The sequence below is a fragment of the Cavia porcellus genome, unplaced genomic scaffold (assembly GCF_034190915.1).
Source record: "Cavia porcellus strain 051 isolate PalLab524CR breed Dunkin Hartley unplaced genomic scaffold, mCavPor4.1 scaffold_17, whole genome shotgun sequence".
Taxonomy (NCBI): Eukaryota; Metazoa; Chordata; class Mammalia; order Rodentia; family Caviidae; genus Cavia; species Cavia porcellus.
This window is the reverse complement of record NW_026947500.1, coordinates 27,752,010-27,977,103: the sequence shown is the minus strand read 5'-3', so window position 1 is coordinate 27,977,103 and position 225,094 is coordinate 27,752,010. Positions and strand designations below refer to the sequence as shown.

General features: G+C 51.2%; 2 protein-coding genes, 1 long non-coding RNA gene and 1 pseudogene across 17 annotated transcripts; 2 read left to right on the top strand and 2 right to left on the bottom strand.

The window, feature by feature from the left end:
• Nucleotides 1-18,935: 18,935 nt before the first annotated feature.
• Nucleotides 18,936-34,159, bottom strand: Fadd (Fas associated via death domain). 5 transcript variants are annotated; one of them, XR_010040128.1, is made up of 3 exons: nucleotides 33,787-34,159; nucleotides 28,669-30,520; nucleotides 18,936-21,799 (listed from the first exon to the last, which is right to left on the bottom strand). XR_010040128.1 is itself a non-coding variant. In XM_003468324.5 (2 exons), exons 1-2 carry the CDS (start codon nucleotides 34,070-34,072, stop codon nucleotides 30,186-30,188), a joined length of 621 nt encoding a protein of 206 aa, XP_003468372.1. In that variant the 5' UTR covers nucleotides 34,073-34,159; the 3' UTR covers nucleotides 24,925-30,185. The 5 variants fall into 5 exon arrangements, 1 of the variants encoding a protein (XP_003468372.1); XR_010040130.1 differs by having other exon boundaries at nucleotides 29,856-30,520; XR_001200920.3 differs by lacking the exon at nucleotides 18,936-21,799 and adding an exon at nucleotides 24,925-25,293.
• Nucleotides 34,160-34,245: 86 nt separating this feature from the next.
• LOC134470914 (uncharacterized) lies at nucleotides 34,246-45,177 on the top strand. The gene is made up of 2 exons (XR_010040127.1): nucleotides 34,246-34,543; nucleotides 41,194-45,177. It is a non-coding gene; the product is annotated as an uncharacterized LOC134470914 (long non-coding RNA).
• A 2,101-nt stretch (nucleotides 45,178-47,278) lies between these two features.
• Ano1 (anoctamin 1) lies at nucleotides 47,279-212,239 on the bottom strand. 11 transcript variants are annotated; one of them, XM_063227673.1, is made up of 29 exons: nucleotides 212,017-212,239; nucleotides 211,471-211,659; nucleotides 132,506-132,678; nucleotides 123,200-123,532; nucleotides 112,460-112,558; nucleotides 111,568-111,719; nucleotides 110,182-110,236; nucleotides 107,220-107,271; nucleotides 104,890-104,955; nucleotides 104,328-104,383; nucleotides 101,144-101,185; nucleotides 96,428-96,492; nucleotides 95,562-95,696; nucleotides 91,820-91,980; nucleotides 78,359-78,441; nucleotides 75,227-75,238; nucleotides 74,626-74,697; nucleotides 72,667-72,744; nucleotides 71,717-71,791; nucleotides 69,500-69,701; nucleotides 69,254-69,365; nucleotides 68,761-68,818; nucleotides 67,103-67,203; nucleotides 66,209-66,354; nucleotides 63,148-63,300; nucleotides 56,983-57,035; nucleotides 55,827-56,011; nucleotides 50,670-50,775; nucleotides 47,279-49,077 (listed from the first exon to the last, which is right to left on the bottom strand). In XM_063227673.1, exons 2-29 carry the CDS (start codon nucleotides 211,538-211,540, stop codon nucleotides 48,808-48,810), a joined length of 3,165 nt encoding a protein of 1,054 aa, XP_063083743.1. In that variant the 5' UTR covers nucleotides 211,541-211,659; nucleotides 212,017-212,239; the 3' UTR covers nucleotides 47,279-48,807. The 11 variants fall into 11 exon arrangements, with proteins under 11 accessions (XP_063083743.1, XP_063083742.1, XP_063083740.1 ...); XM_063227672.1 differs by lacking the exon at nucleotides 212,017-212,239 and adding an exon at nucleotides 170,464-170,586 and having other exon boundaries at nucleotides 211,471-211,620; XM_063227670.1 differs by lacking the exons at nucleotides 211,471-211,659; nucleotides 212,017-212,239 and adding an exon at nucleotides 198,555-198,895.
• Nucleotides 135,415-136,751, top strand: LOC100716719 (small ribosomal subunit protein uS7m-like; annotated as a pseudogene).
• Nucleotides 212,240-225,094: the final 12,855 nt, after the last annotated feature.

Sequence of the window (225,094 nt, the reverse complement as noted above, 5' to 3'; positions counted from 1 at the left end):
ATATCCGGGATCCAAGTCCACCGCGTCTCTCCAGGGCGTCCACGGGAGGTCCTCTCAGGCTCAGAACCACTTGCTGTTTAACGCAAGACCCATTTTCTAGCGCTACCTGCCGTGCCTAGGGAAGCAAAGATGAGCAGCTGGTGATTTGGAGGCTCCTGACCGCTGCGTCGGAGGTTGGGGGCGGCTTAGTGGAGCACACCTGATTCACCTCCCCGGTGTCCGTTGCAGTCTGCCCGAGAGCCCAGGATTCTGTTCTGCACTGCAGAGTAGGAAAATGGTGGAGACCTGCCTGCAAGGGTGTTAAAAGAACACGGGTGAAAAGCAAGCGTCTGGGAACTTGGCCGGAAGGCACTCCGCGAGACTGGGTCATTTTTATCTCTTTTTTTTTATTGGTATATTTTTGCGATATATAATAATTACAATCATTTTGAGAAATTGGTACATACACGTATCGCACCTTAATCATTGTTTATCTCTGCAGACATTTTAAACAGCAAGTCGGGTGTGATGGCTCATGCCTGTAATTCTAGCACTCTGGGAGGTTGAGGCAGGACGATCTCAAGTTTGAGCCCATTCTGGGCAGTTTAGCGAGACCCTATCTCAAAATTAAAAATAAAGACAGGCTAGGAATATAGCCCAGTGTGAAGGCCCTGGGTTTAATCCCCAGGTATGTGTGTAGCAGGGAGAATATTGCCTGCCAGGACTTGTACTGTATCTTGAAGAAACAGATTAATAAATATATATTTCATAGATTAAAATAGTTGCTTTCTCTCTCTGAGGAGCACACACATTCTTCACAAACCTAAATGTCAGGGGCATCTTTGCAATCAGTGTTAACCATTGTTAGCCATGAAGTAACAACAGCTGAAAGTCTGAGGAAAGGCCAGGTGGAGGATGGGGAGGGAGGAGGTGAATCGTTCCAAGGCAGATTCATCAAGTACCCCCATTGTCAGAAAACCAAGAACAGCGCTACTCCAACTGACTTTTCCTGCCAACCAGTGTCTGGTACACTCCTTCCATTCACTCTTTCCTTCATTCAATAAATATTTGTTGAACTACTGCATAAATAAGAGTGTATAAGTGAGAATTTGCACCTTTGACTCTCAGGGTTTTTTTCTATTTAAAAATTGTAAAGATGGAAAAAATTGTAAAGATAACTTAGTTCTGTGAGGTGTTCTGTGGGTACCATTTGTCCCTCCTCATGCCAGAAATTCTTTACAAATCCCCAGTTGCCTCATTCAGGCTCTGGAAATGACAAACGTTCCAGCTCTCCTTAGAGGTACCTGCTTAATTCTCCTTAAATATAGTGTGGCACCTGTATTTGCACCATGCTCATAAAGTACCAACATTTAGTCCAGTAAGATAGAATATTCCTTTCATTTCATGAACATCTGTGCAGCATGTAAGAGCCATGCATGGCCTCGGTTCTGGGAATACCAAACATCACTTCCACCCCAAGTTCGCAGCCTTACAGAGGAGAAGAAAATCCAATTATTGCAATGTCCCATTAACAATGTGTGACTTGGTACTGTGAAGCCACAGAGGAGGCAGAAACCAGCTCTCCAGCTGGGCTCATAAGGTCCTCCCAGCAGAGGCAACATTGAACTGGATCTTGAACTATGAGTTTTTCCAGCAGAAAGGGAGAAGCTGATTTGGTATAGCTTCAGAAAATCCTGAATTTCATTCATTCATTCATTCATTCATTCATTTCATTCTCCTGTATTGCAAATCAGAAAGAGAAAAGTTGTAAAGAACTTGAATGACTCTTGAAAAAGAGATTGCTTAACCCATTATACTTTCAGGTCACAGAAAGCATGTCACAGTCATATTCTATTTAACTACCTAATCGCAGATAAAATTCTGTATCCTGGTTATGGTGGTAGTTACATACTTGGCTGGCTATGAGGCCCTCACCAGAAGCTTCCAAGACTGCTGTGTTTTTCTTAAAACTTGCAGAACCACACTAATGCTGCATATAAAGTGTGCTGTGCTCTTATTGTAAGTGGGAAGAAACTCTTTGTAAGCAAACTGCAAACAAGTGTGCATAATGTGTACCTAAATTTGAAAAAAAACAGTCTATTAGTACTGTTTTTATTGTCATTTGCTGTGTTGAAAATCAGTTATTTGTATCTTTCTTGGATATGGTTATGTTGAGTGGGGTTGTGTTTAGAATTTTCATTCTTTGTGATGAATTCACAATAGAATTGTGAATTGCATTATTTTTATCATTTGAAAAGCCCCAAAGATACTTTGATAAAATCCAGGCAAGAGAGAACTATGGAAAACTGCTTTAAAGAAACGAGGGACTGGGGATATAGCTCAGTAGCGCAAGTACCTGCCTGCCAAGCAAAAAGCCCTGAGTTCAATTCCCAGTCCAAAAGAAAAAAAAAGAAGCTAACTGGGCATGGTGGCACAGTCCTCCCAGCACTCAGGCTGAGGCAGAAGCATCATTGCAAATTTGAGACCAACTTGAGCTACAAAGTGAGCTCAAGTTCAGGCTGAACTGCATAGCAAGACCCTGTCTCAAAAAGACAAAAAAAAAAAAAAAAAAAAGAAAGAAACTAAACTGACATTTAGATGTAGTTATACTATCTCTCAAGAGATTAGCTGACGCATATTTCAGAGATTGAATGGTGTCCCTAGAAGACTTAGTCCAGAAAATAAAGAAGATAAACCATGTTTTCCTACAATTCTCCTGTTAAAGGGTTGATAAATGCCTGGCAAGTATGAGTCCTGAGTTCAATACCCAGTACCAAAAAAAAGAAAAAGAAAGAAATATATATTTGACAAAAGAAATTGGACAGTAAGAGTAGTGAGAGGGCAGAGAATTTATTATCATACCTGGGATTCTGGTTTTGCAAACAAGGCTGCTGTGAGCCTGCCTCCCTCTGCACTCTGGATGATGTAGTCAATCACTGCTATGGTTTGGGGGTGCTCCATTCCCCAAAGACTCATGTGCTAGAAGTTTGACCCCCATTGTGATAGTATTCATAGGTGGTAGGTTGAATCTTCAAATGGTGAAGCCTCGCTGGGCACAGTGGTCCATGCCTGTAACCCCAGCAACCCAGCAGCTGAGACAGGAGAATCACAAGTTCTATGATAGCCTGAGCTATGTAGTGAGATCCCATATTAATGAAAATATTTTTTAAGGGGTTGGCGATGTAGCTCAGTGGTAGAGAACTTGCCTAGCATGTACAAAACCCTGATTCAATCCCTATTATTGGAAAATAATAAAAGGGGGACCTCGTAGAAGATTATATTATTGAAGATATGTCCTTAGAAAAGAGTAATATAGGTCTTATGACACCTTAGTGAGTTCTTGTGAGTATTGTTATGAAAAAGAGTAAAACTGGCCCTTCCCAGCTATCGGACTTCCTGTCTAGCCATGTGATTGCTTCAGTGTGTTCCCCATTGTGATGCAGTCGCTGGCTATGATGCCCTCAACAGAGGCTTCCAAAACTGCCAGTTAAGTGAACTTATTTACAAAGTATCCATCCTTGAGTCTTTTGTTGTAATAATAAAAAAGGGACTCACACATTCATCAACTGTAAGCATACTCAGGACTCCTGTCGATTCCAGAGATGGAAGCAGCCCAAGAAAGAGGCTCCCTGCCAGGGTCAGGGTGCAGCCTGATCTACTGGAACCGTGGATGGACCTGCGAGCACACAGCCTAGGGAAGGTCTGGGTGGGAACAGTAATGCGAGCCAGATGGTAGAGGGCAGGAAAGCCCAGAGATGCAAAAGGATTTGCTCATGGACAGATGGTTCAGGTAGTTTGTGGCAGAGCTGGGGCCGGAGCTCTGGTGGAACGTGGGGTTCTTGGTTTCTGGTAGTGTCCCTACCTCATTGTGACAAAGGAATAGCCTCTTTAAAGGACAACTGAAGTGTAAGTATTCATCAGTGAATCTCCTGTACTGCTAACTTCATTTTACCTACCTGATTTCCTCTTTCTTTGTCCTCCTCCTCTTTCATTGTCTTTCTCCTCCTTTCCTTTTCTTCTCCCTTTTCCTCCTCTTCTTTTTCTTCCTCTTCTTTCTCCCCCAGTACTAGGAATTGAACTCAGAGCCTTCACACTAAGCTACATCTCCAGTCCTTATTTTATCTTTTTATTTTAAGACAGGATCTCACTACGTTGCTGAATTGCCCAGGCTGGGCTTAAACTTAGAACCCTTCTGTTGCAGCCTCCCAGAGTGCAGGAATCACAGGCCTGTATCACCTTGCCTGGGTCTCATTTTCTTCTTGAGATAATCCCTGCAGGGCCACTCCCGCGCTCCTCCCACTTTCCACCCAGGAAACTGAGGTCCTATGGCTGCTCAGCCAGGGAGCTCTGTGCCTCCATAAGTCAGCTGATTGAAATGCCAGTCCATGGGTAAGGCTATCAGGAGCTGGGTTTATCATCAGTCCCGAGACTGCAGACGCCAGCTAGATAAAGTGCTAAGAAGCAAATCGCATTTGCAGAGCATCTGACCAAGAACCTCTTACCCCTCTAATCCCACAAAGCCTCACAGTATATCCGCTATCCTTTTATGAGTGAGAACACTGAGACTCAGGGAGATTAGAGTTATCCTGAACCCCACAGTTTATGAATTGGAGGCTATAAAGGTTTAGACCCAAACCTCTGTGGTTCTGAAGCCAGTGTTCTTGCAGGAACACAAGAAGCTGTTTCCAGCCCTCAGAGTTGGGTCAGTGACAGCTCTGAATACCTACTAAAGGCCAGTGAATCTGTCTGCCACCATCCTGTCCAAAACACCCCATCACCCTACTGTCCCGTGTGTGTGTGTGAAATACCTCCACCACCGGGCACCAGGAACAGGCAGGGCTCCTGCTTGGCCTCCAGCACAGCAGGATGACCTCTGTCTGACTCGTGTATGTAATTATATTTTAATAGCAAGTCATAAACATTTTGCAGCTTGCTTTTGTTGACACTTCATTGTGTTCACCAAATGGAGCACCTAATAAAAATGTCCAGCTATTAGAGGAAGAAGGACCCAGACAGTCCTGGCCCAGCCTTTCCAGACCTGTTGATCCCAGCCCTGATCTGCTGCAGACCTGGGGCAAGGTTCTACCGTGCACTAACCCCCAACCTGCTGGTCTGTCCAGTGTTGATGGTACGTCGCCGTGATGGGCAGTGTGAGGTTCTTCACTGCTGCATGTACCTGCAGAAGCACACCTGGCTTACTGCTGCCCTTTAAAAGACGCTCCTGCACGGGAGTCACAGATGGAGGTAGTTGGGTGGCCTGGATCTTCTGTGGTTCTTTTTGCCATAGCTGTGTACTCGTGGGCAAGTTGTTCACTACCCTGTACCTCACTTTTCTTGTTTGTAGAGCCGAGCTGACAGTGTCATCTCTGATTGCCATAAGGGTGGAGTTGGGAAGAAAGCCCTGTATAACATCTACTAAAGAAGTCCCTTTTTAGGGGGCTGGAGGTTTAGCTCAGTGGCGTAAGCGCCTGCCTTGGAAGCAGGCAGTTGTGAGTTCGATCCCCAGTACCGATAAAAAGGAAAAAGACAAAATATATATATATATATATATATATATATATATATATATATCAGGATTGGTCCTATTTCACCAGCTTGTCATTCTCCTTTCAGGGATTGGGCTGAGGTCCTGTTCTCATCAGTGACATTTAAGGGAGAGTATGCTGGGATTTTCACCTCTGATGAAAGAGAACAGTAAGAAGTTCCATAACCTTTACCCATTTCTTACTCTCTGGGACTGGGGCTGTGACAGCCATTCTGAGATCATGAGCTGCCCATTGTTATCCCAGGAAAGACCTTCCCATTGTTTCTCAGGAAATATAGGTTCTTCTAATCCAAGTAGGAGAAAAATCTGGAAAGAAACCTAGAAAAATAAGAAATATATTATGATTATCTTTGGAGAACTAAACTTAACACTATAAAGAGGGAATGAACTCCAAGGACTCCCCCTGACATCTAGTTGAGAGAACACTGAAGCGTGGTGTTGAAGGTGAAGGCTGATAATTCCTGAAAGGGAACGGAAGCGCGTGGGAGAGGACCAGCCACCCTGGAACCAGCCAGTCTTGCTTTCCAAGGTGCCCTGTCAGAAGTGCCTACTCTTGGCCTTCCTCAGCCAGCAGTGAGTCATTCTTGCAAGCAAAATAAATATTCATGAGGTCATGTACATGCCGTACTGCATACAAATCTTATGACCAATCTTCTAAGAAATAACCAAGTTAACCTGGTTAGCATCTTAATGTGTGATTCTGTGCTGTTAACCTTGCAAAGAGATCTAAATGTTACATTATCCCACCCAGTGCTAATATTCACTGGCATTTTGCAGTATTGGAACACTTACTGTAAGCTACAGTGTTTTGTGATGCTAATGAAATAGTTTTACCATTAAAACAGACACCTGATGAATGAGTTTTGGTATTATGTTAAATGAAATGGACCTAACCCAAAGGACAGTCATTTCGAGATTCCACCTATAGGAGGTCCCTAGAATAGGCAAATTCATGGAGATGGGAATTGGAGTGTGATGGATGCCCAGGTTCTGGTAGGGAAAGAGAAGAGACCATGAGTGTTTAGTGTAGGGAAAACTTCAGTTTTGCAAGATGAAAAGAATTCTGGACAGTGGTGATGATTGCACAGTGATGTGAATGGCATCCAGTGAATTTAGTGACATTAAACTGTTCACTGAAAGATGATTGAGTTGGAAAGCTGAGACAGTTGGGAAGCTGACACAGGAGGATCAAAAGTTCAAGTCCCGGGGCTGGGGGTTTAGCTCAGCGGCATAAGCACCTGCCTTGCAAGCAGGCAGTCGTGAGTTCGATCCCCGTACCGATAAAAATGAAAAAGACAATAAAAAAAAAAAAAAGAGGTAAAAAAGTTCAAGTCCCACCTGAGTAACTTACCGAGATTGTTTCAAATTAGAAAAGGTTGGGGATGTAGCTCAGTGTGAAAGCTCTAGGTTCAATCTCTGATACCACTAAAAATAAAAATAATTTTAAAAAGATTAAAATGCACTGGTTCTGATGGTAATACTTATAATCCCAGCTGCTCCAGAGGCAGGAGGATTGTGAATCTGAGGGCAGTCTGGGCAACTTGGCAAGAACCTGTCTCAAGAAGAAGGTTGGGGAAGAAGGATGGGAGTTAGGCTGGGGGAGAGGATTAAAATGGGAAATTTTATGTCATATATATTTCAACACATGTGCGCAGACACACACACACACACACACACACACACACACACACACACAGAGCAACCTACTCTCTTCCTGTTCCCCAACTTGACACTTTTGTAAACCCTCCTTAAAGCATTTTTCTACAATTAGAGTATTAGTTATGAAGCAAAGATCAAGACTGAACAACTTGGGCCAGGGATATAGCTCAGCAGCACAGTGATTGCCTGGCAAGTGTGAGGTCATACATTTGACCCCCGTACCAAAAAAAATAAAATATAAAAAAGAGGGGGGGGACTGGGGATTAGCTCAGCGGCATAAGCACCTGCCTTGCTGCCTTGCAAGCAGTCAGTCGTGAGTTCAATCCCTGGTACCGATAAAAAGTTAAAAAAAAAATAGAGAGAGATTGGAACAGCTCATTTCTTAAACACTAAATATATATGAAATTACCTTTAAATTTTCAAAATTACTTTTATTGGGCACTTACCATTTGCTAACATTCCTTTTAAAATATTTTCTATTATCAAATATCTATAGGAGATAGAGATCATCTTTACCTGCTATTAAAATATATAACTTATCATTATCAAATATATTGGTCTATGATAAAAAAGAAAGCATGCACTTATATTTTTTTTACAGAAAACCTCTGAAACTACTCCTTATGTGCATCTATTACTACTTTTTAAAATGTGAGTACAGTGCTTTGAAAAAATATGGAATATCTGGGCGTGGTGGAGCATGCCGAGGCAGGAGAATTGCTGCAAGTTTGAGGCCAGCCTGGGCTACAAAGTGAGTTCAAGGCCAGCCTGAACTCCATACTGAAACTCTGTCTGAAAAAGACAGAAAGAAAGAAAGAAAGAAAGAAAGAAAGAAAGAAAGAAAGAAAGAAAGAAAGAAAGAAAGGAAGAAAGGAAGGAAGTGCTTGGGATAGAACCCAGGGTCTCTAGGTAAGTACTCTACTACTGAGCTGCACCCCTAGCATCTGCTGGGAGTTTGGAAGTTAGTTGCTGATGTCCTAAAGGAAGACCATGCTGGAAGCTGGTGGCACCTGGGAGCCAATAGACTTGGTCATGTATCTGAGACAGCAATTAGGGATAGCAAACCCGGCAAGCCTTCTTTTTTCTGGATGCTTATGTTAACTTTTGCAGTTGATGTGGCAGCTGTCAGATGTTGAGATTTTTATTTAGTTCATTTATTATTTAAGAGACATTATAGTGCTGAGCTACTTTAAGCCAGGCACCGGGCCAGTTAGTGGAAATGCATCAATAAAGGCATGAAAAGGCCTAGTCTAGGATGCAAAACTGATGAACAAACACAGACTCTATGTCCAATTTGGAAAATAGCCCCACGGTGCCCAGTGGATAGGCACACATTAATTGGATCTGCCAGGTTGGTCCAGGAATCAGGCTTGCCCTGTAGCTATAAGCTCTGCTCAGCCTTCCTAAGAAGGGTGATTTCTGCTCCTCCCATAAAATGGGAGGAGAAATGAGCTTCTCCCAGGAGGATCCAGGGAGAGGTTGTCTAACAAACTTGGGGGCAATGAGTTGATGCATCTTATAGACGGCATCTTCTCCTTGTGACTCACAAGGTCATTTGTGACCCCTGTTTGTCTGTGACCTGATCTCCAGTTGGTATGAGGACCCCAGTCAGATTGATTAGGACCCACCCTTATAGAAACATTTTATTTTAAAGGTCCTGTCTCCAAATACAGTTACATTCTGAAGTACTGTACTTGGGGTTATGAGACATTTAGCCACTACCATGGTGGTAGCTCAGTTCAAAACACCTGAGTTCAATCCTCAATATCTGACCCCAACCACATCACAAATTTTGCAAGTCATCTAGCTGGGTAATAAAGTATCAGTTTCCCAGTAGATTTGCTATAGATGACACCTCTGACATGTGGGTATGCTAACAGTTGCTCAGGTTAAAAACACTGTCTTTACTTGGATAAAAAGGTTTGGCATCTCTGTCCATCTCTATTCATCTGTGTCCATCCCACTTGCTGCCCCGGTCTTTGGGTCAGATTCCACTCAGCATTGCCTGTAGACATGTGGATTGCCTTATAGAACTGGTACTATGTGCTTTCTTTTCCTTGCCTTGTGTTTTTTGTCTTTTTCTTTGTTTTTTTGAGACAGTGTGTTTGGTTGGCCTTGAATTCACTCTGCAGTCCAAGCTTACCTTGATCTTGGAATGATCTTCCTGCACCAGCCTCCTGGAGCTAGGATTACAGGTGTGTATGCTACTACATACATGGCTATCCTTGGGCTTTCTCAGTAGCCCTCTCATACAGCCCAGCCTCACAAGGCTGAGATGTTCTGTACAAGATTATGGTTCCAACTACAAGCAAATTCAGCAGACTCTAGAAGTTGACTATGACCAAGGGGTGTTCCAAGTCACAAAAAAGGAAACATGTTTTAGAGCAGTACTCCTAGCTAGTGGAACTCAGTGGATTTTAGGTCACCCCAGGAGGTCAAGAGGAGCTTGCTGCTCCCTTGTTCTGTGAATGACCTGATCTCTCTTCCTTTTTTGGTTGGTGCTCCCTATCTTCAGCTGACTCCATCCCCACTAAAGTCTTACCTGTGTGTAGGCTGCAATCCCTGCCTGGGTCTCAGAGTCAAAAGATCTTATTTGCATCAGTCGAGGCTTTAGCCCATGGATTTATGCAACACATATCAGCCTGTGACAGTATCTCAGCAGTACCCTTGGCTGTTTTGGGGCAAATACCTTGAGAATCTTCTCCACTCTCATTATTAACTTCCTAACTGCCACTCATCCATTTTCAAGGCTAACAATGGATAAGTCTAAGACAGAACCACACAGACGAGACTCAGAGATCACAGAACACCTTTTACTGAATTGGCTGGGTATGGTGGCACATACCTTAGAAGCTGAGGCAGGAGACCTGCTGTGAGTTTGAGGTCAGCCTGAGCTGCATAGTAAAACCATGTTTCAAAAAAAACAAAAAAAGAGACACATTTTACTGGATTGAGAGACTTGCTTTAGAAATGAATCTGAGCCAGGTGCCACCTGTAGTGAAACACATGTATAATTGTAGACTAAAAGGCTGAGACAGGAGGATCAAAAATCCAAGCCTAGAGGCCAGGGATATAGCACAGTGGCACAGCACCTGCCTGGCAAGCACAAGATCCTGAGTTTAATTCTTGGTACCTCCTCCACACCATCCCACAAAATCCAAGCCTAACCCAAGCAATGTAGTGACTTAGCGTCTGTTTCAAAGTAAAAAATAAAAATGAATGGCGTTGTAGCTCAGTGCAAAGCCCTGGGTTCAATTCCCAGTAACATACACACACACACACACACACACACACACACACACACACACACACTTTTCATCTTCATAGTTAAAGAATATTCAGGGTTATTTGTTACTCTGCTGTTAATGTTGCGTGTGATACACAGCAGTATGCCTGTGTGCAGCTGGGGTGTGATTTCTTTACTCTGCCCTGCTCTTTCTCTGACTGTGTAGTCACACTGTGTTTGGTGGAGAATCTGTAATTTTCTCATGTTTCATAAGTTTTCCATTCTGGTGCTTACTACATGCCACCTCTGAAAACAATATATAAAGAGAACTATCTCATCACTGAGTCAAGGAGTTTTCCTCCCCCGAGTGGAGCATGAAGCCCGAAGCCCTGCTCCTCGCACCAGCCAAGTTGCAGCCCTCTAGACCATTCTGCTCTCTCCTCCCTCAGCCCCACTCTGCCTGGTGCCCAGGATCCACTGTCTCTTGGCCGTAGATGATGAAATGACTGCTCATGGCTTGGCTAGGAATGAGGGGGACATTGTCCTTGTCCCCTCCAGCCCAACTGGTTGAACAGAGAACTGGCTGGCTCTGATTCAGAACAAAGAAAGGGAAATTAGGCTGGTTTCTTGGGCAGCGGGGGTGGGGACTTTTTCTTTTTAATTTGGACTGGAACAGTTTGCTCTGAGTAATACATTTCTTAAGCCAGGGAAAGCAGCACCTCGGCATGTTGCAGTGAGGATCAGGTCAGGAAGGCTGCCAGGGTGGAACTGGAGAAGGAGTGACACAGCCAGCTGATGCCACCTGTGAGGTGGGTCCAATCCGGACTCAAGAGGAAGGCACGGTGGTGCCAAGAGGTGCTGCTGTGTGACCCATTTCCAAGAACTGCATTCCCTGGAGAAGCCAGGCAGGCACCCAGCCTAGGTCTGGAGACACACAGACTGGGAGTGCTTTACAGCAAGTGTCTCCACTTCCTGGAGGGGCCTGCCCTTGCTGATTCATAGCACTAGCAGAGTGGAAATGTGTGGGGTCTCTTGAAGGGATTCCTGTGAGCTTTCCCAGTGTGGAGAAGCTGTGGAGTGAACCCTCCAGCTGTTGACCCAAAGTGGCCCTGCTCATGCACAGAGAGGGCCAGAGCCAGAGCAGGACCGCAGTAGTCCAGGAGAGAGGCTGAGGAGTACAGTAGTCTTTTGGCTGTTGCTAAGAGTCCCTTCCTTGACCATAAGCTAGGGCCTAGAGCAGCAGTCTGTCTGTCTGTCCATCTATGTCCATGTGGATCTGCGGCCCAAAGCAGGTACTGAGCCATGATCTACAAGGCAACCGCTGGCTTTGGGGGCCTCGTGGGTGCCCAGTGAAGGTAGCCAGGCAGCGATCTGCCTGGGATCTCAGCTGCTATAGACCAGGCAGCCATAAAACCACTCAGAATAATTCCTTCCTGCTTGCTGGGGCCCAGGCCACCCTGAAATTCCTCTGAACCAGGCCAAGCTGGGATCCAGATCACTCATAAGAGACCTTGTTCCTTTAGATCACAGCCAACGAAGAAGGAGTCCGGTGGGCAGGAGCCGGGAGAGGATAAACCTTCAACAAATAACCACACCTGTTAGTTCTTTAATTACAAACCAAGAACTGCCACCCCCATATGGGACAGGGTACAAGGATGGGAAATGGCAGGCCACACAGGGGCCCTTCGCTGGTTCGAGGGATTGGACAGCATGTACAAAAAGGCTCTGTAGATTGGCAGTGTGGGAGGGATGAGCCAGCTGCCTCTCTCCATTCACAACCTCATCCTAACGAACCCACAAGACACCCTGAATAATCCTCCCACAGTTAGAAACCCCTCTTCCATCTCTCTGTGATTCCAAGAGGTACAGATGGGGGCCCCTCCCTAAAAGAGTGGCCGTGTCATGAGAATCCTCCACTCCTGGAGACCCTAAGCTTTTTGAGCAAGCACCCCGATCCTCCAGTAAATTTTGAGCATCTCCATATGTACAGTGAATGACTAGTGGCTCCTAAAAGACAGCGTCTGGTGCCTGTCTTTTAGATGGTGACCTCATTCAGATTAAGAGTCTTTGCAGATGTAATTAAGTTAAGGATCTCAAGATGATACAGTCCTGGATTTAGGGTGGGCCCCAAACAGAATGAATCCTTATAAGGAAAAGAAAGGTCCAGGAGTCACACAGGAGCAAAGGCCATGGGAAGACAAAGCAGGCAGAGGTGCAGGCACAAGTGCCCCTAGGTACAGCCTAGGGGCACACAGCACCTGGCAGAAGCACAGAGCAGGTGGCATGGAGCAGGGGTGCATGGAACAAGGGGCAGATGGGGCTTGGTTCCCCGTGGGTGGAGTGGCAGGATGCGATTGGTTGGGAACAATGCGGGAGGTGGGTACCCAAGTGTGTCATTTCCCAAGCAGAATGTGGTGTGTGGGTGTCTTTATTTCACCTTGCAAAACATCACACTATTCTGTCAGATGAATGAGATGTTTCATAACAAAAGCCCTCATTCGGGGTCCAGTGTTATTGCATTCAATTCCCACGTATGCCAGCCCAGGCCTGACGCAGGGAAATTGCAAAGCTCCCTGGTCTTGATGTCCTTGCTGGTCAACAGTGGGCTGTGCTGGTGCCTCTTCCTCAAGTGGGCACACTGAAGTCCTTTCGCTCAGCCCTGAGGCTCCAGATGCATAACTAGCTGGTTCCTGGGGTACTCAGGTCATTTCCAGTAGGAGAGAAAAGAACGGCCTGAACTCACTAGCCCAAGCTGGCTTAAAATTAGCGGTTATCCTGCCTCAGCCTCCCTAGTGCTGGGCTTACAGGTTTATGCCACCATGCCTAGCCAAAACCAGATTTTTTTGTTTTGTCAGCTTTGATATGATTCTTCAACACACCTCATACCCCTGTGTAGGCAACTTGGGCCCAAACAGATGGCCAAGCTGCTCTGCCTGGAGGCCTGGAGGGCTCACCCAGCCCTGGCCTCCCTCCCTGTGGGTGGTGGAAAAACAGGTTCTCGTGGCCTCTAACCTACTTACTTCCCACCAGCTAACACTGACTTTGGGAGCTGGTGGTGACATCTGCTCATCCTATCTCTGACACTCACCACACGCTGCCTGTGCCTCCTGGCACCTGGGTCCAATAATGGCCAGGGTCTGCTGGTTGGGGAAGACAGCCTGGGGCAGTGCAGGCCAGGATGTTCTGAATCTCCCAGCATCTTGGACATCACCTGGGCAGATGGAGCTGCTGAGTGTCAAGAAAAGCTCTCTGCAGAAAGGCTGGCTTAGTATGTCTTGCACCTCCCGGCCTTCTGACCCACTTGGAATAAAATGCATAGCTCATACTGGCCTTCATTGTGGCACTCAAACCTGTCAAGCTGGTTCCTGCCCCAGGGCCTTTGCACTGATTTCTCTTCCTGCCAGAAACACTCTGACCTGCTCTTCCTTCAGCCTAGAGCTCCGTCATTGGGTTCTCGGACTATGAGGTCACTGTTCTGGGAAGTTGCCTGCCAAGGGTCCCTTTAGTTCATTTGTGCTTCGTCTCCTGCGTTCTTGTTCCTGGCTGGCCTTGGCTCCAGTAGGACAGGGAGAAGCCAAGAGCCCCAGGTACAGTTGGTTATGCTCGTGTGAGCTTGGTTATAGAGGTGAAGGAGAGAAAGATAACCAGGTCAACTTCTGTCCCAGCCACAGCAGTGTCATGTGAGATTCAGTGACAAGGACACAAGGTGGCCAGGAGACACAGATTAAGCCCTTAAAGACATTGGGTTCTATGGGGAGAAAGAAAAGGAGAAGCTTAGAGAAGCCTGGGGATGGGGCACCCTCTCAGACCAGGGAGCAGGGCGGTCTTCCTGGAAGAAGCCACTGTGAAGGCGAGACAGTAAGGACCGTGAGAGTAAGCAGGCTTCAGGGGTCCCAGCCCACAGAGCAAGCACAAAGGCTGGGAGCTCCTTCCTTGCTTTGCAGGGGTTTGGAGAAGTTCAGAGCGCTATGGCCAGAGGGAAGAAAGGAGCTTCCTCCTCTGCCCTTCTCCTTGGGGCAGCCTGGGCCTCTGAGCCCAGAGGATGCAGGAAAGTTCACCTGGCTGGGCTGTGGGGCGGTGCCTGGTGTGGGCAAACTACCGGATCTGTCACAGGACCGAGAGGCTCCCCCTGCTCCCCCACTTTCCCATGCCACAGGCTGGCCCCTCCCTCCCAGTTTTGCCAGCCCAGGCTCCCCTGTAGGGGGGCCCCACCCAAGGGCCCGCAGGGGCCTGCCCAGGGATAATAGGCTTCCTTCACTCCTCACTCGTGAGAAAGAGAAAGAATGAAGGTCTCTAATAAAAACAGGGAGAAAAAAAAAAAAGTAAAAACCAGAGCAGAAAGCAAGCCCACTATACACAGGTGAGGAAGGAAAGGTCAGGCATAGCCTCTCTAGGGCTTTTGGACACAAAGGCGGCAACAGGAGATGGCCAGGCTGCCCTGGACCTGCAGGCTATTCTCTAGGTCTGGGAAAGGGTCTTCTTACTGGGGGACAGTTGCAACCCTGCTCAAACCTGGCCAGGACTCTGAGGGTGGAGCTGGGTTCCTCTGGCCCACAGTGCTCTGGCCTCCCATCCTCAGTTGGTCTCCGGAAGCAGAGGGCAGCACAGATAGCTGGCCTCACACGAGGCCACACCAGACAACCACAGGGAGCCCAGGAGCAAAGCCGTAGGCCTGGCCCCAAATCAACCCAGCCCACATTGGCGCTCTTTTGATATAAGCAAGGATCAGTGATCAGTCGGAAGCTCAGGGCTCTGTGGGGCATCTCTGAGGAGAGACATGTGGTGTAGACCCTGGGTCCCCCCTTCCTGGACCTCTCTGGGCCTTGGTTTCCTTGGCACACAAGAAGGAGACAGAGATGCCCTGTTGGGTTGGCTCCTTTCTGCACTGTATGGGGATTTTCTTGGTACAAATGGAGGCTCTTTGTAGGCAGAGGTAAGAGGGCTATCAGGTCTCTGAATGCAGATGTTCACAGGAGGTATGTGACCCCTAGGGATCCCAGAGAGTCACACTGGACAAACTTAGGCCCTGATCTGGAGGGTGTACTAGCTGATAGTAGGAAATACCAGCAGACAAACACATCAGCAGGGCCACTCATAGTGCTTGCCTTCAGGAAGTCTTCAGGTGGTGTCTGCAATGTGAAAACACAATCCAGGCAGGCTGGCTTGTCCCCAGCATCCCTTAGGATGGCTCTCTCAAAGTCTCTGGCCAGCTTTGATGGAATCCTCTTACTTGACACCCATACCATGTGACCCTGAAGACCCCTTACCCTCTTTCCCCTCACAGCTGTGACCAAACTCTACAGCTCCCTTTTGGGGTTCCCTTAAATACTGGGATGCTGAGGGTCCCGTCTCAAGCCCTGCTCTCCTCTCCTGCGCTCCCTGGGCAGGAGAGGTCCTTCATCACATTTCCAGCCCTTTACTACTCTCAGCGTCACACTTGCTGGGCATGGCGGGGCACACTTGTGATCTCGGCACTCAAGAGGCTGAGGCAGGAGGGTTTCAATGAGTTTGAGGCCAGCCTAGCTACACAGTGGGTTCAAGGTCAGCCTGAATCACATAGCAAGATCCTGTGTCAAAAAAATCCCAAACCAAGCCAACAGAAAACCACACTCACTGCCCCAGCTGTCCTCCCCTTTCCCACCTACTATCTCCCTTCCCGCCCTCCACAGGGAGCATTCTTTTACCTGCACCTGCCTGCTCCCTCAGTGGGGCTCACCGTGGCTGTCCCCCCTGCACACCACAGGCCTGCGCTCCTGCCCCATATGGCACATGCTCTGCATACAGCTGCTTAAAGCTCACAAAAGCTCATGTGCTGGGTGATGGACACTTTTGGATGGTGTGCTAATTAGCTTTTAGCCACAGTGACCAGATACCTGAAGAAAACAATTTAGAGGGGGAAAGGTTTACTCTGGTTCAGAGGTTTCTATACATGCTTGATGACGATTGTTCTAGACTGAAGCGAGGCCAAATGGCATGGTGGGAGGGCACTGCCTGGCAGCCAGGAAGCAGAGATCAGGGGAAAGAGTCAAGAGATGAGGGGGTGAGGGACTGGTCCCCAAAATCACAACCCCTTGATCCATACCCTTCAACTAGGTCCCAACCTCCCACTTCCATCCCATAACACCATCAGGGTTTGATCTCATTGATGGTAGATCTGCTGATGGATTTAGAGCCCTCACGATCCAATCATATCCAAAAAGCCCATTAGAGGGAAACCAAACCTTCAGCATCTGAGTTTGGCGACTTTCCAAATGCAAATCTTAATAGATGGCAGTTCTCCCTCCTTCATCTACGTAAACGCCATGGGATGGAGGGCCAGCACTGTGTCATATTGTTTCCTACACCTGGCAAAGGATCTGGGTATAATGTCAGTGTGCAGCAGGCATCTGATGAGCGGATGATGGTGTGGGTGATGGTGGATGAAGATGGCTACGCGGACCAGGCAGTGGATGGGTGGATAGATAGAAGGACGGATTATATGTGAATGATGAATGGTTATGTGAATGGGTTATGAGAAGTGGGATGGACAGATGGATGGAAGAATAGATGGGTGAATGGATGAGATGAATCAATGGGTGGGTGGGCAGGTAACCAAAAGGAAAGATGGGTGAACGGATGAATGGATGAGATAGATGGTGAGTGGATGGATGAAAGGATAGGATAGATATGTGTGTGAATGGATGGATGGCTGGGATGGATGGAGGGGTAAGAGGATGGGGGATGGTGGGTGGATGAATGGAGGGTTATGGGAGAGAAGATGGGTAGATGGAGGGAAGAATGGATAGACAATGAATGGGTGAATGAGGGGTGGATGGGTAGATGGGTGGATGAATAGCTGGGTAGGTAGATGAATGAATATAGGAAGGTGGAGGGTGGATAAATGGATGAGTGGGTACTTGGGCAGGTGGTAGGTAGCAGACAAATATCTGAGTAAACAATATGAGCGAAAGTATCATAACACTCTAGAGGAGGTGGGGCCAGGTTTAATTGGAGGGGACTGTGAGAGGAGCTGAGAGGACTGTATTGCAAAAGAGGCTAAAGCTTAAGGGCACTTCCTCTTTGTGGGGCCCCAGACCTGACTCTTCCTCTTCATGGCTTGGAGTGAGCTATTTCCCCCTTCCCAAGTCTCCTTTCATTGGTAATTATTACTTTAAGTTTAAAAATAAGTCACGCACACCTGTAGATGGTACCACATTTTAAAAGTTAGTGCAGACTTTCCACTGGACTGTTGTAGACACAGCTCTGGGAAAATGATTTGAACTGAATGGCATTGTACACATAAGGAAACCCAAGCACAGAGAGCTTCAGGAAGTTACCCAACACCTCTCAGCTTGGTGAGACAGCAAAGTCAGGGTTTGAAGCCAGGTTCATCCAACGCCAACCTGCGCTCTGATCCCGGTAGGAAACGCAGAGGAGCGTACCCCGTGGTGTGGGGGGTCACAGGCAAAGTCCAGAGGCAGTAAAGTCACAGGATGTTCTAGGCTGGCGATGAATTTAGCTCTCGCAGAGGGCTTGTGCAGCGCCTGCTGGGCTGAAAAGGGCAATGCTAAATGATGTAGTGGCACACAAGGGCACACATTTTGGAGCTTGGGAGGCAGGCGGCCAGGGTGAGATTCTGGGGAAGCTGACACTCCAGGAAGGGATTAAGATCACGTGTTTCAGAGAAATGAGCCAAACACAATCTCTAGGCCAGATCATTAAACCTCACCTCCCTGCAAACCCTTCCCAGAGTCCCTTAGTCACCTCCTGGCTCCTGGAAGGAACGTCCCCTCCTGCCCACGCAGCTGCCCAGGTGGGCCCTGGTAGTGCAGTGCAGGCAGAGACTTGGCTGTACTGTGCTGTGGAACTTACCTGATACCCACCCATCTTCTCCCCACTCCTTGTGCCCACTCACAGCATCAGTGGCCAGACCTGGTTCTGAGTCCCACAGGGGCACCATGGTTGCTGGGAGCGGGTGGTATCCCAGCCCCTCTGTCCTTTCGTCGCAGAGGTAGGTAGGGAGAATGCCACAATGCAGAAGTCCTAGCTCTTGGTTTGGGCTGTGCCACTAAATAGCTTTGTGACCCACAGCAAAGGTCCTTGATACTCAGCCTGTCTCAGTATAAAACCGGATGCGCCATGCAATCCCCAGGTTGAAGAGACAGTCAAGACACACCGTCAGGGGCACAGAGGGCGCGCCCCAGAATCGGACACAGCAGACGCTGGTCTCGGTCCCTCCTTCCCCTCAGCTTCAACATCGCTTCCCTTTGCTTGCCATGGTGCTAGGGATAGAACCCAAGGCCTCTGCACTGAGCTGAACTCCAGTCTTTTATTTTTTATTTTGAGAAAGGGTCTTAGTAAGCTGCCCGGGCTGGGTTGGAACTTCTAATCCTTCTGTCTCAGCCTCTCGGAGAGCTGGGATTACATACCTGGCTTGAACTTCAATTTCTTGTTTTTTTTGGTGGTGGTTCTAAGGTTCAAACCCTAGGCCTCATGCATGCCAGGCAAGCACTTTACCAATGAGCTACATTCCTAGTGCTAGGTTGATTTTTTTTTTAAGTACACATTGAGCTTTATTTTTTCTTTTGGCCTGGGAATGTCTAATTGCTCCAGCATCATTTATTGAAAAGTTGTCTTTCTTCCACTGACTTGGTTTTATAATTTGTCAAAAATCCATTAGCACATTTTCTTTATTCCTCCCCAATGGAAGCAGAAAACCTGGCCAGCCCAATTCATGGGTGGAGGCCCTTTGCTTGACCTGTGATGATAACAGCTGACATGTCTCCAGGGCTTCATGGGTGCTGGAGCATTTGGTGTGCATGACCTTGCTAATCTTTGTGAATTCTCTTGGGTATAGATGGTTGCTAGTATTGTCCCCATTTTACAGGTGAGAAAGACTGAGGTAGCAAGAAGCTGGGCAACCTGCCCATGTGGTCCAGCTAGCAGGGAGTAGGCTCTGGCTGTTAACCATAACAGTGGGTGCTCCACAGATGTCTATAAAATGATGAATCCATGCCTTCAGCACCAGGGATCAAACCCAGAAAGTACTAAGCTACATCTCCAGCCCTTTTTCATTTTTTATTTGGAGGCAAATTCTCAATAAGTTGCCCAGGCTGGCCTTGAACGTGTAATCGTCCTGCCTCAGCTTCCTGAGTAGCCATGATTACAGGTGTGTACCCCCAGACCAGGCTTAGGCCGATGTTTTCTTTGAGTGGAGACCAGGTGATAAGGAAGTGTGGGATGCTGGAGCTCTGTGAAGGCACAGAGTGGGGACAAAAATCATCTGCTGGTGACTCTAGGAGCTCATTATGGTCTCAGGGAGAGAGGCTGGAGAGGTGCCAGGCTGGACGGGAGGGAGCAGCAGACTGCGGAGGGGCTCACACCCCCCGGAGGGCTGTGCTCACGGCAGGTGACGTGTACAGCTGGTGAGGACAGGTAGCGGCAAGGTGAGGGACTTGGCACTCAGGAGCAGTGAGTCACCGGTGAGAACATCTTTCCCTTTCAGTTCCCAGCCAGCCCTTTGGGACAGACCGGAAGACTCCACATCAGGGCGCTGAGCATCCTGATGCTGCGGGAACACAGCCCCGCCGCCTTCTTCCTGCAAGTGGCTCTCATGTTCAGAGCCTCGAAGGGTGGCCAAATCCATGAGCAGCTTCAGATACTGAAGTTTCGAGACACTCATCGTTCCTTTATATGTCCTGAAGGTGAGCCTGCATTTTGGACAGGGTTATCTTCATGGCAAGTGTCTAAAACCCCACGTCACAGTATTGTTAGTGAGAGAAGTGTTCTTCTCTGGCTCAGGTCAGTGCTGACATAGCCTTCTGGGGATGGCAGATGGCATTACAGTCATCAGAACCCAAGGTCCTTCTTCAAGCTTTGCCTCCTTGTGATCTTATATACAGTGGTGCCTGTGTCCCCACCATCATGCATCATTCCAGGCGGAAGGGAGGAGGAAAAGAATGTCAAAGAACACACACCTCCCTTTAAGGATCCTTCTCGAGGTTCCACATACTTCCAGTCACCTGGTCAAACCATGCTGCAAAGATGGGGGAAAACAGCCTTGATTCTTGACAGAGCAGCAGAGCTGCACCAAGGGAGCTGCACCCCGCTCTGGGCACGAACGAGCGAGGGGATGCAGAAATGAACTGGGGGACGGGGAAAGTTGCATCCAAACTTTGTCCAGCAAAAATGTACGAGGGAACACCCAGGAAGTCTGTGTGAGAGTGTTTGGGGCCCCAAAGTGAGAGCGTGGGGGCCCTGACTGCCCCAGCACCAGGCCACAGACAGTTTGTTTCCAGTGTGAGCTGGTGCTTTCAGCAGGGCATTTCTGGCATGAGCACGCTTTACTTTAGCTCTCTGGGCTTCTCCTGCATGGTGCAAAGATGCCTGGTCACTTGCAGGCCACCAGGGATTACCCACCGGGCAGCTTTCCTAGGACAGGTAGCTACCTATGATCATGGCCTGGGGTGGACTTTGTCCCTCCCCCAAGGCATGCCATGTTGTGGGCCTGCCGTGCCTGTCTGGTTCTGTGGGTCAGTTCAGCTGAATGAGCTGTGGAAAGTCTAGGGGACCTGTCCCTCACTTCCTATGGGGAATCCCTGTACTAATCCCCAAGCCCTCTAGAACCTCACCTTCCATCTCCTTGTCAGATGAGGAAAACTGAATTTGCTGTAATTACAGTTTGAGGGACCTTGAGACTGACCCAAGACTCCCTCAAAGGACACTGGGAAAAAGTGAGAGCCAATCCAGGTGTGATGGCGCATGCCTGTAATCCCAGCACTTGGGAGGCTGAGGCAGGAGGATCATTGTGAGTTAGAGACCAGCCTGAGTCACAGTGTGAGTGCAAAGCCAGCCTGAATGGCATAGCAAGACCCTATTTCAAAAAGACATACACACACATTAAAAAAAAAAAAGTAATAAAAGGCTGGTCCAATGGCAGTGGGTTATCAGAACTTATTAACATTAGTGTCACTAAAGTTGGTATACCACCCCCCTACACTGCTAAATTTGACTGGCTTTAAAAAAAATGAAAAAAAAAAAAAAACCAAAACAAAAAGACACACACACACACACACACACACACACACACAAAGGGTGAGAGCCAAGCTCCTACACAGCCTTCATTAACACACCACAGCCTTCCCAAATGGTTATATGTATCACCCATGCCTCCACACTCGTCAGAAGGTTGGAGCGTGACCCTAAGAAATCCAGTCTATTTGTTTTTCTCATTTGTTCTTTGTCTTTTTTTTTTTTTTTAAGGCAGGTCTTGCTGTGCAGTTTAGGCTGGACTTGAACTCATTAAGTATCCCAGGCTGGTCTTGAAATCACTGCAATCCTCTTGCCTCAGCCTCCCGAGTGCTGGAATTACAGGTATGTGCCACACCACGTCTGTTGTTTTTCTCAGTTTTCTAACAAACAAAAACACATGAGATCTCTAGTGAGTTGTGACACATTTAATCATGTCCTATTTCAAATATTTTACTGTTTTTTTTTTTTTTTTTTGTCTAAGAGATAAAATATAAATTCTTCCTTTACTCCCAGCTTCCTGAATCTGCCTGGAACCAGCCCCACTAAACAGTTTGATGCCTTACAATGTTCCTTTCCTCTTTCTATTTGCTTGCCATCTGGAGAGCTCTTACTTATCCTACAAAACCCAACACAAATAGCATCCTCCATGAAAAGGCAATTTGGTGTCCTGGAAATTGTATGGGCCTTGGAACTAGGAACTCCATCTAATGACAAGTCCCTTTAGCTCTCAAGACTTGTCTTTTCCTCGGTGTTATTTCCCTGTTGTCTCTCTCATTAGACCTGGTACTCCTTAGAATCAGGAACCAGGTTTTATCCCCCAAACATTTCCCTCCTCCCAGTGCCTAAAGCAGTTTCCATGCATATAACAGTAGATCCAGAGCCAGGTGTGGTTGTGCACAGGAGGTTGCAAGAGCACTGTGACTTCCAGGCCAGCCTGCATTTCATAGTGAGACCCTGTCTCAAGAAAACAAACAACAAAAACAAAAAACAAAACAACAACAACAAAAAAACCAAACAAACCACCAAAAGACCTAAAAGGTCCAATCACTAATTGATACCAGTAGAGCTCAGAGCCCCCCACCCCACCCCGTCCCAGCACAGCAGGAATCAGAAGGCAGAAGCTTCCCAATCTGCTTGCAGCAGACAGTAGGTAGGGGTTCAACGGCAGTGAACAGAGGACACGGTAAGCAAAGGCACAGCCCCTCTGCTCAGGGCCATGGCTGGCAGGTCAGGAGTGCAAGCCTGATATAAGACACTCAGGGAGTTCAGGGGACATAGGGTGAAAGCTGGGGACACAGAGCTCAAGAACCAGGACACTGAAGGGACTGCAGGCCCTGCACTGTGTAATCTCAGGACGGGGCAGGGAAACTGTCAAGACTCAGGTCAATTTGTTTAGCAAATTGGACAATGGAGCCTCCCCGGATAAGTCTAAGGACACAACAAAAGCCCCGCACGGCACGCACCCCTGGTGCACCCCTGGCCTCTGCTTACACTGTAGCTTCCTGGGGAAGGGCAGGTTGAAAATCCAGGATTCGCCCTCCAGGCAGAGGGCCCACCTGGAACCCAGGGATCCATCCTGTGCCCACCGGGTGGGGTGAAAGCTGTTACCCAGCAGACAAAGCCCGCATGGCATGGGAGGGCTAAGATCTCCCCCGGGGGCCTGGTTGTAATGGGTACCTCTGCCCGCATATGAGATCAAAAGTGAGTTAAGGCGGCCCCAGCCTGTCCTAGCAGTTTGGTAGGGTATACGAGATAGGCCAGGACAATTAGCAGTAGGTCTTGGCTGTGGGTGATGAAACCGGCAGCCCTCCTCCCCCAGCAGCAAGGGGGCTATGCAGGGCTGGCTCCCAGGCTCTGCTCCCAACTGACTCAGACTCTGGAGGTGGGGCTAGACGTCTCACAGAAGAGTCTCCCAGGAGCCATGTCCTGAGGGTGGACTGATGTAAGTTCGGCTCCTGTGCTGCCGTCTCTGCTCAGCTTGATGCTGGAGCCCCTGGTTCTCTATGTCCTCACAGACTCGGCGTCCACTCCTGCCAGGCCTGGCCCCACCTGATCATGCCACACTCCCCATGCCACAGCCTCCATGTCTCCTTCTCGGCACTAGTTCTTTCCAGGACACTGTCCTCTTCCTGGAAACCCCACCCCCGTGTCCCACCATGCCAAGCTCCAAGAAGCTCTTGGATCCATTCTCTGTGTCCTCTGGCACCACACACTACTCAGGTCCCCTCCTACCCTCAGCCCTGCCTGGGACATGCCAGCCTCCCCACCCCATCTAGTAGCCCCTCTTTATCCTCTGATCCTGCAGCCTGAAGGAACTCAGGATCCAAACCCCATCTCCCCATCCGGTCCTTTCGGCGCTCTTTCTTGGCTCTTGGGACAGGACTCCTGGCAGGTGGCAGCTGCCAAGCAGGAACTATGGGAGGGCAGTGGGTGGCTCACTGCTACGGGCAGGATGAATGCTAGGACCTGCTCCGGGGAAGCTCGATGCTGCCACCGTCACGGAGGCTGGCCACCAAAGGCCACTGTGAGATTGCAGCTGGGTTGCTCTGGAAACCAGACAACTCTGCTGCAGGTCTGGGGATTCTGGGCCTTTTCCTTTCCTTCCTGGGACTTCCTTCACTCACATACAGAACAGCAATACCTCAGCAATTGCCACTAATCATTTCTGAGAAGTGTGACAAGTGCCAAAACTAATGAGTACCAAACAAACTGTTTCGGCTGTGAAGGGCAGTTACGTCATGAGGTAATGGATACTGACAAGTTCTGGCTTGCCCGCTGGGCGCCAAAGCAGTGACAAGTACTGGCATAACGTTTTTGTGTCAAAATGCACCAAATACCCAATTTGATGGTTCTTTTTAGATATGGTTTCAGGCCGAGTGTTGCAGCAGCCCTCAGACCCAAGTGGGGCAGCAGAGTAGGGGCCTGCAGGGGCAGCTGGGCAGGCTGCCACTGGGGCACTGTGGCAGGGTCTAAGGACCTCAAACCTGGGTGGGATGCGGGGAAGGGTATGGGGAATGCAGGTAGAGGCTGCTGAAGTTTGGACGAGTCCTGCCATGGCAGGGACAAGTGGCACGGGGCAGTGAGGGCATGCACTGCTCATGCTGTGCTGCATGATGCTGCTGAGATGAGGACCTCATTCCAGGGGGATGCAGGTCTGCGGAGCCTGGCTCCTCCAGCCAGAGCCCCTCTGGAAGGACTGACACTGCCCTGGGCCGTCAGTGATCACTGGGTTTTTATTTTCAATGAATAGGGGCTGGAGATTTAGCTCACTGGCATAAGTGCCTGCCTTGCAAGCAGGCAGTCGTGAGTTCGATCCCTGGTACTGATAAAAACGAAAAAGACAAAAAAAAAAAAAAAATAATTTCAATGAATGAAAACTAAAGCAGAATACAAACTTATACTTTCAGCCTTCATGATTATCTCTATTACCCATAAAATGACAAATTAGGAAGGGATGCCAGCAAGACAGTTTAAACTGAGAATGAAATGCATGCATAGCTAACAATGAGGTCTGACTTTTTTATTGTGAAAAAATATGCCTAACATTAAATTTACCCTTCTAACCGTTTTCCAGCATGGAGCCTGGGACCATGAACTGTGCCGTCACCACTGTCCACCTCCAGAACGCTTCGTTACGAACAGCTTGGACACTGTGTGTGACCCTGGCTGAAACCATAACCTCATCTCCACCACTGTCAGTTCTGGAACCCTTGTGTTGCAAGTAGCACAAATGGCTACCATGTCGCCCCATTTCAGCACACAACTTCATTCCTATTGTCACCAGATGAGTTTGAGGTCCCCTGAAGAGACAGACTCAGCACAGTCTGAGTCAGTTCTTCGTCCTTGTCACAGAAAGCAGATTTTCAGGATGCATCTGTGAGGGGTACACAAGAATTTATCAGGCAGAATTACAGTACCCACTAGTAACAGAGGACAGGCCCTAAACAGGGACCTGTGATGGCTGGCGGATAGGGAAAAATGTGTTCTTAGAGGAATTAAGATAGGTGATCTAAGATGTTCCACTTGAGACAGAACATTTTGAGGCGGCTGCTCTTTATCATTTTTTTTTTTTTTTACACTTTGAGAAAGGGTCTTGCTATGTGGAGGAGGTTGACCTCAAGCTAGAAGCAATTCTCTTGCCTCAGCCTCATGGGTACTTGGGATTACAGATTGAGATTATTGTGTAGTTGACTCTTTACCTTATCAACTAATTTACGGATTTTGTTAGGTTTCCTATCACTGAAACTTAATACCTGACAGGCTAGAGAAGTTTAATATTGGCTCACGGATTCTAAGAACTCAGTCCATGATTAGCTGGTTGCAAGGCAGAAAAGTGGAAGGATCTAGGAGAGCAGAGTTGTTTAGTTTGTGGTGGTCAGGAGAGGGCAGGACAGTGAGAGGCAGGGGTACCCTATTGTATAGTGGGGACCATACACAGTGCCCACACACATGCTCTGTGAGCTGGCTAGATACATGGGTAATTGGGCTTCGTTACTGCCTTAAGCATTTAATCCAGTTAAGTTGGCACATCACACTTACAGTATCTCTAAAGGATTTAGTTGTGATGGGCCTGGAAGAAAAAAGACGGGCGTATGAACACGCTCAGAGTGTAAAATATGACATAAAGCAATAGATAATCCTGGGAAACTAAGTGTAGTCGTCTTAAAAGTACAACTTTAAAACTACGACTCTCCTTGTTTCCTTCTATCTTTATTTCTTCTATCCTGTCTCACCATGTCACTTCTTTCCTTGAGTCAGCTTGCCGCTTGGTGACAGATCACAGGCTTGACGTGCATGGTTCAAGAGCCTAAGGGTTGCTGAAGTGAAAATGCTTTCTGTTGCATATTTTCCCTGAAAAAGACAAGTCAGGGTGACTGGCCACTTTGGCATGAACAGGGGCAGCCCAAGTCACGTTCGCCATCTGGTTCCAAACGCTGTCCACATGGGGACTGTGTGGTCAGAAAGTACTCAGCTAGATGACTCACAACAGTTATCATGGAATAAAAAAATGAAGTAAAACCTGCACGGAGAGCATGTGGCTTCTCCGAGACAGACAGGGGTCTGTGGTTGCAGCTGCTGGTGGGGGCTGGGTTGAGCTGGGCCAGGGTAAGAGCAGAGGCAGGAGATGAATTAGGCCAGTGTGTCCTGGTCCAGAACAGAGGGTGGCCATGTTGGGAATGAGGACTGCAGAAAGGGCAGAAGAGAAGGTGGCCAAGAGTGACACTTATGAGGAACTGGGTTCAGGACCCAGGTCTGCTATGTGGCACAAGTGAGCCTAAGGGCGAGGAGAAGGCTGGTCTGGTGGGCAGATGAGAGAGCATCCAGCAAAGAGCTAGGACCACTGTCCACATCCGAATGCCTGGACCCGTGGGCTCCCTGACATGGCAAAAGGCATGTTACACAGTGTTAGATGAAGGATGCGACGATGGGAAGATGATTTTGATTTACTCAGATACCACAAAGAGATCGCAAAGCCTCTTGCAGTGGGGGAGGGAGGAAGAGGGCAGGGAGACAGGAAGGAATGTAACGGGAAGACTCTGAGCTGGAAGCTCAGATGCGTGCAGGCTGACAGAGATGCTGCCCATGGCAAGGAGCCAGGCCTGCTCACAAATGACTTGAGCCCTGAGAGATCCACTTTGGATTCCTAACCTTTAGAACCTTAAGAAAAATGTGAGTGAAGCCAGTCAACAAGCAGGGATTTGTTGTAGCAGCCACAAGAAACTCATACTAGGTATCAGGATGGTCTCCATAGGGCCACTGAGGCCACTGATAGGAAGGGGACAGGGCCTCCAGGAAAGATATAGCCTAGAGAGACACAGCAGATGCCCAGGATCTGGGACAGGACAGGTCTAGAAGGGGTCTGTGCTCCTGGTGAGAAGACAGCGTGGCATCTTCGAGGAGGTGGTCATGACAAGGGTGCTCAAGAACAGCATCTCAAAGGGAGAGTCCTCAACAGCCAGGACAAACTGCAACTCCTACAGGGGAAGACCAGGTGCAGCAGATTTGGAGCACCCTGGAGTCTAGGGGGTGGTTGCTGGAGAGCGCTGTTTGGGGTGCAGTTGGGAAAGCAGGGCTGCCATGGTGGGAGAAGGCAGCTGGGAAAGGAGGGCTGGAGCCTTTGGTCCAGGACAAACCGTGGAGAGGCCTGGAGTCCCCTGCAAAGCTGAGACCTCTAGACTTAGGACAGCAAGCTGTGGCTGCTCACTTGTGCTGTCAGGCAAACCCCACAGCCTGAGTGCACCTTTTTCAGAATCATGGATTGTATAGAGGCAAAGAGAGGAATGTGGCCAGTGATGTAGCTCAGTGGTGTAAGTGCCTGCCTGGCAAGTGTGAGGTCAAGAGTTTGATCCCTGGTACCAAAAAAAAAAGGAATGTGATTCCGCCGCCCCTCCCCCAAGAAACCCTCTTCAAACACAACAGCTCCGGACTGAGTGGGGTGCATCGGAACCTGTATCCAAGGTCACGGTGCCCACAGGACATTGAGCACTTCTGTCCCAAGGAGGGTCAGGAAGATCCTGAGTGCCTTCCCTTGAAAGGGGCTGCCCTGTTCCCCCAACTCCAACTACAGAAGAAAGGAAGATGACATCCTAGGGCCATAACTGAGTGCTGGGCTCCCATGTTCTGGGCAAAATGGCCTCTGGACAGCTCCCTAGGGCTCCAGGTAAAGCCTTGCTTGGTTTTTGTTCTTTTTCCAGAACTGGAGAGCCAATCCAGGGCCTTTGCTAAGTTGCTAAGTGGCCTGGGCTCGAACTTGTAATCTTTCTGCCTTGGGCTGGGATTACAGATGTATGTCACCATGTTCAGCTTTGCTGCTTATTTTTAAGGTCCCTGAGAAGTGATACTCACAGATTCTTAGTGTTTACTGATGGTCCCTTTGGGGTGATGTGGCCACTAGGGGCAGCCAGGACTCAAACCCAGGCCAACCTGAGAGGCCATGTGTTCTCTCTCTCCCTGTGCATGTGCCCTGCCTGCCAGTGCAGTCAACTACCATATTTTCAGGAGTCTTTAAAAACTGAAAAATGAGCTGGGTGCGGTGGCATACAACTGTAACCCCAGCACTCAGGAGGCTGGGGCAGGAGGATCATGGTGTGAGGTCAGCATAGGCTATCCAGTGAGTTAAGGCCAACCTGAACTACCTAGCAAGACTTTGTCTCAAAACAACAACAAAAAAATGCATCATAGCAACAGCACAGAAAAAAGTTCATTATCCAGCAAATAATTTCCATTGTCAAAAACTTGCTGCCATCACCTTTATGCCTAGGGCCTTGTGAGCACTACTGCCTTTTCTCTTCTGTTCTGGGTAAGCAGGGACAGCCCGAGGTCCCCGAGGGCAGGCTGCTGTCCTACTAGGCATAGTCTCAGCGCCTGCAGTGTCATGATAGCAGCTGCTCTGTGACGGATGCCTCTGTGTGGCTCTGGGCCCCCTTTCCAGGGCTGGTTCTGTGTTCCACATTCTCAGGAGCTGGCCCATCTCCTCCCGATCCCAGGATGCACAGTGGTGTGGTCCAGCAGAGAGGAAAAACAGGACTTCCAGGTCTGGGGACGCAACTCCACTTCCAAGCGTCACGCTGGGTGCCTTCAAAGGCATGGGAGGCTGGGTGGAATCTAGCTCTGCTCCACATTCCTGCTCCTGTTCCCTGAGAAGGAACAACCAGGAAGGCACAGAGGAGTTCAAAGGCCATGGCCACAGTTTAGTGTGACAGTGTGCCTAGAACCTTGCCCAGGGACTTGATAATCCAGGGTGCAGGTAGCACAGCATGGCACATGCGGTTTTCTACACTCACAAGGGCAGAGCCGGCACAAAATGCCACGGCTTGGCTTTAGTTTGATGATTGTCAGAAGCAGGCAGCTCCAAAAGGGCAAAGCTGGACCACCCTTCGCTCATGGTTAGTGCCATATAGTGATCTACCACCTACTCATAGGTGAGCACCCGGGATGAGCACAAGGCAGACTGCCATTGCTGTAGTGTGGCTCCAGAGAAGATTCAAGATCAAAGTGTCCTCAAAAGGAATAGCAACTCATTCTATGGAACAGTTTCCAGAGCAAAGGCACTTACTTGCTCAACAGATTGCAGGGCTCGATTCTTACAGCTCCTGCTCTCTTGCTGGTTCTGTTATCACACAGTCATTCTGATACAAATGGTAAACTGCACAATCACAGCAATCGTCCTCTTGTGAGAACGTTTATCGAGTGCACCAGACACGAGCACTTCTGAAGACCCCTCAGTCTGTCCCACAGCCACCACTGTCCCTTCGGCCAGCCTCAGACTCTGCTCACTCAGAGGCCAGAGGTGTGTGGGTCATGACTCCAGGGCAGGATCCTGGTGTCCTAGGTCTACCCTGAAGTCAGCTGTGGGGGTGGCAGCTGGACAGTGGTGAGAAGTGTGGATTTGGAATCAGATGTGCCACCTTTCTGACTCCCTCCTGCCCTACTCACCTGCAGAGTGACAGTAACAACTGACAATGTCAGCGGGTTCCTTCTATGTGTTCAGCAGTTTCAACTTTTTCCTGCAGGTGCTCACTGAAAAAAATGGTGACGGTAAAGAACACATGGGAACATCTGTGCAGTGTTCAAACCCCAGCCCGACAGATGCTCAGTTAACACTGCCTTCACTGAGAAGTGATGGGGCTGCAGCTGCAGAAACAGGGCTCTCTGCCTAGTTTCTTGGGGTCTTTTTAGTGCTGGGCAGCAAAGGTACTACGCTGCTTTCGGTGGACAGCACCAAGTGGATAATGGTCCCCCAGAAGAGTGGTGGGGCTGTGAAGGTCACTGTGAGGAGGATGCTTCTGATTCCCATGCCATTGAGGACATGCTTTTGCTCTCATTTTGGGACTCCCGGGCCTGCTGTTCCTCCTCCACAAGGTCGGCCACCAGGTTCATCCTGCAGTCCCGGAGCACTTGCACCAGGCGGGCCACAGTTGCGTTCTCCTTCTGCAAGTTCCCCCAGATCCTCAGCGACTCCCTCACACGCTCTGGTAGGTTTCGGGGGTATCGCTCCTCAATTGCGTCAATCTTGGTGTCGGAAATGTTAAGCTGACGGGCCAGTCTTTTCCAGTCTCTTCCCACGTTATCGCAGATGATGTCAAATGCTGTGCGCAGGTCTGGGAGGGAGAGTGCAAGATGATTTATTGGAATTTTGCAGAACTTTTAGGAGATGGAGTCCCCCAACCCCCAAGGCTTTGATGTTGCCCAGGTCAGGCTGCAGGTCCTGTCTTGAGACCAGAGTCAGCTCATAGCTCAAGGGCTGCAATAGAAAGCCCAAGACTGGCCATTAATTCTGCGCGAGCCAGCTCCCATCCCTTAGTAGGTTATATTAGGCTACCTGCCTAGGAGTGGGGGAACTGAGAGGTTGGGGAGTCCTGAGAGGGAAGAAAACAGGGTTGCCCTCATATCCCACTCCACAATAGGGTGAGCGATGGTCCTTGAAAGCTATCTCCATGTCAAACTGTTGAAACTCCATGTCCATGTACTTAGAAAAGTACCTTTGCAGATGTAATTAAGTGAGGATCTTGAGAGATCATTCAACTTAGATTATCTGGGTGCACCTTAAATCCAATGACAGCTGTCTTTACAAGGTACATATAGAATCAAGTGTGACAGCACACACCTGTAATTCCAGCATTCTGGGAGGCTGGGGCGAGGAGGACCCTAAATTACAACCCAACCGGGTCAAGATCTTGTCTCACCATAATAAGGGCTGGGGATGTAGCTCAGTGTAAAGACCCTTGGCTAAGGAAGGCCTGGGATCCCAGAAGCTGAACAGGACAGGGCAGGATGGTTTCCAAGTCTTCAGAGGGAGCATAACCCAGCTGGCGCCTGGCTTCTCTAGATTTCTGGCCGCTAGATTGTGAGAGGTTACATTCCCATGGCTTTTGAGACAGGGTCTCAGTATGTAGTTTGAACTGGCCTTGAAGTTATAGCATTCCTTCTCCTTCCTAACTCCCTGGTGCTAGGACTACAGGCGTGTGCCATCACATCTAGCATTCTTGTTGCTTTAAACACCAAGTTAGTGATAATTTGTTATGGCAGCCCCAGGAGACTGGTGCACACTCAATTCAAGGCTGCCCTGACCATCAGATTTTGACCCTTGGCTACTATGTGTCTCAGCTGAATGGCCACTACTAAGATGCGAGAGCTGAGCACCGCAGATCCTAACAGGCTACTTCTGGAATGGGAGAGGAGAGTTGAGGCAGAACAAGGTGCTACAAGGAGAGCACCTAACAATTCAATCTGTTCCTACATAACAGGGACACTGTTGACACTTGTGCCAACTCCTATAGCACTGATAGCTGTGAGAGTGAGATTCTTGTTACTACAACCATTGGTACTAGGAAAGAAACAGGTACAGGGATGTTAAGACTTCCCTGGCATCATACAGCTAGAAAATGGTAAAGTCAGGATTCAAAAGCTGAAGCTAGTATCAGAACCAGCTTTTAACCATGGTGCTGAAATGCCCTAATATAGAAATACGGAATCACCAGTTCCCCATCTAGCCATACACGCTGTCAACCTGGTGTACTTTCCTCCAGTAATTAGGTAACTACATAAACACACATAGCCACACACACGCAGCCACATGCACTCACAAACATAAGCCTAAGAAGTTATTATACATACTTTCAGCACCATATTTTAAATTTATCCGCATCTCCTCATGAGTAAATGCTCATGAAGACAGTTTTTCTGTCCTGTTCTGTCTGGTCAGCAGTGTTATATCAGAACCTTGAATGCCTTCAGATAGAGGAGTTGCTCTGCTTGCCAACAATAAGCACTAGTTCTTGTAGAGTAACAATCATGGTGAGAGTGTTTATTCCTGTTTTGTTCATTGACTCAATGGCCAATCCCAAGCAACTGCCTGAAGCCTGTGAAGTGTATCCCCAAGGTTCACCCCACGCTCCCTCCCTGAGCCTGAGAAACAAGGAAGCGAGGCTGAGAAACATTGAACTCTGGACTCATTTTAACTCCTAAAACTGCTGTAAGCCACAGGTAATGGTGGAGAGGGGGCTGACAGATCAGGAAGGAACAACTCTCATCAAAGAGGCAGTGCTGTGGCTGACACAGGGAATTCCTTATCTCATTTTTTCTTTTTGGTACTGGGGATCGAACTCATAAGTGCCAGGCAGGCACTTATGCTGAGCTAAACCCTGGCCCTCCTTTATCTAATTTCTGAATATCTGCATAATCATGAGGGATTTTGGGACTCCAGTCTACACACAAAATTCCTTTTTTCCTCTATATCTTAGTCTGAAGGTAACTTTACAAATTACCTTAAGTAACTTTGTGTATGGAACAAAGTTTCCTGATATGGAATGCCCTGCTTGGGGCATCACGTCAGTGCTTGAAAATTTTAAATTTTGTGACATTTCAAACTTGAGACTTAAATTAGGATGCTCAACAAGAACCACATGACCTGAGGTCAGGCAGTCTTGGTTTACTTCTGGCTGTTTGGCTCGTGGTTTCAGAGCCTCTACCCATGGATGTCTGCTTTCAAAGTAGAAATGGTATGATGAGGGGCTGGGGATTTAGCTCAGCGGCATAAGCACCTGCCTTGCAAGCAGGCAGTCGTGAGTTCGATCCCTGGTACCGAAAAAGACAAAAAAAAAAAAAAAAAAAGAAATGGTATGATGGAAGGGCACAAGAAAGCTGTTCTACCCCATGGAAGTCAAGAAACAAAGAAGGGAAAGATTTGGGATAAAAATATACCCTTTTAGACAACTCCCCCAGTGACCACCTCCAAGCACATTCAGCAATGCACTCAATGGATTAATGTACCACGAGCAAAGCATCCATTGCTCCAACCACCTTCTAAAAGTCACATCTTTGAACATATGAGGCTTTTGGAGAGCACATTAAATTTAAACCATAGTAAACAGTATTTAGCAGGGCTACTGTGAACATTAAGCAATATGGTAATTGTGTAGTAGGCGTCACTCTGTAAGCCCGCGGGTCAGAGTTAATAAGTGAGGCACAATTCTCCCAGGTCGATAACGGGTATTATGAGCCAGGCACACTCGCAGAGGCAGAAGTCTGCAATAACAGACTCCGCTGACCTCTGACCACTTCCTACGCCTGCAGTTCATCCTGATGTTAGCAAAGCTGCTTTCTCTGGCGAGTTTTGTCATTTTCCTCGGGGTGGTTAAGTAAACACTGAGGATCAGGAGGTGGGTGTTTAGGCTCTGCAACCTTGGGTGAATGAACTGTTTGGAATTTTGATTCTCCCATCTGTAAAGCGGGTGTGCCACTCGCCCCTGAGTCCTCTGGAGACATGTTACACAAACCGAACCTGGCAAAAGTCAGGCGCCCGGTGGGGTCTCACGGACTGCGGCTGGGCGAACTGGCTTTGCCTCCTTGGCCCCCACACACGCACCTGTCTCCCTCAGAGATGCTCCAGCGGTAGCCTCCACCTCGAAGCTGTCTAGGCACTGTAGCAGGTCTTGGCGCCGCAGAGAGGTCAGCAGTTGGCGCAGCAGATCTGTGCGCTCGGCGTCCAGATCGTTCTGCTCTAGCAGCACGTTGAAGAGGTCGAGGCCACTTTCCATGAGCTCCAGTTTCCTCTTGCTCACGCGATTCCGGCATAAGAACTTGAGCTCAGTCAGTTCTCTGTCCGACAGGCGGGTCGATAAAGAGTGTAGCAGCACCAGGAAGGGGTCCATGGCGCTCAGGCTGGCCAGATCCGGGCAGCCGCGCGCTAAACGTCCGAAGCTCCGCTAAATCCGTAGTGATTTTACACTTCCACTTCCGGGTTGTTACCGGAAGTCACTGTAGCCGTCCTCGCTTGAAGTCTCGCGGGAACACGAGACCTGCGCATGCTCTTTGCGCCCAACAGTAGGCATTCTACGCGAGCTGGTTCGACCCTGTTTCTACCCCTGAGTTCGGTGGGTCTTTTTTCTGGCGTAAAGCTAGAGTGTTAGGAGTTACGGCATTTACCTTGGTGTGTGAGGAGCTGGCGTCTTTGCGAGGCACTGTGCATTCCTGCTGTGTGGACGGCTGGGACGGGATTGGGATGGCTTTGGTTTCTCAACTTGCAGAGTCCCAGTAAATCACCTGTGTTGCCATGTGCGGTGGCGCGCCCCTGTAATCCCAGCGCTCAGGGGCAGAAGGATGGCTGCCTGTTCGAAGCCAGCGTGAGTACATAGTGAATCCACGGCCAGCCTGAGCTATGTAGCGAGACTTTGGCTCAGTAACAAAACAACTACACATGTTAATAATAAATATTATATGTCAATATTTACAAACATGTAGGAAGTACATTCTGTAGTGTTGAGTTTGTGTTTCTCTATAACTGAAAAATGAATGTAAGAACAAAGGAGGTTATAAGTAGGAAAAGTTTATTGAGGTAAAGCACCTGAAAGATTAGAAAGGGGGTGTAAACGAAAAATTCTGATGCATTGCAAGGTTAAAGGACAGTTTCCATTGATCAACCAAGGAAGTCAAGGGATGGGCAGATTTGGGGGAGAAGCAAGGGTTTGAGACCTGAGATGCCAGGTAGACATTTTTCTGGGGATATTGAGCATGGGAAGCACAGGAGGAGGGGCTGAGCATCCTTCAACCTTATGGTGACTTTCAATGAGGTATTAGGCAGGGTGTGGTGGTACGAACCTGCAATCCCAGAACTGGTAGGCTGAGGCAGGAGCATCACTGTGAGTTCAAGCTCGGCCTGGGCTACATAGTGAGTTCTGAACTATACAGTGAGACCCTGACTTTTTTTTTTAAAAGGGGAGGGGAACATAGGAGGCAGTTGAGATTCTTCTTTTTTTTTTTTTTTTTCCTTTTGACCCATCAACGTCTAACTGCTCCAGCATCAGTTGTGGAAAAGCTGTCTTTTTTCCATTGGTTTTACATTGTCTTGGTTGCTTTCATTGTCACTGGGACACCTGTAACTTAAAGGACGAACAGCTCACGGTTATTAGAAGTCCATATTCGGTAGGCTCGAATGTAAAAATGGTATGGTGGAAGGGCCATAGAGGGAAACTGCTCATCTCATGGTGGCCAGGAAGCAGATCCTAGAGGGATACACCCTTCCAAGTCACAGCAACAATGACCTGTCGCCTCCAGACAGACCCTACCACCCAAATGGCCAGTTAGCTCTGAACCCATTGATAGACCAATCTCCTGATGAACACAGTGCTTCCGTTATCCAATTGCCTTCCAGTCACAGGTGACTTTAGGGGGACCTTTCAGATCCAAACTGTAATGTGCATCTTTGTCAAAAATCCATTGGTAGATTTGTTTTATTTCCAGTGTTTCTAGTGTGTTCTACTGATCTGAGCTTCTGTCCCTCTGCTAATTCCGCCTTTCCTCGCTTTGTCTGGAGAGGCCAGTTCCTTTCATATTCTAGCCCCAGTTGCCTTCAGGTCTGTTCTGCAGCAGGAAAAAATGGAATTCCAGAAACACAGAAGCCAGGAGATGCAAGGCCTGGCCCAGGTTTTACTGTCTCCAATGAGGGTTGTCCGCAGAATGAGCTCAGGATTGGAGAAGTCGTTATTTTTCAACAAATGTCTTAAATCTAGGTCTATGTGAAAATATGCTTGAGTTTTAAACATTAAATACTGCAAAATGAATGGACATCCAGGTGTGGTGGTGCATGTCTGTCATCCCATCTGCTCAGGAGGCTGAGACAGGAGGATCCTCAGCACTTAAAAGAAAAATGGCTAATGTACAGCTGGGGCGTAAGCCTCTCTGACCTGACTTCAGTTCTAGCTCAAAGGCAGTTTGTTGATGGCTTCATCTCCTCATGAGCCCCAAAACCCACAGAAGTGACGCAACCAGTGTCTTTGTGCATTTTCTGGGTTCCTGGTGCCGCTGAGTGGTCCTCAAGTGACCTTTTGGGGAGCACAGGGTTCTAACAGGGCTTGCAGAGACAGTGTGCCTTCAGGCACCCCTGGGAACCATCTGAGGCATCAGGGCATCTCCATGGGTGGAGATTGGGGAGTGGCTATAGTCTTGTGTGGGCTGAGGACTGTGTAAGATGACCCCCAGGCCCTATCCCTGCCGTACTGTTGTGGCTCTGCAGCTGCCAAGGAAGCCTGGAGCCCATCTGCTCCTTTAGGGTCCCACCTCACCTCCTGAAGCCCATAGGAGGCAGTCTGTACTTGCTGCTGTCTCAGCAGAGGTCCTCTCCTGTCTTCCTCTTCATCCTTGATGTCCTTGAGGCCTGGGTCCCCTGGGATACCAGCAGTGAGTGGCCTGTGGTCTTGCTGTGGAGCCAGGGTATCAGGTCTTCTTGACTGGGCCTTGCAGGCCAAAACCTGTGACAGCTTGCGGGACTCTTCCCAGACATGGGGACAAACCTCCATCCTGTTTCTTCTAGAAGATTCTCCCTGAGACGATGCATTGTCTACCGTGTGGTGTAACTTACTTCCTTCCTTTCAGAAAGGAATGTTTATTAACATTCTAAGTTTTTGACTACATATTCTGTGGCATACAATAATTTATTGTAGTAATCTCTTCAGGTGCTACAAGCAATTTATTACTATTATTTGTGGCTTTGGATTTTTCTGCAATGAATGTATTTGTTGTTGTTGTTGTTACCAGGAATTGAACACAGGACCTTGGGCTTGCCAGGGAGGTGCTTGTGCCACTGAGCTATGTCTCCGGTGAATGCAAGTATTTTTTTGTGCAAACAAATAGTACATTTTATGTAACTAGTCCCTTTTATAGTCTGATTATCCACACTATTTATTTTCTTCCAGATCTCCAAATAGAGGCCTTAAAAATTATTTTAAGTAATTGTCAAAATATTTTCCAGGGGTAGATATAATACATTGAGCCCCAAATATATAAAAAACACTCATGAATATATAAAATGGCTTATCAGTAATTCAGACTGAGCAGCCAGCATGTTCCACTTAGATTTCTATTAGCAAAAACAATACAGCAGTGCTCGAGCACTGCTCTGTTCTTCCCACAGCATCTTTCTCCGTGGAGGCGTCTGGGGTCACCAATGTCACCGTGCATCTGCAGGTTTGAGCTGATCCTCTCACACAGGGAGTCCGAGCTCAGGAAGAAAGCATCACATGCTACCTTCTTCTTTCTCATTGAAGTATTTTTTTCACTCTCCCTGTGGGCTTTATTTCTCCCTTCAGATCCTTCCTGGATCCTAGGGACCCACTTCCCTCCTTCTCTGTCTTCTTCCTGTTGCTACATTCCAGTGTCTGGACACCAAATCTGGAAGTGGCTCTGCTCTGTGTTCACAGTCTGCCATCTTCCTGGAAATCTGTGGTTTGTTTCTTGAATCTCTCTGTGCACTGAGGTGGGGCAGGCCAGGGGGAGTCCTCCCTTTTAGGTTTGTAGAGAGGGGTTTGTCCCTGGTGAGCAGTGTGCCAGTCACTGTGCCAAGGAGCTTCGCAAAGAGCTTATCTCCCAGATGGAGGCCTCAAATCCTCCCCACAATGGTGTTTGGGATATTTGTGTTCCCCAGTGCGGGAAGAGGCTCTGGCTGATGCACATGCAGAGCTGTTAGCTATAGTCAGTTAAAAGCAAGCAGCTAAGAGCAGGCAAAATGTACTCTAGAGGGCTTATTCCCAAGCGAAGGGACTGGTGATTTAAGTTTTCTGCAGTTTTCAACCACCAGCAGAGTGAAGAGACAACCCACAACGTGGGAGAAAATGTTTGCCAGCTGTTCCTCAGACAAAGGATTACTATTGAGAACACATAAAGAATGAAAAAAAAAATCAGTCCTCCCAGATTTAAAGACCCAGTCCAAAAATGGGCATCTGAGATGAACACACACTTCTTAGATGAAGAAATACAAACAGCAAATAAATATGTGAAAAAATGTTCAACCGCACTGGTCATTCGAGAGATGCAAATTAAAACAACACTCAGATTGCACCTCATCTCAGAAAGTAGGGCTTTTATCAGGAAACTTAACAATAACAAACCTGGAAGGGCTGTGGGTATGGTGGTCCGCTTCCCGAGGTATGAAGGAGCCAGAGGAAATAATTGGGAAAGAAAAAAATTATTTATTTTATTATTATTATTATTATTTTTTGTCTTTTTTCTTTTTATCGGTACCAGGGATTGAACTCATGACTGCCTGCTTGCAAGGCAGGCACTTATGCTGCTGAGCTAAATCCCCAGCCCTGAAGAAAATTGTTTATTAAAGCACAACCCTGGCAACGCAGCCTCCAGTAGCCAATATGGAAGACTGTGCGTCTAACAGCGAAAGGGCAGGGTTTTTATCCTGTAAAACCGCAAACAGCTGCTGGTCTCACAATGCAAGGGGGGTGGGGGTTCACGGCGCACTACAGAATAGGAACACAGCAGTTACATTTCTTGGGAAGAGCAAGGTTCAGGTAGGCTAACAAGGAAGTTTAGATTAGGTAAACATCCTCTGGGGAAGGCACATCCTGCAAACAAGCAAGTTTAGATTAGGACTTGACATCCTGTTCTGCTCTTAGAGTTACCTTTGATCTTTCTCTTGCCTCTGAGGAGACTTAGGAGGGTTTTTAAAAAATATACCTATATAGGTTACAACAGTGGGAAAAATGGAACCTTTTGCAGAGCTGGTGGGAATGCAGACTGGTGCAATCACTGTGAAAATCAAAGTGGAGACTCCCCAGGAAACTAGGACTAGAGGGCCCATTTGACCCAGCTATTCCCCTTCTAGATACCTTCCCAAAAGAATTAAAAATATCATTCCACAATGATTTATGTGCACCCGTGTTTGTAGCAGCACAATTTGTAATAGCCAGATCTTGAAAACAACCTAAATGCCCATTGAGGAATGGATAAAAAAGAGGTGGTATTTCTATACAACAGAGCACTGCTCAGCCACGAAGAAGGATAAACTGGAGACTTATACAGCTAAATGGATGCATTTGAGACCATCCTTGTTAATGAAATAAATATGACACACAAGTGTAAACACATATTGTCTCATTAGTGTGAGAAGCTGAAAGAAATGATATATGTATATGTCTATAAAAATAGTTAAGATAGTTATACTACTGATTTCTCTGAGTTCACCAAAGAGAGATTTGAGATGGTAATGTTTGGAAAATTGAAGGCAGATCTCTTGTGCTCTGGGTGAATGATTTGGAGATGACAATGCACCATGTATGTACCATTGTTGCCCCCTGATTGATGTGTTTAGAAATTTTTAGTTTTTTTCTTCTTTCTTTTTCTTTTTCTCCTTGAAATAAAATGAATTTGGGAAAAAGAAGTTTTTCTTCAGTTTCCAGAGGAAGGGAAGGGGCTGAGCCCCGAGACAGCCATCAGTGGCTCCACCTGCCTTTATGAGGACTAGGGGAGTCACATTTACAGGGAAAGAAAAGTGGACAGTGGGGGGGCGCTGGGGTGGGGTGTGGTGGGTCCTGTATGTACACAGAGCTCCTGGCAGAGGGGCAAGTGAGTCATAGCACCAATCACCCGGCCCCAGTGCTCCCGCCCTGCCCGGCCCTGACCCGTGATTGCTTCTCTTCCTCCTTATTTTATTGTGGTAACATGTACACCCCGTAACTTCACTGACTGCACCACGTTTAAGTGCGCAGCTCAGCAGCACTGAATATAGTCACACTCTTGGGCAGGTGTCACCACCATCCGTTCTCATCTCTGGCCCCAATGAGCACTGACTCACTACCCGGCTCCCCGGACCCCACCCTGCTTCCTGTCTCTGTGGACCTGGTTCCTTCTCTAGGGCCCCATAGAAGGAGAATCCTACAGTGATTGTCCTTTGGTGTTTGGTCTATCTCAGTGGGCATAGTGTCCTCAAGGTGCATCCATGTTGTAGCATGTGACAAAATTTTACTTTTTAATGTACCTTGATTTAGTCTATCTTGTGTGTTTTATGTAAAATGATAACTCAGGGAACTGACAATGGTTAGGATTTTGGCGGCCCCATGTGATCTCCCAAGCAAGAGGTCATAAGTTCCATACCCAGTACCAAAAACAAAACAAAACAAAAACCCCAAACAAACCAATAATCATGATTGTAAATAGGCTCTTTTGTCTGTTAGTGGACTCAGTGATCTTGGAGCTTATACAAGAGCCAATCAAAATATAAGCTATTCCTCTTACAATTCAGCCTTAATGGCCCAAGCCATATCCAACAATTTAAAGGAGGCAAAAACTGAGATCAAATGTTTTGAATGTGGAGAAGTGGGACACCTTAGAAAAAGTTATACAGTGCAAGGACATAAACGGTGATGTCACCGCTCCTACCGCCTCTAAAACAAATGGAAACTGGGTGTGCTGACAATCCCAGCACTTGGGAGGCTGAGGCAGGAGAATCCTTTGAAAGTTTGAGACCAGCCTGGGCTACAAAGTGAGCCAAAGCTCAGCCGGAACTACATAGTGAGACCTTATCTCAAAAAGACCAAAAGCAACAACAACAAAAAAGCCCAAATCAGAGCACCCCTCTCCCCCACCAAAACCAAAAAACAAGTGGTTCCAGCCACTTTGTGTTCTCATTGTTCTAAAGGCTATGACTGGGCCAAGGATTGGTGTTCCAAATACCATGAAGATGGATCCCTTTTGCAGGCAAATGGGCCCTTCAAATAATGGAGGGGCAGTGTAGGACTTTAGGGTCTCTCCAACTGGCCCTGACCCAACTACATGACTGGAGAATAAAAAGATTCCTTCCTGTCCAAATATCCAATTTGTCAGGTTCACATTACACGAGATGGATTTCATAAAGATGCCCCTCTGCCATGGAATATATGTAGGGGCCAGTCAGGCAGTGTAATAGTTTATGTCAGTATCCCCCCACCCTAAGTCTCATGCAGTCATGGACTCGGCTGAATCTAGCCTTTGTGATTGGTTTGTTGTCTAGTGCTCGGATTGGTGGTGTGAGTACTGTGCCCGCCCAGGGGTGGAGCCAGCATACTGTGCGATGTCGGGAAGAAGGTGTGTCTCTCCTTTTGCCAGTTTGTGCTTGGTGTTTACCGCAGTCCTGCCGTGCCACCCTGCCTTACAGCCCCCTGAGTATGAACTGAAACCTCCAAGAACTGTAAGAAATAAACATTTCTTTCCCTAATTTTGGGTGTCAGGTATTTTGTCTCAGCAATGACAGAAAAATAACCAAGACAGGAAGATATGGAAAACTGGGAGCATATGAATTTATTTATTATTATTTTTTTATTTTTTTATTTTTTGTATTTTTACCGGTACCAGGGATCGAATTCACGACCACACGCTTGCAAGGCAGGCACTTATACCGCTGAGCTAAATCCCCAGCCCCATATATGAATTTATTGACTGGGGACCTTGGGGGAAGTTTTATGGGGAGAAAGGACAGTGGTACAGACTGGTATAAATAAAACTGGACTAACTTTGGTAATGTGACTAAAAAAATCTGTCTCTACTAAGGAAATAAATTGGGTAGAAAGTTTTAATACACCTTTCCCCCAGTTTTTGCAATATGGAAAACTTGGACCTGCCCAAGAAAATTTATGAAAATTGGCTCTTCCCTTTAGAGAAGGGTGCTTATGGACTGGTAATGACTTTCTAGTCAGGCTCTTAGCATTGTACTATAGGGCTGTTTGAACTTCCATGTGTATCTATAATCCATTTTTAAAATCTTTTTGAGGCAGGGTCTCACTGTGCAATTCAGGCTTGCCTTGAACTCACTTTGCAGCCCAGGATGGCCTTGAACTCACAGTGATCCTCCTGCATCAGCCTCCTGAGTGCTGGGATTACAGGCGTGAGCCACCATGCCTGGCCTACGCATGTGTTTTAATGTATGGGAATATACAATGGGATGCTAATCCTTTTACCTATCCAAAATGCACCTTGAGTCAGTGCATTCCCTTCAGATCTGTACAAAATAAGACTAGTGATCCTAGGGCATATGCCAGGAGGACGGGTTCCTATTAATTTAGCTGAACCATGACCTTAGACCCCTGCTGCTCATTTGTTGATCATTTCATCCACAGAGCAGAGTGTGCTGAGACAGATCACTGCTGGCATAGTGTCTTTGGTATTATTGATTTCAAGTGTAGCTGTTTCCGCTGCTGCCTTGGCCTGCTCCAGCAGCTCATTTCTTAGATAATTGGGCCTGCTGATGAGGCCTGGAATGTACAGTATTCTTTAGGTGCTAAGCTAATAAGTGCTTGAGCTTACTCCTCTCGGGATGGGAGATCGGACTGAAAGTGTACAGCTACTGCAAAGCCCCACGAGCCGCTATAACATTTTCCTTTTTTTTTTTTATTACTCCTTTACCTTATAATCGATTTAGCCATGTGTCAGGATATATTAAAAAGCAAATACAAGGGGCAAGGCACAAAAACGCAACTACGGATCTTGATGCCCTCTAAGTGTCCTGCTTCACATCCATGCCAACTATTATTATTTTTTTTTAAAAATAATGAGGTGTGTCTCATTGTGGTTTTGATTTGCATTTGCTTAGTAATTAGCGATGGTGAGCATCTTTGTGCTTTTTGAGCACTTGTATATCTTCTTTGGAGAATCGTTTATTCAAGTCCATTGCTTTTCTTTCTTCCCTTGAGACAGAGTCTTGGTATGTTCTCTGGGTGGCCTTGAATTTCTGGGATCGAGCGATCTTCCTGCCTCAGCCCTACCATGTGCTGAGATATGGGCGCACACCATCATGCCTGGTGCTTTGCCCATTTAAAAATCAGATTTCTTGGTGATTTGTAGAGTGTTTTACATATTGTGGATGTGATTCCTTTATATGTAATTTGTGAATATCTCTTCCTACTTGTGAGCTGTTTTTCACTCTGTTGACATCCTGTGATGCACAGAAATTTATAATTCTGATGAAGTCTGGTTTATGTATTTCTTAATTTTACTTAGCATCATATAAAAAAAAACCCCAAAACAGAAAGAAGCACAGAAGGGAGAGAGGAAGGAAGAAAACATCCTGTACTGGTTTCATAGAAGGAATTTTACTTTTTAAAAATTTCTTTTATGGTACTGAGGGTTGAAAACAGGAGCGCTCTACCACTATACACCATCCTTTTATTTTTTCTTTTGAGACTAAGTCTCACTAAGTTCCCTAAGCTGGACTCAAAATTGTGACCCTCCTGCTTCAGGCTCTCAGAGCACTGGGTTTACAGGCATGTGCCACCATACCTGGCTGTAAATTTACCTAATTGTGAAGACATTGATGGTCAGAATTCTTTTGTCCCCCCCCCCATCTTCTCAATGGTTCTTGTTTATTTTTTTCCTCTTCTCTTCTTTTTCTGTTTTGTTTGACCTTTCTCAGTGAACACTTTACTCAGATATCTGCAGTTGCTTGGCTCTCCTTGTAAGTCCTTAGTTTTTTAAAAGGAGCCTACTTCTGGAGGGGAAGGTGTGTGTGGTAGACAAAATAATGTCCCCAAAGATCCCCACGGTCTAAATCCAGGCCTGCAATGATCCCAGAATGGGTCCTCATCCTGGACCTGGGGTATGTTGGTTCGATGGCAAATGGGTCCCTAACGATATGAGGAAGATTGAGGACTTTGGGATGGGAGGTTAGCTTGGTTTGTCCCGGGAGATCCTAATAAAACAGTCCTCAAAACAGAACCAGGGAGCTGGCAAGTGTGAGAGACTGGGCTGGAATACGAAGGAGGAGCCACGGCCAAGTATGCCTTCCACAGCAGGCTCCTACCTGATCCTAGCCCACTGAGACCCGTGTCAGGCACCAACTACAGAACTCTAAGGCAAGAATTGCTGTTTTGAGGCGGAGTTTGTGATCTCTTAACCACTCAGGGCTGGCCTTTTCCATGCCTATCTGCAACTTCCTCGACTGCCAGCAGAGGGCGACAGCCACCAACAAGAAGGAAAAGGAACTCATTTCTTGGCAAGAAGTCAGGGTGATGGATGAAGAGGGACACAGAGGAGGGACAGACAGATACTTCCGAGCAGTCATGAAATTGTTTCAGGAACCTGGCTGCAGATCTGGTCACAGATACCTCTGATTTTGAAGGAAATTGTGTCTTAGGGTATCGTCAATTTTCAATGTTACACTTTAATAAAATACACAAGGAGAGAAAGGACCAGAGAAGGGGGGAATGAAGTAGGGAAAGGAAGAAGAGGAGGAATGGAACAGCAGAAGATAAATGATTTGGCAGAACGGAGGACATCCCCAGCCAGCCTTTCTTCTGTGGCTGTGTCCCTCCGAGCCCCTGGCAGGGACAGCACCTGCCACCCAGCTGACACCTGGCTAGGACATCCATGCTGGTCCCAAGGCAGAGCTTCAGCAGGAGCAAGCTGTGTCTGTGCCACTGGCAAAGGCTGTGTGGGACAGCAGTGTGTGGACGGCCTGCTGAGGGCACATCTGTGGCCAGAGGCACTGTGGTTTGCCTTCCGTGTACCTCTTTCTTCTCCCACTCCCGCACTGGCTAGCTCGATCCTGGACTGACCAGGCTCAAAGGCAGAAAAGCCAGTTGTCTGGTTATTTGCCATTTGTTTAGCCTCATCTCAAACATCCACGCAGACATCTACCTATCCACTGTGTACTCACCCATCCGCCTACTTATCCATCTATCCATCTCTCCATCCACCTATTTATCCACTATCATGGTTTATGTTGGTGGCCCCCAAGCCTCATGCCCTTGCATTGTGCATTTGTGCTTGGTTCATTGTTTAGCGCTTGGATTGGGGGTGTGAGTGCCACGCCCACATAGGGGTGGGGCCAGCATACAATGTAATGGCAGGAAGAAGGTGTGTCTCTCTCTCTCCTGCTGGTTTCTGGGCTTGCTGTTTGCAGCCACCATGAACTGCGGCCCCACCATGCCACCCTGCCTTGGAGCCAACTGAGTATGGACTGAAACCTACAGAAACTGTAAGAAATAAACCTTTCCTTTCCCAACTTTGGTCATCAGGTATTTTGTCTCAGCGACCAGTAAAAAATAATAAGACATCCATTCACTGATTTCACCCTCCCATCTCTCCCCCGCCCACCCATTCCACTCACCATCCATCCCTCACTCACTTGTTCACTTTCTGGTGCTTGCTTTTGTGCCTGGCCCTGGCCAGGTGCTCCTTCCTGGTTCTGGCAGATGTCAGCATTTCTTTTACTATAGCTCATGTGAAACATGGCGATATGAGACAGTGTTCTCTCAAGTGTGGTCACCCCACAACCCCATGGTGTGGAGTCACCTTAGGAGGCATATGAGTGACTCCCGGAGACTGTAGGAGAATGTGTGTGGGGGAGAAGAGGGGTGCGGTGCCTGGGCCAGAGTCCTTAGTCCCGCCTTCGATGGGGACAGCCTGACCCAGGCACATGCTTTGGACAATCTGGTCCAGGGAGTCTCGCAGCTCATCCTAGACTGAGGACAGGGACCTGGGTCTCTAGCAAGGCCAGTGATTCCAGAAGCCTCAGTGATGCCAGAAAGTAGGTACAATTGGGAGGTGGGGAGGAGCCAGGTGGCACATGCACCAGCTAGACAGCAGCCCTGTACTCATATCGGATGTGACATTGTAACATGATGCCAAATGGACATCAGATGGTGACCTGCCAGGAGAACATGCAGATCTGGATTTTAAATGTACATTTCCCTGTGATGTGAGTGCCTGCAGGCCTCCAGAGCCCATTTCACCCTGCTCCCAGGAATGAGCAGTAGAAAACATCCTGCTCTAGGCACCTAGGGATCTGGATCCATGGGATGGTGTGTAGCCAGCTTGTCAAGTGTCCACAGCACAGCCAGGCCCTCTCTGAGCCTCCTTGTGCCCATCTAAAATAGTGGCACTGGCTGTGTGGGGTTTGCCACTGCCAAGTCTCAGGTCTTTTTGACACTACTGGCTTCTCTCCACCCACCACCGACATCTTCATTCAAGCCCTGCCATCACTCACCTGAGTTTCTGCAGCACCCTTTCTGGCTTCCCATCCCACTGAATTTTCACCCCATGGCTTCTGGTGACCCTGGGAGACCCTGAAGTATCAGTCAGATCCCATTCTTCCCTAGTCCAGCCATGACCACCGCATTCAGCTTTCGTGTAGACCAGGAGCCTTGCCCTAGTTGGCTCTGTTCACCTCCTCCCCATCCCTGTTTCTGCCCCATCCTGCACCCTGATGCCCTAGGGCCTCTGTGGGAGGGCTGTGTCCCAGGCTGCCTTCATGTGAGGAGCCTGGGCCCTCATCCACCAAAGGGTACAGGGGGTCCATGGAGAGGGGAGGGATTCCTGTGATACCGCTCCAGGGCATGTCCTCCATGGGCAGCCCTCAGGATGGAGAAAGTGGTCCTAGAAAGGTATCCTTGAAGTTCACAATGGGTTGAGGCTGTCTAGCCACAAGGAGCATCAGCACTAGGGGGCGCTCGAGGCTACTGCTACTAATCTGTTGGGCTGTGGGCCCAGGGGTTGGACTGGGGAGTTACAGAAGACTCTGCTAAGAAAAGGTGACCCTAATCTCTTGTCCTAACACATATATAGGGTCACATGACATTAATTTACACACACATCCTTGTGTATTCATACATGTGCACACACAGCAGAGGTGAATGTATGTGAACCCACTTGCACTATGCACACAAATCATGCAAACACATGAACGTACACACAGAATCACACACTCATAGATGCATAAGGATACGCACAAGCACATATAAACAAGGGCAAGTGTGTGGTATACATAAACACACGCAAACACATGCATATAAGCAAAGGCAAACATATACGCATATGCAGTGCATAAAGCACCTGCAAGTATGCACATAGGTGTGCGTGTGCAAACATGCAGGCATGTACGTGTGCACACAGACAATAACAACATAGCACACACACAGAGAGATGGAATCCCAGGAACACCTAGAACAACTCATGTGTCCGGCACCAAAGGAACCGAGGACTTGAGATCAGTCATTCCCAAACCTGCAGCAACAACCACAGACTTACAGGATCTTCAGGGACAGCCTCTCTGCCTCTCGAATTTCCTGGGGCAAAAGTCAAGAAGACTGCAGTGAACTGAGGAGAACATTGTGTATTCAAATTTATTTAAATGAACGTTCAGCCACAGTCTCTGTGAATTTGTGTACATTCAGTTTTTTAAAAAATGGTTTCCATAAAAGGATTTTTGGGTAATCATCTAACTTTTAATACAATATTTATATACAAAAACCTCATCTGAAACTACTGACTGTACAAGAGAAAATAGAAGCATCAGATTGCATGATTTTAGCAAATAATGGAAATCTATGACACCCATAGGCTTTGATCACAGTTGGCCGATTACAGGAATGTCAACATTATATCCACGACAAGGTCAAGGCAAATACACCTAAGGTTTTTCTCCTTGGCTTCAGTGAAGCGTCTTTTGATGTTTCTCTTAGTGCCTGAGAAATTTCTGAGGATTGGTTAGTATAACTGCTGCAATTTAGATCGCTTGTATTATTTGTGAGATTTGTTCTTATAAGCTTGTAAAATGGTAATTGTCCAACAGTGACATTCCTATGAGTAAAAATATAGAGAAGTGTTATCAAAATAGAAGACTTTATTAATAAAAATCTTTGGTAGTAACAGTATTTTAATTTCCTCTCACTGATATTTGGTTAACTAATAAACTTCCACCTCAAGCTACAGGAAAAAAAAGTCCTCAAATCCACCTCATCACGGACTTACAAAAAAAACAACAAACCAATAAATATTCTAAGGCTTTGAATAAACCGTGGAAGCCTCAGGACTTGATGAGACCCTTAGACCTTCCTTAGAAATGCCTTCCAGGTAGCTGCCCGTGACTGTTCCCTGTCACCCTGCTTTTATTCCACAGGACCTTGGATGATATCTTCCAAGGTCAGCGCAGTATGATGGGCGCCTGTGTGGCTGGGACACAAGTGCACCAGTCACTGCTAAGTAGGGACGACTGCACCCCTTCATTCTCCCAGACTACACCAGAGACTCCCCTGCCTTCCATGTGGACAGGGCTGGGCACCTCTCTTCTGCCCAGAAGGGCTCGGGTTCTGAACTCTCAGGAGAAGACATTTAAAGTCCCCTAGCATTTCTGACCCAGAGGCAGGCACAGCCTTTCAGAGCCAGGTCCCACACTGCCTACCCCTTCTTAGTTTCTGGGTTTCCTGAAACATCTCACCAGCTTCTGCCCAGTGCCTCTGAGCACCATTTTGCATCTGCCTGCACGCATCTGTTAGACGGCAGAGGATGTCTGGGCCACCGCCCTCTTCCCGCTGCAAAGGAGACTGGAGGTTGTCATTTACTGCTCCGCAAAGCACCAGCCTTCACCATGCGTATCATCCCGTTGCCACCCATCATTTTGATTCACCTTGAATACTAAAGATAAAAAAGTTCCCTGCATAATGGTTTTGTGCAAAAACAAGGAAAAAATACAGAAAAAAAAAAAAGAGAGAAAAACAATGTCCTATCAGAAAATGGTCCTCCACGTTTGTAGAAAACACAGGAGCCACCAGGCCCTGGTGGGGGTTAGTGCGCCTGCCCCAAGAGGGTGGCTGTGGGTGGGAAGCCCGCTGGCCTGCCCAGCAAGCCGTTGCAGCTACAGTGCGTCCCCGTGGTATGCGTGGCTCAGGGCTGGGCCGCTGCTGCCACAGCTGTCCGAGCAGGCTTTGGGGGTGTGATTGTTGCATGGCTCCTCTCGTGCATGCTCCTTCTCCATCCACGTGTCCAGCAGCTGCTGCTTGCCCTGCTCCTCCCTCATGAACAGCTCCACCATGAGCACCTTCTCCTTGTGGATCTGCTGGCTGATGTCTTTGGGGATGTCGGGGATAACCCAATCCACGAAGTCACTCATGAACATGACGAGGTTCTGCAAGGAGAGTCAGGGTGCGAGGTGGGAGGGATCCACCCAGGAGGGGCTCCAGATCTTCCGCCCCTGGCACCTGGAGAGTGTGCACCTGTGTCACCTGTGCACCTGCTCTCACCATATGTCGCTCCCAGCCCTGTACACACACTCTGACCTCTCTGGGTCTTGGATTTCTAGAAGGTAATAAATGAACCAGCAGGGATAAATGCTGACTTTCTTGAATGAATTCGAATTTAGTAAATAGGAGGGAAATCCTCTGAATAATTCTGAGCTTCTGCACTGGGAGGCTTGAGAAGTGATTCAATGGGTCACGTGCTCTCAAATACACAAGGAGGACTGAGGGTTTCAGGAAAATAGTTAACAGAGCTACAGCACCCAACTGGATGGAGTGTCACTGGTGCCTCCTGACTCACTGGGCCCTCCTACAACTTGTACAGTCCACGGGCGCTCTGTGGACATTGACTGCCTTGGTGGGGTGTTTCATGGTGGGGTAGACTGCAACATAGAGCCCCACAGCACGTTGTTGGCTAACCTCCTGTCCAGGGAATGTTTGTTAGAACCTCCAGCTGAGTAACATCTATTGGGATGATACTGGTGGCCCTGGAGTCATCCCTCCTTTGTTCGGTGCTCCCAGCTCTCCGGAGGGCTGGCACGGGTTGCTGAATCCCTAGGGAGCTCACATTCCCGCTGTCCCCTCCCTGTCTCAGTAGCCAGTGACCAGCAAACCTAGACAGACAAAGGCACGCCTCGGGTGCTGGTAGTGCCAGGCTGGGTGACTCCTGGTCTGTTGCTCCCTGGGGCTCAGCAGAAGCAGTCTCCACCAGACTCTTCCTAGCTGACCCCTCTCCAGGGGACTTTGCTCCATAACTCAGATGTGTAAGGAGCTCCAGCCCAGGTCTCCAGCTGGGCACCTTTGCTGCAACAGGCCAACCACTGTGCTCTAGAGTGGACCTGCTGAAGCTCCAGCTGGGGAGAACCCACCCCTGGCTTCTGGCTTCTGCCTTCCTGGTGTGGGCTCCCTTGATGCAGTGCCATGGCCTCAGGAGACCTCTCTTGCACTGTGGCCTCTGTTTGGTGTACCTGCTACTGTCTGACCTGGGGTCTTGCTCACTGGAGGATGCTGGTCTCAATAAACTGGCCCCAACCACCTTCCCAGAGATAGCCAGATGGGGCCAGGTCCACTGAATGCTGGTGGGGGCTGGAGTCATCTGGAGCCTACTACCCCCATCTGAAGCACCGAGATTTCCATCTATAGAGAGAGGGAGACCAAGCTGGGCTGATGGGGAACGAGGGAGCTGTCAGTGTGTGTGGTCTTCACTGAAAGACATGGAGCAGGGGAGATGCTGCTGTGTCCCTGATTTGGTCTCCCTCCCTCCCTTTCCTTTCCTTCTTCCCATGAGGTTCTCTAGGGCCTGTCACAACTCAGGGCCTGGGCTGCCCCAGCATCCCCCTGGGCGTCAGGGAACTCAGCCCCAGGTCTCTTTGGAGTCTCCAAGCCCCAGATGCCAGCGGCCCCTGACAGTGGGCACAGAGTGCTTCCTAATCTCAATCCCCAAACCTCCAGGAAACAAAGACAGCACTCCACCAAAACATACCTGGAAGACAATGACAAATGCCAGGCGAGCTGCCAGGACAGCCCAGAAGTCCTTGGAGATGTCGTATTTATGCTCGGACCACGGGGGCTCACGGTAATCTTTGTACCTGCAGAAGAAGTACGAGAGGGTGGGATGTAAGAGGGACGCAGCTGAGGTGGGTGATGGGTGGCTGCAGAGACACAGATGCCTGGCCCAGCGCTGTGGCCTGCCCTGGGGTCTGTCCACGCAGAAGAGCCGTCAGGGCTCAGCTGGCCCCTTGGGAAGCACAGACCCGGGAGAAGTCCCTTAGGCCCAGCCGTGGGCTCCAGGAAGCAGCATCAGGTCCCTCTTCTCTCCAGACTTAAAAGCTGTGCAACCTATGTTCCAAAGGAATCCTTAGCTGAAGTGGGAGAAGGAGGGTTTCCCTGGGTGGGGCGGGGCGGGGCCCTCTCAGTCAGAACCCCTCACCTCAACCAGCCTCAACCTCCAAAAACTCTAGACTTCTAGAAAAGTTTGAAAACTACCATCTTTTGGGGGATACTGTCTGAGTGTCTGGGTGCCTGTGGGGTTCTGCTCAGCTCTGCTTGTTCTGTACCTGCACCCCACCTCCTGCAGCCTGTGCCTAAGACAGCACACCCCAATTCCAGGATCACTCTTCTGGAATCCAGCTGGATCTCCGTGGTCCAGGACATGTACGCTTTCATTTCTGGCCGGCCCAATATAAGAATAGGATCTCAGATATGTAAGGCAAGCTTGCAGTTAGCAGCCAGGAAAAGAAAGATTTCTCAAAACTAGCAAGGGATCATGAGAAATTAATCCAGCAGCTGCTAGATGAGACAAAGAAAAATAACTTAAGATTAACTGAACAAGTAGGAGATACCACATATGACATTTAAAAAATGTTCATAGACATCATGACAAAACTTTCCTGGTAGAGAAAAAGAATTTGACATATACATGAGCGAGGCATATGAGCTCCAATTAGCAATGACCAAAAAAGCCAAGCATATCATAGTCAAGATTCCAGAAATTCAACACAAAAATAGAACCCTAAAGGCTATTACAAAAAACAAACAAATCACCTATAAAGAAAGCCCATCAGAATCACAGCTGACTTCTCAGCACACACTCTCAAGTCAAGGAGAGTTCGGAGTGAAATATTTCAAGTTCTAAAGGAAAACAACTTTCAACCCAGATTGATGTACCCTGTAAAACTATCTTTCAAAATTGATGGAGAAATCAGGTATCTTCCATGAGGAAGAACATCTAAGGATATTTATCACCACCAAACCAGTGCTCCAAAATGTTCTGAAAGACATTTTAGCAAGAGATAATGAGGACTCCAGCTCCATGAACCCCAACAGAAGGAACCTACCAGAGAGGGCAAACAATTAGAGGGAGGGGAAAAAAGGAGGAGCCAGCAACAGGAAAACAACATGACGAGGATAAGTCAATACGTATCAGTTATAACCATCAATGTTAATGGGTCTCAACTCACCAATCAAAAGACACAGACTGGCAGAATGGAGCAAGAAGCAAGATCCAACAATCTGCTGCATACAAGAAACACATTTAATTCATGTTTTTTTTAAAATCAGTACCAGGGATTGAACTCATGACCACACACTTTCAAGGCAGGTGCTTATGCCACTGAGCTAAATCCCCAGCCCCTACACATTTAATTAAAAAAGAAATTCATAGGCTGAAAGTCCAAGGATGGAAAGCAATTCTCCATGCCACAGGAACCCAGAAAAAAACAGGGGTAGCTATTCTATTTACAGACAAAGTGAATTTCAAGCCAATACTGATTAAGAGAGATAAAGAAGGTCACTACCTCCTTGTAAAGGGAAGAATCCAAGAAGAAGAGATAACAATCATAAATATATTTCAACAAATACCAGTGTACCCAATTATATAAGACAATTATTAATGGCCTGAAAAATCAAATAAGCCCTAATATAATTGTATTTATTGGGAGACCTCCAAACTCCACTGTCACAAAAAGATCAACTAGATGAAGCAATCAATAATGAAGTATTAAATCTTGAATAAAAGGACTTAGTAAATGTCTATAACGTTCCACTTCACAATGTCAGAATACACTTTCTTCTCAGCTGCACACAGGACGTTGTCCAAAAGACCACATACTGGATCATTTCTGGCTGGCCCAACCAGGGAGAGTGTGAGAGGACAAGCTGGTCCTGGACTCACCACTTAGGGCCCGGCCCACACAGACAACCACCTGCTGTGTGCCCCTGAGCAAATGCTCAGCCTCTCTGGGCCTCGGTCTGGGCATTCTTTCATGTTGTAGGCATTTACTGAGGAGCTGCTGGGCCCCATCTCAGAGGTGGAGATTCAGTGGGGACCCCTCACCCTCAGTCTTGTTTCTGCTCAGCACTGAACCTTTAATGCTCAGATAGGACAGTGCTGGAGACACAGGCTGTGCAGGTGCTGAGCTAGGTAGAAGTTACACAGCCTGCTCTCAGATGGCAACAGGCAGGTTCCCTCCACCTGTTCTTCCCTCTTTCCTTCTATGCCCTGGGCCAGCTACACTGGAATGCTGGGAAATATGTTTGGATTACCTGGCAAACTCCTACGTGTCTCTCAAAGTCCACTGTGTTCAGACACAATCTCCCACCACCTGTACTGACCTTTCCCGGAAATCATACTTTTCTTTCACTCTGTGTCTGGTTTTCTTAACCAGCCCGCTGGCTTTCCCAAGGCAGAATACAATGTCCTTTCTGCGGGTGGGTGTTGGATGTGGCAATACTGGTTCTTAGTGCAGGAATGAACAGCAGCCTGCAGCGATCCTAGTTCTCAACTCTTTGAACACCTCTGAGGCCACTCCCTGGCTGGGCTTGGTTCTGATCCTCCTGTCGGCACCTTTGGGAGTTGGCCCAGGGAGGGTGTGGCCGGAAAGCTCAGTACCCGGTGTAAGAGTTTGGGGTCCGGGTCTGGGGAGCAGAGTGTGGGACCCACCGCCTCTGTCTGCGTCGGGGCCAAAGCCACGAGACCCTTAAACACGAGGTCTCAGCCCTGTGTCCTCGCCACCAGCCAGCTGAGCCCATCTCTCATTTTACAAATGGCGATGTTCAAAGCCCTCGGGAATGTTGTAGAAAAATGACACCTGTAATTCTCTACCCCCTTTTCTTAGTGTTGCATCTAAAATTCGGTGTCAGTTAACCATGTAATGCTTGAGTGTGTTCTTGGCATGGAAAGTGTGAAAGTGCCAAGGTGCTGTGTCACCCGCCTGCATGGCTGTGGCCCTCTGGGGCCAAGTCCTGGGGCCGTGCACCCGATGAGGCGGCAATCTCAGTCCCTTCCTTTGACACGGTCCCCTCCTGGAGGCCACCAGCGGAGAGGGGTAGCGAGGCTTTCCCAGCCTTTCCTATAAACGAGGTGACCACATATACATATAAACGGGTCCTCAACTTCACCATGGCTCCTTTAAGGCTTTATGTGAGTGTGGCGCTAGGGATTAACCCAGGGTCTTCACACTGAGTCACTGTCCCCCCCCCCCACCTCGCCCTTTAGGTTTTGTTTTGAGCTGGAGTCTTGTTAACTAGCTCAATTGCCCATACGAGGCTCAAACTCGAAATCCTCCTGCCTCAGCTTCTCAGGGTGCTTGAATTATAGCCATGCATCACCAAGCCTGGTTCACATAGGGATTTTTCACTTTCTGACAGTGTGAAGGTTGTACATATTCAGTAGCAACTCTGCTCGGCTTCCTGAATTCAGTCTTCCTCCCGGCTTGCACTATGTAGCCTGAACTCCTGCTCTTGATACTGGCTGGTGGCAGCCATGACAGCACTCGGTGCTGCTGGGCTGGGATGCGCTGGAGGCCAGGACTCCACGCATTTCCAGCTGAGTATCTTCTCTACGTATGTGAGTTTATCATGGGTTTGTGGACCATTCCAGCAGAAGCAGGGGCGCCAGTGGGGGAATCCTAAGGCGGAAACGGGGTTGGCGGGGTTTTGTGTCTCCACCTGACTTCACGTGGGCAGAGCTGGCTCCAGCTTGTTGTGTGGGGCCCAGGTAGGTGCTGTCCCCACCTGAGGCAGCGTGGCACGCTGTCTCACTTTCAGCCTCCGGCTGCCCGCTGTGCCCTGGTGGCCTCTTCCCGGTTCCCTGGGCAGGGCTAAGAGCTGAGGAAGCCAGTGCAATGGATGGAGGGAGGACGGGAGAGGCGGAGCGGAGCCAGGAGGCAGGGCGGAGTCTGCCCCCTCTGGGGCGCAGGCCTGTGGTGCTGTGAGTCTTTCCTGGGTTTCAGACTGCACGGTGGTCTTCAGGTATTGCCGCTCCCAGCTGCCCTCAGAGAAGGCTCCATGGCTGGATAACCCTCCTGCCCTGGCCACTGGACACCACCCCTGCCTGCCTCGTCCTCTTGTCCATGCGCTGCCCTTGACATCCTAGAACAGCCCGACCGAGGCCACTGCGACCCTCACCACCCTGCTGTGGCTGCCACCAAACCCCCGTTTCCCTGACCCTCCTCTCCCCTGGTTTTCCACTCCTGCTCCCATAACTGGTCTGTGTATGTCTGTTGCCTCTGCTTGGAGGCTCCTGGATGGCTGAGATTAGGCCACCCGCTCCGAGTCCCTAGCCCCGTGGGACATGGGCAGTGAATGGCCTGGTCCAGGTTCTGCATGGAGGGTCCCAAACAACTCCCTGCAATCCCTGGCCTCTGGTCAGTGGAGCAGCTGCAGAGTGTCCCCGGTTCCCTGACCCATGACCCAGCTTAGTTGCTGAGAGACCCCAATCCCTGGCAATGGCAACTGGTTCTGGGACAGGCATGTGACCCAGCTTAGACTGGCGAGGCTCCGTCTGGGGCTGTTGTTGACCACGGGGAAACAGAAGGCCTCCCAGTGGAGGCTGCAGAGCAGACAGGGTATACGGCAAGGGCTGGGGAAGGTCCCATCTGCACGCTGGAAAATGACGCTGACACCGAGGAAAGCGAAGTCCAGAGGCTGTGGCCTCCGGGCAACCTGACAGTGCACAGTAGCTCCCGACTTCCCCTTTGCAGGAAGCAGCAGGCCACCCCTACCCTGCCGCCTCGAGGGGTTTATCAAAAGTGAGCCTAGGCTGTTTGGAGACTGGCCTCTTGAAAGAATCCTGGCTCAAATGTTGGTTTCCCAGGAACCCAGCAAACAAGGTGCTTTGGGGAAAGAAGGGAGTAGGTACCTGCAGATCTGCACCTCGTAACCCAGATCCAGGGGGTCGTTGGGGGCTGTGCCGTTCTGGAAGTCGCTGACGTTGAAGGAGGAGAGTGTGTGGTTGACGAAGCCGTGCATGGTGCCGTTCTGGCTGTACATGTAGAGGTACACCAGGCGCGGGATGAAGTCAGACGTGAAGGAGATGACGAAGGCCTGGGGGAGAGTGAGTGGAGGGTGGGGTGGGGGACCTGTCACCCCTCAGGGCTCCCCATCAGGGCAGAGAATGCGGTTGCCTCCCACTGTGTGGTCCAGGCAGGCCACCTAAGCTCTCTGTGCCACCCTTTCAGTAATCCCACCATGAAAGGTCTTCACCTCCCAGCTCAATGGCAGAGACAGGAAGGGAGGGCGGGAAACGGCAGAGCTCGCCCAGCTCACACTACCACAGCTCAATCTGGAGGGAGCAGGTGACCGGCAGGGGACAGGGCAGAGTCCTAGGACTCCAGATCTCCTCCTACGCTGAGCATTACTCCTGCATCTTGTGGGGAGTTCAGGACCCGTTGCTGGGTAGCAGCGTCAAGGGTCATGGGCAGTGGCAGGCCTTTGAAGCACATGCAGGGGCAGCTGGACAGGACAGAACCCTGAGGGGAGGACACCCTGAGCACAGTGGAGATGGGGACCCTGAGAGAGAAGCCTCAAGGGACTGCCACTGTGACCAAGGGCCGTGACCCTGGGGGAGGTAGGAGGATACAGGTTCTCAGTGCAGCTGGGGTGGTACTGATGGCTTCCCCCTTCTCCCTTTCCCAAGCTCCTTTAAAGAGCAGGCTTGCACTCCATATAAAGGTGACCCTCTCACCCCCCAAAAAGGAGCAGAGAGATTGAAAGGCCCCCAGTGAAGAACCCCTTTCTTGCTCGTTCTTTCTCCCTGCCTGTGTTCTTCCTCCTTCTCAGGACTCAGCTGAGGGGCTGGGCTGGACAGGGGTTACTGACGGCTTGCAGAAGGTTGTGGGGGAACTGGTGTCCCCTATTGCGTTCCTCAAGTTCAACACACCTGGAAGCAGGCTGGGCTGTGTTGGGATTGCAGGCGGGAGGCAGAGCCCAGCTGCACTTTCAAGTCCCCCCTACCGCCCCCATCATCCAGCCAGGACTTCTGTCCATGTGGCCTGGCTCCCCAAGATGTCACTTACGTTGATAATGACAGCAAGCTTCCCAACGCCTCTGAGGATGTTGTACCAGATCCCTGGGGGAGAAGAGCAGGTTAAAGACCCCTCTTGGACAGGTGCTCAGCCACGTGGCTTCAGGGAGCACCCAGAGGTCCAGCGTTGCAGGTAGCAGGTCTGTCCTTCAGGGCAGGACACAGTGGCAGTGGTGCATTGCCTGGTGAGGCCAGTGCCCACGGCTTTGGAGTTTGTTAGCTGTCCATGAGCACACAAGGCTTCTGAGAGACGCACTTAGAAACAGCTGGTCCCTAAGGGCTTTTAACACCTCCCACAAATCTGCTTATTATGCCAACTGGCCTGGTGGGACCTGTTTTCTAGAAATGCAAAGATGTTCTAGGTGTGGTGACACAAGGCTGTAATCCCGTACTGAGGCAAAAGGAGGATCATGAGTCAGTCCAGCCTAAGCAAGTTAGTGAGACCTTGTCTCAAGGAAAAAAAAGAGCTAGGGAGATAGCAAAAGCCCTCAGTAACACGCACACACAGGAGGAAAAAAAAGAGAAGCTCCTGGACTGGTGCCGGAATAGCTGTAGCTATGTAATAGAGGCACACTAGTGTCGGGATAAAAATCAAGGCCAGGGCTCCAGGCTGGGGAGGCCAGGAGATCGTCCTGGGAATGATGATCCCACAGCACTGTGGCATAAGCCATTTCCTTTCTGGACAGCCCATGGCTCCCATTACTCCAAGTCACAGACAGACAAAAGCATCGAAACCAGCGCAGGGGACATGCTGCTGCTCCTCCATTGTCTTGGAGACAGCATCACCAAGGCTGCAATTCCTGGCGAGTGTCCTGTGCCCTCTAAGTGCATCCTCCCAGGCTGGGCACACATCCGGGGCTCAGGCCCCGGAGCCAGGTCCGAGGTGGGTGATCCGGGGTGGTTAAGCAGCTACCAGTGTCCTTAGGGAGAAACAGGCCAGGTGGGCTTCGGAGGGCAGAAGGTGCAGGAGAGCTACTTGCACACCGCCCTCCTACCCTAGGAGGAGCAGCAGGGGGCCTGCTGGCCTTTGTTTCTGGGGTGCAAAGAGCAGGAGTTTGCCCCCTGCTCCCAAGAGACTAGGAACCACAAGCTCAGATGCCGCGGCTGAGGCCAGCACAGTATGATGTGTGAGGGCCCAGCACCGGCCAGGGCCAATTCAGTGACAAACCCGTCGTGACCCAAGACTCATTTGGGGCCTGGAAAGGAGGCATCAAGCCCCTGCCCTCGGGCCAAGGCGGCTGTAGCCTGGCCCATGTAGCCTCCTCCAGGGCACGTGGTAGGGACGGGAGGGCGGATGCTGTACGCACACAGCTGCAGGGCTGCCCCAGCTGGAGGAAGACAGATGGGAAGGGTGAGCTGGAGACAGAACTAGGAGAGCAGCACATCCTTATGGTGCCAGCACTTTTATACTTTGCTCATCAGTAGAAACACGTTTTATTTCATGCCCGGCCTTTCCCGGCCATATGTCAGTGACAAGAGGCCTTGTGTGGACTCAAGAGGTCCCAGGGCAGGCTGTGAATTGCACGTTTCTTCTGGGCTTGCTTAGTATCTGGCAAACAGGGCTGATGCTGTTTGGCAGGTGTTTAATGAGTGACTTCAAGAGCGTAAATCGTCCTTTCCAATAGGTGAAACCAGGGGAGAGGATGCTAAGCAGTGGCCAGTGGGAGCTGTTGAGGCTGTGTGGTGTTCCATTAGGCTTGCCTGCTACTAAAGATGTTGAATGTTTACAAAATCTAGATTTGTTGCTTCTGAGAGAGCCTTAGCTCTGGTCTGCAACTCTGGGATGCATCTCCATGACTGCCATCTGAGTAGCCACAAGTGGCGCCACCTACAGACCACAGTGGGCACTGCAGCTGCTTTCTGCACCTGAGGATAATTTAAACCTACCCTTTAAGAGAAGAGAAACAGTCTTCCAGAACCAGCTACCTGTGAAGTTGGGGCATAGGATATTCAGAGAGGGCTGAGGGTTTGGGGAAGTGTGGAGGCATGCATGTCACTCTGTATATGGTAGGCAAGCGTTTTGTCGCTGAGCTACACCTCAGTACTAATTCTTTTTTTTATCTTTTTGGTTAATACTTTTTTTTTTTTAGTACTGGGGAATCAAACTCACAACCTCACACTTCCCAAGCAGGTGCTTATGCTGCTGAGCTAAACCCAGTGCTGTCACTCTGGGGCGTGCTGTTTTCCCAGTGTGTGGCCTGCCAGGCCTGTTGGGCTGAGTTCCAAGTTGGAATGCTGGGGTGGGGTAAGCTGAGGTACGGGTTGAAATCTCCATATATAGGGCACCCGCAGGATGGCCCCCAAGCTCGGCACATCCTAGAGTAAGTGAGGGAGATGGGCCGGGTGACTATCACCTAACAGGTCCAGAGAGATGGTGACAGGCAATGGGAGGCACCAGGACGAAGCACGGATGGGCCAGTAAGCAGAGAGGCATGCACTGCCTCCTGGAGCCTGGTACCGAGCCTGTCCTGCAGGTTTATAAATGACTAGGTCCAGACACTGGCGTTCTGTGTGGCACCTGCACCACAGTGATAGGAGGTGCCTAAAAACGCAAAACCAGCAGAGCATGGTGGTATACATCTGTATTCCCAGCAACCTGGGAGGCTGAGGCAGGAGGATCACAAGTTTGAGCCCCGCCTGGGCACTCAGTGAGAAACTATCTCAAAATAAAAAAAAAATAATAATAAAGGCTGGAGATTTAACTCAGTGGCACAAATGTTTGCCTGGCAAGTACAAGGTTGTGAGTTTGATTCCTAGTACCAAAAAAAAAAAAAAAAAAAAAAAATGGAAGTGTAGCACAGTATGGAGACCCTCAGTTCAATTCCAAGCACCACAAAAAAGAAAAAAAGTGCAAACCAGACTCCCACCCCTCGCCTCGCTTGGAACAGAGGCAGAACTTGCACTCTGCACCCTTAAAAGCTGCCGCTGCACCTCTGAGCTAATACTTACTGATCCTACTATGCCTAAGTCAGATAGGGGGTGTTCCTCTGGACACCGCTGAGCTATTTTTACTCGAACCCACAATGGGGAGCCGCCCCACTTAGGTCTGTCTTTTTCTGGGGTTTTGTTTGCTTTTTAAAAATCATTCTGGAGGTTTCTGGTCCCCATTTCCAAGAAGACAACAAGGAATTATCTGGGAAAAACCAGGTGCTGGCGAGGGTGGCCAGGAGTGAAACGTGGCTGAAGTTTCTCCTGGCAGCTTCTGAAGACAACGGGAAATCAAAGGGAGCGAGCCGGGAACCTGGAGCTGGTTCCCGTGCACCGTGCTGGGGCCCTGCAGGGACCCACTGTACTTCCCATCCATGGCCAAGGATGACAGAGCACCTGCTCTGGGGCACAACCTCGCTAGCCAGCCAGGGCCTGTGGGTTGCAGGTGACAGGGGACCACTGGGCCCTCTGTCCCCAGGGAGGCCGGCCCCAAGGCTCCACACGGATCACAGGAGGAACACAAAAGACTGTTGAGCCAAAGGTTACCGGTAAGCAGCCTGCAAACAAGCCCGTGAAAGACTGGCCGATCACGCTCTCCACCAACCAGACAGGAACCAGGAAGCGGCAGCTGATCTGTGAGCCGTGGGAAAGCGCAGGGAGCCAGAAGCGAAACCCTGTGGACGCATGTGGCCACCCTGCTGGAGGGGACGGCAGTGCAGACGGTGGGGCTGTGGGGAGCCAGGGGTTCTCTTCACCCTGCTGGGTGTCCAAGTGTTCAGGTGCCACTGTCTGGAGACAACGGAGGCCTCTGGAGGCAGAGGTGCCAAGGCAAACACACACCTGTGTGGGCCCAGCCGGGAATCAGGCCTTTGGGAGGAACAGTGACCAGGAGGGCACACGCTTCTCTCTGCTGCCACATGGCAGCGAGCCACAGGTTGCAGGAGCTGTGGGGCGTCCTGCTGCCCCCATCGCCAAGCCTCTGTCTGCGCTGTGATAGCCGAGCCAAGATGGGGTCTTGTGTCCTCCTCGGTTCTCTCACCACCTGGACCTCAGTGTCCCCACGTGGGAAGTGGGTCTGAAGAGCCACCCAGGCTTCCTTGCAGCTTCTAGGAGGACCCCACAGGCCGAAGGTTCCAGGACAAATCCGTGTCTCTCGCTCCCAGCTGTCCAGGGCTGGCTGTCAGAGCAGGGCGTGTGGTGCCACCGAGAAGCTGGTCGGGGCCTCGCTTGGCTTCGGAGCTGGAACTGCCCATGGTCCATATCCAGCTCAGGATCTGTTTTCCACCTGGCTCTTCAGCTGCTAGTGGCTTTTTATATTTCTATGTGCAAATTTAAAGAATGGATAAAAGACCTGCAGTACAAACAGTCCTGCTAAGGCTTAAGGACCACAGAGCACTCTCAGGCCCTTTGCTGGAAGCCTGAGCTGACTGCTGATCCAGTGCTACCACAAGGCCCAGCCAAGTGGCCACCAGGGGGCACCTGGGGGTGTGACAAGAGGAGCAAGGGACCCCCTTGGCCGCAGAGGAGGTGCAGAGGGACCTGGGAGGAGCTGCTCACACAGGGCTCTCCCGTTTTTGAAATGTGTGGCCAGATCTCATTGAGTGGGCCAGCTTGGCATTTCTTTTTGCTGGGTTTCCATCATCTGTCTTGTCCAGATACGAACGGCCACATGGAAGCAAAGTGTCCAGGTGAGTGTGACACAGCAGCTGCTTCTGGGCTCCACTGAGTCCAGCTCCTGACAGGTCCTGCACTGTGATCGTGAGGTTGTAGGGTGAACTGGATGAAGTCTCTGATATTTGATGGTGTTTGACCATGAACATGGCAATTTCCGCTGTCCAGACTAAAAGACGCCATGTAAGAGAAGCCAAGTCCACACTCTCTCCGAGGTGGGTGAGGGAGACCCGGTGATCTGGTGGGCAGTGGCTAGGCCTCCAGAGGCCAAAGCAGGGGACTGGAGAGCTTCCAGCCCCAGGGATCTGCTAACAACTGCAGGAGAGAACAGGGTGCCCCTTGGGGGTGCTTCCGTGAGAATAACCCTTATATCTAGGGCTGGAAGCACCCCACAGTTTTGCAAAAGTGAGTTTGCATTTGGGGTACAAAAGTTCAGCCCAAAGAAGCCCTTTCACACTGCTGGTCAACTTCATTTCAACACAGTGACAACAACCCTAACATAATCCCAACTTCTGTTTATCCAAGGATTAGCTCGGAGGTGGCATTCTAACAAATTGTGGGCACAAGAGCAGAGCACTTTGCCGCATTGTTTTCACCTTGAAAATTGCATCTTACTTTAGGACAAGAAGGGCATTGTCCTTGCTGAGGGCCAGCTCCGGCTGAAGCGTGGTGTGGGGTCTGGAGCCTGTCCACTCCGTCTCCCATCTCTCTTACCCCTCCGGGACACCCTGTTTGCTTCAGCGCCTCTGGTGGTGACAGGGAGCTCACTACCCCAACAAGAAGTCTGCTCCCATTTTTGATATGTTTATTGTGGCCATTTTCCGCTGACCTTAAATATGCCTCCCCCATCCCCCAAGCCCCTCAGTTCCACATGGATGAGCCACACTTGCGTGACTTAGGGTGGGAAAGTCTGCGTTAAAACCGTAAGTGCATGCCTGCAATCCCTGCTACTTGGGACCCTGAGGCAGGAGGATTTCATGTTTGAGGTCAGCCTGGGAAATCTACCAAGACCCTGTCTCAAAAAAAGGGAGGTTGCCGGGGATTTAGCTCATCGGCACAACTGCCTGCCTGACAAGCATCAGGTTGTGAGTTTGATCCTTGGTACCAACAAAGAAAAGGGGGGGACCTGGGAGTGTGGCTGAGTGGTGGACTATTTGCCTAGCATGTTCGAGGCCCAGATTCTGTCTCCAGATCCACAGGAAAAAATAGCCTGAGTGAAGTTTCAACCACATAAGTGAGTCATTTAATGAGGGGATCCGTTCTCCTTTTTCTCTTTTGGGAACCTTAAGTGGTGCAGTTACACGACACAGGAAGTGTTTGCTAAGCAGCTCGTACTACTGTTCCAGGCCCACTGGCATCTGACTCCCTCCCTCCCGTGTCTCATGGTGATTCTGTCTCAGGGGGCGGGGCGGGTGAGTGGGTCTCCAGGTCTCAGATCACCCGGGAAGGGCAGAGTGAGGGCCCTCAAGGGGACACTGCCCTGACTCCACATGGCTGGTGCTGGCTTTGGCTGTGTGAGGCCCTTCCTAGCTCGGGCCCCTTCCCTCTGCTCACTCACCAATGTCCTTTGCTCGGACAGCCACTGGCCTCCGGAGTTCAGTGACAAACTTCTTGGCGTCCAGGCGGATCTCAATGATGTTGTTCAGCAGTGCGAAGAGCGGGGCCAACGGGAAGGAGGCGACAAATAAGGTGACAAAGCCAAACTGGATGACTGCAAAGAGAGTGAGGTGCTGGTCACTGCCATGCCTGGCACTGAGGAGGACGGAACACCTCCCGCCCCGGTCCTGAGCTCAGCTGAGCAGACCCCAGGTCAGTGCCCTGCCTCCAGAGGGCCACCTGCAGCTGCCAAGAGGCCCTTGCAGGACACGATGACCCCAGTGACCTGAGACCAGGAAGGGGCCAAAGGGAGACCCATGATGCTGCTCAGTCACTGTGCCTGATACGTGAATGGGGGAAGCTCTTGTGATATATAAAGTCGTCACTGATGTATCATGAAAAGGCTCCTGGGAGCTTGGAGCCCAGGCTACACCCTGGCCGTGGAAAAGCCTCAGTTCCGCCCCACTCTCCTACTTCCAGGGGCTCCTTGAGGGCTGGGAGGCCTGGCCCCATCACCACATCCTGCAGAGCCCCAGATGTCACCTCTACCAGGTCTCGGGGTGAGGGGTGGTTCCACCCTGCAGATGGCCTGGTTCCTCCTTACCCAGGCCTCAGTCCTGCTGCTGGTTTAGCCATGAGTGAGCACTGGGGCTTCTCCGGCCCCTGATGCCACAGCTGGTGTGGGCTGAGCCCTGAGGAAAGGTCAGGAGAAGGCCTCGGAAGGGGACAGGGCAGGGGAAGCCAGTGTGGAGCTATAAATCAGGACCTGATCCAAGGGTGCCCTGTGCCAGGCAGTAAACAAGGAAGCCAGCAGAATGTCACCCAGTGCCCAGTGGCTGACTGCGGACATTGTGAGCACCGGATGGGCAGGTAGGGCAGTGGCCACGGCAGCCCTGTGCTGGCACTTTCTTGGGGGGCTTCCTGCTCCCCTCATATATGCTTGGTGGGAAGCCTCTGCAGGTGCTCTGGCAGTGACCAGGAAACTAGGTAAACCAGGCTACGTGGGCTGTGCACATGCCAGGGGCTGCAGGGCACTTGCCAGGGTGGGTGTCCCCATTTCCAATGACAGTGCCACCTTGTGTGGTACTAACAGGATGAGGAAGGGTGCAGGGAAGAGGGAGAGGGTGAGGCAACTTGGGCTGGGGTGAGACACCCCTGCCTGGGCCTCTCTTCTGTCTACCCACATCTGGATGCTCTGGCGCCAGCCTCAGTCTCCCCTCAGGGAGACGATGGCAGCTGGTATGAGAGGGATAAAGCGGGTGCAGAAGCACACCCCGGATGTGGGGTCAAGCCAGGCATGAGAAAGAGGAGCCCACTCCAGGAATTGTACTTTTCCAAACCTAGGAGCACCACAGAAGACTTCCAGCCCATAGGAAAGCCCAGAGAAATGTCCAGACTCTCGGCCAATGGCAGATAGTGGTTTTGTGGGTTATCTGATCTCCTAGGCTTCTACGGCAGGCACAGGCTGACCTCAAGGGCGGGGTTAGCCCAGCACCAGGACTTGGCTGGCCAGGGCCCCACGGCTGAGTCTTAGCAGCTGCAAAAGTAGCTGCCTAGGAGCCACCCACTTGGCCACCTTTGGATCAGCCTGGATTTTCGTCCAGGAGAAAAGAGACAGGTTAAGTGTGGGGCTGCAAGTTGGAGCCCAGCCTGGGCAACTCGGTGGGTTATCAAGACCCTGTCTCAAGATAAACAGTACAAAAAGAGCTCAGTGTGAAGGTCTTGGGTTCAATCCCTGAATCAAAAGAGACAACAGAGGCAGAGAAACAGCCATGAAAACACAGCCCTTTAGAGCCTGAGTTGGTGGCCACGTGCTCCTTGTACAATTGCCTGGGGAGCCAGGGCTATGTCTCTGGAGCCACTGGGCCCACAGAGGCAGCACTGGGAGGAGCATGGGGAGGCACTCCTGGAGCAGGGAACATCCCTCAGACTCCTGCAGCCTGAGACCACACTGCTCCTCAGCACAGCGTGGACCTGCACACACGCAAGTGCTCACCCTGGGCCTGGAGGGCTTGCTTGGTGCATGTGGGCAATGCAGTCCTGGACAGTGCCTCCCCTGCAAAGGCCAGGGATGGGTTTGGGAACCAGCATTTTCGAGACCCATTGGTGGTGGCTGCTGACGCCACCAGCTCAGGACCCCTCTGCCTGAGTCTTCCTGTCTACCTTTTACACCCATTCATCAGCAAACATGTACTGAGCACCTGCTCTACCCCTGGGCCTGTTTCAGGGTGGGGGGGGGAGGTTAGACAGTACAGACAGAGCAAAGAGGGATGAAGGTACCAGCTGGCGATTGGCAGCAGTGAGCAGGGGGGAGGGCAGGCTGTTGCCTGTGGAGGGGAACGACTGCCTCCTTTGACCTCTATGATCAGGAAGACCTCTGATAAGGGACATTCTGAGCAGCACCTCAGAGGAGGGGAGAGAGTAAGCCCTGCAGGTATTTGAGGGAGAGCATTCCAGTGGAATACAGCTAGTGCAAAGGCCCAGTGGCAGACTTGAGCAGTGTGGTAGGGACCCGAAAAGAGGCCAGAGCAGGGAGGCAGATGGAGAGGAAGTGGAGCCTGGGGCTCCAGTGGCCTTTGTGGGTCGCATCTGCCTCTTCCTACCTCTGCTCCGCCCACCTGTAAGAGTCACACACCGTCAGGAGGCATTCTGTCCAGCAACACAGCTCAAGGGGACAGGCCTCATCTCTGAGCTGCTGCTGAGTCCTGCTCTGTGCTAGGGAAGCAAACCACAGGTGCTCACTGCCAGGAAGGCAAGGAGCAGTCAGGCCCTGCGGGTGGGGATGGCGCCTGGAGAGCAGCACTGCCTGCCTTGGGCCTTCAGGAGTCTGGGGCCAGTCCGAGGGGTGGTGCTCACGGACCTATGGGCAACAGTGCTGCCTTACAGGGTCTGGGGCTCCCTGCCCCCCTCTCCCGCTGGGACTCCAGCGCTGCGGCTTAGCGGGGGACATCACACAGCCCCAGGGCCCAGTTCTCCCCTGCCACCACCGCTCCCCGGGCCTCGAGGTCGAGGCCTACACTCACTCATCTCCATGTACTCGGGGGTGAGGCCGGCGAAGGGCTCCAGGTTGTAGTCTACCTCATAGCGCTGCTTCCTCTTGCCCTGCTCCTCGTGGTCCGAGGGGCTCTGGCGCCGCCGCCTCAGGCGCCGGATGAGCTTTTTCATCTTCCTGGAAGAAGCTGTGCGTCAGGAGGGGCTCTGGGGCTGCACCCCTAAGCGAGCCTGAACCCAAGGCCTTCACTCCCAGCCACACTGCCAGCTCCTTTGTAAAATTTGTAAAATCTTTGTTTTGGAGTCAGTCTTCCTAAGACTAAACTGCCCCGGCTGAGCTTGCATTTGCAGTCCTCCTGCCTCAGCCTCCCAGAGTGCTGGGTTTCAGGCGTGTGTCACCACATCTAGCTCTGAGGTGCTCGCTCTCATTGTCTGTGATAAGTCCTGCATTCACTTGTTGGCAGTAGTGACTGCTGCTCTGTGTGACACGGATATTTCTTCCCCTCTTCTGTCAGAGAGCATCACGTGTTTTTTAGGGACATGAAGAGTGGGAACATAAAGGCTACCTTAAGCTGAGGGACGGCTGGCAGGGTCTGGGGACAATACGAAGTGGGGTGTGCCAATGGGGATTCTTAGGAGTTGTGACCATGGAGAAGGGACCGGGGAGTGGCCCCTCTAGGGAGGAGGGGAGGATACAGATTTCTGAAGGGAACAAGAAGAACTCGAACACTAACCCCTCCATCCTCCAGTTCTGAGGGTGTCTGTTGTTACCCCAAGTGCTCCCCCAGCCTCCTCCCTCTTTTCGCCTACAGTGGGGTGACTTTTCCCCACCCAGTCCTCACTTTGTCACCCAGACCCGCACAAGAGCCACCACGAGCACCCAGGCCCAGCGCCCGCTGCCCCGCCTCAGCCGCTGTCGGACTCACGGGATGCCTATCTCGAACAGGTTGTTCTGGATGAGCTGCTTCCCCAGCATGATGATGCTGAGCTGGATGCAGAGCTCCATGAGGCAGCCACCGGGGGCGCACTGCAGAGAGAGCTGTGTCAGTCCCACCAGGGGGACGCCCAGGGAAAAAGAGTCCTGTCCCCAGGCAGCAGGTGTAACCACTGAGCTGGGGGTTGACTTGTGTCCTCCAAAAATACATTCCAGTCCTAACTGGAATTTGTGAAGGGGACCTTCCCGGAAGAGAGTCTTTGCAGGTATAATGAGTAGACCATGACGATGCCATCCTGAGTAGGTGACCCTAATCCTGTGACTAGTGTCCCCATAAGAAAACAGACACAGAGCAGAAGAGGAGGTTGAGACAGGACTGACTGTAAAGGACTACCAAGGGCCCTGCGTATTGGGCAAAGCCAGGGACGGACCCTTCCCTAGCACCTTCAGAGGGAACACAGCCCGTGGACACCTTGTCTGTCAGCTTCCTGAGCCACAAACAAATGTACTCGTGATGGTTGGTTGAGGGAGCCCTGGGAAAATCACACACCTTGCCTGCAGGCTGCCGAGCAGGACCAAGGGCTCAGAGATGGTGCCAGTGCCAATTAGTGGGCCTTGGCTCTTGGATTCCTCCTCCTCCCCCAGGGCCAGCGACCTGTCTCATACCCTGGCCATGCAGCCACAGACTGCACAGTGTGGCAGGTCAGGCTATGCAAATGGGAAGCCACACAGTGAGGCAGGAAGCTTAACCTGCCCGAGCAATAGAAGCTTTGGTGGCCTGGAGGGCACAGTGACCTTTCTTTGAGACCCCAGCGAACCCTTTCATACAGTTACCAAAAAACTTGCCTTGGAGAGCCATTATTTCATAGAAAAGATTGGATCTTTGTTTTATTCTATTTTACAAGGACATTTCTCCTGCTTCTATAATGGCAGAGTTTGACAATGTGTCGTACGTGTAAGAAAATGCCATGCAAAATGTAAAAAAACACTTTATGGGCTTTTTGCAAACACCATGACTGTGGAGGAGCCTTGGGAGGTCCAGAGCCCGCAGTCAGGCTTTTGAATTTCTAGGCTGTAGTCGAGGTGGCTGGATGGCCCTGTACCTGACGCCCATCCCGGCCTGCTATCCCATTTCACAGTGAAAATGTGTACTGGTTCCCTTAGGCCTGCACCTGGACCCCGACTGGCCTGATGGAGCCACCAGTCATGGGACAAATACAGTGGAGCCCGTCCACAGGCCATGACTCAGAGGCAGGCTGCCACTGGCGCCAGACCCTCTGTGGCCAGAATTGCAGAGCAGAAGCCAAACATTGCTAGCATCAAGTCTAAGGGCAGAGGGGTGGGGGCTGCAAAGTTGGAAGTAAAAAAAAATACAGCCAAAGTCTGTTTTTCCTCATTAACTCATTTTATCCAGAGACAGAAATACTCAAAGCCTGGCCAGAAAAAGCATGTGTAATTTTCTTTCTTTCACTCTGAGGAGATTGTGTCTTTTTTTAGGGTGATTCCCTGTGGGCGTGCCAAGTGAGACCAAAGCTGACCTCCAGGTGGAGAAGAGCTCGGGGGCTGTCAGAGGAAAGGAAGGGCTGCTTAGCCCGGTGAACAGGGGCGCCAAGCAAAGGGGGCTGCTGGGAACCTGTGAGCCTCAGTTACCTCCTCCATGCGGAACGAGCGGAAGATGTACACGTAGTCGCCTGGGCGTCCCACGAACCTGGAACAATGGGAGGGTCATTAGCAGAGCCAGGATTTGCTCACTTGGGTGGAGACCACCCGAGGGTGCACTGTGCTGGGCTTTGGCCCCAAAGTCTGAGCTTGATACCCCTATCTCATCTCCTCTGCTAGGATGGGGTGCAGCTGGTCACCCAGCTTACACTGGCTTGCTGGCGCATCCTGTTTCTTGGGTCAATCTGCCAGACTTCTGTTAGGATTGCTCTCTGCTGCCCAAAGATCTGGCTGCCTGCAGCCTCTACTTCCTGGGGTGCTCACTGCCCAGGAGTCCTGCCATTTTGCCACCCAAGCGGAGCCAGATCTTCTCAGGGGATTGCAGCTAAGGAAGTTGGGCCTCCCATTGGCAGGGGAAGGGTAGGGGCGAGCCTTGCACCAGATGGGGTGGAAAAAGCTGGGCAGAGGCTGAAGAAACCCTTACCGTCCTTTGAAGAAAGCCACATAGAAGATGGGCGTGTAGGAGTTCACGAACTTCAGCAGGAAAGCCTTGAAGATCAGTCTCTCCTCGAAGCTCTTCTCAGTCTTTGGGACCTCTGGGGGACAGATGAACGATGCCAACCTGCTGCTCCTGACCACAGGCACCAGCACCCCCCTCAGCTCACAGCCAGCTCACAGACGGGGGCCTTGGGCAATGCAGCTAGGCGGGACCTGGGACACGGGCACTCACCTATCTTGGTGAGCCACCTGGCGATGCAGCCGTACACTTCATCCAAGAGGATAATAACCACCAGGTTGATGATGACTGCGGTGGCTGTGACTGTGACCCGGATGTTGGACCTCACGGAGGGAGAGGAGTTCATGGCCAAGGCAGCGGCCATGGAGATTCTGTAGATGATGACACCGAGGACGATGGCAAATGTCACCGCGATCTGTGGAGGAGGCAGGGAGGTATTTGCAAGGGGCCCAGCACCCCCCAGCCTCTTCTGAATCAGAATGGGTATTGCCATTTCCTGTGTACCTCCAGGGCTCAGGGCTCTGAGTGTTAAGCCACCTCAGGTGCCTTTTGTTTGATATAAGAGGGCCCTGCAGATCAGAGAGGCTGTGTCACCAGGCCAGGGCACCCCGCTCAGGAGTCCACATTTACTAAAGCATCTGCTGGAGCCTAAATTCACCAGATTTTTTGTCTCGGGGACCAAGCACAGCACAGGACACACCATGACCCATGCCCCTGCCGTATGGGGGTGCTAAGGGCTGCAGGAAGGGTGCTTCTCCCCTGAGCTGGGGTGAATGGGCAGAAGCGGGGATGGCACTGGTGGGAGTGCTGGCCCAGGTGTGCCACCCCCAAGGCACTGCCCTGTGGTAGAGGTGGTGGTGGGCAGTGATGGTGGGAGGTGGGACCCAGCCTCAATGAGAGCAACCCCAAGGCTGGTCAAATCCACTGTGGATCAGAACATCCATAAAACAGGCTGGTGGTTGCCCGAGAGACTGGGTCAGACTGGGCTCCCCTGATCAGTTTATTCTACCCCTTGCAGGTTGTCTGTCTGTCTGTCTGTAATTCCTTTTCCTATGACCCAACTCAAGCAACATTCAGGTGGGGCTCACTTGGAGAAGTGGGTCACTGGGCGTGTGTCTTTGGAGGGCACATATCTCGCTCTGGCACATTTTCCCCTCTGCTTTGCTTCCTGGCCATCATGAAGTGGGCAGCACTCTCCCTTTGTTCCCTTCTGCCATGATATTCCTGGAACCTGCTGACCATGGACTGCCTCCTCTGAAATCTGAGTCACTATTAGTCTCTCTTTGGAGCTGTGTGTGTTGGGTACTTGGCCCAGAGATGGAAAAGTTGAACACAGTATTATAGCCCTCCTAGTCCCCAACAAGAGCTCCCCTTCTCGGGGCAAAGGTAGGTGGTGTCAGGTGTCTCCAATTCCCTGGATTTCTTGACAGCAGTCAAGATCCCCTGTGTTGTGCGTGAAGAGTATGGAGAGAAACTGGGTCCTTTTGTTGTCTTACTTTACTTGGTTAAGGGGACTTCGGTCCCCTACTCAATCCAGGTGACCCAACTAGCCTCCTGCCTCCTTTCCAAGTTCACACTGTACAGGGGCTCGTGGACCAATCAGTTCCAGGCTCTGCCACCTGTGGGCTCCCATGCTGAGGAGACAGGCACAACCTTGGGGCTCTGGTTTCTCCATCAGAATGCTGGGGATGTCCCAGGACTGGCCAGCTCTCAAGACTGAATGGGATGTTCCTTGCAAAGCTTCTGGTACAGGTGGCTGACCCAGGGCTTTGGGCATCAGGTAGCTCTATAAGGCTCACTTAAAGCTCTCAGGCTGGGCAAAATGTGACCACTTGAGGGTGGCCTTGACCACTTGAGGGATGATGGGTGCTCAGGCGGTGTTGGGATTGAGGCTGAATCAATGTGGTACTTGAGTCCACTAAGACAGCCACAAAGAGTGCACTAATTTAGCCCTATCAGATGAGAAGGTGAGCTCAGAGTCACAGATCTGCTGTCACCTGACACAGATGGCTCAGGAACCCCAGTGAACCAGAGCTCCCCCCACATGGGATCCACCACAGCGTGACTGTGGCTTTTGTCCCTTGTCTGTGTCTTTTCTTTATAGGTTTTCAGAAAGACTCCTCAGTTTGGTTTTACATGATTTGGTGAAGTCCTGGGTTTGAATACAGGTTACTTAAATAAATGTCACCCTCAATGAAATCTGGGTGTCTAAGACCACTGGAGGTCACCCCTGGGTGCCAGGCATGTGGAACCCGCAGGGGCTGCTATGAATCCTGGCTCCATCCCATTCTAGGGATGGCCACTTGAGGAGCCAGGGCCCCCATGTCCTGGAGCGAGTGGCACCAGTGTTTCCAGTGGCCCTGTCATGCTAGGTGCCGAGTCCTCCGTGTGGGCATCCTTCACCTCCTGCTGTCACTCTCCAGAACTCACCATGAAGATGATGGAGACCAGGTTGGTGAGGTAGGCCGGGAATCTGTCTTTCCAGGTCAGCTTCACCTTGTCCGTCTGCAACACGGAAGGGTCAGGGTCACCACCTGGGAATACCAGGGCCTGGACGTGTGTGCACACACAGATGACGCGGACAATAGAGAGACTTGGGAAACCTTAAAAGGGGCACTGAGCAGGTGCAAACACCAGGTGTTCTGGAGGCACACAGGACCTTATCACCCATGCGGTAATGCTGTGTAATGCTCACTTCCTCCATGTGCGGGTGTCAGCTGCCAATGCCACCTGGAACTAGGAGCTGTAGGTCTGGGAGCAGCCAGCATTTGAAATCCACTTCTACCACTGCAGGGCTCCCTTCTCAGGCTACAGGGCCAAGTGTTCGGCCATTCACCACCCAGACTATAACAGTTGTTTTTCTTTTGCTGAATGAGTCAAACAAGCCACAAGCATTACACGTTAAAATGCTGGCTACTGCACAGTAACAGGAACTGTGGGAACATGTGGCTTGGGAAGGCTCTTGGAGCCAGGGCCAGTTGGTCTGCAGGAACCTCAGGGAGGAGCTGGTCAGTGACTCAGGATGTTTCAAGTGGGGCCGTGGTTGGCAATCAGAAGACACACTCCTGGGTCATGGAATGCTGGCACAGACCCTGTCCAGGGGTGGGCGACAAGTGTTAGTGGGGACACCACGAGGTGCTCATGGGCAGCTGTGACACGGACGGCTCAGGAGCCCCAGTGAACCAGAGCTCCCCCAACATGGGATCCACCACAGCCATGCAGGGACACAGTGACACAGGCAGTGCTCTTGGGGTGTGGCGGGAGGTAAAGGAGGCAGGCGTGAGTGTTAGGAGAACACAGGGCAGAGGGGCAGTGCACAGCCACAGGGACTTGGAGGTCTGCACGGTCAGGATGCACGCTGCCCCGAGACACGGAAGTACCAATTTCACCCCCGCCATGGCGCTCTTAACCCTCTGCTTCCACTTGTTTGTTGACTCCTCCGGAACATGCCGGCGCTTCTGAGGGCAGGCAGGGAAAAGAGGCTGAGGCAGGATAAGGCACACTGACCTCGGGCCAGGCTGGGGCCTCTGGAGTATGTGCTCTTATAGGGCCAACTCCAGTTCTGGGTGTTTTAAACAAATCAGAAGGGGCAGGAGACCCACATTCTAAAAGCGCGGCTGCAAGGAAGGTCATGGTGACAGAGCTGGAAGATTCCAGAACACAGACTCCAGCACGCCCTCCCCTCTGGGCCCACTGGGTTCCATCTCAACAGACAGCAGTTGAGATTTCAGCAGTTCAGCACGTCAGAGACAGAGCTCCGTCACCATGAGCATCTCAGAAAGGCAGGAAGGAGCCACATCCAGAACCCGTTACTACACCAAGGACGCGGTGCAACTTTGTGCCATAGCTGGGGAAAGATCCAAACCAGAGAAGCAGTGGCTGGGAGCCACATCAAAGAGCGGGAAAGGAAGGGCCAGGCCCTCTTGAAACAGACGGGACCTGCCTCACCACCATCAGCAGTCTGCAAAATAAGCCTGACACCTAAGCTGAACTCAAAGCTAGAGTTGAAACTGAGTCCTGGGACGAGAGGCAGCTTCTGCACCCCCAGACTCCAGCCTGTTGTGTCTCCGTCCTGAATTCCCTTGTATCAAGTGGCCATGGTATTGCCAAGAGCCATTGCCCCTTGGGAAGGAGTGAAACACCCATCTGAGCTCACCAAGAACCACCTCAGAGCCACAGGGTGACTGTCCCAGGGGCCGTATGCCAACCTCTGAGACATCTCAACCCAGATGTGGAGCTGAGGATGCTGCCCAAGGACCCACAATGGCCAGCTGTGCACAGACAGGAGCACGTACAATGTGACAGGTAGAACTGGACAGATAGCCTTGTTATTTTAGGGTGACGTTTCTGGCTTGCGCACCCTTGAAGGGCACACTGAGGGAGGGAAGTTCCTTCCCAGCTGCAGGAGGCCTGGACTTCTGATATTTGTCACATTACAGGAGCTGGGAGTACCCGCCTTCATCCCCAGATGGGATTCTGTGACTATGACCTCTGGCCCCTTGGTACCAGCGAGCTCTGTACACACGACATAATGACAAGGAAAGAGAGGCCAGGGAGTTTGTCCTGGCCAGTGCCAGAGGTAGACTGGACAGTCTGGGAGCAGGAAGAACAGTTCCCAACATTCCTCATCCTGCAGAGCCAAGGTGAACCTCTCCAGCTTGGTGAGAGGTGAACCAGGCCCAGGAATTCCTTGCTTATCCCAGATCATGTGAAAATATAGCATTGAAAACAGCTTCAATTTGGACAAGAGGTTGGCGACAGAAGGAAACTCGTTATAAAAACACAGTAGGTAGCCTCAAGTGCACTGCAAGAAGCACATTTTTTTCTCTCTTTCTCATAGTCTGTGAGGGAAACAAAGGCCTGGCTGTTTGCTCCGGGACCCCAGGTCACAAACCCTTTCATCTCACTGCTCAGTGTGGAACACAGACAGGGTGGCAGGGTCGATGCTAAATGCACCACCATGCAGACTTGAAGCCAGGTAGTTGCTGTACTGAAGTGTGAGATCTCCCACAGGACACATCAGGGTTTGACACCGCCAGGCCTTGGGCCTAGTCAGCCCTTCCTGATTTTGTAAATAAAGTTTTATTGGAACAAACACAGCCAGGCCTATTTGTTTACCCGTCACCATGGCCACTTTCACATTGTAGTGTAGAGCTGAGTAGCTGGAGTACAGGCATCCAGAACCTGAAATAGTTACTATCCAGCCTGACCCTGGACTATAGCTTGATAAGCCAATCCCGGTCTACACTGCTGCTGAGTACAGTGTTTGCTGACCCCGGTCTATGCTTCAACACACGGCGCTTTACAGCTGGAAAAACTGGCTGGCAGTGACCCCGTACCTCTTTGTTTTTGAATTCTTTCCTCAGCGACTTCTCCAAGACTCTGGCTTCATATTCGGCCCTGGGATGATCCTGTGAAAGACACTGAGTCCAAACAGGGCCCGGCTCACAGCAGGTGTGAGCTCCTCTGCGTGGGCACATGGCAACCAGCCCATGTTTGTGCTGCGGGTGTCCTGCAGGGCTAGTTCATGGCGGGCTGCCTGCCACAAGTCCAATTCTGAGGTCTCCGTGTTTGGCTGGACACGGGCTCAGCACACTCCCCGGCTGGGACCCCAGCCCCAGGTGGCTCTGGGGTCCTGGGAGGATGAGGACCAGCCATGAACTGGCCCCGAGAGCAGGCCGTGGAAGCTGCGGGGGAAGAGACGCAGTGGTGCAGCAAGCGGGACAGCCAGCCCAGAGGCGCCAGGCCCCGGGCAGCCCAGAGCGGTCAGCGGAGGCGCTGGAACGGAAGAGGGGTTAGAGGAGGGAGAAGCAGAGACCCCGGCCCGGGAGAGCCACCAGGAGCTGCGAGGTGGAAAACAGGTGGGCTAGGTGTGGCAGAGGTCCTGCTTCTGGGAGGATAGGCTGTAGGAAGACAGAGGAGTGACAAAAAGTTCCAAACCTTGACCGCCTCCTTCGGGAACCAGAAGAGGAAACACAAAAACAAAAAGATTTCATTAATCACACCGCTTTTCAGACAAGGGACGCATCCTCTAAAGACTGTTTTCTTTAAAACCAGGATGGAGACTGGGTACAGGTGACAGGGAAGGGAGGGCGATGGTGGGGTCACTGTGACTTTGGATGACCCTGCAGGCTGCTGGTTTCACAGCGGTGAAGTTTTTGTTAATTCCTGAGTGCGAGCCAGGCTGGACTCAGTTTCCTTATGCTTTGTGTGAGAAAACCCAGGTCACACAGTCCAGGGGTGGGTGTGGGGGCTCACCACAGGGCACTTGTGCCAGTCACTGGGGGTCCTGTGGCCAGTGCTCCCTGCCATGAAATCAAGCCCTGTTTTGTGGGCTGGGACCCTGATGGGTCCCTTCCCTCCCACTTTCCCCCAGGCACGGGGACTTCATGCCAAGGACATTGTAATCCGATTTCTAAAAAGAGACCACCATGGCTATTCTTGGTTCTGTTTGACTTTTTGTTCTAGTTGAATCTTTTGTGTGTGTGCATGTGTGTGGTGCTGAGGACCGAGCTCAGGGCTTCAAGCATGCTATGTAAGTGCTCTACCATGGAGCCACATCCCTGGCCCTTTTAACATTTTTTTTTTTTTTTAAAATTTTGAGACAAGTTCTCATAAAGTCACCAAGTTGTCCAGGTTGCAACTGAACTTGAGACCTACCTACCTCAGACTCCTGAGTAGCTGGGGTTACAGCTGTGTGCCACCATGCCTAGATCTCTTTGAATTTTTTAAATTGAAACAGCGACAAGGGAACAGCCCACCCAGGTGAAGGCTGGCCCAACCCTGGCCACCAGGAGCGGAGCGGCTCTGGGTTCTGCCCGGGATCTGCCCCTAAAGAACTGTAAGCCTGCTGGACAGGTCTGGTAGTGCACTTCTATATTCCCAGCACTCCAGAGGTTGAGGCAGGAGGATTGGTCCGAGTTTGAGACCAGCCTGGGCTACAAAGTGAGCCCAAGGCCAGCCTGAACCACGTAGCAAGACCCTGACTCAGAAAGACAAAACAAAAACAAAAACAAAAACAAAAAACTGTGAGCCAAAGAACCAGTCACATCAGCCTCAAGCTGGCTACTGTGACACAGGCTGACAGAGGCTGTGGAAGGGAGCTGAGACTGTTTTATGGGCAGGCGACAGGTGTGGCCCAGGTGTGGCTAGCCAGGTGGCCCGTCACGGGCACTGTCTGGTGCTGGGCCCTGCTCTGCTGACCCACTGAGGACCCCTTACCCGCATTAACTGAGGAGGGCTCCTTAACTCCCGCCTGTTTGCCAGGCCAGGGTACTGGAGCACAGCGACGTTAAGCATCTTGGCCCTGGTCAAGTCAGCAGTGGAAGTTCTGCAGCCTGACCTGTAACCCTGCTCAGCAGGCTCTGTCTGATCTGCTAACAGCGCTGCCCTCCTGGAGCCGACACAGCACACCGTGTCCCCAGCAGAGCCACATATTTGTGACTGACTGGCTCTGGCTGGTGGTGGTGAGGACACTGTGAGGAGACAGGATGGGCGCTGATGTCACACGGTGCTGAGACTTGGGAGCGCCTCCCTGTTACAGCACGGCCCTAATGGAAGCGGGTGTGCAGCCACCGGTACTCTGCCAAGATGCTTTTTGGGGACCATACTCCCTTCTCCCTCCCTCCCTTCTTCCTTCCTTCCTCCTTCCCTTTTTCCTTTTTGATTCTTGGGTCTGAGCTACATCCCTAGCTCATTTTATTTTATTTTCTAAATTTTGAACTGGAGCCTAAGTCACTACACTGCCCAGAATGAGTGTGACTCACAATCTTCCTGCCTCAGCCTCCCAGCGGGCTGGGATTACAGGCATCCACTATAACAGAGACTAGCCTCAGATAGTGTTGACTAGGTAAAAGAAAATAGCCCACTGGGTTAAGAGCTAGTTCAAGCAGCTAGTTGAGCTTAAAAGTATAAAACACAACCCACGAACAAAACATGAAAGTTAAAATAAGAGGAGAAGATGAGGACTTATTCTTTCTTGGGTGTCCACCAAGAGCTTTTGTCTTATTACTTCCAATGAACACTGCCCTAACTTCTTCCTTTTGGCTGTGACTTTATTCTTCAATTTAGTAGACAAAAACTCAGATTTAGGCCGGGCATGGTGGCACACACCTGTAATCCCAGCACTTGGTAGGCTGAGGCAGGAGAATCTCCATGAGCTGGAGATCAGCCTGGGCTACATAGTGAGTTCAAGGCCAGCCTGTACTGAGATCCTGTCTCAAAAACCAAACCAAACCAACAAAACCAAACCAAACCAAACCTCAGATTTATATAAAATTAACTGCTCCATCATTACCACACCTAGTTCTTTGTTTCTCTCGCCTCATTCTATATCTTTCTGCATCTCCTCCCATTTCTTCTCATACTAGACATCAAACTCAGGGACACTCTACTGTTAGTTGCCCAGGCTTGGCTCAAATCCATAACCCTCCTGCCTCAGCCTCCAGAGTAGCTGGAAGCCCAAATTACAGGTCTGTAACTCCAGCTTCTTTGCTTTTCCACTCACCCTGCAGGCCATTCCTGCTGGATGGCTATGAGGGGAAGCTTAGGGGAGAGATTCCCTTGTTGCTGTTTCAGTTAGAAAGATTCAAGAATCTCTATGGCCACCAGTGACCGAGGGCCCCTAGTTTTGGAATGTGACTGGGTCCCCCTTGCTTGTTGGTTCTGTCTCCCACCTTAGCCAAGGCCAACTGTAACTGGACCCAGGACGAGGAGGAGAGGGCATTCCTGTCCACCTCTGGGGACCCATGGACAGTGGAGATTACTTCCCACACATGGCTGCACTCAGATGCAGTGTGGTCAGCATGGTGAGGCTTAGCATCCACCCCAGAGCGCAGGGCAGGTCCATGGGAACATCACAATCAAATGGACGGGGGAGGTGCATGGAGCAGCCACCCTGCCAGTGGGGGCATCTGAAGGACCAGGGCGAAGGGTACCACAGTGGACAGGAGTGGCCTTGCCTCGGGCCAGGGGTGTTTACAACCTAGAGCCTCCATGTGAGGCCCAAACAGGTAGCGGGGTAGTGGGCAGATGGGGTGGGCGGGGGCAGGGGACAGCACCACAGCCACTCACCTCCTCCTCCTCAAAGCCCGTGAGGTCCCAGCGGTAATTGAGCCGCATCTGTTTCCGCTTCCAGTGCTCCATGAAGGTGGCGGCTGTGGGCAGAAGGAAAATCAGTCAGGGGCAGCCAGATGCTATCACACCCTTTCTTTTGGCCCCACCAGGAGAGCATGGGCCAGGATCTCCACATGCATCAACTGTGCAGCCCTCCACAGACCCCACTAGGCAGGGATCGATGTTCTTTCATTTCACACATGAGTACACTGAGGCATGGGCCATCACCCCTGGCCACATCAGCAAGGAGTAGGGTGGCCAGGCCTCACGGCTTTGACCATTGTGTGCCATTGCTTTTAGGGACTCCGGGTCACAGCAGGGATCTTGAGGTCAGATGATCAATACTGGGCCAGGGCCACCCACTGAAGCTATGAATCCACACAGGGGTCTGCCTGCACTGGTGACAACTTGCTCTGTGTTCCCGGCAGACAAAGTGGCTCACTGCCACCTCCTCCGCCTTCTGGTTTACACACTAAGTATCCCCCAAAGACTCCCATACTGAGGGTTTGATCCCAGTGCAGCCTGTTCAGAGCAGCCTGGAGAGCTCCCTGAACCCTGGGGCACTAACCTCTCAGCAGCTTCCTCTGTTGATCAGTTCAGGGCTGGGTGGGCCGTTAGAGCTGGGCCCAGAAGGATGAAAGAGGATATGATACTGGAGATGTGACCTTGAAGGGTCTGTCCTGTCCCTGCCTCGACCTCTCTTGCTCTCTCCTTCTGTCTGCTTCCTGCCTGCCTCCACCACACCCTTCTGCCCTGATGCTCTGCCTTGCCCCAGGACCACGCACTAGCACCTCAGAAACCATGAAGCAATAAACCTTCCTCCTCAAGGTCGTGTATGTCAGGTGCTTTGTACCAGCACTGAAACGCTGACTGTTACATCTAGGAAGCCACAGACTGGTCCTCTTAGAATCAGAAGGAAACCAGCATCTCATGGTACCCACAATGGCTTGGACATAGCTGGAGCATCACCTAAGCCTTCCTGTGTTGAAATTTACTTCCTGTTGTGAGGAATTAGAAGGGTGGAAATTTAATCCAAGCATAGCATTTGCAAGGAGAGGGTTAGGATATAATGAGGTCATCAGGATGGGTGGAGCCCCATAAATGACTCTTGATGGCTTTCTGAGACAGAGAGACCAACAGTCACACACATGAGTGCTGCAGTCTCTTGTCATATGATGCCCCGTACCACCTCAGGACTCTGCTGGGAAAAAGGCAGGACCAGATGCCGGCCTTCAATCTCAGACCTCCAGAACCTTGAGCCCAGATGAAGCTTTTTGTTTCATAAAGTGATCCTCAGGCATTTCATCATAGCATGGAATATAAACAGCACCTGTAACTGCATTTGTCTTGCTCCTGGAGTCCCCGTTGTCTTCCATGATGGCCCCTGTCCTGTTTCCTCATTTCACAGAGAAGAAAACCTAGGCTTGGAGGGATCAAGTGGCTTCTCTGATAAGCAGTGGTACCACAATAGAAATAAAGCAATATGTGCAACTGAACCTCCAGTAAAAGCTCATGAACGAGGTCCCCAACCAAGTGTTCCAGGAATTGGCAGAGAGTGGCTCTGAAGCTCTGGGTTCAGCTCCCAGAGGCTGGGTCTGCATGGATACACCCTCTTCACCACGCTCCTGCCCTTTTGCACAGCAAGGTCAGTATAGTGGCTGCAAGGGTGGCTCATTTCCTCCTGGGAACTGGCCATAGAGACAGGAGAGCTGAGAAGCCAAGCAGGTGATGGCGAGACCCCAGGGCTTTGCGGTGAGAAGCTGGTGCCAGGGAGTGGGTGGTGACAGTGACTGGAGGTCTCCAAAGCCAAAGAATCCAGAATCATGAAGTAGGCTTCCCTGTGACAGTCAGAGGCAGGAAGGCACAGTCCCTGAGAAGGATGCTCCAGGAAGGTGGGGAGATGCACCCTGAGCTCCCCATAGGGTACCGGGGTTGAAACCATAGTGAAAGGTTCCTGGAGAACATGGCGGACAGACAACAGCAACTACGGGAGGCTCTCTGAAAGGCTCGGCTCAGAGGCCAGGAATGATGCGGACTAAGGAGACACGAACCGGTAGAGATATGCTCTGCTGACTCAGGAACGAACTGGGCTGAGAGAAACCAACTTGGAATGCAGTCCTGGCGCTAAAATAGGAACAGAAAAGACTCGGTGTGGAGGCTCGACCCCGCGCCATTGGAAACCGCGATTTGGGTTTCCCGCCGCCCGGCGGCTGACTGCCTCCACAAGTGGCTCGGCAAGGAGAGACGCGCAGAAGCTCTGGGAACGGGAGTCTGAGAATGGAGTCGAAAACAGGATGGACAAGGAGGTGTACACAAAAACTGACTGGTGGCGAGGTGAGTGAGAAACTGACCCCCTACCACAGTTTGACTCCAGCGGAGGACTTTCTGGGCTCTGGCAGTCCTGTAAGAGCAGAACGCAGTGGCGACTCCAGCCACACATTCCCCTCTCGGACGGGATTGGTGAAAAGTGCCTGGCCTGCGTGACGCTGCTGGCGGACTCCCTAGGCTGGCCTAACCCAGATCCCAGAGCCTGACGGTGGCCCGGAGGAGCGACCGACTCCCGCGTAGGCTGCCTCCTCCGCGACTCCCTGGTGCGCAGCGGTGGGCGGGAACAACTAGCCAGCGCAATTTGATCAGGCTGTGGCTGACAGGCAGGGAAGCTGGGCCTCCTATGTAAGCTTGCATTTTATAAGGAACAGAAAATATGGGGAAGGGAAGCAACAAAAAAGGCTCCTCGGCCCCCAATCCTGAGAAACAGGCAATAGTGGACACCGCACCAATATTCATTAAGCGCCATATAGAGAGCCTCATAGACCAATTCAGGAATGAAGTTATCAACGACCTGCAGCTAGAAGTATGCAGAATAGTTAGAGAAATGCTAAGCACCACCCAGGAAAAAACAGATGGTGGAATGGAAGAACAGAAAAAGAGGGGAGAATTGCTTGATGGAGAAAACAGAGAAAGCATTGAGTATGTGAAGAAGGTTCAAAGGGACTATCAAGAAATTAAGAAGTCTATCCAAGACTGGCATAACAGCTTGAAAGAAACTAAGGACAGACTATCTGAGCTGGAGGGCAGACTTGTAATATGGGAGAATAAAATGAAAAACTTCTTAAAAATAACAAAGAAACAAACAGCAATAATACAAAGACAAGAAGATGATAAGAGGAGCCATAACTTAAGGATTAAGAACATAAAAGAAGAAGTAGGGACACAAACAAGTGAACTACAAAAGCTACTCACAGAAATAATCCAGGAGAATTTTCCTAATTTAGCAAAAGGTAAAGATACTCAGATGTATGAGGCATACAGGACCCCAGCTACCTACAACCCTAACAGAGAAACACCCAGGCATATAATAATAAAAATTCCAGAAATTCAATACAAGAACAGAATATTAAAAGCTGTAAGAGACAAGAAACAGACTACTTACAAGGGAACACCCATCAGAATTACAGCAGATTTCTCTTCACAAACTATCAAATCACGAAGAGCATGGGGGGAAATAATTCAAGCTTTGAAAGATAATAATCTCCAGCCAAGATTGAGATATCCTGCACAACTGTCCCTGGAAATTGATGGAAAAACGAGGTGCTTCCAGGATAAAGAGGAACTGGGGGAATTTGCAACCACCAATTCAACCCTACAGAAAGTATTGCAGGATATTCTAAAAAAAGAAAAATACAAAGAACCCAGAAATAGTGGCGGGGAGGCCACAACGAATGGAGCAGAGAACAAAATGAAGAAGACAAACTGACAGCTACTGACAGAAAAAGAGCTCAACAGAAATGAAACAGAGAAGATTGGATGATAGGAACAGCTATTTTGGAGAAAATGACATCTTAATAGGTAATACTGATTTAGTACCATCTTGTTTCGAAGTCTCATTTAGCTTTTGTTCTTCTGTCTCCAATGGTCTAAACAGGTTGTATCTTATTGGATTTTATTATGTATGATAGTATAAGCAAAAACCTTTTAAAGACAAGGAGATTATACAGAAACCATTGTTCATTTTCTGTTAGTCGATTCTAAATACTCTATAATGCTGTCATTCTCTTAAATGGTTTTACATTGTTTTGATATACTTAATGCTACAGTATACGAAGTTGTACTCAAGGACTTCAAGGAAAGAGTTAATATGGTAACTACTTTTGGGTCGGAAATATCTGGTGGTGAAACACTATTCTGCTTAAATGGTTATGTTTTGATCTGCCCTGTTTTGCTGTTATGCCCTCTTTTTTCTCAATCTCCACTCCATTATTTACTTTTTTATTTTTATCTGTTTAATTAAAGGGAAAAAAATAGCAGGATATAATATAGTAACCCACTTTGACTTTCTATTATCTCGATTTGAAGCCCTGTATTACTCTCACCATCTTGTTTTTGACTGAGGTTCCTCTATTCTGTTTTGCTGGATAGTATCAGGTTTGAAAGTTTAGGCATCAGCTGAGAAGATAATGAGATTCATTATAACGCCCATTCTCGCTGACTTTTATCTACTTTTGAAGACCTACAATATCTCCAATGTTTTGGTTTTGTCGGTTTTATTCTTTACTGGTTTGTTCAATTGTATTACAACTAATGATATAGGCAATTCTATTAGAAATAGCGGGAGGCATTATGGTAACCATTGTTGATCACCTTGTATTATGTTTTTATATTATCTATTATATCCACCCTTTTGACTTGACCGATTCTGTTCTGTTATGTCACATTTGGTTTTACTCTCTTCCAAAAAAGCAATAAGAACCGTGGGAGCAATGAAACCCAAAATGTGTAATAGTCACTGTACAAAAGAGAGGAAAAGAAAGTGCTCTAAACTATATAACTGCATGTATATTTAAGTGTATAAGATAGAAAATGATATCACAGAGTTTTATTGGATCATTGAACAGAACTGTTTGCAGTATCATTGTTGGAAGGTCCACTCTACAAGCTTTAATTTTGTGACTTGAACAATTATTTCTAAGATGGCAATATGTAATCCATTAACTAGTGGTTTCCTACTGCGCATTTTTTCTTCTGTAAATCTGTATAACTTGTACTCCTTCACTGTTTTTTTTCTTTTCTTTTCTCCTTAAATAAAAAAAAATTAGCCAGTGTGAAAAAAAAAAAAAAACCATAGTGAAGGGGGAACACAGGCGCTATGATTTAGATCTACACTGGCCCCCCAAATCCTGCATGTCTGCAGCAGGGCTGAAGCACAAGAGCTGATGAATCCACTGCTGAGCTCAGAGACAACATGCTGTGAGCAGGCGGGGCCTGGTTGGAAGTGGTCCCTGGGGTGGGGAGCATCTCTCCGCCACCCTGTTTCTCCACCACACTGCTCCCACCTTGGACTGAAACTGTGAGCCATGGTAGATCTCTCCTCCTCTAAGCTGTGGATGTCATATATCATTTCCCAACAATAAGAAAGCAGATGACACAACAGGAAGCCCGGGAAGTGTGGTCCCCATGATGCAGAGCAGAGCAGGGGTGGGAGGGGATGGATATTATCCAAAAACCGGGCCCAGTGGGGATTTAGGCAAATATTACTTTAGACAACAATGTAAAAGCACAGGTGACAAAAAACAGACAAACTGAATTGCGGTAAACTAAAAAGCTTTTGCACAGAATCACAGACCCAGACACACACACACACACGCACCAAAAACCCAATCAGCAGAGTGAAGAGACAACTACCAGATGCGAGAAAATCGCTGCCTACTACTCAGCTGACAAGAGGCTACTATCCAGAAAACAAAGAATTCAAATAACTCCTCGGGAAAAAAATCTGATTGAAAAAAATGGGCAAATGATCTGAAAAGACGCGTCTCAAAGAAAGGCACAGACACATGAAAAATGTTCAGGAATCGTCAGAGAACAGCAAGCCCAAGGCACAGTGAGGTCTCACTTTTTTCCAGGAAGAAGGGCGATTTTCAAAACGACAGTGACAAACGCAGGTGAGGATGGGGAAGAAAGGGGCCCGTGATACACTTTTGGTGGCAATGTGCATTGGCAGAGCCACCATGGGAAACAGCAGGGAGGTTCCTGGGCAGATTAAAGAGGTCTCCCATATGACCTGGCCATCTCAGGCCTGCAGAGCTATCCAGAGGAAAGGAACTTAGTGTGTCAGGCAGATCCGCACCCTGCCACTGATGCACTACTCAGCAATACATGGGATCAACCAACATGTCAATCAGTGGACAGGTGAACAGAGAAAATGCGGTACACACACAGGAATGCTATCCAGCCAGAAAAAAGGATAAAACGGTTTTAGCACAAGGGTGAGCTTGTCATAACGATGTGGGGTAAAATAAGTCAAACATGACATGATCTCCTTATATGTGGAAGCTAAAAGAGCTGAGCTCATGGAAGCAGAGAATGGAGTCTCAGTCACCAGAGGCTGGGGAGGGTAGAGGAGGAGGTGTGGGGACATATGGTTAAGGTGATGGATTCTGGATGGCCAGGACACAGGTGGGTGATTACTGTCAACAGTACGGCATGGTCTTATTTAAAATCACTGGAAGGGAGATCTGGAATGTTCTCACCACAGAGAAATGTTAAGTGTTGGAGATGACTGATAAACTTTAAATATCCTGAGCTGATCACTGCAGTGCATAAACGTAGGCAGACATCCCACGGATGCCGTGAAGATGGACACAGAAGTCCTGCTGGGGGCCACCAGCACTGCACCCTAGAAGGAAGCCACAGGCTGTCACTGCCTCGCTCACCATGTCCCCACCGCTCCACCAGCTCTGGGAGGCTCCTCTCCACAGCCATGCACCTCTCCTGACCTCAGCTGCCCCGAGCAGCAAAGCCTCATCTTCAGGGAGAGGCCCAAGAGGGCGGTGCTTGTGCCCCGGAAGTGCTCAGAATCTTCCCACACTACCTGGCACATTACATGGCATGGTGCCTAAGCCCTCCATGGTGCCAGCAATTTATGGGTGCTGGGTAGTACCATCTTCATAGCATCATGTGCAGGGGAGATGATTTCCACTCATAGGTGCAAACCAGGACAGAGGCTCCCGGCTACACGCTATGCCCAAATGGGATCTCAACCTAACACCATTTGACTCCAGGGTCCACACCTGGATGGATACTCTGCACAGATGTATTTTCCTTAAGGATATAAGCCAGATAGAGTATAAAGCGTGTCGCTTTATGGATGAGGAAACATAGAAACAGAGAGGTTAAGTGACTTGCACAAAGTCATACAGCGAGGCAGCTGGCACTGAATCCAGAGTATGCACGCAGTTAATTGTCTTAGAATGATCACAAGGGCGTCTTCTGCCAGGACGAATTCTAGAAAGGAACCTGGTATCCAGGGTGTGGAAATGATACATGGGCATAACTTGTTTGGCTCAGTTATGTTTACAGAAATAAGGGGTAGAAATACAGACACACACTCCTGTGCCCAGCTTACATGTGGTACCTGATTATAGTTTCTAATAGACTGGCTGTACACTGGCCCCCAAACCTACTCATAAAGTGAGGTTCTCAGCCCCAAAGTGGAGGTGCTAGGAGATGGCCTGTGGGAGGTGACTAAGTCCTGAAGATGGGACCCTTGTGAATGAGACATGTGCCTTTACAAAACGCCCTTCTGCTGTGTGAGGACACAGTGAGAAGGTGACATCTGTGCCCTAGGAGCCGAGCCTTTAGTACGCATGGACCCCTGAGCAGTGGGGGTGTGGGGCTGTGGCCCAGGCTGGGGGTCTGCTCAGGGCAGCCCGAAACGACTGAGAGCCCCCAGGAGCCGGGGGACCAGCCTCCCTCATAACTGCTCCCTGCACAGGGAAGAGGCTGCTCAGTGCACACCCCCTTTTGGCAGCTGGCAGGCAGGGCAGGGTCCCCCGGAGTGGCAGAGGCACAGTGCACTCCACACTGAGCCTGCAGCATACGTGGTGGGCACAGAGGCCTCCGGCTCTTTGCTGCTGGACAGAGACACCTGACACCCTGTGTTCCCACTTATCCCCTGAATACTGTGCTTGTGACCTGCCCCTGGCCTTTTAATCTCTGAGGATAACTGAACTCTAACTCTCCTCTGTCCCCACCCAGCTTCAGGTGACTCAGTGGGGCCCAGCCCAGGAGGGTCTCACCCGCACCTTCTATGTCTCACTCAAGTTGGGACCATCTCGCCCCGGTTTCCCACAACTGGGCCGAAATCCCGTAAGTCCCTTTGTTCTGAGCGGGACTGACAGGCGGTGAAAACCCATTATTATGCTATAATTTCAGAAAATTGATCTCAGCAAATAGCTCAATGGGACTCAAAGCTGCACAATGTGACATCTTATTTAAGGCTTTGAAATGCCAGGCATCCCGGGCAGCATCGGTCGGGAGGCTCAAGGAGCAGAGTGCTGGCTCGGGGAAGGCCGACCCGCCGGGGTGGGGGTACAGATGAAAACCTGGACCTGAAGGGGCTGGGAGCGGGGGATCCAGACCCTGCTCTCAGAGGAACAGGGCTGGAGCTGCTGTGTGCAGCCGTGCAGCAGAAATGGAACAGCTGGAGGGCAGGAAAAAGAGTCAGTGGAAGAGACTCCAGCAGGAAAATGATCCCGGAGAGGGAAATGAATGAGTAATTGAATGAGGGCTTAAAAAAAATAAAATAAAAAACCCAGGAGCCCGGCGCTAATTGCCCTTGACAGCCGGTGTGAGAGGGCGGGGAGGGGCCCTGTCCATCACCATCACCTCTGCGCACACCCACAGGCTGCCGGGGGTGGACGGCCCCAGCCTGCTCAGGTCCTCCACATCCCTGCCTGCCGTTTCTGTCCTGACTTAAAAAGCTCCCTTTCTCCAAAGGGCTTCGTGGGAGTGGTGTGACTTTTTTTTCCTCCAAAATGAGGTACATTGGCTGAATTTGACAGATGAGCATACTGGTGTTTCCCACCGAGGCAGAGGCACAGCCTCCCCTTCCCTAATCCTAAAATCAGCGAGACCCCCCTAGCTACTTGGTTGCTGAGGCCAGGGCTGCAGCAGTGCTGGCCAGCTCCCTGAGGACCGAAGCAGGGCAGTGTCCCACCCGAATTTAACGAACGCAATCACATCCCTGTGGGCGATGTTTCTGCTTGTGTACCCTTCACTGCTGGTTTTGAGTAAATGCCTGCTCCCCCAAGAGGGCACTGAGATGTGACCGGGGCGTAGTCCACTAGGATCTGGGAGGCCGACAGGCCAGGCTGCGTTTCTGTTGATTATCCTGTTAGCTGTGTGATCTTGGGAATGCCACTTAACTTCTCTGTGTCTTGGTGGCCTCATCAGAGAAAATACCAGCACCTCTTTCTGGGACTGTGCGGGGATTCCGGAGGTGGCTGTCGCAGAGTGCTAAATCTAGGCTCTGACAAGTGTCAGTCTATATCGGGAGGTGGTGTGGTTTCTTGAAGATAGATGGGGAAGCTGTTCCTGGTAAGTGGATGCATTTGAGGCAGCTGAGTCAGGAATAAGCAGCTTCTGCTGGGCACAGTCAGTGAGCAACACGGGAACCAGAATAACGGGGTCCACGTCTTGCCCCTGCCTCTTGGCAGGTGTAGGCCGGCGTCAGCTGGGGAAAGCGGCTTGAGGTGGCTCATCAGCCCCCTGGGGTCACAGAACTCCCCGCCTGACCCAGCACTGGGGGTCAGTCTTGCACACTGGAGCTCAGCCCACCTGAGCGGCTGTTTGCTTTGTTGTGAAGGAGCCAGAGTGACAGAGGTCCCAGCTAAGACAGAGCTGTGATCTGAGCTGCAACCCAATCTCTCGGACCCTGTCTGTGTGTCCTCCACAAAAAACCCAACTTCCAGTTTGTACCAGCAGGAAGACGGAAGCACCAGCTCCAGGTACACACAGGGGAGGCTCAGCCTAAGCGTGTCCCTTGTCACACCTCATTCTATGTTTCCAGCCACTGACCCGGGTGGCACCTCAAAGATGGGGAGGGCAATGCTGGGCTCTGGAGAACAGAAGCCACTTCCGGGAGTGAGGCAGAAGGACCGGCGGTGGATCTGGGCAGAGGGATGGTCAGGAAGAGAAGGGACGGGGCCACAGAAGGGCCAGAAGCTCCAGATACACCAGCAGGCACGGGAGGCTCTACACTTGTTCACCATGCAGATTCCAGGGCCCTGGGCCCCAACTTAGCAGGTCCCGTGTGGTGCCCAGCAGTCTGTGTGCTTTTGGTGCTGCTGACTGTCACCTGTGTGCTCCACCTCTGAGCTACACCCTTGGGCTCAGGATCCATCTGGGCTTTCACAAGCTCCCAGAAACCCCAGCACAGGGTGGACAGTCCCTTGACAGTGGACATGTTTGCAGGGGATGTGACTGGGACACCGCAGGGGTCTGCATCTTCCCACAGCTGAGGTAGGGCTGGGGGGCAGCCTCAGGGGAGGGCAGGACTTGGGCCAGCACCCCCAGGGCAGCCTGTGCTACAGAGGAAGAATGCTTAGCACAGCCCAGCCGAATCTCCAGAGGACTCAGGAGCTTGGGCGAGGTGAGCGTGAGCAGAGGACTCTTCACTGCGGCCCTTTAAGGGGAGAAGTCGTGACCAGGGGACTGAGGGGCTCCTTGAGAAATAAAACTCAGGGCCTCCCAGGGCTAGGGAGGGGAGGCGGGGTGAGGCTCCTGTGGCCCGTCTTGTACCTTTGTTGCAGCTGCTTCTGCCGCCCGCTGTGGGATACAGTGGCTTCTTGTCACATGTTGCTGCAGACAAGAAGGTGGTGCATCTCGAGGTGGGGACGACAGTCCCTTCCACAGAGCTCACAGTAGTCTCCGGGAAAGCCATAGCCACCGGCTTCAGGCAGGGCTAATTCCGTCCTAATCACATGTTCACAGCCTTTGCTGCAGGCATCAGACAGGAAAATATCTTGGACTCGGGAGCAGACAGCCCTGGTCTCTAGTTCCTCCTTGTGAGAACACTAAGGTCTTTGCATCATGTCCTTGGTGTCTACTGGATAGTCTAGCATCTTCCTGCCCATTTCCAGAGTCCCTCCCTGGGCCTCACCTAACCACAAGGCCTTTGCACATACTGCTCCCTTGGAATCCTAGATGGTGAGCTTTTAGGACGAGTGGATACATTGGTTTCTGCTTCCCATGGTTTGCCAGGGTGCCAGATGTGTGACACACTCCATCAGTACTGGTTGATAAATGTCTCCTACACGCCAGGCACACCATGGGCACTTTCATATAGGATTTACCTAGCTCTTGTGACACTCCAGTGTGATGCGGTGGCACTGAGGACATATTTTGCTGAGTGCAGGCAGTGTGCTAAGCCCTGCTGAGACAGTGTACCCATGATTCCATCTCGTCTCAAGCCCATTTACAGATGAAAATCAGAGCTTGCAGTGAAGGGGTGGTGATGTGACAGAGCAGGAACTGGAGTCCCCGGGGGCTGTTTAGTGCACACTGGGGAACTGGCTTTCCATGGAAGGTTGCCCTGAATGGTATCCTAGTGGCCGGGGTGGCTTGGCTCCATGAGATGCACATTTATTCACAGACACCCTGTGGACCCCCAGCCGATGTTGGCTCAGCAGCCTCACAACGAAGTAGGGACCCTGAGTGAGGGAGCAGAGTTGGCTGGGGACCCCGTTGGAGATGCTCTGGTGGATCTGGCCTTCTAGCCCCATGTGCCAGGGGCTGCAGTGTGGACAAGGACCGGATGGAGCCCATGCAAAAGAGATCCCAAAAGGCCCCCGACTGCTCTCTTGTGGGTGCCGGAGAGAGCTGATTATACAGCATCTGCTGGGAGACCCCGACCCACACCCTCACTGGCCGCTCTGCCAGTGCTGCAGTGGGAGGTGAGGCCGGGCCAGGTTCTCTGGTCCCTGCTCACCTGATGCCACCCAACTGCACAGGGGTAGCAACACCAGGGCCCAGTGTGGGAAATCAGGGCCACATGGATGTGAAGCACAGCACTTCCACCTCCTCTGCCTTGCTGAAAATTCTCTCATTCATCAACAGAGGACGCCCCAGACTGGACAGAGCTTCTGGAGCAGATGCTGGGCTTTGGTGGACTCGGGCACCGAAGGACAGGCAGGCAGGGGCGTGCAGCCCACAGACCAGCACCTAAGCCTCAGGCCTGCTTGGCCCTCCCCACAGCCATCCAGGGATGGCTGCAGACCTGCCTTGTCTTCCCGGCCCAAACCCACCCAGGGGAGCCATCAGGAGGAGCCTGCGCTGGAATCACAGGGCCTGGGCTGCAGCACTCAGACGCACCTTTGAGAGACCCATTACTTCCACTGAGGGTGCATCTGATCTTCACGGACCGAGGTCACACAGACAGCAAGACACAGAACCATGCACTGTGGTCAACTTCAGTGCACCATAGTGCCTGTGTGCCCACGGGCATCCAGGTGGTAAAGAGCTGGGGCACTTTCCAGTCCCAGGACTGTGCCCTGCAGCAGAGCCCAAGTGAGACTGCAGGAAGCCAGCAGGGCAGCCTCCTGGCCTCTTTCTGTGTGGCTCTTCTGCCACAACTTTAGAGCTCAGTCAAGGGCCTCACACCTCTCACAGGAGGCCCTCCTGACTTCCCACCCTTCCTTCCTATGCTGTCTCTGTGCCTGGCCCCACCTATTAGCCCAGAGGCTCTGGAGAAGAGGACCAGAATCCAAGGATCGGTGGGGACATCACGGCTATTCATTGCCTGAGTCCTAGTCCCCAGTTGGCCAACACTGTGATGAGTCCTGCTTGCAGAGAAGGACCAGCACCACCAGCTAACGAGAAACACCTTCAGACACGCAGCAGCCACCCCTTACCGGCCTCCTGCCTCCTGAAGCCAAAGTGGGAAGCCTGATGGAAACGGGACTGGGAATCCCCTAGAAGAGGAGAGTTTGCCTTGGCCTAGTGTTCAGGGCGCAGGGTTTGGAACCTCCTTCCTTCATTCCGTTACGGTACCCAGACATCTACTTCACAACTGCACATGTGCTGCCCTGTATATGCCAGGCTCTGTGTCGGGGAAGGGGACACTAAAATGAGGAAGAGTCTAATGGGAGTGCAGGCCACTGTTCTGGAGCACCCGGGGACCACGAGTGTACACGTGTCTGTACGTGTGCCTTTGCACATGCCTATGGCTTCGCTGCGCAACCCCAGAATAGTCACAGACTCTGCGGGCCTCAGGTTCCTCATGTGACAACAGGCACAGAAAGCCAGCAGAGAGGCCGTGAGGATCTAAGGAGAGACAGGGTCCCTGGGCCTGGCCTGCAGGGATCACGGTCAGCACAGCCAGCATGGCCAGCATGGCCAGCGTGGCAGGAAAGGCTGCAGAGCCCTGGCCACGCAGAGGACCCTCCTGGGTTGTCCCAAGGGGCAGCTGACTCTTGGCAGGGTTGGAATAACTCTGACCCTGATGCAGCACAGACCCAGTGGTGGGGCAGTCACTTCCACCCCCAGCCTGGGTGCACCCCTGGCAAGCCCCACTGTGGACGCTTCAGACAGAAGGCACACATCACTGCTGGCGGCCCACGCACTGCTGGCCTCGCTTACCCCACAGGGCCATGAAGACAGAGAAGAAGACGGTGGCGGGGTTGTCGAAGAGGTGGCTGGCACGGGCCGTGGCGCAGGCCGAGCTCATCTTCCAGTAGCTGCAGGTCTTGTCACACAGAGGGCACATGGTGATGTTGTATCGCTGGTCACACATCTCCATGCTGCAAGACAAGGGTGGTCCTCAGTCTCTGTCACTCGGATGGGACTCCTCCTGGGGCCAGGCAGGGATGACAAAGGCCCCCAGTCCACACCATAGCAGACAGTGAGATACATCAGCTGGCTTCAGTCACGCTGGTCCCCCTGTGCTGCCCCGGGCCAGCTTCACAGGTGACACTCACGCTGTCCCCAACCTGAGCTTTGGCCACAAGACCCCAGGCTTAGTGTGAGGCCCTGAGCTCACAGCCTTAAAATCCTTCCTGTTTCTGATAAAGGCCCTGTGATGTCATTTGGCACGGGGTCATGGGGCTCTGTAACTGGCCTGCCTGGTGCAGGAGGGGAAAGAGTACTTCCTCCAGGCTGACCGCAGGGCAGTGGCGCTCACAGCCCGAGTTCTCACCGCCTCTGAGCCAAGCGTTCCCACAGCCTCCCTCTCATCACTGGGCACCATTGGAACTTCGCTCAAGAAATTAGGATCAGGTCTCTGCATGGATATCGTGTGGCTAGGGCCTGGGAAAGGAGGCAGACAGTGAAACTGGGTGAGACGAGCTTCCGAGCCCATCTGCAGGCGAGGCTCTGGGCTGAGCACGGTCAGTAGTAGCTCCCTTTGTCCCGGTGGGCAGCTGCCCTGTGGCTCAGCTTGCTTATACAGCTATAATCTGGGAGTGCTGGACACACAAAAGACATAGAGGGGCCGCTGGGACTCTCCTGGAGGCTGGGGTGGAAGAAACACATCCTCAGCACGTCCAAGCTCAGGGGACCCAGTCATCGAATGCTCCATTCGGCAGTGCAGACAAGCCATCCGGGTGCAATCACACAGGGCATGCAGGGGCGGGACTGTGTGAGACCTGAGGCCCTGGCCCAGGCGCTAAACAGGAGCCCTGAGGACTAAGCACTGTATTACAACCCCACCTTTGCCCATGTGGAAAAGAGCCCAGAGAAGGGAATTTGAACTCTGGTCTCTGACCCATCATAACCTGTGCACAGAATTGCTCTCGGGGGCCACCGAAGTTCCCTGTTGAGGTCAGGTGCCTGGGCCAGGTGCTTGACAGACTGTCCTATACTCTGTCCCTTTGGACAAGTCCTCTAGTTTCCAGTTTGGCCTTTCTTCCTGGAAAATGAGGAAGAGGGGCCAGAATACAGCCCTTCCAACCGTGACCTTCCCTCAACTCTCCTCTTCCTGTGAACTTGGACCAGATCCGGCTCTATAAATAGATGCTCAGGCAGGAGGCTCATTCCCAGGGGTGAGATGGTCACCCGGAACCCAGCCAAAGTGGGTGCTTTCTGTTTTGGTTTTTGATTTCTGGATTAGTGTGTACCTATTAAAGAATCACACCTGGTTCCTGGCAGTCAGGGTTTAGAAACATCTACCACCAGCTCTGGGAGATGCTGCTCCATGCCTAGGAGGGGGGCATCCTGGCTCAGCTGTAGCTTCGGAATGGCACACGTGCGACACTGCGTTGCTCGGTGCTATGTATGGCAGGGGGGAAGATGGAGGAAACACTGATGGCAGCCAAGGTCGCTGCCCTAGAGCATCTGGGGAGGCGTGTGTACATGCCTGGGAGGAGCGGGGAAAAGGACCGGCCACCATGGGCAGTAGGAATAAGTGTCCTCTAGCACTGGCCACTCTAGGTTTGAATCTCAGCTCAAATGTTTCCTCTTTCTCCTACTCCTCGGTTTCCCCATCTGCTGAGTGGAGATGCTGTCAGTAAGGACTGGGTCACCAGGAGGAGGAAACAAACCAACGCGTGTGCCTGGCATGTTTGGGGCATCTTGGATGTCCCAAGCCCTTCCCACAGGGCACTGTGGGTGAAAGGCACCTCAAAGGGACTACTTGCCTGGGGGCATATAGGCCTGATGGCCTGTCTCCTCCCTGCCACCACTTCCTGTGCAAAGGCCACCAGTTAGAAAACAAGCCTTGTCCTGCTGGCTTTAACTCAGCCAACATAAAGACAAGGAGTGTGAAGGTCTACTCCTCAGGGAGGGTGGGAGGGGCGTGGCATGGCAAGACGGTACCATGCTGGACACTGGCCTCCCTGCTGGATGGACTCTGGGAGGACCAGACGTCTTCTGCTTCTATATGAGGTACTGACTGGGCAGTGGCTGGGGTTGGGACAGGCTGGGCACTGGCTTTGTCTCTGGCATCAACGTCTGTCTGCCAGTCTGACAACATGACAGAAGGTGGCAGAGCTGGCACCATCAAAAGGATCCTGGTGGCCTTCCTCGGGAGCCCCCACCCTGGGCTGCCAGGGCTTCCTCCCCTCAGGAGGGAGATGGGGGTTCCCCAGATGAATTCCATTTGCCATTTCCCTCAGCCTTTGAGCTCTTGCCACGAAGTCAGCCTTCCCTTGTCCTTTAAGTCTTTGATTTTACCCTAATCAAACCTAAGAGGTGAGGACCTCACATCACCCTACCAAAGGGACAAGCTTTCCCCTGCCTAGGACCAAAATAGCACTGGATGGGGCTGTAGAGCTTTGACTCGGTGGGAGAAATATCTGAGGTGTTATTCATGTCCTACATCAGCATTTAAACAATAACTGAGCGGATATGGTCTTTCTGGACTGCTAAGAACCAGCTTCTCCTCAAGTCCAAAAATTCACTGGCTTTTTACTGATAAGAAATAGCGATGAATATTCCAAACTATGGCTCCATTTTGGAGATACTTGGCAGGATCACTAGAAGTCACTGAGCAGCTGTCTTGGGAGTCTCTGGAGACCATGAGCGCCTGCAAGATACGGCCAGCTCGGCTTTCTCATATTCCTTGTTAGGGTCTCAGTTCCCTGGCACAGAGATGCACACAAGGAAGATGCCAGACAAACATGAAGATGCTGGTTGGCAAGGAGTCCCTGACAGCTCAGAGCCTGAGCACACACACACACGGAAGTCCTCAGGTGGCTGCAGCAGACGGAGACGGGCATACAGGGGGCGATATGGGCTTTGGGAAACAGCACTCAGGAATGAGCTGGCTGGTTTCTGGGGCCTTGGTCATTTCCTGGAGACCCTGCTGTCTGATCTAACCCCAGTTAACTAGCAGGAGGCACATGAGATCTCCATGCAAAGACCTGATGGGTGGTATGGCACTGTCTGTGGCTGTGGCAACCTTCCCATGGCCCTGGGTGTGACAGAAGCAGGCGTCACTTGGCAGGCTGGGCAGTTGGAGTTGACTTCACTGTCATGGTAACCTGCATCAACGTGTCCAACATCAGTGTCTCTTCCTGACCACATGATGGTGCAGGGAATCTTCTTATCATATAGTGAACGAACATTAAATAGAACAGGCAAGTGATGATGACAACAACAGTCACTTTAAAGTGACAATGGCTCTGATATTCATTTTATAGCTTTCCCTGGATATAAAACACGCCCTAGGATGACCATGCCCCTTAAGGATGCCTACGTGTGTAGATGGCCACAAGCACTTCACTGTGACAGCCTGTGGCCCGGCACGGGATTTCTCTGGAGGCTGAGCATGTGCACAGGAGGTGGCTGAAGGCCAGCATCCTAATGGCTTCTGTCCCTGTAACAGGGGAAGTGGCTCTGGAGCAGGAAGGGAATGTGACTCCCCATTGGAGGGGCTGCCGCCTACCTGGGGATGTTCTGGTCCACCGTGGCGCATCCGTACAGGAAGACGATGATTCCCACGATGGAGGCAGGGATGAGCATCTGGGTGTATGCACCCAGCCAGGCGAAGTACAGGCCAATCTTCTCCCCAAAATACTTCCTACACCCAGACACAAAGCCAGAGACATGCTTACTATCATCCCATGCCACAGGGGAAAATCTGTCAACTGCCCTCCCCAGCAAGGAGCAACTCAAACTGGGGCCACAGCTTCTGTTGCCCGTGAAGCAGAGCACCTCATCAGGTGTGGGGTACTCTCTGCTTTTCTCACACATCCCCGCCCCGCTTCCCTTGTGCCCTGGGAAGGTGGGTGCCCCTCCACCGGTGACACTGGCAGGACTCCCCTGAGGCTGTCTGCCCCACTCCAAGCCGCTCAGGGTAAGAACTGGAATGAACTTGGCATGGAAGTGCCAAGGGAACCAATCACTCGTCGTCTTTGGTGTCTCGGCACCTCCTGGCTGAAATGGATTTCTAGGAGCCAAATGCTGGTGTGCAAGTCCCTACAGGACGTGCCGCCCAATCTGGCAGCCCTCCTTCCTGCCTCGTGGGAATGGAGGTGGTTCCAGATCTCTTCTGAACTCTGGAAAACCCCAAGGCAGCTCTTTTCCTCCCCTCCACAACACCAGGATGCCAGGGCTAGGCCAGACGGTGGATTTACAGGGAAGATAGAGAACATGATGGAAAGTGCCCAGATCCTCCCACTCAGCCTGCCAGTTCCAGCAACGTTGAATATTCACAGCAGTTGAAACACACAGGGACTCTAACTGACTGACATTTTACCAGGGACCCGCTTCCTGCTGTCTAAGGTGCCAGGCTGGATTGGCCCCACTTACCTGACCAGGTCGATGGGCTGGTACTTATAGAAGACACCGTATCTCGCCCATTCCTCATACAGGAGCTGGAGAGAAGAAGTGTGAGGAGCTGGTGTCAGGGTCCCACGGCTGATTGTGCGCTGGCCAGAGTAGGCCTGCACTTCTAGGTGAAGGTGGGGGTGGGAAAGGCGCTCCTGGCAGACTGTGAAATCTCAGCTCGCTGGGCTGCCACCTATGATGCTTGCCACCTATTTGGTGAGGCTTTCCTATTTGGGTTTTTCGGTCACACCAATCAAATACCAAATCATGCAAAACCACCATGGTTTTGAACAGAGCAGTATCAATGGCAAAATAGAAAAAAAAATCTCACAAGATGCAAATACAGCTTGAGGTTTATCTCTGGAGATGGGCTGCCTGATTAACAGCGTTGTGGCATAAATGAAAGTGACACACACCCTGCCATCCCCCCAGGCTCTGGCAGGGACAGTAATGAGCTCAGAGGATTGGAAGCTTTGTGTGAACATGTACAGGTATCTTGGGGACGACACAGCACCAGGACTGCTGGGTAAAACGACCCCTCCCTGTATGTGGGCAACCACCAAACTTCTGAGTTTGAAGGGCCATGAGGAGGCAGGAGTTCCAGGGGCCACAGTATCCCAGGCCCAGGGCAGCTCCCCCTCTGCTCAGCTCTGACCCTGTTTCCAGAGCCAAGCCACCATCCAAATGCAGAGTCCAAAGTGCTGGCAGGATGCTCCTGATCTCTTTCACAGCCCTGGAGGATCTCCAGAGCCTGGGGGATCTGAGCAGCTCTTTTAGATATTATCTGAGACCGCAAGAGACAAACAGGGAGGACGAGTCCCCTGTGCACCACCCTGTCTCCTCCCTGAATGTGCACTCATGAAGGGCAGTTCCTGAAGTCCACCAGTGGACCACACGCCGCTGCATGGGACTTGGAGCTGCAGCCTCCCCACAGCTGAGGTCCGGGAGCCAAGCTGGCCTGGGGAGCAGGTGGCGAAGGCTGGATTTTCCCCTGAAAGTGAACAGTGGGGGCGCTGTGGATGTGGGTGAGCTGGATGAGGTGGGAGAGAGGTTCAGGGTTGTCCTTAGGGACTGCCATCTGTGGTGAGAGGCATCCAGGTTGTTCATTAGCCGCACACACCCCACAGCGCGGTGCGGGGGGGGGGGAGTTACTTGTTCAGGTGCAGCAGGGCAGGGCCACCAGCTGCCTTGGTCACCCTTACCCTGTTAGAGTCAGGAGCTGATGACAGGAGGCAATGACAGGGTAGCCACATGGACTCACCAGGAGCCCCTGCCTCTTCACATTGCATGTGTCCCCTTCCCCTAACATTTTAATATTGAAATAGGTCTCACTAAGTTGCTAAAATGTCTCGGCTGGATTTGAAGTTGCAGTCCTCCTGTGTCAGCCTTCCAGAGGCAGAATGCTTGTTAATACTGAAATTTAGAATCAGACCTCCTGTGGAGACACGAAAACATCTCCCCAAATAGTCTCCCCCAAATGCATATGCAAAAGCCCTGCCCTCCAAATGACTATGTCTGGAGATGGAGTCTTTTGGGGAGACTAGCAGAGTTGACTGAGAGGTCCTGATCCTAGATTAGTGGCCTTATTAGAGGAAGAGACAAAGAGATCTTTCTCCCACTGTGTGCAAGCCAAGAAGAGAGGCCTCCCCAGGACTGAGTGGGCCAGCACCCTGACCTTGGCCTTCTGGTGCTACTTGGTTCCTGCCGCCTGAGCTGAGGACAGCACTGTCCCTCAGTGACTTGACAGATCCCGAGCTGATGGGCAAAATTCCTTCAAGTGAGTCTCAGCAATGCCAGGACATAGGTGGAATGTGGGAGGCCCCAACTCCTTCAGTGTTGAGGAGGACCCAGGGATCTACCCTGCAAAGAGTGTTTCTGTCCCCCTGGGGTTCCTTCCAGGACTCTCAGAAATAACACCCCTGGTGAGCCTAAGTGCAGTGCTTTATGCAAAGTCAATATACATGCCTTGAAGACACTGGAAGAAAATGAGAGCAAAATATACTTTCGTAAGTTACCAGGGAGCCTCACTGAAAACCCTGGGTTTTGCCTGCTCAGATCTTTCCCCGAGTGGCTTTGTGCATAACCTCTGACCAACGTGGACTTTTGTTCCTGCCAAGAAGAGAATGCCCATCACCCTGTGCTCTTGGGGTACAGAATTCAAACACTACTACCCTGGAAGAAATGCAAGGACCTGAGCAAACCTCAGTACACACAGGGAGGAGCCAGGCACTGGGCTGGCTGGACCAAGAACCAGAGGGTGGAGGGTCCAGCTCAGCCCTCCTGGGCCCATGCACTGGGGCAGGTTGGTCAGTGTACAGCTGCACTGCTTGGGTGTGCACTGCTTGGGTATGCACCCTTGGCCCTTGAACAGAGGACCGGGCATACTGCTCTTTCTCACCCTCAGTGCCTGGGACACTGGGTTTTTAGTAAGTAGCTGCTGAATGAAAGGACAGGTGGGTCCCATAGCTCTCCAGTCCAGCATGGGGTAGAGCAGACTTCAGTCCACATCTAGAGAAAATCCCCCATGACCTAGCGAGCCTCTCCTTTGGGCCTCGAGCTGCTCCCTGCTCTATGGGGCCCAGGCTGGCCCAGTCACCTGCAGCTTGGCAAGAAGGAGCCACAGCTGCCCAGCTGGACTCCTGCACATACACATACTCCTCTTGGTGAGAGCCTACTCAGTCAGGCTTAGTTCATGCAGGTAGAACTTGCCCAAGGCCCTGGAGGCGGGGTCACAGGCCCGAGGGCCCAGGGCTCATGATCCCAAAGGAGCTTTGGCCAGACCTGCCACTCACCTGACCATCCCCGCTTGATCTCCGTCTCAGCACAGAAAATGTATTTGCTGAGCTTTCCTTTGGTCTTGGAAGGAACCTGGGATCAGGCCGGAGAAGCCTCAGCCTCGTGTTTCATGGCAATGGTGGCACACTCAGAACCTGGCCACCTGATGTACAGCCTTCAGGGGAGAACGAGAAGTTCTCCAGCCTCAGAGTGAGGACACTAACATTTCCCTGATCCCTTCCTACCTTTCATCCACCACTATCTGTCATTATTCACCCACTCATCCATCCATCCGTCCATCCGTCCGTCCATCCATCCATTCATCGTTAACCTTGGACTAGCCCATGGAGCAGGCCTTGTTCTTGCTGGGATGTGAAGTTAACCGGGGCAGACACACACTAGATAGAGGAAAATAGCTGGGCTGGCACACAGAAAAGGTCAGTAAATATTTCTTGAATAAGTAGCAGACTGGGACGTCCTGCTATTGTGACTGTCAGCTAAGCCGTTTTGAGATTAGAAAGGTGGCCAGTGTGGCTGGCAGTTGGGGGACAGCCCGGATTAGGGGAGAGAGGCCAGAGGACTGAATCCAGCCAGAAATGGATGGCTGGTGACCAGAGCGGAAGTATTTTTAGGTGAAGGAAGAGCATTAGCCAAGAGACAGGGGCACAGGAGAACAGAGTGGGATGGATTCTGAGGCCAGAGCTGTCCAGGGCAGGTCGTGGCAGGGACTGTGCTTCTCCAACAGCATTGGACAGAGGAGCTGTACAAGTCCCAGGGACTCAAATGCCAGATGTTACACTAAAAATAACCAAATATGTAATTTTTGTCCTAAATCAGATAGCATCTTCAGCTGGGTTCCCGGGGTGGGCAAGTTGTAGCAAGCACCAAAGACTTAAAAAACATGTATGGAGCTGGAGGGACGCCGAACGGGGAGGACATTCCAAACACAGAGGTTCCCGGGCCCTGGGAGCTGGGACAAGGCCACCATTGTGAAGCTCTCAGGGAAGCTTCTCCGCCTATCACTTGCAGGCAGGCAGATCTGCAAGGGGACACAGGCTGTGCCAGTGGGGTCCTGGGAGGGCTGACCCTGAGGGAGGGTCCTTTGGGGGATAGGGAGTGGCAAAAGTGGGTGCTGGGTGGAGGCTGGTGTGGGTGAGGACGTGGGGGCAGGAAGCAAGAAAGAACCTTCCTGAATGATGCTGGGGGTAGGAGGAGCACAGGGCTGGGGCTGGAGGGGGACTATTCCCAGGAGCCCAGGTGGAAAGAGAGGGAATCCTTGGTCCTGAGTAGGAACTGAGGCTCTGGAGCACCAGGGAAACAAGGACAACAGCCACTAAAGAAGGACAGGATCGCTCAGTGTACCCCAAGGAATGCCTTGGAATACCAGCTCAGTGACTTTTCCACTCAAAAAGATTCCAGAGCAGACAAGTTTGAGAAATACTGACTTAGACACCATCAAGCAGCTTTCCCCAGGGTGCTGCTGGGGGCTGAGGCCCTCTGTGTACCTGGCCACTGTGGGTCCCAAATTCGCTCACCTGGAGCAGTGTAGGACTAGGCCCAGAGGCCTTCAAAGACTGCTACAGTCATGGCCATGGTTCAGACACCCTGTCAAGGCAAGGTTTCTTTCACCTGGCCAGGTCTGCTGCAGAAAGAACCATGCACGGAGAAGGCTCTGAGGACTCTGTGCTCTCACACATTAACAATCTCCTGCCAAGCTCGGAGGCTGAGACTTTTCTCCCAGAAATGAGGGAGAGGAAGCAGTGATCTTACATGTGGCCATGCTCAAAAACTAGAGGAAGCAGCCCAAGAGAGACCATGCAGGCAAACAGGTCAGGTTCCTGCTCTGCCCAGGCCCCAGCCCCCAGCAGTCCAAGGCAGCCCGTGGCCCGAGGACTGCCTCCTCCCTGCTCCAAGGCAACGTACCTTCCTGTCGTTGAAGTCAACATTGTCCCCCTCGTAGTCTCCCTGTGAACAAGAGGAAAGGAGAACTCTTACCGTGCCACACAGCTTCTGAATAGTTCGTATTCATAGCATTTCAAAAAAACCCTCTGGCTACCCCTGTCCACACAGATCACAATAATCTCGGGACAAGGTTTCATGCAGTGTGTGAAGGTCAAGCAGGTGTCCTTCGTCAGAAGTGCCTGCCACTATCCGGATGGCCTGAGACACCCGCCTCCTTTTGTCAGAGGGGGTTCCAGAAGACCCCAGGGGGAGCCACAGTCTTGGGAAGAAAAGGGGCTCCTGGGGACAGGAAGAACTGCACCCATCGTGAACCTGGATTTTACCCCCTGAGGACATCCTGTGTCTTGCTCTGAGCCCCGTCCAGCTGGTGTCCCCTCCTGTTCTCCTCAAGTGTCCCAAGAAGAATCATAAGTTATGTGATCATTGTATACTTGAACAGTGCACCCAACACATAGCTAAATTTGACTCCTGTCCAGGTCTTAAAAACAAGAATGTAGAAGTTGAATGTGAGCCCAAATGTCAACCTTTGATAGAAAGGAGCAGCGGCAAGAGAGAGAGAGGTTCTGGGCAGTTTGAATGTGGCCAGGTCAGCTCACTGGTCTTGAGAATTACTTGGAACCTATGCTCTGTGCCTCCTGAGCATCTACCTGGGGCCTCTCCATTCACCAGCAGCTTTCACGGCCCTAATATCCCTTGCAAGGTCGGGGAGGCCCGGCCATGCACCCAAACAAGACACCCAATGCTGCGTCTCTAAGTGCTCTGAAAATAGTGCGGCCTGCTGCTCCCTAAGTCTGCAGGGTCCCCGTTCCTTCATTCCCAGGGTCTTCACCCATGGGGCCCTCCTTTGGGTACATCCCAGCCCTTCTTTCCATGAATGAGACAGCTGACGATTTCAGTAGCATCTCTTATACTAGAGGTCGGTTAGTTGGTGACCTTGAGGTAGGCATACGCCGACCAGGAAGGAAGCCAGAAAACCACTCAGCAGTCACCAGAAATGTCACGGTTCTCTCTACAGCTGATACTCTAATGATGAGAGGGCTGCTCAGGGTCTCACACAGAACATGGGGCTCCCACAACACACGATCCCAGCAGCTGCTCTTCTGGCTGGCTCCTGGCACCTGGCCTGGGAGATGCTCTTGCCAAATGAATGAATGGGTGAACGAACCAACATAGCAGGCAAGCGGCTCTGTGATGTCACGGTGACTGCTCAGGCGAAGGACCAGCAGAGGCGGCAGATGTGGAGAATGTGGAGGGAGCCCTGGATAGCCCTAGTTACTCTGTTAAGGGTGTGGGGTGCACAGGGCTGGGGTTGGAGGGAACTGCTTCCCTAGATGTTTAAAATGTCAGCCTTGGTCCTTAACAGAGCAGGTACCCTTCCTTCAGCTATGTGGAAAACTCATGCATAAAAAATGTCTTATTCCCAAAAGATGCAGGGAGCCACAATCCAGAGTGGCCGGGTTTAACTCTGAAGCTGTGCTCCTGAGCAAGTTGCCCAAGTGTGCCAAGCCTGTTTCTCTGTCTGTAAGGTGGGAACCACATCGCTGGCTTCCCTGTGCATGGGCCAGGTCCAGTGCTGATTGAGAAAGAGGCGCTTCCCTGTGTGATACTGGAGATGCTTTGGGGTGGGGGTACTGTGTCAGGCAACAGGCCAGGGGTTTGGGGAGTACGGTGCAGGGCGTTTAAACTGCTGATGGAATGGATTCCTCAGACAAATGCGATGGGAAGGGCTCAGGTAATGGCGCATTCAGCCTCCAGAGGTGGAAGAGGCAGGGCACTTCCAGGGAATGGAGCAGTAGGGAGACAACCAGAGATTGCTTTTGTCTCCAGCTTTTCTTTGGGCAAATTACTGAACTTCTGCTTGCATCGGATTGAACAAAATAAAGCTCCTGCTATACACGGCCCTTTGCATGCACACACAGTCGGGTCCTGGGAATGTTGATGTCTCCCCTTTGAGACTTAAAGGGCCTGAAACACATGGCTTCTGTGTCCCAGCCTCTTGGCAGGGATCACAAAAGGTGGCTTGATAGGGGTGTCTTTGTGGGCCACGGGCATCTGAAGCACAGTGGTGGAAGGAGGAAGTCAACAGAGCCAGAGAAGAAGGAAAAAGGGAAAAGAGAGATCTGGCACGGACACTGTCTACTGGAGGGAGGCAGGGAAAAGCACTACAGGCAGGTGGCACAGCATATGCGCAGGTGCAAAGCTCAGCCTTACAGTGCAGAGAAGGCCCCGGGGGGGCGGGGGGGGGGGTGACAGGGTGACACTTTCCCCCTTGGACCATCAGGGTGGAGTGCCCTGTGCTACCTGGTGCCCACGTCATCCCAATCCAGCTTCTCTTCCTCACAGCCCTTTCTTCTCTGTTTGTTCTGACACCATTGCTGTTTGGTGTCACTCAGGGCAAGGTATCTCAACCCACAGACAGGGATCCAGAGGCACAGGGAGACCAAGGCGCCAACTTTGCTCAAGGCCATTGAGAGTATATGGCCAGGATGGACTCTGGGCCTCCTGATTCCTCTAGACTCATCCTCTTCTCCTCCCACCCCCTGGGCCATCATTTGAAAGGTTTCAGACAGCCTTGTCAGCCTTGGTCTGGGTTTCCCACAGTGCTCAGGCCCCATGGTGTGATCCTTGATCCCGCTGCCAGCTGAACTCCAGCCCCCATTTCCACAGAAACAACAGAAGACAGCATCCTCATCTCTCTTTCCGCCCCAAGCCATAGCCTCGGGCTACATTTGTCAGGGGGAGACCAGTGGGAGTTGGAGACTCAGCTCAGGAAACTGGCCACTTGCTCTGCAGAGCCCTGGTCACTGCCGGAACCCCGGGAGGGGCGGGGTGGGGCGGGGATGGGAGCTGAGCCAGGGAAAACACCGTGTGGACCAGCTGGCTGCAAGTGCCCATACAGCCTGCGCAGTGTCTGCCACAGATGCTCCACCTCGGTGGGACAGTTCTGCCAGCAAAGAGGGGTCTGGGTGCAACTGCTCTGCCCCACATGGGGGAACAGGGGAGGCCTGTGTGCAGCTGACATTTACGGAGAGAGCCAAGCAGGAAGCTGTGGCCACAGGATAATTGCAGCTCCCAGGGGGTGTGGCCCATAGGGATCTGTGGAGTCAAGTGACTGGAGAGAATAGGGTATGTCAAGGTTACTCACGTCATGCAACGGGTAGGCGGCTGAGTACACGCCGTTGGCCAGCAGGCTTGTGATGCCTTAAAAACAGAGGCAGAGAGAGATTATGGACCCAGCCAAGTCCCCGATCTGCAAGTCAGAGCAACCGCAGGGTGGTCCCAATCATTAGTTTTCGCTACTGGAAACGAACCTGGCTATACAGAGCCCGCCACCTTCCTGGGTCCTTCCCCGAGGATGACGCGGCGGGGCGGTTTATCTATCCACTAGGAGATGATAAAAACATGCTCGATTGGCAAGACGAGGAAGACACAGAGGAAACCCCGAGAGGAAATTCCACCTCGGAGGAAGGAGGCGCAGGCAGCCCTCGGCTCAACTTGGATGCCCCCAGTCCTCCGATTCACCAGCTACCCCCACCTGCCGGAGGGCAAGTCTGCAGATCGGAAAGGTGGATCGGAAGTGGTTAGAAAAGCTGAATCATGAGAAAATGTACGGATGGGAAAAATTGATGGTGTCAGAAAACACACATACAATTTAGAATTAGATTTTAGGTTGATTGGAAAAGCCGAAGAGGAAGCCCCGCACTTACCATACTTCCCACATTTCCGCCTTTTACTTAGAAGGGCAGAGTCCTTCTTTCTTCCCTCTCCTTGCCCTGTTTATACATCGGCTATTAGTTACATGGAAGGGCCTCGAAGGATCACAGCTGCATGGGGGACAAAGCGCTGGAGGCGAGCGAGGGGCTCCCGGGGCCCCGGCCTCCTGAGCAGGGCTGAGTGGGCCCAGGGCCTGTGCTGGGCACATTGTAACAATCACTTCTGTACCTGCATGCAGGTACGGCTGCTGGGCCCTGCCCTGCAGGACAGTTCTGGAGTAGGGAAAAAAGAGCCGGGGCCAGCACGGCAAGGGGCGCCGAGGAGTCCACTCTTGCTCCAGCACAACTGAGCGTGATGAAGGAGTTTCTCTGAACCTCTGCCTGGCTGAGGCAGCTCTGGAGGCAGTAAGCGTGTCTGATGTTTTACAAGACTGCCAAACCTGGGCAGTCTTGATACCACCAGAAAAATGATCTTTAGGAATCCCTTAAAAACAGGCCATCTCCTTGGCCAGTGATCCAGAATGGCCAAAGGTGCTTAGGAATGCAAACCAGACAACAGAGGAGCATGTGGCTGAAGCCACACATGCCCGAAAAGTTCATCTGCACAAAAAGTGGATATGGGGTAGGAACCAGGCCCATGGGCCTCCTCACTCTTTCTAAAATGCTCCTAGGGTAGAGCTGCCACAGGGCCTTTGTACAGACTATTTCCAGCAGGTTTATCCTTCACTTTCTTTAAGACTGCCAAACATCCCCTCTCCAGAAAGGCTTTACCTGATCATGCCTCCTAAAATTGCCTGAGCCCCTCAGACCACTCTCATCCCATAAAACTGTATTCTGATTATTTACTTAGTATTTGTTTCCTTCTAGAATATAATTCCCTGAAGGCACAGAGCCCCAACCCTTGGGACAGAGGCCAGTTGGAGATGGGAATCCAACAATCCTTGAAGCATGGTGAATAAATGAATTTAGAGGTCAGCAGAGTTCTAGGGGGAGCTGCTAGCATGGAGTAGGGAAGCAGCCCTGCCACGAAACTGGTGGGAACCAGTGTAGACTGTCCTCCCCCAGGGGGACCTGGAGCCATGTGAATCTCCCCACCCTGGGTCTCACAGATATTCACAACAACCACACAGGTTTCCACAGAAGGGACTGGCCGGGGAGACTGAGGCCAGAGACCCAGCCCTGCGGGCGTGGCTTCAAGAAACAGTTTCCAAATCCCAGCTGCTCGGTTACCTGCCTTCCCCACTGACCTCTTTGGAGCCAGACTGCCCATCTGGAGGTTTGGTTCTGTCTGAGGGGGGCCAGGCGGATGAGGACAATTTTCCTGGCTCCCTTGGACCCCTGCACTCTCACTGACACCGGACACGAGCTGAGAGGTTTCAGGCGCAAGAATGTCCCTGCTGCCGACCCTCAGCCACACGGTCAGGGCACAAGCATCCCAGCCAAACCCTGGAGGGTCATCCTCTCCCTGCAATCTGGCCAGTCCCCCATGGGTCCCTGCATGGAGCCCTGCCCTCTTTCTCTAGTATAGCACTGTTCCCTCCAGGTGGCAGATGGGCCTCCTGCCTGCAGGATGTGGCTCTTCCCAGGCTGCTGTCTTGTGACTCCAGCCTGGTCACTGCAGAGGCGTCCATGTGTGATAGACACCCCAACCCTCCACGCAGGAGGAAAGCAGAGGAGGTAGCCCAAGCCCGTAACTGCAGCCACCAACCTAGCCAGGGCAGGTTTCATCCACAGTTTTTTAGGGGAGTCTATAGAGGACTCAGGGAACCTACAGGTTCCCTAGTTTTGTTGCAGCCTCTAGGACTGGAGTGTCAACATATGGTGTTATCTGGCCAGGGGGTGCTGCTTGGAGCAAGCCCTGGGTGGAGGAGGTTCTGCTCTCTACGTGGGCTTGGTTGGCTGCTTCCTCTGGTCCCTAAACAGTCCTGGCTGGAGAGCTGCTAGCTTCCAAATCCCCGAAGCGATCCCTGGGTACGGCCCCTGGCAGGACCCCTGGCTCCTTCCATAGGAGTGTGAGGGTCAAGAGAGTCCAGAACCCCAGAGTTACCCCTCCTCAGTGGAACCCTGTCCACAGCTTACAGACGTCTTCCGCAGAGCAAAGGGCACCTTTGTGTTTAACAGTGCCAGACCATAAATCTGCCATGTTCCTGGAATGGTTTTCCTTACAGCCGCCCCAGCCCTCCTGTCTGAAACAGCTACAAAGCCTTAAATCAAAACGCTTTTAAAAGCGCCAAGCGGGCTGCCCACCTCCCACAGAGACGATTTGGAGGCAAGATTACCACTCGGAAACTGCCGCTGATCTCAAGCCCCAAAAATGTCCTTACCCATGCTGTACTTGGCTTTGGTACACGTCGTTCTTTTCAAAATTTCATAGACCTGAAGGGAGACAAGAAGGGAGTGGGGGGCGGTGAGCAGTCACTCATGGCACCTCGGACCTGCAGCAGGCGTCTCACTGCTCAGATGTGACCCACGACAGCTACCCGTGCTGTCCCAGGGAGGACGCTTCCCAACAGCGGGCTGTAAGCTTACAGTTCTAGCAGGGTTGAAGGTCTGGGGCCCAATCCCACCTCTCATTTCCCACAGTAGGACAGAGTGCAGCCAGCCAGGCCACAGCTGGGGGTGGGTCCCCAGCACTGCACAGGTGTGACACATCACAGGTGTCCCTGTGCCCTGAGCACAGGGTCAGCATCCCCTTCTGCTGAGAGATGAGCAGGAGCAGGAGCCCCTGGGCCCAGCCCTGAGTGTGCCAGCAGCAGCCTAGGGACAGGGCAGGGGCATGTCTTGGGATTCCAAGTGCCACACCATGGTAGAAGATGATGGGCAGAGTCCTCCTAAGGGAGTCTCACCCGACCCAGGCTTTAGAATGCATCATTATGTCAGTGATCTTGGATAAACTCTATCACCACCTGTGCCTTAGTTTCACCATCTGCAAAATAGGACGCAACTAACCAGTCCCGACTTAAAGATACTCACTTTAGGGCATACAACTCCCCATGGAGGCCCTTACTACTCCCCTCCCTGGGCAAGGCTGCTGTCCATCTCATGGCCACCAGGCCCTGCTAGCCCCTGTCCTGTCCTCCTGTGCCTCATTTGCACCCCTGTGAGTGACCCCAGCCTCCTCTCTCCAGCAGTCTCAGGGTCTCCGTGCTGGCTGTTCCTTCTGTTGGGAACACTTGTGCCCTCCAGATCTCCATGCATCCAGGCCACCATACCCAACAGGCCATGAAACAGCCCTGTGCCTGTCCACTGCTGTCTTCTGACCTTGCTTCTTGTCACCACCTGCCCTCTGCCTGCCCACTGGTGTCAGGCACACAGCTGGTGCTGAGTAAGTACCTTCTTGGTGTAGCAGTGTGTCACTTAGTCCATTACTTGCCTCTTGGTCACCCTCCAAATCTACCTGGTTTCCTTGTCCTGCCTTCTGATCCTCCTATAACTACTGCTCATTTCCCTAGGCACACACAGTACCCATTCACACCACCACTGCTACCCCAGTTACCCCGCATCGGTCTTTGGTCTGCTCTTTCCAGGCCTGTCCCCAAAGTGATCTTTTTAGATCAGATCTGACCATATCCAAAACCTTACTCCAAAACTTCCTAGTGTCTATGGGTCAATAATTTAAATGCTGAGACCAGCACACTGGGCCCTCCCCATTGTAAACTAGACAACCCCAATGCCAAGAGTGGAGTGGCCTGTGACAGCTCCACACCTGGGCCTTGAATGGCCCCATCCCATCTCTGGATTTGACCTGACTTCTAACACCACCAGGCCTGGCCACCAGGGCAAAACTTTCCACCACCTGTGTTTCTCTGGAGCACACGGTTGCTTATTGGGCTCCAGGGATAGTGGGTGACAGTGTGTTCGATCCCAAGTCCGAGGTACAGGAAGTCATGGCTTTTTCGATTACTATCTGCAGGTCTGGGCAGAATCCATTTCTCTATCTTGGTGGTCACAACAGCTATCACCTGGAGATCAACTTAATGTCAGAGCAGATTCCCCAAAAGACTTCTGCTCCCCTACACCTCAGCCATTCCCAACAGCAAGAGGGAATTTACAAATTTGCACCCTGCCTGGGGTACATTCAAGCGGCCCCAGAGAATATGGAGTCCAAGTGCCATCATACATAGTGAAACACAAGTGAGGGATTTGTCTTACACAGATGGCTACCCAGTGCTTTCCCATGTCACAGTGACACAGAGGGGACACAGCTCAGAGGTTAACCCTGTTGCAGTTTTCCCAGAAGGCCAGCATCTGGGGTGAGGGTGGGGCTCCTGCAGACATGTTAGCTCTAAGTTCTGTTGTTTCGTCTGAGTTCCTTGTTTGTTATCATGCAATCTAATTGCTAAAATTAGTTCTACCATTAATAATAATAAAATCCCCCACAACAATGACATGGTACCTGGCACGAACCTACATGAATAACCCAGCGGAGGTGCATAGGTGCCTCTGGGGGGCAAGCCAGAATTGTCTTTGTCCTAATTCAGGCCAGGGGACTGTCCAGAGGGGGTCACACGGGTGGAAGGGGTGCAGCGGGGGATGGGACTCAGACCTGCCTGTCCTGGCAGGAGCTGCAGCCCCTGATGCCACAGCGCCCTGTACCACCATCCTGCAGCTGGCTGCCCGCCAGTCTCAGGACGGAGGTGATGAGGGGCATTATTTGCACCGGGCTGACCCCCTCTGAGCCCCACACGGAGCCCGGCCAGGCAGCGCATTCTGGGCAGGCAGAGAGAATGACAGTGTGACTTGGCTGCCAGGTTAATTTCTTGTTTAGATAGAAATTGGGTCCTGCGCCATGCACAGCCTGGCTTGGCTAGGGGATAAGTTGGCAGCGGCTAGATAAACATTAAGTCAGTATCTTGAGTAGGGCAGGGTGGCCTGCTCAGATTTCAAACCTCAGTTTGCTGTCTGGCAAAGGCCTAGCAATAGACCCTCACCCACACCTCTGCCCACACTGGCCAGCCGTCACGCTGTGCCTGCTCACTGATAGACCTGGCAGGACCCTCGAGGACACAGTACAAGGCAGCAGGCACTCAGGGGCTGCCGATTCCCTCCCCTCCTCCTGGCCTTCCTGTGGCTTTGTTCTTTCTCACCCTCCTCCTCTGGAGCCGGCCAGGGCCTTGGCTGTCCCCTGGGCTGCTGCTGCCCTCTCATTTCATTATTCTAATTATTTCTGTCGCAGACAATTAGAGCCGGCTTCCACCCGCAGGAGTTTCACCGAAATGAAATTATCCTTCTCGTCTCTAGAGCCTCCCTGCTTGCTGGAGAGGCGATTCCGACCACGATACTTACTATTGTGCTCCGAGTCTTGCTGTCGAAAAAGGAATCCTTATCGGACAGGTCGAATCTGTTGAAACACGGGGAGGAGACAGGCTGTTTCCTGGAGGCAGTTCTCTGGGGTTCCAGGCCCTGGGAAGTCACCCTGTCCCCACTAGCAGTCCGTGTGCAATTGACAGAATTGTCTGCACACCAGGCATGACCTGCCCATTCCCAGGCATGTAGGACAGTCTGTGTTGCCAGGCCCCACACCTGATGGAGCTGACACCCATGGTGGTGGGAAGAGACCCCAGGTACAGGCTACCCTCCCTGATGACATCCCCAGCGGGCAGCTTCTAGAGTTGGTGCAGTGGGGGACAGGGTCAGGATCATTCCACCACAACACAGTTCCAATTCTGAAAACGATTTCCTTGGCACTACCCAGAGGTTTGGGTCCTGATGTTTTGGGTGGTGCAGATTGTTTTGAGCCTTCCTGAGGGCACAGGGAAATCTCCAGTAAAGCCACTTATTCCTCACGATCTTAGGAGAGAGCTGGAGGGTGGCACAGGGCCTGGCCAAGGTCCAGGTAAAAGGCACAGCTCTCCACTGCTTGGGCCTTAGTTCTAGACAGAGCTGGTGGCAGGAACCGGCCAGGGGTCCCTTTCTTTTTCCAACATACCCACCACCCTCCACGACTGGCCATGAAGTGAGTGAAGCATACAGCTCCCCCAGCAACTACAACATCTACAGGGTAGGTGCCCCAGCTGCAAGGCGAGGCAGCCGTGTGCACTCCTGGCCCTTTTCCCACCCATGAGGCTAGTGGTGTCCAGCCCCAGGCTCGCTATGCAGACTCCCCCAGGTTTCCTCTGCCCACGCTCCTGCTTTGCTCAGCAGGGCCCATGGAGAGGGTGCAGCCACCACTGACTCAGGTGGCTACGCCCCACTGCCCCATGGGAACAAGGCAGGATGGAAGGTTCCCGAGTGGAGTTGGCACTGCCAGGCAACGATGCAGCTGGCCTCCGGTCCCTGGGGCTCAGGATTCCCTGTGCGGACGCTTTTCAATTCCACCTCCCCGAGCTGCTTGGCTAGCAGCTGCCTGCTGCAGAAGGTGTGGCTGTTAACCAGCTGCACAGGGGAAGGAGCTGGGCAGGAAGGGTGCCAAGGACCCTGCCTATGTGGCTCTTCCTAATGTTACTGGGCTGGGCAAGCCAGTGCCTCTAATCCTGCAGTGATTGGTGACCTTAGAATTCATTCCACAGACTCTCCCTGGTACAACTATAAAACTCTCACAATATCCACCAGGGGCCAAAGTTTTCTCTTTTTTGGGGGGAGGGGGAAGGACTGAAGAAGTGGCCGTGTGGATTTCCTGCTAGAGGTGAAAACCAGACAGCGGTGTCTGCAGACAGTTGGGGGCCCACTCACAGGTGCTGCTTCTCCCTGGAGAAGGGATAGTAGAGCCTCTTCGTGGTCTGGGGCCTGTGCTCGGCCACCTTGGGCTGGATGGGGTCCGTGATCTTCTGCAGCACCGAGTTGATGGTTTTCAGGAGGCCGCGGGTTTCACTAATGTTATACATCTGCAGGCGAGATAGGAGCAGGGATTGGCCTCACTCTCTCGAGCCCTGGCCTTGGGGTCCACTCTCGCACGGTCAGAGTACTACCCTCCCACTTCCCAGCAGGGTCCCTGGTGGCCAGGATATCCCCTCCCTGCCCAGATTTTGGGTTGATCCTTGAAGTTCAGCGTTTTGGGAAAAGCTCAATTATGATACATTTCAGAAACCTTTCCCCTAGATTCTACTGCTGTTTCTAAAGAGAAACCCAGGGCCAACTCATCGAGGAGCCTGGCTTCAGCTCCTCACAAGCACAAGTAAACATGGAAGCCACGCTCAGCTCCATTGTCAGACTCTTCTCGGCCATAAAGTTTTCAGAGATTAAAAGGAAAAATCCCAGCAAGCTAGGAAATGTAATTAAATTGAATCTGATAAATGAGCTGAGACCCCACAAGCATAAAGGCACCCGAGCTCAAAGTTTAACTGGATCTGTATTTATCATAAATTCCAGTGGCCCAGAGCTTGGACCTTCTCCTGGTAGGATTTGGTTGGGAGGCTGTGAAGGTCACCAAGGATTGGGGTCACAGTCTTCATGATGGGGACACAAGAACCAGGGAAACCTCATCACACCTCAGCCACAGTGCCCTCGCTGGGGCGGGAATAAAGCCCACTCTTCAAGAGGCCAGAGCTTTAACGGGCTCTGGCCAGGTTGGGGGGGGGCACTCAGACCTGATGATGTGTTTTGTAATAGTAACATCACCACTAACCTTCTTTGTCGGCATCTTCAGCTTCAAAAACTCAGCCTCTCTGCAGAGCACGTTCCAGGGGGCGTGGATTTTCACGAACCCAACCCCATGGATTTTAGTCTAAAAGAGAAGAGTCCCCAGTCAGGGTGGGCCGTGCACGTGGAAAACCATCTTTACCTCTTCGGGTGCACACGTGGTTCATGGAGCAGCTGCTGTGCGCACTGCACCTGCCTGTCACCAGCCACCCCGCCCTGACCATACTCTCAGCATGGCGGGGTCCCTCTGCTTGCAGATGGCAGGGGGAAGGGGACTCCTCCAAGTCACATGGGAATGTTTAAAGCCAGGAGGGCCTAGAGAGGTTTGGGAGCCCAGACTCCAAAGCATCTGGGAAGTTTCCGGGGCCCCCAAGAGAACCTTTCATAACACAGCCCAAGGTCCTTCCCAAGCAGTGATGAGGAGGTGACAGCTGAGGACAAATCCCCTCTGTCCTCCCTCCTGGGTCCCTTTCATCATACACTCCACTCACAGAAGTGGCAGCCTGGGTCCAGGGTGCAAGGGTGGATTTAGGTTCAAGTTTGGCTTCCTTACCAACATGCTGTGAGCTAAGACAAATCACCTTTCCATTCCAGGGCAGTAACACACCAGCCAAGGGTCACTGACACTGAGCACTGAGTGTGGAGGACAAGGCTTCATGAGGACTGGCTACAGTGGCCTTCATTCCAAGAAGGAGGACAGCACTGCTCATGCCCCCTTTACAGATGGGAACACTGAAGCCCAAGAGGAGGTTGCCCCAGCCTAGTGCCTCACAGCGTGCATGTTAGACACAGCTCCTGCTCAGGCTGCCCTATCCCTAGGGTCTCACACTCCATGAGGGGCGACCTCCTAAAATGCTCAGAGACAGGAGCTTCATGAAAGGCATAGAATCTATGCAGTTACAACACACTTGCCACTCACATGTGAACTCTGCTGGACTTCTGCGCCCGAAACCCTCAGCTGCCATATGGCACTACTGTAACAACCAAAGCAGCAAAGAGCACAAGGGACCCTGAGTCAGAGGTGCCTGCGGGCCGTGAGTCCTTGGTCCCCTGAGGCTCGAAGGGAAGGGCAAACTGGAGCCCCAGACCGAGGTCCCACTCACCCCTCCTGCCTAGGTCTGAGACCCAGGGGGACTCGCTGGCAGGGACTGGCTCACCAGCTCAGGCCACAGGGCCATCAGCTGGGATCCAGAACTGACTGTGGTCTGTACCCCCTTATGCCAAGAGGCCAAGGGGTGGCACAATACATGGGTGCCTGTAGGTTGCTGGCAGAAAGCAACAGAGCCAAAGACACTTGGGGATGACATTCAAGCAAGCAAAGCTGGGGAGGGTGAAAAGGTGTGCCCATGGAGCACTGTGGCCGTGGCAGTGTTGGCCCTGGGGCCCAGGCAATGCCCGCTAGGGAGAAGGACTGAGTTGACTGTCTTTGGGGCTGCTCTGAGTCCCCCTGAGGAGCAGGACCTCCTCGATGCCCTAGGTCCACCTCCTGCTTCTCTCATCCATCCTCAATAACCTCTTCCACGGGTCATCTGTGCTGACCTAAAGCCTGACCTCACCCCACAAAGCCCCCAGCCTCGCTCCATTACCAATAGCACCGGGTCCAGTCCTGAACATGGGCTTGTTCTGCTTGGGCATTCTTGCCTGCTGCCCCAATGCCCACAGGCCACAGAGGGCAGGTGCTCTGCACTCGTGATCAAGTGGATGAGCGAATGAGTGAAGGGTAACTGTAAGAGCGGTGATGACAGTGATGGACCTCACATGCACTTCTCTCCTGCCAGACCCTGCTTTACGCCTTGGAGGTATATCACCCCATTAGGTCCTCACAACAAGTCTGTGAGGTAGGTCGTTCCCTGTGCTCTGCTACGGCTGGGGGAGCTGAGGCACAGAGATGCCTACTATGCTATGTTATTAGTGTCCTGGGGCTGCTATAACCAATGACCGCAGCAGCAGGGCTTTAAACCACAGGATATCCTCTTAGTCCTGGAGGCCGGAAGGCTGAAATGCAGCAGTGGCCAGGGCCACACTTCCTCCCATGTTCTGCCAGTGCCTGGGGACTCCAGGTGTTGCTGGGCTCATGGCTGAATCTCTAACCTGTCTGTCCTCACCTGGCCTCCTTCCCTGTGGGGTCCTGTCTCTTTCTCTTTCTCCTATTGGATTTAAGGATCATCCTAAGTTAACCTAATCACCTGCTGAGACTCTTTTCAAATAAGGCCACCTTTGCACACTGCACTCAGGAAGCTACAGGATAGAGTCCTGCGGGACTTTGTTTGAGCATGCAGGGGGTGGGGGTGAGGTTTGCAGAAGCATGGGTCCTGTGAGGGTCATAGCCTGCAACATGGGGCACCCTTGAGCCTGCAGCATTGCCTGGGCTCCCTCATGTGAGAAGCCCAGATTCTTCGAGACCCTTGAGAAGTAGGGTGAGGGGACAGTGGCTCTCTGGCCCCACTCCTCATCTGTGAACAGAGCAAGGGACCTCCCACAGCCTCGTCCAGTCCTCTGGCTGGCTGGAGGTCAGGGCAATATGAGGTGAGCTCAGAGTGGGCTCTGCCTGCCCTCCAGGCAGCTGGGACCTCACCTGCATTGTCTAGTTCACCAAAGCAGGTCCCCCAGTCCTGGTGATTCACAGGCTGACATCACAGGACATCCCTGAGTCAGGAGGGATGACCTTCCCCAGCCCACGTGCGGTAGAGCCCGTCTTTTCCTGCTACCGACCCAGATTTATTTCTGGTGCCGCTCACCCACATGCAAGACTCAAAATACACTCTTCCAAGTCCATGGAGACATCTGTCACTGGTGGTCAAGAGCCTACTGCTGGCCTCCTGGGAAAACATGTGCCCCTGGTTACGTGGGCAGCAGAGTCTCTCCGGGGGAAACATCTGGAGGGACTTGGGAAAGAGGTCATGGGACCAGTTCAGCAGATACACATGTGGGCAGTTTTAGAACATGATGCCCAGCCAGACCGTGGTACACGGCAGCAGGAGGAATCCCCAGAGGAATAAGTCCTGCCCTGCTCTGGTCCCTTCTGCTGGAGGATGTGGAGACTGTAGACCCAGAGTCATGGCCATGGGGGTGGAAGTGTACAACCTGGCAGGGCCACAAGCTCTGCGAGGGGATAGGGTTAGGTCCCCCAGGCCAGAAGAGGTGGGGGTGGGAGGGCCAGCAACATCACTTCGGTACAGAGCATGAAGTGTGTTCACACCTCCACGCTGAGCCCCAGTTAAAAGAACTGTTTCTGCTACTACTGTCTCAGAGGAAAGAAGAGAACCATCCAAACTTGGAAGGTTCCCACAGGGGGCTCGTGGTGGCCAGGGATGAAAGGGCTCCCACACACCCCCACTGCCGGAAGGCCTGCATGTCCATCAAGGTGGTGTCTTCTGGACACTGCTGTGGTCCCCATGATGGCATGGCTCTGTCCTGCCCTATTAGTACTGGCTATGATGGAGGAAGGAGGAGGGGCCATCTCTGAGCACCTGCTGTACCACAGCTGGGGTTGCCCTGGCACTCACCCCTCCTCCTCCTCCTGTCTCCCTGGTCACTTCAGGAGATGTGGATGAAGGCCCGGAGACGGTTGGTCTAGGAGCTCCAACAGCGAGTGTGGCAGGGACTCTCATCGATCATTCCTGCCATGGCTCCCAGAGGGCATGCCTAGAGCCCACAAGACAGTGCATGTGCTCAGTCCCTGGGTCTGCATGGGGAAGCATCACCCGTCACTAGTGTCTTCTGTGTCTTGTGTACTGTGTGCCACGTCTACACTGTGCAGAAATCGGGGACTGGCTCCAGACTGTGCAGGCCTGGCCAGAGCTAGGCAGGCCATTAGGATGCTTGCCTCAGGGACAAAGTCCAGTGGGGAGTTAGGGTCCTTCTATGTCCTCTTGACTCGCTCTCTAGACTTGAGTCTCGGGGCCCTGGGAACTCAATGGAGCGGGCACAGTCGCTGTTTGCCAAGAATGTGGTGGTGATGGGCTGCGGCCATGTCATCCCCAGGCCTAGGCCAGGGTGTGGCCCCAAGGCCCACTGCAGGATGGCTGTGGTTGCAGTAAGTGGTACGTGAATCACCAGAGCGGTCTCTTCCAACTCCTGCTCCAGTGACGGGTTACCCACGGCAACCCCCCACGGGTAACAGTAAAATACTGGACAGAAGAAAAAGTAATGGCTGCCAAGGTGCTGCAGAACTGAGAAGGGAGCAGGAAGCTGCCAGGGCCTGCGGCGGGGGAAACCCTGCCGAGAGCAGGGACTAAGACAGCCTCCCAGAGGTCACTTGGGCTGGCTATGGCAGCCTGAGGAGGAAGGTGTCAGTGCAGGCCTGTCCACCGCAGGGGTGGGACAGATGACCCTCCCACGTGGGGTCTGGCCCCAAGAGAGGCCACTGCCAGGTGACCCAGCAGGGAATATTCCTCTAACGCCAAGGCTGCAAAGAGGCTGAGGTGGTGTGACTGGCGTCAGCCCTCTGCGAGCCTGAGACAAGGCAGGGGATGGGGGGACCTAGCAACCAGCCTCCCCTCCTCTCCCAGGAGAGAGATTACACTTTAGCGTGACTGGTCCAGGGTGGTTCCTATCCATCATGCAGCAGCCCTTCTGGATGTGGGAACCCTTGAGGGCCTCTGTGAGGGTGAGGGTCACTCAAATCTCACTCACAGACCAGACTGCCAGACTGGCTGGACTGAGGAGCCATGGGGAGGAAGAGCCCATGAGAAATGACCTAGTCAGAGGGAGGTGCCACATCTCACAGGGATCGGTGGGGATCCTGGGCATTGGAAGGGGCGTCCACCAACCCTGCTCATCTAAGTAAGGAAACCAGCCTCAAGAAGAGGACAAGAAACCATTAAACAATGACACGGAGGCTTGGAAAAGAACCATGCCGAACTTTTAGAAATAAAAATAGCGTAACAAGAACTAAAACCTTGATGGCCACGATGGCAAATACTCTGCTCCTCCAGGGACAGCTGGATGAAGGGGTGCAGAGGAGAACCCCAGGCTGTGTGTGTCATGGTGGCATGGTTCAAGCTCCCTAAGGCTTAACAACTGGCCTGAAGAGTCCCCAGTCTGTGGACTGACTCTATCCCTCTTGGAGCTGGACATAACCAAGGGCCTTTGAAGGGCAGCCAGATGGCACAGATTTCGTCAAAGAGGGCAGGGGACAGGATTCTAGGTTAGTCCTGCCGAGGTCTGGGTCACCCAGCTCCATCCCCGTTCCACCTATTCTCCTGCCGCTGCAGGGAAGCCCGAAGGGGTGGGGCAGCTTGCTTCCAAACTTGTTCTGGAGAGCTGGCACTGGACCTGACCCTCCCAGCCCAAGCCTTCCAGGCCCACTGCTAGTGCCCAGGGTGATAAGGAGTGCTACCCCCACCCCATATTAATACCTGCCCTTATCCGCAGGGCCTCGGCAGTGGGTACGAGGGACCTTGGCCAGCTAGCCTACCAGCCTCTCTGGTCACCTCCCTGGTCAGCAGGGGGACAGGTGCGGGACAGCCTCGCATGGAGTGCAGCTTCAACTCTGCCTTCCTGTGGCCCTGGTCTGTGAGTCATGTGAGCAGCCTATGCTCGAGATTTCTCGGGATACTAACCTCACTGCTGGCCCCAGTACTGATCTTAACCCTGAGTCCCCATTCAGAGGAAGGTGGAATCATCACCTCTATTTACAAATGGGGAAACTGAGACCCAGAGAGGGGATGCCACTTGCTCTGGGACACGGCCCAGTGGGGTCTAAGCGTGCACTGGAATGTCTGCCCCTTGCTCCAGCTCAGAGGCTGAGTTCTCCCCTTTTGCTCCTGCGTCCCTCAGAGCTGGGTGAGAGGAGCACTTGCCTCCTGCCTGCTTTTCAAGAGCGGCATCCTCAAAGATGGGTCACCAGCTCCAGAGAGGCACAGTGAGGGACGCGAGTGCCAGCTGGGCCCCAGAGATCTCCCAACCACAGCAGGAGGGCAGCCGCCTTTGATGAGGTCCTGTGTCCACGGCCTTAGCAGCTTCTGCCAAGCCAGGGTCAGGTTCACTGTCAGGGCAGTGTGGGCCCGGCCACCCAGTGTACATGGCTGGATTTCAGGGCTGGGTGTCCTCTGCAGTGACCCCACGGACATAAATAACACCCAGCAAGCTTTGAGGCTGGACTTCAAAAACACTAATGGGTTTTTGTTACAAGAAAATATGTTGGCCACAAACTACCCCTGTCCCTCTAAGAGACCCTGGATGCCGACCCCGCAGGGAGAGTGAGCAGGAGGGAGAGTCAGGAAATGGCAGTGGGGGAGAAGTGGTGGGGGGGAGAGTAGAGAGGGAGAGAGGAGAGACAGGAGAGGAAGGGAGAGAGAGGGGGAGAAGAGAGAGAGAGAGATACAGAGACAGACAGACAGACAGACAGACAGACAGACAGACAAAGAGACAGACCTGAGACTTTTCAGCCTGGTCCCTGCCCTCTGAACATTCCCTTCCTGCTGTTCCCATGGTGGTGGGCTACCCCAGGGCCCCGGCCCCTCAGGACAGCCACCTTTGAAAGTCACTGTGGCTCAGAGCATACAGCCCTTTCCTGTTCATAAGAGCTCTCTTTAAGGTATCTGGGGCTTCTCTCCAGGACTTGTCACTCTGTCACCCCGAGCTCGTGGCGCCCTGGATCCACGAATGGCACCTCCATGTAGATGGACAGTGTGCAGCAGGCTTTTGTGGAGGTTGGGTGGAGAGACTTCTCTGGGAACACTTCTGTGACAGTGGAGGACAAGCCTTACTCATGCTCTTTACACCTCAGAGGTCAGTCTAGGACCCCAGATCTGCGGAACCAGAACCTGTGCCTGGGCAAGACCCAGGGCTCCCACACACATCCTGTCCTGAGAGAAGGCTGGCCAGGCCATGGCTGGACCCATCACTCTGCAAATCATGTGTCCTGCCTGCCCCGGCTATGGACCATCTCCCCATTGCAGGGACTCAGGCTGATGTCCAAACCTCTCCTACTCTGGGGGCCCCCTTCAGAGCAGTATCTCAGCTAGTGGAGTGGGTTACACAAGTCTCTTATCCCGTATGCACAAGCCCTAGCCCTGGGACCTGTGTCCATGCTGTTATTTGGAAACAGGGTCTTTGCAGATGTGATCAAGCTAGATCGTCACATGGACTTAGGATGGGCCCTAAGAATGAGTGACCTTATAAAAAGAAGAGAGATCACACAAGATGCAACAAAGGAGGGGTAATGTGACGACAAAGAGAAAGAGTGATGCGGCCACAAGCCAAGAACAAAGCCTCCAGAGGCTGGAAGAGGCAGGAAGGTTGCTCTCCTCGAACCCTTGGAGGGACCGTGGCCCTTGACTATGAACTCTGGACCTTCAGAACTGCAGAAGAAACTCACGCTGTTTTAACTGCCCATTTTATGGCACCACAGGAGACACACACAGCTGGAATCTTGTCCCCACTGCCTCCTCGGCCAGTCTACCTCCCAGCATGTGCACTGTCACATGCCACACTGGTGTCTCGCATAATAAACCTGTCCTGTTGGGAAAGCAAGCTCAGGGCTTCCGTCTGTGTGAGCTCAGAGCCACTGTACCTGGAAGCCCCACAGCATGACACGGCCACTAGTGTTCTGTGGGGAACATAGCCAGGTCATAGCTGTGTGCCTGTGGCCTCTGCAAGGCTACCTGGTCACAGCCACAGAGGGCAGGCTGGCAGGCAGCTCCGGAGGTGGCTGGAGTCCCACCCAGGGGTCATCTTGCTTTCCTCCACATCTGTGTTTCTTTTTTTTTTTTTTTTTTTGTCTGCCTCCCTGGCCAGGCTTTGGAGCAAGGCTTCCTCTATGGGGTGTGATTTGGGGTGGGACATGTCTGGGGACATTTTTGCTGTCTAACTGTGTGGGCATAGCAGTGCTATAATTGATACATTTGTCAACTTGAGAAGTTTAGAAGTTTAGCCAACAGACTCAGCAGGCAGCCAGGGTTCTTATTTTGTAAATATCCCCATCCTGTGCAAGAGGAGGGGATGTTATGTGTGCTGCACCCACCCTGGAGGGGGGGAGGTGGCCTATGTACAATATAAGGGAGGAGAAAAAGACTTGTTCTCCCCCACTCTTGCTCTGGCTGCTTTTATTGGCCGCTGCCTTGAAGTGTTGCCCCAGCGCCATACCACCCTGCCTTGGAGCCAGCTGCTTAAGGACTGAAACCTCCACAAACAGTGAGCTAAATAAACCTTTCCTTCCTTCACTTTGGGTGTTGGGTATTTTGTCCCAGCAATGAGAGAAAAGTAACCAAGACAAGCAGTTAGCCAGGCAGGGGTTAGGGGTGCCATAAAATATCAAGTGTCAACAGTGCTGAGACTGAAAACCTAGCTTCAGAGCCCAGGGAGTGGTGCCATGGAGCATCTGAGGATCTGATTGAGTCTATGGACTTATTCCATGTATCTAATCCTAGAGTTTTGCTTCAACTTGGATAAGATTGTGTAAGTGGGCTCTCTTGAAGGCTCTCGCTTTTCTAACTGTAAACCTTTTGGCTCCATATAATCTGAGACAGCCTGGGGGATGATTCATTAACCAGAGCAGCTCTGTTCCCTGAAATAGATCGGGCTACAGCGCTGTCCGCTAATCTCCCCAGCGTGTGCACAAATAGCCCTTTCCCAGGTCCCGGGTCTGCCCGCCTCTGGGATGGTGGGGAAGGCAAGCAGTGAAGCAGTCCTTGGCCCCGTGCATCACAAAGGAAAGTTGTGGGGTTTGTGGGAGACTCTTGTAAAACACTAATGATGACTTAAGGTTCCAGCAGAGAGGTGGGAACACTCTGAAAACCTGAACTGTCTTGCCCTTACCACAATGCCACCTTCCTTTCTTCCTTTTTTCCTGTTTTTCCTTCAGTACTGGGGATTGAGCCCAGAACTCCGCACATGCTTGGCGAGTGCTCTACCACTGAGCTACAGCCCAGCCCTGTTAATTTTGAAAGAGGATCTTGCTAAGTTGCCAGGCTGTTCTTGAACCTCCCTGCCTCAGCCTCCTGAGTAGCTTGAATTACAGCTATTACATTCTCATTTTTAGGACACAGATCACCTTTATTTAGCTCTAGAGGCAGATTATCCATGCAATTCTGGGGTTAGTTGCTAAAGGATATTTATATATGGCATTTAATGGGACTTGGAGAGGATCCTCTCTCACTCTTCTGTTCTGATAGACCACATAATAACGTCCTAACATCAGCCAGTAAAGAATGTGCCATGTGCCAGGCTCTGCGTTAAGCACTTTGCAATGACAACCTGGTGTAAACACTTCTGCTATTTTTAATCTCATACGCCGGGAAACTGAGGCCTGGCAGGATAGGTAGAGATCTGAGGTCTGGGGCAGGTCAGTATGAATTACCAGGCCGCAGAGCTGCTGTCTAGCCTGAGAGTTTAAAGCTGTCGTCAGGGAAAACTCACACGGACATAGACCAGTCCCCTGGGAAACAGACAAGGCATAGAGGGCTCAAACTCCCAGCCTCAGCTCCTGGGGAGGGCCCGAGTGGTGCCCGCGTGTCCCTCCATTTATAAAATGACATGCTGAGACTGACCTCCAATAGTAACCCCATTGTTCAAAAAGCTGCAGGGCAGGCAGGGCGGAACAACGAGAAAAGTCAGTGACAATCAACTGCTCAGAGACACAGTGAGACAGAGACTCAGAAGTACCAGCAAATACCAGCCTGCTGCTGGCCCCAAAGCCAGGAGGAAACCCTTCAAATCCTTGTCAGCCTCAAATCTTTGCTTCCCAATCATCCAAACTTTTCAAGGCCTTTCCCGGTCCGCCCCTTTGAGGAGCTTGCACACCTGTGGCAGCTGCACCTGGGGAAGGTGAGCAGGGGCTCAGGGAGTCAGGGCCCTGGGCAAGATTCCTGGACCTTCAGATTAAGGTCATGTGGAGTCAAGGTCAAAAGCTGGTCTGCTGAGCCTTTTTGACTGTTTATATCTCCAGGGCCTCTCGGTGTGGAGGCTGAAGGCTTTCTTGGTATGGAACTGAACGTATTCGTTACTGAAGGACACTGTGATTTCAAACTCATGCCAACTTTTCTTTCAAATATTCGCAGTTGACTCAACAGCCTCCTGAGGTACCCTACCGAGGACTTTTCCAGTGCGTTAGAGACTTTTGCTGATTCCTGATTGGTCAGGACAGCTCTGTAGAGCAGGTACCTTTCTGCCCATTCATGTAAAGAAGGGTCCCGAGCAGTGAGAGGTGAAGGCATTGGTCCGAGCACCTTTAGCCATCGGGTGACTTGTCAAAGGTAGCTCTTGCTAAAGTCACCTGATATACTGCTGTGACCTCAGCCATCACAGCAGCCAGGTCCCGGGGACCAAGAGACCCTTGCTTCTCTCAAGAATGTTTCCGAGCAAGATTTTTAAGCTTTGCTGGAAAGGAAGAATTCAGTGTCACAGACTCATGGATTTCTGAGCAGAGACCCCCCAGACCTATTTCATTTTACAGACTGGAAGGGCCAAGGCCATCCAAGAGAACTCCAGGACAGCCTGCCCACCATGCAGATGAGGTGAGTCTTCCCAGGGCAGCAACAGAGCAGAGCAGGAAGTGCTCTGACCCTAAAGGTCATGGCCACCCAGCCCCGCCCGAGCAGATGTGGCCAGAAGAGGACTGGTTTGAGGCTCCCCAAAGCTGCTTGGAAATCCTTTCACCCCACCTGACACCTGTCTGACCCTTCCCCAGAAGGAGGCAAAGTTAAAAGAAAAAAAGTAGACCCCTCAGGCCATGACCCCCGGCCCTGCACTGCCCCCCAAGCCCAGAGAATTAGATAATTACGTCCTGGTCACGCTCCAGCTCCAGGCCCGCCTCCAGGAGGTTGCCCTCGTATTCCTCCCTGCGGAATTGCTTGTCGTCCTCGTGGTAGTCCACGGAGGGCTCGGGTGAGCCCGCCTCCACCTGGCTCCCCTTCCCAGGCAGGGGCTGGTCCTGCTTGGCGCCCCGGGCCCCGAGGGCAGCATCATTGTGCAGGACTCTCTTGGGCAGGGCCCTGCTGCCCGAGGGCCTCTTGTGATGGTACACCAGGATATAGTCCACCTTGCGCTTGCCATCCCTGAAGTACAGCCCATACTTGCACTTGGCGTCGGGGTCCACGGACAAGGAGTTGAGCAGCTGAGGAGGAGGAGGAGGAGAGAAGAGATCAGCTTGTTCATGAGGGACTGTGGACTGCTCCAGACTCTCACTGACTCACTCACTCAACAAACATAGCCACCCCCCACCTCACCCCACCCCTACCCCCCCACGGCCAGGACTCCCACACAGCCATGGGCTCCAGATCCACTGGTTCTGAATCCACAGTTTCAGCCAACTGGGGATTACAAGCATTCAGAAAAGCCTAACACAAACAGACCTTTCTCTTTTCATTTCTTGCCATTATTCACAAAACAATGCATATGACATCTCTGAATGTAGGATTTACGTCATGTTAGGTGTTGTACGTTGTCTAGAGATGATTTAATGCACACAGGAGGATGTGAGCAGATAATGTGCAGAAACTACGTTATTTTACCAAAGGGGCCTCAGCAACCACAGATTTGATATTCAGAGGGGGCCCTGGAGCCAGTCCCCTGTGGGAGCTAAGTGACAGCTGTACCCAGTACATGCCTCCTGTGAGCCAGGCATGGCCCTGGGGCCTGAAGTCAAAGAAGACAGGCCCTGGCTTCTGGAAGGTGACGTTTTGCTGCTAATCACATATGCATGAGGTTGCTAAGTCACACAGCGGTCACCCAGCAGGCCTTCTGGTCTTCACAGTCAGAGCAGGCTAAAGGGCTGCCTCCAGAATCTACCGTGAGAGCTGCGAAGTGAACCTTCTAAGTAGGACTGGTCACACAGACACCTGGACCTGGCCTCACACAGAGCAGAGCCAGGCTCAACCTCTGAGCAACATCCAGGCAACATCATGTCAAGGTGGCCATGGGGCCGCCGTCCAGCTGTGTGGTCAGAGGTGTGGCTCTCACTCAAGTCTGCGTTCTCCTAAAATTGGGCCCCCATTAGACCACATAAATGCAAACAGTTTATAGAGGAGAGAACTAAGCATCTGAGTAGGACGAGGAGGGGGGAGGCTGAAAGGTCACTGTTGTGGTCCATCCTGTTGGGGACCTCAGAGGGACCTGGAGGAGCGCACCTAGGGTTGGTACCTGGGGGTCGTGGAAGTTGCGTGGTTTCCTGCCTACTCTGTGCCTCCTTGGCATCGGTGTCCCTGCACTTCCACCTATCTCCCACCTTTTCTGGATGTCTTTGGGCAAAGCCTCTCACATGGCCCTCATAGTGAGCTGGATGCTCCCTGGCAAGGAGGAACAGGGAGCCAACTTCGTGAACAAGGACTGTGTTGAAGTGCCCTGGGGCGGGCAAGGTAATGGGCAGGGCTCTGGCAGAGTCTGTCCTGCCTCCGTTTCCTCTCTTACCTGAAGGAACCCAAGGACCTGAATGACATTTGGAAGTGCGGTGCAGGGCTTTAAAATACCAAGCATCCACACAGTTGCCCAGAAGAGGGTTGGTTTGAGGCTCCCAAAGCTGCTTGGAAGCCCTAACTGTTAGACCTCTTGTGGGATTTTGCTGGTAACCGAAAGCAAACAGGTCCATTGGCAAGCTGGGCTTTGGTAGAAGGGAAAAATGAATGAAACTAGGCTGGGATGGCTCCTAAGAAGCCACTCTAAGCCACTGTGGTCCTCGCACTGACCTCAGCCTAGTCTGACCACCTGGCTCCCCCAGGTTCCTGCAGACAAGTACAGATGCCCCCAGTGCCTGCTCAGCCTCAAGAGGCATCTTCATCTGGGACCAAAGTCCATCTATGTAGAGCTCCAGGCTGGTGCATGCTGGTGGCAGGCATCAGATATCCAAGGTCATCTGCTAAGTCTCTTTTTGCAGGAGCCTTTCCTGACCATAAGCTTATGTGTAGGGTCCAACCCTCCCCTCCACACTAGTAGCTGAAGGAAAACGGAGATCCTTTACTAGGATGAGCCTGTTGGGCTCTGCTCCCTAGTCTGCAACCCAACTGGTCAGTGTAGCCCCAGCCGTGGGAAGACCCTGCTTCAGCCCTCAGCCACTGTTCTCCCTCTTGTCCCACCCGGACCCGTTCCCATCACACTCGAGGCTCAGGTTGCTCAGGGCGCAAGAGGCTGAGACAGGCTGAAGTTTCCCTAAACAGCTCAGGCCGTTTAAGCTCTCCCGACACCTAGGAGGCTGGCCTTAACCTGGACACATAGCAGCCTGGGAAGTCTACCTTGGGACATGGTCACCTGGAGCCCAGGACAGGCAGGGCTGTGTATGTGGTGGCGAGAAGCAGCAGGACAACTCCCTGTCTGGAGTGGGAATAATGGACAAAGCCTGGGAGCACAAGACCTCCCTGAACATTCAAGGGCTGGGCAGCATGGTGGGAGGAGACATAAAGTAGCCACTGCTGTCCACAGTTCAGCTGCAGGGGAGGGAGGGGGGACGAAGAGTTCTGGGGCAGGGCCCAGTGGCCATGTCTGCCCATCTTTTCTAGGTGTCAATGGCAGGAGCCCAGGCCTCCTTGTGGGTAGGATCCCAGGATCCTTCCACCTACTAGGGGCAGGGGCTTTATAGCTGGCAGCTCAGCCCCAGGATGCTGCCCCTTGGAGACAGCATGGCCCATGGTCTGCCAGGGCCTGGTTAGCTCCTAAAGCCAGCAGGAGGTTGGAACTGGTCCATCAACTTTGATCTACAGTAACTCAGGATCCAGCTCTTGGTGACCTGGATATAATGTAGGAACTGCTAACCCCTCTTTTCCCTGACTCTGTGACCCAGGCTTCCAGGTACATATGGGCTGAATCATACCTGTGTGAGCGGGTGACAGAGGAAGGGGTGGATCTGGGACAGGGTAGTAAAGGGCTGGCTCTTGAGGTCAGCAGAAACTGCACTCCAGTAAAGGTCTCACGTTCATGAGGACCTGGGTCCCGTGATTTATATCTACAGTCAACAAGATGCATGCGCCTTCATGCAGGGGGAAAACCAAGAACCAGCAAGGCGAAGGTCCTGAGGCCAAGGAGCAGTGGGGAGGTTGAGCCCAGCCTCAATCCTGCCTGCACATGCCGGGCACTCCTGTCCCCATAGCACAGCAGCCCGGGTGTGCTCTGTCTGCACACGAGCATGCCATCTCACTGAATGCTGCCCCTCAGAGGGGACACTGTCCCTAGGTCCATTTGACCTGTAGAGAGTCGAGACTCATGCGGGAGAGGTGCTCACTCCAGGTGCCCACTAGTGACCCTGGCTACCAAATTTCTACCTGCTGGCTTGGGTGCTAAAGGGCACTACGAGAGTAGGGACTCAGTCTTTCTCTGCCACTTCTGAAGCCATCCAGGGCAGTGGGTGAGGGCGTGGGTATACACAGTAGGTAGCAAAGGCCAGGGGGCATCTGGGCTACAGCTTCCAGTTCACGGCAGGCAGGGGCTGGGCTGGGCAGGACAGGCAGGGACCAGTGGGAGCCTGGCCCCTGTCCCTTGCAACTCAGTCAGGGGTGTGAGGGGGTGGGGCAGCCCATCCTCTGAGTCGCAGGCCTGGTTCTCTAGGACAAAGAGCGTGGCTCATGCTGTCTCCTGGGCCAGAGGATTAGCTGAGTAGATGACCGAGCACTGCTGGGCTCAGCAGTAAGTCCAAAACGTGCCTGGGCCAGGCGCCTGAAGGCCATCTCATCACCCTGCTTTCTGTCCCCTGACCAAGGGCAGACACTCCTGTCCTCCGTATCCCAGGAAGGTCACAGAAGTGCAGAGTCACAGTGAGCTGGTGCTGAGGTGCTGATCACCCCAAAGACTGACCCTGGAAGATGGGCCATGTGCGGAAAACTTAGTCGGGTTCAGTAGGGACAGAGAGAGTACAAGGTGGCAGACCAAGGGACATGCAGCCTCCAAGGACCAAGGCTCCATGGCTGGCTGCCGCCATCCTGGGCAATCATGGTGCTCAGTGCCTTACACAGGGCTTAGGGACCAGGGTCCCATGATGCTAAGCCAGGACGGGTGGCAGCTCCTCTCTGCACCTCCACTGTCTTCCACACCCCTCCCAGGGTGTCTGTGGGGGAGGACAGTCCCTCCTCCTCGCTCCCTCCTCTCTGCTGCCATGGCTCCCTCTATAATTCAACCCGGCCTTCAGGATTCCAGGGTGCCTGGTCACTCTGGCCAATTCGGGGTCCTGTGCTGGGTCATCTCTTATAAGTCCTTCACTCCTAGTGGCCTCCACTTGGGGTCACATCCAGGACTGTCCTACTGTGTCTACCTAGAACCCAGCAGCAGGGCCCTCCGCACCTGCCAGAGGTGCCAGAATGCTCCTGACTGCCAAAGAGCCAGGTGCATAGAACAGGTAGGCTAACAGCCCTTGAAGAAAAGGAAGGAATCTTGGAAGGGTCCCATCTTGGAAGAGGTAGGTAAGACATCCCAGGCTGTGGCCTCAGAAGATGAAGTACATTCAAGGCGAACAAATCACCAGCACCGGCCCTCTGGGGCACCTGGGAACACACTTGCTCTCAGGACCCAAGTTTTGGGAAGGTAGAAACCTCCCCAACTTCCTGGCACCAGGAGGCAGAGGCAGCCTGAGGCCTGACCGAGGTAGACACATCAGGCCTGTGCTGAGAGACCAGCTCTGCCTCCAGGCCGAACTCAGCACCTCAGGACCTCTGTCCTCCAGAGACCTCCCTCATTCCGTGACTTCCGCCAGAGGGTTTTGGGATGAATTTTAACTTTAGAGTTTACAACAGGCCTTGACAGAGAGTGTACCCTCAAGAAGTTTCATGTCACCAGGAATCAAGGAACACACACAAATAAGGAACCAGAGGAAGACAGGGAAGAATAACCTCATGGTCAGAGTGGACCATGTGAAAGGTGCAAGTGAAAGGTGGTACCGGGCTGAATCCAGGTTTTAAAATGTGACAAAGGGAGCTGCATGTGTACCGGGTTCTGCAGGAAGCACGGGATGGGAGACCCAGGGAGCCTGGCTTGGCCCCATGGCAGGGTTATGGTGTGGTCTTGGGCAAGCTGCTTTGTCTGCTAAGGTGTTCGTTGTATCAGTCTGGACCAAGTCCACCGGAGTAAGCATTAGAGTAGCAATCTAGAAATAGAAAATGTGGGCCACTCCTCCTAGGCTGGGAGGCTCCAGCCTGCAGGGCAGTTCCAAGCTGAGCTGGAAAGTAAAGTCCGGAGAGGCCAACTCTGTATGCCTTTGCATGGACCCCTGGGTGCTTGACTTGTGCAGAACAAGACAAAAACACAGAGATGCAAGTACACTGGGTCGGATGCGGGATAGACTTTCTGGGTAACTTCCCATTTCAGTGTGTGGAAGACTCGGAATGTTCTCTTTTCTGAGTTCTCTTGATGCCCATGTTGGTGGTTGGCCCTAAATGTGCATCAATGAGTGAGAACTAGGGCCTGGGTACCACAACAGGCAGGGGCCGTCAGAGGCAAGATCACAAGCTGACATTCAGGCCAGTGCCTGGGACATGACACCTCCCACCACTGAGCCTCAGTTTCCCCTCATCGGGATGGAGACTGAAAGGATTTCAGCACAGGATGCTTGGGGGATAAGAGGGACAGGGGCCCTGAGGTGCTTGGAAGGCCAAGGCCTGGCATTTGCGGGGAGAGGTTTCTGGAAAGGGCTTTGTCAAGGAAGACGGGAAAACAGCGGAGGAGACAAGCTCTTGGAGGTCACACAGGTAAATGCTGGAGGACAGACGTCCCCTTCACAAGCAGCAGCATGCTTCCAGCCCTGTCCTGGTATGACAGATATCGACAGTGGGCTGACATCTGGTCCAGACTCCAGGAAGGGGCAGGAGAGGCAGAGGAACCCTGTGCCCACAGCTTGGATGTGGCTGGAACCCAGTGGATTCATTTCACAGCATCTCCCTGGAGTCGGAGCTCCAGGAACTGAACACATACATCCCATGAGAAATCACGAGCATGCTAAAGCAGTGATGGCAAAACCTCTGGCTTGTGTACGACAGCGGGCTGTTGTCCGTGAAAACTCTAAAAGGTTTTCCATTATGGGCCTAAGGGCTTCTACTATGTTTTTTTTTTTTTTTTTTTTTTTTTTTTTTTTTTTTTTTTTTTTTTTTTTTGTCTAGGAAACTTAGAGAAATAAAATCAGAGACTATCAAAATTTTGTTCTTTTTTCTTTCTTTTTTTGGAGTGGTGATTCCAGGGCTTTTGCACTGAGTGACATCCCTATTTTTTATTTTGAGGCAGGGTCTGGCTAAACGGTTCATACTGGGCTCAAAGTTGCCGTCCTCTTGCCTCAGCCTCCCAGAAGTGCTGGGATTACGGGTGTACAATGCCATACCTGGCAAAAGACTTACAAACTTGCTCTTGGTTATCAGACTCTTTGAATTTCAGACCTGAGAGGAGCATCCATTTGAAACTTCACTTTTATTCCCCTCCCCCTCATCTTTGGCGAAAACCACAAGTACAAACATCAATTTATGATTAGCAGGCATACTTGGTAATCTATAAGCAGACTGTTTCCCGTGGCGGACAAGCAGGAAGTGCCCTTGTTTTAGCCATAGGCAGATCCTAGCCAGTCAGGTACTTGTGGGGTATCAGTGCTTGTACACAAATCCCAATCGATGGCCATCAGTTTGATGGTAGAAATACTCAAAAATGAACATGAGGAAAATTTAATGGAATCAACTGCATTTGTTTGGCATCTGGCTTTTGGAATTCTTTTTTCTTATACCCACCTGCCTCTTTGGATAAGTCATTTTCATCTTTAACTTGGCTGTGACAGGTAGAGGGTCAGTTGGAGGGATATAGGATCATAGCTACAGCCAGAAGAGGAGCAGCTTACTCTGAGGCCAATGCCTGCACATTTGAAATGCATATCTACATGTCTATCTAGAACCAGGAGGAACTTTTGTTTTCAGTATAGGAGAATGAATCCAGGCCCCTCGTACTGAGCTACATCCTGAGCCTTTTAATTTTTTTTTTTTTTTTTTTTTTTTTGAGGCAGGGTTTTGCTAAATTGCCATGTTGGGCTTGAACTTGTGGTCATCCTGCTTCAGCCTCCAAGAGTGCAAGGATTATAGGCATGTGGCACCATGCCCAGCAGAGGATGGGAACTGTTTGCAGCCTACACCCAGTGGTCTTTGTGGTACACAACCGCCTTTGCTGGGTGACTCGGGAATGACTGAGAGACAACTGCTGGCCGCAGTGTGCCGGGGATGCCCTGGGAGGCTCCTGCCATTTTGCCTGCCCTGTGCCCATGACCCCGAAGATGCTGCTTCCTGTCATCTGTGGCCATGTTGCTGGCAGCATGTGGCCGGGTAACCTCTCCTTCCTGCAGTTAGGGTCCTGATCCCCAGCCTCTGGATTCACAAAAGAAAGCTCCATGAAGAAAAAGCTGTGTGCAAATTATGAGTCAGTGGTCACTCCTGGGCTTATCCACAGCTCTCCGGACTGTGAAGACCCTGAACATGGGGCTGAGCCACCTCTTTGCAGATGCTGTGGCCTCCTCTGGGTTTGGGGAGACAAATGGTTGCTGAGTCTGGCTAAGCAAAAGGTCCCTGATCTGCAATGCTACAGCCTGGCCACTGTTCCTTCAGAGTTCCCTTTCCGTCTCCGTCTCATACTCAAGGAACTGCCAAATCTTCCCATCATCCTGTGTTTCTTAACTGGAGTCCCCATCTCTGAGTTCCCCATCATGGGGATAATCAGCTCCTTCTTCACTGTGACTTCCCCACTCTCAGGCAGGCTTTCCTTGCCACCTGCCTTTGTTTCTGGGTCCCTCCCTAGCCATCCTCCTCACAGCCAGCCGCCCCTCTGGACCTCAATTTCCTCCTGCATAATAATAGCTCCTACCCTACAGTTGTTAAACAAGCTAAGACATAGTGCTGGCCCAGTGCAATGGAATTGTCCCTTGTCACTGTCCTGGGTAACATTCCATCACCACTCTGTAAGCCAGAAAGGGCAGAGCCCTCCCAGTCTCCTTTGTGGGTGCTGGGGTGGGGGTGGGGAGCACGGCCAGGAGTACAGCTCTGTCCTAATGCGACCCCTGAGCTCTAAAATCAACCCAGTTCATCACAGGCTGAGGCAGGCTCCGCCCACACCTGTTCTCCGCCCCCCCTGCGGCTCTGCACAAGTTCAATTCCGGGGCCGCCCTCAGCAGAAACCCCAGGGTGAAGGTTCTGACCAAATCCGGGGCCCCTAAGCAGCTCAGCAGCGGCCCCACCCTCTGCCTCTCTGAGGAGCAGCCCCCACCCAGCTCTCTGGCCTTTAACGCCTGGGCAACCTATCCCCGCATCTCCGCGGAGCAGTCTCCAGGGAGCCTAGAAAAGCCTGGGGAGGGGCCTTGAAGGGGACTTTAGGCGAAGGGGAGGAAAGGTAGTATGGAGATTCAGTTCTCAGGTCCCACTACCAGATCCTGGTTGTGAGGGCCCCGCTCCCCCACCGTGCCAGCCACAGCTCTCTCCTCTCCAGAAAACGTTGTTGTTAAGCCAAATTCCTCATGGGCGAATTGTGGCCCCACTGATCCCTTGACATGCTAGGTCCGGCCCCCAGGAAAGGGGTAGTTATGGCAGACCTCGGGAGAAGGGTCCGCCAATGCTGCGACTGGCTCCGCTCCAGCGCCCACCCCCTACTTGCGCCGGGGGCGGGAGGCCGGGTCTAGTTCTAAAAAGCAATCGTGACCGACCAGTGCCCGCCGCTGCCCAGACATTCAAAGTTCCGTCGTGAGTAGCTTCTGCGGCCCGGACAGAGCGCGCGCCCTGCCAGGTGGGATCCGGAGCTGGATCCCCACGGGGTAGCGGCTGCTTGTCACCCTTTTCCAGTGTGGCGGCCAACGCCCTTGACCTCCCACCCCACCCGGTTGCCCCACCGAGTAGTCCCGGCCGCTGGCCCGGGAGGGAGGGACCAGCCCGGAACCCGGCAGTGCGCTCTGGCTCGGACTGCGAACCCGGACCGGGTGCAGACCGGCGCCGGGCGCTGTGTTTCGCTAGCTGGGCGCTGCACCCCTGGCGTGCGGAGCCCTGACTCGGCGCGCGCTCGTGGGCCAGCCCCGCGGGCTGCACCGGGGCCGCACGTGCGCGGGTGGGCGCCCGGGGATCCCGCCCTGCCGGCGCGCGGCGCAGGTGCGCGGCCTCCCCGCACTCACCGTGCCTTCGGACGGAAGGTAACCAATGTCTTCGATGGCGCAGATGTTAATGATGTGAACGCTGCGGTCCTCGGCCGGGAGCGTCGAGTACTTCTCGTGGACCCTCATCTTGGCCGCCTGTTCGCGGGGACCGCCGGGCGGCGCGCCCTCCCCATCCACGGCCCCGGCAGCCTCTGCAAGCGGAGACGGGCAGCGTTCGCGGCGCGCTCGCAGGGAGCCGGGCCTTCCCGCGCCCTGGCCCGCAGGGGACGTGGCCGCCTCCCGCTCAGCTCCGCCCGCCCACCGCCCTCGGCCCGCCCGGCCCGTGCACCGTGCGGGTGCGCTCGACCCTCCCCCGGGGCCGACCGCGCCTCCACCTGGCTGCGAGTCCCGAGGGTGGCCCGGGCGCCTGGTCGGGAACTTGGACGCCGGCCTGACTGCTTTCCTTAAAGATATAAGCGCACTCCGCCCGCCTATGGCAGGGGCGGCGGCCACGCGGGTCAGATTTTCCGTAGAAATTTAAACACAGGAAGAAAAGTATTTCATTCCTGCGGCCCCTCCAAGTTTTATTTTTATCCGGGGTAAGTGCCCCTTAGGGTTTTTGTTGAGGGCGGAAAGGGTTTTTACACTATGAGGGGAAACTTCTAGTCCCCCTACCCGCCTCACAACTAAATAAAAAGAGGCAGAGCCAGCTAGGATCTGGGGTTCACATAGGTAGGGAGGAGGAGGAGGTTCTACATTGAAGCCAAGAAGGTTCTTATTGCCCGTTTTGCCTTTACCCCTGGCACACTCCTGCCGCATCCCCCACCTACTCAGAGTCCCTGGCCACTCTCATCTTTCTGGGGCCCCTGAAGTATTTGGGGCCCACTTAAGTGAAGAGCTTTTTGTACTGGGCAGCCAGGCATGCGCAGTTGGTTCCAAGGGTGGCCATATATATATTATCTCACAGCCAGAAGGCTGCTCCTTTTACAGTGGGCCTGAGGTGGACAGAATCTTAGGCCCAGAAGCAGTTTCTCGCCCTCCAGGCAGGGTGGTGGCTTTTTGTGGAGTTGAGTAACATCTACTGTCTCCCAGAGGAAGGGACCATGGCTTTGATCTCTGGCATCCCTGACCAGATGAGGTAGGGTCGTGTGCACCCTACGTATTCCTTGGCAGGCTTCAAGCCTCCTTCCCTGCAGAAGGAGGAGGAGGAGGCAGGTCTCAGGGGCAGCCAGGCTCAGACTGTGACCCCACGGGCCACACTGGTACTACCTCATTTTCCTCTGCCTCCCAGTGTTCTGTTACCTCCTGGTGTTTGTCAGATCGCCTCCTGCAGGATCCTGCATCCCTCACCACCAGACCCCATGTGACCAGACCCCGATCTCATTACCCAAGGACCCACAGGAACCCAGCTGCTGTACTTCCTCAGTAATGGCTTGTCGCAGGACCATTTAGGACCGCTCAAGGCTTATAGAAGTTGACCTTAAAGTGACTTTCTAAGGTCACATGGTCATCCCCATGCCATGCTTTCCAGGGTAGAATCGGGAGTGAGACTGGTTGGGGTGGGATGTACAGGGTATGTCTGATTCTGGTGTTTTCCAGCCTCGTAGCCCCTCTCGACCCTCCTCAGCCTCACAGAGCTCAGTTCTTCTCAAGTGAACCCTAAATTTGCAGCACACCGACATGGACCCATGCCTGGCATGGTGACCGCTGTACTTACCAGTGCCCTTGTCACTCCTGTCACTTCCCCTTTCCTGCTGACAAGGCTGCCCCATTTAGGCATAAGTTGGTAAATTTCTTGAACTTGGTGGGGTGCAGGAAGGCTGCTTGGTCCTCTGGCTGGCCGTGCCAATGGCCACTCACACCTAAGGAACCCTTTGTCTGCACCATGGCCAGCAAGAACAGGTTTGGAGAAATGCCCTGAGCTGGTCACATCTCTGCCACAAATATCCACCATATCCTCTGCCATGCCAGAGACTAGTTCCTATGAATTCAAGGTTTTAGGTCTAGGAAGATTATACATGCACACACACACACACACACACACACACACACACACACACACGCACACACACAGGATTATGTAACTCCATCCTCCTTTCCTTGTTAATAAGTAACTGGCATCGTGTAACCCTAATATGCTACCTTTCTAAATGTATGTTCATGTGGTAAAGAATCTCCCAGAAGACACTGAGGTGTCATTTTGAGGAAAAGAGTATAATTATAATTGGTCAGGGCTGGGGGTGTGGCTCTGTGGTAGAGCACTTGCCTAGCGTGTTTGAGGGTTTGATTCTATCACTGTTTAGTGAAAAGGTATGTCTGTACGTGCGTGCACACACACTCAGGCGATTCTGGGTATGTTGATGTCACCAAATGTTTGGGGAGTGACACTAGACTGCTGCTTTGACAGGGCTGGGACTGGCATGGTCCACATGGCTTCTTTCCCAAGGTGGGGGACAGTGTCTAGTGGACAGTGTGGCGATGCTTCTGCGGATGCAGCTGGGAAGGCAGGCTGCCCTCTGTGCAGCAAGGGCTAGAAAGGACCAATTCTGTCCCTGGGACACCTGTCTTAGGTCTTTAAGGCAAGGTCAGAGGGCAAGGAAAAGTGAATTGAGTCCCCCTAAATCAGGGAGAGAGGAGAGCATTCCTCCACGTTGAGCTGTCTCCCAAGTCAGGACTGGTTTCCAGGGACGCTTTTGTTCTGCAGTGAGTCACCTGCCAGCTCACTGCCCCTGTGTCTTCCTGGGCACTGTTCTCGGAGTCACTGGCTGCTTATAAACTGGCCCTTTCCATACACTATGGCACTCATTTTACATTGTCTGCTGTTGGACTCCCACTTTCATCCTTAATAACCCAAAGGGACGGGCTTTCCCAGCAGGATTCATTTCCTGCATGTAACTTAGTTGAGAAAAAAAATTTTAAAGAAAAGTGTAGGCCAAGATGGTTGCCCAATGCTGAAAGTTGTGCGATTGTGGTCCAGCCTGGCCCCAGGAGTCACCCATGCTGTCTGGTAGGTTCTGGGGCCAACCAGGTGAGGTGGAGCCACTATGGTCCTGAATTCAGGGATCCTCTAATTGATAAAAAAAATTACCGCAAGCTCGTGGCTGAGCTCAGTGAGGACGAAAAGTATGAGCAGAAACCCAAGAAGACTCAGTTCATCAAAGCAGCTCCAACATGCCCTGTGTTTGCAGACCTAGTGTTCAGTAAATTCACACACATGACAATCAAAGGAGGAAATAAAATACTAGCTGGATCCTTCATAACCCAGACTGGCAGCTGTGAAGAGGAAGCAGTTTGAGAATCACCACGCTGCTTGTGCAGAGGAACAGCCCAGCATCAAACGCAACCCCTCTATATTCCACCAAGCACTGAAAAGCTGCGGGCCTGGAACTGGCCTCCTACCCATCCTCAGGGGTGGCCACTTCCACCAGGTCCCTGTGCCCCTACCTGACCGATGTTGCTGCTTCCTGGCCATGAAGTGGGTGGTCACTGAGTGCAGAGAGAATAAGCACCCGTGGCCACTGATGTCAGAGAAACGGTCATGTGAGCTGCTGCAGGCTTTTCACAGTTGGGGCCTCGTGATCAAGAGAAAGCAGGACACACAGGGTATGCACAAGATGGCTGAGGCCAACGGGGCCCTGGCCCACTACTGCTGATGGCAGAGGGAAAGGAGAGGCCCTGGGAGGAGCCCAAGGGCCCCCGTCCCATGGGGGAAAAGTCCCTGTGTGTTAAGGGTGGAGTTCCTTTCTGAGCAGGATGGAGTGGAGTATTCATTTCTCATTAACTTTTCTCCCTGGGGTTGGAACTCCCTCTCTGTGCCCGGTCTCCTTGTGAAGAGGAAACACTGACTTGGGAATTTCTTCTAAGAAACCTGGGCACAGGCTTCTCTTTCCTCAGCTCAAGACAGACCTTTGTATGCAAAAGGAAGAAGCTGTAGTATCACAAGACTTATTAGAAAATCTTCTCCTAGGGGCTGGGGGTTTAGCTCAGCGGCATAAGCACCTGCCTTGCAAGCAGGCGGTCGTGAGTTCGATCCCCGGTACCGATAAAAATGAAAAAAACAAAAACAAAAAAAAAAAAAAAAAAAGAAAATCTTCTCCTTGATACAGAAGTATCATTGATTAAAACTCATGGAAGGAAAAAAAAGTTCTAAACCAGGACTGGTGTTGTACACCTGTAATCCCAGCAGACTGGGATTAGCAGTCTGGCAGGAGGATTACAAGTTCAAACGCAGTCTGGGGAATTTAGGAACTCAGTGAGCTTCTGTCTCAAAATAAATGAAAAAGGGCTGGGGATATAGCTCAGTGCCAAGGCCCTGGGTTCACTCTCTATTTTGCCATGTTGCCTTTTGGAGTGTTTGAGGCCATGCACTGATAGACACCTGTACCTCTGCTGACATTTTAGTAGTCCCTAGGGGTATAAAGTGACAAGGGTCATTCAGGAGAGGAGACTGCCTTCTAAGTGGCTTTTCATAGGCAGCAGCCGCCCCAAGAGCATTTTCATCTCATGCCTTGGCATTGCCCACAGGGAAGGCCCGCCTGCCTCATGGCACAGGTCTGCACTCACCTAGCCATCTGTGACCCCAGGAGAACTTGAATAGACCAAACTTTACAAAGCGAGACAGAAGGGGGTGCTCTGAATGGCGAGGTATAGGACCTGGTGGTCATGCTCATGAACCCAAGCAAGAATCCAGCTCCCCTATTAATCGACTGTGAGGTCTTGGTATGCCTCCGTTTCCTTTTTTGTAAAATGAGACATGTAGTGTCTCACTTTGGGGGGTTGTGGGGGCTTTGGAACTGAATGGGACCACGCACGTTCAGCCCCTGCTGTCTTCAGACCCTGCTTTGTTTGATGGACATAAAGCCTCGAGGCCTAGATTAGAAACTGTTCCAGCAACAATCTTTTCCAATAGGGTGCTCCAGGGCGCCCTCAGCCTCAGCAACCCTGATCATTTAGGCTGGGAACATTCTTTGACAGATGGCCTGTCTTGTGTACTGTGGTTGTTCAGCAGGCTTCTTGGTGACCTTTACCCATGAGGTGCTGGTGGCACCTTCTCCCCCAACCAGGGTCTGGAGCTTGTCAGATGTCTCCTGGGGGCAAAGTGTCTCCCTCCACCCCAGTTGAGAACCACCCTCAGTGGGCACTCGCAGAAGACCTGGGAGGCTGATTTTATCGCTGCATGTGATCACAGCTGGCCTGAGAGAGCTGAAAGGTCAGGCAGGAAGGGGGACCTGAGCCCTGAGACCACAGATCACTCCAGGAATCCAAAGTGCAGGCACATACCTACACGTGAGGAATTAGGGAGGGAGAAGGAAGGACAGTCTTTTCACGAGGTGAAACTGAATAGGTGAGCAGGTGGCCCCCGTGTGGTGGAGGTGGGGGTACCACACAGAAATCTGCCCTGTTCCTATGGTGCCAATCCCACACAGAGCAGCTTCCAACCCTACTGAGCCCTCTGCACCCAGAGGGGCTCAAGCGCCACTGATTCACAGGTAACCAAAGGGTAGAGACAGCAGCTGGGAGAAATGAGCTGCCATGACTCAGGGCCATTGTGAACGCCAATCTGCCCCTGCTCCCACGCTGATTCTGCACTGGAGGGCATCCCAAGGGGAGCGGAACGGGTGCCAACTTGTAGGTGACATAACCTGCTAAAAGTGACTAGGGTTGTAATGATTCCCAGGGAAAAGAGGGGCCTGGGAGATCCATCACTGGGATACGATGGCCGGGAGACTGGACCAGTCATTTCCTTCCTTCAATGACATCAGCGCCCAGCAGAGGCTGCCCAGCTGCAGCTTGCTGGGCGACTCCACGCTCAGAAAACGCCAACCTGAGTTCTGGAGCACAGCCAGAGCATGAAGTTCTGTCTGGGAGTACTTTTTTCCTCTTACAGAATCCATGCAAAGTTTCAGTTTCCAGAGGAGGGTTCAGCTCTCTGGGTGTTTGGTTACTCAAAGCCTGCTTGCTGAGAATTCCTAAGAAGTTTAAAAACACACCCAGGCTAGGTCGGAAGCTCGCCAGCTCCCTGCCACCGCCACCTCCTCCGGGAAGCCTCTCTTTTAGGGCTTAGCCTCTGACTCATCCCTGCCCTGCCCAGCCTGGCTGGGGCTCCTGGCTCTGTCTCGGTGGCTGGGCTCCCTTCTGCCCAGCATGCTCATTATTTCTGCACTCTTCACCTTCTTTTCCATGAGAGGCACCCTGTGTGTTTTCTCTGTTTATGTTTGTTTATTGAACAAGCAGTTGTAGAGTACTTACTATGAACCAGCACCATGCTAAGCTCTTTACAAATATTAGCTTGGTCTTACAGTGATTCCAGCCCTCTGACAGTGGCTTTGCACATGGACGTCTCCTGGGCCTTTCTTTGGAGGATCTAGGAGAGATTCAGCTCAAATCTCACACAGCTTCCTCTGCTCCATTGACTCTGCAGGTATAGCAGAGGCTCTGGCATCAGAAACTCCGGTGCCTGGAGCACCGGAGTGACCACACTGCCCAGGCAGGGTGTAAAAAGTCTCCATCCCAGGGGCAGCAATGCGTCCCTCCTTGGGCATGTCCTGAACAAGGCTTGAAAGAATAAAAGATACCCAGTCCTCCTTGCAGTGGCCTCCCCATGGTGCTCCAGGACAATGAAGGCCTCCTGTCGAATACAGGATGCCTTAATCGTATGGAAGCCTCTCCAGGTAGATGGCGCACACCAGTTCTGTGCCACTGAGCCTCCCTGGCTCCCCAGGTCTGATGCAGCTGCTATAGCCAGGGCATGGTCCTGGTCACTGAGGGTGCAAGATGACCTAGGGTCCAAGGCCATGGAGCTGGGTGGGGACTTGGGGCTCCTGAATCCCTCTCACACATGTTGAGAGCCCCTCTCTCACACACAACAGCCTGTCTCAGCTTTTTCTAGAGTATAGACATGAGATTTCTGACCCTATAAGCTCCCTGGGGCCCAGAGCCTGGCAACCCCTCAACTTCCCTACAGATCCATCTCCCTGGAGATGGTACTGGGTCTCAGTGTCACCAGGGTTTGCTCCAATTTCAATTCTCGCTCCAGAATGAATGCCATCATGATGTCCTCACAGTGCCACCCCCCCTCCCCGCCAAAGATCAAGAGAACCAAGAGTCTTCTAGGAACTTAGCATCTCTATGGGGGATTCTGACACTTTCCTGGGAGCCTCAATGATGGGAGTAAAAGATCTTCCAGGTGCTTGAGGGGGCATGCATGACCTTTCCATTTCACTGTGCATTCAAGTACATGTCACTGGACACTGTGTCTTAGGGCCCCTGCCAGATCTGGGATCTTTGTCCTGCAACTGAACTGGGTTCATGGAGACACTGGGTCTGATGACTGCTGCCCCACAATGGCAGTGAATGGTCTGCAGAACCAGTTTCACAGACAAGTCAGTCTGCCTGACCCAATGCTGGAGGATCAGAACCTTAAAGCCTTACCAAAGACCCCCCCCCCCATCCTGAGGGGACACTGCTGTACACGGACAGAATGGTGCTGGGCCAGAGAGCACTGCCAGCAAGGACACAGTGCAGGCCAATCTGAGTTACACAGTCCAATAGCTGCCACATTAGCAAGAGTGAAAAGAGCCAGGCCAAAGCAATAATGCAGGCTATGTAATTCATTATGTAACAACTTCATTTCAGTATGTCCTCCATCTAACGATCATTAATAGAATATTTTTCATTCTCTCTTTTGCCCCAATGTTTGAAATCCACTGTGTATTTTCCTCCTGCAGCACATCTCATCTTAGACAAGCCACATTTCCAGGGCTCGAAGCCATGTGTGGTCAGGAACAGCTGTACCGAACAGCTCAGCTCAGAGCCTCTGATTATTACTTAGGAAAACTACGTTGGATGGCTTTTATTATGTGCCTTCTAGTTTTATGGGTTTTCTAAGGTTTCTGCAATGAACGTGAATTGGGTTGATCATCAGGGAAAGGGTGACACTGTGGTTTAAAACTCTGATCTACTGTGTTGTGGTGGTGGTATGTTAGATCCTTTCATTATTCAAGGAAAAATGGCCAATTTATCCAATTTTCCTCTGTGCCTCACAAATGCAAAGAAAGCCACCTTTGCATGGAGGCCTGTTGGAGGCACATTCCTAAAATATTTTGACAGAGTAGCCTTTAATTGCAAAGCAAATCAGATGGCACAGCTATTGCCTGGGGCAGTGTGGGGGGTGGGTAGGAGGGAGTCAGCACATCACACAGGAGGAGGCTCTGGACATCAGGGGTGCCCTTCAGCTACCCTTAGGTGAGGGATCGGCTGGCCCAGGCCGCCCACTTCATTACAGTGGAAATGGTGATCCCCCTGGGTGTGAGTAACCCGGGATCCAATGCCAATGCGTGGCGAGTGATGTCTAACCAGGATACAGTCCCTGGACAGTGGAAAAGTGCTAGACAGGTCAGGGCCAAGAGGACCCAAGAGAAGGGGTTGTGGCCGGCTCATCCCCTCCCCCACTCTTTCATAGGCTTGGGTTTCATTCTGTCAGCACTGGTTCACTTACCAATTTGTTCATTCCACTCTCTCTCATTCACTCTCACCCTTCCCCACATAGGTTTCCACCTTCTATACGCTTCTTAATGTGTACTTCATCATCTCCATTTCTATCCGCCTCCCCTTACCCTCCCACAGCTGCAGTGACGGCCCCAGGCTATTTGATTATACTTTGATGGCTCCAGATTTTCAGGCCCAAAAATGAGGGCAGAAGAGAGCTTCAGGGATCGAGAGAAATCACACAGATTGAACCAATTTTCTGCATCCTGTGGCATTAGTACATTTCCGTGTGTGTGCATGCTTGTGCACGTGTGTGCGTGTATGTGTGTGTGTGTGCTCTTAACTCATCCCTTGAGGGTTAAAAATGGACCCAAACTTGTGACATCCTCCTTCCCAGTGCTTCCCACCCTGTCCACCACAAAGGCCCCCTGAATGCCAGTGCTGAAGGTGCTAAAGCTCCCAGCACCCTGGCCATATGGCCCTGAGAACCTCAGGCTGTCCCTAAGTGTCCCTGAGGTCACATGCAGACCCCTCCCCCAAAGATGTTGTCCTTCTCCAGCTGCCTTTCCTAAGTGTGAACCATTATGTCTGACATCAGACTTTCTGGAAACCCAAATGTCTCCCAGGCTTTTTCCCCCTGGGATTTCCACTGATATCTCAAACCCTTAGAACAGTCCCTTGGAAGAAGTTTACTTGGTTATGCTCCATTCCAGCTGAGATTCCCTGCTGCAACATCCTAAGGGGTCTGGATCGCTCCTGCTTCTCTGCCCACGATGGAGCAGCCTCCCCACACTCAGCCACATTCTCCTCTGCTCATGCCCGGGCCCTCTTCTGTCCTTCGGCAGGCAATTTCCCAGCTCTTCCAGCCCATTTCAGAAGAAGAAGTTGATGGACCAGGTCAGGGAATCGCCTATCCTCTCCACAAGGAAGAGAGAAGCTGTGACAGCCAGGAAGGAGCTGGCTCTGTGTGGTCTGACTCATGCAGACCCCTTCCCAGGGAGGCTCAGCAGAGTGTGAGAGGTAGGGATGGTTCGGCTACCAAGGGAGACACAAAGACAGAAACCAACAGGCCTCACCTAGCTTTCATAAATGAGCTCACACTGACTCTGTACCCTGACCCCGGGGCCAGTCGGGGTCTGCAGAGCCAAAGGTGGGCAGACAGCTTCCTCCCCTCCTTGATGCTACCCATCACAGCTGTGAACCACATGACCTTAAATGATCACAGGGACACCTCTGCCCTGCCCCTGGTGCAGATGGAACAGGGCAGGGGCAGATGACCTGAGGATGCCAGAGCAGGCCGTGCTGCTGGCTGAGGTTCACCGAACCCTCTTCTGCTGCAGTCAAACCTTTGGGGTGGTAGCCCCCTTCCTGCTTGTGCAGGCTTCTGTTCCACTATCACTTGTATATGATCTTCTGGGGCCCAATTTCCAGCTGCCTTTGTTACTTTTGATCGGCCTGTTTGTTCTGTCTCTGCCCTGAGAAGGCAGAGACCTCAGCCTGTCCTTTTCCCTGCTTCCGGCAAGTAGCGGGGAGGGATGCACCTTGTCACTTAAAAGAACGAAGAGATGAATGAATGGTGTGTGCACTGTTGGAGTCTACAGATCCAAGCACAGGACCCTGTATGATAAGCACTTTGGAGTTTACATCACTCCAGCCTGAGGGAGGTCATGTGATCTCCACGAACAGGTTCTCCTCAGCATGGCCACCTTGTTGTTTTAATATTAATTTTCAAGCTTTTGGTGAAGCTGTGAGGCCCCCAATGGGGCTATCACAAAGGTCCCACTGAAGTAGGATCTGACAGATCTTAGGGCTTTGTCCTGGATGGAGCAGGCTGGGCCCTCAGGGCAGCCTTTGTCCCTCAGAGGGCAGTCAGCATGCTTAGCAGGGTCCTACTGTGTGCAGTTCTGAGGGAAAGCCAGACAGCAGTAAAACCTCACAGTCAGCCAGGAAGCCAGAAACCACCTCTGGCCTACAAAAAAATGCAGAGAAAAAGACAGTTCACAGTAAGTGAGAGTGGCTGGCTTCTCACTCGAGCCCTGAAGGGTCTCTAGAAGCCAAGAAGATGAAGACATGGATGGGGATGCTACCCCCAGGTGGGCAGGCCTGGATGAGACCAAGTGCAGGGCCGAAAGACAGGACAATGAGGACAAAGGTGGGCAGGTTGGGAGGTCCTGTGTCCATCCCTGACCTGTGGGATATGACTGAACATCTTCTATGTGCCTCTGGGTGTCAGGCAGAGCAGGGAGCACACTATTGAGGATGTCTGTCTTGCAGAGAGAATAGTTAATGAGACAGGCAGACCAGCCACAAAAGCCCAAGCAAGCCACACGGTACCAGGGATCATCAGATCAACCCTACCATGGTAGGGGGGTCACAGGTAGCCAGAAAGTGGGGACGGCAATTTCCCACAGTGGTTTGCTGCCGAGGGAACATTCACAGCCTCTCAGGATGTAAGATTGGGGGGCAGCTGTGACTCCTTTTATATGCAGAAGGATGATTCATAAGCAAGCAAGGCATTGCCTTCTTTTTAATGGCAATGAGTACCCTGGACACGGGCAGCTAGAGCAGAGCACAAACATAAACATAATAGCAGTGCCCATCACTCCCTCTAGGCACCAGTGGGCACCTGACTTCCATGCTTCCTTGCTTAGGCCTTTAAGCCTGGACAGGCATCTCCTTGGCTGCACCAACAGCATCTATGGACCTGCGCGTAGCACAGTGGTCACCCTTCTCCCACCTGACCACTAAAGCTGTCCCAGGGTGGTCTCCAGGGTCTTTCTGTCCTTTGTGGAGTGGCGTGTCACAATAGCCAGGTCTCACCAGACCGCTGTAGCGGAACCTGTGTGAACCCCATTGCAGGGCAGGCTTTGCCATGCTGTTCCCGGGAGAGGTCACAGTCAGGGTTGCATCTGTCATCTTCCTCCCTCTGAATCACTGTGTTTGGGCCTGCACGTAATAGGTGCTCAGCAACAGATGATGGAATAGAGTGGTCCAGAGGACAGTTAAACACTTTCCTCTCATCTTTGGGCATGGAATTTTCCAGAGACTCTAATGATCAGGACCAGGCAATTCCTCCCTCCAGTTCCTGCATCCCTATAGGGTGACTCTGGATGAGGCACGTAGGTTTGGGAATTCTGCTACAGACTCAGTCCCAGTGGTGGGACAGGCTGCATGGGGTACAGCTCAGCAGGAACACGGGGCTGAAGCACATAGCCAGGGGGGCTGGAAGGAAAGTGGTCAGAGAGGAAGGTGGGCGGGCCTGCAGGGCCTTGGGTGAGGGTTAGGGTTGGAGTTAGGAGGAGGAGCTGGGCTCCAACCCTCAGGGTGGGGAGAGGCCTCTGCAGGTGGCTCCCACTGCCACTGATGTAGTCAGAGCTTTGTGGCTAACAGATCACAGGGCCATGCCTGGGTGGGGCCCAGGATCTGCATTTTAGCGGAGGACCTCAAGTAAATGTCAATCAGGCACAACGTGGCAATGAGCAAGGAGGAACTCGAGACTCCTGTGACCACCTCTGGAAGCAGCTGCTCAGTCCTGGGGCAGCTCTGGCTCTTTCAGAGGAAGTCAAAGGAAACCTGCTCTAAAGAACACGTCCCACTTCTTGATTGGAGTCACATAGACTCCTTCACTAGAAAGAGAGAACACAGAGGTTTAGGCAGCTGTCATAAAGCGCCTTCCTTTCCAGCCCAGCAGGCCCAGCTCTCTCCACTCCCTGGCCTTGGCCATGCTCCAGATCCCTCTCAACCCGTGTATTTTCAAAATCCTTTGTGCCGGAACTCGGCCAGTATGCAAACTAAGCAAGGACTCAGGCTGAGCAGCTTGCATGTGTGACTGCCAACACTCTGGAGAGTCCCTTCCAAGATCAACCTCCTCCAGCCCTCCCCCATTCTTCTGTCATTTCCTCAGATGTCTATAATGTAGCCCTAAGCTTTTTGTTCCCCAGTGAGACTTAGCAAATACTCAGAGAAAAAGCTAACAATTGATCTAATTCACACTGAGGCATCAACTCCTTTCTTCTCCCAGCAATGCAACCAGCATCAGACCCAGGGATACCTGGGAATGGGGAAAGCTGGGAAAGGGAAGAACTTCCCATGGCAAAGGGAAAGGAAAGGAGGAAGAGGTCTGGAAGAAGAGGAACAAAGAAAACCTTTATTTGCTGCAGATCTGTCCTGGACTAACCCAGCCCTGCCCTGCCCACTGCCCTGACCTCTGTGGAGGCCGGCACAACCAGATCTGTCTGATCTGGGAAGCAATTTTAAAGTTCACCCAGGTCCAGGATGTCCATCTGAACAATCTCTCCAGAGCAAAACCAGGACTAAGAACAAAGAAGAAAAAGTTTAAGATCCACAAGGGGCCACACAGGGACTGAGCAACCTGTTTTTCAGATAAGCATCTGGTTTTGGTCTTGGAAGAATTTTCCTTCTCATCTGTGCTGCTGGGGCCAGAAAATGGGGTGAGGAGGCTGGGGTGGGGGTGGGAGGTGAAGGCCAGACCCGGGCTTTTCCTGAAACACTCTGGGTGCAGAAGCAGAGCTGGCTGAGGGGTTGACATCACCAGCTCTGGGGCAGAGGTACCCGGGACCCTCACCCCTCCACGCTGGATGCACAGAGCCTGGTGAGGGAGAAAGAATCCTTGATGTTTCACCCGCCTACTTCCCTTGCCAAGCCATAAATCCACTGCAGGCCAGAGAATCGTCTTGGTTGAGTCCAGTTGTGAAAACAACCTCTGTGTGCTGGGAAAGAAATGGTCTACACATCCCCCATACTTCCCGATTCATTCCCAAAGTTTTCAGATCTTTTTCCCAGATGAAGAAGAAAGAATAAAAAAAAAAAAAAAAGTTGGTGGGGAGAGGAAAAGAAAACCAAGAAGGGAAACCAGAGAGCAAGATTCCAAGACAGTAAAGACTGAATTGCTGAGAAAGAAGCAAGCATATTCCCCAGGGGCTGAGGCAGGCCCTCCCAGGTCACTTCTAGGTGCAGCCTAGATACTGATCAAGAAATGACCCCAAGGGAGACACAAAGTCTTGACTTGCATGACCGGATTGTATTTCTCCAGGACAAACGGGGTCTGAAGAAGTATGTGGGTGGGAATTGGAATCCCCATTCCTTGGACAATGACAACTGTCTCCTTTGGAGAGGAGTCTTTCCTTATCATGGGTAATGAGACACCAAGCAAATAGTGGGTTAGACACTTGGGGAGGGCTCCCCTTGCCAGCCCAAGAGAACAACCCTATGGGAAAAGTTCCACGAACATGAATTTATCTTTAAGAAATGCAAAGGCTGCTAAGCTAAATTGTGTAATCCGATCACTGGCCACAGAGGGGCTCAGATTTCCTGATAGCATCAAGGGTCTCAGCCGAAAGACCTAGAATCCTGACTGTCTTAGGGCATGCTGTCTATCCCTCTGTTTCACTCAACAAACACACACGTCAAGTGCACACTGGCCCAGGACAGATTGCTCTGCTTTTCTTCTGTCTTCAAAGAAATGCAAGATCACCCTGAGAAAAGCACCCCTCATTGAGAACTATGACAGCTGATATCCAATTAAAATCACTCTGCAGAAAACAGAACCAAATAAGTAAGAAGCAAGAAAAATACGCAAACAGAAGAGCAAGAGAGACAGACTGACAGCAGACTCATGGTGGGTGTGTGGACACATCTACTAAAATGCCGGAGAAAGTCAACGAGAAGATGGGGAATTCTGTCTTCTGTAGAGCTGGAATCTACAAATAAAATCAGACAGGAATTTTAATGCTGAAAATAGTATGCAAGAGCCAGACCCAACAGCAGTAAGACAGAGTGGAAGAGATCAGTCAGTGGAAAGATACCTTGGGAGAAAATGTTAAAATTGCAGCACAGAGAGAAAAAATATGCAGCACATAGAAAAGTCCACAAGGGCAGGCAGGTCGCGTGAACATGCTGGAGAAGGAGAAGGGAGAGGACAGGGCAGGAGCAGTGTCTGGAAGAGGCTGACACCCAGTCCCAGGCTGATTAAAGACAGCAGGCCAGGTTGAGTTAGAAACAGGAGCAGGTCTGTGAGACCCAGGCAGGTGCGAACGGGAACCCCAGGGACGCATGTCACGGGAATGAAAAAGAAAGGCAGGAAGAGAATCTGCAACTTAGCCAGAGAAAACAGACATTGACTGTTAATGATTAGCAAGAAACTGATTGGCTGGCTCTTTTGATTAAACTCAGAGGCAAGTTTAATCAAGTAAAAGGAATAAGAACTCTGGGAAGAGAAAATGTACCGGGAAATCTAAATGAATTGTGTGTGTGTGTGTGTGTGTGTGTGTGTGTGTGTGTGTGTGTGTGTGAATCACTAGAGATTAAAGCCAGGGCCTTCGCACTGAGCTACAACCCTGGCCCTGTCCCTGTTAAATTTTTTTTTTTTTAATTTTTGAGACAGGATCTAGTTAAATTACAAAGTTGCCCACGCTGGGCTTAAATTCACAATCTTCTGGCTTCAGCTTCCAGGTGAGCTGACATTACAGGTGTGCTCTGCCATGCCTGGATTGACATTCTGAATTGGATATAGTGAAAATGTGGGGGTCCCGTGTCATTTTATCAGATCACCCCATGCAGCGAAATCTGTACTTGGAGTTCAGAGAGCGGCCCAAAGCACATTCCAGCTCCAAAATAAGGAGGCTAAAAATCCACCATTTGCATTCCTTAAAACAGCAAAATAACAGCAAGTCATACCCAGAGTAGAAGAAAGTAAATATTAAAGACAAGGATAGAAGGGAATTATTTAGAGAACAAATATATAATGGTGTAATCAACAAAACTAAAAGTCAACTTAAAAAAAAATGAATAAAATCAATGAAACTCAATGAAAACTTGGTGAAACAAGGACTCGGGCCTACCCCTGACAAGACTGGAGGCTGAATCCATGTGTCCACATATTTAAGTTACGAGGTAATAAGCTATCAAATAAAGCATTTTCTATCCTTCCATTTGGATGAATACACCTTCAGTACAACAGAGAAGGCTGGATTCAGTTTACAGCTCTCAGATACCCTGGAAATTTGTGTCTGAGGATAGGGCAAAGGTGCCTGTACCCCAGTCTGGCCGTACTGCACCCAACACGGTCATGAGAAGCCAGTTTGGACTCTGGCCGCCCGCCCTTGGCTGCCCCTTCGCTCCCTCTGGGCCCGCATCATGTACCCACGGCCAGCTTTGGATAGCACAGATCCAGGAATAAGATGAGTAAGTAGGTGGGGACCATGTGGGCAGGAGTGCTAGAGCCCTGAGATTTTACACAAGGTCTCAAAGAGGAAATGTAGGCACTGGCGGGCAGTGTGCTCGGTCCACAGACTTCACCCCTGTGAGGAAGGGGAGATGGACCAGAGCAGGGTTGGCAAGCCTCTTGTCTGGGCCCAGGAGCAATAATAACAAGTGCATCAAGAACAAGGAGACAGACATCACTACAGACCCCACAGATGCCAAGAGGACGGCAGAGGACATTAGAACAACCGCAGGCAGATACGGTAGAAAGTCAGGTGAATGGACCGTGTTGTAGGAAACCGCACTGCCCCACGTTTTCCTAAGAAGAGACAATGAATCCACTAGTCCATCCTCTGTCTGGAAAGTAAATACGATTCCCAATTAAAATCCCTTTCACAAAAGAAACGGCTCCATGGGTGAAATCTTCTAAACATTTCAAGAAAAAACACCAATTACCTTTTACAGACTCTTTCAGGAATAGATCAAGAGCATTTCCCAATCAATGTAACCTGAAAAGGATATTTTAATAAGGAACAATATCTATTTTAAGTCACATATAAAAACCCCTTTAAAAAGTACCAGCAAGCTAATTCCATTAACAAGGGAATATAATGTTATGACCAACTTGAATTTACTTTTGGCATATAAAGTTGGCTTGTTATTTTAAAAATAATAAAATAATGGAAACAACAAATGATAATCTCAGGAGATGCTACAAAGGTAGTTGCTACATTCGGTGGTAGAGCACTTTCTAGCACATGTAGGCCCTGCACACATAGAAAAAAATCGGCAAGTCCTTAGTAAAGTTATAAGAAATGTCTAAATCTACAACAAGTAGCATAAATAGTCAGTTGATGACAGCTTTCCCCTGAAGCTGTGATTGGAACACAGCTGTCAGCCATTTCCACTCCTATTCAGCATTGTACTGGAGACTCTAGGGACACAGAAAGCAAAGAAAATAAAGAGCTGTGGATTGCAAAGGAACGAAAAAACTGACATCTAATAAATAGCATAATTCTGAGTGGAGAAAACTCGGATTAATTATCGGAATTCACAACACTAAGCAAGATCACCAACTCCTTGATTTACGTTTACAAGTCAATTGTTCTTCTACATACTAGAAATAAACAAAATCCTAAAAAAATATGCTTTTTAAAAAAGCATCAGCTGGGCATGGTGGCAACCCCTGTAATCCTAGCACCGGGAGGCGAGGCAGAGGATTGCCAGGAGTTTGAAGCCAGCCTGGGTTACATAGCAGGACTGTGTCTCAAAACAACAACCATAACAACAGAAACAATAAGTAAAAGAAAGAGAAAAAGAAGAAAAGGAGCAGGAGGAGGAAGAAGATGACTGCCAAACATTACCAGGAAATTCTTAACAAAGAGAGGGACATCCAGGTTCCTGGGTCGGAGGACTCAGCATAGGACGTCTGTCAGCTCTCCCTAGATTGATTTCTACCTACAGATTCAATGTAACCCCAGAAGGGGTGTGAGTGCGTATGTGTGTGTAAGAGAAGGAAGACTGGCCACCTGATCCTAAAATGTATCTGGCCATGTGAAAGGCCAGCAAGAGTAAAGGCAATCTCACTGCAAGGGCGAGAGGGACTTGTGTTATGTGATATGAAGGGTTATCAAGCTGTAATAATTAAGGCAGTGATATTAGTGCAAAATAGATGCATAGACAAAGGGAATAAAGAAGGAGGTTCGGAGACAAACCTACATGTATTGTTATTTGACATACTCTCAAGTTTCTGGTGCAATGCATGAGGGGAAGGAGCGCCTTTCATGAGTAGTGTGGCCAGTAAGCAGAAAGCCAAGCCAAGACCTCCGCCCCACGTTACAGTCAACTCCAGATGCATGAAGTCCAGCAACAAGGCTCTTCAGTGAGATGAAAGGACACACCCTTCATGATCTCGGAATGGACAAACGTCTCTTAAACGGGACACAGAACCAGAAACCACAAAGGGAAGATTGGTAAACTATCTCGGTTAAAGTCAGGAACTTCTTTTAGGTCAAGGAGATCACTAAGTATAGGAAGAGGTGAGTCACAGAGTGGGAGAAGATATTCAGAATACATAGGTGTCTCAAAGGACTTGATCCACCATAGTATGTCAGTCATATAAAGGAGTATAGTATGTCAGTCATATAAAGGAAAAGGCAGACGGTCCAATTCAAACAAGTTGGGCAAGTGTGTCTTCTGCAGAGGGCATCATTCGTGCTCAGAGAAATGCAAATTAAAAGCAGGAGGAGAAACCTCTTCCCCACTCTGCAGGAGGCTCAAAGCTAACCGGAAGCTTGGGGGGTACCGGGAGCTTGGGGGTTACTGGACACTTCCTGCAGTGCGGACTCAGTTTTCTGCTGGGATAACCACTGTGGAAAATTGTCAAGAGGACACTTGCCCAAGTCAGAAGTGACCATGGTGACCCCTCAATCCTGATCCTGTGGACAAACCTACTGGAGGGCATGTGGGTACTCACCAGCAGACCAGTTTAGGAGGGCTCCATGTCTCCATTCATCGTGCCCCCCACACTGGAAACACCCCACACACTCATGCACGGGAGGACTGTATTGTCACATAGTGGAACTCAGCACAGCAACCAGGATGAGCAACTGTCATATGCAAGCCATGTGGATGAATCTCTGTCACAATGCTCAGCAAAAGCCTGATGTCACTGAGCCTGAGAGCAGGACCCTGGGCTGCGCAGTGATGGGTGGGCAAGTGGTGACTGGGGTCCTCCCGGAGGGACTTTGGGGAGCTGAAAATGTTCAGTGTGATCTGGGTGATGATCATCAGATGCATCACACTATGAAATTAGGATCTGTGCACTTTTGTTCATTTCTGCTTTCAATAAAAATGTTTTCCACCAAGTTAAAAAAAAGTGCCTAAGATGACAGTAGTTCACTCTAGGAGTTCAGGTAAATGCTGGCTCTGGTTAGCAATGTGTTATGCGACTTCTCTTAAGAACAGAAAACATGTCCTTTCCCTTTGTTTTCCCCATAGCTCTGCTGGTATCCCCATTTGGCAAATGAGGAAATGGAGGCCGGAGATGTGATGCTGTGAGGGTCGGGTGTGGCCCGCAGCTGCTCTGGGAGCCGCCCCCTGGTGGGAAGGAGGGTCCTAGGCCAGGCTCTTTTACCAGCTGTCAACAATGTCAGCCTCGCCAGCCCTGGGACCAGGAGCAGCTTTGTTGTCACTGAGGATCTGAGCCTTGTCATTATATCACTTGCACCATGATCGTGGTCCTGGAGTTTGCTGGTGAAGGGGCCTCGCCAGGAGGAATGTTTCCATCAGGCAACATTCAAGTGAGTTTCCCAGAATGCAGTTTGTCCTCTCTAAGGATGGAAGAATTGTTTCTACCTGCTTGCAACATAAGAGGACCTGGGGATTTCTGGGAGACCGTAAGGGACTCATTCCTTCCTTTACACCCTGGAACAGGTATCCTGACCGTTATGTTTCAGCATTTATCTAGGGAGGTAAGATTTATTTTAAAAATCCATCCACAGTGCCCATAGCCTTTCCTGGAGCAACCCTAATCTCCACTTGCTGGATCAATGCACCAACTATATTTATTCCTTGCCAACTTTGTGACAGCATTGCCCTTTATACTGGGTATCTGGGTCATTTTCAGGATAGCCTTTGAATCAGAGACTATCATTATCTCCATTTGACAGAGGCAGAAACTGAGTCCCAGAAAGGGGGAGTCATCTTACACAAAGTCACAAGTCAGTTTGGAATCCGGTCTGTTGATTGCAAAGTCGGAGATCCCTGGGTCCTGGAAGCAGGACTTCTGGTCTTCTGCTGGGTGACAGGAAGTGGAGATAAGGTTCTGGCAGCAAGAGCTGAGATCCTGATCCCAGTTTGTGCCAGGTGGTGGCTTACCAGTTGAGCTGGGTGACTGGCATCTCTGTGAACCTCAGATTTCCACCCCCAGGTTTCATAGCCAATTCCCCACAGAAACCACCAGAAATCAGTCACAGGCTGTCACTGGTGGCATCAGCCATGAAAAACAGTTGTGGTTCAGGAAGAAAACACACGAGGCTCACCTGTCCGGAAGAGTGTGCCCATTTGTCCACAGGTCACATGCACAAAGCCCAAGACACCAGGCAGAGACCTCGACGTGCAAGAAGAACCTGTTCCTGCTGGCAAACACAGCGGCCAGAATCCTGTCTGTCCACTCTCTGGTGTGGCCCTGAGGCCCCCAGGTATATAATTTCCTGCTTGAGGAGCAGAAACCGACCAAGATTTGGTGAGGTCTTTTGCATGCTCAGAATGCGCCTAGTGGCTGAAGGGGGAATTGCACATCAGAACCCCGAAGCGGGGTGTGGCGAGGTGGGGATGGGGTGGGGGGAGGGGGTGATAGTAGAGGTGGGGGATGGAGAGAAACACAGGACACAGTGACAAAATTTATTTCAAGGTCTGGATTTCCTAAGTTTTAGTCTTACACCTATTAAACAGACCACAGACCTCCCATTGTCCGGCCTAAAAACCTTGATTAAATATAAGCAGAGGTGACTTCCATACCATTTATGAAGCAGAATTGTGAAGAATATAAACAGATCTTAAGAAAAAAAAACTTACATGAACCTTAAACTTTATTCAACCTTCAAGAAAGCTAAAACATCTAATAAATCGATACAGTTTATAGAAGCAAGATAGATTATTAAATAGGCAAATGTTTACTATGTTTCAAAAATTCAAATCCACCAGTTCATCCACTGAGTAAATGTTTATCTAGAAGTTCAGGGGCAAAGTTAAACTGTTGAAATAAAATGGAATTAAGCCTTAATATTTTGTTTCATTTTGCCTGCAGATGGAGAACAAAAATAATATCTCATAAAACGGAAAGTTTCTATTTTCACTAAAATATTTGGAAAGTCCTTTTCTTTTTCATTTGGATACCTAGACTTAGTGTAATTTTAGCAAAGGAGAATTTTGCAAAATGAAGGCACTTGGAAAGCGGCTTGGTTATTATTTAAAACATTCATTCTACAAAGATAAAATTTGTTTTAGAAAGTGTCAGGCCAACTAGAACGGCGTGTAAATGCAGTGCTTGTAAACGCTGGTATTCTTTGCTTTCATCTGATCAAATCTCAGATAAAAGCCTGTATCTTGCTTCCTTAACCCTGTGGGACCGCCCTCATCTATGTAGATTCCTTCATTGCTCAGATTTTTCTGGGTCTTTTTTACGATGATGATTTTATTATGCAACCATCAAAATGATTTCAAAGACTGTCACGGAAGGCTGAATGGGAAAGGGAAGTCGTTGTAATTCAAATGGCTGGACAGAAAATTTTATCTTTGTTTTCAGCTCAGGGAAAATCTTCAGAGGGCCAAAATAAAACAGACGTTATTCTTACTAGAGAATCCTCCTTCTTTGGTCTCTCGCTTTCTCTTTCAACAATTGTGGTTCTTCAACATGTTTCAATCTAATACAGCCATGACTCTTATTTTGACATAAAATTAAAAACTTTGTTTTCAGAGTAGTTTTACATGTACAGAAAAGCAGGAAGACAGCCAGAACCTCGGCACAAGTAATTTTCAGGTCCCTGTTCCTAACACCTTACATTACTATGGCATGCTTGTAACCATGAATGACCCAACGTTGACAATTCGGATGAAAGTTCCAGGCTTCATTCAGATTTTCCTAGCTTTTATTTACTGTCTTTTTTCTCTCCTAGGATCCCCACATTTCATCAGTATTCTTTTTGATGCTCAAATTGCCTCATTCTCGGCCAGTGGAGGCCCCTGAGTCTTCCAATTCATCAAGCTCTGGGACTTCTTTGCCACCTGCCTCGGCAAGAGACTCCAGGCTTATTTTGATCCTTTCTTGCCCTGGGCCCCGGAAACAGCCATTCCTTGCAATTTCCCAGATGGTCTCATTCACCTTAAACTGCTGCATTCTGGAAATGCTTGGACTAACAAGCTCTGTTGTATATATTTCCTCCAAACACTCAACCTGCCTTGGTGATATTCTTAGCGTTTTCTTTTACCCAGATAAGTTCTGTTAAGTTCTCCCCGGAGTGCACCGCAGGAGAGGTACAGAGCCCCAGAGCCGTAGTCCTTGCTGAAGGCAGCCCACCCAGCTCCCTGAGATGGAGCTGAGGCTACGGCCGCGATGACCACTTACACGCGGTGCCCCCACGTGCTGGCACGCTGATGTCGAGCAAACCGTAAGAAAATCGAGTGGTTCTGCAGGAACCACACCTTTTCAGGGAACAGAACAGTGGCAGAGACCAACACTGGGCACTTCTGCTGAACCCACAGAGTTCAACGTCTTTCTATGGTAACTTGTGCACCCTTCTTGTGTATTCAGGGTCCATTTGTCTGTCCCTGTGTGGCCCAGGTTACCTGCATCACCACCACACTTACCCATGGATGGGTCCGAGAGATTTCACCTGGTTTCTAGACAGTCTAAGTTAATCCAGTTAGAGGTTCCAGACAGAGCGAGACAAGACTGGGTGCAGCGAAGTATGGTTCTTTTTCTCTACGGATCAGACCCCCAAATGAACCAAAATCTCACCAGCTTACATTCTACTTTATGCAGATTTCTGTAACTTGAGAGGTGTCCTCTTTTCTGCCCTTGGCATTCTGGCTGTGGTGGAAGACTCTAGAAGAGTCTAGAGGGCTTTACACATAGGTATTGGAGGACCAGAGTCTTGGGAAGCAAAGACCTTCCCGTAAAGCCCTCTAAGGATAGCCTGCCCAGTCTCACATTCAGGGCGTTACGGTTTCTGCTTCTTGCTGGACGGACAGATACTGCGCGAGGGCCTCAGCCTAGAGAGCTTCCTGGGTCTCCGCTGTTGGCCTTCAACGTCGCCAATCACAGAATGTTAGGGCCGAGTGGAGGACCGAGTGTGATCTTCGGCTCTCTTCACATCTGCTTTCTAGCTGCACAGAACTTCCTAACACGCAGGGCGTTCTCGTGAGTGAGCTTCTGGAGCACATTCCACTTGGCCTCCACCAGTGAAAAGGGAGGTTGGTTCTTGGAGCTAGATTTTTAAAAAATCATGTGTCGGGTCTTGATGGGGTCATTTTTGCAAAGGTAGAATTTCAAGCTTTTCTCTGCTTCCTCTACCTCGGTTGTCGCTCCTCTTATCTTTCGTCTCTTCTTCCTATCTTATCTTTATTTCTGTCTCCACAAACCACTTCCCTGTCTGCCTTCACATTTGTGTCTACCTTTACATTATTTCCCCTGTGTACTATATGATCCTAAGTTGAAGACTGAGTACTTCATGGCACATTTCTTTATGCTTAGACATTTTCTCAGTCATAATCAAGTAATCAAGATCAGGAAATGTGTGTTAACACGTTATTACGTACAGTCATAATTAAATGTAATTATCGGTTGCAGTAAGGTCCTTAACAGAGCTGTCTTTCCTTGTCCAAGATTCTCACTAAGGTTCAGTGTCTGATCAGACTGTCACGTATACCAAGTTCCAGTTTTTCTTTGCCATGACCTTAATGGTTTTCAGGAATACGGGACTCTCATCAGTTCTGGACTTTGCAATTAATAAGAAGTTTATGGGGAGATACTGTATAACTGTGCAAGTGTCCTGTTCCTCATCAAACACTGTCAAGACTAGCTTTAGAATCATTAAAGATTCCCTCCTTTAGTTGGCGTTCCATTATAAGGAAGAGTTTCCTTTTTTTTTTTTTTTTTCATTTTCTTTTGTTTTTTGAGATACAATCTTGCTGTATAGTGCATGGTGGCTTTGAACTTGCTATGTAGCCCAAGCTGGCCTTGAATTCCCTATCCTCCTGCCTCAGACTCCTGAATGCTAGGATTACGGGTGTGCACCACAGTGTCTGGCATCTCTCATTTATTTCCATTTGTGTTCATGGATTGCTATTTTAACTAATGGGTCACAATCTCTTAGGATCATTATTCTTTGTGTGTGTGTGTGTGTGTGTGTGTGCACGCTTAAATTGCTTTAGACTTGCCCTCTGATAGAACCTTCAAGCTGACTTCTCTGTCCCTTTTGTAAATAGCACACAATTGGGTCTTGATCTTTGATTCAAATAAATAATCTCTGCCTTTTAGGAGTATGTAGACTATTTACATTTAATGTACCTTTTCTTTGTATTGAATGAGATTTTTTGATTTTTTTCATTTTATCTTGTGGTTGGATTATTTTTCTTTTTATGTTACCTTTATTTAGTGGGTTGAGTTTATAATACATGTTTTCCATAAAACTGGTTACTTTCAAATACTACTATACCACTTTACATAGACATTAAGAACCTTTCAGCATGCTTCATTTCTTCCTCTTAGCCTGTGTTGTCACTCTTTCTTTCTTTCTTTCTTTCTTTCTCTTTCTTTCTTTCTTTCTTTCTTTCTTTCTTTCTTTCTTTCTCTCTTTCTTTTTTTCTTTCTGTCTGTCTGTCTTTGAGACAGGGTCTCACTATGTATTTAAAGCTGGTCTGGGGGCTGGGGATTTAGCTCAGCAGCATAAGTGCCTGCCTTGCAAGTGTGTGGTCGTGAGTTCGATTCCCGGTACTGATAAAAAGAAAAAGACAAAAAACTGGTCTGGACTCACTATGTAGCCTAGGCTGTCCTCAAACTCATGGAAATCCTCCTGCCTCAGCCTCCCAAGTGCTGGAATTACAGGTATGTGCCACCGAGCCTGATTTAGATCTGATCACATCTCTTGTGATTGAGATGTGTTAAAGCTTTTTAGGTATGTGGGCTTATGGTTCTCATTAACAACAGACCATTTTTTTCAAAAGCACTGGGAACTGAACCCTTGTCTTTACACCGAGCTACACCTCTAGTCCTTTTCTGAGACAGGGCTTCTTTAAGTTTTTACGCTGACTCGGCTTGAACTTGTGATCCTCTTGCCTCAGCCTGCTAGGGTGCTGAGATCACAGGCATGGGTCAACAGCTGGCTGCTGGTTCTTCAAGGACTTTCTCTGTTTCCCCTCCACTTCTTGGCCATCTTGGAGGTATTCATCAGTCCAGCTACAAGTCATTGCTGTTCTGTGCGTTTTCCTTAGTGTTTTTCTCTCTGCGCATTATTTTGAAGAGTTTCTAAGGCTGGGTCTTCAACTTCGTTGATCTTCAGTTCCGTGATAATCTTATCTGTTGATAATGCCAGTCTGGGCCTCTTTCAGGGCAGCAGTCCCATCTGAATCTCTTCTTGAAGACCTTTCGTTTCTGTTTCTTACCGGCTCACGACTCCTCTGCTTCCTGACTTTATGGCGTACACTTGCACTCTGTTCAGCCTTCTTTCTCTCTTTGTCTCATTGCGGGGTCTGGTTATTGATCGATCTTTTTTCTAGTTGTAGGCTTGCTTTACTTTCTGGCTTCTTCACTTGTCCACAAAGTTTTGAATGAATGCCAGACACTGTGATCTTCCACGGCCGGATGCTGGATTTTATGATTTATTGTTTAATTAGTGTTAGTCTCTGTGCTGAGATGTGGTTATGAAGCACAGAACCATCTGAATCCTTTCAAAGTTTGCATCTGTACTGTGATGCCCAGGTCCCAATGCTACCTCCTGGGACATTCATGTGGCCATGTATATTACAGAATCTTTTTACTTCCCCGAGGTGACCGCGAGCTGCTCCCAGCCCTCTGTGAGCCCTGAGCAGGGCTGGATTTACTGCTTTCTGGTGGTTCTTGCCCAATGCTTTCCTTTCATGCCTATGTAGGTCAGTGTGCAGCCAAAGACTCCAAGGAGCCTCTTTTCTGGAGTTTCTGTGCAACATTTCTTTTCAGGAACTCGGCTTCAGAAATTTTAAGTATCTTGGCTCTTCAAACTCTGATCTTTGTCCCCTGCAGTCAGCAAGACTGCCAGGCTGTCTGGGTCTCCTCCCTGTACTGCTGTCCGAAAGCTGCCTCCAGCAATGATGATGGATGGTCATCCTGCATTATCTGGTTGGCTCAGATTTTCTCTGAAATCCCACCACGAGTAGCCTGTGCCACACTGCGAGCCCACAGCATCACGTAGCTCGTGTTTTCAGTGGTCTGGAGTAGGGGAGCCCCACTGCTGTTGCTCCGCTGTGGTCAGAGTCAGGGACCCTTCTGTTTCTCTCGCTATGTTCCAGTGACCTCAGAGCCTGTCGCCTCCCTCTGGGGCGACAGTGTGCTCCAGCCTCCGCCTGGGCTTTTCCTGCCTCTGTCCTGCAATCAGCCACGTCTCTGAAGGGCACTGGAGGGGAGAATGAGATTCAGAACCCAGGCAACAAGGTGCGTGCACTACTATGGGAGGGTTGGCAACATTTTACAAAATAAAAATTCAGGCCAGGGATGCAGCTTAGCGGCATAGCGCCTGCCTGGAAAGCACAAGGTTGTGAGTTCAATTCCTAGTACTAAAACAACAACAACAACAAGTTAAAAAATAAAAATTCAAGATCTGTGCATTAAACCTACATTGAGGAAACATCCAGAACTTAAGTTCCACGTTCCTTTTTGTTGCTGTTGAAATGATGTCACTACAGGATTAAAAAAATTGTTTCAGTTTCTTCCCCAAAAGGGGGAAGGAAGAATGGTGTGTGGGGGGTGTTACTGTATATTCAATATACTTTCACGGAAAACTTCCTGCCCACAGGGTCTGCTCTACATCCCCAGGGATACGATAGCCACAGAAACATAGGAATCCCTGGCTCGGTGGTGCATACACAGGTTCTTCCCGCTGCAGTCCTGCTCGGAACTGTTACGCGGGTTCACACCTCCCTTCCATGAGTCAGTGTGGTCCTTTCTCCACAGCTCAATGTCTCGACCCAACGTGGCTTTTTTTTTTTTAATGCAGTACTGGGGATTGAATCCAGGTCTTCACACTTTCAGCCTCAGCCCTTTTAAAATTTTTTGTTTCAAGACAGGGTCTCACTAAGTTTCGAAGTTGGCCAGGCAGGGCTTAAAAGTTGTACCTCTCTTTCCTCGGCCCCCCAGAGTGCTGGGATAACAGGTTTGCCCCGCCACGCCCAACACAACCTGGCAATTTTATGTTTCACACGCTGCTACTTCCATGTGGGTGCAGACTGAGAGATCTGTTTTCACCAGAATGGGCACGGGGGGATGTAAGCATAAATTTCAAGCTTCAGTATCATGTATTGCCGGAAAATAAATTACATAAGCGCAGCTGTTAAATATTGAGTGAGAAGAGCATACATCGTAAAGCACTCACATGGCACCTGGCATCCGGAAACTTTCCGAAGTCATGGAAGTCACCGCTCTTCTGGGTGACCGCCTGTGCCCAGCGCAGTGGGCGTGACGCTCAGAGGCTAAGGGCAGGCAGCTCCTCTCCCAGGGTCCTGGCAGCCTTCTCTCTGTCTCTATCTCTCTCTTTCTGTGCCTCCTGCTGAATGTGAGTGTCCCAGGTTGTGCGCTTGGTCCTCCTGCTCCCCTTTATTACCTTTGCCCTGGTCATCACATTTCCCCATTTGTTCCAATCTACCCCATATGTGCACTTACCCACAAACCTTACTCCTTCCCTTTCTCCAGAGAGCCCAACCTCTACTTCCAAAGATGTCCTCACGGCGGTATCTGAGTGCTCCCCAGGGGCCTTGCCTGTCTGCCCTCCCCTCTCCTACACTTTCGGGTCCTCTGCACTGGTACCTGAGATGGGTTTGCGAAGCCACCTCCCATCCATCTCTGGATGCTGTGAAGGGCTGGGCCTTCTGCACCAGGGAGAAGGGGGGCTGCAGAGTGATGGGGAGGCAGAGGGGGACCCACAAGCTGCCCTCGGCTCACTGAGCACGAACTCGTCACCTGCCAGCTGAGCCTTGGACGCTGAGTGTGAGACACATTTGCCCTGTGTCCTGGCCTCTGGAGAGCATGGGAGGGAACGCAGGCTAGTGTCAATGCTGATGTCCAGCAGAGGGTCCCCAGCCCCTCTGTCTTCAGCCTCTATGTAGAAGGAAGAAGTGTTGTCTACTGGCCCTTATTTACCAGTGGGCTGAGTGGTGACCCTTAAAACGTTGTAACCACACCCAGCTTGGGAACCCGCGGATATGGCCTTGTTGGGAGTCAGAGTCACTGATGATATGTTAAGGATTTCTAGATGAGGCCATCCTGGATTCTCTGAGTGTGTCCTGTATCAAATGACAATTGTCCCTGTAGGCGACACACATCAGAGATGCAGGGGAAAGAGGAGGATACCAGGCCACATGAGAACAAGGCAAAGATTGGGGTGACATGGCCACAAGCCAAGGGAATGTTAAATCCTCAGAGTTGGAAGGGGCAAGAAGGCCCTCAGTGCCACCTGCAGATGCTTGGTCCCCGTGGGGAGAGAACAGGCTTCTGCTGACTCAGGCTGTCGAGTTTGTGGTACCCCAAGAGCCTCCCACCACAGGCAGGACTCTCCCTGGCTCTTCTGACACTTAGGTCCCAGGATGCTGTCCTAATAGGAGAGATCAACATAGGTGGATACAAGCCTCTTACAGATCAGGACCAGGGACTTCTTCCTCTGCAGTGGCCAGTTGGCTCTGCAGGGTCCAGCCTTGGCCGGCTGCAGGCAGCATCTGCTTCTGCTGCTGTCTCTCTGTGCTCAGGAACTCCCAGGGAGAGGGCCTGGGGGCTCCGTTAAGGAGCATTCTGGCCCATTGGACCCCCGGCTGCCAGTGTTGAACAGCTTCCCAGCACCCCAGTATGAGGCTATCTGACTGCAGAGAGAAAGGTGTGACCCCCCCAAGTCCTGTTATTCTCTTCCCTCATCTGGGATGTGGCAAGATCATTATAGTTTGTCAATTCAGCAAATATTTGCTGAGCAGACACGTCTGCTGGACTGGGCTCTGCCTGCTGTTGGTTTTTCTGGCTTGGGTTGCATCTGTCTTTGCGTTTATCCTCCTGCATCAGATGCAAAAGCCCTGCTGTTCTAAACAATTACCAGTGCAGAAACTGGAACTTCATTCTGTAAACAGACTGGGGAGATCATTTCGGCTCCCTGTGTGCCCTCTCAGGACTTTCCCCTCTGATGAGTGTCCTTGATCTGCTCAGCATAAGAAGCACCTTCAACCGTAAGCCAGCCCCTCTCCTACAGTGGAGGCGTATGGAGCTCGTGGCTTTGAAAGTAAAACAAACTCCAGGAAGTGGACAGGAATCAATGCGTAATGGTTCCTTTTCTCTTTTGCACTGAATAATTTATGTTGGTTTTGGATATATTTTGCCTTCATCGGGGCAGAAGGAAAACTGTTCTCCCTTTGGCCAGGTGGCAGCCAACCTGACTTGGCAGTCTGTGCACATCTGTACCCTGTCCTCCGGCCTCTGGATGCCTCCAGATGCCAATGCTGCCACTGGACTCATGTCTGCAACGTGTTCTGAGTCCCCCAGATCTGCGGGATTTCTCTGTCCTTGGAGCCCTTGGGACAAACATGCCTGCCGTTGCCAGATGGCATATGACACTGTCAACTTTGAATTTTCCTGAGTCAGGTTCTTATCCTACTTTCCAGACCAGGCACAGGTCACATTTTCTGGATTGTACAGGTCACAAGAAGCAAAATCTCTGTAGCAAAGACTCAACTGCAAAAGCACCCATAGAGAATATGCAAATGAATCAGCATGAATACATTTCAATAAAACTTTATATAAAAAATAGGCCCATGGTTTCGAGTTTGCCAATCCCAACTCTATACAATTGTGAGTTCCTGGAAGACAGAGTATTCCCTCAACCCTCCAGTCTCTTTATTCACCTATCCATGCTCTACACAAACACATCAAACTGTCTGCCTATAAAACTACCCTTCCATCCTTCCATCTATCCACCTTTCCATCCATCTGTCCATTTATGCACCTGCCTGTCTATCCATTCATCCATCTGTCCATCCATCAATCCATCTGTCTGTCTGCTTGCTCATCCATCTGTCCATCCATCCATGCACGCACCTATCCATGACCCATCTCTCCATCTATCCACCTGTCCATCCATCTGTCCATCCACCCCCTATGTCCACATCCATCCATCCATCCATCCATCCATCCATCCATCCAGTCACGCACCCATCAGTCCATTCATGTCTCCAGAAAGAAGGAAAACCTATTCACTTCCCTTACAGTTATTTCAGGCTCAAGGGATGTTGTTAATGGGGACATGCGGAGAAGAGTCTGGGAGGGAACCACACACACTGTGCACCCAGTCTCACTGAGTGGCACTTTTCCTTGCTCTGTGACATTGAGCTGCTTTTTCTTCCTTTCTCCTTACTTCTGCCTTTATCCTTCTTTCTCTCTTTTCTTCTGTTCCTCCTCCTTCTATGCCTGTACACCCTCCCTCATCATCCTAACCAGAAGAGCAGAAGGCACCTTCCTCCTACTCAGATGGCCCGCCCAAGTCCGCCTGACTCCACGCTTATGGACCATGGGAGGCTCCTGGTTTCAGCGGCCTCAGCTCTGTAAGTGGCACCCCATGCCCCTATCCCACTTCTCAAACACATCCCTCTCCCACCCACTGGCTGGCACCATCTGCCTTGGCTGTGCCTCTCCTTCCCTCTACTCAACTCCCATCTCCTTCCTCTTCTCCCAGCTGTCCCCTTCCCAGGGACCTTTCAAAGCAAAGCCAGACCAGCCCCTTCTGTGACTTTAAAAGCCATCCTTGGTCTCCTGAGGCCTCAGAAGTGGACACCCAGCTCCTGACAATGGTCCATACTTGGGTCGACCTCACCCCTACCCTCTCCCCTCTCTTGTGCTCTCTCTTGTCACAGGGCCCTCTTTTCTGGTCCTCAAATGTGCCAGGTCTTTTTTCAGCCCTGGAACTGTAGCTGCACTGCCTGGCTGACACTTTGTCCCTGCTTCCCATCCCCTGGGCAGGTCAGTAAGCCTGCCTGACCCGTGCCCTGCAAACTGTCCTCCCATTTCATGGGCTCACCCACCAGCCAGGACTCAGCGTCATCGCCAGCCTCAGGGTGGGAGCTGTGAGGAGGCCCAGCCTGCTGCCACCTCCAAGGACCTCAGTGTCTGTCAGACAGCACAGTGGGCCCATCCTAGGACTGGTCAGGGTAGATTGCTGAGCCCCATACCTCCCTGTGTCCCGCACTCAGGTTCAAGACCCACAGGGGTCCTTGTTCTAGTTTTGGGGTGCACTATGGTGGGGAGCTGGTAGCCTGGAGCTGGAGTGTTTTCCCCATGGGGACAGTGGAGCAAGGTATCTTGGAGTCTCAGCAGTCAGGGCTGGGCTCCACATCACCAGGGGCCACCCACTGGGGAGTGAATTCAGCACTCCGTCCCTGGGGAGACAGAATGTGGCTTTACAAGCTGGAGATCTGGTCTGATGTCTGGACCCACTTCTTAGGAGCCCTGTGGCCCCGGCAAGTCACTCTACTTATCTGAGCTTTGGTTTTCTAAGCTCCAAGTGGCGCCACCTCAGTATCCCATCTGAACCCCATTACCACCACCAACTCTGCCTGTCTAGGCAGGACCAGTACCAAGGCTTCGCAGTGTTTGTCTGATGGGGAAACAAAATAGGACACCTCATAGCCAGCTCGCCAGTAGCTGTTGTCACCGTACCCTTGAGGACTTGCAAGGTAACCACACTTTGGCTCCGAGTAAGGTAGCAGTGGGGGCGGGGGTTGATGGGCTCCAGTTGCTCTGGGAGCCTTTGCACAATGTATGCACTGAACACACATGCACAGGAACTCACATACACACTTGCACTCAGCTGGGCTAAGCATTTTGGAAAAAAGAGGAAGCTCCAGGCATCGAGGGGCTGAGGTGCAAACAATGGTTACCCCTAACAGAAGCACTAGGACCCCAGCACTATCTGCTGATTATCTAGTGTTACAAAGGCTTAAACGAGACAGACTTGCTTTTAAAGACACTGCATTTTTTGGTGCCGGGATCGAACTCAGGACCTTGTGCTTGCCAGGCAGGCCCTTATGTCACTGAGCTAAGTCCCCAGCCCCCTAGACGCTGCATACCTGACAGATTTAAAACACATCTGTCTCTCTGGGGTAAAAAGAGTGATTGTTTATGTGGGTATATTTCTTTTGAGAGAAACCAATAGCATCTTAACTTGTAATGAAATGATCTGTTCTTTAAAATAACAAAAAGTGCTTTTGAAAAGAAATCCCATGGGTGTATTTGGCTTAATTATTTTAAATATAAATGAAAAACACAGAGGTTCGAACTCCAGATGACTTGAAATTATACACAGGCCCACATGACACTAGCCAGACCTGAATTCTCCATGTGCTAATCTGTGCTTACAAATTTGCAGAGGAGCAGTGTGAGTTAACTCCTTCCCACCCGGGTAAGCGCCCACCACTCCCCAGGAGGGAGGCGCTTGCTGAGTCTGAAGCCTCCTTGGAGCACCCGTCCCTGGCTGATACCCACAACAGCACTTGTCACCCAGGCATGGCCTAGCCAGCATTTCCGGGATGCAGAAATGGTTACCACTGCTGATTGGCGCAGGCTGTGGGCCCACTGCACGCTGGGTGTCTCAGAAAGCAGTTCTTCACCTTGTCAATGGGAAGATGGGTGATAAACCACTCACTGCACGCCTGTCGGGAGGAGGAGTTCCAAGGAGATAAAGCCAGCAGAAGTGATTCAGAGTGTGGCTGTCACACTCCCAGAATCAGGGGATATCTGGCTGAGAAGCTGACAGTTGAGCAGTCATCTCAATGTGAAAAAGGCATAAATCACATGGATCCATGGGAAAGTGTATTCCCAGAAAAGAGGAAGTGCAAAGGTGCTGGGGCAGAAACTTGCCTGTTGTGTTGAAGACCAGTAAGGCAACCAGTGTATCTGAGTGGAATGAATGAGGGGAGGGTCTGGGCATGAGGTCAGTGCTGAGGGCAGGGCCAGACCAGGGATGGGTTTTGTAGGGTGGAGAACCACAAGAAAGCAGGGGCTGCAGCTCAGAAGAGCTCAGCAACTTGTGAGAACCAGGAACAGAACTCTGATCCATTGTTACCACCACCTCTGATCAGCTTGAGAAGCTGACCCTGGCCTCCTGAGCATCCGCAGCAGGACAGATACCGTCCCTACCAACACCACCACCCTCGTAACCGTTGTCTACAGCATCGTGGCTATTATTTGTATCATGATCATTGTCATCATCACCATCTTTACTGTTGATTTCTCCTACAATGTCATTGTCCTCACCACCAGTAACATCACCTCCATCACCATCAATACCATTCTCGCCATTATTGTCATTTCTGTCATCGCCACCACCATGCTCACTACCATGACTGCAGCAGACACCAAGCCTGTCCTATACTCCTGAGAACAGGGTAAAGATCCCGGATGTTGTGGGTTAGCTCCCACAAGCACCCTACAGGCTAGATATTCCGTCACACGCCTGGTGTGGAGGGGCATGTGAGGCTTCAAAGAGGTCCAGCGACCTGCCAAGAACATAGCTGGAGCAGAAGACCTCAGTGCTGTGCTCAGCAACACCACTTCAGCTGGCAGCTCCCTCCCTGGATGGCCAGGGGGCTTTATTTTATTTATCTGCCCATCTTTTCTCCTTCAGCTGAGACTCTCAGTCACTCAGGTGTTGGGGGAACCCAGGAATCCAGCCCAAGCCATCGCAGCCACCTGTCCTCCTCCCGTGTCCTTTGAGGATGCCTGTTGGGTCACTGGGCTCCCCATGGTCCTGGACTCACCAGCTCACAGCCCAGGGGAGCAGATGAGTCTGTCCCTTTGTGAGCCAAGGGGCTCTAACTAGGGCTCAGCTCTCCTCTCAAGGGGAGGTGGCTGGGAGTGTGGGACCCCAACGCTGTCCCTCTGCCGGCTAAGCCTAGGCTTCTGTGTGTAGTCACTGTCCAGAGCAGACACAGCCCAGTCAGGCCAGTTGCTGGCAGAGGTGGTGCTTAGAAACTCAGGCTACTGCTGAGTCAGAATGAAGCTCTCAGAGCCTCAGTTTCCCCATCTGTAAGTTGGGAAGACAATCATGAGCTCTGGCCTCTGAGGCCAGCTGCAAGGATGAGTAAATGGAGCCTGGATGCTCAGCACTGATGAGAAGGCTTCTCTGTGAGGGTTCTGATGAGCCCTGGATATGGGCTGTTGTCCGTAGGGCAGAGCCAGCTGGCATGGATGTCTCCCTTTATCCACTCCCAATATTTCTTGGGGAACCACTGCTGCCCCTTTCAGCCCTGGTGCTGAGAACAGTGAATCCCTCAGGTTCCAAAAGAGGCCATTTGGTCTACTTCTGGCCAGTGACAGCTAAGCATCCCCCAGGCCACCGTGACTCATTCGGGGTGGACACAGATGTGAGTTAAGATTATCAGAGCTGATCTTGGAACTTCCGGGGAGAGGGTCCAGGGACAAGTACTCCCTGTCCACAGGGCTGCACACAGCAGAGGCTGGATGCTTGGCTGTTCATCTGACCACAGAGAGTCTTTCTCAGGATAGTCCTGACCCAAAGAACAGCTGAGATAAGACACGGAGAAAGACAGGGCTTTGGAGACATCGGCTCCCCGAATGCAGCTGGACCTGACACCGGTCTCAAGTTTTCTGTCAAATACAACCTAAATGCTCTGGGTCATCAGAAGTGGGTTGCACCGAACCTACATTCTCTTGAGTCTTGGTTTGGTGGAAACCACACCCAATACACAAACGTAAAGCAGAAATTGTCACTACAGCCCAGCCTTGCTCATCCTACTCTGGAAAGCCCCTCTTCTTTCTTAGACTGTCAGCCTGCAGACGCCTGGGACAGAGACACACACATTCCTCCACAGATTCTGGGAAGGAAAATTCTACATGAATTCATTAACAGAGCCTTTATTTTTAAGCCATCTAGTGATGGTTTAAATATTTGACATTTCTTAAAATAAACTGAGATCTTCCCACATGGGTAGTCTTGCAGTCTGAGCACAAGGCTGTGACTCCAAAACCAGAACAGGACAAAAGCCAACCTCCCCTACCTATGATGTCAGCAGTAACTGGGCCAGCTTGGTACTAGGCCGGCTTGGCCCTGGGGGAAAAGAAACTGACCACTGCCCCACCTAAAGTTCTGGGTCACCTGGGTTTGGGGAAGCTGTGTTCTGCCTTTCCTCCAGGACACTCATCTGAGAAGTCTCTGGCTACATGTTATGAAGAATTCTGGTCATTTGGCTTAATCTAGGATCCCCCTGGCTGGTGGGCTGTGAAGGCCAGGGCCTGTGTCTGCTGTATGCAGAGCCGAGCCCCATGGGCAATGACTCCAAGGACAAAGATGGCAGCTGCTCTGTAGACACCAGCCCAGTCTCAGAGGGCCACGCAACCTTGGTCGCCTTTCCTCCTGCTCACAGTGCTGTGCTGAGTGAATCACCAGGCACTCGGGTTTAAAGCAACACAAAGTTATCTCACATCTCACGGCTCTGGAGGTCAGACATCCAACCCAGACCTCGCTGGGCTGGGAGCTGAGGAGTGGGCTGGGTTGGCCCCTTCTGGAGGCTCGAAGGTGAATCCATTTCCTTGAGCTCTCCAGCTTCTAGCGGTGCCCCGTTCCTTCCTCCATCACAAAGCCAGCAGCATCCTTCCATCTCTGCTTCCACCCTCGCCTCTCTGATCCTGGCCCCCCTTGTTTCCTCTCCCTCCCATCAGGGTGTGTGGTTACACAAAGCCAACCCAAAAGTCCAGGGTTGCCACCCATCTCTAGGTTAGGGAATCAGCAGCTGTAACTCTGCCTGTCACCTCCATCCCCCTACAAGTGAATGGTCCTATGGCCAGGTCAGCGGGGGCAGGATGTGAAGTGGGAAGGGGCCACCGTTCCAAGAGGAAGCTGCACTCTCCTGGCCTGTGTCTGATGAGCACAAACAGAAGCACGCCTTGTGCTTGGTTTCATCCATCACCTTTTGCTGGCATTTGGGTCTTTTGTGGGGAAGGAGCCCTCTGGTAACAATGACTCAGTTTCAAAATCCTCAAATGCTTCTGGATTTGGTTTGCAAGCTCCTGACTTTCTAGGTGAAGGGCAATGGGAAGGAGCTGGGGCTAGGGCGGCAGTGTGAGTGCTCAGGGAAGACTTCCAAGGGGCCAGAGACGGCTCCCGGGCCTTGCCCAGTGAAGGGCCCATGTTTCATAAGCCTCTCTTTGCTGGGATTTCTCAGACGACTAACATGGGAAAAACCGAAGAAGAGCGGGCTGAGGAAGCGGAAGCATTAAAAATAATGAGGTTGCTCTAAATGGACCCAGGTTCTGGGGAAGAATGCGAACCAAGTCTTTGGTTTATTTAAAAATACACTTTATTTTCCATTCTGCCTCTGTTTATCTCTTTTAATAGAGCTAAAAATAATCCTTCTCATTCTAAAAATTGAAATTTATATATAGCTTACAAAGGAAAAGGCCAAAGGAGGGGCTAAAATATAGGTCAAAACAGCGCCCTGGGACCACTGTGGCTCCTTGTGCAAGGGAGGGTCTAACAAAGGCTCCTTGGATCAATAAGGAAATTGACAATTGAAATGTACAAGCAAGGGCAAGCTTCAGCCCTTGGCTGGAAGCACAGTCTTATGCTTGCAAGCTACACCGTTTTTCTTGATCTGTCTTTTTTCCTTTGCTGGAGAATTTTATGGGGACAGGATGAGACAGAGCCATCACAGGAGCTGGGAAGTTGAGGGTTCAAATCCCTGCTCTTCTCAGCAGCTGTTGGGGTAGGTCATTTGACTTCTCTGGGAAATCAGCCCCAGTTCCCACGGCCATGTCCTGGTGTGTCCATAAGGGAAGCGCTCAGCACTCCGCCTGGAAATAACCAAGTACTTCGTGATGAGGGACAGTAAAAGAAACAGTGACTGTTAATGGTGACGTGGGAAAACAGTCCTAAGAACTCAGCCTGCTTTTCTAGTAAAGATAGCTCTTGTCTTCTTGCTCATGCATATCTTGGTGCATAATTTGTCTCTGTCTCTCTGCTCAGCTGTACTTCCCTGCAACCCTCCCGAATGTCTGGTGCTGTGTCCTGCAACCAGCACCATGCCCCACCAGGCTGTGAGGGAGTCACTCTGGCTGAGGTCTAGTAGAGGGCTGCTGGACCACCTGCAGGATGCCAGGGCGGTGGGGGCCAGCAGGCTGGGATGCAGCTGGGCATCATCCAAGGGTGAAGAAGAAGGGATCTTCTTGGGAGACAGCGAGAGAGGGCTGATGCCTTCCCTCTGGTCCTCCTTGCTGGAGACTGGAGAGAAGATCAAGAGGGTGAGGGGGTTTCTGCCCTGCACCTCACGCATCTCTGGCAAGCAGCAGGCTGAAACTGCACTGCACTAACAGTGACACTTACAAGTTGGGGAGAGGTGGTCTAAGGATTTCTTGTGAGTCTGAAGTGGGTCCTTGAGAAGGAGCTGGCCAGGAAGGAAGGACCCTAGAGCCTACTGGTTAAGGCCCAGGTTGGATGTTTTCTTACTCCAAGATTTTTAAAAATCCCATGAAAGTCCCCCAAAAGAATTAGCATTAGGCTGGGCCTGGTGGCTCACATCTATAATCCCAAAACTCTGGGAGGCTAAGGCAGGAGGATTGCAAGTTTGAGCCCATCCTGGATGACTTGGTGACTTACCCAGAGCCTGTCTCAAAGTGAAAAGTTAAAAAATGGGCTGGGGATGTGGTTCAGGGAGTTCAAATCACAGTACCGGGTGTTAGAGGTGGGAAAAGATGGGCCCCAGCTGGGAGCTACCAGCCCAGCCGCAGCCACTCCCATAGGGCCTGTCTCCACAGACAACCGCCTTTCAGGCCTCTACTCCACCGTACCCTAGTGGAAAAGAAGGAGAGCAGGCCTTAAAGCAGGCACAACCCAACACCTCTCTATCAGCCTCTAACCGGCTGGGCTAGAGGAAGAGAGAAAATGATGCTTTTCTATAGTCTCACAGGGGACCGGGCAGTTTATGATCCACATGAGACATGTTTTTGTGATTAAAAGTAGCTGGGAAAGCTCTTGTTATGAGATGACCAGAAGTCATGGGCCTGCCCTTGAGTAACCCCAGGGCCCTGGAACACCCAGGTTCCAGAGTGGTGGGTGGGGACCTGGCCTCTGGGAGACAAAACAGATCAAGCCTTATTTATTGCGTTTGCTGAGTTGCCTGGTATAAATTCTGCCACCATTTTTCACAGGGATGTGACTGGATGGAGCGGCTGGAAGATACGCCCTTGGCTCATGTGAGCTGGTGTGACCCAGCTCCTATGCTCCCTATGTTATCTTCCTCCGGGACATCCCTCCCTGCTCACGTTATTTGTGTGTGTGTGTGTGTGATGGAAGTATGCTCCACATGTGGCAGAATGAATGTGCGAGAGCTCATCTCTCTCTATCTTCCAAGATGCTTAGATCCTTGGTAAGCCCCCTTCCGCAGAGGCCTAAATCTTACTGAATGAACGAATAGGGCACCTCGTCCAAGAAGATCTCCCCAGCCACACATCTGCCTGGCACCAAAGACTCTGAAGCCTTATTACAACAGCATTTTACCTTCTGTGTGCCCGCTGGCAGAAGCTCTCTTACGGCAGAAACTGAAGGGCCTATTTATGGCTGCATCCTCAGGGCCACGCTCCAGGCTCAGCATTTAGCAGGCCCTCAATAAATACTGTGCTCCTGAACAGAAGGACAGAAGCATAATTAATACATGGTGTCTTGTTGGTACAGACCGAGGGGCAGCCTTCAGTCTTGGCCCCAGACATGCCCTTCCATCTTCCTGTCATCCCTGGGTATCGATCGGATGAGCCACGTTCTGCTGCAGCAACAAACTGGCTTGCTTGTGCTATCAATATCCAAGCCAGATTGGCAGGGCTCCGCTCAATGACATCTGGCAGGATCAGGGTGCAGGGAACCGTCACCATCGTGAACACTGCCATGCACATTGCGGGAGGAAAGAACATGCAGTGAGAATCCAGAAACAGCACGGAGTGTCCAGCCTGGGAATGACCTACATCATCTCCATTCATGATCAGAGAGCCAGGGCCAGCCCCCAGTCACCCCTGATCCCAGAGAGATCTTGAAACTTCATAACTTTAGAACAGGGCCTCATTTTCTGTGGCTGGCTCTGATGGGATGCAGTGGTTATAAGAAAGAGTCTCTTATGATGGGAACAAAGGTACATGCTTCAAGATCATTTGGAAAGGGGCAGAGCCACTGACAAGGGGGAGGACCTGACATCAGAAACCAGTGCCCTGTCCACTTTTACATGGCTTTACTTAGAAATAGATGTTTTGAAAATGGAAAATGTGCTCAGAGTTTAAAGGAAACTTCGACTCACAGAGTTTGCTTTTGTGATTCACTATCTGGATACTGTTCTTTTCTGTTAGGGTAAAAGAAGAAAGAAATGGTCCCGCTAATGTTTGGAAGGTTTCGCACAGTCTGCGATGCCCATCTCTGCAGCTCAGGGCCTCGGAGGCACCAGTGTGAGTTCACTCACTCATCACACATGTATTTGAGGAGCCTAACCCTGTGCAGGCATTTTTTAAGGAAAAAAAAGCAGTGAACATGAAAGACCAAGTCCTTGTATCCTGTATAGCCTGCACTCTAGTGGGAAAGAAAAACAGGGAAAACTAAAAAAGGGAAATTAGTAAAACCTTAAGGGAGACAGGCACAGTTCCTTTCAGGTGGAGAAATAAAGCAGGACCGGATAACTGGGGGCCAGCTGCAGCTGGCACGGGCAGGTGCCAGGACACAGGCTGGCACTGTTAGAAGATGGTACCTTATGGTCTAGTTTATTGATGGAACTGAACACCTCGAAGGCTCCCTTTTGCCTTTGCCCAGTGTTGAAGGTGCATCTACCTCTGGGTGAGCTCCATAGCCCTCCAGGGGCTTCCTGGCTGGGGCCTTGACCACCTTCAACTCTTCCAGGCAGAAAGATCAGGGGGCAATGGCCCCCCTGCCCTTCCGGAGCCCCCAAGTGTTAAGTGGCAGCATAGCCTGCCCTCCCACCCCCGCTGAGCCCTAGTCTTTGCTCTCTAGGTGGAATTTCCTGCCCTGGGCATCCCAGGCCTGCCTTAGACCTCTGATCATGATCACAAGGGCTAAGCTCAGGCTACTTTATACTCTTTATACTTTTTACTCTCTGTCTCCAAATCTAGGACCAAAGGAACAGATAAACTATCACAGTGTCTGATTGCTGTTTTCACCCCCTGCAAGACACTTGCAAACTTCATTTCTGCTCAAATGCAAACTGAAAATGCAGGCAGCAGAGGAGTCCACTCTGTGATCTTCTTGAGGTCTGCTTGAGTGGATGGCTTGGTAGGAACAGTCGTTACCCTCCCGCTATCTCATGGAAAGAGGAGAGGAGGAAGTGAGAGCAGAACAGTTCTCACAGCTGTATGGCCATGGACATGTTCCACACCTCTCTTGAGTAGAGTTGCAGACTCTGCCTGGAACCTTTTCCAGATCATCCCAAGCCCTCGTGCTCACAAGGCTCCAGACTGGTGCAGGCTCTTTGGAAATGCAAATATCATCTTTCCCAGTGACAAGCCAGGGGCCGGGGTGGTGAGCTCTGACCCTGCACTAACTGGGCAGAGCCCAGAACACTGAGCTTGTGCATAAATGGCCCTTTGGGAAGCTAAGTTGACAATGGGAGGTTGCGATGAGGTGTCACTGGGAGCTCGAATCTGAGCCCAAGCAACACGGGTCCTACTCCTCCACGGAGCTCATGCTCGCTACAAGTTGGCACCCAGCACACTGTCCGAACTATGATGCTGGGCTCTGGCACTCCAGGCAGTGCACTCTCTATGAGGTTAGGGAACATACCTTGGGCACTGGGATTATACAAAAACCGCCCCGCACATAGTAGCTCTGCACCACTAGGAACCGGTCCACAAGAAGACAGAAGGACATTTCCAAGAAACTGACTCATACAAATTTGATCTGCCTTTTTTCTCTGGCCTAAGGCTTTTAAGACTTTTCAGAAAATAAGCATGGAGTAAGGAAAGGACAAAAGTAATGGAAAAAAGCACAGAAACCCTTGTAAACAAAATGGGAGGACTCTGCCTTTGTGACAATGTATGCCATGCCTCAGGCACAATATTTCAAAACCATGATAGGCTCATTTATCTCCATTCCTTGGCCACCACCCCAGGCATGACCACTGCCCTCTCCCTTGGATCATAGAACAGCCCCCCATTTGGCCACACAGCCTTCCCCCAATTATTCAGGGTTTGACCAAAGTCCTGGGTATGGAGGTTATGGAGCCTCCAAAAGCCCTGGGCATGCTGTGGGGATGTCCAGTGCAAAAGCTACTTTGGAAAGTGGAGGTGTCCCTCCCAGAGCTGAAACTGCATCCCCATGATGCAGCAAGACCATTTTCCCTAAGACCCCATTGTGTATGTCAGTCAGCCTTGTATTGCTGTGATCAATACCCAGGGGAATCCACTTCAGAGGAGGAAGGACTATTTTGGCCCATGGTTTCAGAGAACTGAGTCCATGGTCAGCTGCTTCCATTGCTGTGGGCTTGACAGAGGCAGAAACATCATGGTGGAGCTGCTTGTATCGTGGCAGCTATATAGCTCCCTCCTTGTATCGTGGCACCTTATAGCTCCCTCCCTTCCCCTAGGCCCACTTTCTACCTCCATCACTTCCTAATAATGTCATCAAATCATGACCTCATGAATGGATTAATCCACTCAATAAAGTTAGAACCCTCATGACCTAATTACTTCCCAAAAGCCCATCAACCAGTAAGCCTTTAACACAACAAGCCTCTTGGGCGCCCTTTTAGATGTCAGTGGTTAGAGCTTAGCCACAGCAGAAGCATTCCCACAGTCTCATCTAAAGACCCACAGAAGAGCCACCAGGGTAGTGCCATGCCTGCTGGCTAGTCTCAACACCTACCTGCCCACAAGCAGCAAGCTGGGTAAGTCACATACCAAAGGTCTACAAATGCTATACTCTGTGACAATGACCATGATGGACCACAATGGCATTAACCCCCACAGATGATCTCACAGCATAATAATGTCTCCTGAAAGAAGCCAGCCACAAAACGCATATGCTGCCTGATTCCATTGATATGGAGCTGAAACAGGTGACACTCAGGGTTAGCAGGCAGAGCGTCTGTCTGGAAGATGGAATGGGGTGGATGAAAGAGGTCAGGAAAGTGCACATTCCTTGTGCAGAGAAGAGGCCATGTGAAGACACAGGGAGAAGGCCACCAGGCCACCATCTAGGAGCCAAGGACAGAGGCCTCACCAGAAACAACCCGTAGGCACCTCGATCTTGGACTGCCAGGCTCCAGAGCTAGAAGACAATAGCTGCCTGTTGTTTCAGTGGCCCAGTCTGTGGCACTTTGTCACAGCAGCCTGATGTGACTAATTTGGGGCTGCTTAGGATGAATATGCTTTTCTCTGTGTCTTGTCTATCAGAGAAAAGAGTAAAGCTTCACGATACAGGGCAAGATTGGTTGTGGCTTTCCCGTTTGCTATTCTTCCCTGGCCTCCTGCCTTAAGATCAAGTCCAAATGTGTAATGTGGTCTTGAAGACCTGACACAACTTAGCTCATGTGGTCTGGTCTACAGCTTTGGGACACTCTGAAGAAGCCAAGAGACCTTGTTTTGGTTGCCTGAATGTTTCTGCCTCAGGGTCTTTGTATTTGTTAGTCCCTCTGCCTAAAACATGTTCTTCGTATTGTTGTCTGGCAAGCGCTTATCTTTTCTCAGGTCCCAGCCAGAACATGTCCTCTCAAACCCCTGAATGTCTTCCTGATACCAACTGAGTCATCCTTCTGGGTCTCAAGACACCCACCCTTTTCCTATCTTGTATCCATCGCCGTTGGAAATAAATTAAATATGGCGGCCTGTTGTCTGCCTTCTCCACTAGACTACGAACTCCTTTAGGGAAGAACTGGTCTTTGTTTTTTAGTGGGATCACTGTGCTAATTTCAAACAGGAGGATGAATGGAGGGATGGTTATTTATGTGGATAAAAAGGTGAATGAATGGGAAAATAAGTGGCTGGATGAATACATGAGGAAATGGATGGATGGATGGATGCATGAACAAAAAAATGAGCCGATGGGTAGAAGAACAAATGAGTGAATGGATGGCTGGAGGAAGGAACAGAGAAATGAGTGGATGGAGGGATAGATGAATGAATGAGTGGATGGATGGACACCTGGAAAAATAAACAGATGGCCAGCTAAATAAATGGACAAATGGATGAATGAATACATGAATGGAAAAATGGGTAAGTAGATGGAAAAAGAACAAAAAATTAAATGGATATATGGAAGAATGGATGAATTTAGGGACAAATTGATGGAGGGGCAGAGCTCAATTCCTAGTAAATATACCTTCACCATGCAACAATTCTGCTTGAAGCTGTGTCACTGTGCCTGTCTGGTGGGCCTTTGAGGTGTGGGAACACTGCAGGAATTAGTCAGCACTCCACACACCGCTGAACTTTAGGAAAGGATCGAAGAATACACTTTTGAGGCTTTCATCAAGGAGGTAAATGGTGAACTTCTTTAAATATTTATGTTTCTAAAGTGCTTAGGTTTGGAAACACCTAGAAATCCTCCCGACTGACACATCGCCTTGGAATGCTAACCTGAAGCCCTCCAGCCGTCTAACAAGGAGAAGGTAACCATTGAAAGTGGATGAAGGACATGTCCCAGCACCAGAGTAGGGGGCATAACAGACTCTGGGTCCTGTGCCCCTGGGTGGGCAGCCAGCACAGACCAGGACAGTGGCTGTCGTGAGCACTGGAAGCCCAGCTGTGCTCCTCTATAAACTGCATGGTGAGACAGGAGGTGGAGTGACTTCCCACCCCTCAGCCAGCTCAAAGACACCTTATGTCCCCAGTAGCAATACTCCCCAAGGCCACTTCCACCCACTGCCCCACCATGCTACACCTACTAAGCTGAGTCTTTTTTCTTCCTTCTTGCTCTCTAATCCTCCCCAGGGCTTGGGCATGTTGGTCCCTTTGCCCCCAACACCCTTCCTGCAGCTTTCTGCTAAATCTTACTCAGCCAGGGTGATGACCACTCCCTCCAGGAAGGCCTCTGAGCTCCACCCACATTCATCAGAGTTTCCTGGCACCCAGGCCTCCTCCACCCCCAGGTCCGTGCAAGACACCTGCCTGGGTGCTGGAGGGCAGTAGTGAGCAAAGCACACAGTCTCTTCCCAGGAAGCTCCCCCCTCATGGAGGAAGTAACAGTGACCTTGGTGAACACACAGTGCTGGAGGGTGAGGCCCTGCAGACACTAATGGAACCTGTGGGGACTCAGAAGGGGAGTGGTTTCCCAGGATGTGCAGCTCTCCAGGGGGGTGTGACCAGGCAGAGGACACAGGAAGGACAAGGACCTGGGTAGGAGGGGGCTTTGAGTGTTGGAGGGACAGGGACAGGCCTGTGGGCCCTCCAGTCAGCTTCCCAGGCTGCCTCATGACACCAGCCTTTCCTGGGGGCTGTGACCATCCCAGGCCTCTCTGCAGACTCTGTTCTCAGCTCCCCACCTAGGAGTGACACTCATGCTCCCCCTCACAGGCAGACAAGCCAGCCAGGCCTTCCGAAGAACATCCGCACTCCCTGTGTTCCAGGTGGCCCCAGGTGAGGAAGGACAGTCTAGGCCCAGAGCAAGACAAAACCCATGGTCCACTAGAAAACCATCAGCAGCCTCTGGGGGAGGACACAAGTGGCACCACAGAGCCCCTGCCACACACCAGGCTTACCCTTGCACCATCCCCACCTCCCACTGCCACATCCAGGGAGAACCCCAAATCACTCCCATGTGATCCCAGCCCTGAGGGCCTCAGCAAGCCTCCCTGACCACTGGGGTCCCCCTGTGTCACAGCTCATGCTCAGTGACCCAGGGAGAACACTCTACTGTATACTTTCCCAGTTGGCAGGAATCCTGCTGGACATTAAGAAAAGGAAATCAGACTGAACTGCCAAGAATGTGCCCTCATTTCCAGATGTCAGGGCACGAGGGGAGCAAATGCCTGCATTGTTTGTCCCCTAGGCCTGTCTGGGCCCACACTGATCTCCTGCACCTTCGCCTTCCTGGGGGCCACGCTGCTGGGCTCCCATTCCTTGTTGCGTCCCCACTGGGATGCACAGGATGCAGGCTGGAGACAGCACATCCACACGGATCTCTGGGACTCGCCCACAGTGAGATACAGGGAGGACTTCCAACCTGCTATGAATGGCAGTCAGGATGGCACCATCTCACCTTGTAAGGTCTGCATGCCACAGGGCACCACAAAGCTAAAGGTCTTGTGCTTCATTTGATGCTGGGTGGGGCAGGGCGGTGATGGCATAATCCCAGTCTGGGAGATGGAGGCAGGAAGATTGTTAAATTACAGCCTCAACTGGGCAGTTAGCAAGAGTATCTCAATATTAAAAATGCAAAAGGGCTGGTGCTATAGCTCAGCGTGAAGACTCTGCGTTCAAACCCCAGTGCAACACACACAAAAGAAGTTGGATGGATGAAACGCCTCAGTGAAGAATCACAAAGTAAAGAACTGTTAGAAGAAAGTAGCATGAAAACCAACCAGAGAAATAATTTTTAGGATATCACACTAAAAGGACAAGTAACCAAAGCAAATATAGACAAGTGGGACTCCATCAAATGTCAAAAGTTCTACTCAGCCAGGGAAAGAATCAGCAGAGAGAGAAAGTTACAGAAAGCAGAAGATATTTGCAAGCCATCCATTTGATAAGAGTTAGATATCTAGAATATGTAAATAACTCCTGTGATGCAAAAATAAAATCAAACAACCTGATTTTTTAAAACATGGGCAAGGGTGATATGCACATGGCTAATGAATTCAATATCATGATCATCAAATGCTGATGTAAAGGGAAATAAAACAGAAAGGAAGAAAGAAAACCACAGTGAGTATCCCACTGACTCCACCGGGCAGCTGCTACTAAAGGCTTGGTAAGCAGAGGAGAGGTCAGAGCCTGGCATTCTGTCCAAGGGGATGTAAAGTAATCCAGCAGCCTTAGAGAACAGTGTGGAGGCTCCTCGAAGAACAGGAGTAGAATTAATAGTATCATCCTGCAATTCCATGTCCAGCTCTAGACCTCTTTAGTTACTGGGACAAAATACCCAACACCCACAGCTCAAAGCTGAGAGGTTTACTTTGTTTTTAGTCCCTAATCTTCAGGCACCAGGCAGCAGGGTACAGTGGAATGTTCTGGGCAGAGGAGAGCTGCTCACCTCACAGTGGCCAGGAAGCAGAGGGGGAAGGCAGGATGCCTAGAAGGAGATACGACCTTTCTGTCTCACCCCAGTGACCCCTCTCTTCTAGCCAGACACCACCTCCTGACAGTGCGTCAGCATACCACGCCCATATTCAATCATTGTCTGAAAGCTCCACTTAGGAGTGGAGGACGCTCTTGCTGGACACCCAGATATAAATCTTTACAATACCCAAAAGACTTGAATGCCTTACTTACAACAGTGAAGTGAACAGGCAAACAAAATGTGGGCTCTAGAATCCATAGAGTATCATTCAGCCTTTAAAAAGACTCCTTTATAAAGAATTCTGATATGTGGCAATGCGGATGGACCTTCAGGTAGGCTGGTGTGAGATTAATCAGCCACAGAAGGACAGATGTGGGAAGATGCTGTAGGTTTCTACTTCTATGAGATCCTTAGGGTCACCAGGTCCAGAGGCAGAAAGCAAGATTTGGGTGTCAGGGGTGGACAGGTGGGGAGTCACTGTCTAATGGGTACATAGCTTCAGTTTGGAGAGATGAAAAAGTTCTGGGAACAGATGGTGGTGATGGCTGCATGGCAGACCAAATATACTAAATTAAAAATGGGACTTAAGGGGCTGGGGATTTAGCTCAGTGGCATAAGCACCTGCCTTGCAAGCAGGCGGTTGTGAGTTTGATCCCTGATACCGATAAAAATGACAAAGACAAAAAAAAAATGAGACTTAAAGTTTTGCCATGCTGAATTTTATTTTTTTTTAACCATAATGATTGTCTTAAAAGTGCTAAATATAAGTTCTCTGGAGGATCAGAACGTGAAGGTAAGAGACAGTGCATGGGGGTAGGGAGGTGGAGATGAGGCCAAACACCTTGCAGGGCAGGGCAGGGGCATGGGCAGTGTCCACCCAGGTGCTCCTAGACCTGGCAGGTTGCTGTCAGGGGAGAGATGGGGGCAGATGCGGAAGAGGCTGGGAGGGAGACAGAGTGATGGCGAAGGAGAAAGTAAGGCAGATGACAGGACACTGCTGAGGCCGCAGAGATTCCCCAGGTGCAGCCCTGTGTGGGGTTCAGGGCACAGGCGGAGCAGCCTGCAGGTGGAGACAGGTGTCCAACCTCTGCGATGGCTCAGGCAACAGCCAGTGAGCTGCGCATGGGGGCCGACGGCAGATGTCAGTGTGAGTCATCCTGAGAGCGGGTTTTTCCCATGGCTGAGTCTGATCTGTGCCTAATCAGTGGCCCTGCCAGCCCAGAGCCTGCAGATCCGAGGGTGTGCTGGCACTATGTGACCTCAAGCTGTCTCACAGATGGCACAGTGGGAATGGATTGATCACTCGATCCATACTGGTTTGGAATTCAATGAGTGGACTGCATTCAGTTAAGAGAGGCAGCAATGAATGAATCGCAGCCTCTGGCCCATCATCACCGAGAGGGGAGGAGTCTACCCTGGGTAAGGTGGTGCTGGGTGCTCTGAAGCCCAGACCTTCCTCTGTGATCACTCCCAGGAACTTCCATTTTGAATTCTCCAGAACTGACAGAGTCACTCAACTGGTCAGCCACTTGTGAATTGTGCACAGGAAATAAAGGGAGAGTGGTAAAGCCATGGCTTTATTTATAGAAACCTCATTTTGCTATTCATCAAAAAAAAATAAACACAACCCACCTCACACTAAAAATACGCATCTGAAGATCAACAGTGAGGCCATGTTTGGCTGAGTCCACAGAGATTTCAAACTGGAGGGGTTTCTCATAGATGTGCCCAGGATAGCATGCCAACCGACTTTTTTTTTCATTCACATTTTAAGAAACATGTCACCTCCTCCTGATTGTGACATTGGCAAAGAAAAGTCTTATGCTCTGATATGTTATTAGAAGCTGTGTGACCTTGGCCACATGACTTAACCTCTCTGAACTGCACTGGCTTTCCCTGTAGAGTGGTGGAAATCATGTCTTCCTTGCGGAAAAGGAATAAATGGAACAACTCCCGTGCCAGCATTGAATGATGTTTGCTGAGTGGAAAGGGTGCCTGGACTTGAGCCTTGACCCCCTACTTCCCAGCCATCTGACCTTGGATGCTTCCCACTGGCAAAGTGGGGAAGCAACAGCAACTCCAATGACAAGTAATGAAGTGATCCTTGCAGAGTATACAGATAAGCAGCTGGCATAAAGTTCCCTACTATAAATAGTAGCTGCTATAACATTCATAAGGCTGCATTCATGTCTGTCCTATTGGCTTGAGAGAACACCTTCCACGATCCTCACAAAATACCTGAGAGAATCAACTTAAAAGGCTCACGGTTTTGGAGATTTCAGTCCATGGATAGTTGGTTCCATAGTTTTGGGGCTTGTGATGAGACAGAACCTGACAGTGGGAAACGTGGTGAAGCAAAGCTTCTCAGACCATGAAGTTGGGGAGAAAAGACAGAGAGGAAGTGGTGGGGGTCCCAACATCCCTTTCAAGGATGCATCTTCTGTAACGTTATTTTGCTCTGCCATGCCTTTTTGCCATAGTGCCTTTCAGTCAGCTGACCATAGGCTAAAACCATGAACCAAAAAGTATTTTATCTTTAAACTGCTTTTCTCAGGTATTTGGTCATGCTGTTGAAAAACTAGCACAAAAAATTGGTACCAAGAAGTACAGTCCTCCATGTGACTATACCTGACCATGTGGTTCATAAGCCTTTGGAACTAATTTGCAGGAAGATGAGAAAAATTTGGAGAATTGTGCTAGAGAAAGCCTAGAAGGCTCTAAGCAGAGCTTGATGAGCAATTCCAATATGAGTTAAAAAGATCTGAGTGTTGACAGAAATTCAGATAATAAAGACTGTGCTCTTAAGGTTTCATGTGGCAAGGAGAGCCCTAGTGGAACTGGACGAGAAGACATTCATGGTAGCCCTTCTGGTAAAGAACTTGTCTGTATTTTGTCCATCTCCCAAAACTTTGAGACTGAACTTAAAGTTGTCAAATGAATTAATTTGACAGAAGGAATTTCAAGGTGATACAATGTTCAGGCTGTGGCATGGGTACTGCTGGCAGCTGTTAGCCAGATTTAGAAAGATAAGAGAAAAGAACAGAAAGATTTGAAAACTATGCAGTATGGTTTTCTAAAAAGCAGTGTAAAGCGTGGACCTCAGAAGATTAGGCTGAAGAGATGGGTGTCATTTAAAAGACAGAAAACAAGTGCAGTTGGGGGTGGTGGTGCATGCCCATAAACCTAGCACTTGGGAAACTGAGGCAGGAGGATTGCAAGTTTGAGATCAGCCTGGACTACAAAGTGAGTTCAAGGCCAGCCTAAACTACATATCAAGACCCTGTCTCAAAAAGACAAAAAAAAAAAAAAAAAAAAAAAAGATGGAAAACAAAACAAGTATTTTGTACCGGGTCAATAAGAAAGATACTTTAAAGGCAGCTCAGGAATCAGCAAGACCTTAACCATTGCAGGTTCAAGTGTGTAATAGTACAAAGTCCTCTGAAAGACCTGATTTGAGAAGAGTTCCAGGGTGCCTTGCTTGCGCGGGGCTGTCTAAGGAACTGTTTTTCACATCCCAACTGGAGTCTAAGAGGGCCCAGCCACTGCTCACGCTGGCAGCAGACTTTCCTGTCGTTCACATGATGCTGCTTTACCAGGCATGGAGAATGCAAGGGTTACGGGGTGATGGAGGTTTCCACCCAGATTTCAGGAAAATCTGGGAAGCCAGGCAATGTGTGGCAGGGTTGAAGTCCCTGCCAGGAGCTCGCATGAAGTGGTGGAAGTCGAACTGTAACAGAGACTCCAGAGATGCCAAGAACAAGGAAAGCCAGCCCACAAGAGAGGCCACGTGGGCTGCACTTGTCAAGGCCATGTGGGCAGGGCCACCCTAGCCTTCTGGAACTCACATCGCACCATCACGTGTCCTAAATGCTGGACACAGAGTTACAGGACTTAATGTTTTCCCTGCTGGGTTTTAGTCTTACTTCAGCCCAGTTATTTTCTATCTCCATTCCTCTCTCTTGGCATGGGTATGTTTATTCCATGCCATTTTATCTTGGAATTATGTAACTTGTTTTTTGTTTTTATGGGGGCTCACAGCTAAGAGTTTGCTTTGAGTCTCAAAAGAGACTTTGGACTGTTTTTTTGGCAGTACCAGGATTGAACCCAGAGCCTTTGCATGGAGCTGCATCCCCAGCCTTCCACCCCTTTTAGAGACATGGTCTTGCTAAGTAGCCAAGCTGGTGCTTAGTTACTTTTCTCGTTGTTGAGACATAGTACTTGACACCCAAAGTTAAAAGAGGAAAGGTTTATTCTAGCTCACGGTTTATAGGATTTTCAGTCCTCGGTCAGCTAGTTCCAAGGTAGGTGGCATGGCAGGGGAGCATGGCAGAGGAGAAACAGTTCATTGCATGGTGGGCAGAAGGCACCATCTTTCCCTTCATATTCTATCCAGGTTGCAAACCTATTGGTTGGTGCCAGCCAACAGAGGCAGGGTATCTCTTTACCCATACCCAGAAAAACACTAAACCAATCACAGATTAATCTACTTATCACAGCCTTAATCCATAGTCACACACCCTACACACAGTCACCTTCAAAAAGCCCCACCTATAAGTGCATGAAGTTTTGGGAAGGCATCTAGATACAAGCCATAGCAGTTTCTCAGGCTGGGCTTGAACTTGCAATCCTTCTGCCTCAGCTTCCCAGAGTGTTGGAATGACAGGCATTCACTACCAGCAATACTGGAACTGTTGAGGATCTGTAGGATCTTGGAGACAGACTAAGTGTCTTTTGCATAATGAAATGGATATGAATCTTTAGGAACCAGGGGTGAAATATGGTTTGATCTAAAATGTCCTCCAAAAGACTAATGGGTTCAGCAGTGGGACTTCTGGAAAAGTGATTGGGTCACAAGGGCATTAACTTTATTGATGGATTCATGCACTGATGAATTTGTATTTGAATGGGCTACAGGCGGCAGGGCCAGTTGAAGGAAATGGGTCCATAAGACCGTCACTTTGGAGGATATATCCTTTCCCCAGCCACACTGTATCTCCCTGGTCTTCCTGTTTTCTCTGCTTCCTGGCTGCCACAAGGTGAGGAGTCTTCCTCTACCTTGCCTTTCTGCCATGCTGTTCTCACTCCGGAGCCAGTTAACCATGGATTGAACTTTCTGACAACATGAGCCAAGACAAGCCTCTTAGAGAGCCTGCACAGGTTGAAACCCAGCACACAGGGAAGCCTTGGAACGTCACTTACAGGAGATAAGAACACACCCAGCATCTAAAATCACAGGAGGTCACACAGGAGTCCTTGCGGGCCTAACTGCCCCATATCTAGGGAATGCCAAGTGGCTAGTTGTTGTCTGCTGTCTTCCCTGGGAGCCAAAAGTGGGCCAGGTGATTTTCAGCACACTGGGTAAGTCTTGAAACGTTGCTCAAAACCCAGAAATATAGGAAAATCACAAAACAAAAGAGCAAAATGCAATCTCAAACTTCCAGCCCAATCTAAGCAAGCCTGGGAGACATGGACACAGAAGAAAATATAAGCCATACACCTGAAATGCCTGAAGTGATATCAACTGAAGTAAAGAAACAACTCTGAAAAGCTACAAAAGAACTCAAATCAGAAGTAGTCTTCCAGGTAAAAGAAGAAATGGTAAATGTAATGAAAGAAATTCTGAGCACATCTAAAGAAGATATAGTTAAAAAAATTAGAGGAACAATGCAAAAATATGGAAACTCTGAATGAAGAATATAAGAAACAAACAGAATGCATGAAAGATTCAAAGAGATATACAGGAAATCAAAAATTCCATCAAAAGTTGACAAAATCGCCTCAATGAAAGTGAAGATAGAATTTCAGACCTCGAAGACATGATTGTAGCTAGTGAACAGGAAAGACCTTTTAAAAATAACAAGGAACCAGGAAATAACAATTCAACAACTGCAAGATGATGCAAAGAAAAACAACATAAGGTTGATAGGGATAAATGAAAAAGAAGGAGACAACATCAATGATATCAAGAGGCTATTTACAGAATAGCTGAAAATTTCCCAAACATGAGAATGGAAACTGACATATAGATTAGTGAAGCATATAGATCTCCACATAGCCATAACCAAAATAAACTATACCCAGATATATAATATATAATAAACTATACCCAGAAATCCAACAAAAGAACAAAATGTTAAAAGCTGTTAGAGAGAAGAGACAGATCATCTATAAAGGAAAGCCAATCAGAATCACAGCAGACTTCTCAACCCAAACAATGAAATAAGGAAGAGCATGGAGTGAAGTAAGTATTTTAGATCCTAAAAGAAAATGACTTCCAACCCCGACTGATGTACCCTGAAAAACTGTGCTTCAAAACAGATGGAGAAATAAGATACTTCCATGACAAAGAACAGCTTGAAGAACTTCATAACCACCAAACCAACCCTGCAAAGAATACTGAAAAACATTCTAGATAGACACAGGGAAAAAAACCACTAAGCAATTAAACAGAGTGGAAAGGTAAAGAATCAATAGCAGAAAGATAACATGTTAAAAGTAAACCAATATATATCAGTTACAACCATTAATGTAAATGGCCTCAATTCACCAATTGAAAGAAACAAACTGGCAGAATGGATCAATAAACAACATCTAACCATATACTCTCTACAAGAAACCCATCTAACCCAAAAGGAAGCTCATAGACTGAAAGTGAAAGGATGGAAAACAATACTCCATGCAACAGAATCCCCCCATAAAAGCAGGAGTAGCTATTCTATTTGCAGACAATGTGAACGTCAAACCAAGAGTGATCCAAAGAAATAAAGAAGGCCCCAAAAGTTAGGGGAAAACTTCAAGAGGAAGAGATAAAAATCTTAAACATATATGCACCAAATTTAGGAGCACCCAGCTATATAAAACAAATATTAATAGAAATGAAAATTCAAATAAGCTATAACACAATTATAACAAGGGACCATAACACACTATTGACACAAAGGGACAGATCAACTAGACAGAAAATCAGCAAAGAAATAACAGAACTGTATTTGTTGACACCTGTCAACAAATGGACTTAGGTAGATGTATACAGAATGTTCCATCCAACAATATCAGAATATGCATTCTTCTCAGTAGCACATGGAATGTTCTCTAAAATAGATCGTATACTAGCCCACAGAACACATTTAAATAAATGCAAAAGAATTGAAATTATCCTATGTATGTTATTGGATCATAGCACCAGAAAACTAAAAATTAATGACAAAAGAAACTGCAAAAACCTCACAAACACATGGAAATTGAATAATATACTCCTGAGCAATTGGCGAGTCACAGAAGAAATTAAATAATATTTTCAGGCAAACAAATATACAAATACATCTTACCAGAACCCGTGGGACGCAATGAAAGCAGTCCTCAGAGAAAAATTTATTGCAGTGAACTACCACATCAGCAAAACAGAACAAACACAAATAAACAACTTGATGTTATACCTCAAACATCTAGAAAAAGAAGTATAAGTCAAGCCCAAAGCCAAAAGAAGGAAAAAAATTACAAAGGTCAGAGCAGAAATCAGTGCAATAGAGACTAAGAAAACAATACAAAGAATCAATGAATCAAAAAGTTGGTTCTTTGAAAGAATAAATGAAATTGACAGGATTCTAGCCAATCTTATTTTAAAAAGGAAAGAAAAAACTCAAATTCATGCAATAAGGTATGAAAAAGGTAAAATCAAACTACGGACCCACTACAGACCCTGTTGAAATACAGAAGATCATCAATACCTATTTCAAAAACCTCTACTCTCCAAGGCTTGATAATACAGAAAAAATGGACAGATTCCTAGAAACATATGAATTACCAAAGTTGGGTTAAAAAGATGTAAAATTGCTGAATAACCCAATTTCAAATTAACAAAATTTAAAATGTAATTAAATCCCTACCAACAAAGAAAAGCCCAGGTCCAGATGGATTCACCGCGGAATTCTACAAGAAATTAAAAGAACATTTAATGCTGACACTCCTCAAACTCTTCAATGAAATTGAAAGAAACAATTCTCCCTAACTCATTCCTGGAAGCAAACATTACTCTAATATCAAAATCTTGAGAAAGACCCAACCAAAAAAGAGAACCACAGGGCAATCTCTCTAATGAACATAGATGCAAAAATTCTCAATAAAATTTTGGCAAACAGAATGCAGCAAATCATCAAGAAGATTATACACCATGACCAAGTGGGATTCATCCCTGGAATGCAGGGATGGTTCAACATATGCAAATCAATAAATGTAATCCACCATATCAACAGAGCCAAAAATAAGAAACACATGATCATTTTTGTAGATGTAGAAAAAACTTTTGATAAGATCCAACACTTATTCAAGATAAAAACTTTACAGAAAATTGGAATAGATGGTCTTTACCTCAGTATGATAAAAGTCATCTATGACAACCCAACAGCCAGCATCATATTACATGGCCAAAAACTGAAAGCCTCATTGGTCATCAGGTAAATGCAAATTAAAACAATACTGAAGTTTCATCTCACTCCAGAAAGAATGGCCAGAATAAAGAAAACTACCAACAACAAATACTGGAGAGGCTGTGGGGAAAAAGGAACTCTTCTGCACTGTTGGTGGGAGTGTAGACTGGTGCAACCACTGTGGAGGTCAGTCTGGAGATTCCTCAAAAAGCTTAGGTTGGAAGTCGCATTTGACCCAGCTATTCCACTTCTGGGCATATTCCCAGAAGAACTGAAAGCATCATACTACAGTGATATATGTGCACCCATGTTTATAGCAGCACAATTTGTAATAGCCAGATCTTGGAAACAACCTAAGTGTCCATCAACTGAGGAATGGATAAAAAAGTTGTGGTATTTTTATATAGTGGGGTACTACTCAGCAATAAAGAATGATCACATTGAGATATTTATAAGAAATGGATGCAACTCGAGACCATACTCACAAGTGAAATAAATCAAACTCAACATGTGTGAATATCGTATAGTCTCCCTAGCGTAAGAGTACGTAAGAGTATATAAGATCCAAAAAATTCAGTAATTACAGTGAAAGGATAAGAATCTGCTTAAAGGGGAAAAATAGTATCTCAGGGAAAATGAGGAAAAAGAAAAAGGAAGGGAAAAGAAAAAATGTCTAAAATTATTTAGGATATCTTAGGATAGCTAATACGGTTGTGCTACAAACTCTATTAGTTCTTGGAACAAAATAGTTAACATTCATAGGATTGAAACGATTGTGTATATTATTGTATGGCGATCTGAGGAACTCTTGAAGATCATTAAACAACCCTAGTTATGCTCCTACCACCTTGTTTTGAAGCCTGTACCATCAGTGTTCTGGGCTCTTTGCTATTGTTGTTTATATGTCTTTTTCGTTTGTGTTTTTCTAGGAATTTGTTTTGTTTGTCTTGGTTTGTTCTATTTTCCCCTCTAACACAAAAAGGATAGATATACATGTAGAGACTCACACATGGGTAGAACGTCTAAACAGTTTAATGAGAACTGATTATATAACGCACGATGAAATGAACAGCTACTTTGAAGAAAAAGAGACACAAAGGTACCCAGTGCTGATTCCATAGCATCATGATGTGAAATCTAGCAATACTATTATTCTTTATTCAGAATGATTTTAGTCTGTTTTGTTTTGTTTAATTTCAACATACATAAAGGTATGGACAGCTATTTTGAAGAGAATGAGAGACACTATGACAGCCATTGTTGACTTCTTTATTGTCTGGTCTTGAAGGCCTAAATGCCTTTATCATCCTGTTCTGATCAGTTCTATACCATGTTGTTTTATATGAATTCACTGTATGTGAAGACACGGACAACTATTTGGAAGAAAACAAGAGACAATATGATAGACAGTGAAGATCTCCAGTTGTCTTGCTTTGAAATCTGTGTCTCTTACATTGTTATCATACGATCTGTTTAGTTCTGTTTTATGTTTAATTTTACCTTCCTTAAAAATAAAAATAAAAAACTAAAATGAGCCCTTTATCCTCCGAGCTGTATGTCAGGTACTTTGTCCCAATGCTGTACAGATGGTTAAGAGAGCGGCTGATAAGGATGGTGTGGTTTGGAGTACTTCCACACACGTCTTCCAAAGCACATGTGTGCATCATTCTGCTGCTAGGGCAGCTTTGCTGGGCCACAGAGCGTGCATTTGTTCAATAGTAAATACATCTATCAATTTTCCAGAGGGTCAGTTTACACGCTCCTGAGTCGAGTTCCCTGCTGTTGTCAAAGCTTGGTGTCTTTTGCCTTTTGCATTTTTAGTGCTCTGGTGGGTGTGTGATGGTATCATAAGGTAGTTTCACTTTTCATCTCTTGGTGACTAATGAATTTAAGTGTCTTTTCATATGTTAATTAGACGCCTTCTTTTAAATTACCCCAGGTGACTGCTGATTTGATAGAGAAGCTTTCCCCTACGAATCAGGTGGCTCATTCCAACACATGAATGAAACATTATCAGAAGAAAGACATAATGATCCATCTTTCCCCTAGGGCTTACTTTGGGTAGCTATGTCCCACTTTAGTATCCCAGTCCAACAAGTAAATCTCACAAAGTTACAGTTACAAAAACTTTTTCGTGGAAGTCCTTCGGGGGCTCCTGGACAATTCTTTTCTGAGATGCCTGTCTTGGGAGAAGCCAGCATCTGGTTACATCTGGCTCAGAACCTTTTCAGAACTAATTAATGTAGCCCAGAATTGGCAGAGAATACTCTGGGCCTCCCCAGCCTTTTGTCCCCATTCTAGGGAAGCCCCTAGTGCTGTTATCAGACACTCTGGTCTTTGAGTATCGGGAACAGCCCCAACTCCCCCTCCCACCGGTCCCACCCCAACAGGTCCCATGGGTCCCTAGCCCACTAGTGTCAGGAAATCCCAAAACACAAGCTCACTTTTCACCTGGCGGGTGCTTAATGAGCATCTACTATGTGCTGCTCCCTGTGGGAGGTGCTGAAGAGTCTGCAATCCACAAAAGGGATGTGGTCCCTGGCACTGCCATTAACAGGCAAGGAGGAGAGTTGCAGACTAAACAAGGCCTTTAATTTAAAACCCATTATGAGCCTCCAGCTGCCGAAACACAATAAAGCACTCAGGCAAATTGTCCAGCAGTTTCTTGGTGACATACGCTTCTGTCCTGTGACCCAGTCACTCTAGTTAGAGGCGTCTATCAGAGAAACTCGCCTGGGCATAAACGATGTGATCTTGCAGCTTCACTTCCCAAGGACCCCCAATCTGGAAAGAGCCTACCATCTTTTCAGGATGGTGGATGTCCAAACTGATGTGTCCACACAGTGAGGGACTCAGCAACAAACAAGAAGACATCACCAGCGGGCATGGACACAGGACAGTGGACCATGATTTCATGAGAGTGAAGTTCCAGAACAGCAGAGTTATGCCACCGACTGTGTGTGTGTGTGTGTGTGTGTGTGTGTGTGTGTGTGTGTGTGTGAAAGCAGGAGGCCATTTTCAGGGGTAATGGATATATTCTATATTCTACTAGATGCATTAATTTGATCAAACTGTACCCGGCATCTGGCTATATGGTAATCACACCTCAACATCCAGTCACAAAGTGTGGTCAGTGCTGAAGGAGAGGGACAGACATCAGATGGTAGCTAGTGGGCACTCCTAGAGGGATGACATGCCCCAGAGGGTCTCTGCTCCAGTGACATTTAAACTAAGCAAAATGAGAAGGAGACCCAGGAAAAGAGTGCTCTGGGGAGGAGAGGCCCTGGGGCCACCGTGTGGGGAATGGCTAGGGAGAGCCTTCCGGAGCCACTGGTGACCTGAGGACCAGCAGGTCTGCCTCTCAGAACTCGGTGGCAGCTCTGCCTGCTCTCGCCTGGGGCTCTGCCTGTCCTGCTCTGTGGTTTCCTTAATATTTCCTTTCATCCTTTCATCCTGATGTTTTACCCACATGTGTAAACTGACTATAATCTTTTATTTGGGAACTGAGAGGACACAGAGAGGTAATTTTAGGATCCAGAATTGAGTCTGAAATGCAAAGTCGGGCTTTGCTTAGAGGCCACCCACATTTTCTTTCCGGGACCACTGGACTCTTAGACCCCTCATGCACCAGGCATAAGGACCAAAGTAAATGATGCAGGAGACCCCTCCAGGGCCTCTGAGGCTAGGGAGGGGACCCATGCTCCTTACTGAGGTCTTAGCCTTAGCCCCTCTCAGCAGGCAGCACCATCAGTGCTCAGTGTCCAAGGCACTCCAAACCGAAGCTGAGGGCTTCACATGCATTCAGCTGCAGACCGTGTCTAAGACCCGTCCTTTAGGGGCTGGGGGTTTAGCTCAGCGGCATAAGCACCTGCCTTGCAAGCAGGCGGTCGTGAGTTTGATCCCCGGTACCGATAAAAATGAAAAAGACAAAAAAAAAAAAAAAAAAAAAGACCCGTCCTTTAACACAACACAGGGCTTGTGCATGAGACCTATTTTAAAAGGTGACCTCCAACGCTTCCTTTCTACGGTGTTTCCAAGGGTCACCATTCTCAGACTCAAACCTCTTCATCTGATTTGGGCACAGAGGGGAGAGAGAGCATGCTGGATTTGGACTCCACATCCCTGCCCTAGAGTCTCGTCCTTGCCATCGAACTGCTGTGTGGCTTAAGGAATGACACTCAGCCTTTCTGGGCCTCAGTTTCCTTCTACTGTGCACAGCGAGGAGGCTGGGCCTGGCTGGCTCTCCTGTTTGAAGAATCCAGGACCCTCACAAACCTCTCTAAAGCCAGAATCACACCTGTTCCACTGGTTATTCCTAAAGTCAATGATAATCATCAAAACAGTTTCCCCTTTGAGATGAAAGTTGGGGGGCGTCTGTGAGTACACAGAATGGGGTTAAATTCAGCATATCCTTCAGCTGACTACTTGGAGCTTTGCCCAAGGGAGAGTGTTAAGTTGCTTCTCTTCTTAAGGAGTATTGTTTAATCCACAGCCACAATGGACTGTCCGCAGCATGAGGCGCTACTGATATTAAAATACTGGTTAAGGAAGAGCCCAGGATGACCATCACTCAGCAAAATTAAATCAAAATGGTATCAGAAGTCTCATAAGTTGATAGCTCTGATCTAAAATCTTCTAATGGAGCTGGGGATATGGCTCAGGGGCAGGGTGCTTGCTTAGCATTCAAGAGACCTTGGCTTCCACCCACAATGCAATCAATCAATCAATCAATCAATCAATGAGATCTTCTAGAATCCATTAAGAACTCTCTGGTACTTTAAATACTGATGGTAGGCCAGGTGTGGTGGCACAAGCCTACAATCCCAGCACTCGGGAGGCTGAAGAAGAAGGGGCGTTGTGAGTTTGAGGCCAGCCTGGGCTACAAACTGAGTTCAAAGCCAGCCTGAACTGTCTCAAAAAGAAGAAGAAGAAGAGGAGGAGGAAGAGGAAGAAAAGAAAGGCTGATGTTAAACAGAAAAACAACGAACTCCTCAATGGAACCTGTGTGTGTGACGGCATGTGCCTTTGATGTTACGTGACAAGGTGGCACTTCCCCCCCGTGACTTACACCTCTCAAGCCTATGATCTCAGTCACCTGATGAGAAAATTTTCAGTTGTGGACAGTCTACAAAACAACCAGCACCTCACAAAACTGTCAAGGGCAACCAAACTAAACATCTAAGGTACTGTCACAGCCCAGAGGAGCCACAGAAGGTGCTCGTGGTCCTTGATGAAATCTGGGGACACAAAAGGATGCTAGGAAGACACCAGCCTGTCTTCACACACTCTGACTTGTGTGCAGACAGAGGCTGGGGGTATCTGAGGTTCAGAACTGACTACTTTAGGGCTCCAACTCTACCACAGGACCCACCTTGACCAAGGTCATAACAGGGTCCCCCGTAGCATTCGCCCCTGTTTCTGCTCCCCTTCACCCCGAGCTCTTGATCTGCTCTCTCTGTGGCTGCTCACTGCTCAGGAAACACAGCACATATAAAGGATCCCCGATTATACTTCCCTCCTAATAGCTCACATCAATAGCTCCCTTTTCATGACAAGCGACAAACGGCACATTCAGACTTTCAAGCTGAAATGCCATGCAAATGCATTAACAAATTCATTACACACCAGAGGCCATGTGTGGGCAGAAGTGATTTCAGCCGGGTGTGAAAGAGAGAGGATTAAACCTTGGGTGTTAGGGGGATGTTTGCTCACCACACCCAGAGGGCAAGGGAAGTGTTCTCAGGAGGTGCCTGCCAGCCCTGAGGGTTGGGGCCTGCATTTGCTGAGGCCTCGTGGGCTGTGCTGTGCGTGGGAACCGAAGCCCAGCCAGACCACTGCGAAAGGCTCAGAGGAGCCATTGTCCCCACGGGCTGCAACAAAAAACGAGAAGCTGAAATTACTAGGCTAGGCAGCTACTGTACATGCAAGTCCCCTCCAAGGACCAAACAGATGAAACTAGTAATTTGTCTACCTAATGGCCATGTGACCATTGTCAAGGGGCTCTCTGGGGACTGGGAAGGCTTTTAATGCTTCATTACACAGTGTGAACACCCTGGCACGTGTGCTGGGTGCTGAAGGCAGCAGACTGTGACCGAGGCTGTGTGTGCCAGGCAGACACAGAGCGTGGGACAGATGTAGCTCACACAACCCACTTGGGCCTCTTGGCTGTGGCTCCCAGCAGCAGCCAAGCAATCACAGAAAGCCACCTTCTCCCTGGAGAGCTGGGGGCAGCAGCTGAGCTTTAGTGCCTGGCGTGGAGCCAGGAGTAGTCTGAGTCCCAGAGTCCTCTGCCTGGCCGGGCTAGGCAGATCCTTCTGGATGGAGTCACAGAACACTCTTGGTTGTGTCGGCTTGGGCCATTTCTTGCTCTCTCTATGCCTCAGTTTCTATGTTTGTCAAAAGGAGCTGCTAACATTACGAACTTAGCAAGTGGTCTGTAACTCAACAGAGCCTGGAACAGAAGGGAACTGTCAGTGAGTACCAGCTACCGCCTATCTGTCCGTCCATCTGTTGTCCACGTCTGACTTTCACTGACCCCTGCTGAGCTAATGCTAGAGACATTAATGAGATATAGTTCTTGGCGCCCAATGAACAAAGCCCACCCAAGACGCGGTAAGTGCAATTAACTGAGGCCTAATTCATTGCTGCTCTGGAAGAGGTGGGAGCTCATTCTGAAGCACAAAGGGGAAGAGGACTGGGCTAAAGTACAGACAGACCCACACTTGGCACCTAGGATTCATTTCCCAGAACTAGAGGCCTTTTACCGTGCACTTGACAAGGTAAATCCAGAGACACTGTGAACATTTTGGCAGCTAGCGGGGGCTATCCCGTGCCACTGCTCCTGGTAATGCGGTGATCGCACATTCCCACACATTCCCACACAGCGGGAGATGCCTCTATGTCCGGCTGATCAGCACTGCACTGTGTATCCAACTGCAGAGCTGAAAGACAGTTTCCTCAACTTCGCATCACGGCACAGAAGAGAAACTCATGCGTGGTCACTTCCACAGAGCATCAGGTTCCGACCACAACCAATATTCACCCGTCACTGCAAGGGGCATGGCGGTCAGCAGGGCAAGGCCACCTTTCAGCCTCCACACGATACAGGGGCAGGCTGCCTACCAGATAGGTCATTGCTACTCATTGCTATTGCTGCTGTCATTGGAGGAAGCCGACCCCCTGGGAATGTCCACAGAGAATCCACTCGCCCAGGTTAGAATGCACCATGCCATGCCACGCCACTCGGATGGCAGCTGGTGTGCAGGCTCTGGCTTGCCATTGTTATTAACATGCTCAAAAACAGACCTCCTAAATCACAGCTTCCTTCAATAAATAGTGCTGGGACAACTGGAGAGTCACATGCAAAAGAAGAAGTTATATCCCTGGCATAGTTCACAAAAACATAAAAAAGAGTGAAGCTCGTCCTGCCCTTACTCTACATATAAAAACTAACTTGAGATGGATCAATGATCTAAATATAGACTGAAACCACAGAACTTCTAGAAGAACACATGGATGAATCTTCATGACCTTGGATTTGGCAATGGGTTCTCAGAGTTGACACCAAAGGCACCAATAACAAAAGAGAAAGTACATCATTGCACATCATGCAAATTCATTTCTTTGGTGTATCAAGGGACCGTCAAGAAAGCGAAAAGTCAACCTAAGAATGGGGGGAAATATTTGCAATTCATACAACTGGGAAGGGCTTCACGTTTCATCTGTATAAAGAACTCCTAGGACTCCACAACCAAAGGACAAAACTCAATTAAAAAGTGAGTGTTGTCCAAATACCTCCTGGGAGATGACCAACAAGTCTCTGTAAATTAGTTACTAGGAAAATGCAAAACAAAACCAGAAGGAGGTACCACACAATATCTGATAGGGAGGCTATTGTTTAAAAAAAGGAGAAGGAACCGATATTAATGAGGATGCAGAAATGCTAGAACACTTGTTCACTGCTAATGGCACTGTAACAGGAAGGTCACAGTGGATGGAAATCATTTTGGTGGCTCTTTAAAAAGTTAAAGAAGCATGACTATATAACCCAGCAACGTCACCACTAGACACGTGCCCAAAAAACTGAAAACAGGGTCTCAAACCAACATCACTCTGTAAATTTTACTGTGGCTTTATTCAAATTTGGCCAAAGGTGGAAATACCCCAAATATCCATTGGTGGATGGACAGATAAATAAACAAGCTCAGGTATATTCCTTGCTCTCTCTGGGCCTCAGTTTCCACGTTTGTCAAAAGGGGCTGCTAGCATTATGAACTTGGCAAATGAACATTAAAGGAGCTGATTTAAGGAAAGGTCTGCAACTCAACAGCCTGGAACAGAAAGGCATGGCAGTGAGTGTCAGCTATCGCCTGTCTGTCCATCCATCTATCTGTTCCCGTCTGAATTTCACTGAGCCTTTTCGGGCTACGGGCTAGAGTCCTGGGTGAGAAAGGGAATATTACTCAGCCACAAATAAGTGCAGGACTGATAGCGGTTACTATGTGGAGCAAGCTGGAAAACACGCCAAGTGAAACCCACAGATGACAGGCATGTAGGACACACGGAAGCAGAAGATACAACCTGTCAGAGAGAAGTGGCCGAGCTCCCTGGGGCAGGGGAAGCGGGTAGCAAAAAGTGAATCACTGTTGACTTGCAGAGATATTCTATGTGGGGTGAGGAGAAAGTTTTGGAAATAGTCCGTGGTGTTGTCTGAACAATACTGGGTGCGTCATTAACACCACAGACACTAACACTAAAATGACAATGTTGTGTCATAGACTTTATCACAATTTTAAAAACTCAAGAAACAAAAAGCAAACCATCCTCTCTGCCTGCTCTACCTCTCCTCAGGGACCTTTCCTCCTTCACCTGCTCAGGCCCCCAAATCTGGGGCCATCTGCTCCTCTCTTACTCTAGGACTCCGCATCTGGGGTGTCAGCAATTCCAGCATCTTACCTGGCCCCTCCCCTGTGACCCTAGAACAGCAGCTCTGGAGTAGGGCAGGAGCCCGTTCTCTGCAGAGCAAACAGGGACCCCATCCCAACCAGGCCGCCCGGTCCCTCACCTGTTCCAGGCCCTTGCAGCCCTATGCCTGCTGTCCGAGTGGTCACAGCAGTCAGAGACCCCTTTCACAGGGTCCCCTCCTGCTCTCCCCTCCTTCCACCTGCTCCCCTCTCTTACTGTACAGGCTGGCATCTGAAGCCACTGCTTGTTCCTGGAACTCCAGGTGTCACCGGATCGTACTCTGTGTTCCCTCTGCCTGTTACGCTTGCCCCTGCTCCTGCTGGGGTGCGGCTCGTGCCTCTGCTCAGAGCTCCACTCACAGCCTCCTTCTTTCCTGTCACCTTGGGCTGTCACCAGCCAACGTGCTAGATGTTGACATGGGCAGTCCAGAGAGCTTGGTCTGCTCTGCCCCTCACTGTGTGCCCAGGACCAAGAACCCAGCACCAGGCTACTGCAGGTGCTCGATTGCTCTTTATGGAAGGTGGATGAGCTTCAGGAGGGACAGCTCTTGCCGCTGCCCAGGGTGGGCAAATAGCACAGAGACCAAAGCATAGCACCTTGCCCAGAGTTCAAGTCCTCCCTGGGCCATCTACCTGCAGTGTGACCTTGAGTAAGGGATCTGTGCCTCAGTTTCCTCTTACACAAGAGGAAGACAATCACAAGGTCAAGCCTTGCTGGTTGTACACACCATCTTGCTCAGCTGGCTTCATTCCTCTTCCCTCCTCCTCCCTCTGTGACTGGAGGCCACCAATGGTTCCAGAGAACAGAGGTCAGGTTGGTTTTCAGAGGACAGAAGAGAGCTGGGCAGATATGCCCAGTGGGAGAGATGCTGCAATCCTCTCTACTTCCACCACCCTTGTGGGAGGTGCAGACAATGACTTTAGGGGTAAGCAGCTGATTAATAAACAAAGGAGCTGCTGAAGAAGGCAGCATGGGAGGTGGCTTCAGGGGTCAAGGTCAAGGTCAAGGTCACACAGCGGCAGGTAGCCAGGCTGGGATTCAGGACCAGAAGTCAGCTCGAAGACCCAGGCCCTCCAGAGCTGTACTACACGGAAACTGCTTCTCTCATTGCCTTGATGCCCAAACTGGGACAGAATGACCTTCTCTCGAGTTTCTGTCCTGAAATTCAGTGGCTTTTCTTCTATGAAACTGCAAATGTTAGTGACAGCCTCTGGCCTTAATCACATCAAGAGAGCTGCAAGTCAATCCAAGTCTTGGCCCCGGTAGGGTCTGCCGAAGAAGGGTGGTGCACCAGAGCCCTATGCCTGCCACTGGGGATGCCCACGCAAGGGAAGGAGGCAAGAACTCTGCCCACTAGCCAATCCACTACCCAGCCAAGACACGGGGGAAGGAGCGGAAGGGTCTGCCCTCCAGGAGGAAGGCTGGGGATCAGCTGCCTGAGAGGACCACTCAGATCTGTCCAGTTAGTTCCTCCACTGAGGAAGGCTCTGGATGCCCACGTCTGAGACGTGGCCTGGGCCCCCATCTGAAGGCGGCAAATACCAGCATGCTATCCGGGATAGGAAATAGCTCCCTGAGATGTCCTATCACTGGGGAATTCTGTGTGGGGTGGAATAAGAGAGTGCCAAGAACCTCACAGGAGCTGGACACAGGCACCCTGGCTCTAGTCTTGGTGCCAGTATTACTCTGCATGACCTCAGTTTCCTTATGTGATGGGCATGGTTCCACACTTCACAAGTGTGTAAAGCCCCGTGCTGAGGGCCTGGACTCAGCCAGAGTGCACACCCAGTGTGCATGGGGCTCACATTTCCAGCTGGTTCCAAAGGCGATGGGCCTTTTTTTTTTTTTTTCTTTACCTTGTGCTTAAAGCACCCCCTTGCTTGAAAAGCAGGGCAACTTGGCCACACCCCAGCGCAACTGCAGGTCTTGCCTCTCCTCTCTGCCTAGCGACATTTCTTTCCTTCTTTCTTTCTTTCTTTCTTTCTTTCTTTCTTTCTTTCTGTCTTTCTTTCTCTTGCGCCTTTAATTGGGGGAGTATACAGTGTCACTCGGAGAAAGAAGACGAATTGGGTTGTTTAAGAAGTACACGTCAGAACAAGTTTCTCCATAGGAATCCAGAAACCCAGGGGGAGGAGGAGAAAGAAGAAAAGGAGGACTTTCCGTGCTAAAGTTAGCAGCCCGGGGCTGCGGTGGCACTGATTGCAGGGCACAGACGCCTCACCCAGGCTCAGCAGGGCACACTCCACGGTGTCACTAAATAAAGCCCACTGCATGCTGGAGACCCCCATCGCGACCCCGCTCTGCGGTTTATTTAATAACCTCCGAACTGGGAGGAGAAGACCATCTAGGAAACATCGCTTGGGTCATTTATTTTAAAATTATTGGTATAAAAATATCCAGAGTCGTGATTTATGTGCAGGGCTGGTGGAGGAAGTCAGGGGCTCCCCCTCCCGTAGCCAAGCCTCATCAGTCTCTGCCTGTGCAAGCACCACGGCAGTTCCCATTATGCCTTCGAGTCCCAGTAGTTACTTTATATCGCAAATAAATCTTCAGAATAGCACGGAAATATTATGTGTATTAATAGCGCCTGTAAAAACATCCGAAAAACCTTGCATCCGCCTGAGCCGTGGATGCGGCCGACACGACCCGGGACGCTCCCCCGGGACTGGGAACAGCTCGCTCTCCGGCCAGATGCTGCCCCCTGGCGCGGGGCCCTCCCTGCGCCGCCCCTAGCCCCAGTCCTCGTCCCGCCGGGTCGCTCTGTCTGCCGTCCGTCTATCAGAGGCTCAGAGACCTGCGACCACGACGTCCCTCCCCTCTGTCCTCAGTAGGGAGCAACGAGGCCGGGGACTGTCCTCGTCACTGCAGGTGGGGGGCCCTGACCCCTCTCCGCGCGCGCCCCTTAGTTCCAGGGGAGCCCTTGTCTCGCGGTGTCCCCGACGCCCAGCTAGCGCGTTGGGTCCTCCACCCCCACCCCGCGCCGCTCGGGATACTCACGGGCTGCAGGGGCTTCCTCGGGGGACAGCCCCTCCAAGCCAATGTCTCCCTCCAGCATGGTGCGCGGCGCTCCCCGGCTCCGGCGCGCCCTGGACGCGCGGGGTCCAGGACAGGGGACGGCGAAGTCACACCGGGAAGTCTGCAGCGGCTGAGGGCTCGGGTCCGAGCCCAGCTCGGAGGGACCAGTCCCCCACTTCTCCCCAGAGGCAGGATGCAAAGCCGCGCGCGGCGGTGGAGCCAAACTTGGCCGCCTTCGCGCACCGCCGCGCTGCTCCTCCCCCTCTGCTTTTTGGTCCGGGGGTCCCGGGCGGGCCTCCCCGCCCCCCCGGGGGGTTACCTGCGGGCACCGCCCTCGCCCCGCCCCGCGCGTAGCACGACTAGCTGGTGGCCACCAGCGACCCGCGCGGGACTCTGGCGACTGCAGCCTCTGCGCTTGGCCCGCGGGTCCCGGCCCGCCCCCAGCCTCCCGCTCGCAGGGGCAATTCTCCCGGACGGTTTTATCAGTCGGGGCAGGCAGTGGGGCCCTGAGCCGCGGTGCGGGGCGTGCCTGCAGCCAGGCCCCAGGGAAGGGCGCCCACTGAGGGGGCCCCCACGCCAGCCCTGGCAGGGAGAGGCCCGGCAGGGGGCTTTGGTTCCGAACCCCCTTCCCTGGGCAGCAGGATCCTGACGATTGCCAGAGGAGGAGGCTGAAGTCCAGGGAGGGGAAAGAGCTGGCGGTCAAAGGTCAGGGGGGGCCTGAAATTGAACCCAGAGATTTTTAGCAGCCCCAAGCCCCAACAGAATTTGGGAGTCTGGATAAAAGGAGAACTGCTCTAAGTAGAGAGAAATCTTGCTGTTTGAAGATTCTAATTAACGGAAGCTGAGATAGTTTGACGTGGGGACTCTGGCCGGCACCCCGGACCCTTCGTCTTGTCCACTCCACGGCCACACGCTGCTGCCTGTGCAGCGCTCAGGGCCGAGAGCCAAGCAGACAGGAGCATGCAGGCACCCCAGAGCGAGCGAGAGCACGGCGGAGGCGCCGCCTGGGTATCTACAAACCTCACTCCTGACATCTCCAAATAAATACCGTAAATCCTGAAGAGGAGTACTTAAACAAAACGTTAGGCTTCTCTGTGGCCGCAGGAGGGTAGTGGATGGGGCAGCCAGTCTGACTTTTGGGAAGGTCACTTTACAACCGCTATGCCATTAGAAAGAAAGGAGCTGGGCTGGTGCCAGGGAGCTCGGGGTTGCCCACTGAGTAACACCCGCATTAAGGGCTTCTGCTGGGCCCTGGTGGGGACAGAGCAGTCACTCTGTGAGGGACACGTATGGAGGATGAGCAGTCCTCCCTGCACCCCCAGGCCTGGCAGCACTGGGATCTTTGTGCACTGCCCTGAGTGAACATAGAACATTCTAGCAGTAGAGTCACAAAGAAATGTCCCCCTCTGGGCTCCACCCAAGTACCACACTTAAGAGAAGGCCCTGTGGGAGAGTGAGGGGCAGTCTTCCTGCGAAGTCCTGACTCAGGAGTCAGGGGACAGATAGATACCTGATGGCATTCTTGACTCCCTGCAGCTGGGAGCTGGTGGAGAGCTGTGAGCACACATCTGCCTGCCCCTGGAGGGCACCGGAGGCTGTGTGTGACCGGGCCGTGCAGGTCCCTCCAGGGGCCACACTCTCTTTGTAGGACTTTAACATCTGACATTGGTTGTGTTGGGGTCAAGATAAAAACTCGTTTTTCTTGGAAGGCTCTGATAGCTAATGTGATACATAGCAATAACTCAGTTGTGTAAATATACAGAGAAAATTTTAGAATTCTTACCCCTGGAATGATGAACTATAAACCAGAAAGACTCAGGGGGGAAAAAATGTAAATATGTGCTGGGACTATTTTTAAAGCATCATTGTTTACCTTTTGGGGGCAGGAAGGGGCCATTATAGATTGAGCCAGCCTTAAAAAAGCACATTATTGAATGTATTATTATTAGCAGAAATATGTTAAGCAGCCGCTAATTCTTGTTGATTCATTCAGATTGAAGCCTCTTTTTCTGCTTTTCATTTTCTTGGTCCCATTAAATTGTACTGGGTTAAAACCTTTTAGCTGTGTCCAACATATGCAAAAACCCCAGACCTTAAATAAGATATTTTAGTGAGATATCTAAACCGGCTCATTTTTTAAAAGGTTGGTCTCTGCGGCTATTTTGGTAGATGTGATCATGGGAGGAGGACGCCAGGCTGGGCTGCCCATGTGGCCGGACCCAGGAGAATGGCTGAGAGAAGGCAGATCCAGAGCCCCCGTCTATTTGCTGAGGAGCCCCAGCTGCAGCCCCTCGGCCCCATGCTCATGATGGAAAGATATTTATGTCAGCAGCATAGCGGGAGAAGTGACCTGCGCAGTGAGACGGCCTGCGTGTCATTGTAACACACAGCCGTCATTACAGAATGCAGTAATCACGCTGCACAATGCTTGTAATTATGGGAAATGCTTTCCCTTTTCGGCAAGGCTGCAAGGGAGGGAGAGAAACAGTTTCTGGGGAGGCTGGGGCCAGGACACATCCCTGGGCTTGCTCAGGTTTAAAATAGGCTTTGCAGGGTGAGGCCCTGGACCCAGCTGGGGCAGGCCCTGTGCTCTCCTGATCTGCGGTCTTATCGGACTCTGGGGGCTGCAGTGACTCTGAGCCTGCAGTTGATTCATGGAGCCACTAACAAGACACTCAGGCTCCCTGCTTGATGGCAGGCACACAGCAGTGACTAGCAATGTGGCTAGCAGGGACATTGCTCACAGCCACAGCTCTTTGTGTGCCTCCCGTGTCCACGATCTTTTCTAGACCCTCAGATAAGCAGGAGACACGCAAGCTCCACACGCACCCTGCCCCCACTGTCAGTCTTCAGGACTCAGCTCAGGGTCACAGGTCATTTACATACTGATTTCTCACGGCCTCTGGGAATCTGTTTTCAGTTAGTTTGGCTCTTTGATCACCTGCTGGGGTGTGTGTGGGGGGGGTTCTTTCCTCCCCTGGCTGAGGGACCTGAAGGGCAGGCAATACATCTGGGGAAAATAAGCATAGGGTCTCAGTGTTGAACAGAGGAGGGCAACTCCCAATTGGAGCAGTTTGCTTCTCAGCGCCTCCACTTGTGTGTCTGTAAAATGGGCCTTGGCAGCAGTTCCTGTGAAGCTAAAACAAGAATCCAACTTCCAGGCTAGGGCCTGGTGTGTCAAAGGGCATTGTTTTTTTCTATCAGTCCGCTGCATGAGGATGTAGGGGTGCAGGTGAGAGCCCATAGGGGTCCCTGACCTGGAGCCTGGAGGTTTTCAGGTTGTGGGTGGGTGGAGAAGTGGGCGGCTGGGAAGGGATAAAAGCAGCCTTCCGTCATGGTAGGTGAGTGACAAGAGGCTGGGGGGGGGTGAGGGGGGTCTTTTTTTAATTTAAAACTTCCTGGCGTGAGATTCTCATAATGTAACATTAGCCATGCAGTTTATTACCGTGTCATTAACGTGTCCAGCAGTCACTTCCGTGTAGTTCCAGAACACTTGACTCACCTGGGAAACAGTCACTTAAGAGCAGTTACCCCCACTGTCCCAGGCCCCGTCCTGACAACCCCTAATCTGCTCTTTTCCTGTTGATTCATCCCTTCTAGACCTCTTGTGTAAATGGAGCCGTACAGGATGCGGTCTAGTGCGCCTGGCCTCTTGTTCCCTGTGTTTCAGGGCTCACTTCTTCCCATGGCTCAATACCAGGCGTGGCGTGGCTGTGCCAGGGTTTGTTTGGGCATTTATTTCTTGGTGGACACTTGGGCCATTTGCAGGGTTCTCTAGAAAGGACTGGAGAGGTCCCACCTAGGCACTTGCTGGGACTGGGACAGGACAGTGGCCAAGGTGGCCAGGATCTTGGTGGGTGTGGGGCAGACAGGCGAGGCAGGGAACAGCTGGGTCGCTTCCCCTGCAGTCTCAGTGGCTGCTCCCCACTGGACCAGTAGAGCGTACAGCGACACCCTCCACCCCGCTGTGGACGGCCTCTGTGGGCTCAATCTCTAGAGGGGCCCAGGGTCAGACGAGGCCAGCTGCCCATCTGTGCTTCCCCACGAAGAAGTCTGTTTATTTAACAAACACTTAGGAAGGAAAGATTGTGTAACAGGCTGTGTTCCAAGCTCCTTAGAGATGTCTGCAGAGCGAGTCCACAGAGCAGTTCTAGGAAGTATGAGTTACTGTTATTCGCATGTTACAGATAAGGAAACTGAGGCCCAGAGAGGTGAGGTCCTGGGGCAGAGGTCACACAGCAGTGACGGCTCTGGGATTAGAATTTGGGCAGTCTGGCTCCCGAGTCTGCTCTACCCAATATTTCCCAGACGGAGTCCCAGGGCTCCGGATCTGAGCGCCTCCTGTGCCGAGATTACGTTCTACTTTTCATTAATCCAACTCACGGTTTCCAATTTTACTTTTATTTTTCAACAGTGCTAAAATATACCTAACAAAATCTATCATTTTAACTATGTTTAAGTGCACAGTTCGGGGCGTCTGAGTCCATTCAGGCTACCACTGATAGCTCATAGCCACACCCCAGGCCACCACCAGAACTTCCTCATTCCCCCAAACTGAAACTGTCCTGCTGAACCGTGGATTCCCATCTCCCTCCCCAGCCTCAGGCGCCCCCCATCCTGCTTCCTGTCTCTGTGGGAGACTAAGGACTCTGGGGGCCTCCCAGAGATGGAATCCTGCAGGATTTGGCCTTTGGTAGCTGGTTTATTTCACCAAGCATCTTGTCTTTGAGGTCCAGCGATGCTAGCACATGCATTGAATGTCATTTCTATTTCTATCTTGAATGGACTGTGGGGCCGGGGATTTAGCTCAGTGGCTTAAGCCCCTGCCTGGCAAGTGTGAGGTCATGAGTTCGATCCTCGTTAGCAAAAAAAGGGGACTATCACCGTTGGAATTACAAAACTAAGAATCATTGGCCATGACAGAAGGTGATAATCTAACCAAGCATGGTAATCATGAGATCTTGTGGTCTAACCCACCTGGACCCCGATGGGAGCAACCAGGGTGGGCGGGCAGGCAGCAAGAGACCTGTGATGCCCCAGCCAAGACTTCCCTCAGAAGACCTCGAGGGAAAATGAGCACGGAACTGTGTTCTCATCACGTGCCGCAGGTCCCCTGCCGGGTGATTCCTTGAACCATGTACCTGGGGCTCCCTTTGCACCAGGAAGAGCATGGGTTGTTGCTGGTTGCTGAGCTGCATTATCGAAAACACAAAATACTGAAGGGCTCTGTGGGCTTTCTGGGTTTTGTAAGCTGACATGAGACTGTTACACTTGTCATCTGCCTTGTAATACCCTTGGTGGTGGCCCAGGCTCAGAGAACTCCCATCATACAGTGCAGCCACAATGAAACATTCGCCTTAGGAGTTTTGTCTGTATCATTACCTCAAGTGTTTGACGTCGGGATGATTATTCCCATTTGCAACCTTGGAAACCCACACGCAGAGGGTAAATGGATCGTCCGTGTCCACACAGCTGGCAGTGGCACACCCTGGATTCCATCCCAGGTCCAGTTGGCTCTGGAAATTCTGAGCCCAATGCTTTTTCTTCAGCACCATCAGGCCTTCATTTATCTCCCTGGATTTTGAAATCAGCTGGGCTATATCCCCCACAGCATTGTAACACATTATTACCAGAAGTAGCAAGAAGTCTATCGAAACACTAGGAAAAAAAACGCACCCGTGGTCCCTGTAATTTACTCTGGGTACAGTCTGTACTCTGGACACCTAGACCTTTCCTCAACCTTTGGTTTGTTTGCTTGTTTGCAGGGATGAGGCAGGTGAAAGGCCCCGGGACACCAGCAGGGAATGTTCCAGAAATGGCTAACATCTAGCCTTCCTGGCTGCTCATCCTGCTGGAGCTGCGGAGATTAAACTAACTCTAATTATGGAGCAAATATTTGCCCTTACTATGCCATCAGAGGAAACACAGCACAGGTATTTTATTAAAATAAATAATACGAATGCCATGGCTTGTGGCGGTAAAAGGTGAGGTGACCGAAGGGAGATGGACTTCCAAGTTACTGGAAGGAGATGTACACAGAAAGTTCCTGCTCCAATGGAACACGCGTGGTGGGCTTTCTACCCAACACCCACAGGAACAATCATCGCCCTAGACAGAGATGCCAGGCTATCTCCAGCAGTTGGTGGGAGGTGCCTCTCAAGGCGAGGTTAGGGTCACACTGAGTTTCACCGGAAAGTAGGTCCACTCTGATCAGTCGCAGAATCTGCTTCTCAGACCAGGGCCCTTTTGAGGAGCTTTGCTAACAAAAACATTTACCATCACCCTGTTTTCCCACCTTGAGAAACAGCCCGTAGAGTGGCTTGCAGGGCCAGCCTTTCTGGAACTGTAGGACAAAGCTCAAAGTTACCGGGGCTTTTTGGCACAAAGGAGCAGAGTTAGTCCCCAATGCCCCTCACCCTCTTCTTTAATATGGGTTTAGGAGCCAACTGGCTCAGCCTCCTCCCTAGAGGCGGTCAGCAGCCTTGAAAGGGTCCCTTAGGGGCGTCTTCCCTGACCCCTTTCAGCCATGGCATGCAAATGACAAGTACTTTGAGAGGAGACAGCTCACAAAGCCCTCCTTTCCAGAAGCCGATAACACTTTCCCAGACGCAGGCTGGGAATCTGAGAAGGAAAAGCCAAACCTGACCTCAGATATCTCCAAAGGGCTTAGAGTGGCCGCGCCATTCTGCCCATGCTCCCTTGTGCCCCAAGTCTTGGGGTGCACAAAGCTGCAGTGCCGCAGTCATCTCTGGGGACACCCTTGGGGCGGAGCAGACTTCCTTTGTCTTTGAGAGACAGGGTAGGTCCATGTCCCCAGGCCACCCTAGCAAGGGCTGACAATGTCTGCCTCAATGACACACTTAACGCTGTGACATTCAGAAAATGGATTCAGACTGCACCCAAACAGACCTCAGGGCTGCACTCTGAGAGGGGTCCCCAGCTGGCCTCCCGCAGCCCTCCAGCACAGGCCTCTCGTCCAGCCAGCGGCATGCCCAGGGCTCAGGCCGGGGCTGGGCGCAGTGAGCAGGAGGCACCGATGACCCGTCAGTTAGCATTTCTGTGGTCCCTCGTGTTAAAAGTGTCTCGGGATTACCTGAGGTTTTCCTGCTGTAACCAAGCGCAGAGCTCAACTCTTGACTCGTCACCACCTGCACCAGGGCTGTCTCAACGCTGGGTGACTCCACGGGGCTCCATCAGGAGCCCCTTCTCCGACTTCAGCCTAAGACGAGGTGTGGCCGCCTTCTTTGCCAGTGTTCCCGCTGCTCATCGAGACATGTCATCATCTTGTGTGCACCTGGAAGGCCTGGGGCTGGACAGGTGACCCCTTCTCAAGGACATGTCCTTCTCAAGGCCAGGGTCCTGGAGCCTGAAAGTTGGACACCTAAGTGTCACGGGGCTGGTCCCTCTGAAGCTTCACTCCTCCCTGTGTCCTTGTGTCCTGTCCCAGATGTGTTTGTGCCTTGACCTCTGCTTCTTACAAGGACACAGTTATGTAGATTAGAGTTATCCTAGTGACCTATCTGAGCTTGATATTGTCCATCGTCATATGCTGAGGGACTGGGACTTCAACAGATGAACTCAGGGGGACACAATTCAGCCCATAGCAAGTTGTAATGAAAGGGCTATTTATGGAGATGTAGCCGGGGTTCAAAGACATCAGCAGTGTGTCCAAGCTCAGAGGGTGATAGGGACGTGGGGTCACGTGGATTCAGGCTGTTAAGGCCAGGCCATTCCCCCTCCGGGGCGGAGGGCAGAACAGGGGCGCTAATGGACGCTGCATGTGGCATGGTGTGGGAGCCGTGTCCCCAGCTGTGTGCTGTATAATAAACCAAAGCAAAATAAAACAAACAACACACTGGTCAGCTGGGCATGCTCTTGCCAGTCAGGACGGCTGGGACCGACTGGTGGAGTTTGCACATGCCGCTGTCTGGCAGGGCTCCCGGTGGCCTGGACTGCTGGCTAACATGTTGGTCCAGAGATCCTGGAGGCTGTTCCATAGTGGTTTGTCCAGGACAGCATGGAGCCCAGAGCCAGCATGTTCCCAGCTTGCTCACAAAGGGAGAGATTCCAGAAGGATCTGACCATCTCCTAAGGCCAAATGAGGTGTGATCCCTTTGGGGGCCCCAAGCCGTCTAAGTCTCTGTGCTAGGGATAACTTGAATCACCCCAGAGTGCCTGAGGACCAGACCTCTGAGACTGGCCCAGCCACTTGAGGTTGGAGCTGTCACTGCCACATAGAGATACCAGCTTCTCTGTGCCCTCTTTTGCAGCTGTGGCCTACCCTCAGGCAGCTGTCCTTTGGGAGCTCCAAGGGGAGGAAGGGTGGGCATTTGTCATTCAGAGAAGAGGATGTCCAGCATCTAAACTCCCTTGCCATTGTCATTGTTGGTAGGTTACAGAGCCCACCACATAGAAGGAGGTCAGAAGTTTCTTTTCCCAGACAACTGGCCATGGACAGGTGACCCAGACCAGACCAATCAGATGCCTTCATGAACAACTCCAGCTGGAATCTAGGCAGGGCAGGCTGGGATGCCTATGTCATTCAGGTCCAGTGAGCAGCTACCGTGGTCAAGGAGGATCTTGCAGCAGCCTGGGGGTGTGACATTCACCCTTCCCATTTGACACCGTCCTGGTCTTCCAGCCCATTTGTTTCTGTGCAAAAAACCAGGCTCGGTTTCTGGTGCTTCCATCCAGAATCCTGACCTTGCATTGTGGCCCCAGGCATGTTCTTGCTCAGTGGTGCGGTGGGCTTCTGTCTTGGACAGGGTAAAATTATAGAATGGTTCCTCAAATTGGCTGCTGGGAGGCCCAGGACTGACAGAGAGGAGCCTCAGCAGGTGCTTAGAGCTGAGTGTCCCTCATCCCTGGGCCAAAAGGAAGTGGTCCCACTGGAAAGTGCCTACCTGCCTGTTTTCAACCAGCTCTTCCGTCCTGGGCGAGGCCTTTGCCCGTCTGTGCCTTAGAGTCCTTTCCCTGGAAAATGGGGCCCATGACAGCACCCGCCCCAAGGGCTCGAGCGAAGATCAAGTAAGATGGGGTGAGAAAACCCACGTCCTCCTCCTAGGAAGCACCAAATACTACTTTTAACGGTCTGCATATTTCCAGAAATGTGTATTCGGGATGCCTTCTCTTTGCAGGCATAATCCCAGGCTGGATAACCCGGTGAGGTTAGGGAGTAGAACGGGAGGACAGGGTATGGTGACACAGAGACTGAATCCACAGCACCTCCCCAGGGCAGGAGGTCCCCCGAGGTGGAGTTTGGGGGGAAGAACATCCCCCACCCCCACCACGGGCGGCAGTGCAAAGGCCCTGCAGTATCCCAGTGCTTGGCCTTCTCAGGAACCCCGGAGAGGGAGAGCTCCTGGAATCCTGTGGCACCCGTGAGTCATCAGGCTGCACTGAGTAAATGTTGATCCAGCCTATTTAAACGGAAATGCCTTATCGGTACCAAGCCCAGGGCAGCGAAAGAAAGCACACTCCATTGTGATAGTTCCCCTGCACCACGGTAGCCCGCACTGTGTGTGACCCGGCCTGGGCTCCATAGGAGGAACACGGTGCAACGTGCAACTGAGTGCTCACGCCTCCAAAGGCAAGGGGTAGCTTGGGCTGGCGTGGCGTGGGCTTGGGTGTTTGCAGGAAGACTGAGCCCCCGCTGGGTGTCTCACACAGGCGCTATGGTCACTCTGCCTGCAGCTCTGTGTTGCTTTTCAAGCTGCTGGGGGCCGGGGGGTTCTCTACATTGTGTGGAGGGGTGGGGTGGGGGTGGGGCAGGTCGAAGGGGACAAGATCCTTCTCCAAGAGGGGTGGGAGGAGAGTGATTAGATCCACCTCTGGGGCACCTGAGCTCTGGGTCTCTAGGTCATGCTCCTTCTACAGCCCAGGCCTGTGGGAGTCTTAGAAAGAAACAAGGAGAAAGAAAAATAAACAATAAAAAAAAATGTTTTTCAAGAAAAGAACAAGTGGCCTTCATACAAATTCAATCTGTTAAAATCTCATCCATCATTCAGTCACTCAACGAACACAGACTGGGTCCCTCCTCACTTGGACACAATGCTCAGAAACTGCAGTGTCCCCTGGCCCGGCCCCCAGGGAAGCATGAGCCCTGATGCCTCCTTGAGACAAACCACAGGGCCTGCAGAATCCTATGACCTGGCTTTGGAAGGGCTCGGGGCCTGCAGGGGCCAGACGTCACGCTGTGTAGACCAGGAAGCCAAGGCACAGAGGAAGAAAGCAGGCCCGAGCGTCCCTGGCTGGCTGTGGCCCCTCGGAGTGGCCTTTTACTTACTCGGAGGCCAGCTGACTGGGGCACGGACTGCATGGCCAGCCCCCACCCCAGGCGGCTCAGGGTGGCTGGGACTGAGCGCAGGCGGGCTGGGGAGCCAGTGACAGTGTGTTCGGGGGCTGGAGCAGGGCTCAGGGTTGAGCATCTATTCTGTACCATGCAGCTGATCCCTGACACTAAAAGGAAGGAAGGAAGGAAGGTAGGAAAGAAAAGAAAGAAAGGAAAAGGAAAGCATCTTCCGGGGAGGCAGAGGGGCCCCTGTTTGCTCTTCCCTTCTTCTGCAGAGAAGGATACGGATGTAATGGCTTGAGCTCAGCCAGCATCCTGGGCCATGAGGTAGATGCTCATATTGAACGTGGCAGACCAGCCTGAGAGAAGATCCTGGCCGTGTGACAGCATCCCGGAGCCCCGGCCCTGGGTGCCAATGCCTGATCTTTCAGATTGACAAAGACGGCCGCCACCCTTCTGAAGGTGCCACTTCTGCCTCTGGCTGCAGGTGCAGCAGAGGGGACCTCTGTGCCCCTCCCTTGGCCTGACAGAGATGAGCAAACAGTCCAAAGAGGGGCCTCACCTCAGGTCACAGAGCTCGTCTGACACAACGCGGTGCTCCAGACCGGAGCGGACACTGCTAAAGCAAACAGCCCTGCTACCTGTGTGAGGATCCCCCATGGACGCTATGCAGGGCTCAGCCAAGGGTTCCCGAGGGCCTCTCTTCCCCTGGAGCCTCTCCTCCTCCTCTTGGCACAGAGGGACATGGACTTTCTGGAAGTGGAGCCATTCCACTCCACCTGAGGTCACCAGGCCAAGCTAACCTTGTTTATACTAGAAGGTGACTGACTCTCCTGCCTTTGGGGGGTTGCCAGGGCTGTGACAGCCCAGTAAAGACTGAAGGATGTGGCTTCTTACACGTGACGGCGGGTCCTGGAGGGGTGGGGTGTTAAGTCACAGCCCTGTGTTACCAGCAGGCTCTCAGGCCAGATCCAAAGTACATGGGTTGTACAGTTAGAGTAGGAGTATCACTGACTCCAGGCGGCCTGGGAAGGAAATCTGGCCCAGGTGGTGCTTCTAAGAGACAGGGGCTGGCATCTGGGACCCTTTATCCCCCCTGGTGGATCTGACCTAAAGATTCATATCCAGAGGCCCTGGAGGAGCCGGACAGTGTCCCCAGCCCACACCGAGGAAGGACTCTGCAGAAAAGCCCAGCAACGATACCCTCTAGTTCCCTAGTGTGGCCATCCAATGGCTGCCAGGAGGACACAGGTCCACGGACCATGTCATTGCAGGGGTCTCTGAAGTGTGGCCCACTGTGGGGGCGACCCAGTAGGTATCCTCAGCCCAATTTCTCCTCCCTCTGTTTGACACTTGGAGAGCGAACCCCAAATGAAAAGGAGTCTTTCTCCAGCTGGTGCACTAGGGTTTTGTGGATCCTTAGTCAGCCTGTCTGGGCCCTGGGAATGGGCTTTGGGAAGGCAGCTGGCCCTGGATGCCCATCTGCCTCACTGGGGCCTCTGAGCAGGAGCCACAGAGGAGTCCCCCATCAGTCCTGCTAGCCCCTCCGGCTGGCCCCTGGAGCACTCCCTGCAGGATGGGGGATTGACTCACACCCTCCTGGCTCAGCCATTCACACCCTCATCAGTGGCAGGAACCCCTAAAGGCCAGGCACTAAAGGTGGGGCCGGCCAGATGGGTACCCGTCCTGGACCTGACAGCCAGCTTCCGGGGATGGACTTGTCTTCCGCATCACTCTCCCCCTCCCCACAAAGCGACCTCCTATGGGTCCCCCTGAAGAAGACCCTCAGAGGGGTTTCCACTCATCCTCCAGGGAGCTGAGGTCCAGGGTGTGGGGAACTGCCCACGGTCACCCAAGGAGGGACAGAGCCCTCGAACTCTCAGTCTCCCAGGCCAGCAACTTAGCTTCTGTGGCTCTCAGCTTTACCCCTCCGTGCGCAGAGACTGCAGCAGCCTCGGGGGCCCAGAGTCCTTGCTGTGTATGAATTCACGTGCTGTCCTTCCACCAGCGACTTCTGGGGAGACCCTGTGGCGGCCTCACTTTCTGATGAGGTAACTAAGGCACAGAGGGGGAAGCACCTTGCTCCAGGCAGCCCAGCTGGTACAGGAGCATCTGAGGCGATCCCAAGGGGTCGCTGAAGCCTGAGTCATCAGTGGCTTGGGGACCAACCTCACTGGGTGGCGAGAGGCTCAGCTCCCGCAGGGCAGTGCACTCAAGAGGGGTGGGCTGGACCCTCGAGACATGGGGCCACGTCTGGAGTCACTTCCAGATTGTCACATCAGACAGCAAGTGCAGCCGAGACCAGAGATGCTGCTAAACATCCCACGATGCATGAGGCAGCCCTGTGACAGCCTAAGTGTCACCATGAGGAGGATGGGAAACCCAGAGTTGTGGTCACATCCTCTGGAAGGCCGCGTGTCCCCTACACCAACAACCACTGCAAGCACCTCTTCTGCCCCTCGAACTGGGTGGTCTGGGCACCACCTGGATGCCACACTGTGGTCCTCCCCACACCTTTTGTAGGATCTGCCAGGGCAGACTGGCCATCCTGCCCAGGCCAGGCAGCCAGTGAGCAGCCTTGTCCTCCCCTCCCCTGGCCCTGCTTACTTGTCAGCAGGGGATCCCGTGTTGTCTCCTCTGCTGGTCTGTTCTCCTCCATCAGCCCCGTCTCCTCCATCGGACTCACTGCCCAGTGCTGGCTGAGCGGCAGCTCCTGGTGCCAGGATCGCCTGCCCAGCCTTGTGACACCTTCTACGGTCAGGCTCTCAGGCGAGGTGGCAAAGGCCACTCCCAGGGCTAGAAGAGTTTGTAAAGTGAGTCAGCTGGGCAAAAAGGTTCAAAGCCAGGTGGCCCGTGTAGGTTAATCACTTCTGTAGACGCTTTCCCGGGATCCCAGCAGACCCTGCACCGGCGGCCCTGCCTGTGGTCATATACGAGCTGGGACAGCTTCGCAGCAGAAGGACTGGTTCAGCCCTGGGAATCCTCCCTCACTCCTCCCACTGCTTCTGCTCTGAAAACTGGGGTGGCTGAAACAGAGTGGCCTCAAATCACAGCCGCTCCTAACTGTTACCAGCGATTGTCTATCTGATCGCCTCCTGCCCTCTCTGAGTGCCCCTCTGTCCCCATGCGTGGCCAGGCACCCAATGTATCTACCTCCTTGGCTGTCCTGGCCAGCCGTGCCTGGGAGCTCTGTGTCTCCATTTCACAGGAGGCGGTGGCAGGACCTAGAGAGGGCTCCCGGGGCCGGGCTGGCGAAGGACAAGAGAGAGAAGAGGAAGTTAGTCCGTCTCCTGTCGTCTGTGTGTTCGCTATCCCAGCTTAAACGGAGCGACACAGCAGAGACACTGAGTTCGAGATGCCTGAATGCAGCAGGCGCTCAGCTTGGGTGATGGTGCCAGGCAAATGTTTGTGGAGGGAGCGGTTTTGCCAGAGAACTTTGGCCAAGGTCATGGGTTGGACAGAGGACCAACCAGGTAGTCTGATCCCTGCAGCCTGGTAAGGAGACTCAGGTCCCAGGGCAGTGTCCTCAACTAGGAAGGGATGGTGCTGAGCAGTGGTGAGACCCACAGAGCCCACAAGCCACCTGCTCTGCCCAGTGAGCAGCTGTGGGCAGCAGGCAGGGGCAGGGGACGGACCTGCCCGAAGTCTGGTCTAGAGCTGTTGTTTGTGGTTCTAGAGACTGAGCTCAGAGTTTCCACATAAAGCCCATTTTAAAAACTTTTCATTTTCACACAGGATCTTGCTAATTTGCTCGCCCTTACACGCATGCTCCGTGCAGACATCATAGTCCCTGGGGAACTCTGCTCAGGCCGGGGATTCTCTGAGCTGTAGGTTAGGTGGTCCTGGCCCAGAGCACCCATGCCAGCAAGCTGAAGCTGTGTTTAGCATTTAAAGCCTCCTAATGGTCTTTAAACATTTACACTGGTTTTTTTATTAATACCAATTGCTCGAACGTGGCCCGCTGGTGATGTCTCTCATTTTGTAAATACTGTCAGGACAGGAAGGTGGTGCAGGCTCACAGTGCCAGCGGAGGCCAGCTGGGTGCAGAAGAAAGTTTGTGATGAATTCCTCGGGGGAGAAGAGGGCACCTCACACGTGGAGCTGCGAGGCTGTCCTTGCAGAAGTCCCCCTCTGTGCCCAAGCCCTGGAAGAAAACATTGCGGGCTGTCCCCGCTGGAAATCTGGAGCATGCAATTCCAAGCTGCCTCTGCCACCCAGGGAACAGACTGCCCAGGGAGAGGCTGGGTCCCCTCTCGGCTTTGCGAGTGTGTACTTAAAAGTGTCAGATGGTGTTTCTGCGCGGGAGTGATGACTGGCTTTGGATGGGGTTCCTGGGTGAGGGGCAGAGATGCAGGGTAAGTACCGCATTGCTTCGCGGTGTCCCGGGGGCCCAGCTTCGGGGCTGCTATAAACAACGAAATGTAATATTGCCTTATTTGGTCACAGAGCCCAGTTATCACTGGCGGAGGCCCCTTTGCCTTTGACGTGGTGAGAAACAGTTCATTCCGAAGCTTCTCTGTGGGACCCACCGGGCTGGGCTTTGGGTCCTGTAAGCATGGAGCCGTGGGCTGTCGCCACTGGGCTTTCCATGTGGTTTGTGTGTCTGTAGCCTGGGTGCTGCCTGCTATGGGGTCAGGGGACATCCCCCAACCTTGGGATTCCTGGAGGGTCCTGAAGGACAAGGATGATATAGGGACAGCTGTGTTTGCTCTTTTGCAGACTTTACAGGGCCCAGGTGACCATCCCAGAGCAGCGCAGGACTCTGGGGTAGCAAATGGCCTCAGGCTTCTGTGGTGTGCACAGTGTGCCATGCCCAGTGGGAAGGCACTCGGCCCTGGGCTGTGCACTGAGCTCATGGAGGGGACAGGGAGCTTCCCCTGGGGCTGCTGTGTGGGGTTCTGGGGAGAGCTTGGAGGCTGAGGCAGCAGGAAGAGGAGCCTTCCCCTCCCAGGGCAGCCAGAGAGACTCCACAGAGGTCAGCCTTGATCTAGGACACGGAGCCCTCAGGCCCTTCTGTGAGGGGCTGGTCTCTGGAAAGTTGGGGTCCCTGTAGCTGGGATGTCCCTTCCTAAAGCAGGGGGTGCTCCCCAGGTCCCATGTAGCCCCCACCCCCGATGCCCTTTGGAGGATGCTCCATCTGGACAGTGTAACTGCAGGAAACAAGCAGAAGGCCGAAGAGGAGTGGCTCCCAGGGTGGCCCGGGCTGGGTGGAAGCGGGTGGCACCCCGGTGTGGGCGGGTGGTGGAGTATGTGGAGAGGCCAGGGGTGCCTGGCACCCTGTAGGTGCTGAGCTGCTACGGGTAGGATTAATGAGAATAGAAACTGTCATTAGCTCTCCAAACAATCTCATGCATATTTCACCCACAGTTCAGTGTGCTCGCTGTGAGAATGCAACTTCTAGAGAGAGGGACAAGATTGTCCTCTTCTGGCTGTGATAGCAAGGGCTGGAGCAACAGCAGTCATTTTAGACCATGAACTGGCTGGGTTTGGAGGCTGACAATACAGAGAAGCAAAACATAGAAGCTTGCCCCAATATCCTAATGTGGGCAAATAAGCAAACGTCCGTTCTCCCCAAGGCAGTGCAAGAAGGTACCATGAACTATTCAGAGACCAACAAAGGCCGGGTGCAGGCCTGGCTTCATCATTATCCTGCACCCCCTTCACCCCTGCAGTAACCCCTTTGAGCCCCTTTCTGGTCAGGGTCCTCATTTTGCCCTCCCTGTGTGCCCAGTCCTGATTCATGCCTCCTCCACCCCCAGGCCCACCCTTCTCCCCATTCCTGCCTTCAGACCTGGCCTTTTATAGAATCTGGGACACAAAGGGACCTGAGATGGTGCTGGCCTCAACTCTATTCCAGCACAGGCCTCAGCACCCCTCACCCCTGCTGACATCTTCCCAGGGCCGGGTGCCCACTCCCTCCCTTAGACAGCTTCACTCCCTGGGAAGCATTTTCCAGAGCCCAGCACCAGTTGCATGCTGGGGGATTTCCCATCTGCCCTGGCACCAGCCTCTGGGCCCAGGAAGACCTGGGCTCCTCCTTCACTCCACACCTATGCACGAGCACCTGGCTTCCAAGTGCTGTGCTAGGCATTGGGGGACAGGGACAGCCTTCTTCCAACCGAGGACACCACCATGGCCTGAGAACTATGGGAGCCACTGGGTAACAGGATGCCAGTGCAGCACATGCTGGGGGCTGTGAAATGGGACAGAAGTCAGCAGGAAGGGAGTGGTCAGGGCAGGCTGGTGACCACTGACTCCTTGGCCCAGGACAGTACAGTTGAAGACAGCAGAAGTGAATTTTCTCATAGTTCTGGGGACCAAAGACTCAGGGTGGAGTGTCCCCCAGGACCCCAGCTCTGGGGTCTGCATGGCCTGGCCCAGCCTGACTTTCTTTTATGAAAACAATCAGCGCTAGAACTGGGGCCCATCTGAACCCATGCTGATATTATTTGTGATCTTTAATTCAGCTGCATCTGCAGGTGAGGCCACAACCACAGACGCCTGAGACTAAGATTTGAACGTAGCTTTGGGGGGTCTCCATTCAATAGACTGTATCAGGAAATGAAGCCAATGCCAGAACGTGATTTAATCATGAGTTCCAAGCAGAAGAAATCACAGGTACAAAGGTCCTGGGGCTGAAAGGAGACTGATCCATAAAGGGCCCAATAGGAACCCGGTGCCGCTGGCAGGAAGGAGCGAAGGCTGGCCCTGCCGGTCACCAGGCCAGCGTGAGATCTTTTCCAGGAGAGTGCTACACCACGAGGGCTGAGCAGCCCTCCTTGGGCCACCCCGACTACTCCAATGCTCAAGTCTCAGTGGTGTCCCCAAAATGCCAGGGGGACAGCATGGCATGATGGACAGATCACCATGGAGAGGGCCCTGTCCTGATGCCTGCTGTCTGTGAATGGGGCCAGCCCTGTCTCTCCCTTCCCTGGACAGAGCATGCTGGGCCTTCTCTGTCCCTTACAGCTGAGTCACCGAGAGTAAGTGATCTGCCTCCCTCGGCTGGTACCAGGGTGGCGGAGCTGAGCAACTGTGACCAGAGTTGCCCTCAGGTGAGAGGAGGGCTGGAACCCACCAGGCCTGCCCATCTTGGCATTGAAATCTGTGGCGGTGTCTGGGCTTGGGGCGCCTTGAAGCTCCCCACTGCCCCTCCAGCCCAGCACCCCTGGATCCTGGGGAGGTGTGAAGCACGGGGCTGTGTGAAGGGAACATTGCTGGGTCCTGAAGACTTTATAAAATCACAGGTATCAGACAATGGAGGATGGGAGGCATGCTGCATGAAGGGGACATCAGGTCCTAGGGCTGAGTCGCTCCTGGCCCAAAAAGCCTCCCAGTAAGGAGTGGACTTCGCTCTTCCCGTTAAACTCAAAGCTCACTTACCAGCTTGCTGTCTGCAGGCTGGTTATTCTGCATGGGCAGAATGCCTGGGGCTGGTGCCTGGTGCTATGGGGGGTCTGGGAGATGCTGGTATTTGAGCCCAGAGATATGCTGTCTCATACTGAAAGACCTGAGGAAGACTGAAGACGGGCATCTTTCTTTCTGGGACGCATCCTGAGCCCCGCTTTCTGGGCTGGATTCCTGGGCAAATGCACAGAAAGCCTTATTTGGGATTATTGAGATCTGGGATTTTATGGGCACTAAACACTTGCTCCGAGCTCCACATCTGAGCTCAGTTCCTGCAGTGCTCTGTGGGAGGCCAATGGGGACCCGCAGGAGCCGGCAGGTGTGCTTGCGGATGGGGCTGCCATGTGGTCGGGGAAGCTATGTGACTTCTCTGAAGCAGTGACTTCTCTGAAGCAGCTCCTCCCCTGCAAGGCGGTGATGCTGGTAGCTCCCCTTGCAGGAAGAGATGAGACGCTGAGAAAGACAGAGAGAGAGAGAGAGAGAGAGAGAGAGAGAGAGAGAGAGAGAGAGAGATCTCGGGGTGGTAGTGGAGAATAGCAGAGCCAAGGTCTGTGGAACCCTTGCAGTGGCCGGCCAGGAGCTGAGCCAGGCCCTCCAATTGCTCACTGGGCCTTCACAGCATCTTTATCAAGGAGGTGAGGAGAGCGAGGCTCAGAGAGCTTGGGTGATTTTCTCAAGGGCGCACAGCTTGTGACTGTGGAGCCAGCACTCAAACCTTGAGTGGTGGCTGTCAGTGGGACCAGGCCACCTCCTGGAATCTCCTAGGCGGGCGGTTTCCCTGGCACCTGAGCAAGCAGGGTTTCCTACCCTCTCCCTTCTGGTAATGTCCCATGCTATGGTCCCACGGAACTGGCCTGGAGATTCCTTGATGAGTCAGATACAGAATGACCATGTGATCCAGCAATTCCACTCCGAGGTTTAGGCCCCAAACAACTGCAAACTAGTGTTGGAGTAAAAGCTTGCACATGAATGCTCACAGCGATATCACCATGGCCAAAAGGAGGAACAGTCCCAGTGTCCTGCTGATGACCAGACAAAGGACAGTGTGGCAGTCCATCTGTGACCCTGTATAACATGATTTGGCCATGAAGAGGGCGGAACCCCAGAGACGACAGGGTGGACTGGTCTAGTCGCAGCGAGCCAGCCCTGGAGTTTTGCTGAAGTTCAGGGTCCCATCTGTGCCACCCCTGATAGACAGCTCAGGGGACCGCAGAGCTGAGCCCAGAGGAGAAGTTTCCTAACCCACACCAGTTGGCCCTGACAAAGCCACTCCTGGGAACTTCCCATGGCGACCCAAATCACTCTCTCACTGGGTTCCGGTGAAGGTGCTGTCACCAGGGTCCAGGAGCACCAAGAAAGGCAGAGACCACTGGAACTGCCTGACAGGTGGCACCGAGCGCCTCTGGCTTAGGCACTGTGACCGAGGTCCTCCCGGATTACCTGGCTGCAGGGAGGGTGGGGGCCTGGCTGCCCTGCTCAGCAAGAACAGAGGAGAACTTGGGGTGCTTTCCTCACGGCACCTGCGGGGTCCTTGCTTCCTTGGCCAGCCCCTTTGGGAGAACGTTCTGCCTTTGGTGTCAGACAGTCCTGGGTGTGGCTCCCTCAGCCACTTGCCATCTGTGTGACCTTGGGGCCAAACCCTCCGTGTGAGCTGGAGCCCCAAGCCTCATCGTCCCCTCTTGCACTTCTAGAGGTGTCACCCCTTCCTGCCTTGGTTTCCCCGCCTATGGCATCCGACCTTCTTCCTGGGACTTCTGCACAGCAGAGGTGAGCTGGCAAGTACAAATTTCCTGCACGGTGATCAGCGTCGGGGGTCACTGGCCCCTCACAGGCATAGTGTACCCCAAAGAGAGCCTGTGATGCTGGCCACACCTTAGAGTCCCCTCTGCACCATCCCAGGGCTCTTCCAAAAGTCCGAGGTGGCTGGAGAGGCCTCCATCCAGGGCACACTGATTTGTTACTGCTGACAGCTGTGCCTCTAGCCCGCACCAGGCTCTTGCTCTGATATGTGTCCAGGCCCATGTCATCCACAGCCTTCAGCCCTGCCCAGGGAGCTCATGCACTGTGGCCAAAAGGGTAAATAAATACCTTGAGCTGCACTTAGACCCCTGGCTCGAGACCATACCATCTGCAGACAGGGTGCCCTGAGCCACATGCATTGAGCAGGTCTAACGCCTCCCTGTTCAAAATGGAGTACACAAGAAGCCCTGTGGATCACACGGCAGTCCCTTGTTTGTTGTGGTGGGCAAGGGTCCTGGCCTGAGCTGGCCTAGGTCTGGGCTTTTGCTGACTCTCCTCCTACACTTTCTGAGATCCTGTCCCACACGGAGCAGCCTGGGACAGCCCCTGCTACCTACTGACAGCCTCCCTGGCCTGCCCTTCCACTGTCTCTGTCTCTCCCCACCCCCATCCTCCTCCACCCCTACTACCAGAGCTCGCTGGCGATATGGGCTGGTTATCCTGCTGCTCTGTGGGGATTTGGATAAAAGCTAATTAAAATTAATATAAGAACCAGCTAGGTCTAGAAACCTGGATGTTCAAAAGAAAAAAAGAAAAAGAAAAGGATGATGTTACGTTAAATCTGGGCCCCTAATTTTACCCCGGTGGGAGGTAATTGTGCTCATTAACCGAGGAGTGCGTCATTTATAGGATTCGTGACCTACATTGGCTCTGACCACACAGGTGAGCCCGTTGCATTGCGTGTGGACCTAGGTCCCCGGAGGTAATGAGAAGCAGGTCTGATTTCAGAGTTGACCTCACGAGTGGGCACCTCCTACGTCATCCAGTGCCCCAAGCTCACCCAGGCCCTGCACTTGGTTTACGCCCTTAGGATGCTGAACCCCTTCCTCACCGACCTTGGGTCTGTAACCAGGTCTGATGGAGGCTACAGGTGCCCTCGGCGCCCACCTCCACTGCTGCCCGCTAGAAGACAGTGTCTGCAGCGCAGGTACAGGGAGCACACGGCTCAGAAGGATGCATGGCCTGCGGACAGGGGACCTAAGGCCAGGGCAAGGTCAGTGCGGGAAGGCTGAGCAGGGGGACCCTGGTGACCCCCAAGCCACACTTTGAGTTCAAGCTGGAACTTGCTTCCTTTGCAGAAAAATGACAAAAATTGCTTTAAGAAACGTGACGAGCAAAGGAGTTGCCCTGTGCTGGCCATGGATGCTGGAGATGACCTTGTGGGGGAAACAGAACTGAAGTGTAATAGAAATGAAGGGAGGGCTTTGTGCAGGATTCCTGCTGCTCTGTGCACGCACGCACACATGCACACACACACACACACACACACGCACGCACGCACGCACACGGAAGCAGGAGGGACAGTCCACGCATTGCATAGTTTCAATGGCTCCACGCACCTGTGAATGTTCACCATCACCTGCAAAGGCGAGGGGTCCCAGGAGAATCTGCAGGGAAGGTAACGGTTCATCTTTTTTCTGGATTAAGACAATGGTAAGTAGCAAATGAAAACAAACTGAGAGAGAGACTTCTGGAGACAGGAGAGAGCGGCACCTTTCTCCTGCCTTCGAATGAGGCACCGAGCTGGATCTCGCACAGGACCTGCACAGGCAGCGGGTTTGCCCCGGGGTCACTTCCTCCCGGTGGCGGTGTCTCTGCCAGAAACCTGTACCTCATCGCTGCCCCCTTTCAGGCCACCCTGCTACTTGCAAGCACATGACAGGTGGGTCACCGAGGTTTCTGCCTCCTTCTGCTGACCTGGCTGTAGGAACTGGGCTCTCTCTCTCTCTCTCTCTCTCTCTCTCTCTCTCTCTCTCTCTCTCCCTGTTCCTGTTTCTTTTTGTGTTTCTCTCTACATTTCCCTGTCTGCGTCTCGTCTCTCTCTCCTCTCTTCTCTTGTTTTAGCTAACTGCTCACGCCCAACTCCCCTAGGAGCAGGACTCACGGACTCCTCCATGAACCTGACTTCCCTGGCTCCCCTCCCCTTCTCTGCCCCACTGCGCCCTACCAGGCAGAATTCTGGGAGCGCCTTCGAGGCCAGCACCCTCACCTACCTCCCTGTGGTCCAGCAGAGGACGCTGCAGCTTGGAGAACCCTCCTGATGTATCTTGGTGAGCGGGGCCGCCCACCCCTAGTAGTGCCCATGGAGGCCTCGCTCAGGGGCAGACTGGAAGGAGCTTCATGTCAGGTGCAAAAAGACCCAGGTTTCGAGAGGCAGGGACAGTGGGCTGACAGTGGGGGTCCCAATCTTCATTCTGAAGGACAAGAGACTATACCTGTGGGGCTGTGACCATGTCTTTTTCTCTGACACCTTGAAGGTAGGGTCTTTCTGTAAGGTACCCATGTGGGCTTGGAAAGCCGGCATAGAGACCACCAAGATGGAGCTGTGTGCTGACCACGGTATCTGAGCTGCCCCTGCTCTTGGAGGCTCTGTGTATCCCCAGAAGGGCCCCGTCGCAGTCTCTGTCATGGTGCTGGCATCACATCCAACTCAGCACTGCCAGCTGGTTTCTCTGTCCAAATAGGAATGTCAGGGAGCTAGGAGGGTAGGAGCAGTGTCCAGGGCACAGCTCAAGAGGTAACATGCTCCACGTCTACCCCAGGTCTCCCCACCACACTGTCCAATTGTCTTTTGATTTGATACAGGTACAAAGCCCAGGCATTAGTGAATAAATGGTCTTTGGGTCCACCTTTTAAGAAAATACTCATTGCTTTAGAGAACTGCCTATCAGCCACTCTCACTTTAGTGTGAATTTGTTTGTTCAATGTACTTTTCTACTAACACCCACCCACTGCTCCACCGATAGGAACCCAAAACACTGGGAGGTCAGTGCTACTCTGAGGACCTTGGAGCAAGAAAGTATTGGGACAGGGAAACTGAGAGAAGCGGGAGGACAAAATCTCATTCCCTTAGTTTCAAAATTTTCTTATGAACCTGATCCTGAGCTGAGGAAAGAGAACCAGCTATGTTCAGACAGTGAGCGGCCTTCTGGGAAAGGGGTGGGAGCCCCAGCCCCTGGGGAGATTCCTTCAGAAGTCCATGCACTAAGGGACCTCAAGTACCCAGAGTGTCCTAAGCCCACCTACCCAGCTAAGCTGAGCAAAGGCTGCTGGGAACTGGTGTTGCCAATTCACCTCATGGGGCTCCTGGTGGGGCACAGTCCAGCCCTCCAGCCTGCAGAAACTTTGGAGCCCCAGTGTGGACTAACAAGGACCTGAGCCAGCTCCATGGGCCACTTGGGGTTCAGCAGTACCCCTGGGTGGTGACAAGAGAGATAGCCTTGTTCAAACACGGGGCTCCAGGTGCAGGGGAGCGGGTTTGATGGTGGTCAGTTCCCCCGGCCCCACTTGGAAATGAGACTGAATCCTGCAGGCAATGTAGGGCATCAGGATCGTGGATAGCTCTCATGTCTGGGAGAGGCTTCGGAGAAGATTCTAGACTTCCAGCCAGTATGGGCCACAATGGCACAAAGGATGCTGGGAAATCCTAGGGGGAGGAGGAGGCGGCTGTGCCGTCACCGTGGCCGTGCTGGCCTCTGCAAAGGCTGCCCCATTTTTCCAGTTGCTGCCCTGTCAAAGGCCTCAGCTGGCTGTGACTCCAGGGCTCTGTTTGCCTCCAGCACTTGTGACCTTCTGAAGGGTCCCCCATGGCCCTTCAGCCACTCTTGGTGTCACCTGCCTCCTCTCACTGAGGGCAGTGACCCGCCTCCCTTCCTTCACTGCTCTTCCAGAGCCTCATGGATGCCCCATGCTGTGTGACCCAGAAGTGGTCTGGTCTCCTGGAGGGGACATGGCGGAGGTTACCCAGACCAGCCTCTCTCTGTAGGAGGAGGAGCCTTCACACAGGGGCACCATCACTGAATTCTCCTTGGTTCACCTTCGCAGAGGGAGCTCAGCCCTGGGAGAAGAGGCCATGCAGGCCAGGATGGGGGTCCCTCTCCAACTGCCTTTGCCTGGTGGGTCCTCACCCTGAGGCAGACAGCCCTTGTAGGGGCTTCCTCGGGCGCTGGAGCCATCCTGTTAGGTGCTCCGGCTGGCCTCTCTCCGCTACCCATGCTGCAGGCCAGCTGTAACCATGCACATCATGCTGGAATCCGTCTTTTCACAGATAAGAGCAAATCTGGGGGACTTCCTGTCCCCCTGTTTCACGGGGACAGTGAGCAGGGGGCTTCTGAGGGTCTGCTTGGCAGCATAAAATCTCCTGCCCTTTTAGGGCACATTCACTGTGAGGGACAAAGCCTGCCCTAGATCTGGGAGACCCGTAGCTCGATCTGGCAGTGATCTGCAGGCATCCGAAGAGTTTACAAAACACAGGAAAAGCCAAAGACCTTTGGCAGATCTTTGGAACCAGATCCATGGGGGATTTCAAGAGACTTCCTGATGCTCTAAAGGGCTGGCTGGAACATACGGCCTGGGAAAGCCACCCCAAACCTCTGGGCTGAGCCAAGAAATATTTGGGCAAACTGGGGCCTTTGTTACTCAAGAGCATTGCTGAGGCCCTAGCAAAGTTTCCATGAACTATAATGCTTGGCACACCAGAGATGGGATTCTAGAATTTTCTGGAATGTTCCAAATGCCTCCAAGGATCATTAATCTTTTTGGATTTTCATCTGGGTTTTTATACTATAGGCAGTCAGGAAGGATGGAATCTAGATATATAGGTGTCCCCTTGCCCAGACTGCTGGAGTGACCTCCAGCCATGAAGCTCCATTATGCAAATCAATCTGAGTTTTTTCTCCCTGTAGACTCATTGCTTTCAGCTGAAGAAAATGTGCTAAATTATAGTTCTGTGGTGTCAATGCTAAGAATGCATACGTGCATATCAGCCTAGGAACAGGGCCAGCACAGAAAGCCAGTGAACTCTGAACCTGGTAGCTATATTTTAGGTTGTATCAATAATTTTATAGGGGAGTGAGGAGAGGAGTTGCTATGGGTGGAATGTTTGTTTTTCTTCTGTTATGGTTTGAGATTGGATGTCCCCCCAAAGCCTCATGCAGTCATGGAGACGGGCTTTTAGAGTTTGTGAATGACTCATGATCCAGTGCTAGCATTATGGGTTGTGAGTGCTATACCCAAGTGGGTGTAGCCTACATACAAAATAGGGGACAGAAAGAGTCTTCTCTCCATGCTCCACCCTTTTCTGCTGCCATGAATTGTTGCCCTCTGCCACGAGCCACTCTGTTTTGGAGCCAGCAGATTATGAACTGAAATCTCCACAAATTGTGAGCTAAATAAACCTTTCCTTCTTTCATTTTGGGTGTCATGTATTTTGTCTCAGCAAGAGAAAAGTAACCAAGATATTCTCCCAAATTCATCTGTTGCAACCCCTGCCCCCTATGTGAGTGTTTTAGGAGGTGGGGCCTTTAGGAGGTGATTTGAGTTAGGAGAGGCCATGAGGGTGGGGCCCATGGTAGGATTAGTGCCCTTGTGAGAAATGAGATGGAGAGATGGTCTCTTTCTCTCTCCCTCTCCTTTTGCCATGTGAGGGCACAGTGAGAAGATGGCCATCTGGGAACCAGGAAGCAGGCTCTCAGTGGACTGAGCTGCTGGTCCCTGGTCAGGGGTTTACTGATTCCAGAGCTGTAAGGAACAAATGTCTGCCACCAGGCCACCCAGCCTGTGGTCCTTTGTTAGAGCAGCCTATGCCAGGAAGACAGCTGTATCCCCACTCTCCCTGGGACACAGCTTCAAATGTCCCTGACGACCCCTATTCTTCATCTGTCCAGCTGCCACAGCTTCCCCTCCTCTGCACATTTCTCACCAGGGCCTCTTCTCCATCTCCTCAGCTCTTCCACAAGATGACCAGTCACCCCCGCAGAGATAAAGCCTGCACTTGAGAGATACCCAGCCTGATTTGGCCTGTTGTCCCTCTCAACCAGCCCAGCAGCGTGGGGGAAAGCTCTTTCCACCCATCTGAGCACATCCTGGGAGGAGTGAGGGGGAACTGTGTGCCCCCACCCTTATCACATGCACAAGAGCACGCGGAGGAAATTAAACCTGTAAGCGATCTTGCATCTGGAGACAACTTTTACTAGTATTTTGTCCACCATTTTGGTGAATTGTGAAAATATCTTCCTACAGTATGGAGGTTCCCCCGTGTGGAGCATCTTTGAACCATAAACCTACCCACTCATCTGTCCACCCATTTGCCTAACCACCCACCCACCCATCCATCCATCCATCCACCCATCCACCCACCCACCCATCCACATCCACCATCCACTTGTACTGCCTTCCCCTCCCTCTCTCTCTTCTTTTCCTCCCAGTGGCTGTGAGCACCTGTAACTACGACTACCCTGCTCCAGTTTTGACTGTGAGATGGATTTTTCCTGATTCAGTCAACAGTCCAAGGAGCACTCACAGAAGTAGCAGATCCAATGAGTGCACCGCAACCCCAGGCCTCCACGGCTCTCACCTGGGATGGCTTTCTTGTGATTTTCCCTCCCAAGGCTTATTTCGCACTGACAGGTCCTAGCAGCATGGCCGGGAGCCAAGGTTTCATTTTTCATCTGACTTCCACAAATCTGAAGGCAGGGAAGGGTGCCTTCGGGTGTGGGCAGGTGCCTGAAGGAAGGGGAAGAGGAGGCCCAGGAAGACTTCTCCACTGCCCCTGAGGTGTGCTGCAGGGAGTCCTGCCATCTTGCTAAAGGACAGGAGGCCTCACAGAGAGCAGGCAGGAGGACTCAAGACACAGCACAGTCCTCCCTGGAATGGGGACATAGTCTCCTCCCAGTCCTTGTCTCTCTGACCACAGCCCCTGGCCAGCAGGTGGCCCACAGCTTGTTCAGCCACCAGTCGAAATCCTAGGGAGCAGCAGCCTGCCAGGAATGTCCTGAGTGCTCTCTTTCTGATCAGTTTCTCTGCC

Coding starts and splice junctions, on each gene's coding strand:
- Fadd (XM_003468324.5), bottom strand. CDS start 34,072: ATGGACCCCTTCCTGGTGCTGCTACACTCTTTATCGACCCGCCTGTCG. Junction 30,521..33,786: donor AGCATCTCTGAGGGAGACAG/GTGCGTGTGTGG, acceptor TCTCCCTCCCAG/ACCTGCGCACAGCATTTGAC.
- Ano1 (XM_063227672.1), bottom strand. CDS start 170,557: ATGCTGAGCCTGGAGCGTGGCCCTGAGGATGCAGCCATAAATAGGCCC. Junction 95,697..96,427: donor CAGCCCATCGACCTGGTCAG/GTAAGTGGGGCC, acceptor GTCTGGGTGTAG/GAAGTATTTTGGGGAGAAGA. Junction 78,442..91,819: donor TGTCTTCATGGCCCTGTGGG/GTAAGCGAGGCC, acceptor TTCTGCCCACAG/CCGCCACCTTCATGGAGCAC.